This window comes from Spodoptera frugiperda, chromosome 5, assembly GCF_023101765.2.
Source record: "Spodoptera frugiperda isolate SF20-4 chromosome 5, AGI-APGP_CSIRO_Sfru_2.0, whole genome shotgun sequence".
In the NCBI taxonomy this organism is placed as follows: domain Eukaryota; kingdom Metazoa; phylum Arthropoda; class Insecta; order Lepidoptera; family Noctuidae; genus Spodoptera; species Spodoptera frugiperda.
In genome coordinates, this window is record NC_064216.1 from 6,951,473 (window position 1) to 7,198,701 (window position 247,229).

General features: G+C 35.7%; 11 protein-coding genes across 24 annotated transcripts; 4 read left to right on the forward strand and 7 right to left on the reverse strand.

Annotated features, from left to right (window-relative positions):
* Nucleotides 1–2,338: 2,338 nt before the first annotated feature.
* On the reverse strand, nt 2,339–76,774 carry LOC118271764 (protein split ends-like). Of its 8 annotated transcripts, none has more exons than XM_050693919.1 (18): nt 76,415–76,774; nt 58,958–59,272; nt 22,686–22,817; nt 20,874–21,126; nt 19,567–19,893; nt 17,466–17,756; nt 17,000–17,200; nt 16,691–16,809; nt 16,412–16,534; nt 16,186–16,324; nt 6,434–16,019; nt 6,059–6,123; nt 5,906–5,977; nt 5,704–5,810; nt 5,227–5,503; nt 4,952–5,152; nt 4,715–4,873; nt 2,339–4,306 (listed from the first exon to the last, which is right to left on the reverse strand). In XM_050693919.1, the coding sequence occupies exons 1-18, from the start codon at nt 76,495–76,497 to the stop codon at nt 4,178–4,180; spliced, it is 12,579 nt and encodes a 4,192-aa protein (XP_050549876.1). In that variant the 5' UTR covers nt 76,498–76,774; the 3' UTR covers nt 2,339–4,177. The 8 variants fall into 8 exon arrangements, with proteins under 8 accessions (XP_050549876.1, XP_050549875.1, XP_050549874.1 ...); XM_050693918.1 differs by having other exon boundaries at nt 16,418–16,534; nt 22,629–22,817; XM_050693917.1 differs by having other exon boundaries at nt 22,629–22,817.
* A 2,950-nt stretch (nt 76,775–79,724) lies between these two features.
* LOC118272020 (uncharacterized) lies at nt 79,725–81,327 on the forward strand. Its single transcript, XM_035588311.2, has 2 exons — nt 79,725–80,277; nt 80,583–81,327. Exons 1-2 carry the CDS (start codon nt 80,018–80,020, stop codon nt 80,758–80,760), a joined length of 438 nt encoding a protein of 145 aa, XP_035444204.1. The 5' UTR covers nt 79,725–80,017; the 3' UTR covers nt 80,761–81,327.
* A 338-nt stretch (nt 81,328–81,665) lies between these two features.
* Nucleotides 81,666–84,476, reverse strand: LOC118272019 (uncharacterized). Its single transcript, XM_035588310.2, has 4 exons — nt 84,244–84,476; nt 83,052–83,186; nt 82,450–82,579; nt 81,666–81,833 (listed from the first exon to the last, which is right to left on the reverse strand). The coding sequence occupies exons 1-4, from the start codon at nt 84,371–84,373 to the stop codon at nt 81,734–81,736; spliced, it is 495 nt and encodes a 164-aa protein (XP_035444203.1). The 5' UTR covers nt 84,374–84,476; the 3' UTR covers nt 81,666–81,733.
* A 2,315-nt stretch (nt 84,477–86,791) lies between these two features.
* On the reverse strand, nt 86,792–113,169 carry LOC118271964 (succinate dehydrogenase [ubiquinone] flavoprotein subunit, mitochondrial). The gene is made up of 13 exons (XM_035588246.2): nt 113,002–113,169; nt 112,096–112,357; nt 111,559–111,632; nt 108,334–108,509; nt 107,691–107,843; nt 102,550–102,707; nt 100,454–100,618; nt 98,826–99,025; nt 97,342–97,539; nt 90,698–90,842; nt 90,161–90,396; nt 87,885–88,063; nt 86,792–87,565 (listed from the first exon to the last, which is right to left on the reverse strand). The coding sequence occupies exons 1-12, from the start codon at nt 113,047–113,049 to the stop codon at nt 87,908–87,910; spliced, it is 1,971 nt and encodes a 656-aa protein (XP_035444139.2). The 5' UTR covers nt 113,050–113,169; the 3' UTR covers nt 86,792–87,565; nt 87,885–87,907.
* Nucleotides 113,170–113,564: 395 nt separating this feature from the next.
* On the forward strand, nt 113,565–116,773 carry LOC118271965 (transcription initiation factor TFIID subunit 11). Its single transcript, XM_035588247.2, has 5 exons — nt 113,565–113,773; nt 113,865–113,966; nt 114,059–114,500; nt 114,948–115,132; nt 115,459–116,773. The coding sequence occupies exons 1-5, from the start codon at nt 113,722–113,724 to the stop codon at nt 115,590–115,592; spliced, it is 915 nt and encodes a 304-aa protein (XP_035444140.1). The 5' UTR covers nt 113,565–113,721; the 3' UTR covers nt 115,593–116,773.
* On the reverse strand, nt 116,011–146,407 carry LOC118271963 (general transcriptional corepressor trfA). 7 transcript variants are annotated; one of them, XM_035588245.2, is made up of 11 exons: nt 146,262–146,407; nt 126,591–126,926; nt 125,899–125,928; nt 124,719–124,855; nt 123,411–123,610; nt 122,217–122,341; nt 121,921–122,068; nt 119,693–121,732; nt 117,830–118,186; nt 117,492–117,718; nt 116,011–117,402 (listed from the first exon to the last, which is right to left on the reverse strand). In XM_035588245.2, exons 1-11 carry the CDS (start codon nt 146,275–146,277, stop codon nt 117,179–117,181), a joined length of 3,840 nt encoding a protein of 1,279 aa, XP_035444138.2. In that variant the 5' UTR covers nt 146,278–146,407; the 3' UTR covers nt 116,011–117,178. The 7 variants fall into 7 exon arrangements, with proteins under 7 accessions (XP_035444138.2, XP_035444133.2, XP_035444134.2 ...); XM_035588240.2 differs by lacking the exon at nt 146,262–146,407 and adding an exon at nt 135,222–135,980; XM_035588241.2 differs by lacking the exon at nt 146,262–146,407 and adding an exon at nt 135,222–135,978 and having other exon boundaries at nt 117,839–118,186.
* A 412-nt stretch (nt 146,408–146,819) lies between these two features.
* LOC118271968 (ADP-ribosylation factor 2) lies at nt 146,820–148,947 on the forward strand. The gene is made up of 4 exons (XM_035588250.2): nt 146,820–147,029; nt 147,154–147,416; nt 147,698–147,823; nt 147,906–148,947. The coding sequence occupies exons 1-4, from the start codon at nt 146,963–146,965 to the stop codon at nt 147,990–147,992; spliced, it is 543 nt and encodes a 180-aa protein (XP_035444143.1). The 5' UTR covers nt 146,820–146,962; the 3' UTR covers nt 147,993–148,947.
* On the reverse strand, nt 148,948–152,389 carry LOC118271967 (enoyl-CoA hydratase domain-containing protein 3, mitochondrial). The gene is made up of 7 exons (XM_035588249.2): nt 152,232–152,389; nt 151,096–151,208; nt 150,861–150,996; nt 150,421–150,519; nt 149,826–149,917; nt 149,657–149,745; nt 148,948–149,465 (listed from the first exon to the last, which is right to left on the reverse strand). The coding sequence occupies exons 1-7, from the start codon at nt 152,247–152,249 to the stop codon at nt 149,176–149,178; spliced, it is 837 nt and encodes a 278-aa protein (XP_035444142.2). The 5' UTR covers nt 152,250–152,389; the 3' UTR covers nt 148,948–149,175.
* A 46-nt stretch (nt 152,390–152,435) lies between these two features.
* On the reverse strand, nt 152,436–159,872 carry LOC118271966 (ATP-dependent DNA/RNA helicase DHX36). The gene is made up of 13 exons (XM_050693929.1): nt 159,639–159,872; nt 159,295–159,464; nt 158,083–158,763; nt 157,633–157,802; nt 157,137–157,299; nt 156,660–156,933; nt 155,982–156,444; nt 155,593–155,823; nt 155,100–155,278; nt 154,478–154,805; nt 154,037–154,314; nt 153,551–153,728; nt 152,436–152,587 (listed from the first exon to the last, which is right to left on the reverse strand). The coding sequence occupies exons 2-13, from the start codon at nt 159,439–159,441 to the stop codon at nt 152,476–152,478; spliced, it is 3,204 nt and encodes a 1,067-aa protein (XP_050549886.1). The 5' UTR covers nt 159,442–159,464; nt 159,639–159,872; the 3' UTR covers nt 152,436–152,475.
* Nucleotides 159,873–160,177: 305 nt separating this feature from the next.
* LOC126910709 (polypeptide N-acetylgalactosaminyltransferase 3-like) lies at nt 160,178–168,341 on the forward strand. Its single transcript, XM_050693947.1, has 7 exons — nt 160,178–160,509; nt 160,626–160,774; nt 161,025–161,122; nt 164,608–164,788; nt 166,211–166,349; nt 166,731–166,916; nt 167,245–168,341. Exons 1-7 carry the CDS (start codon nt 160,492–160,494, stop codon nt 168,277–168,279), a joined length of 1,806 nt encoding a protein of 601 aa, XP_050549904.1. The 5' UTR covers nt 160,178–160,491; the 3' UTR covers nt 168,280–168,341.
* Nucleotides 168,342–170,825: 2,484 nt separating this feature from the next.
* On the reverse strand, nt 170,826–176,579 carry LOC118272160 (uncharacterized). Its single transcript, XM_050693954.1, has 3 exons — nt 176,321–176,579; nt 171,906–172,115; nt 170,826–171,213 (listed from the first exon to the last, which is right to left on the reverse strand). Exons 1-3 carry the CDS (start codon nt 176,379–176,381, stop codon nt 171,002–171,004), a joined length of 483 nt encoding a protein of 160 aa, XP_050549911.1. The 5' UTR covers nt 176,382–176,579; the 3' UTR covers nt 170,826–171,001.
* Between the last annotated feature and the right edge of the window lie 70,650 nt (nt 176,580–247,229).

Below are 247,229 nucleotides of genomic sequence, written 5' to 3' on the forward strand. Positions count from 1 at the left end.
ATGCACCTCCTCTAAAAGATAAGTTACTGAAATTGGCATAGAATTTTGACTTAAGCTCCATACTAAATAAGTCAATGAAATTGGTTCTTTTCTAAAAAATCTAGGTCGTCCCAAAAATTTAGATAGGTACCTTTCTTTATAATTCTCTTCAAATAATAATAAAATCATGGACACCCGAAACACCAGATGCATTACAAATGCGTTGCCGGCCTTTTGGGCGTTAGAAATTTAAGGTTTGTTCGGGAATCGGGGATTGGGAAGCAGGGTAATTGAGCCTCTGGTAACCTCACTCATACAACGCAAGTGTTGTTTCAAGTGGGTTTTCTTTAAGGCCGTGGTATCACTCCGGTCGAGCCGGCCCGATTTTCATAATAATCGTATTATCTTTAGGTGCATCATCGTAGCTTTTAGGGTATACATGTCAAAGTCATAACGCACTTAGACATAGTAAATAACAACAAAGATTTTTATGTAATATTTTTTTAATAGTATTGGTAGGTAGGAGGTACATAACACACAGGATTCTGGGTTGTTTGGATAAGGGAAGTAAAGATACAATACTATTTTCAATATGTACAAAATATACAGTTATCTCTACAAACTAGCTTTAAAACTATAATATAATTATGATCACAATATTTTTTTCTATACGTACGCTCTGTTAGAATCCAAACCAACATCGAGCACACTGGCATCGGGTTATGTCCGCCCGCGACTGTTGCTCTACAACAATCTAACTCACTTTCACTTTTGCTGCACACTTGAGATCAAATGTTATTTTACAAATATTTAAACTATCATCTCACACACCAGCAACAGTCGCAAGCGAAGAACACCCGAAGTTTCTAAACGTTCCATCCTCATCAGACCACTTCACATCCTTAAGAATAGATTTAAACATTCTCAGGTAAAAGTAAAGAGCCCAACGTCGCGGTGTCCTCAACAATCCAGGTTGAAGACACTACGAAGTGGGGCCACTTTGAGGCTGGCTTCAATAGAAAAAAACAGAACTATATTATACTTCTCACATGCAGTTTAGTTTGCAAATGTAAAATTTGGTGGACTAAAAAAAATATTATAATATTTCCGGAACAGATGAGTATTCCGATACATATTATTAATAATTGACAATTTTAGCATAACGCTCAGGATGTAATTATTCACTAGGCAAAATCATCGATATTTTTACTTAAACAAAAATGGATACTATTAAAACAAAATAGTTAGGCAGTCAATAATAAATTTAACCAACAAATTACAGTATGTTATTAAGTTAATCATTATAGCTTAGAAAATAACTACACCCCAGTTACAAAAAAAAAGTAAATACTTTCACCGCAATAAATTAGTAATTTATAATTCTCATGTTACTTATAGGTACCGTATTTTTTCAATAGCGTGTCTAAATACCGTCATATTATATTACTATAATTCACGAAGACTTATTTACATTAACCTCCTTTATAAGGAGTTCAAATAAGATTTTAAGAGTGTACATCATTGGGCATCTGCTTGCTAGTAAAATTATAGATATTTTAAAATTAATGGACGAAGTGATGAGTTCGTTAGTGTTCCTCCTAGCCAAGTTAAGAACTGTTTGCGACGGAAATATGACAAACAATACAATTATTAATATTTTATACATTCTAGTTATAAACCTTAAAAAGAATATACGTAATAACATTACCTGTGCTATAAATTTATATCGTACTTTATAAAATTACAATACATAAAATATTTTGTACTTTATTTTACGTACGACAGCACAGTCGCACCATTATCTTAACTATAATAATAATGCAAGTTTTCCAAGATGCCTGCTAATCGAATCAGAATGGCGCTACCACTACAACTTAAATTATGAGAAGTACAATATTGTTAGTTTAAATATCGGAAAGTTATCATGTCAAACTTTTTATTACGACGCACTGTCAATACCCTTACAAGAATCGCCGATTGTAATAAAGCGAATAAACAGCGGCAAATGAGGATGGCGAGTACAAGTAGAGAATAACCTGAGCGGCGGCCCGCAATTAAAGCAGCAATGAGATCCCGATACACTGTGTGGCAGGCACGGCGCACCGCACCACCTTACCATCCAAACCGTAAGAATGCGCGACCCTCATTCTATTCTTTATCATAATTTACTTGGATCGAATCAAAAAAACATACAAATAAACAATTTTACTTTACACTCCATAAAGCTCTTAATAAAAAGTTATAAACTGAAAAAAAAAGATGATTTTATGATACAATTTTCTTACCAGAGTGTTATTTGTATACTTTCAATCAACCAAAGTATATACGAGGTGTGTTCTTTATTTCGTTCACTTTTAAACATTTTTAATTATTAGAACTTTATGATTGTAAATAAAATACTATAATATGAAACTGCAGACAAATACTCATGTCACATATCAAAAACATTTGGCTGCGTCTCAGTTTTAAAACTCGCACTTGTCAAATTTTGTTATGGAACAGTTTCATAAACCACTTTAAAGGAAGTGCCAGAAGTAGTTTATGAAACTATTGTAAAAAAAAATTAAAGTCAGCAACATACCTATTAAAAACGCTGATCATGAATGTTTAGAATCTCCTAAATCCCATGGGAATGTCAAGTGAGTAATTTAATGTAAATATGACTATAGTACCACGCATTCGTCTGTTTGAACATCGCCACGTGTCGAGCGTCGTTTCTCACCTTGTAACAATACAGTTCTTTGGATACACGACGCTTTTACCGTTGCAAAGTGAGGAACGAAGCTGATTCACAAACCATAATCGCTGGGATTGCCTTTATGTTTTAAATGGCGATATTCGGATAAATATCACCTACATCGCGTTCAATAATCTATGTTTTATACTTGCATTTGAATGACATTTCTAATAAGTAAATATGCAAAGTCTTTTATTAAATTTATAGAAAAAAAAACAATTAATTGAAAACATATTTGACATTTGGAAATAACATGTAGTCATACTGCTACACGCATTCGGTATTTAAGTAAAACAATACGAAATCCGGTGAACTATTGTGATTGATTAATTTGGTCAATCATAAGATGCGTATCCCTGACCACGACAGTGCGTATCAACAATGCAGTTCTAGTTTAACGCCGAACAATAACCATTCCACATTGTTGTACACAATATTAGAAAAATTACTTTCAACAGTATTGAATATTAATTCTGATATCGCTAAAGGCGAGGCCATTTGCGCCACTGGCGTGCTTTCACTTAATCGCACACTGCACTCTATGCTCCATAAAATAGGGCTACCTACAGTCTACATTAAAAAGTCAGAATCACAGTTTATTTTCCACATGTATTTTCCCTTACTATATAACTTAATTACTTAATTATGTTTTTACATGTAAACAGTTATCATTCGACCCAGTATTCATGAGTTTTCCATTACCTACCGTAATGACCTAAGCGAAATCAACTTTAGTACGGATAGATTCGATATTTACAGAATTTAAATTATTTTAGACCTAATTCGCTTAAAACAAAATAACAATTTACACTAACAATAAAAATGCTCGATAGATTGCCACTCATCTAATCGGAACCCAAAATTAAATATACTTTATCAACTGACTTTGCCATCTATCTTTATTTTTTAAAAATTTAAACTCCGAATATCGTCGAACCCAGTCGACCATAACAAAAGTATTTTACAAATAAGCTATGACTTACAAACTAGCACTTAAATAAATGACGGCTGCTTATCTATGTGAGACTTTATACAGGCGCGTGTGGGGGGCCCGCGCCACTTTACGCGATTACAATAAATAAACTGACATTACCACAACGAGAGTTCACTTTCTCAGAGGTATTACAACTCAATTCCTAAAGACTTTTACCATCACGAAGATGGCGAAAAATCTATTTTTCGTTATAATTATTCTACCAGGTCGATCTATTGCTACGATAAAAATGAAGATAAAAATTTCACAACCTGGCCGTATTTACAATGCTTTCTTAAAATCGAATCGACTACATCGATGATGTCGTCTTTGTCCACATAATATTGAAGCCATAATATAGATTTAAGAATAACGTGTCAAATCCAGAGTGTGTCCATAAGGTCATTAGGACGAGAGGTCCACAAGCATGTCGTATGCATAAAAATTTGCTTGTAAATTAGATAAGATGTATAAATATGTAGCATACCTCAAACGGTAGCTATGACAATAAGTAAATGTGCGATGTCTGCAACACGATGCATCAGGTCCGGGGCAATGCGGTTTAAGTTTTCGTTGGCAAATTCGCAAGACGGGAAGATGTGAACGGTAAACATAGCCTATAAAAGAAAGAAATATAATGAAATACGCCATACTATTATTACACAAATTGTAACAGATTTAAATATAGTCTCGTTTATTTTGATTACCTATTAATTTTAAACTAATTAAATATAACTTCGCCAGACGTCTCTGGGCGGTTACTCTTGAAACCAATCTCAATGTTCATGCATTTTTAATCCAATAGAATCTCAATATTTATTCAAAACCCCGAATCATTTAGAGTCAGAGTACGGAATATAAAGCCAAACTCCACTTAATTCATTCAATATCCACGTAATACGGATGCAATGGGAGCTAATTATGCAACCTTGCAACTCAAGAGTACGAAATTTCACAATATCAATGTCCATTGTGCGCCCCCTGGTTGTATACATGTTAAGTTAAATGTTTTATTGTTTACATACCTGATGATGTCCGGGAGGTGCAATGTTAACAATTCCTGCAGCTTGTTTCTTCTGTAGGTAAGTAATAAAGCCTGCTGTCAGATTTGTCGACTGCTGTAATACGTCCATGTGATCGCGACCACACGGCAAGGCTAAAAGCATGCAGTGCTCGTTTTCCATCTGGAAATTATAATGTAGAAGAGGATTAGTTCACCGTCGGACATTTTATTATACAAAAAGTCAGGATCGTCGTGTTACCTTCATCTTGCGGTGTACTTGCTCCAGTTGCGGTTGTTCTAATCGCATACGCTGCGCGATCCGTAGCAGCGGCGTGGAGCCGTCCGCATGTCGCGATAACGTGTCGCCCGCTACGCCGGGGTTGCCGCCCACAAAGTGCATTTGAACGGCGGCGGAATCGTTTTTTAACGCCAGCAGACCCTGCCACATCACCGGGTAGCGCTGAAACATAAAGCCACCATTAGCCGGGCCGTTCCAGACGCGGGCAGCGGGGCCGGCAGCGGACAGACACTTACCCGGAGCAGCATCTGCAGCGAGTCGGCCTCGCGCGGCACCTGCGAGGCGTGCGGCGGGCCGGGCGCGGGCGGCGCGGCGCCGGGCGGCAGCTGCGGGCGCGCGGACGCGTGCGCGGGCGGCGGCGAGCGGCCGTAGGGCACGGCGGGCGGCAGCGCGGGCGGCATGGCGGGCGGCGCGCGCCGCACCACGTCGCGGTACAGCCCCACCTGCGCCGTGGCGGCGCGCCGCAGCTCCAGCGGGGGAGTGGCCGCCTCGCAGCCCTCCGCCTCCAGCGACCTGCCGGGGACGATCGAGTTTATACCTTGTCCTATCACACCTACTACTATTACCTACTATGGCTCTGTCGACGCTATTTGCATATTGCTTCTAGCACTATGATCAATAATTGTATTTAAATAACGAAGTCCCTCAAATCAAAAGTCAACTACACACACGATTATTATTATTGTCACAAAAGAAATCGATTAAAATATTACCGAGTATATGGTGAAGGTGTCGCCCTATTCTCATGCTGCGTTGCGCGAAAATGTTGTTGGTACATTTGATAGTGTTGATGTGAGAAGTGAGGATACATCGCATCGCCCTGTAAACATAACACATAATTACAACCACGTTTCAAGTCAAAATTAGCAAACTACTAGAAAATATTTTTTCCTCAAAGCTATTTCATTTCATTACATTGTGGTATACCGAAGTAACCGGAGAAGTTTGTTGATGTGCAGGCGGAGGACTTCCCACTAAATCAGCAGCCTTCCAGACGGCATGAACAAAATTAAAACATATACACTTTGAAGACTCACTACTAACTATTTAATAAAAAAAAAGAATTACCATTCCAATCTGCCCTTGAGGACTAAGTGCTGGCACAGTTGCAATTGTAACTCTAGAAGCGGCGCCTAAAACAAAAAATATAATTTTGATTATAAGTGTTGCATACAGGCCCATCCAAACTCTCTAATCTGTAAAGTCTGTTCTTTAAGTTTTGAATTTATTTTGATCGAACAGTTTGACTCGTAAATGTGACTTGGATTTTAACAAGACCAATTTAAAACAAATTCTCTGGAGTAGTAATTTTCCTATATGTCTCAAAATTAAATATTATAATGCCTAATGGAATGGGTGGCAGAGGCGACGAAGTAGGAAGATTTAAGATTTGATGGATCTTTCTGTTTAGTTGAAATGATATTATAGTAATCGTGAACTGACCAGGATGGTGTGCGACGTGGTGCGGCTGCGGGCCGACGACGGCGACCTGCTTGAGCTGCAGGTCGGGCGGGTGGTGCGCGCCGCGCGGCAGGCTGGGCGTGGCGGCGTAGTGCGGCGCGCGCTCGTCCACGCGGCGCGCCAGGCCGCGCGCCAGCGGTCGCAGCGCCGCCGGCGTGGCCGCGGCCGGCGGCCGGTGCGGCAGCGCGGGCGACTGCACGCGCGCCTCCGTGGCCTCCGAGCCGCCCACCGGCACGGCGGCGCCCGGCACGCCGTCGGCCGGCCGCCGCGTGCGCGCCGCCTCGCCCCCGCTCTGCGCCAGGGGCGACGCGGGCGACGGTGGTGCGACGCTCGCGTTCGAACTGTTACCCGCGACCGCTTCGAAAGCTCCCGCTAGCTTGGCGCTGATCTCCGAAATCATCTTTTTTGGTGGTTTGGTTATGGGCGTAGAAGTAGTAGGTGGTACTTGTGGCGGATGTGGCGCATGAGCGAGCGGTACGAGGTTCGCGTTGGGCGCGTGGGACGCAAGGGGCGCGTGTGGCACGTGGGGTACGTGGGGTACGTGGGGCACTTGGGACACTTGGGACACTTGGGGCACGTGGGGCACGTGAGCCACGTGAGGCACGTGGGGCACGTGTGCCACAGCGGGTGCGAGCGGTGCGACAGGCGCAGAGTGAGCGGGCGGCTGCGCCGGCGCAGAGTGAGCGGGCAGCTGCGCCGGCGTAGGTTGAGGTCCGACGACTGTGGGCACAACCTGCGCTGCAGGCGGGGTACTTCTTGGGGCCGAAACTGGTTCAGGCTCAGGCTCGGGAGTTTGTTCGTCAAGACGTGGAGTTTTCGGGTCTCGCATACAATCTCTAAGGCTCCGTTCATCCCCACTGTCTACAGAGGCGTCCGATAGACTCCGATCCCTAGTTCTTTTAGGGCCCCGAGGTGATTTACGAGTGTCAGAAATCTTTTCTTGATTAGCTTTTACAACAGCCTGTCGCGTAGGCCTCTTTTTGTTTGATTCTTTTCCAGCTCTAGGGCCTTTTATGACGTCTTCAATTACGTCGTCTACCGTGCTCCTCTGAACGTCTTTCTCTTGAAGCCTCCGAGATTTGCGAGTATTTGGTGATGGTGATACAAACTCTTCATTTTTCTCATCCTTATTTTTGTCATTCAGCTTGATCTGTTCTTTTTGAGCTATACTGAGAGTAGAAGTTGCTGTCACAGAAGAATGTGTTGAGTTTGGACTTTTGATGGTTAAAATCAACCTAGGACGTTCGGTTTTATTTGGTGATGAAGCGGATTCGTCGCCAGAATCTTCATGGAAATCGTAGACGTCTCCAGGCATTGCATTGCCAGTCGTGGTAACAATGGCTTTAATTTTTTTATCAACTTTAGCTCTACCTCTGCCACGTTTAGTTGTAGTTCCTCTCGAAGGTTTAGAAATTTGACGAGTCTGTACCCTATCTTGGTTCTTATCAATCTTTCGGCCTCTCATGTTACGGCCACCTCTTTTAGCAGTAGTACCAGGTGTAATTTTTTCAACTATGCTCTCTTCTGCAGTTTTAGTCTCATTGATACTTTCTATTTGAGTAGTAGATGTTGTTGATATTATATGAGGTGTTTGATTGATGATCTTTTCTGAATTGTTGGTGTCTACTTCCATCTCATTGTCAACATTATTGACTTCAGTTATTGGAGGTACTTCAACATTGTCATTACACAGAGAATCAACCTTTTTTATAACGGATTCCAAGTTCACGTCTTTACCACTCCAGGAATCATTTTCATCATTTTTTATTGGGCTAGTTACTTTAGAGTCTTCACACAACAAGTTATGGAAGTTAGATTCATCAGTTTTATTAATGCTTTCCAGTTTCAATAATTCGTTCCCACCTTGTGATGGAAGTACATTTTTGATATCATTACTAGGTTGATCAGTGGCTTCTTTTTTTATTTCCGGCTCAGTAGGAATTGTTGCCTGATTTGATTCATTTTCAAGTCGGGATATAATTTTATTAAAGGTTTCCTTAGATTCAGTATTCTTATTATCTTCTTCTTCATTTTTGACGGCTATCGGCGTGAACTGAGTTTGGTTTATAGTAATATTTTCAACTTTCACACTATCCATGCTTTTTGATACAGGTGTCTCGTGGGTATCTTTACTGGCCGTAATTAATGTAACTGTTTTACCAACATTTATTTCAAGTTTCTTATCAGGATCATTGCTTACTTTTATTTCATTTGTAGTATCCTTTAATAATTCTTCAAAGTCTGTTTCACATTTAGCAATATCATCCATGGTTGATGTCATTGGTGTTGAGATATAATCTTTTTTGTCTTTCACATTTTCTTCGCAGCCTGCAATCGTATTGATGATAGGATCTGATTTTTCTTCCACTTTTATTGTACTATCTCGTATGTGATTTTGCAAAACCAACGGTTTTAGTATTTTATTATCTGTATCAAATTTAACGTTTAATCTACCCGTTGAACATGTAGTTTTTAGTAACAATGGTGACACGTTAGTGACGCTAGTAGTCGTATTAGTCGACGACGTGCACAATCCCAATTTGGTTAAAATCGATGGCGGTCTAATAGCTGCCATGGACAATACAGACGCTGCTCCTTTTTTAGTGTCTATTTTCAAAACGTTTCCCAGAGAGACAGGTGAAATAAGCCTCTGTGAACCTAAAGAATGAATAACGTTTGAACCTTGACTTCTATTGATTGTGTTGATTTCTTGAATATTACTCTGAGCAGTCTTGCTGCCTTGTATTATAGAAGTCGTTGCATTATTAACTGCAGCAACATGTATAATAGGGGTTGATCCAAAAGGAATGTGATTAATTTTGTCTGTTTTCTGAGGTTGGCTTTCCCTCTTCTCATTTAGTTGACTGACTGAATTAATTACTACTTTATTGTTGATGTGAACCGTGTTCATGTTGCTAACATGTATAGCATTTTGCATTGATATCAAACGATTTTGAGCCATAACCGTCGGATTCGTGCTATGTTGCAAACTTGTTGGAGATAATATTATTTTAGTATTTTCGTTGGGATTGTCAGTAATATTCCTTTGTTCACTCTTTCTACAATCCCCGGATATTATTTTCTGTTGATGTAATAACGGACTTGTTGTCACACCAATTCCCTTATTTTGCTGAATCAAATTATTTACGTTATTCATTTGTTTAGATATCGGTGTCAAGACTGGGGTGACGGGCAAGCGGTTTAAGTGGATTGGAGTGCCTTGCGTTTGAACCAAAACTGAGTTGGGTCTGTTGGGTGACAGCATTGTTCTTGCGCCGTGTTGTATGTGCATTGTTTGAATAGGACTCAAAGGAGGCTGCTGCATTCGAACCACAGTCACTTGACCGGGTGATCTTTGTGGAATGGCATTAGGTGATGTCAATCCTGCTGAATTCAAACTTTGTGGTGAGGTACTTAAAATAGTCATATTAGTCAAACGAGGCGAGGTCATTGTTTCACCTTGAGAGCTAGCTTTAGGACTTTGCATTCTGGGATCATTGGGCATTCGAGGTGAAATAACAATTCCTTGTGGTTTTTGATACAAAACATGAGGTTCTGGAATCTTGATTGTCGGTGGTTGCATGTTAGGAGCTTGACTACGAATCATTTGATTAATAACCTGAAATGATGGAGCAGTAACTCGAGGCTGGGTCATGATAGGCCTTGTTGAATTGTTATTTATTTGCACATTTTGGGTGGAAACACCAGTTTTGATTTGAACAATATTTGCAGTTATATGAGTAGGCTTCATTTCAATTTTTTCTCTATTTGGCAAAGAGCTACCTTGGATATTTAAGATATGAGGTTCCTGTACTTTATTGTTTGCAGGTGTCCACGAGGTTATGACAGGAGTTGCAGTTGATGTAATCAATTGAATGTTCTCTCTCTTAGCCAATTGTATCTTAATATCAGTTTCTTTTACTTTAACTGTGGTATCAGTCGCAGTCGTTGTAATGATTGGTACCAGATTTGGTTTTGTGTCAGGACCTGTTGTATTTAAGCTATCTAAATTCTTCTTTTGATCAGTTAATGCATTCAAGTTTTGGTTGGTAGCTATGATGTTAACAGGCAACTTTTCTATAGCATCTTGTGCTGTGTCATCATTTTCCTCAGTGTCAGTATCAATTAATAGCAAGTCATTATCTGATACAGGAGTATCTGGTTTCATTTCCATTTCACTAGCATTTAAATTTTGAACAGCTTGTCGCATTTCTTCAGCATCTTCTTCCGGAATATTTTCGTTTTCTATTGTGGCAATTTCAATTTCATTCTGATGAGTGGAATTATTTTCAGATTCTTCGTAACAGCTAGAGAAAGTATTTATTTTACCTCCAAAACTTTCACCCAATAAAGCAGCAACAGCATCTTCAGTCTCCTCTTGAGATATAATAGCTCTAGGTTTTTCGTCTGGTTTTTTATCAGATTTACATGGTGAAATTTCGACAATGTCTGAACTTGTATCAATCTTTTCAGTTTTATCAACTTCTTTTTCCGAAGACGTAATATTTCGCACTGCATCTTCACAAGAGTCGCCGTCACTACTAAGACTGGATAAGAAACAATCTTCGGTGTTATTGTTTAGTTTGCTTGGTAGAGGATCTTTTGGTAATGGTACTTCACTTATATCAGTAACGATCGTTTCAAAAGGTGGAGGCATCGGAATTTCTTCGATTTCTATTTCTTTACTTTCTATGTAATCCATTTTATTGTCATCAATTATAGTGTTGCTTGAATCTATACTTTTAGAATCTGTATTTTCGTCAGACTGTATAACAATTGGAGGGCTGTCTGTTAATCGAGGCAAACTTTGCGGTCCTAGATGCGAATGGCAATTTTCTACTTTGTCAAAATTCACAGTTTGTACGTCATTTGGTAAAGGTATGTCAAGTAATAGCGTATTAGTAGAAATTTCCTCATTTTCGGTTGTATCATGATCTGCTTTGTCAACCTTTTCTTGTTGATAATAATTGTGGTGTTCTTTACGACTTTGTCTGTCTTCTCTATTTTTCTTTTTCTTCTTTTTCTTCTCTTTGCAATCTCTTTTTATTTTGTCATGTTTAACTATTTCACTAATTACATTGCCTTCAGCATATTTAATATCATTCTTTTCAATTTTATTAAGACTTTCAGAAAGCGTTTCTGCTTTGATACGACTATCGTCATCCATCAAGGCATCAGCGAAAAGACGTGCCTCTATTGCTTTACTAACAGCGTCAACATCTAAGCTATTGTCATCATCCTTGAAAAACCTATTTTCTTTACGTTTCTTTTCCTTTTTACGTCGATCATCTTTCTCCTTTGATTTATACTCTGGGTTACTATTAGAAAAGGTAGATTCAGCCTCATGTGAAGAAAACTCCATTTTATGAGGTGGGTGTGTTCGAGTGTCTCCATCTGATTCGTCAGATAAAGGTCCAAATATGTCTTCCATTTTTCCGTCTTTCTTCATTGTATTACAAACGGTATCGATTACACTGTCAAAATTGTTATTAGACGATTTCTTTTCTCGTTTTATCTTGTTTTTCTCATCACGAGTATCGTCCGTATCAATACTCTCTCGCAACTTCTCTTTCCTTTTGTCTTTTCTGTTGCTGTGTCTACGTTGTTTATCAATGGTTTTATGTTTATATCCTTCCAGTAAGCTGGTGTCACTGTTATCGATTTTTTCGTCATCAGAATATGTTGATTTATGTTTTTTCTGCTTTTTCTTATGTTTCCTACGATTTTCCAATGAATTTTTATTACACGTAGATTCGCTTTCAGATGAAAAATCATTGCACATAGATTTAATGTAATTAGATTTGTAACCATTATCATTTTCAAGGTTCAATTTAATTTTACTATCATCACTGTCACTTTTTCCGAATAAATTTAATAAGGAATTCTTCTTGATGTTTTCGCTTGTTTCTTTTGTAACCTCCATTTTAATTTTTTGTGTAGATTCTGAATCGGAGTGTAATTCTTTTTTCATATTATCCAATCCAAAAGTCGGACTTTTACTAACACTTCTTTTAGAAGCTTCGTCATCCGAGGTATCTGACATAATACGAGTTCTTGAATTTTTACGAGACAATTTATTACGAAGATCTTCGTCGTTTGTGTTGCCATCAAAGTAATCATCCGCCTTGTTGGAGTCATAATCGTATCGATGTGATTTTTCACGTCTTTTTGTGTGAATCACAATGTCGTCGTCTGACGAATTATCCATAGAACAGTATTTCTTTCTGTCCTGGTCAGAATCACTATCTTCGTCCCAGCTGGATCTCTTCTTTTCCTCTCGTTTAGCCCTACTTTGCTTTAACTGACTAAATTTAGCCTTAATTTTTTCTTGGCGCTTTTCTTCCTCTTGCTTTTGCATATTCTTGCATGATCGAGCTTTAACTTTATCATACATAGATATATACGTAGGTCCATCATCAATGATATCAAAAATCGAATGCTTTTTAGGTTCATCAGAATCGGAACTATCACTACTATGCACAGGTTTCCGGCTTTTACGTTTATTATTATCATTTTTGTCTTCTCTGCTTTTCCGTTCTGTTGACATTCGTTTTTCACGAGCAATCTCTTTCTTCTTCTCATCGCATTTAGGTTTCTTCTCGTCTTTACTTTTTCCCATAAATTCAGTTGGATGTAATGCATCCCGCTGTAACTGAAGTTCTTGTATCTGCTGTAATTGTTGTATACGTTTTTTCTCTTTCATTTCTTTCCGAAGGGCTCTTTGTCTCTCATCTTCTTCACTAGAGCGTAATTCTAAAGTAGCTAAAAAGTCTAGATCATTCTGTAGTCCTTCATTTATTGTTTCAGTGGAAGGTTTGTCTTCAGTATCATCACCAAGGCTCTTTTTTGATGATTTAATTTTGTCTACTGTTTTGGTATCTTTAGGGTCAGTAATTTTTTCAATGTAATTGTCATCTGGAGGTTTAACCTGATTCTTTTTATCATCTTTCGTTTTGCTTTCAATTATCTTAGCAAAATGGCCTTTGCTGAATTTGGTAGTTTTATGTCTATTTTCTGAGCGAGACTCCTTTGAGTCTCTTCTTTCAGAAATTTTGGAATCATTCCTACCCTTCTTCACGTCTTCATTAAATATGTCAATACTATCTTGGGATGACATTCTTCGTTTATGTCCAATATTTGATGGTAAACTTGAACACGAATTTAGTCGTTCCTTGCGTTTACTGTCCACACTTGGAGAGTCGACAGAATAGTGTCTTTGTTTTTCACCATTATCTCCTTTCAATTTAGTATTATGCTCTGATGTTGCCTCATTTTTATTAATTTTATGATGATTTCCAGACTCCTTTTCTTCTTTATTGTCGGATTTAGATTCTTTATCGTTGTCATGTTTTACGAATAATTCAATGTGTTTTAACTTTGGTTTTCCATCTTCCTTAGCGTCAATTTCTAAATCTTTCAGTTTGGAAGATTCGTGTGAAGCTCTCGAAGTTGAAGAATCCGTAGAATCTTTGCGACTAAGTTCCCTCGAAGTCTCATCTCTAGATGATTTACGATTTTTAACGGATTCCGATTCCTTTTTACTTTCTCTTCTTGAGTCATGATCCTTCTTTGTTCTGTCGTGTTTATGTTTGTCATCTTTCTTTGATTTCACCGAAGGGTTTTCAGTGTCTTGGGATTCCTTTCTTTTTTCCCTATCACTTCTGTCTTTTTTATGATGATCATGTCTGTATGATTTTTCATCATTATGTTTAGATTTTTCAAATTCTTTATCAGTTTTATCTTTCTGGTTTCTTTCTCCATCCTTTTCACTTTTGTTTTTATCACTTTGAGTTTTTTCGTGTTGTTCTTCCTTCGGCCTCTTTTCCTTATCAGCATGTTTTTCAGATTTATTGCTTTTTAATTTTTCAGATTCAGACTTTTCTTTGTCAAATAACTTTTCTTTACTGTGTCGTATTTTGTCGCGATCTACTCTGACACGATCATCGTGATTTCTTTCAGAATCAATCTTTTTATCGGTTAGAGCTAAAGAGTTGGTGTTTCGTTCTTTTTCAAAGGATTTATCAAACTGAATATTTTCTTTTTCAAGTTTAGTGTTGTGATAATTGTGATTATGTCTGTCTTTAATAACCTTTTCGGAACTTTTCACATCTTGATTTAGCTCTACATTTGTTTTCATAAAATTAACTGAGTTCAAATTATTTTGTTGTATCTCGAATTCGATTAATTCTTTGGTGATATGGTTTTCTTGTATTTCTCTGTTGTTATGTTTATCAGTGTGACAAAAAAGATCTATTTTATTTTCGCTATCTAACTTTAGTCTTTCGTCATGTTTGTTAAGCTCTGTTTTTATTACACCTTCTTTGTTGTATTTACATACTTTTTCGAACTGCGGTTCGCACTTTTGAGAGTCATTAAACTCAACTCGTTTTAATAACATTTCCATCACTTCTTGAGCGCTATTATCTTCCAAATTAAAAGAAAGAGAGCTATTAGTTTTATCATCTTGGCGGTGAACATCATTTTTTGGAAGAGTAGTATCATTGCGCGCTGTTTGGCCACTATCGACACTAAAGGGCGCAGAGCTCGTTTGTTTGGTAAGACTCGTTGATGCTATGGAATAATTACTACGGTCACGATTACGATCATTGTCTTCAGCATCAACGCTGTCTTCTGTCCCCCCAGATGTAATCATAGACACGTTGCCACCGTCACTGGCATAATAATCATCTGTGTGCCTGTCAATCGGTTTTGTATCGCTATCAAATTGTGAAGAATTGTCATTATGACCGGGCTGATTGTCACGTTCGAGTTCAGTCTCAGATTCAGGCGGCGGCGGAGGAGCTGGCGGAGTGCGTGGCCGGCCTCGGATTTCGTGGCACAGGCCCGTGGGCAACTTCAGCGCGCCCTGCTCCCCCAGCTCGCCGTCCAGCTCTAGCGAGCCCGGCAGCAGCGCGGCGGGCGGCGCCGGCGGCGGCGGGTGCGCTGGGAACGGGTAGCGGAGCGCCCGTGGCGTGGCGCCCGCCAGTCGACTGCGGGGGCTGCTGCCCGGGCTGGGAGCGCGCCCGGCGCCTTCTAGTCGCTCGGAATCTTCATCGAAAACAGAACGTTTCGCTAGTAACGATCGTACTACCTCCGACGGTTTCACTTCGTTGATATCCACGTCGAGCAGTCGGTGTCGAAGTCTGGTGCGATCCGGCGCTTCGGCGAGCATTCGCGATCCATTAAGCTTCTCGTCCAGGCTGCGAATCCGCTCCTCCAATGAGGGCGAGTGCGGTGCGGAGCCACCGCTGGAGGAAGACGCGGAGGGCGGGCGCGGCGGGGAGTCAGGCGCGGGCGCTGGCTCGGGGCGCGGCGCGGAGGGCGCGCTGCGCATGAGCTGCACGGCGAACTTGGGCAGCGGCAGGCTCATGGGCAGCGGCGGGCGCTCGCGCGGCGGCCGGCGCGGCTCCACGGGCGCGGCGTCGGGCTCGTCCCGCAGCGGGGTGCCGGCGCGCGAGTGCGAGCCCGAGCCCTCGCGCCGCCGCCGGTGCCGGCGCCGGCTGGCGTGCCGCTCTCCGCCGCGGGATCCCGAACGCGAGCGTCGGGTACCGACACTACGATGTCTCTCCTACGTAAAATAAAAAAAAACTTTTATATCAAATGCGTATAGTGAGTTCAATAATTCCAAAAAATTTAAGCAGTACATCTATCAAATCACATCACCGAGCGAGGTAATGTTCAATCGCTAACCAATTACAAAATCACTATAACTACAGCAAAGAAATATGCCTCACCTTAGAATGTTTTCGGTCATCAGGGCTAGAATCGCGGCGGTGGCGTCGCGCGCGATGTGGTGATACAACAACTGACTGCAACCTTTCTTCGTAAGGTGCCTCTTCAGCTTGCGGACTTGATCCTACTTCATCATATACCCTGAAGCAAATACAGTACAAAATTGTTAGCTACCGACACAATAAAATAATGTAATGTGTATCTTCTCAAAAAATTACGTAAATATACCTGTACCGTCGGTCTGCGGCGTAATCAGTCGGATCATAATGTTCTAATGTAGAATAACGCGGGGTTCTAGAAGATGCACGACCGTAACTCGATGCCCTCGATCGTGAACCAGTACCGTCAAACCTAAAAAATAATCTCGGAATTAATATAATCGATCTATTGATCTCCTGATAGTAAAATAATAGAAGGTACCTTTATTATTTTATTTTTAGAAATCACTTTATAATTAACATAACATTATTATGTAACTTTTTATTAAATATAAAAAAATATACGTACCGAACAGGATCATGACGAGTTGGCGGCATATAACGAGTAGCAAGATCCCCACTCAGTCTTTCAGAACCCGTCAACGCCGCCGATCCGCCATGCTTTTCCAATTGTTCATAAAACGCCTCCTACAATATGTCCGGGAAATATATATTCAGGACTCATCCTGTGTCATTCAATGCACACTATTACTACAATATTTATTATTCTACAATTTAATGGGTACTCAATTTCCTAGTTTCATAGTTACGACATAAATTGATGGGACATGTAGTGAGGAACTCTACTGTAGTAGAATTAGAAAGAAGTATGTCTCACCTGGCACTCGCGCGAGGCATAGTCGACACAGAGTCGCGGGTGGTCGGGCTCGGCGGCGGAGACGGCGGCAGCGACGCGGCGGAGCTCGCGGACCGCGGCGCCGGCGGCCGCGGCCTGCTCGAAGTGGACCAGCGCCGCGCCCGCCGCGCGGTCCACGCACACTGACGTCGCACCGCCACATCGCGACACCGCGCTCAACACCTAAACAACACAGGCGTTTTAGTTAGGGCCAGGGAAGATGCTTCATCATAATTGTAAGAAATACTAAATAGGCTAATTGATTTGAAGACTATACCTAAATACAAACCACAGTACACCAGACCCGTGGTTGGTTTGAGCAGAACTCAATCCATGGCATAATCTTTTGATGTTTTTGATTTATTTTTTAAAGAATCTGTTTTTTTAATATTGAACCTAAGCAAGCAAAAAGTTCATGGATGATAATGATAATACATAAAGTAATTACCTGCTTCTCTGTGTGCTCGGTTAGACCATCCACCCACACACACGTAGTGGCAACAGGTTTTCCAAAGCCAAGCTTCACTCGTGAGCCGCCCACGTTTTCGCCATCCATGGCACGAATGGCTTCCACGACGCTTGAAATTGATGCATATTGACAGAACGCATATCCTGCTCCACCACTACTTCCCTTCTTTATATCGATCTCAATTATTCGTCCGAAATGCTTGAATTTATCTCGGAGCTGTTGCTGCGTTACATCTTTTTCTAAATTACCGATAAATAGCGTCCTTGTTGCCTATGACAAAAAAAAACACATGTTAAAATTATTTATTTTTTAAACATATAATGATAAAATTATGAATTGGCATAAAAATAACAGTTAATTATAAACATATATTTAATTTCTACATTATCTTGACACATATCTCCGAAATTTGTTTTTATTTTTAAACATTTCATCGATTTTTATCACATTTTTTACTTTAAAATTCTGAATATTGTATGATATGAATCTTCGATGAACGGTAAAATAAAAGATCACTGGCCAAAGTTAAGTCCGGAATTAAATTACATTACAATTATCAAAACAAGATACAAAAGTAAAAGGCCGCTAAATCTTAAGCACTATAATAATGACTATCATCAGCTGTACACTTAGTTGCAATAAACACTTTGACTTTGACTACAATTGAATTTGTTCATAATATTAAACCATCAATTATAAATCGTATAATAACTTAAGCATTTGCCCTCCATGAAAAGTAATATTCCTCAAATCTCAATAAATATAAATGTTATAAAAAAACCTTAATTAAAAATACGAATTACTTGTAATTCAGGTCGTTACCTGCATCTAAAAATCGAAATCCTTTTAATCTTTTGTAAACCAAACCCAAAAAAATAACAATCCAGATATTTTATGAGTACAAAAAGAAAACAGAATCCCAAAAATAAATTAAAGGTTGTCAACAATAACGTATAGATACAACAAGGTTAAAACAGGATACACTAATATTTATGTGGTTCAAATTTAGTAATCCAAAGCCTAAAATGCAAAACTGGATTTTTAAACTCTTGTACACAGCAAGAAAGCCCTATTGCATGAAAATATTCTTAATTAATACATAGATGTCTTCCTTTATACGAACAAGTTATTAAAGATAGAGGTACACTTGTCGATTTGAATAATAATAATTATTACGTGATGTCAACGGTGAAATGTGCAAAATACAGTGGGTAACTAATATTCGACATAATAGCGAGAACAGGTAAATTTTAAAATGGTGAAATTGTCCTTTATCCCCAGGTAACCGCTACGACGTCCCAAATAATTGACGTACCCAGTTCTTTTTATAACCGACTTCCCAAAAAGGAGGAGGTACTATTTTCGGTTCAGTTTTTATTTTTGGGTTTTAACGTTATACTTGTATTTATGTTTAAAAAAATAATATTTGGTACTGTCACTGCGACGCCTGTGACAGTCACATACATTTTAGTTTTCCTTCCATTTTACATTTTGTGTTTTTTTAAAACATCAGTCATTATTATTTGCAATAAAAAAAATATATATTTTATTTTCCTTGTCAAAAAATCTAATCGAGACTTGAGGAACGTTACTTGTCTCATTTTAGTGTATTAAGCATTCTGCAGCTTTAATTATGCAAGTTAATTAGGCTTAGAATTATTTTCAAACGCACGAATACTTTCTCAAGACGCCACATTAAGAAAATGGCTTTATTATATTGAAATGAAATTGTTGTCAAAATGATATACCTATTTATGCAAAAAAAAAGGGACATGGAAGTTATTTTGATCCCATAAAATTCAATATGTTTATGAGGTAAAATAACCTACACAAGTAACATTCTATTTTTGGCGTAACCTTGTTTACCGCTCACCTACCACAGTCTAAGTCACCAATCTCTTGAACATGAACAACCACTTCACTTTTTTATAATATTATTACTGATTCTCCATTTACTCAATTTATATTTCTATAGGCAAATCGTTTCATGAAAGCATGTTTTAACATTTAACATAAATAGAACTTATTTATCTTTATTTTTAATGTTTTAATGAAAAAACACAAAATGTAAATATCTTACCTTAGGGTGGTACTCATCGATATCAGTCTCGTAAGGTTTAGCCGAATCTGCATCTTCATCACAGCTTTGATGAGGCGCCACAGAGATCTTACAGCCAAAAAAAAGTTTATCTTGTGATACTTCCAAGGCCTTCTCCACATCAGATGGCTTTTTAAATCGCACCACCGCATAACGATCGGCGTTTTGACCAACTACTTTAACCCATACAACTTTTCCATGTTTCTTGTATTCATGGTAAAGGCCGTCCTTCAAAGAACTATCGGTAGATCGTGTCGGTAGGTTTCGCACACAGATAGCCAAAGGTCTACCACTCGCCGTCGACGCCCACTATTAAGACAAAAATATGAAATGTTATTTGAAACTATATGTATTTTCATTCATACATTAATTTATGATAAAATTAAAAATGTTACTTTCGTCAAAAGCTGGTCATATTGACTGTAACATTTACAACAAATAGGAGGTTAGCTTTTCGAAACACGTTTTGTTATAGTAGACGACTAAAATGTCGACAGTTGCGCGACGTTTGATTAAAAAACGATATTTTGTGAGCTACAACAGTAATTGTTAATTAATTCAGGTCAATATGTGATGTTCACCATTTCATTTAGCCCAGTGCCATCCATCACAATATGTACATTTATCAGTTTATCAGTTATTAGATTAAATACATTTAGGTCAAAACTTTAAGAACGACTAAACACAGGTTGGTAATATCTTCTACACCACAGCAGTGGAATCTTCTTTGATAATATGCAAGTGATTCACGTATACGATGACGATTGACAAAATCTCACATAATATAAAACACATAAATGAACTTTTTATCATACGTCAACATATATTATTATTATGGTACAATACAGCTACCATCAATTTTATGTACATTGTTTGGAGAATTAAACAAAGAAAGGTTTAATTCCTTATCAATAAAAATAAACGAAAATGCGAATAAAATACAAACTTAACTACTGAATAAACATGAAATATATTTAACGTATCTACATCCCAATACCTGTTTGAAAAAATATCAAAGGCAATGGAAATATATTACTAAATTTGTATATTTGAGGAATATTATCTTAAATGGAGAGCGTACGTAAATAATAATAGTTACTATACTGTTAGCTGAAATATTATCTAAAAGTAAAACTGAGCTAATGAAGGTTCTGAATTTCAATCAAATCTTAGTTCTACTACAACATTCTTATAAATTACAAACAGTAATTCGTTCGATTTCAAATCCATATAATGTAGACTAGATGGGTAATCAATACAGACGCAAATATATTATTTTAGGGACATACTTGGTGTTGTAAAGATGGCGGTGTCCGATGGTTGGTATGGTGAGACAGTGATGGTTGTGCGGCTGGCGTCGAAGCTCTTGAAGTATCACTCGGTTCGGGAGAACTCGAGTCAGATCGTGACGAACCGGAGCCAGAGTTACGGCGCCGACGACCTCCTTCGGTGCCGCCACCTGGTGTACTAGGTGTGCTTTCGCCGCCTGTCGCACCAGCCACTCTGTCGCTATTTGCGTACCATCGATGATGTGGAGTTGTTCTGAAATTCAATTTATTCATAGAGTAAAATTTAAGAAATTCATTAAACATTAGTATAAGTGGTTAGTATAACACAAATAAAGGGTTTGATATGATGCAGAGCTATTGTAGTTTTTAGATAACTACTATAACATAGAATCAGGAAATAATAAACATATTAAAAACCATAGATTGGCAACAAATTAATCTGTCGTTTTATGGCATAGAACGTTAGCGTTCCATGTTCCATTAGCTCTTGATTTGACACCTATACTAGATATACTACTAGAATTAATATTATTCTATAGTAAAACAAATGCCAGAAAAAACAGAACCATGTTGCTGAAGTTTGCGTACAAGCAACATAGTATAGTACCAACTAATTTTAAAACTTTGTCAGTTTTTAAACTTATGTTTATATTTCGTAATTATGTTTAATACATTATGGTATTATTCCTCCCATCTTTGTCTAGAATCTACATACATTGTATGACTGTGTGTTGGGAGCAACAAAATAGTTCATTATATTTTTACAGTTTATACAAGCAAAGCAATTTTTCAGATACACTGAAATTTATTTAAAACTCAAGGGTAAATAATGCTGTTATTCAAATGTATTACTACATGAGATACACGTGCATGATACATATTAGAGGATGAGTTAAGTAAAGACAAGCATAATACCAAAAAGCTATGCTAAATATTTTTTATCATGCAGGATAGTGCAAACACAGAAGTTAAATATGCAAAACGTGACGTTGTTTAAAAAAAACTAACGAGTATACAATATAGTTTCATTGAAAAAGTTTGTTTAATCATAACTACAATTACATGTTAAAATATCCTTCACAAATTACCAGTACATCAGCAATGAAAAAAGTTGTATAATAACCAACTGTGATGACATTTCACAACGTTTCACATCTATATTGAGAAGCCCTTTTAGAATGGACGTGAATGTCAAAATTATCTAGATAACTAGTAATTAGTTGATTGTCAAATGTAGATTAAGAATGAAACTATTTTTACTTATTAATTGAGAATATCAGAGCAGATTCAAGATTTTTACAATTAGTTAATCTATCTATATCTATTATGTTAAATCCATTCACCGAATGGTCCTCACGTTTTGCATACTTGTAATTCTTGTTGAATTTCAGGTTATTATGAAAATTAAATGTTACTGTTTAATAGGGTTATTAACTTAACTGTCAACAAATCCCACATTGCGAGTAATCGCTATTCACTTACGGCTTTCACTGACTACTAAATTATTTATTTTAATTAACGTACTGCATCCTCTAAGTACATACATACCTATATTTTCCCAATACAAAATACAAATTAAATATTAATAAAATACAAATATTCACCATAAAAATTAATTAAGTATGCTTTTATAGTGAATGACCAAATCCTTTATTATATGGATGCAGCAACTTGATATATTTTCTTTATTGTTATTTGGATGATTGGGAAGATCCTCAGCCCAAGCCTTGGTATTTTTTAAAAATTAATAAATACCTTTCAACATTAGAGGGTGGTGTGGAATAAGGTGCAGTTGAGTTGTTGCGCTGGTACCTGCCGTACGCGGCGGGCGTGTTACCACGGCGACAGTACTCGGTGGCGCTGTCATTTGTACCACGCCACGTAGCTGGCGCCGCAGCGGTGGCAGCAATTGGGCACGTATTGCTTGAACTATCTTCTCCGCCACTGTAAAAAAGGAAAAAAATATTTTTATACGTGTTAATAAAATTAAAAGCACTTCTAAAGGTAACCTCGGCAAAAAACTGAACCAACGTGGTAATTGCAAACTTAATAATAAATACCTACTAGAACAAAGAACGTTTTATCTACATATATTTCTCAATATGTTCATGTTACTGTTTAACTATTATTTATAGGTTGATAAAAACGAAAACCGGTTTAAAAAAATCGCAGTGAATACTAATGTTAGCAGGGGTAGCAGGTAAAGGCGAGCAGACGACCAATGAAGTACAAACGAAATTGTCTCGCCTCCAGTTAGTCACGTCGCGCCGCAGTAAGGTACCTCAGAAGTTGATGTCAATTATGGCCGTTTTCACCAATCTCTTAAATTTCAAGGAATACCTAAGATGAGATAAGTTAGAGATAATGAAATTTTGGTTTTCACTAACTATAAATGACACTAACCGTATTATCTCCGTATTATCTAGAGGATGAGATACTAAATTCACGAGATAACAGTTAAGAGATGGTTTAGGGGTGGTTGGTGAAAACGGTCGTTAAAGGCCCATGTTTACATGGTTACATAGATGGATTTCAGTAGTACACACAGAAGTGAAAATTCTCCAGTAAACCAATATCGCGCACGTTGATAATAAACAAGGGGATCGTGGTGGATGCCATATTCTGCTAGTGCTGGTTCCGTTGGGGAACTATCATAAAGAATGTGAATGCTCCACAGTGACATATTATTACGTTGTATCTGACTGAATTGAGATTTCCCGGTGCCATTTGATTACGCCATTATTTATAAGGGCAAGGGCTCCAAGCTACGAATTCATGTAAAGTTGAAATTACTCCAGATATTTTTATTCTAAACTAGCTGACCCGATAAACTTCGTACCGCCTCAAACATTTATTTTTCTCACATTTTAAACCTTCCCTGGACTTCCGAAAATATTTCAAAACCAAAATTTGACAAATCGGTCCAGCCATTCTCGAGTTTTAGTGAGCCTAACGAACAGTAATTTATTTTTATATATAGAGATCTAAGATTGTATTTCATGTAGATTTATATAGTAATAGTTATTTAATGTTGTTTATTAATCCGTCGTGTGCCGGAACGCAGATCTGCGCGATGTATTTTCTATTATAGTCTTATATACTGGCTACGAAAGATTAAATCGAAAAAGCGAAATTCACCTCGTCGTAACCGATCTCAGCCTATTTTTTTTATTCGTAACTTATCAGTAGCGGTCAAAAGGTTAATAGTAACTTGAAGTCGAGTAAGGTCCGTGTTTGATGGCCTGAATTGAAAATAGAAATATCTAGGTAGTTTAGATTAGTAAATAATTAATAATGTTGTTATAAATTACACCATTATTAAGGTGCTCGACCTATACCTTTAATACTAAAGCGAATGGGGTGGAGTGTTTATGTTTAGTCAGTAAGAGTCTGCTGTCGCCCAAATACTGAAATGGTTCTCATTTTTAAATGGTGCTTCAATATCGCACCATCTCTGTCATTTTACTAAGAATTTGTAGTGACAGAACTATTCTTCAAAGGGTCTTAAAAGTGGCTTCTGAGTGTTTAACCATAACACTCTCACGCTTCTAGGTGAGAACCTAGGAGAAGTCATTTGATAATTCAAAAAAAAAGCGAAATGTATTGCATTATGAGATGTGAGAGATTGTAATCATAATTCATCACCATCATCGTCATCTCAATACAAAATGACCAAATTATGTTTATGTTACCTTGCTCGTTAAGAATATATCCTACGGAAGTTTATAATTTTCCTAGGAAATTAATAAACTTAGGGTTCTTGTCATTTTCCGGTGACGTAAATTATAGAAATATACTTTTCATAAAACGTCCATAGATGTTTTAAGACACTTAAAATATCTTCAAATATGTTTCGGAGAAGAATTTCGATACATACATAGTTGAATATCGCGGTTCCCACGCGTTATATTGGCAGGGGGTTCCAACTCCATGGCATGCATGGTGATCAGAATCTGACGCCGGTTAATTTTTACATTAAGTTTATGCAGACGGAATTGGCCGTGTATCGAAACATATTTGAAGATAGTGACGAAATAAGACGCACACTCAGTGCAAGAGTTAAGTAAGTTAAGAGCCGTCATAGAGATAAGGAAACGTGTTCGGGCATGTATTCCTCGTAGGGGAGGGCACTTTGAACAAAATGCAAATTAAGATGTTTTTGTAATTACCCTTTTCTCTTTACACTCTACTTATCATCAATTCATTTATTTGTTTTTGAGAATTTTGTAAATAATTTTACTTTTCGGGGAAGCTATTAAAGCAAGGAAGTTTTTCTAATAGTATACAAGGTGATAGGGGTGAGACTTCTAACCCGTTAAGGCTGAGTTCTACATCTAATTTTATCGATAAAAGTCGGGGGTCGAAGGGGTCGAATCCCCTCCCCCTAAAAGTTATGGCTATTTTAATATTTTTTTTACTTTTTTTGATATCAAAGGTTGTATGCGTCGTAGAAACAAAAAAAATAACGGTAGCTAATAACTTTGGCTAACTTAACTTTGGCTAATTCATTACTTTTTTCATATGTTTGATAATGTTTTGGTGAAAAAAAAATTCATTTGTGAATTAATTTTTACCGAAAAAATCACTATTTTTCAATATTTTCAATTAGGGGTTCAACCACCCATATTATTTTTTTGTCGATAAAATTAGATGTAGTACTCAGTCTTAACGGGTTAGAAGTCCTACCCCTATCACATTGTATATTTTTTAACCGACTTCAAAAAAATGAGGAGGTTCTCAATTCGACCGTATATATGCCTTTTTTTATGTTTGTTCGCGGATAATTTTAAAATAAATCTAGTTTCCTAGACCAAATTAGTGACACAAAATAAAATTTGATAAGAATTTACTTGTTATTTAAAAAAAAAATGATATTTCTGCCATTATTATTATTAATAAATGATTACTGATGTATAGGCAACCAATAAAAACAGTATTTTTTATTTATTGGAGTTTTTGTAGTCAATTCGAGTTTTTTTTTACAAAAAAACTGGAAATGTTGAATATCTCAGGAACTAGCCACTTTCGGACTAGAGACCTCAGGGCTAATTTTTTAGGAAATTAGTAGTATTATCACCTCCCGAGAGAAATACGTCGAATTCAAAGTCACCCTGTATATTTAAATCTTAGCTACAATACTAAATACTTGGTAATTTTTTTGGTACTATTTTTTCGTAAACTAGTGTTTTTATATATTTATTTATAACACTCTAAAATTATATTTTTAAACATTACTTATAAAAATAAAAAACAAAATAACATTTAAAAATATAAAAATAGGAGCCGACCAGTAGCGAGAGCATGGTCCAAGCTACCGGTGGTTAGGGCTCCAAAGACAGAAACCTCCTCACAATACGTGCCGTTTCGAGGAGTACTGCCTTCTGCATCAGGCCCTTGATCCATCCGCCTAACCCCAGCCTCCTAAGGTGGTTGTCGAGGCTGTTGGGTATTAATCCGTTGGCCGACACGACTATCGGCACAACGATAGCCGAATCCACATTCCACATGTCGACAACCTCGTGAGCCAAGTCAAGATATTTTATTTGTTTATCTTTTTCAGCTTTCACGAGGTTCTCGTCATGAGGGATGGTGATATCGATTATCATCGTGCGGCGCGCTTGTCGGTCTATCACCACTATATCAGGTTTATTGGCTACAATAGTCCTGTCAGTGATGATAGATCGATCCCAGTACAACGTGATATGGCCGTTTTCGAGAACTGGATCGGGCGCATACTTGTAGTATGGAACCTCAAACTCAACAAGTTGGTAGTGCAAAGCAAGTTGCTGGTGGATAATCTTGGCCACCTGATTATGTCTATGCAAATATTCACCATTAGCCAAACGACCACAACCAGAAATTATATGTCTTATGGATTCACCAGGACTATGACATGCCCGACATATGTCAACGGTCCCATCCTTAATAATATATTTCCGGTAGTTATTCGTAAGGATAACTTCGTCCATAATTGCAAAGACAAATCCTTCAGTTTCTCCAAAGAGATTACTGAATCGTAGCCAAGATACGGACGCCAGAAAATCTACACTGGGTCCATGAAGGGCCCGGAAGAAGTGTCCGTGGAGCTCCTTGCTATGCCATACCTCCTTGCGGTCATTGACGCTCAGTACCACAGGTTTACGCCAGTTCTCTTTTGCTAAAGATAGTGGAGTGAATCCATTGTCCATTGCTGCTACTTCTCGATGCATACCCTCGTTTACTTTCAGGAAATATTCCCTGAGGTTGCACACCTCACGGTTATGAAGGGTCTTAGCATTTAATAAGCCTCGACCCCCACACTTCCGCGGGATATACAACCTCATGATCGATGAACGAGGGTGATGCATACGATTTGCAGTCAGCAGTGTTCGGACTCGCCTATCCAGGGTGTCAAGTTCAGTCTGAGTCCACTTGAGTATACCAAAAGAATACATCAGAACCGTCATGACCCAACCGTTACAGGCTCGCACCTTGTTTCCGCCTGATAATGAACTTTTCAGCACTTTATTCAGGCGGCCAAAGAAGCGTTCCCGTAACGATTGTTTCATGTCCGGCCCATTAATGCCTAATCCCTCTGACATACCCAGGTACTTGTAAGTATCATTTGCGGAGAGCGCTCTTAGTTTTGTGAAATCTGAGAGTTCTAGACCCTCAGATTCCACAATCCCTCCTCGCTTCACATGCATGACAGCACATTTATCTACTCCAAATTCCATTCTGATGGAACTACTAAATTTTTCAGTTATTTTCAGTAGTTCCATCAGTTGTTTGTTATTTGGAGCATAATGATGATAATATTTAAAAAAAATATCATAATATTTTATGATAATTTTAAGTTGTGATTATTTTACCCGTGCGTGTGGCGCGTCGCGTTCCGCGCGCGCTTCAAAGAGCAATCAGACCACCACAGACGGGGCCCAGTAGGGCAGATGCCTGATCCGGAGCTGCGTAAGCAGACTAGTGGGTTTACTGGGGTTCCGGCTCGAAAAGCAGGAGTAGGAACGGGGTGGTTTTTAGTCAGTAAGAGTATGACACTCCCTCCCGCCTCATCCAAGGCGGGAGAAGTCATCAGTCAAACAAATACAATTCGCCATTAAGCGTAATAGTTTGGTGAATTTAGATTTAAAGCCACAATACTGTTAACTTTATATAATAAATAAATAAAAAAACGTCAAAGTTGACCTTTTAGATTGTGCCGACTATAAGTACCTATCTACCGATATCGGTAGTACTTAGTAGTCATATGACAACTATGTACTATAAAGGGCCGACTGTTGATATTGAAAGTACGCTGTATATAATTATTGATATCGTCAAATATAAGTTTAAATTAAAGAATTGGTACAAGGTTGTAATTAACCCTTAATGGAATAATTCATCCAACATTGCCAGACGTAGACGGTTGAATGAAGAGAAATCGTGATCGATCATCCTTAAATTGCAACATTTCAATGAACTGTCAGCGTTACCCGCCTTATAAGTTCTTTACAAGAAAATTAAGGCCCTGATAAAGTTTCCTTCGTACTGCGGCTATGTAGCACTATCTACCGAGACGCAGGTGCTTCGCAGTACATACTAGCAAACCAGGTATGCTGCTACGCAAATAATGTTGATCCTTATAATACGGTCTACGGTTTATTCAACTACATAAAATTAACCTATTATAACAGCAGTCAAGATTTTTATTCTTTAGGAAGTTGAATAAATTAAGTGTATCATAATGTATCGGCACTCGTGTCTGACTAATGTAATGTAAGATATGCATTTTTAACAGAAAGGCGTATGCAGAAAGTTGTCAACCACGGGAACAAAATGTAGAAACGGGTGCATTAGTTAAAACCGTTTTGAAATAAAGTTCTGAACAATGTCAACATGAGTAATTATTCGTAAATAATAAAGTCAATACGTATTAAGATTACGATCTATACAAATTAAAGGTAAACTAGCTATTGTATGTGTTCATATGTCTTTTTTTATTATTTTCGTGTCATCATCATCATCAACAACAGTAGGAAGACGTCCACTCCTGAACAAAGGCCTCCCCTTACTCTCCGGCTCTCTCACTCACTCTTCGGCTTCCGTTCTGAGGTCTCCACTCGATCACTTTCTTAGCCCAACGACCTTTATCCTGTGAGTGATGTGGCCTGCCCATTGCCAGTTTAGCCTACAGATTTTGCGAGCTATGGCGGTAACTCAAGTTCTTTGGCGAATTTCGGTATTTCAGATTTTGTCGCGCAAAGCATAGCTCTCTCCTGAGCGACTCGGTAGTTACCATACGTCATCACTGGCAACACACACTGAGGGGTTTACGGTATGAAGACTTTACGAAACTTCCCGAACGCTGCCCATCCGAGTTGGATTTTCGGGCGACCTCTTTATCTGAATAACTTGCCGCAGCGTATGAATGTGGTCTATGGTACTGAATTTTTCGGAACCAGGTTTGTTCGGGACACTGAAAGTCAAAGGCGGGTTTAAACCTGCGTTCGAAACGGTTCGTGATTACCCTCGAAATTAGCTTATATACATGGCTCAGGAGTGAGAGAGGTTTATAGTTCTTCAATAGAGAGAACTCTTTTTGAAGAACATAACCACTACACTCTACTACACTGCCATGCTTCCGGTATATTTCCTTTCCAAAACTGTTTTTTGTGTAACTATCTATAATATAAAAAAAAATCTATATTTATACTAATATTATAAAGAGAAAGGGTTTGATGTTTAGATGTTTAGATTTTTTTTTTGTTTGTTATGATTAGGTAAGACTATGCTTTATTTAAGAAAAATATGGATGCTTACTAAAACTTGAATAATCTAACACAAGGTGTTAAAAAAAGCTAGGAAAACTAACATAAACAATGTAATACTCTTACAAAAAAGGTTCAAGAAAATATATTCACAATAAGAAAATTAATATCTTAGTTTTTTGTTTTCAATGAATGTTATTTGTTTTAGAAACTCACTGTAAAACATTGTGTATTTTCTTTTATTATATTATTATGTGCAAATTCGGCATGGGCTGCTAGTATAAAATAAATGTCAAGAACGGATTTCGTTAATTATTTTTTGTTGGGTTTATTATTGTTAGGTTTTTATGTAAAGAAAGACAAAACAGAAATTAACCGTTATTAAAATATTTTTAGTAACTATCGTGAGACATACAAACTTAAATAAAAATCACGGTATGAGCAGTGTGCGTAGACGCGGCGACGTCGCTTCTACTTACTCATTTAAAATATTTCAATTAGTGTAATTTAAAATTGGGTAGTTCTCTCATTCCCTCATTATTCCTAATTATTTCGAATTTTCAATTCAATTTTCAATATTCCTAATTATTTCAAATTTTCAACAATACGGGAGACACTCCGGGTATCAGGAATCGCGTGACGATCTCCGTCCACCGCGGGTCTGCGGACGGCGAGCAAGAGTAGTTCGTAGTCGTACTCAAAGAGCCACCAGACTAACACAAATGGTGCTAAGTACGACTGATTCCTGACCCGCAGCTACGAACTACCTAGCGGGTTACCGGGGCCCCTTCTCGAAGAGCAGTAGTAAGAACGGGTGGTTTTTTGTTTAGTAAGAGTCTGACACTCCCTTTCGCCTCCCCAAAGCGGGAGAAGTCATAGATAATTTCCTCTCCTCAAAAAAAAAGCCGGCAAACATTGAAGAAACAAAATAGCAACGCGGTAGGGCTCTTTCACACTGTCCTGTCAACGACGATTCGTCAAGGATACACTAGGGGATAAATGTCTCACGACATCAATGACATGTTAAGCGAAGCCGGCCGGGATTTCGCATAACATTTTATGGTGACAAAGCACGACTTATGTCCACAGCAACGTCAGACGAATGTTATTTGCGAAACTTCGCCTGGCACATTTGCAACATCACAAGGCAGACACAGGTCACAGGATAACCGAGTGATATCGCACGATGTTGCCAGACATATCGACCGAAGTCCGGCACGTCGTCCTACCGCACTCAACGTCCCTAACGATACACGTCGCGCGATGTTGCCAGATATGTTGACTAAAATCAGACTACGTCGCAGTGCTTCACCCAAAGTCGCTGCCGACACGTGTCGCAGGACATTTATTGACCCTTAATCTATCCTTCGCTTTTAAGTATGTATGAAAAATAATGGTTAGGGTAGAAGAAGCTAACCTCTCGTCATTCCATACAATGCCTTTTTCAATCCGTATAACAAAATAAGCTCTTTCTGAGGCCTATCTCAATTTACCATGATCTGCTATGAATACCAATTAAACACTTCAATTTTATTTATTAGTCTAGATTTATGGGGCAAACTATGAACTACAGTTACCATAATAGCAGGTTATTAGGGGCAAATGGTAGGGCAAATTCTCGCATGGTCCATGCACTGACTATATTGTATGTTTATGTATATGAAATTAATAATGAGAAAAAATATTATAAATGTCATGATAAAAAATAAATGTCAAATTAAAAACAATGTCACATTAAGTAATAATGTCATCTATTATATAAAAATAAGTCGGGTTTTCCTTCTTGACGCTATAACTCCAGAATGCACGAACCGATTTCCATGGTTTTGCATTTGTTGGAAAGGTCTCGGGCTCCGTGAGGTTTATAGCAAGCAAATTCAGGGAAAACAATTGGTGACGAAACGGAGTTCGCCGGATTTGCTAGTACTGTATACAAACATAACGACATTAATAATGCTGGACAATAATGTTGTAACCCCATACGAGATTGCGTTCTGACTAATAACAACTCACTAGTGGTCGCCTGGTGGTTGAAATTCAACCATATACGATTTAATTTACAATACCACTTAACATACGTTCAAGGATAATTTTTATTTAACTCAAACTCAAACAAACTCTTTTATAAAACTCTATTCATATGAGACGTCAATATCATCGCAATGTCTATCGATTTTGACGTTTTGTCAAATACGATCAGATACTATGCATGTGTGTGTAATGTTTTATTTATTAATTTAATGTACTTTATAAGCATTATTTTTGAAAAATATTAGCGTCCTGCACTTCTCCTACACATAAACTATAAGTGTACCAAATTTTATGCTCCTACGTCCGCGCAATTTTCGTAAAAAGCGGTCCAAAGTTTTTGCATCACGTATTAATATATAGATTCTGTATAAACGAGGGGTGATCCAAAAGTAATGATAATCGGTTACTTCAGGTTCACATAAAAATCTATATATTTATTATATTATCCTGATATTTTATAACCTTATAGCCTTCCTCGATAAATGTACTATCCGACACGAAAAGTATTATTCAAATCGGACCTGTATTTCCGGAGATTAGTGCGTTCAAGCGAACAAACAAACAAACTCTTTGGGTATATTTAGTATTTAAGTATTATGTAATTTAAGTACAGATTAATAGTACTCTCAACAGAAGTAGAGAGACTAGATTTTAATGCAACCAGAGGACAGTTCTACCGATGATACCTCGTCCGCTAATGACTCTAGGAGTCGTTCGGTTCTAAATACCTTATACCGTAAAATGATATTTGATAGTCATGTTAGATAAAATACTTTCTTTTTACATGGCGGCTATTAATGATGCTGACGGTCACAGTCCTAACCTAAACTATCAACTATCATACGCAGTTATATATAACTACAACTTAGCTGGAAAATAAAAAAATAATTTCGAACTTCAGGGAATAACAATAGACAATGGTTAACCCAGTGGACATTTATTTATTGGGGAGCCACGAACTCGCGAGTAAATGAAGCATGACGAATAGAATGCAGCGCAAATATTAAAAATAGTTTTAAATTATTATTTTTTACAAAATATGAAAAAATAAAACGAAAATTACAGATTCAATGATACAGATAGATAATAAACTTTTTTCGAGGATTACACATCCTTTGCATACTTCTTAACCGCTTGTATGCGCCGGTATATAAGACGGGGTTAAAGAAAACGGTATTGTTACGGAACTGACTAACTGGTTGCAAAAAAAAAACAATAAAAAGACTGCGTTTAAAAAAGCCGACTGCTAAAAAGCAAAAAATAACTATTATTATAATCCGCACAAACTAAGAAGTCAACTCTGACAGTTGCCATGTAGTGAGAGATAATAAGATCTATCTAATGCTGTCTATGACTGTTTCTAAGATCTATCTAATGCTGTATATGACGGTCATATCGAGTAATTAGAGTTTGTAAACTAGATAAGAAAATATGTTAATGTCTCAATAACGTCCGAAATAGCGTGAGACTGAGATATACATAGACAAAGACGGAGATATACATAGACAAGTTTTAAAAAAATCCACACCATTATACAAAATATCAAAAATCGATCGTATATTAAATTAAACCAATTAAATGTGATTCGATTTTCATATTAAAATTTCTATTAAAAATCCGATTTTAAAGAATATTAATTACGATAGATCTGAAAACGGACAACTAAGACGTTACATCATTATGATAATCAACGAAGCTGTGACCTATGACCGAGCAGTGGCGGTATAGCAGCTTTTAAAACGTCTGATGCCGAAAGCAATGGGACACCACTGCACTATTATTCCCTAGTAGTCAACTTCAATTGAAAAGTCAATAAAAATCACGTCTCCGAGTTCCCAACGTTCCTTTAATGGGACAGGGGTGCTAAGACACCCTGGGCGGAAACCCTTTGAATAGGTACTTGGAATGTGAGAAGTTTGAAAGAAGACGGGAAGCTCCCCAACGTAACTAAGGAAATTACACGCTTGCAGGTAGACATCCTCGATATCAGTGACAATAAATGGCCCGGTCAAGGCAAGCACATGACATCCGATAACTATGTATTGTACTATTCAGTAATCAAAACGATATGGTGTGTAAATATTCCTTATAAAAGAAATTTCAGACTTCTTTATCAAATCGATTAAATCCTTTATCAAATTTTGTTTTGTGACTGTAATTTGCTCAATAGATAGTTAACTGGATTTATTAAAAAATATATATATATTAGTAAAACTTCCTTGGTTCATTAGCTACCCAGAAATGTTAAATTATTTACAAAATTCTCAAAAACAAATTAATAACTTGATGATAAATAGAGTGTATAGAGGAAAGGACAATTTCAAAAACATCTTTATTTGCAAAATTTTGTTATTGTGAGCTCACCTACAATGAATAAATACCCGCCCACGTTTTCTTATGTCTGTAACGGTCACTCGTTAACTGGATATGCGTTTTATTTCTTCAATCTCTTTAATTATGTTTCCGAGAAGAATTTCGATAGACCGCCAATTTCGACTGCATAAACAAGGGACTTCATGTGTCCCCACATGTAAAAATCAACCGGCGTTAGGTTCTGGTCACCGTGCATGCCTTGGAGTTGGACGCCCTTGCCAATCTAACGCCTGAGAACCGAGGTATCAGACAGGTCCACGGATACGGTTTTAATTTAAATATTTAGATGGGTATGATAAATAACTGCTTAACTGGACTCTCCTTTTTACCTTCCTTTTTCCAACAATTTAAATGTACCGAATTATGAAGATTTTTTAAGGAATGATTTAGGATCATTGGTCAAATGGTCATTTGGATTTTTAGAAACAAGATGACGAATTTATTCAAACACAACGATTGTCCAGCGCACTATGGAACTACTGTGCGGCAATGGTTGGATGCCTCGGTTCTGAAGCGTTGGATTGGCAGGGGGCTATACTGATCCCAGCTATCACCTCTCACTGAGGGGGCTATACTGATCACTACACTATTTACTGAACAACCTGTATATACACAAATTTTAATATAATTTTGTTCAAAAGAACTTGCGAGTTCTAAACTATGCCGGCCTCATCTAGCTATTTGAAATATTGACGTGTAAAAGTGTTATTTTATAACCTATTTATAGAAATAAATATCATTTATCATTTATTTATGAGGGTGTAGGTAGTACAATTCATATTAGTTATATTTATAATACACCTTTTTTTATTTTGCAACGCAGTGTTATTTTAACTCGATATGACTTAGGAATCGGTCATGAACAACAACCGATTTTATTTACCTCTCACTACAAGGCAGCTGTCTGACTGGAACTATTTATTTTGTGACGACTATAGTGGTATAGTCTTCAGCACGTACTTTGGCAATATTTTTTTAAATCATAAGAAAGTTCCGCCAATCGCACAGGGATTGATCCTCACAAGCATCGTGCGCAGACGCGGCAACGTTGCACTGACTATTGAACGTCCGCGTCCGCGTATTTTTAATTAATAAAGTAATTTTCTTGAAAAAAATTATAACAAATTCTTGCCAAGTTATCTGCCTACCTTTATAATGCTGATAGATATTGATGGAAATAAGTGTCGAGTACTCTTAACAGGCAAATGGCTTGTTACTTTGACGAGATGCACGAATGTGATAAAATGTAGTGAATGCTTTGTGGTTTTTGATTACCATTCATAAAACAAACGTGTAATTTTACGTATGTATATATTGTGATCTGTTATTAGAGGGTTAATCATTTCCAAAATGTTTGTCGAACAAAGGTTTAGGAAATTAATAGTTTATAAAAAATATTAAATTTTTAGTTTTAATTTCAAACGCAGCAACTCAAAAACTGAAGAAACAATTTAGAAACGCACTTGACGTATGTTTTTTCTTAATTATCTTTATCGGTTTATTTACTAGTTCTACTCATCAATTAAACAATAATAAGTGTTATTTTAGACGCAAACTAACGGAATATAGGATTATTTTTTAAGTTTAACTCGGAAATATGCTTCTCGAACATCAACATACCTGGACTAAATGGCTAATATGATAGACAAACAAAGATGTTAGTCAATTAATGATTCAAGTTACAAGTTTACTTTTAATGAAATTCCACATCTTCTACCCGAATGGGTAACCCGAAAAACCTCATAACAAATTAGAACAAACTGCGTCAAAGGGTCACTCAAGCTGTGGCTATAATTCGCAGAAGATATCCAAGAAAAATAAATGGTTTTTTTATTAAAATTATGTCGTTTGTGGGTACACATCATTGGTAAATGATTTTGGCAAACAACTCGAACACTTGTTATAATTATTAAATGTATTAATATATTAATTTAACCTTATGTTTAGAGTTTTGAATCTTTGTCTTCTAAAATTAATCATATGCACATGTCATATTCAAATCAGATTTACAACAACAAATCTATTATGAGTGCACACTCGTACACAGGCAACTCGAGCACTACTTCTACTCCTCTCAAAAATAACTAAGTGTGAAATTCGGTTCTTATTTAGGAAAACACTGCGTACTCGTTTTTTTTTTTTCTGGGTAATTTAGAGTATTACACCATCATAGGATCTGGGCTAGATGCACCATTTTTTTTAACTAAAGTGCTATTGGACTTTTTGTATTGTATTGTGGAAAATTGAAGAGACAGTAAAAATCTTTAGAAATATTTGATAAAATTCTATTTTTGATTGCAATTATGGAAAAAAACTATCTTTATTTTTGAATCTTTAAAGATTGTTGCTGTTAGCAGGCCGCTTGCAGGTTAACAAAAAAGAAAAATTGTAGTTACGGTAGTTGAAAATGTCACGAGCGGTGTCTGATAATGAGTGGTTGGTTTTTCCTCAGTAACTTTTGCAAAAATGGATTAAATATAATAGAATATTTGGGCATCGTCCCACGAATTCTAATAAATTTTGATTGCATTATGCAGACATGCAGATTGACCGACTTGCCATTTATAAACATTTTATCAATTTCAACAATCAACATTTTAAATATAGATAAACTGGAAAAAATATAGACAAGAAAAGATAACACCAAAACAATCAAGTGACTGTCGTCATCATAATCCTTGAATGGAATTGACGCGGATGTCTAAAATTAAATAGTATGAGTGGGCCTTGGTTTTTCCTCAGTAACTTTTGCAAAAATGGATTAAATATAATAGAATATTTGGGCATCGTCGCACGAATTCTAATAAATTCATTAATCGCATTTCCGCAGACATGCAGATTGACCGACTTGCCATTTATAAACATTTTATCAATTTCAACAATCAACATTTTAAATATAGATAAACTGGAAAAAATATAGACAAGAATATTAGCGTAACACCTTCTACAATCAAGTGAATGTCGTCATCATAATCCTTGAATGGAATTGACGCATGCATAACCGATGATCATAAAATTAAATAGTATTTATTATAAACTATGTACGACATGTATTTTGTACGTAATTCAAATTAAGAAAGGGCTAACGTAGTATATACTTGTCCACATAATATTACGTATTATGTCGGAAGTCTTTGCAAAAAAATTTTGAGCATTGCAGTGTGATGATGACGTTCACAGTTTTTCGCCACGATAAAATAAACAGCACCTCGCTGCACATGTTTGATTTTGCTGGATTTATGCAAATTATAGAAATTACGTACGCAAGTCAATTAAATATCTTTCTAGTTCCGAAACTGTATACAATATAACATCCTATATATATTATTATTTAGCATTGCCCCACATTAGGATGTTCTCCTGTGTCGTGGACGTGGGTGCGTTTACGAACATACAACAAACAAACAAACCTACGTATATTTAAAGGATACGTATATGTATACATCAATAGATAATATAATTTTAGATGAAACTTGATAGGTTTTTAGTAGAATTTTGGTTTGTAAGTTGACTATGTGACTGATTCTTTCTGTTATCGTACGTAAATACTAGAGATTCGCACATATTTTTTATTCGCATTCGCAAAAATTAGATATTTTTTAATCATTATGTTTTTAACGTAATTATTTAAGTCTTGAGGAAGTCGATTAGTTTCAAGCCATGCTAGATGCTCATATTCATGAGCAGCATTCTTGGACATACGCAGAAATTACACAGAAACTAGTCGAGTTCCTCGTCAAATAATTACGTGAATAAGCCGAAAAACATAATAATTAAAAAATAAATATTTTTGCGCCTTTACTAATCTCATTTATTGCTTATAAGACTTCTTCCTCCTTTTATTATAATAGGGAAAGTTAACTTCTACGGCATTGTGTTTGTAAAAAAATCCGCCCTAAAGATAATCCACTGACCAAAAACTGTGATATCAATGCAAATATTGCGTTATAAACGTAAAATAGTTACTACTGCGTCACGCAAATGCACTGCTTACCTACCGACATCCTCGATCTGACCATTTTTGATTTTTACGCTTATTCGTTCATTTTCGCGCGAAACTCTTGAAACACGATTCATTCAATTCAATTCAATCATTCATCATCATCTTCAGTCAAAACCTGGGTTTCAATAGTTAACGGATATTCCAACAATTCCACATAATCTAAAAAGAGTGCAGTTTACGTAAAGGAGATCATTACTGCTCCGTACATTTTTGGGCTTTCTCTGAAAGTGCCCGACCAACGAAAAAAAGGGTTACGCATTGATAAAACTAACCATTTGGAGCAATAGTTATGGCACTCAAGTTACCGGAACCAAGAAAGCTGTAAAAACTATACAAGTTTGAACATTCGTCATTTTGATACATCTATTGCTTTCTAAATGTGCTAGGATTTAGGAAAACAATGAGTCCAACGCCTGCTCCGAGTGGGGGTTTCGGTACCTATATGACGATCTACACTTCTATCTAATAGGTATAGTACTTGTACCTAATACCTCGACAATTGTTCCTAAACATATACCACACGATAGTCATGGTGTCTGACCAACGCCTTATTGTCCATTTGTCTATCGGACGTGAGGAATATTAATAGAGAATAGCAGTCTTCACTAATAATAGTGTAGATCATTTGATTGGACACAGGCCGGGAGAAGCGTTTTGAAATGTTCCACCAAAAAAAGACCCACCACGAATACAATGCTTTTCGCATTATAATCACAATTACTTCAGATATTTAATTCTAGCAATATCGATTATTATATATGTGGCATTTTTTGTCGGCACTTTCCTAAAATACCCAAAAAAATTATCCCCTTTGAATGTGCAAAAACCAAAAAATCTGTGAAATAAAACATCTCGATTTTTAGCGGTGATCAGTCTGGTGAACTAAGAATGTGTTTCCTTTACGCGACTTAGTTATTAGCTTATTGACGTAGGCATTAGCATCAGTGCAGTGCGAAGCGCGGTATACGGTCGTGTTTACAAAACTCGCGAATCGCGCGGCACTAGCCGCTGCCTGCCTAACTATGAGTACCCAACCACTCATAGCAAAATGAGTGCTGGCATTTATTCAACATGCCATCGACACGATGGATTTAGCATCTTGCAAATCTAATCTAACTTCAAGGAGGAAGACATAAGTAGCGGCAAAAAGTTGCTATTCCAATGTCTTAGCTGGACGAGATGCCAGCTCGCCGAAGAGACGGAACGGAGAAAAGTGTGCAGGATTAATCACCTTACTGAAGGTGACAGATCCCGACACGTTCTGCATTCGTGCAAAAACCTGCACAAGCTGCCCCCTGTCACCTTTGATCACGTCACGTTACCAGGTTGCTCAAGGAATCATATCCTTGAAGACAAGCCTGGCTGAGGTACAGTCGAAGCTGATGTCATCCGAAAATACCATCGGAGAACTCCGTGCGGAATTATTGGCATTACGCAACACTGTCGTTTAAGTGGGTCACCAACACTGTGCACCGACGACGCAAATACATGCCGCGGTGCAGCTAATGCATCCTCAGCAGTTTTGAGTCGGCGAAGGCGCAGGCATCGCCACGTCCGGGCGCTAAAGTGAGTCACTCCGCCGAACGGCTAGCGCCTCCGGCGCAGGCTACGACACGTAGTGAGTACGTCGACCCAAACGTGCTTACGACCGACCTCATCGCTGACCATTTTTATTTTTACGCTTATTCGTTCATTTTCAGCGCGAAAAGCTCTGAAACACGATTAATTCTTCAATCATTCAGGTCATCATCTTCAGTCAAGAACCTGGGTGACAATAGGTTAACGGATATTCCAACAATGCGACATAATCTAAAAAGAGTGCAGTTTACGTAAAGGAGATCATTACTGCTCCGTACATTTTTGGGCCTTCTCTGAAAGTGCCCGACCAACGAAAAAAAGCGACGCGTGAGGGAACGAACTTCACGTTATCGGAACCATGATGTAAAAACTATACAAGTTTGAACATTCGTCATTTTGATACATCTATTGCTTTCTAAATGTGCTAGGATTTAGGAAAACAATGATTCCAACGCCTGCTCCGAGTGGGGGTCTCTGTACCTATATGACGATCTACCCTCATCCTCGGACAATTGTTAGTCTTCTAAACATATACCACACGATAGTCATGGTGTCTGACCAACGCCTTATTGTCCATTTGTCTATCGGACGTGAGGAATATTAATAGAGAATAGCAGTCTTCACAAATAATAGTGCAGATCATTTGATTGAAGACAGTTCTAGCAATATCGATTATTATATATGTGGCATTTTTCGTCGGCACTTTCCTAAAATACCCATAAAAATTAACCCCTTTGAATGTGAAAAAAACAAAAAATCTTTAAAATATAACATCTCGATTTTTAGCGGTGATCAGTCTAGTGAACTAAGAATGTGTTACCTTTACGCGACTTAGTTATTAGCTTATTGACGTAGGCATTATAATTTCAATAATCATGCAGATATTCAATGTTTTCATAGATTTATCGATAAATTAATGTTGGACGGAATGAGGAGCTCTACAAAATAACAATATACTGATTACAGACTAATTAGTAGAATTTACCAATTTTTAGTTTTTGACCTGGTTGTAGTAGATTGGTAGTAGTAAAATAGTAGAGTAGAAACTAACAAAAAATTGGTATAATTTCGGTTAAGACGTTTTATTATACAAGATTTATCTAGACTCTAGATAAATCTTGTAGATTCTCTAGATTCTAGAGAGATTTAGAGTTTATTTGCAAATACAATAAAATTATTTACAAATACAGGTTTGGTACGACTAAACCTGTCTGGATATGAGAACATTTTACACAAACAAATTTACAAACAAGTCGAGGCATATTTGTGTCCAGAACAACACGGTTTTAGAACCAAGAGGTCAGTAGACACGAACCTGCTCACTCTTGTAGACTACATATCTTCCAAACTGGATAATCGATGCCAAGTAGATGTTTTGTACTTCGATTACAGAAAAGCATTCGATAGAGTGAATAACGACATCTTATCTTACTATCTAAACTTAGTCGTTTGGGATTTTCCCCGAAACTCCTGAGGTTTTTTGCTGACTTCCTCCGTGATCGTCAACAATTCGTGAGATTAGGGATCTATGATTCTAGTCCGTACCATACGCGCTCCGGAGTTAGTCAGGGATCAATCCTCGAGCCCCTATTATTCTTGCTAATGATCAATGATCTTCCCTTGGTCCTTAAACATTCCAAATGTCTCTTGTACGCCGATGACTTAAAAATATTCACAGAAATTAGATCTGAATCTGATTGTGTTGCCCTTCAAGATGACGTTAACTCGATATTTGAGTGGGGTAGAGACCATAAAATGGAATTCAATCTGAGTAAGGGTAGGGTAGTGGCTTTTTGGTTGAATGCAACGACCTATTTACACCGATTTTAAACTAGGCGACAGTATTATCGAAAGAGCCTTCAATATTAAAGATCTGGGTGTTACATTCGATCAAAAGTTAACATTCCATGATCATATGGTAGCAGTGGCGCGGGATTCTTTCCGTAGGCTGGGGTTTGTTCTCCGTAACGCCCGTGACTTTCACAGCCAGCATGTTATTAAATTATTATATAACACGTTTGTGCGTAGCAAACTAGAATCCAGCGCTGCTGTATGGAATCCTCACGAATCCACATACGAGCTGCTCCTAGAAAAAGTACAAAAAGCATTTCTCCGGTTTATATACAAACGTATAAATAATTACTATCCTTACTTATACCCATCACTATTTTTACTTGGTTGTTTGGGGTATAATTCTTTAAAAGTTAGACGGGAAATGCAACAAATTTTAATCATTTACAAGATTATTCACGGTCATATGGACGCTTCTGAACTGCATAATGAGTTCCTCAGAATTTTTGCTCCTGACAATTACTGTCGCAACAGAAAGCACCAGTTGTTCGCTATACCATCTTGCAGAACAGTCAGTAGAGCTAAGTCTCCGTTACCACGTACTATGAAACTTTTAAACCGATTCCTGGATTCAAAAGCCAGAGTGTGACGTGTTTTCGAGTGAAAGAAGATTATTTTTGTCGGAATGTTTGAAGTTTTGTGAAAGAGATGGATGAATGAATTTTTAATATTTATTTTAATTTTCTAAATTTTGTATTTTTAAATTTTTGTAAGGTATTGAATAGTGTCATTGGTTTGTACCGTTCTATTCAAATAAATAAATAAATGATTTGTTTCCCTGTTCCTTATTCCGTCTAAGTGAGGTGATATAGGTTTTGGTGTGTGTTTTTGAAATTTCATGGAAAGCACATCTCCGATAAATCATCGTGATGAACGACAAAAACCTGAATAGTTAGGTATTTAGAACGACAAAAACCTAAATAATAGGTACGTAATACCTACGACTCATAATGTTCCAAAAATAACTTCGAAAGTAGCAAAGGAAATAAGTACCTACCGCTTGTACGATACAAAGAGTATTAGGTAGGTATGTTATGTACATACGAGTTTAGTTCAAGAACATTCCTTCCTCCTTCCATGTATCTTAATAGTAGGTAGGTTGTAGGTACTTGATGAATATGATCACATTAAAAAGGCAATACGTAAAATTTTTTTGTTAGTTATAATAAATTAAGATTGTTGTTGATATAGGTAAACCTTATGCTTAGGTATAACATAGGAAATCTAATTTAAACAAATGCGAGTTGGACTCGCCCATGAGGGGTCCGTAGCAGCAAGTAGATGATAAATTTAAAAAAAAACATTTTGTATGAACGACAAAGTTGTATATGCGTTTTTTGAAAATATTATTATTTCTTAAAAACTAATAAAGATATCTCGTTCAAATCAATTTTCGTTGAAAATTTCCATTGAAATCTACCACATATACTTTTATTAGTTTTTATTTTAAAAGATTTTTTTCCACTTTGGAAGCGTGTTTATTTCAAACAATAGATTTTGACGAAAAATGGTTTTAGGAACCTTAGTGTCTTTCTACAGTCTAGCGTCACGTATAGGCTAGCTGAAAAAAAATACGAATTTTCATTCTACTGCTAGAGTTTATTTTACAATGAGCGTTTGGGCCGAAACCGACCGAACTTGACTCCGACCGTCAAGTTCGGTCGGTTGATTTTAGTATTTATATCCAACTAGCAAACCAGGCGAACTCCGTTTCGCCACCAATGATTTTCCCTGTTTTCCTGCTTTTCTCTTGTTTTTTTTTCTGAATTTTCTTTGCTATAAACCTCATGGAGCCCGAGACCTTTCCAACGAATGCAAAACCGTGGAAATCGGTTCGTGCGTTCTGGAGTTATAGAGTCAGGAAGGAAAACCCGACTTATTTTTATATAATAGATATCCCAAGCGTGAATTTAAATCCAAATATAGGTATGAAATCTATACAATGTGATAGGGGTGAGACTTCTAACCCGTTAAGGCTGAGTACTACATCTAATTTTATCGACAAAAGTCGGGGGTCGAAGGGGTCGAATCCCCTCCCCCTAAAAATTATGGCTATTTTAATATTTTTTTTTACTTTTTTTGATATCAAAGGTTGTATGCGTCGTAGAAACAAAAAAAAACGACAAACGGTAGCTAATAACCTTGGCTAACTAATTCATTACTTTTTTCATATGTTTGATAATGTTTTGGTGAGAAAAAAAATCATTTGTGAATTATTTTTACCGAAAAAATCACTATTTTTCAATATTTTCAATTAGGGGTTTAACACCATATAATATTTTTTTATCGATAAAATTAGATGTAGAACTCAGCCTTAACGGGTTAGAAGTCCCACCCCTATCACATTGTATATTAATACGTGATACAAAAACTTTGAACCCCTTTTTTACGAAAATCGCGCGGACGTAGGAGCATAAAATTTGGTACACTTATAGTTTATGTGTAGGAGAAGTGCAGAACGCTAATATTTTTCAAACATAATGCTTATAAAGTACATTGAATCAATAAATAAAACATTACACACACTACCATGCATAGTATCTGATCGTATTTGACAAAACGTCAAAATCGACAGACATTGCGATGATATTCTCACGTCTCATATGAATAGAGCTTTCCTATTCATGATGCGCCGGAATATATTAATTAGAATTTTACAAAACTAATAGCAATTCGTTAAATAAAATTTATCCTTAAACATATGTTAAGTGGTATTGTAAATTAAATCGTATATGGTCGAATTTCGACCACCAGGGGTCGTAGTCGTAAAAGGACAAAATAATGTACTTAGTTTTAAGTCATAGTTAATAATCTTTCTGTAAAGCCTTTTTTATTACACAATCTTTCGCCGATCACATCCCTGTAGACACGGCGGTGCTCAGCCCATGCAGGGCTAAACGCCACCGTATGACATTCGGAAGTTTCCTCTATCAGAAACAGATACATACCGAAACTAACATGTCCGGTAAGCACCTGTGTCATGCGGTAGCCATAATGTACTCAAGCTACTCCTCAAAGAAGAGACTTACCGCTGCAGTGACAGCGAGCTCAGCCCTCTGTTGCGACAGTTGTTTGTGCCATTCATTCCATTCGGCCATGAGATCCTGCCGCAATTCGTCCTGCCACGAACAAATCTGGCGCGGCAGTAGAGTTTCGCTCCAACGACATGGGGGCGCGAACTGAAGACGCGCGCGAGCACTTTTTGCCTCCAGATCACACGGCGGTAATCCGGCAAGGAGGTTCGCTGCCTACCCGGAGATCATGCGATATCCGTGGATTATCCGAATGGCTTTCTAAGACGTGGGTAGCACCCAAGTTGGCTGCCAAAGCCGAGGACCACGAGGCGATCTCGGGCCATCGTAAACACAGCACAGGTCTGCGGACGGTGAGCAACGGTAGCTTGCCGTCCGCCCAGAACCAGTCCTAAACGTATGGCGCGTCGCGTTCCACACACGCAAAGAGCCATCAGACCATCACAAGCTCTCTCTAGCTCGAAGAGTAGGAGTAAGAACGGGGTGGTTTTTGGTCAATGAATCTGACACTCCCTCTCAATGATTTCTCATTGGAAGATTTTCTCAATATAAAAAAAATTACGGGGTGGGTCGTTTGGGTAGGTACATTGAATAACGGTAAACGGCAGCTACCTGGATGTTCCTACCCAATCTATAACCCTTTCTTGTTACAATAATGTTCCCGAAAATGTACGCATAATAGTACGAAACCTTGAACGAAGTTATTGGTTCCACAGTTTTGATGTCATTATAAAAAATACTCAAGAGGTCTAGTACTAACAGATTATTATATTTTTTCGTCTTGGCCGGCACTTTCGAATTTAGAATAAAACGGGTGATGTCCTTCATGAAATTTGAAAAGTGCATAACTATCGATGCTTTCCGCCAGACATCGTAAGCGACATTTTTTTTGCAATTTTGAGTTATATACATATTCGGAATTAGCTAATTATTCTCCATCAAATGATGTGTATAACTCAATTACTATCGCAAATATCGCTTACCCTCTTTTGACCAGAAGACAACGATATAGATGATTTTGTTACTCGATTTTTAGCATAATTACACGACGTATTCCATAAACTTATAATTGCTTGTGTTTTATTACAAACGTGTGCCGACGTGTCAGGTGTTTAGAACGCATAATACATAGTTACATACATTCAAGTTTAAGTCTTTGACTGCCAATTGAAGACAAATACTCCGCTAAAATGTGTTAAGCATGATATTTAGAAATAATTTTATTGTTGTTTGTGACAATTTCGGAGTAGTTATCTCCTTTAAATCTTCCTGAGAATTGATGAAATAGACGTTTTTGAAGTTAAATCTAGGTACATAAAAGTAGTAGCATGTATGGCGCTTGCTCGCTAACTATCTGGTTCGATACGAATTTTTGAGTGTAAAGTTCGAACTAGCTATAGCAAAGTAAACATAAGCTTATATTTATGGTTATTATGGTGTACTAAAAATAAGACTACAGATCAGATTGAATATAAGTGATTATATGAATTACGTTGATTTAATTTTACATGTTATACCTACCTAGGTTTATACAATGTACAATTCATGTGATCGATTTAATCAAGCATAAATTAGATACACATTTATCTATACCTTATAACGATGCGATGTTAAATGTTGAAGAAAAACTAAGGACTCTACAATACATAGTATAAAACAAAGTCTCTTTCTCTGTCCCTATCTCCCTTTGTACATTACAACTAAACTACGCAACGGATTTTGATGCGATTTTTTTTAATAGATAGAGTGATTCAAGAGGTAAATTTTTATGTATAATAGATACATAATACATCACTATTGCACCCATGCAAAGCTGGGGCGGGTCGTTAGTTTATTTATAATAAAAACCCAATCAAATCAAGTGGATTAATCTTTACTTCACTAAATCTGTTAAATTTGTTATCTGCTCATTAATTTGCTTATAAAATTATTCTACAAAACAAGTCGACGTAACCATTAAAAATTATTGAATTCATTTTAATTTTCCTATTTTTATGTTATCTTAAAATAAAATTTATAAGTTCCTATTAGACTTAATTACAGAATATTGTTAATTGCATTGTATTTATATTTTAACTGTGGTAATTATGTGAATGTGGTGCATGACTATAATTGGCATAAACACATGACCTTGTGTTTTCATCTTGTTTTTTATTAATGTTGGTGTTTATTCTGCTGACGTGGCTTAATAGTAATAAATAAAATTGAATTCTGGGGTACGACAAACTGAAATTTCAACAAAACACGGAAATTTTTATCTGGCAATCATCATTTATTTAATCCATAATATAAGGTTTAGTTCTAACGGTATTTACACAATTTTATGTTAGTACTAATACATTTAATACAAGTGCGCACATACAATTCAAAATACACATAGGATAATATTATAAGATTATCTACGACACTACTAAAGAAACATCGAAAAATATCCTTCGCAGTCAGTGTTGGAATGGAGAGCATGCTACCAATTAATAACCTGTGCTGGATAAGAACAGTCATGTGGAGACACATTCAAAGAGTTAGTGTCTAAATAAGAGTGCACTACTTTTTAATATTGTCCATGCACTTCTTGCCAATAGTACCTAATGAATGTCGAGACTATTAAAATATTACATACAAAAGAAGATCACTTAATGTCTGAAGGTAACTTTACACGCCTTCAGATCAGAGTAATTGTTCTAATTTGGATGTTTTTTAAAACAGATTCATTTTTCATTTACTGTTTCGTATTTCGGATTTACGTGTTTAAAGCAAAAACAACAACTTGCCGTGCTCATTACCTTTTCTGTTAATTTTATTGAAATAATAAATATATGTCATTGAAACCTTCCATCCCATTATTACAGTTATAGTAGACAAGACATTCATTAGAATTAGACTAACTTAAAAAGTTCTGTTCTCGGCAATAACACAAGAACCTGAAATTGAGTCCAGCAATAAGAGGTTCGCCTTCGTCATTCAACCTGAATTACAACAACTGGTGAAACAAAGATGTACCTACACATCAGTATAGCTCTATCTAACCCTTTGGGGAATAACATTTCCAATTGGGTCGACTACTTATTATATCTGACTATAAGCCTTCGCTTCAACTACAACATACATTATGTATGTGTCAAGTTGAAGCAATTGATGAATATCAAACGGTGTCTATATCTTTGTTTATTTGCAATGATTGTAACTTCATAAGAAAAAGATTTACTATAATCCAGATATTTTCTATGGGTAGCGCGCCAAAGTGTTAACCACTATCGTTTAGACTACTCTCGCTCGGCCCCTCAGCACCTAAAATAATTTGCTCTTTGGTGTCAACTCGACCCCTAACACAGTTGAAACTGAACCCCAGGGGGTGAGAGCTCCGGAGCTGCGGACATGTCTGACACTCCCTCTCGCCTCGCCCAAGGCGGGAGAAGTCATTGGATAATTTTCAAAAAAAAAGGGTGAGAGTGGAATTTCATATCAAAACAGGCAAACCTCGTCCAGTTTTAACCTATAGCTTGAAAAGTAACGGAGATGCAGACTGCTTAGCGGGTTAGGGGGTCCAGCAAGAGTATGGACGGGGTGGTTTTAGTCAGTAAGAGACTGACACAAATTAAACGGAGGATATTTTGAATAAATAGTATGGCTGGTATATATTATGATGTTAATAAAATAAAGGATACGATGATAATAAAAATCCATTGTCGGTCGTCAGGGGACGAGAATGCACCAAAATTAGATGCCAAATAGACACAAATTATCGGGGACCGAAGGGCCGAGAGTGGACTAAACGACTAATTATTATAGATTTCTATTCAATGGAGGATAACAACATCGTTAAACTTCTCCATTGTTTGAATTGCGAATAATAGAAAGACGAGAACTACCTAATACAGCTAAAGCACAAAGGTATGTGACATCAAATTGTGGCTTATTTGAGATTCATGCACAATTGAAAACAACATCATAGCACATTCACTAAGCGTATAGTACAGAGAAAAAGCACTATACCTAAAGATATGATAAATATTCCGGTAAATCGAAATATGGAATGGAACTCGTCAATAGTGCAGATATGATAGTTATAATGCTAATTATTGCGCTATGGCTGATATGTACGATGCAGGTAAATAAATCGTTTTCAAAAAGTAATTGCCAATAATTTCAGTTGTTACAGATAACAATAGGGTTTTTTAAGGGGGGAAAATCATCCAATGATTTCTCCCGCCTTGGACGAGGCAAGAGGGAGTGTCAGACTCTTACTGACTAAAAACCTCCCCGTTTCCACTCCTGTACTTCGAGCCGGAGCCCCGATAAACCCGCTAGGTGGTCCGCAGCTCCGGGGATAACAATAGGTAGTTTAATAACAATGAAATCAATTGTAGCTTCAGAATTTACAATTAGCGAACAGCAAGTTTTCAAACTTTGATTTTCCCAATTAGATTTTTTATGGGGTAAGCCAGGTAAACAATCGGCACCGCCCATAGACACCTGAAACACCAGAGGCATTACAAATGCGTTGCCGGCCTTTGGGGGTTAGAAATTCGAGGATTTTTGGGGATTTGGGAAATTGGTGACCCAATTGGGGTGAGGTTACTGGCTACCCCCTGGTAATAATTGGGCCTTGGTGAAGCGTTATTTCACGCCGATTTTCTGTGAGGTCGCGGTATCGCTCCGGTCGAAGCATCGCTCTCCCTGACTTAAGATTTGTTGGTTGTTGGTAGTTGAAATTAAATGAATTTATTTTGTAGATAGGCTTCAAAAGAGCACTTTTACACGTCCATATAAATTTTTATTTATTGGGTTAGTTCGTCTCTACCCCAAAAAACAATAAACAAAACAAAAAAAAAGTAAGGAAAATTAATAAAACTATGAAAATTACGGTATCAATACTACGTAATTTAACAATAAGCTGAATTTCTTCAGGCAAGACATCGTATTTTAAAATTAGTTATCGTTGAAAGCTACAACGCAGTCGACTTTCGTAATGACTAATTAATTGACTACACACCGAATTATATACGAAGTAACTATTTACTACTGTAACATAATATTAGCCTGGGTGGCTTGGGTGAAGAAAAGTAAGATAAGATATGATGCGCAAGATGACTAACTGAATTAATTATTATCTTGTAGAAAAGACATTATTTAAAAAAAACCCAAATCAAGTAAGACCATAGTAAGTACATATATGGAAAAAAAATCTGTTTGCATAAAGCATTTAGTTTATATTACAGGCTCCATTAACTTGAAATGAGCATGAAACGACCGGACAACGATTACGAATATGTATGTGTATTTTTAAGAATTAAAGAGTACCTGATTTTAGTTGTATGATCTTTGTTCTAAAAGGTTTTGTTGATTTTCATTTCACATTTTTTTATGAGAATACTAATGCAAAAGCGGTTATTTCCCGATTTTGCAATTAAATATGAAATATCTACGGCGATGATCTAGGTTGAACCTAAAATATTTTTGGTACAGTCGTTTACAGACTAAAGACAAAATGCTAATTATTTTTAAGAAGCGGCTTAATAATGTAGCCTCTGAGGTATCAGTAATAATCTAAACCAAATACGTCGGGATGCACTAAACTTCGACTCTAGTGAACACATTATTTATCGGGACTGAATGGATTAACCTGTTGTTAATTAAATTTAGGTTCCTATTTTCAGAGAATAAAGTAAAAACCTTTTAAATTTGAGTCAAAATTATCATGACAAAAAGATTATTGATTAAAAACAAGCAACTGACACTGACAGTAAAAATTCTCTAAAAATGGATAGCTGCCTTGTGTTGTTAGCGCTTGTAGCTCTTAGGTTTTATTCGATTTTTATTAAAATAACGTCCGTGATGAAGACTTTCGAAAAAGAAAACGCAATTAAATAGGTAGGTTCATTCTTTCAAAACCCACAGTCTATAACAAAATTGTTTATCACATTGCATTACACGATGAACATTACACGATGAAAAACGTTACATGATATTAATCGAAGGGTCATGACATAACTAGCTATCCTATACATATATTCAAATGCCGAGCATGAAGTCTCAAATTACTACGTGAATTCACATAGTAATTCAAAATAGGGAAGAATGGAATCTATTTTGTTACATTTAATGGTTACCGAAACACTTGCAAGGACTATCAACGCCACCTTTCAAAGTTTTTAAACAGAGCGCAAAAAGAAATAGCACAAACATATAGACAGTGCAGGTTTTATAGAACCTATGAAGAGGTCTATAACTTTATGAAAGATGATTTGATGAAATTACAACAAAATATTCTTATTCTTAAGACAATTAAATTTCTTTTCATACGGTATAAATTACCAATTAATAAAAAAATTGAAAACCTCACTAGTGGCTCTGTTTCTTTGCTCTCGAGTGTATTTTATGTAATCTCTCAATTTAATTGTAAATTATGAGAACTGCATATATCATACGTATAAATGAAAATTAAGAGTAATTACCAATGTATTGTTAGTATTTTTGTTTCAGTTTATCATCAAAGATCATAAATACTCAAAAGTACCTGGAAATATTTCATTAACTAATTAATTCAGGAAAATATTTTCAAAGACTAAGGTTATATACCTAAAAAAGATTATTTTTTTACATCTTTTTCTATCTGAAGCCAGGATTAAGACTCCGTTGTAAATGTGTTCTCAATAATGTGCAGATTTCATCATGCATGTGGGATTGCCCCGCATGCAGAGATCACGAAGCGTGAAACACGCTAGCCTGTGCCCTAGTTACTGCGGGTTGCTATGTAAAGTAGGGACGTTTAAAAAAATTGTAATATAGTAATTATTTTGTTCATTGACACGGATTTAGAAGTAGCGATTTAGCAATATAGGCTGCTAGTTGATAGAAAGATTCTTTCTGGAACGTATTTTACCTAATGGCAATGGTCAACGCTCGGGGCTACTGCCCAGACCGCATATTGGTCTATTAAAAAGTAAGAAGTAATTAAATAACCAAAAGTATAGACTAATAGAAATAACTGCACAAAGAGATGGTCAAGATCAGTGGTTCCAACAATCTCTGGACCTCAGTTCCAGTTCAACGCGGTCCCAATCGCCGGAATCCTAGTAGAATGGTGTTTTATTAGCACTTTTATGTGTTGCTTTTTCTTTTCTTTTTAACTCAATATTAATAAACTGATAATTTTGGCATGTAAGAAAATCTCACATAGGTATTTTAGATTTAATGCTTCATCTCGTCTTAATTTTAACTACTAATTTGAATTTTTCATTTACATTTCACAACTTAATATGGCTGATAGTGTTAAATTTGGATTTACTCGAGCGTCGTAGGGACCTACTGGATTTTAAAGATATAATGCTAGAAATAATAAATGGTATAATGACATTTCCTTCGTCGGTGGAGGAGGGGTAATCCACAGATCTTTAAAATTGTTAGGCGTTACTTTCTTATTAGGGGTCGAAAATGTGAGATATGTATTTTCTTTATATATTAAAATTGTTTGCTCTCCACGGACTGGAGTTCCTGCCCTTGTCATACAATAATAGATTTAATTTCAATAACTCTTATTATATACAATGTGATAGGGGCGAGACTTCTAACCCGTTAAGGCTGAGTTCTACATCTAATTTTATCGACAAAAGTCGGGGGTCGAAGGGGTCAAATCCCCTAAAAATTATGGCTATTTTAATATTTTTTTTACTTTTTTTGATATCAAAGGTTGTATGCGTCGTAGAAACAAAAAAAAACGACAAACGGTAGCTAATAACCTTGGCTAACTAATTCATTACTTTTTTCATATGTTTGATAATGTTTTGGTGAGAAAAAAAATCATTTGTGAATTATTTTTACCGAAAGAATCACTATTTTTCAATATTTTCAATTAGGGGTTCAACACCCCATATTATTTTTTTTGTCGATAAAATTAGATGTAGTACTCAGCCTTAACGGGTTAGAAGTCCCAACCCTATCACATTGTATATAGTGTTCATGCTCCATGGCTCTAATATAATGGAAACACACTTTAATCTGCCCGTTTATATGGTGGGGTTTATTATGAACCCTTTCAAAACCCTCCCACACTTAGTAATTACACTCAAATGGGCTATGTTTTTTTTTAGATACACTTCCTTTATCATGGTGTCGAGGTCTCTTCCCTTAATCTGCCGCACCACGAAACTAATTGTGTTTAGTTGGACGTTTTTAAATTTTTTAATCGCCCCGTCTAGTGAGTTCGAGTATAATGGTGGATTTATTCAAAATGACACTAGGTATTCCCCATATGTTAATCTGACGCATTCGTAACTACTGAAATTCCTTCGTGAGCTCCCTAGATTAAATTATACTCGAGCGCTGTACAGCGCTCCTTGGAAATTCCTTGGAAAACAGGAAAATGTTAATCAGAACTATGAAACTTACTGGAAATGAAAGATAGTGTTCTTAAAACAATAAGTAGTGTCGATCATTCATAGATTAAACGACTTGTTCCGATACTGTATGTGGAATGTACAGCATCCCAAGAGCAAAATACGAGCCAATTCTCGATGGAGCTGCTTGTTTATCTCTAAAAAGTAATTAAATCTAGACAAAGTCGTGCCAAGTCAAACGTTCTTTACTTTGTTTTTTTTTATTACAGTTAATGTTATATGACTGGCCGAACATTCTTTATGCGTTAAAAATCAACAGCGAAGTCACAAAACTTTAACTTCTTTTTGTAGAAACGCGGGCTTCAGCTAAGACCAGCTGGGGACCAGCTGATACTTGAGATCTTCGATTTGTAACATCAAATGAAGCGGCCCGCGAAGTTTAATATCTTTTGTAATGTAAAGGCGGTATGTCGGTATGTCTCATAATTTTTAGTTGGGCTCTTGTTTTCTAATCAAGCTAAACAGGTACTCCAGTTCTTCGATTATCCTAGTTTTATTAGTGTTCCCTTTATTTGGTCATCTCGTAACTCTGTACCAAATTTCAGCTCTCTGAGTTTATGGGAAATACTAATTCTATTTTGATGATCATAAGTGAGTGTGTGTCATAAACTTCAGAAATAAATGATCTACAGACTTGAAATTCGGGATTTTAAATAAAATTATGATACGCTGTATGCAGGCTAGGCAGTAGTTACAATTTGGTATGATGATGGAGCCGAGAGGCAGTTGAGTGAACTCCTACGCGGTTAACAGTAGCTACCATGTGTTTGAGTTTGAATACTTTGTATTAATGAGAACTATACACCTAGATAGGGTGTCATTGTCATTTATTGTCAAGAAAACTCCTTAACGCTTCAAAGTAGCTACCTGATGTTTGGGCTTGAATAATTGGTATGGATGATAATTTTACTTTGCACCCATGTAGGCCATAATACGTAGCATACAGGGTATCTATACTTTACTAATACTAAACTAAAAAGTCAAAAATAATAACTGTTATGAAACTGCGTTTACAAAACCGACTTCTAAAAAGCAAAAAAATAACTAGTATTAGTCATACGTACTTATAAGTTAGCCACCCTAGTGGGGTAAGTAACTTTATGGGAGATTACCGGGGTCCTGGCTCAAATCTGTAGGATTAAGTCAGGAAGGGTCTGACACTCTCTTTCCTGCCTCACCCAAGGCAGGAGTACCCATTGAATTTTTATTTTTATGGAATAGGAGGCAAATGGGCAAACGAGTCACCTGATGGTAAGCGATCAGCGCCGCCCATGGACACCCGCAACACTAGAGGAGTCACAGGTGCGTTGCCGGCCATTTTAAAAAGGAGTATGCTCTTTTCTTGAAGGTTTGAAGGTCGTATCGGTTCGGAAGTACCGCCGACGACAGCTCATTCCACAGTTTTTCTGTACGAGGCAGAAAGTTGCGCGAGAAGCGCACAGTTGTGGCCTGCCAACCATCTATATGATGGGGATGGAAGTGCTGTCGTGTGGGTCGATGGCGAAAAGAAGCGGCAGGTATAAGACCAAACAATTCCTCAGAGCACTCCCCGTGGTATAGGCGATAGAAAATGCACAACGAAGCTACATCTCTACGCATTGCCAAAGTGTCAAGTCGGTTTGAAACTTCCTGACACTCAACAATCCGAACCGCACGCCGCTGAACGCGGTCCAGAGGATGAGAATGATTTTACCCCCTCAAAAAAAAGGCTTGATATGCACATACGTTGTGTGTAGAATAGTGATGCAAACCCTGAAGAATGTAACACATCCACCAAAGACATATTAAGTAAAACTTGTCTAATGAGAAAGTATCTGTTTGTATTTTAAACGGAGTTTTTGTGTTTTTAACAAGCGGTGTCAATTTCTCGAAAATGCTCCTAACCTAACAAAGTCCAGTATTTTGTAGACCTGAATTGCCATTCAGTTAATTACTATTCCTAAATAGCAATTACCAGTTTGCAATTAGTCTACAATTCAGATATAGATATTAGTAGGTACTACTTTATTTACTTTAGGTAAAGTTTTAAATAAAGAATTTAGATACTGCAAATAAGAATACCGCAAAATAAGCACTGCATGTAAATTTTAGGTAACATATTATGTCAGGCTTTTGACGTCTTAACAAATGTAGATTGTCATCTACACACGACGATTTTGCAACACGACAGTGTTGCATTGCGATGCGATGTGAACATCAAGTAGGTACCTAAGATAACTTTTTGGTATTTAAGACTATTATTTCAAATTGTATCACGCTATCCAAAACTTTGCAAGCCTATCGTAAAAGAAGAAGACTACTTAGGCCTCACGACAAGAGGCATTTGGTCGGCAGTGGCCACTTATAGGCTACTGATAATGATGATCATAATTGATTATGTAAATATTTCCTAAAAATAGCGTTAATTATCAGTAACACAAATAAAATGGTGCCCTTCGTTAACACATTGAACGCCGTGGTGGTCACCGGTGACCGACGTTAGCGGAGGATTTTCCTTCAACAGTTTTCTATTGGCAGTCAAAAACTTAATGTTAAAAAAAACACGAAAAGAAGTTAAGTAGCAATTATTGAAACTTTTTAATACAATAGAATATGTGTTCAAAAATAAACATACTTTTGTTCATCGATGTCAAAAATGTAACGATATACTTAATTTGCAAAATTTTCTAGCAATTTTTAACCATAAGTTAAGTTCTGATGCAAAAATATTATGACATTGGATATTAAGAGGAAATAAAAGTATTGAATTTGACTTGATGTCAACTAGGGTGAACAATTATTATGTAATATTATGAAAGTTTTTTTAATGTTCCATTATTACAGCAATCAATAAAAAAATATTAACGTACTCTTTGTTTATCATAGATTCACATGGTTAATTCCGATTTTTTTTTATAACTATTACGGTTTCTTTTTATTTAAAAATAATATGGAAAGTTGCAATGTGCTAAAGCTCGACCAGATGGTACCAGCAAAAGACCAGACATTATGCCGATGGTGAACCAGGAAACAAAACGATTTTAATGAGTGGAACTTTGTCAAGTTAAAGCATTTAAGTTTCAAGTTATACCTTAATGCTACCAGCCTCACTATGTTGTCTTTAACAGACTTAATTTGTTTCTTTGAACACGCTAATCTCAAGAACTGAATTGAATTGAAAAACTGAATAATTATTTTTGTGTTAGACAGTATATTTATCGAGGAAAATTATAAGGTCACGCAATAAACATCACGCTACGACTAATAGTAACCGAGTAGTGGGTGAAAAATTATGTAAATACGAAAGTAACTCACGTCTCTGTCTCTACTTTACGCCTAAACCACCATACCGTTGTAGATAAGCGAGTAAAACCGCGCTACCTAGTTCGCGTTCTTGATAATTACATAATTACACTTGTCTAATTTTTTGTGCCTAGGCTAATCTCATTTATTGCTTTTAAGACATCTTTAATTTATAATTGGAAAACGTAATTTTGACAGCGTTGTCTGTAAAAATATATTGTGTTCAATTATTGAAACAAACTCGTTGTATAGAAATTACCAGTAGTAAACAGCCACGTCGTGGATTTTTAAGAGCTTTGTATAATTGATAGAAGTATATACGTTAGGTAAATGTAAAAGAAAAAAACAATAATTTATCAAAATACTACTAAATCGCCAATTCTAGATCAAATGGAAAATCACTGAATTGGTGTTCCATTAGTTTACCAACGGTTTGTTTAACAATTATTGATTTAAATTAGCATTTTTTTATTAAATAACACGTAATACGAATGCTTCACACATAATGTTTCGTAGTTAGTTGGAAAATATATGAAAACCAAAAAAAAAAGTGCTGTCAACGCGTCGTTTACTAATATGGCGGTCCGAAACGACATGAACGATTGTCGTTTAAAATCATAATTATGGTTTTTAACGATGTTGATCGCGTGTTCCTCGCTTATAATTGATCGGCAGAAGCAATACAGTGCTACCAAATGTAAAAAAAAAAGAATAATTCAACAGAAGGATATGTTGATTAAAAATTGGATATGGTGTACTACCGGTTCCTGGTGCACCTACCCTACCAAAATAGCGAAAATACCTTAAAGACAATTGTGGATTTTGGATGTCATATTGCAAAGAAAGAGACGTTAGTGTTTTTAATAAAAAGAATAGTTGGTAGCTTCATAGCTTCCATGGATATAGTAAAGTGACAATTTGGTTATGATGATGTAAGAACGAATAGAAAACAGTCTTTGGACACATCTGTTCTTGTGTCTAAAATTGTTTAAATGTCATTAAATAGTAATAGTGCCTAAAATTAATATGCTATCTTAAAAACAAAATTAGAGTAGTCCGAACCATATTTCTCGAAATAACTGCGGCACATGTACAATACGCACATAGATAACGTATACAAAGTCAGTATAGGTATACCCTGTATGCGTGGGGAGTAAGTAGTCAACTCGGACCACATACCTACGGCCCATTTGGGACGAATTGCAGAAAATAAAATAAAATAATATTTGTAATGGTCAACTCGTCCCACGTCACTACCACAATGAGATAAGGTACAGTCAGTAGCAAAAGGGTTAGTGTGGAAATAATAAAGTTCTATTACTTTGTTGAAAACAAAAGATTTTCTAGAAACTTCATTCTATCTACGTTATCATTTACTTCATAAGTGACCGCCATGACCATTGTTGGACCATGTGCACATGTTTACTATTCTTAGTAATTTTGGTCAACACATGAATTTGTGCGATTGCTAAAAAAATTTAGGTAATAAATTATTTGACACTAAAAAAAGAGGTTCTTACTTCGTCAGGATTTTTTAATATGAAATAATCTATGAACAAAACGAAAGTAAAGAAAAAAACTATAAAAAAATATTTTTAATCTTGTGTTGCTAACTGTACCAAACATTGATAAAGTTTAAAAATCCATACAAAAAAAAAGTGGGACGAGTTGACCACTAAAAACTTAATTTATTTTTAATTTCCCCAACTCGTCCCAAATGGGCCGTAGGCATGTGGTCCGAGTTGACTACTTACTCTGCGTGGGTGGGCAGTGACAAACAAACTTTTGAATTCTGTAAAATATTATACAGTACGTAAGGTTTCCCGGGGATTCAAAACCCGTTTTGTTTCAGTTTAACGATTTCTAATGAAATGTCGACATTTTTGTCCTGTTTATAGCGGAAATTATTAAAATTTCGTGGAATATCTATAGTAAATCGCGATGATGTATACGTATCTGCATAACATTATCAATTCCATTCCTATATACCTAATGCATGTTTCGAATTCGAATCACACACACTAACAAACATTATAGTTTTACAGAAGGTTAGGCACAGTCATTCAGGAGGTTACTAAAACACACAGAGTTAATTACAGGGTGCAAGTATAAATTATGGGGCCGCCGCCAGCCACAGTGAATTTTCATTTCTTAAGGTGCCACTAATGTATTGATTTCACTGCACTCCAACACTAAACACTCACTGACACAATTTTCAACACTGCACATCTCACTTCTCCGAGAAATTCCGCACTGCAATCCAATTGATTCACTGCAATCCTTAATTAACCACGAAGGCTGTCACCATCAATGGCGGCGGCGGCGGCGGCACCGTAATCGTGCATGAACGTAGGTTTAACATGCCACTTATAGATACCATAAAAAGCACATTTAATTATCTACAATTGCTTCATAAGAAAACATAAGCGCCTAACAGTCGGACGATTATATTATTGGTTTAAAAAATGAAAAGTAATATAATATATATGCCAAGCAAATATGTCGGTACAACATTGGCATAGATCCACTTTATCATTATAATTACCTAACTCAACGATATTTAATAATTTTAATAACCGTTTGGGCTAATTGAGTTAAAATAAAGGAAAATACGGTGGATTTAAGCCATTATGTGACCATTTCAAGTATAATATAATTATTCAAAATTACTCTATGGTCATACATTTTTTTCAATCAATGAACACGATTGTGTTTAAATACAACATTGACTAATTAATTTAATATACCAAAAATGATCACTGTTCAAATAAAGCCTATTAAAACTTGTACTCACGACAGGTGGTAGCGTGACACGGAAGCGGGAGCAGGGGTAGAATTCACGGAGGACGAAGAACCTGAGTAGCCAGAACCGGCAGGGGATGAGCCGGCCGAGGGTGCACCCGCTGCAGAGGGTATCGCAGCTGGCTCATAATACTCGGTGGTAAGCGTGCGTTCGTCCAGCACGAGTTCTGCATTATGTGCCTTTGATGCAGACTTAATGTCCATAAAGGCAACTGTGGCACAGACGCCACTGGCACCTCCGGCATTGACACCAGTGGTAATGTTGTCTGCCCGACCCAACAATTTGACATTCTGGACTCGGCCATAGCTGTGAAAAGAAAAACACTTTGACATATCAATAATCTAATTTAAATAACTTCCACCATGTATTTAACACACATTCTATTTCAAGTTCGCGTTGGTTATAACAACACATTTCTTTATTTTATTATTTTACGGTAAGTACGAGCACAACTAAGTGATTTTATTGTAATTTATATCGAAATAAAGACATCAAACGATGCAAACTAAAACACAATACATTTAAAATTAAAAATAAAATATACAATAACACAGCTGCAATACATTATTAAAGTTTTTACACAAATTGGGTAAGTGTTACGATTACAGTTAGCAGTAAGTACATTTTTGACAAAATTTAATCGTATAACGTCAATGAAATGAAATTATAATGTGTAAACCAAATGTTAATAATGATTTTAACACCTATTCATGATTTAACAGCAAAGAAAAGATGATTAAGAGAAGATTTTATCGAGAAATTTTCTAAAAATGTAAATAAACATAATAAACTATAGATCATTATCATTGTGTAAGATGCGCTTGCTAACGATAGCATTGTCAAGGTGTGTATCTAAGTCTAATTAAATGTTTATAATCATAATAATCAATAGCAAGAGGATGTTAGGACAGAACTTGGTTACCTATTTCATAAATAAGGCATTTTGGCGACATCTTGGACATCATAGTTTAGACTTTTACGAGATTCTTGTGGATATTTTCCCACGTAGGTTTTGTTTTTATCAAAGTTCATCATCTGAGCAAACCTTACATAGGGAAGGACATATTGTATACATCTGTAGTGGAGTTATTTAATATTAAATAATTTTAATTACAAAAAATGTCAAGATAACACATACAGTAGTGGATCAGGAATGGATTTTTGATAGTTTACCTAAATGTTTATAAAGGATAATACTGAAAACGTACCCACTTTTGTAGCTCTGTAACACCTACTACAATCGAAGAGCTTATTCACCATATCGTTATGTATGACAGCGAAACTGAAAATGTGTCAGAAAAGAGTTATATGGACTTGAAGAATGCCTAGTGTGGGTTTGTTTAACACGGTCGACACGTTTATGGCGTATTCTGATCCAAGGTCGGTTAACCAACCAATTAGAGAGCTCTAAACGCGGTAAGGTTTCGATCGCGTTAATGTAAAAATAAACTGGCACTTAGCATTCTGAATTGGATATCATTCTACCCATGTCATTTAACATAGTTTATGATGACGCAAATGTGACATGCATCGTGTGGTGTTCCACAGGTCTCGATATTAGGACCTCAATTGTGCAACATCGAGTAGGACTGGGTGCTGAGGAGTTCACGTCGGTTGTTTACCGACACCCTGACACGAGACATCGTTTCCTCTGCATGTTCTTATTAATATTACTTCTTGATATTTTTGGTATCCGGGAAACGGACCCAAAACACCTTACTTGGTAGTCGCAACTCATTTAGGAATAATTATTTAAAAAAGAATGTTAAATGCGTTCAATTCTCAAGTCGATGTAGCTTTTTTTCTGAACAATATTTCAGTTCCTTTGTCATACATAAGGTGGTGAAGACCCTTCTATTCTACTGACATAGGTTTCAAAATGGTACTAGTGTGGGGACGGGGTGCATACATTTTTGAGCATCAATTGTTCTTTTTATCCACAAGAAGCATACAAGTAACACAATGGTTTGCTATTCAGTAGGGTAGTTAATTGTCTCTTTGTACCATTTGCACAATATGGGTGTATCAACTTGAAAGTTGCTTTAATACCAAAAATGTGGCGTGTGTAGGGTCAATTCTCATGCTTTTTTTATTCTCGTATTTCAATCTAATTGTTTCAAAATGAGGTATTCCACATTGGGCACTCGTTTAAATGGCACCCAAGCTAATGGCACCGATGATGTTCCACATTGGGCACCCATAAGTATTTTCCATGGATGCCATTTATGGAATAGTTTTAATTTTATATTTTATTCCACTTATGGCACCTGCGCATAAGTAGATACTAGTGTTGGGAAGTTTACGTTTCTCAGCACGTTAAATAATATCGAATATGATCCGTAGAGTGTTTAATATATCATTCATCAAGTAAAACCTACAGCATAGAGCAGTTGTGTGTTTTGAAGTACTAGGGAATCATAAGCAAGTCGGAGTTCGACATCATGTACAGCTTAGAGCAGTTGTGGAAAATTTTCTTTTATTTAACAGCCCTCCCTTATAATTAGTATGATATCTTCAATTTCTGAACTCTTAGTACTACAAAACACGTAAGATCCCTATACTGTATGGTTATGATGTTCTATTACTTTAAAACTTACAACTAACTGCTTCAGACTGTACATGATGTCAAACTCCAACTTGGTTATAATGCCCTAGTACTTCAAAACACACAACTGCTCTATGCTGTAGGTTTTACTTGATGAATGATATATTAAACACTCTACGGATCATATTCGATATTATGTAACGTGCTGAGAAACGTAAACTTCCCAACACCAGTATCTAGTTATGCGCAGGTGCCATATATGGAATAAAATACCTATAAAATTAAAAAATATTCCACGAATGACACCCACAAAAACTACCTATGGGTGCCCAATGTGGAACATCATCGGTGCCATTAGCTTGGGTGCCATTTTAACGGGTGCCCAATGTGGAATACTTCTTCAAAATATGACCAGTAGTTTGCTATCAAAAAATTTTAAATATTTCTATTACGTGGGTTTAGGTATCTAGAACAACATAACTAGAGAAAACGCGTGGGCAGGGTTCATGAACGTCTACCTTTCAGAAAAAACAGGTTCAACTTTGTTTTATTTTGTTTCAAAGCAGTTATAGTCTAGGTGTACACTTAATAAATCAGAACATTGCAACACCGCATTCAACATTAAGAATTCGTTCTTAACCTCTACGTAAGAACTAGGTATGAGATAAACTATAATTTGTAAATTATTTTACAATTTTTTTTTTCTGTAAAATGGTACGGTAACAAGTGCATATTAAAAACATTATCTACTTTACTAATGTGAAACACCGTAAGCTGTTTTTATTAGGTATTAATTAATTACTTAATATGAAAATATTATGCTAAAACAAAGTAAAATTACCATAACTGTACTGTATATAAAATATATAGCAACACAACACACGTATACGTAATTACGTACATAGAACCTATAAATAATCACAAACATTGAAACAATAATTAATAATAATTATTGAAAAAGGCGGAATTATTAAACTTTTAAACTCTTTTTCATTTTATTAGTCATCATAAACATATTATTATTGAAATAGAAGTTATTTAAGTAAAGTAATAATAAGAATTTAATGTAAATAAAATAATAATAATTACATATTGATTTAGAGGGCAGAGGATGGAATAAGCAAGGACCACGAAGATAGATATGTTTCGTCGCATGAAAATTAGGTACTTACAATAGGTCCTTGGATTTTTTAAATTCTGAGTCTATACCTAGTCTACTAATAATATTATAATAAAGCTAAAGAGTTGTTTGTTTGTTGGTTTGTTTAAACGGAACTACTGGTCCAAATTGAATAATTCTTTATGTGTTGGATATTCCATTTATCGAGGAAGGTTATAAGCTATAAAACATCACGCTGCTATCAACAGCAGCCGAACAGAACTAGTGAAATCACGCGTGAGTAGTTAGTCTTTATACGTAATAAGAAAATTTAATTCAAGATTTGTGGTATTTTTGCAGGTCTCTCCTGCAATTTTATAGTTATTATCTTTGTAGACTGCTATCGGTCGCTCTGATAAATATTATTATTGTTGCAACACAATACCTACTATATACGTAAGTAAATTTAGACAAGACAATAGAAAACCTGATTTTAACATTGAAACCAAAATTTATATTTCAATGCACTGCGTGTGGGACTTCGGAGATTGAATAATTTGGGAAAAAGTAGCCTAAATATTGGGTGGGATACAAAGTAGAAAAGGTATAAAATAGATACGGACGGACATAACAGGCGAGTTTCTCATCATATTATTATTTTAACACAATTAGTAAATAAGCCATGTTACCTGTCTTCGTCAGTCAAACATTTAAATTGGCATTATGAAGAAGCAACTTTATTTAAAAATAAACAACTAACCGGACGAGCAGCGGTGCGCGTCAGCATTACACGAGAGCGAGCAGGCCAGAAGCTATAAAACGCGTTGTTGCCGTTCTGATCACAGTTCACAATAGGTGTATAAAAGATAAGCGTCGTTGCCATACCGCCGTGCCGCGCCGCCGCGCCGTTTGCCTCCCCATTCTCTCTATCATGTAGTTGCGAGCGAATGCTATTCGTTTTATGTATACGTATTGAATAAAGCTGTTTATTATTTCATCATGCTTGTTTTTTTTTTGCGTAGATTACAAAATGTAAATTTGCCAAATTCAAAGTTTTGTTATTTTCCCTATTCCGAAGTAAAGCAATCAATGTAGTATGTTTTTTTGTTTAAATTTAGGTTCTTTCTATTAATGAGACAGTCCTAACTGGTTTAACCAGTCTTAATATTACTAACTATGTACTAATTAGGTAATTAACGTAAGGGAGATGTGAAATATTATTTATTTGTATTCTAGCAAAAGGCATTTGTAGGTATAAACTAGGTTCAGACATATTTTTCTCTTCATACGACAGTAATATTGTAAACGTACGTTTAATCTACATACTTAAACTAGTCGAACAAATAATAATATTCTTTGTATTAGATCAAACCTTTATTTGGAAAAAAGTTACTATTATCTTTTGTGAAATTTATTCAAACACGATTAAATCGGTCGATGTCTGGTGCGACGTTGCCAGTTTTATGTTCTTACAACATGGCCGCACTCGCTGCCGAAGCCGGTTTCCGTGTGAAACTCAACTGAACACACAGCGCGTGTGTTTGTGTGAGCACACGCAGGCAAACGGACGGAGAGCGGAGGTGCGGGGTAAACGACGAAGTAGCACTGTCGGGCGAGTCAGGCAAGGAAAAATAAGCGTTGTGGAGCGGGGAGAGGGGGAGATACCGGGTCGGTGACGTCATCAACTTTCTGAATAGCTGCTACTTCAATCAGTCGTTGTGCTGACTTGTCTTTTGTATTTTTTTTTGTTTACGAGATTAATAGGAATAAACGCTTTACGTTTATGAAAAATCGTTTCTTTAATATTTTTGTTTATTATCTAGCCCATAATACTGTAGTTCGTTTTCTACTTATCTATTAAAATATTAAATAAAAAAACACGTTTATTTTTTAGTTCAATAAGTGGTGTATTAGTAAAATCTATTTACATCATCGTAATAATATTCAAAATCAAACTTTTCGGTACCTAACTCTTAATATTATTTCTAGCTAGTAAATCTTTTCTGCCATTGTCCTGGCTTTTTCATCAACGGTAAATAATATACATATTATAGAAAACACAGGTTTTGTCCACCACGACACTACCTATTAAGTATTTATTTTAGCTTATATTGGACCACTACTTTTTCCTTCTACAAAAATTCTGAGTAGAGCAAAGTTTTATTTTGTTGAATAAAACTTTGCTGTACTATTTCAAATAAATCAAAAATAGAAACGTCAACCAATAAAGAAAGGTCTATCAATGAAGTTAGGTGCTCATTCCAAATTGTAGATACGAAAAAACTACCTATTACTTACTTTAAAAAAATCAATCTCAATATTATACATACCTAATTATAATGGGAGAACAAAGTCATTTTAGGTACTAGGCACCTATTTAATATGACAAGCATGTTTAGTTTCTTTCATACAATAAATCTCGATATTACGGCCGGCTCATTATCTGACTCAGAGCTAATAATGAAAATAGATAAAGAATATCTCAAAGCCCAAAAAACACTTTCTATCCAGGATTAGACCAGTATCACGTGCAGTAGTAAGGTTAGTCTATCTAGGTATGTCACATAATATACCTATGCCAAGTTTATCTTAATATGTAATTTCCAAACAGTAAGATACGTTCTTACGAATGATACCAGAATAGTACCGTTGTTGCACTGACTGCCGGAGTCGACATGAATCAGGCCAATACTCCGTTATAAAGTAAGTAATATTATAAGCCCATCAACTAAACACAAAATATACAATATCATTACACTATGACCATATATCTTATATATCATAATATACCTAATTATACTCAACAAATTCATTTTAAACGACTTTACACTATCATTTACTATAATGGCTACGCTAATTAAAACTAACCACCTATATTTATATAATAATAAATATTAATGAACACTGACGATTTTTTAAAAATTGTCAATGACTGTGTTCTTTTACCTAATAATAATCTGATATTGAATATGATGCCATAATTATTTGAAAACTTGAAATGAATAACGGCTGTGTTTATTACTGAGTTTATTGCGTACTGGACCAGAAAGGAATCGGGGTATATAAAACTTTCGCCAAGTAAATGCAACACAATTTCGCAAATTTACTAATGGCTCATGTAATATTTGTAGCAACAGTACCTACGAGTGGTATGCATAATTGCATACCTATGTAGTTGGTCATTATAATACACTAGTTTGTGTGCTACTTGCGTAAAAATAATTTTCTGTCGCGTATTGGTTAAATAATTTTTAGATTTTTAATATGGGTTTTGACTGCAACTTAGAGGTGGTAACTAGGGGTATTCAATAACTTTATAAAATTATGATAGTTAAATTATGTACAAATTCAAACAATCATAAATCACTAAACATTTGTGTAGTAGTAGGTAGATAACGTATGTTTATTTTTAGACGTTTTATATATTATTCATTTCTACATAATTTTACGTAGCTTCCCATTAACTGTAAGTGTGTGTATTTATTTTATAGAAATCAAGGAACACATACATTTAAAGATTTATTTACACACAAAATATATTTATGTGTATTTATTTTTCGGTTACAAAAATAAACTGAATAAATGGAGTTGATGTGCCATATAAAATAAGTGGATAAAAAAAGTTCAATTCGGTTAGGTCGGTCGACGAGCCCCTAGCAGCGGCGGCCGGATGCTTGCGCAGGTCGATAGAGCGGGGGCGTGGGTGGAGCAGAGCTTATACTGCGGGGTGTTGCCCTCGCCCTCACCCTGCAGACCCGTCACCAGGCAGTAACTTTCGCATTGCATAATAATGTTACAACACCTAGTCCATACCAACACTACTCTCCCTAGACACAAGCAGAAAAGTGGTGAGATTACTAACCGGGACTGACCAGGAGGCTAATAGTAGCTAGTATTTACAAGTAGTAATCGTGAAACTTATTATGTTCCTATTTCTAAAAAAACTAATCGTAATTTCCCTTGCTTGGTTATGTTTTAACTTGAGAACCACGGTAACAGACTGGATAAATATACTTCTAGTTTGTGATCGTCGCATTCAGATCGAAAACGATAATTATGAAAGTGATAATTAAGAAAATCGGAAAACAACATGAGATGAGAGTTAAGTCTGAATATCAATAACGACCGAATGAAGTCAATTAAAAAACAATATATATCAATAACAACATTATTTTAAAAACCATGACGATAGAGGATGACAATTTCCATCGAAATTTCAAAATGGGTAATGTGAAAGTCGAAATCTCTTTTAAACGTGAATAAATACGTGAGTTATATTTAGACCAGCAGTCTCATATTTTCTCAACTCACGCTGCACATATAATTTTAATTATGTACAAATATCTCACGCACCACCCGGCTTCACGTTAGTCGGCGCATTGAAGTTGTGCGCACTACTCCTCACTTCACCTCACCCCCTTTTCATAGCGTTGGACCGGCTGGCTAGCATCGATCGCAGCAGACTGCGTCCTGTGACTAAGATAGCTTCACGAAATCTCAGTGTTCACTTTTTTCTCGTAATATTATCAATTTGTGAAATGTGTATTTTGTTTGTGTACCGTTACTGCAGGATAAACTAAATTGTTTTGGATAATAATAATAACTATGTACTGGTTTGCATTTCTTGTTTAACAAACACTAATCATAATTTTATTAACAGTACACGAACTAAACGCCTGGAAATGCTACATTTCTGCTCAAATACGTAGTAAGCGAAATAAATTTGGTTCTTATTAAGTCGGTTACGTAAATACACAAGCTATAATGAGTTATAAGGAAACCATTATTAATGTTATAGTATAAGGAAAACCGATTGGAAATAAATATTGACTTCCAAAATTTACTGAACGAAAAATACCTCTCTAAATCTTGATAAATTAATTCAAATACTTATTTATAAAGAACCAATGACTTTAAATCAAAGTTTCGCCATATCAGGTTTACAATCATTCAGTTTAATCAGTTCTTAATAATTTGTATAATAATAAATATTCGTTATTTAGTTTAGCTACTTTAAACCAAAATACCTACTTATATGCTTGTAAAATTTGCAATGTTCGATATAAATTAATATGCTAACTCAAAGTCTTTATCAATAGTTGACGTATAGCATTAATTAATTTAGACACACATAAAAACAATAAAATACGGGCAAAGAAGTAAAATTTTTAGATTGCCGAGAAGTTACTAGTTACGTATAAACTACAAACGCTGCCTCTGTCCGACGCGCAAGTACAAAACACGAACGAATGCGACGTTGCCAGATTTCTCGCCGGGCGCCATCGTCACTGCTTACATATCTATCTACCAGTATCAACTCAAGGCGAGGCGAACACACTGTACATTTTAGTATCTGACTGATTATTTCATGTAGGTATGATTCGTGTTTTGTTGTTGTCTAATTAGGTACTTGAAACATTGAAATGTACATGTTTAGGATATCTGATTAATTACATTACATACTTTTTACAATACATATAAGCATTAAATAAAAGATTTTAGCCGTTTTAGGTGGGTCCCACACCCACCAACCAACAACGGGTATTATATTATTACGCAGATATACCATATTCTTGAAAGTAGGTAGATAACTAGGTAGGTACTTACAACACAATTTACGCATTATGTTTCGAGTTTCTGATGTACCTAGATAGGTAGATATTTTGTTTGTCATGTATAGCTGTTACAACACGAAGTAAGAATGCTTTAACGCCTAAAATCATAATCTTCCTATAAAACGTAATAACTAAATTCAAAATCTTGGTACAATATAACTTATGACGCGAGTTGCATTTCGTTTTGTTACTTTTTAAGTTTTATAGTTTAGTTAACTATTAAAATTAAGTAAAATTATAAATTTTACAAGACTGCAGAATGTATAATTATAATTTCTTATATTGGAACTTAATTAACAACAGTAAATAGGATACATTCAGATGTCATTCTCCGGCAACTATTCTTAATTTCAAGGACACTAAATTTTCTCAAACCCAATTTATTTATTTAATGTAATGTTATTGCTATAACGAAGACTTAAATACTGAAGTAGTAAACTAGAGATAAGCAATGAACAACTCTCTAATACTATACCTTAGAAACCAGGGCGAAACGCTAGAGTAAAGAGCAAAGTTGATATTAAATCAAGCTTTCAAATTAAATTACATAAATAGCATTTATGTTAGTTATTCTTGCCTCTAGAGAGTTCATTGACCTAGCAGTCTACGCCCGCGCACCTAAGCAGCTTTTGGAGCGCGACATTGCAAAATTGTTGCGGGAGAGAGGGGGGAATAGACTTGCTATTAATGCAATGACTCGTTTCTAGCTTTAGAGTCGTAGCATCACTTTCCATACCTATTAGTTTTAATTTTAAAATTCCATTTTAAGGATATGTGGTGGTTAGATGAATGGCGGCAAGTATAACTGCTAAGCGAGGAGCTAATAGATATAATACTAATCCCACCCAAAACATAAATGTAGGCTGCCAAGTTCGATAATATTGAATGCTTCGCCTATAAAAGAAGTGAGATCTAAATAAGTACCAAGTTCCATACACAGACCTCAGTTAAAAATGATATAACAAGTTGGCAAGTTTTCACACACTATGTTATAAACCTACTAAACGCAATGAGTCAAGTATATAATTTTCTATTAAAACTTGCCAAGTTATATCATTTTTAACTGAGGTCTGTGTATGGAACTTGGTACTTATTTAGATCTCACTTCTTTTATAGGCGAAGCATTCCAATATTATCGAACTTGGCAGCCTTTCACATTTATGTTTTGGGTGGGATTTCATTTATTTTTGTAAGGTTTAATTTTTTTCTTATTTTACTTTACTTTGACTAAATACAAACCCGTAACGAATTTTAGGTCGGTACGACCATTGGAAGATATAGATAATTTTTTTGTTTTAGTTCCTTAGGGGTATGAATTAACACCTTCATTATTTTTAAAACCGACTCACACTTGGCCATTTTCAGATTTTTTCCTTTACCTTGACCTAAAGACCTAACTCCATGCCAAATTTCAAGTCAATACGACCATTGGAAGTGGTCTAGGTTTTTGATGAGTGAGTGAGTCAGTCAGTCAGTGAGTGTATAGTAAAAATAGCGATTTTCTGACGTCAATATCTCAAGACCTACAATAGGTACATTAATGAAATTTTGTATTTTAGATAAGTAACTAGATCTCGACAGATACTAGTAATTTCATATGCGTAGATAAAATAGATTTTGAGTTATAGGTGGGTCGAACTTGGCCCGAAATGGTTCGTGTAATATAACCCACGGCCGGTGTGTCGGTTTTTTGCTCGAACTTGGCGGACACACTGCCGTGTGTCTAGATAGATCGTAGTTTGGTCATAGTACCCAAACCACATATTATGAAGATTAACATCTTCAATTTTCTAGCTCGCTAGTCGCCATCTATTACTATCAAAGGATATATTTATTGTTTACTTTAATTATGTCGCCATGTAGGTACCTACACTAACTTCATTTAATTACACGATAGACGTAGCAGATGATGTGTAGGAATCATTTTAATCCACCTTTCGTATACCGACCGTGTATAAGACCAAAATAGAAAATACATTGTGTCTCGCGTGGATCTGCGTTTCGGCACATGACGGGTTAATAAATCTCTCTTCAGTTAAAATCCGGGAGGAAATATTTTCTAAAAGTAGGTAGTTTACTGACGTAAACGTAACGAAGGCTTTGTTTATGCAATTACCTGCGTGTATATTATTGTTTTGATACCTAACACAAACCTCGTTATTAATTTCCTAAAATTATTCCCGTTCTTTCCTGTTTACATTGAGTGTTTTAATTACGTGTGACGTAGAAAATCATGTTTTCAGATGCATCTCATCTACTACAGAAATGGAGATCACATCAGAATGGACATAAATTAAGATCGATTTTCAGTAATACTTCAATTTCTGTCAAAGATCTATAATTATTCAGAGATTTTGGATTGGATTAGGCTCGATCGATAATTGAAGTCTTTTCATAGAAACTATTGTTCAATGAATGTCCATTCGAACGTCCCAATGAACATTTAGAACATTATTTATGGATATATTTATGTTCTGTGTAGTGTTCTTCCGAAGACCTTCGTCTTCAACGTGTCGCCTCTTGAGGTTGTTCACGAGTACTTCTACCTCGGACAACCCTACGTATGATAGAAACAATTTCGACAAGGGGTTCGCAGTTTGGGAATCAGAGAGAGAAAGAGAGAGAGCAAGAGAGAACTAAAGCTATCGACAAAAAGAATTAGTAAGCGGAAGTTGCAGTTGCAGTGGGCAGGTCAAATTTGTTTACGAATTGATGACCGTTGGGGTAGACGTGTTAGAGTAAACCGCGTTGTGGCAAACGTAATGTAGGGTGACCTCCAGGAGTGATGATATCTACAAAGATGCTGGCAGAAGCGGTTGGAGCTCTGAAGCGTGCCGAAGACCTATGGCCAGCGGTGGACGAAAACGGCCTGATGATTAATTTTGGACAATAGTGACCACTGATGTAGCGTACCGGTAGAAGATTTAACGCAAGTGCGTCGTGCACGATAACTCGAAAATCCCAGTGCCTGAAGACCAAATTATTAATTAGTGACTGAGACATGGTATAACTTCTGGTACCCTAGAGTGACCCAGAGTAACTTAGTGAGAGCGAACGCTGTAGAGTTGCGATCTAGATGCTTGGAATTTCTTAGGCCATATCGCTAATTTCTAGGCTATATCGCTCGAGGAACTGGTGACGATCGATGGGCCAGGAAAATGCTCGTGTAACCATAAACTCCAAAGACGTAGCGTGGGCAAGCTTTCAGTTAATAGATGATATCGTGAGTCGCGTAGGGCCAATAGATGCAAATGGCGAGTGCATGCATGGAGCATGGAGGATGATTAATCATTTCTACCAATCTACTACTTAATCAATCTTGAAGCGCATATGTGGTATAAGATGCTCTCGTTTTGATTAGATGTATTTAAGCCGTGCACACAAAAATTGATACGCTTTCAAGTTCTTCGAATGCAAAGATCAGGTATCAACCCCAAAGGGTTGCATTACATCACTCGCGCTCGGTTTGAAGGACGACTTTGTATTGTGGTCGTGGCAGAAGCGCTGGAAGAAGTCGCCATAACGCTCCATCGAGCATACATCTCTGACAAGTTTGTCAGCAACTCAGGCTCCGAATAAACATTAATCTATCAGTATATGTGTTACCTATGGGCCTCGCCTCGTAAGAAAACTCAAGGTCACTGGGTAGTCAATGGGTTATGGAAAGGGCTCGGTGTTTCTTTTGCTGGAACACATCATATTTCAAACATTGCTCAGGATTTGTACGTCTGTCTAAAACCTGACCTGACCAGCCTATCACATTTTTTAAAAATATCGTATAGACATTAAAAGAGACCTCTGAATTTGCTTTGGCATTTCTTCTCAGAGTGGTCCATTAGGAAATACGGATCTCATCTAAATTTTTTTGTACAGTAATTATGACGTGTAAAAGTGCTCTTTTGTAGCCTATTTACAAAAATAAATTCATTGCTTATGCTCATTCGACAACGTATAAATTATTACATTATCTTCAACTTCCAAGAAACATAATTATATAAATCCTATTCCACACGAGAAGAATTCATGTAAGTTGCAACAATTTTACGACCTGCTATTGCTAGGCACTTACTTATATTCGAAATAGGTACAATTCTACAATCATGATTTTGGTTACCTATGGGTTTATTACTGAAAGCTTCGAATGTGGCAGTTATTCTACACGTTCTACTTCCTTTGAAGAGAATGGAACTCGTCAATGACAAACAGTTCATTGTAATTGTGTCAATTGTAGAATGCTGCACATTTAGTAAGCATCTACTATTGATTAATTAGTTATACAAAAATTCTTAATCCATTCGATGATAAAATATTTGTCTGAGAGTTTATAGTCCAAGGATGCTAGCATCACGCTTGTAGAGGTCACGATAAATTTCATAAGCATCTACCCTATAATTTATTACACTAACATTTTATCAAATCAAGACCAAGAAACAGCAATTGATTTTTATATTTTTTATATAGAGATAGTTTGATATATATCGAAATAACGATGACTTTGACAAAAATTATACCTAAGTCAAACGTGAAATCTGTATATATGTTGCGTTTACTAACGCTGTAGAACTGCAAATTTATAGTTTGTCTAGCTTCATATTAGTTAGTAACACAGGTCTTCGGTATCATTGAGTTTTTTACGTTTTTATTATTATTTTTATGCTTCAAGTTTCATACCAATATGCAATGGCGGTACTTTACTACTTCAATTGACATTGTTAACAAAGAATAATTTTGTTTGTGATTATAAATACGTATCGTACTTAATGTTGCGAACTAGAACCACTTCAGTTTGAAGTTTCAACTTTCATTGTTAGAATATTGAATATACTTAGTGGTTCGTCCCTGAAATAATTGATAAAACCTTGCCCTGGCATTTACAATAGAATAGGGTCTAACCGGTCTCCAGTTTGCGCTGACATTTAATCATAAATTTTATTTGTGCAATGCATTATTTAAAATGGTAAAGGAAAAAACAACTGTTCAACTTTGCTGTGAAATCTGTGACCATTATTGAGTTTGCAATAACTTTAATTCAGACGAACGATTTAACGAACGATATAAGATTTGTTTGAACACCGAATGACTTTCGTTCTTTCATAAATATGCAGTCGGCACGGAATGATGCTTTGGCGAATTATCATAATGGCGTGACGCCAATTTCCATAAGGTTGTGTATTGGGAAGAATAGTAATATGAATACAGAAAATCCACTTTATCTTCGCGCCAACAAAAAGTTGAATGAAGAAATGAGACAAATATACACTGTCTCATTTTATCTATATTAAGTAAGTATGTGTACGTGACGTGCCATTTGTTGCCAATGTGGTTTTGAAGCACCTTTTAACAGCGTTATACGCATTATAACAACAAGAAATTAAATAAGTAAATACATTTATGTAAAAGTGGTCGACCCAGTAGAGTTCGGCGACGACGATTTTATGCACGAGCATAAAAATCTTCCTAAGAACACAATAAACTTTAATTTGTAAAAAGGTGTTTTTTTACCAGATTAAGTTAGTCGTTTTGTAGTTAAACGCTTATAACACATTTCACGATTTATTTTTATTAAAACTAGCGTGTCCCGTAAACTTCGTTTCGCCTTGGACATTTTTTGGTGCATCTTTGTTAATTTTTACATAAGATCCGTCTAACAATAACAAACCCAACAACAAAATCGGTTTAGCTGCTCTCGAGATTTGAGCTTAGCAACACATTCTACGATTCATTTTTATATTATAGAAGAAAGAAGAAGAAAGATTAGATTATACAGAATGAAACCCATAAAAATACGTAGAAATAAGTAAATACCTATACAAGAATACTTTGCTTTGATTAAATTCTTAATAAATTCTTGGAGAAAGCGTAGAAATGTGTAAGAAGGAATTGGTAATACAGTCGCCTCTCGTTAATTCGAAACTTGAGGGATTCGTCAAATATCTCGAATTACCGAATTTTCGAAATCTTAAATTGTCCAAAAATTTGAATTTGCCTCAAAATGTCGGTACTGACCTCTGCAACTTCTGAAATCTGTCCCTTTCTCTCTGCAATTGAGTAACTTCGAATTGTCGGGAGTTTGATGCCGATATTTAGAATTAACGAGTCATTTAGTTACGTAGAATTGATATTATAGTGTATAAGAATATATCGATCTATTTTGAAATATAAAGACATTTTCTAGGGACTCGTAATAACTTCGAATTCTAGAGAGTTTCGAATTACTGAAAATTTGAATTAACGAGAGTCGACTGTATTAGGTTATGTACGAAGTTGAATAACCAGAGGAGCAGACACTCGTTTTATTCTCATAATAGAGATCACATCATAGTGAGCGTCTATTCTTCTCAATGCCAGACAATACCATATAGCTATAAGATTATTGGCTTAAGTTCCTATGGATTTTAGTGGCAAATACATGAAATTTAGGTGACTGATGATGATAAAATAATGACTGGGTACAAAAAGTTGCTTATCGATCGTTAGGTAAGCTGTTGAATAGGTTAAATAAAACAGTGAGTTTTGTGTAAGAATCAATTTAATGATATCGTATTAGTGTTGCATTCTTAATTTGTGAATAGTAATAGGTAGGTAAGGTAAATAGCTATATCAAAGTGTGGATTCTTATGAAAAAAAAAACATACATACGATGTACTAATCCTTAACAGTCAAAGGTCATACAAGGAATAATGCGTCCATTGTGAAGAATGCGTGTTATATGACGATGAATAATAATTATGTTTTGAGCATTTCTAATGAAAACCTTTCAGGTTATACCATAAAAACCATATAAAAAAGCTTAGTAAACGAATTGAATTATTGAATCGATTAAAATGTAAAAGCAATCCAGGAAACAGACGAGTTCAAAGTGAACAACCGATTCGCATTTCCCTCGACATCTATACGCACATGGAGACGGAGGCAAGGTTGAAAGTTTTTTTGATGATTTTCTGCAGTTTCTACATTGAAAATGCATGAGCTTGAAGGCAAATAATAATAAATATTTCAACTGGTAATTAAAGTCCTCGTTGAAAAAAAAACCGAATAATATTACAGTAAACATGATAAACGAAGGTTGCACATTGCGTTGCCTCTATAAATAACACGCTTTAAAACAGAACACGCAACTGAAACCATGAGACAAGTCTAATGAATCTGCCATCCCACAACGTGGTTGAATTACAATTACAACACGATAAAGAGTCCAAATCAATTTCGTCGATAAAAATCGGTTTTATTGAAGACTGGCCTTGGCGTGTTTGGTTAGTTTTCAACGTTGCTTGTAGAGAACCAGCATGTAGGAAGTTCGGTAACGGCAAAAGTAAGTACCTAAATTTTAAATACTGATTATACTTAAGTGCCTTACTAATTCAATTAGCGATAAGCTACTGCTAATGCTGGTACGAATTCTTACGAGACGAGTAATCGTAGGGTGGGTGTAACTAGGTAACTTTCTATAGTGAATATAAGTACCTATCTCAGGAAACTCATCGACTAATTACTACCTAATTGTCGGTAATCTCAGTTAAACTTAAAACACATGTTACGACATGTGCTACTTTGAAGATTTTTTTTATCCTCATGTTTACATCTAAGTCCTGTTTCCTCGGTGTTCATCCAGAATTTGAGATGGCCTAATATAGGTATGTCGATGCATCATTCTGTACAATCAGTACAATGCTAACAATACCCTATTATTTTAACAGAAAAAGTTTAAACAAAGGTCTCCACGACTGCGATCGTGACAGATACAAGTGCTTTAGCTACCTGCGATCTCAATTCGTTAGTAGGTAATAGTATACTAAAAAGGTATTTAAATATAATATATGATATATTTAGTCGACATGGAGTTAAATACTTAGTTTATTAAACATAGACCAGCTATGTCTGTTAATAATCTCTTGTTACTGTTACTTATTTTGTGAATTACTGTATCAATCGTTGAATAAAGTTAAAAAAGTTAGAACTTTTCAATTTGGAAATAAAAACAATAACAAACATACAAAGATGGCACATACGTCCGGTAGGTATTTTATCGTCATAGGTACGTTTAGCATGTTTATTACAACAGTAATTGTTATTAGATTTACACGTTTTACGTGAGATGAAATCTCAGGTCCATGAACTTTTTTATTACTAGAAATGGACAAGTTTTTATATAAAAATATCTGAAATATAATAGATAAAAGTTATATTACCGTTTGAAGTGCTCCCTTATTCGGTCTTCACGAATGTTATCGGGTAAATTTCCAACCCACAGGTGCCGAGTCTCTCTAACCATCTTGCTTCGAACTCCACATTAGGAATCATTACCCGTTCGCGTCACTACGTGGCATAAATCAATTTTGCACACAATTGTGATTCACACATTTTGATTATGCACTATAAGTGAACCATAAACATTGTACAGCCCACAAGTTTACACTTTTTGATAAAACAACACTATCTTTCACTTCACGACATTCGATAATCTCATCACAAAATCCACTTCACTATAAACACACCACGTAATAGACGCGAGCGTACTCTTCGCGGCTCTCGAATTGACAGTGAATCCAGCTTCGACGCGAGTTTGCCGATAAGCTCCGCCTTCTGACCGCTGCCGCGCAAAGTGGAGTAGGGTGGCCAGTGAATATTATAAAGTATTGTACGATTCTATCGCTATAACTAATATCTTTTTTTCATAATATTACTCATTCTATTTTATATAGTGTTTATTATTTATTTCTGCAACTGAAAATAAAATATAAATTGTGTCTATTTAATTAAAACCGCCTTTCTTCATTCTTACAATCTTTTTTTTACAATATTGAACGTAACTACGTCAAAAACTTTATATTTTAATGTAATATCACCAATTCTTTTCATAGTATAGCAATCAAATGCAAAATAAAAACATATATGTTATGAAGAAACGTGTCGATGCAAAGGACCGCTGGCCAGCACTCCCCGATTTGTTTGCCTGTCTCTTTCCTTTTACCGTATTTCGCTCTCGCTCCAACTAATGGATTATAAACAACAGTGTTGCAAGTTAAGGATTGGTACCGTTTTTAAGGTATTTTATACAAGATTTGATATTTACCGTACTGATTGAGAAATAGTTAAATCAATAAATTATTATAATTAATTAATTTTTATATTTCTCATATATAATTTTAATATTTAAATTATCGTTTTTATTATTATTTAGTCTATACATATATTTATATTATATTTAAGTATATTAATGCTATTCACCCAAGTAAAATATTTCTTAGATGTTAGTAATATCTTATATTATTGTACTTGTTTTAAAATCAGCTTAAAGATTTCAATGAACGACGAAGGTATTATGGGGTGTTTGTTACTAATTGTTATTGGGATTGCATGTGCATTATTCCTTTCTTTGTTATGATCTTGTTTATTATCTATTAGCTTCTGCCAAAGGTTTCACCCAAGTTCCCGTGGGATAAAAAGTATGCCATCACCCAAGTCAACCCGTACTCTGTCTGTATATTATATACTCATCGAAATCCGCTCAAACAATCTTTCACATTTATAATATTAGGTATTTAATGTGATCAAGAATAATAATTATCTTGTCTAGACAACCCATATACAAAATATTGTAAAATTACCTTTTCCTTCGTTTTTCAAGACAATGTGTATTTCGAAACTGTTGTCACATTTAACATTTTAGCTGTCCCTTGCCAGTGCCACCTGGCGTCCATAGCACACGTTTCATTGCTTCTAGCCAAATACTTGTGGGGTGCTGGGTGCTGAGCTGGGTCCCATGCCATGCGTGACAAGTTATTTTGTTATGGCTCGTGTCACGGGGCATATTAATGGATAATTATATTCATTTTATAATAAAAAAAAAGTTTGTTAGAAAAAAATGTAGCCGACTGTAACTTTTTTTTTTTCATTTTATTTACGAAGCTGTGGATTTCGTAATGTGGCCCCTTACAAACTTTGTGCCACAAAAGTTTCTGCATTGTATTCGGTAGTTAAGGAGAGGTAGGAACCTAGGCAGATGTCGCCCAAAAATTGTACTTAGGTAAAAATTAAATTTTATGTCTGGCTGTGCTCATGAATAATACACAAATATAACCGCGAAAAATAAATACCCTTCCTACAGTCAGGTAAAATCAGTTCCTTTCTGTTTAGTCGCGATTCGCGAAATTAAACTCTGTGGACTCATCTACCGCTCCACAAAGTTCCATTTTAAAGTTCCAGATTTTCGGGTTTTGTCTTCGTTTTTGTGTACTTTTGTAAAAAGAAACAGGAATCATTACTATAAAATGTACAAAGAAGTTTAGTTTTACTTTTTACTTACCCACCTAAGCCTACATTGTGGAATGCAATAAAGTATTTTGAGTTTGAGTTTGAGTTTGAACTGTTTTTCGTGAAAGTTAGATAGGGTAGGACTTTTCTGACATGTATATTCGCTGGTTATAAAAAAAATCAATCCTGGTATTGAACTCAAAGCCTCGTACTCCACGATTGCTAGTGCAATTGCACTAGAGTATTACAATAGGTTCCTACCTGTTAGTGTTACTACCTAACCGTAAATATACGAAAGCTTCAGAAGTGGGTTGATTGACAATCTGTTCAATTCAACACAGTTACTCTATTGTGGAACTAGCTTTATCACGCAGCCTGGTACGCATACATACAGTTTTATCCTGTTTCCACAATAAGTAATTTTGAATTTCGTGTTTATTTGATTAGTTTTTAGATACTTATTTAATTTTGTTTCAGCGATTTACGTTGTGTTGGAGTAGGTAAATCAGTAATAAATAATGGAAAATAACTATAATACTAGTATCTATTGTGAGGGAGAGTTATGCTTGTGCCGACTTGACCGGACCGGACCGGAGTGATATCAAGGCGTTACGCTTGCGTTGTTTTTTACCGGGTGAGTGAGGTTATCAAAAGAAGGCCCATCCCTCAATCTCCCAATCTCATCTCAAAATAAAAGCAATCCGGTAATGCACTTGTAACTCGTTTGATGTTGCGGCATGGGCGGTGCCGATTGCGTTCCATCAAAATGGGACAAAAAATCCAAATTATTTTTACTACAGTACAAATCAATAGAAGTCATTCCAAGACACTTATTTTCTATAAAGTATAAATCTGAAAAAAAAACGTTTAATTTTGTTACTACTTTTTTGAGAAGAGGATCCCAAAAGATAGTTTCTGTTTCCGAACGTAAATTAGCCGGCAGGTCAACCGATTCCATTCTCTCAATATTTTTCACTAGATTTTCGTCTTTATGACAATACGATAGAGTTGAAAATCGATACGGCAGACATAAGAGTAAGATGGGAGATAATATGGGGAGTTAGGACATAGGAATATGTCATTGTACTAGAGTTTCTTTTACAGTATTATAATTGTATTATTAAATTCCTTAAACATAAAAGTGTACATGTAAAAATATTATCTCTTAATTTTCAAAATCTGTTTTTTTTTTCGTTCAGAAATTCCGTTTACCAGATGTAATCAGCTGACAGTTTATTCGTCAGTCAGTGTCAGTGTCAATACATCACCGACTGAACCGAATAGAATCAACAATTGCAGAAAATAATACGTAACAAGACGAGACTAAGTTTCAATGTAATAAAACATATTTAATTTTGTCTTTTTTACTAATTTGTTCGATTCTATATTGCTCATACGAAGAATAGTGTGTTAAAAGAATCTTAACGCGAATAATCTGTGGTTATGGCGTAGCAGTGACTATAGGTTTCATTCGCAATTCCATCTGTGTTGAAGACTGGTGATTTAATATTGTGAAACTGTAATATAAAAGAACGAAAATGTTTTTGAAACCAAGACAAGTAATTAAATTAGGCTATCAAAATTACCGTATCGTATCTAGTAGACTGTACGCCGCTCGAAAAAAGGCCGTGGCATCTGTTTCAACAGATGGAATAAATATAAGCGATAGTTGTGTACAGAGGCTAAAACAATTGTGTACCAATGAAGACAATTTCCTGAGAGTGTGTGTGGAGAGTGGTGGCTGCTCGGGATTTCAATACAAATTTGATTTAGACACAAAAATAGCTGATGATGACAAGTATGTATAAGCTTATTAATATTTTTTATTTCTTATGTTACCTTTACCCTTTAATATTCAGTAAAACATTTAAATGAATTTTGTGGCTGTCAACATTGAATATTCAGACATTCATAATGCTTAGTTAGATTTTTTCCAATAAATATGTTGATGCTTGCCGATAACAATTTAAATTTATAACCTAAGCTATATTGTAACATACCTATTTATTTTGTTATTTTCTATAATCGGCAGGTATTATTAGACCAATGTATGGTTTTCTTCTCCTTATTGAAGATAATTACATGTTACATCTTCTTTTTCAGAATATTTGAAAAAGATGGAGTCAAAGTAGTAATTGATGAGACCTCCTTGGATTTCATCAAAGGTTCAACAGTGGACTACCATACTGAGCTCATCAGAGCGGCGTTTAGAATAACACAAAATCCAAATGCTGAGTTAGGATGCTCCTGTGGTGCAAGTTTTTCTGTAAAACTTGATTAGTTAGTGAATTTTACCTAGGCCATTGAATTAAACCTATAAATATAGGTATTTATTAAAGATATGCTCACATTATGGGGAAACTAAAACCCATACAATTTTGTAATACCTAGTACATACTTAGGAAACCTTTCAGAAAGGGCTATGTGACTACCAAAAATGTAGATTTTTTATGTAGATATTAAAATTAACTGACATTGAAGCAATTTGTTTGCAGCTACACCCTAAAAACTTGTGTCATTTTTATTTTGATTTATTCTAAACAATTAGTTTTCTTTGTATAATATATATTTTTTTAATAATAATATAGTTATTTACAGTAACTCTAAATTGATTTTTAGGCTGCGGACTGGCTTTGTCCCTTGACTAGTTTTATCCTAAAACAAAGAAATATGCATACTAACAAACTTGATTGTGTGACCATTAGTAATGTTTGTATATATTTAGTGGTTTTAGTTTGTCTGTGATATAAAAAATATTTATTTAATAATGCTGTAGAGAGAGTAGAGTACCTACTAGCAATAGCTATGCTAATGTGAGAATGTTACTAATAAACATTGTAATGAAATATACATTTGTATTTTTTTATAGTATTTCTAAGCCAAAAGAAACAAGTTTTTGAGTTATCTACATAAATTATAATTTGTTATTACAACACCTCAGTGTTTGGTGTGTCATACTGTCTACCTGATGGAGTCTCCAAATGTCAAATGCAACAATTTAACAGGTGTATTGTATAGCGATAGCTTATGTGTTACATGGGATTCATAACATAACAAGCAAAAGTAGGTTTTTATCTACTCTTTTAACATCCTACGTAACACCTCTTCTTATCCCTTCATAAATACAAGACTGCAGTTTTGCAGAAACTGGGTAAAAATGTCCTTGGGCTGAGATAATTAAACAACTTTAGTGGTATTTATATATTTTCTTATAATCTAAACAAAATATTGTATCCATTGGGATCTGAGTGTTATTAGTGTTTTGAAATGTTAATAGCTGTCCAAATATTGTTCAGTTTTGTAGAAAGCAGAGTTATCGGAGAATCGTTCTTGTTGTTGGAGTTTGCAGCGGATCTGAAATAAGATAGAAGTTACAAGTTAGTTTGTAATTATTTAAAAATGTATAGGTATTTAAAATGACATTACTAAAATATATAAAATAAAAATAATATGTTGATATGTGGATATTCTCCTATTTTGAATACGTTTATAAGCATTAGTATTATTGCACATCGAACCTGGAGCAAAAACTTATGGATCACACAAATAGTTCTTGCATAATCCCAAAATCGAAACCGCGATATGTTTTGCTTTACGTTAAAGTAATTGAAACAAGATCGCGTTTGGCGTTTGAATTCTGATTGGCCGGCTTGAATAAACCAACATCACAACTAACTCGTTGCGTTTACTTTAAACGTATAAGGGTACTGGTAGGAGCGTTGACCGCAAACTTTTCAAAACTGGATTTGTGACTCATTTATTTCAGATTTCGGAACTTTACTACATATTATGACTGATATGTCTCATCCATTACATATTCACACCCAGATCCGGAATTAATAATTTGTAGATCACAAAAAGAATTGTTCCGTGCGAGAATCGAACACGCGCAACTAAGACAACCTAGGTACTAAGTACGTCAAGTGCCAATAAAGTTATGCAGTCGTACTTAGAGTAAATAGGTACTTACTGCTGCAACTCCACATTGGATGTGTTAGCATCATTGATCTTCTTCACGTTGTGTGGCGAGTAGCGGTTGTAGTCGCCCCAGATGCTGGTCATTAGCTTGCTATTGTACTTCAGTGGAGTCAGTTCCATCACTGAAACAAAACAGATTGGATATAACAACTATGGCACATTGGGATTATGACGGACGATGTTTTATGAAGAAGTAGTATATGGGTAAGTAGGTATCGGTATAGTTCTTTTGGTACTTTTCTTTCTGAATTAAAACCTGCAAGAAACCGTTACTTACATAATTTGAATAAATAGTGACCTAATTATGCTTGAGGCATTACGTATCGTACAATACACATTAGTCGCGTACGCGGATCATAATAATTCAATATCTAGCCGAAACAAGATTATCTAGTCTAGAAGATAGAAGTACTAGAGAAACATATTCAAATACCTACCTGCTACTACTAGGTATCATCTATTTCTATTGAGGGGCTCTCGATCTTATAAAATCGCGCTAAGGCGGACGTGACTTTGATTTTAAATACGGGCCCATCTTTGCGCAGGGCCGGTAACAATTAGTAGCGTAGTGAATCGGGGAATGAATGTACTCACGTGTAGTGTTAAAGAACTTGGTGGATTGGTTTCCTGTAAACTCCTTCGATATCTTCATATCACGCTGTGTGTCGCGGATGCGACCGGCAGAGAACGCGGAAGGTGGGATTGAAGCCATGCTCTTGATCTGGCAAGCTGAAATCATTAAATTATTGTAAGTTAGATATATTTTCGTAAGTTAGATAATTAGGTTTTTGCCCAACCAAATTCTTATCAATTCGTACGTATCTAAACTACTTAAGTATGTAGATACCGGTTTGTGACCTATCTTAATCCCTGTGTACTATTTACTAGATTTCGGTTTTAACATATGCATTAAAAGTTACACTTGTGAATCACACAGACACTGGGACAAGCGACTAAATAATAACCCTAATAACAAACGCGACAGCCGAGTAAGCGATCTCGAATCGGGCAAAGTATGAGTATTTATCTATAACTTTTTCGGTGTTATGAAAACTCTCAGTAATTATTAGTAAGTACTAAATTTGGAATTGTACAAGATGTATAGTAACTACCTAAAAGGCTCCTCTTTTATTATATAGATATGTAACTCGTCTGCAAAAACTCAGAATAAGCTCACATTGAATATGTGGACCTCTACTTACGTACCCCATTAAGGATTACAAGGGGTGCATGTTATGTTTTGTATTATGTAACAATGTTTCTATTTGCAAGATTACTATACCTACCTACACTTAGTTTATTGGTTAACAAAGGAATACTTAAGTTAGTTAAGTACTACCTATCTAAGTCCCTACTGGACTAATAATATAAATAAAATGTTGTAAGATAATTGTGTAAAATCGAAGTAGGTAGGGTACCAAAATAACTATGTATATCTTAAAGAAATAGGCAGTGTTACTGGTGCCCTCTTTGATAAACTACAAAAGAAGATAGATAGATATAATACATATATATCAGGACTAATTTTTTTACTTATATAAGTATGAATTTGATGCCTATGAAAAAGATTGGCTACACAAACGTCTACGGTTAAAGAGACTAGTGAAAGGAGGGTAGGGAGGCCTTTGCCCTGCAGTGAGACGACCATGGCTGATAATAATAATAATTCTAGGTATGCATATTGCATATATCCACTCATATGCCTACGTAGTTATAAAAAGGGCGTTGAACAACTTGATATCTAACACAAGGATTAATTTTATGAAGTAACAAAAGTGAAACTTACCTTTACACAAGTTGAAGAAAATGGTCTCGAGTGTCAAGTTACTGAGAGTTTCAATCTTGAGGCCGTTGGTGACAGGGCCTCGGCACACACCGTATGTGTTTGTTATCTTAATCGTGCCAAACAGCACCATGTAATCTTGGTATAATTTGCAAGAGGAGAGGAAGGGTGAAGCACAGCACTTGGGATTCAACTGAACCGCGGGACGTCAAAGATGTGACTGCTCTAACAAAATGGCTGCCGCATGACCCCTGGAGAAGTTATCAGTTGCTAGCGAGCAGCTACGTAATGATCAACATAAGTAGGCACCGAATGTGGTCTTTTCAAGATAATGATTCAATTTTACGTAAATATTTTGAGGAATTGTAATTATTAGGTACAATTTGCAAGAAGTTGCTAATTATAAAGTAACTAGGTAATTAACAATTGAGTAAATAGCAAAACAATCGAATACAAATAAGATTAATCAAAAAAATACAATATGGTATCTAGAGGCATTATAAGAACTCGTCTTAGGTGAAACTATAATATTTTCCACTGCGCTATCAGACTACCTATTTTGAACTTGTTTTAAAATAACAAGCGTCATCTGAAGTTGTTATTCCCCGTAGACCAGGTAGATATATTATGTGCCAGAGATTGTATCTGATTCATTAATTTTAATTTTGAGCAAATAAGCCAAACTTTTTTCTATTTTGTTAATGCGTGTGAGAAATGTTATAGGTAAAACTTGACTCACAATAATACACTTCTCTACTTGTAGAAAGTAAAATTATTACTGTACTAGCTTCTACCAGCGGTTTCACCCGCGGGGGTTAAAAATTAGCCTATGTGTTATTCCAGACAAAAACCCCTGTTCCAAATTTCATCTCGGTTTCTACAGCTGATTTTGACGCGATTGAGTAACAAACATACACACAAACATTCATAACATCGTTTTTACTTAAATAAGATCCCCAGCGTTGCATCCCAAGCCACACGTACCGTGAGCGCAAGCCAATTTCGACCATTGGCCCTACAGTTACAGCGTAACGTCCATTGTGATTAACCTGACGATCGACAAACTTATATTTGCATTTGGTACAGTAATCGTGTCTAGGGATCGAGCCGCACAATTAAGTTTGTTTTTTTAGTGTAGTTACATACTTTTTCATTATTAGGTAGTGTATATCATATTTAGGACTTGTTTCACAATATCTGGATAGCCGCTATGTATCATATAACTTTGAATTAACAATGTAATTTGTATGCACTATCTGTCACCAATTTATCGGGCACTTATATGAAGGTGGTGAAACAGGCGCTTAGTGTTGTCCCTTTCTAATAGTGAGCGTGATAGTACTCAGCGCTATTTACTGTATTATCTATGTATTAATTGTCTGTTCAGTTCCTGGCTTTCCATTGCCAATTAGTATAATAGATTACAAAGATCAGATTTAAGTAAATTTCCATTCACAGTGAACGTAGGTACGTGCCTACTTAGATAAACGGTTCAATGGTCCATTAAATTTGCTAATTTGTAGCTGTAGAATAATTTGTATGTATAAATATGTATGAAGATTTACAATAAGTTCAGTGCTTTTATAATACTACCTCTCTGCGTGCTGCCTCGCCCTCGTCGTATGAGCTGGACCCGATCCTGTAGGAATATCCGGATAACAAGCCAGTGGCTTTCCAAAAAGGACCTGTTTTCATATTTTTTTTTGCATTTTTTTGTTATCAACTGTTTCTTATTTCGGACTAGACTCGGTAACACGGCACTTATGTAAATCTCGTCGCGAATCCCCTACCGTTATATGGTGAACCCCTATGGGATCGCATATACCCCACTTTGAGAAGCCCTGATGTAGAGAATACTGATAGTTAATAGTTACGTAAATACAAGTTTAGACTGTACCGGAGCTGCGGACTACCTAACGGGTTACCAGGGCTCCGGCTCAAAGCAGGAGTAGGAACGGGGTGGTTTTTAGCCAGTAAGAGTCACACAGTTACACACTTCCTCTTGCCTCACCAAAGGCGGGAGAAGAAATTAGATGATATTCCCCCCTCAAAAAAAGACTGAATCTATTAACTTTCGCGTTTATAACTATGTAAAGTACACAAGTTACTGAATACAAATCTACTTGAACAAGCACAAATCGATGTCGACAAGTATGAATAATTCAATCAAAGTGATTATTTTGCTAAATTGGTTGCTTATTCTGCTAAATAGTGCTTATGTAAATAAATAAAAATATTAATATGTTATGTACTGAACTAGACAATGCGTCTATGTGTATGCTGGTAGTATGGATAGATAGACAATGCAAGCTTTCTTCTTTTATGAGTAATCGTGTACTTTCGCAGATACTGAGAGTAGTCATAGGGAAAACTAAGTGCTAAAAGTATATGACTCGAACTCGAAAGTCGAGCTATGAGTGATTCTATCTTTGTTTACTCAGTTGTATGTAACTTTTCACGAGTATTGAACATTGTGATTTGAACTTTATAGCAAAGGGAATAAAAGTGCCTAAGCCGCGACAGGTACCTATAAAAAAATAAAAAACATAAGTATGGTGCTGTTTTTTATTAATAATATTTAATATTTTACATCTTTGTCTTAACATCTACACAAGTGTTGTACATTCATGATTTAATTTTAATTTCACCGTAATACTGAACACGAAATAAATTTTACACAAAAAATTACATTATCAATTTATTTAAAAATGCGTCACAAAGATACTAAACGATACGAACCTTAGAAAATAGTTTGAGACAAAACCCGATAGTTATTTTGTGCTCAAGATTCGTAAATTGTGATTAAAGGTAATAACAAAAATGATTATCATTGTGAAATAACATCCATAAAAAAAGTTATCACGTTAGCATCCAGGCTAAGTGATAATTTCATTAAAGTATCGAAGATCTGCAACCGTTGCATCAGACGGTGACTGAGGAGATGTGGCACTTGTATCTAATAATAAATTTCTTAAGTACCCTGGGGCTGCTGGAGACAGTATAAGTATAATAAAATCATAATAAATGCTGATATTTATTATTTACGAAATATATAACAATATTCGTCCATGATTAACATGTTACAATATCAAAAGGAACGTACAATCTGGCACTGCATTTGTACTGAACGACTTAGGACCTGTGTTAGTTGAAATTTAGAGAGTATTCTTCTGTAATAAGCTGTTAAACTTAATCATGTCTAAACTAAAAATAAATAATTAATGATATAAATAGGTTGAAATGAACACTACGTGGGCAGGGCAGTCGCTGTGACAATACTGAATGGCTCAGTCAGCACCCATGTTGAGAAAATTATAATTATTACCTGGAAATAAAACATAAATATTAATATTTTTGTATCATCACCATTATTACAGCCGACTTATTAACGTATAAAGAGACCGAACAGCAGCGCTCTCTGATAGACCTGAACTATTTAAACTGCGATCTTCAACCAGGCTGCCAAGCGAGATTAAGTATAGCAAATTATGTTTTATGTAGAGGAGGTCTATAGTATATTTCAGCAGCGGAATGGATGATGACGACAAATTCTAATTATTTATTACTTTACTTTATTCCACATCTAAAAAAATAATTAGTAAATTTCCATCTAAATAGGTAATTTATTAAAGAAACATACTTACGTAACTTCAACTAAGAGTTGTGTTTAATAGGTCCTGATGACAGGTGGCACTGTCTTGCACTCCTGCGCATTGAGTGTGTCGTCGATGACAGGTCTGTATGACAGTTTCGTCTCTCCTGTCTCTATGTTGGTCTCTGCTAGAGTGTGCTTTCTCCAATGTTGCTCGAAGGGCAGTTTAGTCTGTGTTAAAAGGTATATTTTCTTAATAATTGTCGACGTGTTCTTCATTTATAACAATAGTAAATATGACATTGACTACATCACTACATTATTGTGGAACAGGTACGTAAGAATTGCTTTAGTAACCTAACCTAATAAACTTACACCTGTTCGTGAACCTAGATATTATCATAATCATTACGTTATTAATTCTATTTGGTATTTAACTATCAACGGTCTAACTAATTCTCAATACAATAAAATATTATTTCTCAAAAATAATAACACTTTCATTCATACATTTGATGATCTACTTAATTTTCGATCCTTTCTAGTTAATTTTCTAGAAATAAGTCTGCTATTTAGCGTAAAAATCTGATGACGTTATAACGCACTATTTCATACATTATAATAGTTTTTTGACGTTTCGAAAAAAGTATTGAATTTGACTAGTAGGAAACTAGCCTATTCTGAAATCGAAAAAGCCCTAAATAGCGTCCGATTTGAGTATTTAAACTACAATACAACAATAAGAACCAGTCAGTTACAAAGAGCCGTTTAAAACATAATATACACGCGGAAATAAGTAACTCTGTCTGCGTACACAAACCAGTTTTTACGAAATACGCAGACCTTGGAACATAATAACCAAACAAGTGGGCGCAATACAGGTTTGTAACGAAATGATGGTGCTCTACTACATAATTTGCTAACTATCTATCGATTATCGATAATAATAGTCGCACTACACTACCGCTGTCACGTTGCGCGAGCGTGCGCTCGGTATTATCTCATCTCTAAATAATTTCACGTCTCGGTCTATTAATCATAAACTTTGGACGGTCAGCAACCTTTTTGGTATAATTAGTTATTACACCTATAATAAAGCATTAAAAACACTATTTATTTGCTATCTATCGCGTTGCTAAATCCTTTTGATTTTTTTTTTTTTTTTTTTTACATTTAATGGGTCGACGTTTGACCGCTATCTCACTTGATGGTAAGTGATGATGCGGCCTACGGTGGAGCACGTCTGCCCATAAGCAACCTATTCACTCGGGCCTTGAAGACACCCAGGTTATACCCATCAGGAAACACAGACTCCGGCAAGGAGTTCCACTCCCTAGCAGTTCGCACAAGGAAGCTTGAAGCGAAGCGCTTCGTGCGAGTTGGTGGGATATCTACCATGAAGCGGTGACGCCTCGCCGATTGTCTTGTGGTTCGATGATGAAAAGGACTAGGGGGAATCAAGTTGTGCAATTCCCCCGCACACTCTCCGAAATGTATCCGGTAAAAAACGGAAAGGCTTGCGACCTTGCGCCTGTGTTCAAGGCTTTGAAGCCGGGCCTCCACAAGCGCATCATCGTTGATGAGCTTCTTGGCACGCCTTTCAATGTGTTCGAGCGCATCTAGCTGGCATTTAGCCGAGCCGTCCCAAAGGTGAGAACAGTACTCCATACATGACCGAACCTGCGCTTGGTACAGGCTCAGCAGTTGTTTCGGTGTGAAGTACCGTCTCACCTTCGAGAGGATACCCAACTTCCTACCAGCCAGATGCGCCTTCGACTCTATATAAGAGCCGAAGTTTAGCGTTGGCGATAGAGTTACGCCAAGAAGCTCTAGATGATCCGATATTGGAACGGATACATTTCGGAAAGTAGGAGCCAGCGGAAATTGACTCCGTTTGGCAGAGAATAGACACATATCTAATAATGATGATTACAAATATCTAATAACAACAGAATATAGTAATAGCTAAAATTAGACAACATTGTTTTGACTGTACGATTGGTGTTATCGCTGGCCTACTACTGTCCGTTGTAATGCGGATTCGATTCTCTCAGTCATTTGCTTGATACCTAATTAATTTGATATATACTTGATACCTAATTAAGTTTATTATACGAAACTATACAAAAAACATTGACAAGTTGTAAAATAAAGCTCACAGACCGCAACCGACCATAACTGTCTGCACTGCAAAAGATACTTTGAGACTAAACGCCCGCGACACATTTGAACTCTTTTGGCGTTGCAAGCGTTGATAGGAGGCGTTAGTTGCTTACCATCACCTGTTCCACCTGTCCTATTACATGAAAAAGAACAAGATCATCTCACCTGTCCATCTAAAGGTTTGGAATAATCAAGTTCATCGCGACGGGTCTTGAAGTCCTCACGGGCGTGGGCACCACGAGACTCCTCACGGGCGAGAGCGCCCTCTACAATCTGTACCGAGTTGATGAGCAAGTTCTGCAGCTCCAAGGTCTCGATCAGGTCGCTGTTCCAGATCAGGGAGCGGTCGGAAACTCTAACGTCCTTGATCTGCTTGTAGATGTCGTGGATGAGGCGTTGACCTGTTAATAGAGTTGATTTTGGAAACTGTGTTTTGGTTGTGGAATTTATTAGGGCTGCTAGATGGATAGAGGGAGGACGCAAAGATAGGAGATTATGGCTCTCCTCAAAGAGAGGTACAAAATGCTGTAAATTGAATGTTTTTCTAAACAACATGGGTCGTTAAATTACACTTACTTAACACATCAAAATTCCAAAAGAATATTTATATTAACCCTTACTTAATCATTTACAAATAATAAAAAATAAACCCTAAGATAATAAATTTAAAAGTAAATAGCACCATATTAATATTTAACGTACCTTCTTCCAGCGTGCTCTTCTGCCTGAACACAGCGGCGTTCTTCTGCATGCACTTTTGCATGCGCAGACGCAGGTCAGCGGTCGAGATCGTACCGTTAGCGTACCTCACCTTGTCCAGGTTCGCAATGCTAGCCTCGCCGGTCGACTGTATAAATTAATAATGTATTATGTAACGTTTAATATTAAATACATGTCTGATAATGTTTATAAATGTATATGATTTTAATAACATTGAGATTTTCCATTTCATAAACGAGTGACAGACAGTGGTTGTTTAAACTTATAAGATAAATTATAAACTACGTTCCTGGTTTCAAAATAAGTGAAAATATAACATATATCATATAGATAGTGACGCATATATCAACAAAATATATAGGACCCACTTTTTTAATCAGAGCTGGACACTTTTAGAATCCTATTGCTATTAAATAAATAACTAAAGTAAAAGATTCCTCAATTTAGGGATCTAACTTAACACCCCATACTGGACATTTCTACTTGCAATCATTCGACATTAATTACTTATCGAAGCAGTATAAACCAACAATATTTAATATTCGTAGCAATTGGCGTTCCATTGTCTCTGTCTGCCCCTATGGGAGACAGGCGTGAGGTCTATATAACCCAACAATGTATACTGACTATATGACACTATGTTAAGAAGAGAAGAGATATCACAGTCTGCGTAATACCGCTAAAGAGTTAAGAAGGTCAAAATATAGTGTAGATAGTGAGACATTTTACAATGTCTGTATTCCCTCTCAGTGGCCTGTGTGTATGTAAAGTGCGCATGCGCATGATAAGCACGCTACTACTTATACAGAGCACTCACGTATCATTCTTATTAGTGATCTGAGTTAGGTATTAAAAAAGTTATGTTGAGTCTGATTTGGTGATTTGTTGATTATATTGGAAGTTTATAGAGTTGTTTGTTATCAATATTACTTTTGTTAGTTTAAGATAAAGTCCATCTTTGTTTTGAAAATCTAATACATAATAACAAAGATGTTGATCCTTAAAAGCCTCAACAACCACCTTAGGAGGCTGGCTTTTTTTCTTTTGGAGATTCTCCTGGAAATGGCACGCATTGTGAGGAGGTTTCTGTCTTTGGAGGCCTAACCACCGGTAGCTTGGACTTAAGTATTAAATATTATTTTATTTTGTATTTCATAAGCAGTGGAAAATAATAATAATCAGAAGTGTATACTTCAGTTGTAAAGTTATACAATATGCTTATATATAGTTACTTAACTGACTTAATCAAAACACAAAGGACGAAGCGAGAGCTCATCTGACTCAGTATAAAGTCTAGACACAGTCTCAGAAGATTCCCATACACGAAAAAAACTTGGCACAAGACAAGAAAACCCAAAACGAACAACAGAAACTCCTAATTAACAAAATCTTTTGGCGTACATCCATAAGAAATCGTTTCATAAAACAATAACAAGATTTACATTAATTATACGTTAAAAAAAAAAAACTAAAGAGAAGTGGTAAACGGCCATTTAAAGCGCCTTTATTGCACGTGGGTTGTATAAAAAACTATAAAAAGTAATAAAAACAAAAACCGGTGCTACATGAGACGGAAAATTTGCGGCGCAAACAAACTTGGCAGGAATATTTTTTATATACCGTACACAATATCCGTTTATACATAACAGCCGTGAAATAGACACGCGATGACGGCAGAGTAGAATGTATTTTTCACAGAGTCACCAAATCGGTAGTAGGGGTACCCAATTGCTAGCACTGCACCAAATTATCAGCACTCTGAATAAATCGACCAATTCTAAGGTTTTCACTACTAACCACACTTATAAATAAATAAATGTATGTTTTTGGAATCCTGCTATTGGGAAAATCATACTTTGAGACCTCAGGAAATTATGTAAACAAACACTGCAGTTTCTTCTGCCAGTTTCTTGTGATCGCCGTTAAGGTCACGTGTTTATTTTATGATATATCGTATCTTTTACAAATTTAATATTGAAACTACTGATTTTCTGATATTTGAGATAATTTTTGATGATAATCTGAAGAGTAGAATTTGAGGTTTTGGTGATTATTGGTAAAAAGTAGTGCTGATAATGGACAATATGTAACTTCTAAATGTATCAGCAGTGATGATAAGATAAAGTACCATTTCATATTTTTTTATGTAAATTATGTTTATTTTATGAATTGATTTTACTTTGTCTAATAATCAAAACAAAGCATGGTGCTGATAATTGGATCAGAAGCATGCTGATAAATTGGTTTCCCTAGAATTTCATCATCTCTTCTTATTTTTTTCTATTTAGGAGTTTTATTACCAGTATTATTAGCAGAGATTTTGTAGATGGTATGCAAGCTACGACAACTTTAGAGATTACAGTAGTGCGCAACTGGTATGTCTTGATAATCAACTTACTAACACCAGTCAGATTACAGAACATTTTGATTACTGAAAAACCATCTGAACGGAAAGGTGTTAAAAAAAGAGATTTACTTGGCCATCGTACGTAGGTAATCGTGCAATAGACCATCGTAATTCATTGTCATGAAATAGACTAAACAATATAATACGAGAAATGTCAACAAAAGAACACTTGTGTTCTCATGCAATGGACAAGTCAATCTATTTAAATTATTTAAAACGGAACATAAATGTAATATTGATATGATAACAATTTACATAATAACTTAAGACAGAAGGTCTCTTAAGTAGGGACTAAATAAAATAACCGACTTGGTATTACTTACATGGATCTCACATTTTTTTACGGTACATAATAAACTGATGAGGCGCGCGACTTGGATTTTTTTACAGAATGTTTTTGATGGTATCTCACTTCTTTTTGTAGATTCAATTATTTCATTCAACAATAAAATGTAACTGCATCAATAACTTTGTAATCTCATACATTTATATGGGTTTACAAAGTTATTGGTGTGATGAAATTGTAACTGTATCAATAACTTTGTAACCCCATACATTTTTATAGGATTACAAAGTTATTGATGCAGTTGATGTATCTAAAAAACTGGACTGAATTTACAAAATATTTAATTTTTCCCCTGATTTAGGTACTAAATACTAATTTTATGCAAAAATTTTAAGCTTCTGTGTCTGTTAAAAGTGCTTTATACTTTTGATGATCTGTCACTCAGTGACAAAATTTCGAAACTTTAACATGTTATAATTCTTAAAGTAATGGTTAAAATTTAATGAAAATTCAAATATACCATGTTTGTATAATGCCTGCTTAGTATTTGAAAATTCAGGCTTCTCGTTTTATCCGCAACGAAGATATAGACGGTCGAGATTGGCCTGAATGGCTTCGAGAAAAGGATGGTACGGCCAAGCCGCTTTTTTTGCTCGACTTATACAGATAAAAGTATTATTAGATTTTAAGTAATTATTTTGTTACCTACTTACTAACTATGTAATAAATAAATTAAAACAGGTTTTAATAATGTAACTAATTTTTTTAATGCAATTCCTAACAGTGATAGTGAGGTGCTGATAATTGGGTTGCTCTATGCTAGTAATTGGTGGAGATGGTGCCAGTAAATGGTGACAGACCCATTTTTTATTCTTACTTGTCTAAATAATCTTGGATAGAGGTCAATCATGTTTTTCTTTTATTATTGTCTTCCTTATTAAATATTATAACTATAAAATTTACCTTAACGGGTGAAAGTGTTTTTTCACAATAATAAATTGTCACCAAATCAATAGTACTACTTGATAAACCTGAACCTTTTAATCAACGATCTGGAGTCGCTTCTAGATGATGGTCGGTTACAACCGACCGATTTGGATATTGGAGGAAGTGTATGTCCGACACAGGACGACTTGTGTTTGATATATGATAATGAAATTATATTTATGTTCTAATTTTAATACAAACAGATTAAATACGCTTTATCGATTTCTTTGTACAATATTTTTAGGCATGTAATCGCCAGTTTCATTACACTGATAATGAAATTTGAATGCGAATTTATTAATAAATGTATGTACATTTGGACTGCAATTTGGACTTCATAAATATTGTAGTTTTATTACTTATCATTCGTATATAAACAACCCGTAAGAGTAGCATATGGGCTTCTATAAGATTGGGGTTGGAGAGCTCAGTTTAAAACGATCCGTTTTATCTTTATTAGAGCGGTGCTACCGGGTCTTTGTCTAATATCCCAAAGGCATTATGAGACCCAAAGGAAGACAGAGAGGGATGTTGACAACTGTAGTTCTTCTACCGTCACATCATCAAGAGAAATATAATTAATATTTTCTTTAACAACTGCATCTTTTATGTCCCTTGCATGTGGTGACATTATTGTTGTTTATGGCTTTAGAGTTATTTTCAGATCGACAATTTTTATAACGTCATTTATCATTAAACAGACAATAAGTAATATTGTTTGGTAATATTTACAGTTGCACTTGTGCACATAACACTGACGTTTTTACAGTTATGTTATGCACAATACCAACTTGTTATTGACGATAAATCAGTGACAGTAGCTGGTAACATATTCCTTTGTGTAAAATTTCTTCATTCGATTTTTAACTTTATTGTTTTGATATAAAGTCGAAAATCTAATGAAAGACATTGTCAGATTTGAGTAGCTTGACATGCTGCTGGCTTGGCTCTGTACTTATACCTACTTACATGCGTGCATTATTTGTAACAACGCTATTTATCATTCCTCTTATCAAATGAAATCATCAGATGGGTGTGTCAAAATATTCCGTGACGTCATCAGTGACGCGGAACTAGACGTCCTGCGCCTGCGCCACAATCGTGAACCGTGTCAATGACAACTCCTACACTGTTCTATCATTTATGTTTATTTATTAATTTATGGAAACAACTGTCACTTTCAACGGTATTGACTTTTAAAAGAGCCTTCTAATGCATAAATACTCTTTGGAACGTTCAAATCTATGGTAAATGTATGAGATGGTAATTTTATAGGTTAACTCGGGTACCTGTTGCGAGGTAACGTTTTTTTATTAACAAAAGATGTTACTTTTGGAACGAAAATACATAATGTGATCGAAGATTAAAATAAATCGTCCGTTGCCGATCTTGGGTCGAGGGTCAAGTTGCGCAACTGAATTAATTCTTGAATTAAGTAAATTTTTAGGTTATTGGTTTATTTTTGGCACGTATACAAGTTTTTTTTTTATGAAGGGATCTGCTTGGCATTGACTTAAATAGAAATGCAAAAAACATGGTAAATTAGGTCATTATTATTTGGTAATATTTGAGAAGGTTTTGTAAAAACGATAGCATAGTAACGAATTGCTACCAACTCTACAAAAACGTCACAATAGGAAGCTAGCCTCAAACCACTAATTTATTACTCATTACAATTTCAACTATACTGTAAAACAATAAGATTGCAATTCAATTACACACAAGTCTAAAGTATCAAGAAAGCAATCAAAACACCTTGACGTCATTTTGTGTTTAGTCTATAGTAACAGCACAGTAGTGACATCTATGTACGTTACGGATGAACTTTGAACTGACGTCTTACGACGGTAGATGGAATCAGTAATAATGACGTATGCGGGGGCTAATGATGAAACCTAACAACGTCTGGCGTTAGACAAATTAGCTTTTAGTGATAGCAATCGAAATAAACCTAATAAATGTTGGTGTAATAGAAGAAAGGTATTGAATGACTTTTTGTCAGTAATATGTCTATCATCGCTATGGTCACAGTCGCGGTCCAAATGAGGTGAGGAAACAGAGACATGACCCATACAAAACCGATACGTCAAATGACAAATTGAAGGTTTTCATTGTGTATTGTTGTGTAATAAGGTGTAAGTTAGTTGACAACAGATAACCGACCACCCTTCCCCAATAATAGTTATTTTAGGAATCAGTTTTTCTTATAATATTTGCAATGTAAAGCGTAAATTCCGTCTGACGATGTCAAGTAGCGTGTCAAAAGTGACTTTCAAGCTTGAAGTGTTGAGTTCGGATTGCTGACTCATATAACTATTGCTAGGTAATGTAGTTCTAGCGCTAAGTCTGGATAATATACTCCGAGATACAAACATGCACACATAACCTATGCATGTCTCCCTTGAGAGCAATGGAACGCCAATTGCTACGAATCTATACTAATATTATAAAGCTGAAGAGTTTGTTTGTTTGTTTGTTTGAACGCGCTAATCTCAGGAACTACGGGTCCGATTTGAATAATTCTTTTTGTGTTGGATAGCGCATTTATCGAGGAAGGTTATAGGCTATAAATCATTACGCTACGATCAATAGGAACCGAGCAGAGCGGGTGAAACCGCGCGGAAGTAGCTAGTCTTACATACTTCTTTGCTTCATCAACAGTCTTCAGTCTTTTCACGCACTACAATACTATTATTTCATAACTAACATAGACAATTATAATAAAACTAGCCAACCCGGCGAACTCCGCCACCAATGATTTTCCCCGATTCCCTGCTTTTCCTTTGATTTCTTTCCTGAATTTTTCTTTGCTATTAACCTCACGGACACCGAGACCTTTCCAACGTATGCAAAACCGTGCAAATCGGTTCATGCGTTCTGGAGTTATAGCGTCACAAAGGAAAATCCGACTTAATTTTATATTAAAGATAATAAAATAACACTTACATCCTTAAGTGGGGCTTGAGCATCACCAGGCTTGCTGGTTTCAGCGACGGTCAGGGCGCAGGCGCGGCCGAAGACGACGATGTCCAGTAAGGAGTTGGCTCCAAGGCGGTTGGCTCCGTGCACTGATGCACAGGATGCTTCACCAGCGGCCAGAAGACCAGGCACCACTTTGTCTGTTCCATTGTAGTGAGTGATCACCTGGGCAAGACGTGAATCTTGTTATTGGCTGTCGTATGTATTTTTTGTTGTGTCGGTTAAAAATAACTTAATGTAAACTTTATATTAAGCTAATATATTGAATTTATGTGTTTTACGGATCAGGTCGCACTTGATTAAAGTGTATTTATGCGTACAATAAGGAATGCATCACTGCCACTGCATTTTAAACCTTTCAGAGATTATTTTAGTTATTCGATATCCGTCATATTATTTCTGCAACTAACTAACTAATCCAGTCTTAGATAATTAGCGTAAGTAACGCGTAATCTAACTTACGATTGTAGTTGTAATTAATTTATCTAAGTTCCTTACACGATCAGAGACTGAATAAAACAATCATATAATATATTGAATCCATAACACTGATAATTGATATCAATAATTATAAATATCTAAACTTTAAAACAAAGAGAAAAGTAACAAAGAAGTATCTTTGCACTTTTTTACTCAACAAAAATGTCACGTTTTGTTACAGCAATAGTTTTTCTGTGGAACATTCTAGCATGATATTACCGCGCACTAAATAGGTACTTGTATAATGTCAATGAGTGTGCTTGCCCTTTATAATAAAGTTAAATGGCGCCGTTATATGTTCTTTGTACTTAATACTCGAGTGGAACGCGCCAAAGGGTTGATAGTTCAATTAATCAATATGTCATATACGACTTTAATGAGTATATTATTTGTTTGCACTCAAAGGGATCACATCAAGTCATACAATACCAGTTTAACATAGTCTTGCGTTGTATGATATTTCCACACGTACAAAGATCAGTTTATACTGGACCTGTATAGCTTGACGTGCAGTCTGTACTCAAAGGAACCACTCATAGCTGACCTCAAGACGATAACGCTTCTCATATAATTCCCTATAATGTGTAAACGTACTACCTACTACTGTTATCTTGAAATTAGAGCGCGGGAAAAAATAATGCGCAGTAAATCAGGAAAATGCATTTGTGTTGGAAATAAACAATGCGAAATTGCGCCTTCGATTTTATAAATGAATTAAATATTATTGTATTGTTACAGGATACAATTATGATGATTAGAGTTATTTAATTATAATGTTGTTATGGAAAAATCAATAAGTGATTTTGTGAGTAAGTACATTCTTTAAGTCGGGTAAATTACTTCAAACTTTCTCCTAAATCTGAAAAATACTATGCTGAAAACCGCATTAAAATCATCACATACATACAGGTCAAACGGAAATACTATACATTTTTCTTGAAATCGGTTATAAAAATAAATATAGCACTAACCTCTCCACGGAAGTTGGTGGGAGTACCACCCATGTTGTAATGCACGGTGGGCAGTACTGGGATGGGTTCCTTAGTGACGTCCACTCCGGCGAAGATCATGGCCGTCTCCGAGATACCGGGCAGACGCTGCTTCAGCTGTTCCGGGGGCAAGTGGTGCAGCTGGAGGTGGACGTGGTCCTTCTCGGGACCGCAGCCGCGACCTGGTGGAAGAATGTAAGAATTATTGTTATGTTTTGGTTGTTGTGGGCAAGAGAGAAGAGACGGTTTTTTGAAAAACAGTTTATTTGCACCGATTACAAAAATAATAAACATACATAATTTAGGTTCTTTTTAAAGGTTTGGAAACTTCGATGCCGGAGCAAGCGGGGTTTTTATGAAAGGTAGAAAGGAAGGTTCATCCTGATCCTGATGAACTTTCTAAATTCTGTCTCGTACGGGTGTACGAGACAGAAATGTAGAATTCTGTCTGCTAATTAGTACGAAAAAGTATAAAACTTCGTTAGCTAAAACGTCTTACTGCCGAATTCAATAACCAATCTCAATCTAAAATCTTTAGATGAAGATCGATTTTCAACATTAATTCTATAGAGTTTATGTTAAAATGTAGATACTTAGATACCTATTAAGATTTTGGATTAACATCGGTTTTTGAAGTCGGTAGCTAGTAACTAAAAGTCCGAAACCAAGACCTCTCACGTTTGATACGAATTCAGTAACGAGGCATTCACAATCAAAAGTATATTTTGAGAGTTATGATCTATAACTTATCACTGAAACATCTTTATAAACATTAAGTGCAAATAAATCATTATTTATTAATTTACTATCTCGTAAACAGCATACAATCTATAATAACGATTACAAGCAGGTGTGAAGAAATAACTACTGCTTGCATGAAACGGTTAAATTATCTATTGTTCTTAGTAACCTTGCTTACATAACTGTGGTTAAACGGTACGTTTATAGGCGCAGTTAGTTAGCCACTTAACCGTTTATATTTGCACTAATTATTATTTATTATTGTGGTAGGGATTTTCCTATGGTTTATACTTTGTACTGTTGTCATTTCGTCATTTACCGCATTCCTCATTGTGACGTTTGTAAAATACTTTGATTGTTTATTTTTATTTTGTAGTAGCAAACATAGTAACAACATAAAATCACGTCTCTAATATTCATTGAAGGAATAAGCAATTTTACATAATACTCAATGTACGTTAGATCACCTATTATATATATTCGTTACCTATTGTTATAGGATGTAGTTCACTCCCGATTACTGATCGTTATTACAGCTTCGTCAGAATTTGGTAATCGAAACCGCACCAATAACACTTTACTTGATGTTGGAATCGGTACTGGCCGGTGCGAATGAACCAACCAATCAGAGCGCGAACGCGCTGTTGTTTCGATCTCGTTAAACATATAACAGAGTCGTACTAAGCCCTCTAATTATTATCAGAGATCTGTCTCAGAAGCCTAAGAACCAAACCTAACCGTAAGATCAACCAATCGAGGTCGACTAATTCTGTCAACGACCTAAATCAACCTCACACTTAAAACCTTCACATCCACACAAAACACTAACAAATGTTATTTATATAGCAAAATATCTTAAAACAGCTTACCTTCCATAATCTCAACGGTCATGGCTCTGGATACGACGTCACGACTGGCCAGATCCTTGGCGACGGGAGCATAACGCTCCATGAAGCGCTCGCCCTTAGCGTTAACCAGGAAACCACCCTCACCACGGCAACCCTCAGTCATCAGACAACCGGCGCCGTAGATACCTGGTAAAGAAAGAAATAGTGATGAAAATAGTTGTTTTTTGTGGCAATGGTTTAAGTTATAGAAACATTTATAATGCATTTAAATGTACCACCATTTTATCAATACCAGTTCATAGGAGTAAACATTTTTTCATTCATGTATTGGCTATATACAGAACTTCAATGCTTTTTTTTTGAGGATAATCATCCAATGACTTCTCTCGCCTTGGGCGAGGCGAGAGGGAGTGTCAGACTCTTATTGACTAAAAACCACCCTGTTCCTTCTCCTGCTTTGAGCCGGAGCCCCGGTAACCTATTACGTTGTCCGCAGCTCCGGTAAAACTTCAATGCTTTGGTTGGATTTTTGCAAAGATTCTTCAGTATATTTAAGAAAAATGTTGGCATTCTACATGTAATAGTGCATGTGTTTAAAAATTGACATTAAATGAGAATCTAAACGAACATCAATGTGAAATTCTTCAGCAACCAGAATCAAACAGTATCTAAATATTACTTCATAGATAGCTTTGAAATAAATACTCCGTTTGGGCGTCTGCCAAATACCCTAAATGTTCATAACAACGCTTGCTCAGTTATGTAGTACAGGAGCTTGCCAAAAATAGGAATATCGATCCAAGGTTAAACGCATACTACTTAAGTTAATTGAAGGTTGAGCTGAAATAATTGATTATCTATTTTATTCATGCTTTATTTGATACTGGATCCAGCTGACTGATCTGCAAGTCATTGCGGGAGGCCTATGCTCATTCAGAGGCGGATATGATGTCGATAAATTAATAAATAACGAATACATTTGCTATGACAGTTGAAAACAAAAGTTATTGGAACAAAGTTCCCATAGCAACGTAACTATAAATTATTGTTTACGTAGTTTATCTTGGAGTGCACGAAAATAGACTCATGCGCGCGATAACATCCCACATGATTAATGTACACATTTTTATAGCACTCTAGAACAATTTAGTTTTCGTAAGACGATAAACGTAACCCATTAACTCATTCTCTTTCTCATTATTTAAAGGTAATTAAAAATAAGGAAAAATCTAAATAACATGTTTTCATACTCCAATGCTTCCAGAGTACGATGATAAAATACAGAAATGTTTATATACTTTGTATAGATAATATAATTGGTACATGGCCAAATTAACATTCGGATAAAACGTGCAAAGAAATGGTCACATGGTTGAAACGTCATCAGACAGATTATCAAACATTATGCCCAAATGAACATTGAACGAAGATATTTTCAAAACAAAATCTCATCTACCAAAAACATTTCCGCGAGCAACATTTCAAGTCTGAACATCAATTTCCTTTCATATCTGAACTGTGAAGAATCTCGTAAACTCTTTATTGGTTTGTTTATAATTGCAGGATGCCTTGAAAATCATAGTGTTAATGACCAGTATGTTGGTATTACTAAAACTGGATTATGACGCTGTAAAATTACTAGATAGAATACGTCATGGCCGGAGCTGCGGATTATCTAGCGCATTGCCGGGGCTCCGGCTCGAAAAGCAATAGTAGGAACGAGGTGGTTTTTATACAATAAGTCTAACACTCCCTCTCACTTCACCAAAGGCGGGAGAAGTCATTGGATGATTTTCTCCCCTCGAAAAGATAAAAGCAGGTCTTGAAAATGTGTCATTTTTTGTTGTCATTTAGTACATACTTTTGCAATATGTGTTACAACATTTATAGTAATATCGTTATACTCTCGTTTCATACTGAGAGTATTACGATACGATATATACGATTTGGTTCCAAAACAAAACGTGTTAGTGTAAAATATTTAAAACAGTTCCTATTGTAACATGATCTGTGACGCTTCCAATCATGACCATCCAAAAGTGTCTAATATACATTCTTAGATATTTTTATGCCTAACTGCTTGCCACCTCAATTACCAATATAAACAACAAACTTACCAGTAGGATGGAACTGAACGAACTCCATATCCTCGTTCTGGAGACCGGCACGGGCAGCCATGGCAGTGCCGTCACCAGTGCACGTGTGCGCTGATGTGCAGCTGAAGTACGAGCGACCGGTACCACCAGTCGCCAGGATGGTGTTCTTGGCTTGGAATCTAGAGGACAAAAGAAGAAAATATTATTTAGAGATGTACAAGTAGGTACCTAAACATGATGAGGGAATCGTTTTATAATGCTGCGCTGTCATGATTTTGAAAAAATAGAGAAGATTCATTAAATATTAAGTGCCGTGTAATACTGTACACGGCACTTCATGTACAGAATAAATTTTGTCACCAAAATTACATCACAGTTATTGTAAGAGTCGACTATAAGGAACTAAACAATAGGAAGCAGTACTCTGAGATAAACTTTTATAAACGGCGATCTCCAACACCCTTACCATGAAAAAAACTTAAATACAGTTTTGGATTTATTAAAATATATTGAGTACTTTTAGTTTTAGTAGGGTCTAGAAGAAAGAAGTTAGTACTTTTAATTTAATGGCAAAAACAAGCTAAATCTGAAGTTTACAAAATTATCAAACATATATGTAGATAAGTAGCCTATTCAGCATATTGTACTCTAACTGGACAGCCATGACCTAACTCATGTCAGTCAGAGAATATCACCTTGTGGAACAAATACAATAGTCCTCTATGTGTTTGTAAGTATAACTCGTAATAATGTAATGAACGGTTACCGCGTGGCCATAAGCATCACTTATCATTGTTTTCAGTTTCATACTAATGGTAATAAGTTGCATTTATGTTTGCTTGGTTCAATGACAAGGCATCATTCATTACATTACTACAGAAATGGAACATTGACCATCATCAGCAGTCCACTACTAAGCTATGGGTCTTGTCTACGTAAGAGGGTTTGCAATAATCTCAATGCAGGCGGGTAGAAGATTACAGTAAAAAGGCGTATGTTCTTTAGAGAGCAGTTACGTCCTGTTTCTGTCAAATTAATGTTCAGCTCTCATGTCCCTCATAGAAAGAATAGAAATGGTGGAGGACAATTGTATTCGACTCTGCCGTCACTACACGGACACAAAAAACAAAGCAAGATAACAAACTATTCTGTTGACATTCAAAATCAAGTTTCCATGTATGTTTGTTTGGAAAAAAACAAATAAATGTGATAAAAGTTGACTCAACAACAACAATACCAACAGCGCAGATTAGCTAGCGATAAAATTTCGTATAATTCCTTCAAACATAAACAAAGAACGGATCAATCCGGTATTTTATTTTCCATAGATAACGAATATTTGACGTAGGTGTGCAATCCGCGTGATTTAAGCCGTATCTACTTTACGGCCCCGCATTATCTTCAATGTATTTTTAGAAAATTGTTTAATATGGATCGTGATTATTCTCGCATTTGCTTTTCAAAATACCGTTGAAAGAACTTTTAATAAAAAGGTTAAGAAATTGCTTGTGGGGCACAACCTCAACCACAGAACTTCGGTAAGGTCATTGCTAATAGCTCTAGCTAAATTAAGGTGGATTAAAAGCATTATCCATAGTGAACTGAATGCGCGTTATTTCAAAAAAAAAAGAAAAAGAAATTATGGTCTTTAAAATTGGTTCAATTTCTCTCCATTCCGTTTCAATAAAACAGTCAAGTCAATAGATTAATGTAGGGCTGATATTCGATCCGGAGCTGCGAATAACCAACAAGGGCCATAGGGGTTTAATAGGGCTCCAGTTTAAAGCAGGAGTAGAAACAGAGTGGTTTAAGGTCAGCAACAGTCTGACACTCTCTCGCCTCAAACGAGCGGGAGAAGCCATTACATGATTTTCCCCCCTCAAAAGAAAGATAGAATTATAGACTATACAGTTGTGGTCTGGGAATAGAACAGAGATAAGTCAATAGCAATTATAACTAAAACTTGCTTCTGTAAATAAAATAGCACTTTTTGCTTCAATTAAAATGAATTTTACATCATTCACTTTACATCATAATTAAAGTGTGTAATGGTTATGTAAAAATAAAAAAGAATATGAAATATAACTGACAAATTTGTTTATTAATACAAATGTGTCTTGTTTAGTAGATACTTTTAAATTTTAGTTTTAATTTTCCTTTTTGCCAACATTATCTGACCTTTTTTTTTGTTTCACTAACATACCAAATTATTTAGGTTTTATTTTGTGAACGTGTTATGATTGCTGCATTGTGTCAGGCGAAGAAGAAACATATATTCTCTCTCTTTCTTTCCATGGATGGTAATGTGAAGTTCATCGGACTAAGAAAATAGAACGATAACAATGTAGGGCAAGCACGTTTGTTATTGAAATCGATAACCAACCCATTACCATTGAGGAAGGAGCTACAACACTTTGTTTGAAAGAAAACAGCTGTGACGTCACAATACAAATTGTGTGACGTACAACACGTACGCGGAAACATAAGATTTTAGTTGTGGAATGTGATATCCATTTGTATTCTACGATTCTTTAATAAGTCAACTGGAAGATGTCCACTATTTTAATACAAAGGTTACATAGGCTTCTCTCCAATTTATTTACTTTCAACTACTGGGTGTTTTAATTTAATTTACTTTACTTTTTTGTGATTATAAAGTCGATATTCCTTTGATTTACTACACTTGGGTTTTTACGTAAGCATTTATGACAAACGGAGAAGTCTTTGTGCTAATTTTAGCATAGATAACTTTTGTTAGAAATTAAGATAAAGTAAGTAGACTCAAATTTTTGGGGTCGTTAATAATAGTTTGTCGATAACTTTAATACATTATTCGAAGAATTTCTCAGATTCAAAAGCAAAAAGTTGTCAAAAGAGTTCTTACTGATTTATTAAATACTCCGAAGAATAAATAAAAATGTTAATCATAATATAGGTAGTTATACTAATCGTTTGTTTTAAGCCCAGTTCAATGACCAGGAACAGTTTTGTACTCATTAGTTATTAAGTGTCTCTAGTAAATTTTTCAGAGTAAATAAATATTTAATATCCTAGAAAACATTATCTAAACTTATCTTTTGATATATCTGTACTATAATACTGTTATCTTGTTTTGTTTATTTTAGGCGATGCTACAAAGAACTACGCAGTTTATTTTTTTACGTACTTTTCTACAAAACCTAGTTTCAATATATTATATCAGATAAGATTTATGGGTAATGTTCTTTCTTCACGATTGCTAATATAGCTTTCTTTTTGAAGATAAGTAGAGTTTTAAATATCAATCTTATTTATAATTTGAACACTTCTACATTATTTCGTCAAAGTCTCTTTAAATAACGCCCAACACACAACTCAGAACCTATCCAAACCTTAAAACGACGCTACAACTTCCCGTAAACAAAAATACATTGTATTTAAAACACAATGAGGTTGATAATTTGATATCCAGGCCGCTTTTGTTCAGTCAGTCGTTAGCAGGGTCACTGGAGCGAGAGGATTGACCTTAAGGTCATTGACCCGCTTGTATACAAAGAGAGTTTTACTGTTAAACCGTACAGTGGTACTGAACTATGAAACTATAGAATGTCTCTAATTGTTACTAGAGGCCGTGAAAGTTCGTTTAAATAAGATTAGTAAGTAGAAGATATTTGTGTAATAGGTATATCCATGTCGATTATCGGGCGAAATTGATAACCAATCTCAATCCGAAATAGAGAAATCGATCTAGGTTTTTGTTAGAAATTCAATAGAACTAACGTTTTATTTAATTTTACTTTAATGCAATGATTTTGGATTTAGATGAGTTATTTATTAATTTTAGCGTAAAATGAGATAATAATGAAACTGGTGAGTGGTGAAATAGAACGAGAAATAGTCAGATCAAAATGGAATTTCGATGAAGACTTGGTCATAAATTCAATAGTAAGTGTGGGAGAGCCATGCTTCGGCCGGCTCGACCGGAGTGATACCATTGCCTCACAGAAAATCGACGTGAAACAACGCTTGCGTTGTGTTTCGTTGTGTGAGTGAGGTTACCGGAGGCCCAATTAACCCCCTTCCCAATCCCCGATTCCCCAACAACCCTTAAATTCCTAACCCCCAAAGGTATTTCGGGTGTCCATGGGCGGCGACGATTGCATACCATCAGGTGAACCATTTGCTCGTTCACCGGCTTTTACCACAAAAAAAAAATGAATTTGCACTGAACACTTGAAATTTTCCACTATTTCTAACAATGGGAAAGTTCAAAAGCTGGTCAGGCTGCAGCCTGCAACTTCATGCATTATTTGACCATGAACAATAACTAAACCGCTAGCTGTACACTGTACAGTACCGTTATTGAAAAACATTAACATTTCATACATACATGAATGGAGAGGTTTCATTAATGGTTTTTGACATTTAAATTTTGATGACTTATGAAAGGTCATGTACGAAGTCGTTGTTTATAATGCGAATAATACATGTCCTGCGAGATTAGTGATGTTTAACAAAGATTTGTGCGTAAATGACAAAAATGGAATCTTGTAAAATTAGGTACTTTGAATCATAGGTGCTATTATCCAAAGTACCTAATTTTAAAAGACAAAGTAATTTAAAAACAAGTAGTTAAGTACTGTATTTCAGATTTTGCACTTAATCGACTTTTATATCGAGTAAGTCCTCCGATATTGATTTTATTTTTAAAGCGTGTTAATGTGTTACGGGGGCATGTATACATTATATGCGAGTTTTAACCATTCCATTTTTTCCATTTGAGACTGAGTCTGAACAAATTTTATGATGTTATATTTATTGTAAACAAACAATATTTACTACAATACTTAGTTCTTTACAAATGGTGAAAAGAGGGTGTATATTGTACAGTGAGAATATGTATCGTAATGTGCCCCATTAGGGATAAAGTGCAAGACGGTACTACTACTAAGTTCTAAATAAATATTTACTAGATCTCTAAAGATCCAGATCACCAAATATGGGGCTTACTAGAGTTTATGTCTGCTGGGGTTGCAGTTAGCCATATACCTCAGCCTCAGTATAGAACAAGCGTTGGATGATTTTTAGTTAATAGTAACAATCCTCCCGCCTCTCTCTGGGTCACAGCTGGAAAAGTCATTTGATAATTTTCCATCCTTTCAAAAAGTTAAATTGAATCTTACCTGTGCAGTGTTCCATCTTCAAGGTTGATGGCAATGCATCCCTTGCAGACTCCGTCTTCCATCAGCAGGTCCAATGCGAAGTACTCGATGAAGTACTCGCAGTCGTATCGCAGAGACTGGCCGTACAATGTGTGCAGGAGGGAGTGGCCCGTTCTAGTGGAAACAGAAATTACAAATTAGATAGTGAATCTCCCCAATCCCAGATTCCCCCACAACCCTTAAATTCCTAACACCCAAAAGGCCGGCAACACAACGTAATACGTGTAACGCTTCTGGTGTTTCGGGTGTCCATGAGCGGCGGTGATTGCTTACCATCAGGTGATCCGTCTGCTCCTTTACCGGTTTATATCATAAAAAATTGATTTGTAAAAGCGAGAGAATATTTTATTATGATGAAAAGGAGTAGTGAGTACCATTGGAATATTTTTGCCCAAATCACATTATGGCCGTCTGTTGTTCCATTAGTGTTGGTCCATAGGTGAAGATTTCTATGGATTCTTACAAACTCTTTTCGTTTCTTGACACTTCTTTCACATTAAGTCACAGTTATGACCAAAATATTGTATTTTGCCAGGGCATTGTCGTAACTAATATTATATCGTTTATTTGTACTTCCTTAAGCTTTTTATAAATATGAATGTACCTGTCAGCGACAGCGCAGCATCTATGGGCCTGGCCTCCCTTGCCGAACTTGAGTGACTGTCCTCCGAAGGCTCTCTGGTAGATCTTGCCCTCAGGAGTGCGGGAGAAGGGCATACCGTAGTTGTCCAACTCGATGACAGCGTGGGGCGCCTCCCTGGTCATGTAGTGGATGGCATCCTGAGAGGAAAGAAATAAGAGTTAAATATTATGCTCACACTTTAACTTGTTAAGAATAATAATGTTAGAGTAAGTTCTATTGTACTTGATCAGAAAAGTATTGTAGGAGTAATTTATCTACAACTAGCTACTCCCGAGCGGTTTCACCCTCTCTACTCAACTCCTATTGATCTTAGTGTGATGTTTTATTGTATCCTTCCTCGATAAATGGACTATCCAACACAAAAATATTTTTTCAAATCGGACCAGTAGTTTCGAAGATTGGCGCGTTCAAACAAACAATCTCTTCAGCTTTATATATAAGTATAGATTAAGCTATCATAAAATCAGTATGACCTCGCAATAAGTGGTCATGATCTCCATCTATTTACAGTTAAATTGCATTTAGGAATTTAAAAATACTTCTACAAATTCATATTAATTTCATGAAAAAATTAGTAAATATATGTATCGGTTTAATACTCAAGCGACAAGTAGTACTATAAAATATATTTAATCAAGTGTTTGGTATACTAAATTTCATAACGAATTGCGCAGTCTTCAACTCATTAAATTACTATAACATCTGCATTGGCTATTGTTGTACCTACTTCCTCGTTTTGCAGACATCATAAATTCTTAACAGCCTTATTGTCTGGCTTTCTCGTCACTACATATTTCATACTATAGGGCAGATATGTCGAACCTTTACGTAACAACGTGGCATTTTTTAAAAAGAAATGTTTTTGTGGTGCTACATGTGGCATTACATATTTTTTTATATATTTTTTTTCTTTCGTTTTTTTTGTTTAGTTCAGCATGAACTGTACATACTGAAACATTTGTGTAACTCTGAATGTTTGATTTTATTCATATCTGAAGAAGCGACAGGCATAGGACAGATTTTGTAATCAATTACGTGCCCAAAATATTGCGCTGCCTGCAGTCAATGGCACGCGTGCCATTAGTTCGCCATCCCAGCTATAGGGGCTATAAGTAGGGTAAAGACACCACAAATTTTATAAGAAACTTCAATTGAAAACTCTTTTACAAAAAAAAGTTGTTTGTAAAAGTCAAACTTTTACAAACAACTTTTATAAAAAAAATACTGTAACTACATACTTATTCACTGACAACTTGACCAACGAATAGAATACGAAGTAGATGGTCAGATTGGATTTCATTCTGTGGAATAGATGAAATTATTAAGTTGCCTGAAATATATTTGAATACCGATCATCGCAGTTTGAAATGACGCAGGTAACAACATAGATAATCTTGTTTGAAATATTCCTAATCATGAAAGAGAAAGTATGTTTGGGTTATCGAACAATCGTAATGACTTACACGCACTAAGTCCATAGTACGTTTCAGAATGGATGGAAATTACCGCATGTAAGAGATAGAGTATTTAAATCGACTCGACGTCATCATTTCAGATAATGTTTGATCTGGACATAACCTGTTAGTTAATATAAAAACCTGTATTAGTTATTATTAATTAAATATCCATTCTTTTAGTCAGTTCAACATTTTCTGTAACCAAACTTTCTTGATTACCGAAATTACATCAAAACTATTGAACTGTTTTGAGCCAAGATAGGTTTTGGGTTTATGAAAAAAAAAGGATTGTGCAATTAAATAATATGTCCGCGAAAATAATGATTACTATTACTAGATAGATAATTAAGAAGTACAATGAAAAGTGCTGTAGAAAATTCAAAGTGATTTTTCTTTGTGTTGAAAAAGTGTTTTAAAATAGAAATGTAGCACAGGTTTTTAGTGCGCACAATGAAAGTTAGGAATCACCTTGATTTATTTTTGTACTGTGAGCTTTTTACATAGTATTTAACAATAACAATGTTATGTAGGTTTGTTGATCTTGCGGTCGCGAGTGCGACTACCGGGCAATGGGTCTGAGGTTCTATAAATTTCTCAGTAGTTGTACGACGACGTCTTGAATTGCGCCTATTATAAGGCAATAGGCTCATCCAAATGGTAAAAAGGGGGTACATTGCACAGTGGCCTTACGTGCCGTAATGTGTACATCTGCCTACCCATTTGGGAATAAAAAGGCCATACTAAAGACATGTATGCATTTCCATTAGACTATGGGCTAAATCACGGACTGATGATTAAGTTTCTAAAGATATAAAAAGCTTTTTTATAATCCTGTCACTATGTATGAAACTTCACCACGTTTAATGCTACCAGATAACGGTTGTAGCGAATTTCGTGAGATTTGAGATAAATCTCCATTTATTATCTTATTGACTAACACTCTTAAGTTTGTTAGGTATCATCAGATAACAATCTGTGTGTGAACCAGAAGTGGATTGAAGTCCATATATTAAGATAACATATAATGGTATTATTTTGAGCTAAAATCAAAATTTCTTTGATCTTATCTACGATGAGACATCAATAATCAAAATAAAAAACGCGCAAATATCACACGGAACAGTTTGAGTATTTGTTTGGCTAATATTGACGATAAACTTGCAAATCTGTGATAATTTATCTGCAAATACTACCTCTGTTGTGCAATATTGACAAAGCTATTCAATCGAGATTATACAAATATTTATAGAAAAGTAAAATCTTAGAGCTACAGTATGAATGTTAATCATTTGTTGCTATATTTTATGTTATGGTTGTTACTGAGATCTGTACCCTTAGTACGAGTTTGATTTACGTTGAACGAAAACGAAACGAGAGCGCGTTTGGCGCTCTGATTGGCCAGTGCGAATGAACTAACCAATCAGAAAGCTGAACGTGCTCTCGTCTCGATTACTTTAAACGTAAAGCAAACTCATATTAAGGGTACTGAGTTTAATATCCTCAGGTTGTGTGTGATGTCTATTTACAAACAAATCCAAAGAATTAAGAATGATACAAACATATTTAACTAGAATTACAAGAGATTCATATATGCAATGTATATTTTTTCACAGTAAAATTGTCTTTTTAATTGGTGAGCCACATTCAATTACCAGAACATAATTATTCAAATTATAATTATTTAACTTTTTTTCTCTATGTAATGGACAGTTATTCTGTGAAATATTACCTGGTCTCCCAGCCAATCAGATCCCTTCACAGTGTCGTACATGTGCCACAGCCAGCTGTCTTCCTCCATGTTACCTGAAATATGTTGTTTGTCAGTCAATAGTTTTATTAGGAAGAGATAGAATCTTGAGTGCTTCTATTGCTAATACACATCTTTACCACAAAGAAGTGGTAGGTGGATTGTTATCCCCAAAAGTAGAAATTTTATTGAAGTTTTTGATACCCAGAGTAGTCAAAGTAGATTTTATATTATAACTTTCGTAAGACAACTTATTCACGTAATTATTTGACTGCACGCACTCAGAGGAGTGGGCGCGTCATGCGTCACAGAATGCTGTTTATGAATATAAGCCTTTAGTATGGCTTGAAACTAGTAGAGTTCCTCATAACAATTTTACGTGAATAAGCCGAAAAACAATGCTACAGTCCTCAATTGTGACTACATATAACATGATTTTGATATAAGAAGTGAAATATTATTACATATAAAAAAATATATGCTATTTACATGGAAAAAATGTGTTTATTAACAGTTTACCTAAGGCAGCATTGATTCCTCCTTGAGCAGCAACGGTGTGTGACCTAGTTGGGAACAGTTTAGTGACGACAGCAGTCTTGAAGCCTTCCTGCACCAAACCGAAGGCGGCCCGAAGACCAGCACCTCCGGCACCGATGACCAGAGCATCATGCTTATGGTCTATTACGGTGTATGCTTTTGATGTGTTGGTGTTGGTTGAGGCATCTCTGATTGCTGTAGCTCCTCCCACTGATAAATGCAGGTTACGGTACAAATATGAAGCCTGAAACAATTTTAGATAGTTATAGCTTCTGAAGTGTACCATTTAGTGTATAGGTGTAAAAATTTCATTAGATAATGGAGAGGATTTTTATTAAGTTGTAGGTATGTACTTATAAAATTTTGTGAATAATTAAATATATGTACATTTTTATTAATACATTTACTGAAATATTGGATGAGTTTAAGTATTATACAGTGTTTAATATGATATTAAAAATGTGAGTTTTACATCTAGATACTTATGTAAATAATGCAATGTGTAAGTGATAAGTTAATAAAAACGATTGACATTTATCTTGTGTACTGTCTAGAGAGATGACTTCGGTGACCTTAATCAAGCCATGATCTGTAGTTTTTCAGGTGACATAATAGGAGCTAAACACGTATTACAAATTATTACTCAATATTTATTTGCATTCTTCGTTCCCAAAATATTCCATAAAAAATTATGATTGGCGTTAAATGATCATTAAGATATTGCCTTTTCATTATTATAACGCAATTTTCTACATTCCAACGTGATCACCATCCCTCAATCGAGAGATTTCTTTTAGTACGTACCTATGTCCAAAACATTTTTTTGCCGTTTACCGATTACATAACGTTATCTCGAATATTTATTAGAAACTCTGTGTTTGGACTTACCAATGAAACAGGGCTTCGAGAAACAGCTACTTTCATTAATGCACTCATGATGGAACTCTCTGTCCGCACCAAGAATACAATTTTATGTTTTTCGGCGATCGAAAATCACATTCACGAACACTACCTTGCTGCGAGCTGTCACAAGTCACGCAAAATTGACATTAGCGACGTATGTATGACGTATTGACTATCAAATCCAAAAACGTTAGTATGTATGTATGTACAATTATTTATTTACTTTTAATAAAATCTATTCTATGCGAACAGGAACAGAGTCAGAATCTAAATATTGTATTTGATTATTTTATTATACTGATAAACCAAGGAAGAAATCGTTCCGATTCCAACAATCGCGAATAGACGATCCAACCAAATTTTGAAATTTTATCTTGCTTATCTGTGCGATTGCTGTCAAATAGCCATTGTCTATTGTTATTGCTGTCAAAAGTAAACAATTAAAATTGAGCATTACATTGATAGAAAAAGACAGAATGATAAACTGTAGTTGGCGAAAGCGAGATATCTATAGTCGTATGCTAAAAGTACACACAGATCAAATAACTTCTGAGGTTATGTGATTATAGAGAACGCGACGTTCGAGTTCGTTCCTCCTTCGCAAAATACGTAAATATTTTGTAATGATATTTTAGCACTATTGTTTGATAATTTTAGTTGGTCAACTGGAGTTAAAAGTTTCCTTGGTGTTGTGATCATAAAGCAATGGCTGATAATCCTAGCAGCGATGGCCTGTCGGAGGCTGAAAGACTTAGAGGTGGGTGGTATTTAAAATTATTCTATTTCTGCCGAAATTGGCTAGTCCTCCACTGACACACATATTATCTAACAACAATTAATCATTTCAGAAGATGAACTGGCCCAGGAATTGGAGCACAGTGACTCAAATGAAGAAGATCAAGAAATATCGTTAGAAATAGAAGAGAAGTTGTTGAAAGATGAACCAGAATGTAAGTATACATTGTCTGTGTTAATTTGGCCGCATATCAGTAGGAAAAGTAATTTATCTAAAACTCTGTAACCATATAATTCATGTTTTCAGATACAACACTAGTGAACTATGGGGAGAGTTCACAAAATGCCAACTTGGAGACTGAAGTAATTGAAACATACTCTGATAGCTCTCAGAATGTGGAGACTATTCACAGAGCTGATGAACTTGGCAACATATACACAGACAACTCTGACACATTTGTTAGTTCACAACCAGACACACTTGCCGACCAGTATGAACCATACATAAACGAATACTCATTTGATAACTCAAACCTGGATCAGCAACAAGTAGACCTCACAGAGGACAAATTTGACAAATTAGAGGAAGAAAATAAGGACACCACTCTTGTACCTAACATGAACGACTTTCAACAGAGCGAATCAGTGGAGTATGAATCTCAAATTACAGAGGAAATGTTGATAAATGAGAGGGAAAGGGAAAAGAAGAGTAAAAAAGAGTTGGAAGAAGAGGAGCGGGAAAAGATGCAGTAAGTACCTATTTTTAATCCCATTTTCTCTTATTTCTAGTAAAATATTGCACTAATATAGTTAACATGCTAGCAGAGGATTTGCCTTCAACAGCTTTCTATTAACAGTCAAAGACTTAATTGGGAATATGTCTATGTCTGCAACTGAATTAAGTGGTATTTTGAACCGATATCAGACAACTTGAATCCACAACTTATAACAACTCTTACAATGGTCTTTTACCACTGAGCAGTATTCTTAGTATGAGTTTGCTTTACATTTAAAGTAATTGAAACGAGAGCACAATACATTTGGCACTTTTGCCTTCTTTGGTTTATTTGAACTGGGCAATCAGAGCACCGAAGGCGCTCTCGTTTCGATACATACTATGGGTACAGGAAACTGCTTCAATCAAGTTTTCTGCTCATAAAAATAAATGATTCACCATAAATCTTATTATTTTACAGGGTTCTAGTCTCAAACTTTACAGAAGAGCAGTTGGATAGGTATGAGATGTACCGTCGTGCTGCATTCCCCAAGGCAGCTATAAAAAGACTGATGCAGACCATTACAGGATGTTCAGTCGGACAGAATGTTGTGATTGCCATGTCTGGTATTGCTAAAGTATTTGTTGGTGAAGTTGTTGAAGAAGGTGAGCAGAACTATCTATATCAAGTCAAAACCCCCTTTTGTAATGTATTGAATATTAATTGTATGGGTAATTATCCATATACAAGCTATCCAAGATGGCTGAATGCTTACATTCATAACATTAAGTAATAATGAGTGCAATATTCCTCAAGGTCATACAGAAATGCCAAAACGGATTTCATTAACTGTTGATCCTAGACAGAAAAGTAGCGAATTTGTTGATACAAACCTTGTCTTGACGATAATGTCTATGATGAAGATGAATCATTTAATTTAATGCAATTTTTATGTATATTGTGCCTACATTTTTTTTTCTATTACTTTCAGCTCTAGAAGTACTGGACAAATCTGGTGAAGCTGGACCACTGCAACCGAAGCATTTACGAGAGGCTCTAAGAAGGTTGCGAGTCAGAGGTGCTATACCTACCCGAAAAGCACACAAGAGTATGTTTAGACTTTAGCTTAGTACTCATTCATATCTTAGTACTTAGGTATTGGTTGTCATTTTCTAATTCTTAAGCAAAACGAATAAGTATCAAAAGTTTTATATTTTTTCTATTAGAATATAATGTTAATTTGTTGATGTTGTAAATAAAATCATTTATAACTATTAAATTACTAGTTTAAAAAATTTCAAATGTCGTAACATTTCCCGAGCACAATCTACTGTTAAAATTTGCAATGTAATCAATAGAATAATGATAAGAAGTAGAATATATTTACTACCTGTAACTGTTTAATAATGAGCAATAATATCAAGTTAAGTACTTCAGCACAGTTTAATAGTAATAGTTAAGTCTTTATCTTGTGTTTATGAACAACATTCTATACTTACAATAAGAATTTTATTGGGAATGACATATAGAGAGAAACAACACATTATCATTATTAAAATGTTAATTTATTACATGATAAAATCGTTATTTTATTAAAAACAATATACAACAGTAACTAAGGATTAATCAAGTTCGAAAACTTTGAAAATAAAATCAGTCTTGTTAAAATGGCCAACTATGTTGTGGACAAGAGACGTTAATGGAAATCCTTGGAAGGGTAATCAATATTATTTAAAAAAAATAAAAATGATATTCGCTCACAATAGCAAATAAAAAAATTAACAATGTACACAAAATTCCATTAAAAACCCAAATTACATAAAGAAATTGGCACTTAAAAGTTATTTTTGAATTCATCCAAACTTCTATGATGAAATTTTTGCTATACCAAAAATGAATCGTATCACAGATCTTACAAATTCCAAGGCTACCTTGGCCAGTTTTCGTTTGACATAAATTGCAACAGAAATTAAAACTTCGCAAACAAAATAACAGAGACCAACAGAATACACGACATTATCATCTAGTTAATTGTGAAGGCACAAATTAGTTAATAAATTATAGCAATTTGGTAACGTTTTGTAAATAATATTACGTCATTAATTTATAGATAGCTACACATTACTATAAGAAAAGTTCTCACTTTACATCTAAGTAGTGGTCCAAGATTGTTTATTTGTGCAAAATACATACCAAAATTTTAGTAAGTATAAAAATATACTTCCAGTTTGAGGTAAATCTAAGATAGTATTAATCATCAGATTAACTAACAGCTTCAGTATTAAACAATGTTATATGTAAATACATGAATGTATTTTTCATTTCCTCACAATGATACAACATTTACCACGATGTTACATCATTTGGTCATCAACAATAAACTCATATATAAAATGTATTAAAACCACGCAAATAATTATAGAACACATTGCTTGTTTGGTATCCTACAAAAGAATCACGCGACAACTGTACATACAAAGAGAACAATTCCATTCGTGATACGTATAGTTTCGTGATATCAATACTTTAACTGGTATGTCGTCAACATCACTTGCTGGCTGTGAAATATGTTACATGCGCCCTTCAGAGTAGCTGTTGTCGCTCCGGGCGCATCAGCTGCACCGTCCTCGGTGCTCAATATCTATCACCAGTACGCCTACATAAACCGGCACTACTTATAAGACTAGAAGTCGCTCACATAGAGTTCCCCGTTATACGACGAGTCTCTTGACGCCACATTCGATGCAGAACTTGGCGGTGTCGACGGGGAACTTGTTGCCACACTCGTGGCAGAACCGCGAGGGGCGGCGGCACTGCGCGGGTGCTGGGTCGCGCCGCCTCGCCAGGGATGCTTCCGAGCCGCTCGAGCTGAGCGAGGCACGCGGGCGCCACGTCGGACTTTGCCGCGACGACGCACGAGAACTTACGCGCTTGTCTGTGGATACAATTATACACACATCACATCTTATGCTGTTTATAGCACTACCCTAATATAACAGAATACATGTAGATATGTAAGCTCACCGATATGATTGTCTTGTTCCTTAAATAAAAGGTCTGGTGGTGGAAGAGGTTCATCTAGCTCTGCTGACCGCTCCATCGCGAGGAACTCGTCGCTAGAAATTGACCTCACATCCTCCTTGTGACTGCCGCTTGAGTCCGAACCCGCTGGGATTTGTTCTAACGACGTTAATCCATTGGGTTCCTTGGGAGTACATAGTGAAAGTTTCGACGGGGATATCCTGTTTAAACTGTAAAGTAAAAAGTATATTAGACTCTACACTGATTAATTCTATTAAATATCTGTAATTTGTACTAGTATCAAAATCAATAGCGTTATTGCATTAAATGAAAACAATTACCTGACTAACCTGCTATAAGCTGAATCATTACTCTGCTTGCCATTCGGCGTGTGGTTCCCATTGGTACTAGTTTCAATTTTCTTGATTTTCCGTTCAGTTTTTATGCGAGTATCCCTTTTTGCAGTTCCATTGTAACTTGGTATCTCTTTACTAGACTGGTTTTCGTTCTTCTCACTTTCGTAGAATTTGTCAAAATCTTTGAGAGACTGCATGAGGTCTTGTTCCAGTTGATCGGATTTATGGCGGCTTTTCCCACTGTCTATCTTGAGCGTGTTCTTCTTTTGGAGGGAATCGAGGAGGGAAGTGGAACGTTTCACAGAGGATGGGAAAAGGCTCTCGCTTCCTATATTGTTACTGCTAAAAGTTAGAGACATTGACTTGTTAACTGGGTTCATACCATTCACTACTTTGGGTGACGAGCTAACACTATTCAATTCTGATGTCCTGTTGCTATCAGCAAGCTCGGACTGTTTAACTACCCTAGTGGTGGAACTACATGTGCGTTTGTTCTCTAATTTCTGCTTAAGTATTTCTTCATCGAATGAAGTCATGAATTCTTCAAGGTCAAAGTCCTCACATAGAGAATCGTCATCTCTTGTAGAGGTCTTAGAAGCTATACTTTGTTCTAATGAATACATAATTTTATCGTACTGAATGCTTAGATCATCAGAAGTGGGGGCAGGGGTTTTACTAACGTTATTATTCGGTTCGTCTTTCATGGTTTTATTACACAGATCTGTAATATTATTATTGAAATTTTTGTTATTGTTTATGGTTACAGTACTAAAAGATTCGAATCTTTTAGGCAAGTTTTCTGTAGTAAGTAGAGATTCCATGCTACTAATTATATCAGGGTTATTTAATATGGTATTGACATTGATGGGTAGATTATCATTTTCATTGATGAGCCTTGGATCAATGTAATTACTGTCGGTCATTGACGAATTATCATCAGCGAGGATGGCATCGAGATTGACAAAATCTTTCTTTTCGTCATCTCTCTTTATTTTATCTAATTTAACGGGTTGTTTTATAGTCGTACGCTGGAAGCTATGATACATGGAAGTAGCAATTTTAGGGATTTTGTCTTTAGGTTTAGGCGTGCTGTAACTTGAAGCGGTGTAACTGGAAAAGGACCTATTCAAACTACTATTTCGATTGAAGTAATTCTTTTCGACTGTACTAATGTTTTCTTTACTGGATTTAGTAAAGGTTGTATTTAATTTTGGACTAGGCTTTTTGTCATTTCTATTAAGTCTAAATGAGCTGCAACGACCACCGAACGTGTTGGTACTGTTTTCATTGTTTGTGCTACCGAATGACTTCATTCTCTGAAGTGTAGGAGTTTTCTGGTATGTTTTGTTGAGTGTGTCTTTTATCATTTTACTGTTATCAGTTCGTAGATAGGAGGACGGGCCTTTGTCTTTAGCGGGTTGGAGGGCAGGAAGGGTTCTGCTATGGTCTTTGGAAGTTTGTATTTTTTTGGGAATGTTTGTGTCTGAGGACATGAGTTCTTTCATTTGCCTAGCAGCTGATACGAATGGATCGTAATTGTCGTCAAGCCTGTAAATGTAATAACAAATGGAGATATTATTTTAGTTATGAAGACACATGATTCACAGTTAATAGTTGTTCTTGCAGTTAGATTTGAGCTTGGCATCTGTTTTAAAACGGTAAAGTAGTAGAAGTCTACTTTAAATGTGGTGACTCACAATCATAACAAGATACAATTGTGACCATATTTTTTATTTCATTAGGATGCTCCAGTTCTAAATGCAAGATTAAACGAAAGAGAGGAATACAATCGGGAATGAGTATTGTTAAAAGATGTGTTAAGGAGGTAGGAGGACAAAGTAGTCTAACCTTTTGGTTTCAATTCGTGGCAGCTTCAACGGGGGCACGTCTGACGTCACCGATCCGTCACTATTATCATTTGCATTTTGTTTCACAATGAACGTTTGGTACTCCTTATTAGTCCTAGTTTGTTCACCCAACATCTTGTATTTTCTACTTGGTTTGTATATCTTGTGCATTTTTCTATTATCGCACTCTACTTTATTACCAGGATTATTGGATTCCGTGATGGATGGTAACTTGAAACAAGAATCTTCCTCATCTCGTTGATTATCTTCTTTCAGTTTTCTTTCGTAGAATTTAAGCTCATAAATAGTAATGTGTTCCATGTCACAAATTTTTCTGTTGATGTCTGGTAAACTTGTAGATTCTTCTTTTGTATCCTCAGATTTCTTAATCGCTTCGTTCAGTTCGTTCACTGAATTCCCAGCGCCTTCAAGCAATTCTCTCAGATTATTCTTCAACTCCTCAAATGTATCAGAGAATTCATGTTTAACCGATTCATTGATTGTAGTATCAGACATTTTTTGGTCGATAGCTTCAATAGAATTTGTTTTCGGTGTATGAAACTGATCTAAGTCATTAGCAACATTCAAACATTCTTGCTCATTCTGATCGTTACTTAACAATTTGTCAGTTATATGCATAAATTCTTCAAGGTCTGCTGGGTCCTCAATGAACTTTGTATATGTTTCACCACTTCCGTGGCGACCTATTTCTTCTTTGATATTTTCCTCATCATATTTGTTTTCTATGGACCCGTTACAGGATACTTCCGCACTCATATCGTGTTCATAATCCACTTCGAAACGCTCTTCAGACAATTCGCGAATTTCTTCGTCGATTTTTTCACTTATCGAATCTCCACTGATATTCGTATTTGATATTTGTATATCTTCTATGATTTGCAATGACAAATTAACGTCCTGGCGAGTAACATCTGATATTGAGTCCATTTCATCGATGCCATTACCAGAAGTGCTAGGAGTAATCAAAGAACTATCAACATTTGAATTGATCGTGTCTAGTTTAATATAGGAATCGCTCATGTAGTTTATTTCCAAACAATTTGATATAGTAGGATTTTTATAGAGTAATTCAACTACGGGTTCAGGTTTGGTATCAATTTCAGGTTCCTTAGAACTATTTTTGTCCTTTCTAGATTTATTTTTCTTGTTAATTTTTTTCTGGTCAGGATTGTCATGTATGATGCATGGAACACACAGAAGTTCTGTGTTAATCCCAATCGACTGACAGTTTCGATCGCTACTCGTTTTTGGGCATTCTTCCAAACTATCTAGACTCATGCTCGTTTCTTTAGCAATCTTATCCTTTTTAGTTCTCATTTTTATTTTTTTATCTCTCTCGTTCCTAGATTTTGTATGTGCTTCTGACGTTTCTGAAGGTGATGATCTAGTGGTAGAAAATGTTTTAATATTGTCATTGACATCTGTTGCCATTTCTCTAATATCAGCACTAATAAATTGATCAATATCGGCGCTACTCTCTATCTTTGACTTTTTAGCTTTTGTTTTTTTAGGTATCGGTATTTGGCTTTTGTCACGTGTCAGTTTTGATTGATCTTTTAAATCTTCAACTTCGGCTTTTTTCTTCTCACTATACTTGTTAACGATCTCTTCGAGTTTCTTTAGCTGCTGTTGTTTTTTTGCAATTAATTTATTTTTCTGCTTGGCTTGAGTCGTCAGTTTTTTAATGTCCGGATCTGTATTACTTTGTTGTATATTCGGCATGTTCAAATCAATGCTACTTGTCTGACTCTTTTTGCTACTTAAGTCAGTATTGCCATGATTTTTCTTGATATTAGGATCAGTAGCACTGTGTTGAACTTTTTTGATGTTGGGTTCAGGTTTATTTTGTCCCTTTTTGGCATTTGTATCAACTTTACTTTGTTGATGTTTCTTGATATTTGATTCAGTGTTATTTTTATTGACGTTCTTGGTTTTTGATTCGGTATTACTTTGATTTTTCTTGACAATAAGTTCAGAACTACTTTGTTTGATAGAGGATAGGCGGGGATCTTGTTTTTTTCTATGGAAGGGGAAAGGAAGGGTAAAGTCTTATTTCATTGTTTAGATAGTAACAAACAAGGAGACAGGAACTAAATCTGTGTAACTAGACAATAAAGAAAACATTGCAAAATGGAGATCCTTCCTTTCCCCTTATTTATTACGAATTTAAATTGACTGTAAAGGTTGTGTATAAGATTTTATACGTACCTAGAGCTGCTAAGGTCCCTAGCGAGCCTGGCTTGTCTTGCTTTGACGTTGGCGTCGCCTGACGAACTGTTTTGTGAATTCCGAGAGTTTCTTATCACTGGCATGTGAGGAGAAGGATCATCGTGGCAGTCATTGCTGGAGACAGATTCTGAAATAGATGAAAATAAATAAATTATAAAAAGCTTGTTCATGGGACATTAAACCTTATGGTTTTGCAGTAAAGTTGAAAATCTACAAAAGTGTTCTGACTTGAGTCAGTTGGAAATAGCTTATTGTGTGTTAAGAGTATGTTTTACCTGAAGCTCTGGTACGTCCTTGTCTGTAGTCGCCATATTCTCGCGGCTGAGGAGGGGACACCCCTCGCGATGAGTCCACGGACGCTGATCGGCTGTTTGAAGACTTATCACGGGTTTGTGAAGACCTGAAATAAGAAAATTGCATTTATTTTTACTTTTTTCACGTTAAACAATTTGATTCTTTCTTTCAAGCTCAATAAAGTTTTATATTACAATTACTTACAACGTAGCCATTATATTTAAAATAGAAAATTCTTTGTCGCAAATACCTACATTAAAATGTCCGCCAACATTAATATTTTTTCTGCATTGATCAATCAAATATTTATGACGCACTAAACATGGTTGAGATAGACACAATATTGTCTGATCTCAGACAACATAATAGCGAGTCTGAACAAAAAACTAAGGCCAGGTTATTATGAGTAATGACAGTGACGGACTTGAGGCTCTAGAATACCAGCTAGACTAAACGGCTACCGCGCACATCAATCAAATTATGTACTTATGTAATATTGCAGAATACTCATGCAGTGATTATTTATTGCTTTGTAGCTGGATGCAGGTCACTTCCAATTGACTGATTTTAAAGTCATTGTTCAGCCCATTTTAAACAATAAACGTCTTTATGCCAATTAATATAAAAGTGAGTATTGCTTTTTACACTATTGCTGAACCGATTTCGAACACGTATTCTGGACTACTGGTTAGAAACATGTAAGTTTTTGTCTCTATTGATCCCTTTCTTAATTTTCCAGACAGCTCTCATTGAGCACATTTATCTATTTTGGTTTGGTATAACCCGTCATTGAGTGAGTGCAGTTATGTACATTCACCGTATAGGTACCTACTGTGGATCTCGAATTTCCAATAAGCAATACTATCCTTCTTTGTAATTCTATACTCCGATTTCTTTAAGACTAATTAATCAACGTAAACATTAAATATCAAAGTTACAAGCTGTATTTAGTTACAAATCTGTTTTTTGCATTAAGTAGGTTGATATACCTAATTTATTTATTTGTTAAGTTACGTTGGCACACAAGCAAGTGGTTCTTTTAAGCACTAAGCGTATACAAACGCAGAGGTTTTGGATTTGTACCTAGATTTTAATGAACAGAAACTGGAAATTGTGACCGGAATAGTCTTTTACAGTAGGTATTTCTGGAGGACAGGAACAATGACGATACTGACCGTCTCCCGCGCACTGGCGGTGCTTTGTATTGCGTGCGCGCATTGAGCCGCTGCTTGGCCTCAGCGACGTGTTGCGGCGGCTGCGCGGGCGCTGCCGGCAATATCTTCGCTTTGTCAGCGCACCACTCCACGTGACGCTCGAATGCGCGTACGCCGAACGCACGGCTGCAGTGTGGACACCTTTGTAGTTCAGCCATTGGCTGGAAATGGAAATAAAAGAATTATTAATTGTGACTATTTATTTTACCTTTGATGGCGGATCTGGTGCTTGCTGAAAGCAATCGATGAGTAAAATAGGTCAAGTTAGTAGTTAGCTTTCAGTAAAAGAGAGAATTTAGTCTAGAATAGTGCAGTGAAATTAGCTCTGAGAGTTTACTTTCTAACATTTAGTACTTTACAGTATTTTGTAGAATAATACATTTTCTAATCTTTTCAACGAGTAGGTAATTAGTTTTTATCTTTGTTAAGTAAAGCTGTTGGTAACTGAATAGAAGTTCATAATGGCTATACTTGGTTAAATATTAACATGACAGAGTGGCGGTGTTACTATGCCGGCCATTAGTACTAACTGGTGAAAAGACTTGCATACATAAGGACTTATCCGCATATGGGTTTATTTTCTATTCCGTTTACGGGATTTTGTATAGGTGTAACTTACAAATAAGTTAACATACCTATTCCTAGTCTAGACAAAGATGACATTTACATTTTGCTAGTTTCACAAAATTTGTTCGTGATACAAAAACTGCTGTAGGTACCTACGCATTTTTATGCAGTTTCTCCTAGTGGAAGACAATTTAAGTGAAGGTTCTGGAAAACTAAGTTTCAATATAAACATTCGACACTATTCTAGATTTATTATTAACCCTTTAACCGCCAGTCACATTGGTCATTGACATATTTCCGTGACTGATTTTTTTGATCTATTCACATCACACGATTGGTCCTCTTTATTTAGTGTAGATATCTATATATTTTTTGATTTGTTATTGAAGCTGGACGCTTAGGTTTGAAAATCAAAAGACCTGATAAATCTTTGTTTAAGGTCACTTCTTGCGCTCGGCAGTGGAGTTGCTTAAGGTCACCTAAGGTAGGCCTTAGGTGCACTTTAATTTCTTACACGTTTATAACGAGAATTCTCAAAACCTCTTCAACAACGTATGTCAAGAGCATTTAAAATATTTGCCTGAGCATGGAATCACTGGCACGCGACCGTGAAATGTAAACTAACAATATAAAGAGATTTACAACAAGTTTTTTATTTTTAACGAGCTACATGTTACATTACTTTAAAGATTATAAGATTACCTTCGTTATAGCGTTCCTGACGGACTGTGGCTTCGGCTTTGGCGTCGGTTTAGCTGTGTTTGGCGGACTTTTCTCTAAGAACGGACTGTTTTCAGGAAGACCAAAGTTCTTTGGCAAGTATTGCTCCAAGTCTGTACCTAGAAACCAAGGAAACACACGTATAGAAGGACCCTGGGTATGATGAACCCACCAAGTTGTATAACATGCCCAAATCAATACCATTAGTAATTAAAAGCATGCCAGATAACGTTTCAATTCGCGTAGACGTGATAAGTTTGTTACTAGTTAAAGTGAATTATAAAACCCATTATGCAATTCAATTACATTGAACAAACCGTGCTCATGTCATTGAGATAAATCGTACTGAGATAAACACACACACACACACATACTCAGTGTAACTACTTCAAACCACACAGACAGATAAACAAACAAGAGTGCAACTAATAGAATTCACTGGACACATTTCTCTAATAAGGAAAACAAACATTTTAATCACCAGATGTTGTGTGTCAAGCCGTGGCAGACATCCCATGCATTTCTAAATACTTAATTAGACAACCATGGTGCTTAGTATAATGACGACGGTTACTTTAGAGGGCGGAGTTGCTAAACGTAGAGGCAACGTGTACAAACAAATATGCAAATAGAGACCTCGTTAGAGTGGGACGTCATATTGTCACACAAACACAATATAAACATTTACATAAATATTTTTAACGGGTTAAGGGACACCGCGGTCAATCGTTTATCTTATTCAATAATTGCATATTATAATTACTGTGTGGGTCTTTGACAATGAGCCAGCCAAACCATCATTCATGAGAATTAATTATGTCATTGTGATAAACGAGACATTTTGGAAGTTAATTCTTGTTTTTAAGATAGAACGTGACTGTATGATCTCACGTATTTGAAATTACAGCATTAATGTAGTTATGTTATGGTTGTTCTCATCTTAGCTGTAAGTAGGTACATTTATATGCCGTTGCACTGGTTGTAGACAGATACAAAAACATAGTGTTTTTGTTTGTACCTGTACGCAAAGTATTACAAGTCACGACCATTTATAATGCAGTAGGACGTGTGTGGCTGTGTTAGTAAAACGTTCACATACAATGGTAAGGAGTCACAGTTAAATATGAATGCCAGGGAATATGTAAACCGTTCACCCACTCACCGGAATTAGCACCGTTCGCCGCGATCAGCCCTTTTTACCCACAACAACAAAGGAAACGTCAATATACATAAATAAATCATGCTAATATCAAAACAATATTATAATATAAACTACTTACTAATACTACTAATATAAAATAAAAAAAACTACCTAGATCAAAGAACAGAACAAAATCAAAAAAACTAACATGAATGTTGGGGTCATGCAGTCTCCCATTTTTAGGTACAAGTTAAAACGCAAGACTGTAGTCAAGAAATCAAAAGAAAAATGAGTTAGTAAACCCACAACCTTCCTTGATTTATTATTAACAAAATGAAGAAGGCTAATAAAGAAACTTCATTCAAAAAACAAACTAACCCAATGAGATTAAAAACCGGCAAAAAATGTTATCATCCTTTGTAATATCATTTAGGTCAGAAGATATAATTAAAGCAAGACTTTTTTATTAATTCCCGATTGCCTATCTGCAATGTTGTTTACCATATTGAACTCCCAAATAGGTATATATCAACTTTGTTTTCAATCACTACATAATATACATTTGAAAATAAATCAACTGCTGATACATTGAAGGTTAGGAAAGGAATCAGTTGAGGAAAATATCGAATTTTCTAAAATCCTATCCTAATCAGTTTTGTGCAACCCGAGCCAGAATTAAATTAAATTATAGATTAAACTTGAGCAATACACACCTTCACGTCTCTGTCTGGAAGAATCAAATGTTTTCCTTTTCTTCACCGTCATCTTTTCACATATTTTAACGTGTTTTGCCAAAGATTGTGGCACGAAGGTTCTTCCGCAAACTGCGCATGGCAGAAGGGGAAGAGGAGCTGTAGGTTCTGGGGCAACTGGAGCTATGGGGTGCGTTGGCACTGGTGGCGAGGGTGGCGGCCCTGCCCGGCTTGGCGGTGGAGTCCTCAAGATGGGCCGGAACGAATCATCATTGCCTGGAACCGGGGAAGCCGCCCCCACCGGCTCAGGCGAAGGTGAACGTGAAGACTTCAAAGGTTGTTCTTGTTGTCGCTTGCCTGGGAAGAGATAAATAAATATAATTAAAACATGGGTTAATCGGAAGTAAGCAGGAAGTATTCGGTATTTAGAAAACTATAGGTTGAGAGAATATTCGTATTAAGTAGAATAGTAGCCAGCTTCATGATCTATTTTAGGTGGACCCGCGTTCTTCGCTCAAAATTTGGAAAGCAGGACGGTTAACGTAAATCAGTGTTCAAATTGGGATTTCGACAATCCCAAAAAGGGGAGAGCGGATCAATAAATTTAAGTTTATTTTGATTACCACTTTTGGAAAAAAGGCTGCAAATCTAATCGAATATAAACCTAACTTTGGACTGAAAGTAATAAAAAGAAACCTATTGGTATACCAACAAATAAATAGTAGGTACACCGCCCACAAGTCGTGAAGGTCATTGATCTCTAATGATGCAGCAAAAAGTCACAAGGGGTCTCAGGTCTTTGTCGTTAGTGCTTTAAACGAGGATGAAGCACGTAGCTAAGTACTAACAAACGAGAGACAAGATTAGTCCCTTCCTTAATAGCTATAAACGGCAGTGTGGAACAGTGTACACTAAAATAACTATTTTAGGTCTATGACATCATCGGGATCAGAAATAAACCGTCGATGTGTCAGCAACACTACAAACAGTAGGCCGTATTTTGCAGCTGCCATCGATGACATCTGCAGTAATAGGTAGTTTTTAACTTAAATCATCAGTGAGATTCCACAACAAAAATAGATATTGCAAAAGGTCATATGAAATCACCAGTGCATAATACACGAGTAACTAATTTATATGTCATTATAGCAATAATTCAAAGCTTTCACATAAATGACAAGTTTGCAGCGCTTAAAGGGCTAATGATGGGCAGTCCATAAGTATCTTATGTGAGGTAAGTATCCGGTATTACTTTGGTGACTTAGATGGTTCTTCATTTTTGTGTTTGGTAATAATGTTTGCGGACATCAACATACCGATTAAATTATTTACATACGAGTAATCACCGCAAAAAATCTTCAACAATTGAGTAAAAATAACTCAAACAAGACATGCTTGGTAAATAAAGGTGGCATTGATTTTAAAAAAGGAGTCGTATGGATCAGACTAGATACCTAGACTACTCTGAATTTGGCGTTAAGATTTCAATCACATCCAACGCGAATCCAATCCTTAGCACGCTTCGCCCATAACAAATCGCAATACAAAAATATTCCTCACAAAACATTCACATTGGTAGGTTCGTGACATAAGCCGTGGGTACAATTTCAAGGTTACACCAAATATTCCTCGACAGAACCCGGCAAACGAAACTCATGTAGTGGTACATATTTGAAAATTTAATACCGAAAAATGCCTTCATTCATCGTCAACTTCATGCAAGGGCGAATAGCAAGTAAACATGACGCAAGCCAGCCACAACCTCTATATTGATTAGTTAAATTACTACCTAGGTCACGCAATCATAAGCTAAATAAAAATGTTCCCAACTTGTGATCCGACGACAATTTAGGAGCAATATTGTGGTTCGATCGTGCAGTAGAGAGTATCAAAAGCGCGCATTACTTCACAAAGGCACAGTTAAAAGCCGTGTAGGCGATAATGAAGAGGGGGACACTTGACCTCAAACAAAGAGATAAAGGATAGGATGACGCGATTTCATTCGAACATTTTATCGTTAATAATAATCCTTTGCTAACACAAATACTAGCATACCTACTAAGTCTTAACCACATAGCTAAGTCTCAAGGAGTTGCCGTGTTCAAGTTCACTCCATCTGTTAATTAATTCTACTACGTGGATGTTAAACGGCCGCTTCCTTTCGTAATCATATTCGTATACGATTAATATTCCGGTTTCATTGATACGTCAACCGGTATAGTAAGCTTTTATACAATGTGATAGGCGTGGGACTTCTAACCCGTTAAGGCTGAGTACTACATCTAATTTTATCGACAAAAAAATAATATGGGGGTTGAACCCCTAATTGAAAATATAGGAAAATAGTGATTTTTTCGGTAAGAATAATTCACAAATTATTTTTTCTCACCAAAACATTATCAAACATATGAAAAAAGTAATGAATTAGTTAGCCAAGGTTATTAGCTACCGTTTGTCGTCTTTTTTTTGTTTCTACGACGCATACAACCTTTGATATCAAAAAAGTAAAAAAAATATTAAAATGGCCATAATTTTTAGGGGGAGGGGATGCGACCCCTTCGACCCAGGACTTTTGTCGTTAAAATTAGATGTAGTATTCAGCCTTAACGGGTTAGAAGTCTCGCCCCTATCACATTGTATAATCCATAGAGGACACATCGGTTACAATACAAACCGGAGGAACCGGGCCATTGATTTAAATACTTGATATACCGACTGTCGGCTGCTAATTACGCGTTTTATCATCAGCTGATCAACTTACAGGCAATTCATATCCACACTTATGTACAGTAAAAGTAATAAGCTAGTCACGTGGGAAGTGGGACCTACAACCTACAATGCCTGTCGGTGTCGGCAAATGATTATAAATTACGTTTCAATTCTCTGGAATTGTAATTGGATTGCTGGAATTGTATACACGAGTACTTACTCTGCATTTAGCTTGCATTAATAATGCATAATGTTTGTCTCGTACATTAGTACTGAAAACAAACCGGTTAAGTAGTATCAAATAAACAAATCTCAATCTAACCGTGTTAATACAAACAAAAGGTGCATTTTATGTGCAATAAATCATAAATACCATCGATAAGGCAGCGGGTTGTGCGCGGCCGGGTGGCTGAACTCGCAGCAGCGCAGGCGCATCCCGTTCGAGGGCATTCAAGTAGCACGCATGACTCGACTACTAATTGACTTTAGTCGGTCTCGGTAAAACAGTTCTCTAGTTTAAAATAGGAACATCTCGATAGTTTAGGAAGAACCGGATGACTGCAGCCCGCGGGCGGTTACTTATCTTTCGTTTTTGAACTATTGGAAGGCAGTAAGAGATCAACATAGATGATAAAACGAGTTCTTATCTTTGAAATATGTTATTTGTGGTTTCAATAGCTTAGCAAAAGTGAATGTAAGCACTGTAGATATAAGGGTAATAAATGAATAGTTGCAGTTAACTGCAGGTGTAATCCAAACTCATCAAAATAAAACACCTAAGTATCTAATTGTAAGTCTACGTAGGCACTAGGCAGTCAATACACAAACAGACAGACTTCACTAAGACACAATACCAAGGTCAAGCTCAATAGCAAATTATAAAAAATGGTTACTTAAAATTCTAAATGTGTCGCAGGTTTTCACCAATTTTAACCTTTCCGAGAAGATGTTGGCTGTTCCCAATATTAAAGAGCGTAAATCCTATATGCGGTACGCGGTACGTCGCTCACGCGTGCCATGAACACAAATTGATACAGGTTTTATTTAACACTGAGGCTGTTAACAAGGAGACCGTTGTCTGGCCGGCACCGCACCGTACACATTCGTACTACATCAAAGGATTCTGTTCAAGTAATGAGCGGAAAGCAACTAACGAACTTCGATTAAGAATGCGGCACTCTATTTGCGGCTGTAAATAAAATACTTTTAGATGGAAGTAACCGCATGGAAAACTAGGCTAAGATAAATCAGTAAACAACGCCAGTTATCTACACAACATTTCCTAAAATAGACTTAATTATACATAAGTATAATGTGTGTAATGTGACGCTAATCTGCCATATCTTGTACGGCAAATATAATTGCAAGTGTGACGCGACGCACGCCGACCTGAATACCTTCCACTATCGCAGTTCTGAAGGAACCAGATCACATAAACTATGTTTGAATTTGAATTAAGTTGCTTACAACCCTAAATACATTTTTATGTAACTTGGTTGGTTAATGAGCCCATAATAGAATTTATTAGTAAGCGGGGTTCTGTGTTGGCTCGTGGAAAGTAACCATCCAAGAATTGTATCAGATTTGAGTTCACTTGATATATTAAACACCAATTAAGGGCCCGACGCGGTCTATAAGTTCCATTTATTGGAGGGTAGGACACAGGTACCGAACGTGTTGAATGAGGGTTAGGGTGACATGTACTCGGCGGTGCCTGGCACAGAATTTGAAGCATGAAACCCGGAGGTGCTTATATGGGAGGGTCATCGTCTTAGTAAAAACTTGAGTTTTCTCAAGTTCACCGTTAAGCCATGTACGTGAGATATAAGCGCCCCAGGAATAGATCCGGATTGTCTGCCCACTAAAAATAGAACGTTGGATAACGATTAATTACTTTACAGTGAATATGGACACTAGGTTCGAAGTAACGTTGTTTGAAGTACGAATAACTCGTCATATTTTTGATTCTTGGTTATACGAAAATTAGCTAAAAAATTGATATTTTCCTTTGATCCCAACTCCAAGCTCATTATACTTAAGCCCTTGAGTTTGCACGTGATCATTTCGGTAGTGGTGTGTGTTATTAATATTCAGTTGGACCAACAAACCGGATAACGTTCAACAGAATAATATAGTTATAACCATCTTACGAATTACCACGACGAATAAGACGTGACCGCATACGTAACTTATTATGAAAAATGAAAAGTGTTTAACAAACATTATGAAATGTCAGTAAGAGACAAAGAAGAATTAGATAATGTTATAATTTTCATTAGAAAAGAAAGCGTGTCTACGCTCTGAACTTTAATTACGGAGCACAAATCGCGTGAAGAATGCAATAAAGCACGAAATTACTTCCTATCTGAGCAAACATTGCGGTCGAAGATTACTTACATGGAGGAATGGACTTCTTACCATTATTGTTCCGATCAAAATTATCATGTCACGGCGCGATCATTTGCACCGAGCCAGTCCACACTTTGGAAACTGTGGTATGCGCAGACAATCGATGATTAATGGCAGTTAAGAGAATGCATTTGTGCGTACACAAAAATCGGTATAGAAAGCGAAATATAGACTTTGCAGATTTTACAGTCATGCAATAAAATACAGGAGAAATCAGAGCTATTATAGTTTTGTAATGCTGAACAGATGTGAATAGTAGTCCAGTTTGATAGGTTCCCATACACCATTGTTCATCAATTTGCGTTGACTCACGAACTTGCTTGACATGGGAACGAAAGTGACCGCTGTTATATGAACCGACGCGGCTTTAGAGCATATCAGACACTTTCATACGGAAGGTTATATTGTAGTCGTGAGAATTAACGTATGCAAACAACTTGATGTACGGAGCGAGATAACGTGTGAGTCTGACGTTTGACTGCACGGTTGGCGCGGTGGCTGGGCAACTGGCTGCCGCGCAACGGGTAGCGGGTTCGATTCCCGCACGGAGCAACTCTTTGTGTGATCCACAAATTGTTGTTTCGGGTCTGGGTGTCATGTGTATGTGAACTTGTATGTTTGTAAACGCACCCACGACACAGGAGAAAATCCTAGTGTGGGGCAACGTTTTTATTTTTAAAAGAAAAAAAAAAAAAAAAAAAGTCTGTGTGTTTACTCTGTTTGTTCACACCTCTTACGTAAATAAAGGTCAAGTAAGTTTGAGACGTGACGCTTTGACGCTGATCTCCTAAAGTGGAACATGGAACATGGAGCACGGGCCCAAAATTTATTTGTAGACCTCATGTCAGACGTGTTGGGTCAGCCTTTGAAAACTTATGTGCGCGCTGTGGGTACCTAATCGAATGAATTTACAATTTGTAAAACCTAACTAAAGGTGAAAATGGCAAAAGAGTTTTTAATCTGCACATCACGTACACTGAAAGATTTATAACATTATGCGTTTGCCATTTACCTACTTCTAAGACTTAAAATACATTCATTTGGATAAAACCACTTTTTTTCTAGTTAATCTCGAATTTTAGAAGGATTCCAAGTATCACTTAGGTACTCTCTAGTATTTTTTTTATGGAATAAGGTGCAAACGAGAAGATGGGTCACCTGATGGTAAGCGATCAGCGCTGCCAATGGACACATTTAGTATGAATTTAGAAATTAAATCGTAATTCAAAACTTAGGAAGATCTTGATAGCAACTTTGAAAAATTTTAAGTTTAGATCAACGACAATTACACGAAAAACGTAACCCAGTTAGTCCAGTAAGTAGTACAAAGTACAATAACAAATTAAGAGCAATCAGTGAAAGTATAATTAATGAATGATACTTGTAAGTCATTGCATCAATAAACAAATAGAAATCTGGTCTATCTTCACGCTGACTGGCGCCGTTGCGTTTGCTACGATTCCGTATCATAAAACGCTGATGAAAACTAATATCGTGATCTCAAATTACTTGACGGAATAATTCCAACCGATATCTTCGCGTCTCGCTGCAAATATTATGTTCCGAATTAAGATTTCACAATTGGATTTTATTGAACTACCAATATGCTGGAGCTGAGTCATTTGGGCACTCAACCGTATAGTCTAATGAAGACACTTGAATTTTATGTATAGTTAAATTGCAAGCTTCAAATGCAGATTATTTTACTTAGTTGCAAGACTCAGTATTTGCTCGTCAGAAAATTACCATAGACAACCTGCAAGGTCAGCCTGAGTCTAAGTATGAAATATTATGTTTCTAGAGTTAAAAGACAATAAGCTGACGTAGTGCTGACTGACATTTAACCTGTTGGCTAGTAGATGATAAAAACAATAATCATTAAAACTGGGACCAGTTATTTGTGAGACAATATCACTTATACTACCAATGGTAATCTTAAAAACAATCAACGAATTTCAGCTCAACATCTTATTGAAAACTTATCAAAGTAATTAAGAAAATTATCTGGTTTCCTGGCATGTGTGAAACATGCATTCAGACAATTCTAGAGATATGGGAGCTAGATTGTATCACACTATTTGTCGAGGAAAATGCTTACTGAAAGTCCCACGACAGATAACCTATGCGAGTTAAAACAATGGACAAACCGAACCGCTTTTACTAAATAACTTATTTTATTCTACGTACAATTAACTTGAGCAGATAGCAGACATTGTGGAATGATTAATGAAGTGACGGAAACTAAAATCAATAAGCAATTCATTACAAAAACAAAAGGAAGGCCTTCAAAATTGTTCCGTAAATAGCGATTTAAAAGTATATAATAAAATCTGTCCACAACAACCTGTTGCTAAAAGACAAAGTAAATAAAACAATTTGGGCGCAAATATAGCAAGGAATTGACAACTTACTTTTTTTGCGACGAATCCTGAAACCGCAAAGCATGTTGAATAAAATTTAAACCGTTTTTATTCACACAAACTGTGTTACACTGCGAACATTATCTTGTACACTGAACTTAAAACACACAGCAAGCAGTAGGTTTCAGCATTCGCAGTCACCACGTGCTTATCACTAAGTATTGTATTGTGCCTAGACCAATAGTACCTATTCTTTTAAGTACATGTGTTCACTCACTGGCTGTGTTCAAGGTTCTGATGTTATTTTGACCGGATAAGTTATTTTAATTTGTTTTTATCAACTCCGTTTTATATTGCGGTTACAGAAATATTTAACTATAAAAACTTGTTTCAATAAATTAATCTGCCAATGTTTTTGTTAATGATCAACTGAAGTGACGTAAATAAGAATTGTATTTTATTCCGTGGGTAGTTTCTGAATAAAATGACAGATAACTAGCTAAAAATATTTGAATCGGCCACTCTCTGGTAGATTTGAACAAGTACTTATGTCATCTAATAAAAGCTTTTAAATTTCTCAAGTGAAGTATCTTGAAAGGGCAAAGTTGAGGCTGTGAACGACCGTTATAATATTATTAAATGCACCGCCCATCTTTCACCCCACGGCGCCTGCGCCGGCGGGAGATATTACGAGGCTTTTCATAATACCATCGGCTCGTTTGTTGTTAAAAATCAAAGAGCAAGCAGCTGTACATCGCAAACAGGGTCACACTGAATGCAATAAAAAACAGTGACAGTTGCCCCAGCTGCGTACTTACTTGCGCAAAGAAATCTGACATTCTGAACGTTATTTTCAACGCCCAGAGAAAACTTCGGAACATCAAACAGAATGTTAAGAGAACACACCTAATTAGAAATTAAAAACAGCCATATAAAATGCAATAATTGATACAATCGAACGAATGAATATTTATGTATGAAATAATTACGGTTGTTGAACGTTATTGTCTTGGTAATGTGCAATTGACTCTGAAGTTAAAAACAACTGTATAAGTACGTACTTTTTCACTGGCATTTGTTTCACTTAACAATTAAGTATTTTTATGACAGTTGAATGCCTGTTATAACAAGGGCAATTGTGGCAAGAATGGTTTAAAAACAAGTAAAAAATTACCTTTCTTCGAGCCGAATATAGATTTGAGTTTAGAGATGGTCCTCTTCTTCATTTTCAGTGAATACTTGTTACAGCATTACACCAATTCCAAGCACAAGTGTTGTAGACATCGGTTTACAACAGACAGAAATACATTCGACACTCGTCCTAAAGTTTTTCAGACGATCTCAACTTTTTGCTCCTTTTGCCGCTCTTATTTCCGTGCTACGAAAATAGTCCCAACGCAACACTTGCACCGCGCCGCAGACGCATCACTCATACGTATATTACGTTTTAACACGAAACTCTTCACTTAATTACTTTTTCTACTCCCCAACACAAAAGCTTTCCGTAGAAAAAAACACTAACACAATCTCATGGTACTTTTACACCGCCAATTTTAGTCAACAAACACACTGATAGCCGTTTTTGCTTATCTATCGTAACTAGTTATCACGTACTATCAATATACAAACCCACGTCGGTGATAACGTGTGAAATAATATAAATAAAACGTTAATTACGAGCACGACTTTATGGCTGAGGTTCCACAGTACTACTGAAGCAATAATATCTTCTCGTACTCAAGTACTCAATAATAATAATCAGCGACACGTTTAAATTCTTAAAGAAACACTACAGGGTGTTGCACAATCCGCTGACCGCTCACGAGTAGTACCGATACCGACACCCGAACTAGATAAACTTTTCAGGCAGGAACCATCACTGTGACGCCTATTCTTGGTCGTGCTACGAACGCAACTAAACACGCAGCGGCGCACGCGCACCACACGAGAATAATAGAGAGCTTGACCGGTATACGCTACACTGGCACAAAAATTGTCAAACTTCTAGTCCCCTTCCGCTTACAGAATCCCATTTCCGTCGGAATTCAATCAACCGGAGAAATGTATGAACTCGTTAGCAATATTTGGATATACCGGCGGCGCAGTGGTGACAACACCGGAGGCAACGCATCCGCCGACTACTTTTTAAAAATGGAATTTAACGAATGGCACTTTCGGGAAGAGCGACGATTCAAATCTGGATAATGGGCTCGGACTACGTATAAATCACCAAGGGGTGCGAACGGAATAAATGTATGTACGGTCGGGCACGGGGAAAAAGGACAAAAGAAGCAAAAAAATAAAGGAATTTAAAGCTCACAGAAAAAATACTACGGTAGTACGATTCGTGTGAATAGTGAGCATTGCACATGCATTATATTTTAATAAAATTATTGCAATAGTTAATTCTATACAATTATAAGCTTTATTTCATTGGAATAATGAACATAATATGGTGTAGAAAGATACTTTTCGTCTAAGAAGCCCGGTCCATAATTACGACCACTTTAGATGCGCGGTCGTTAACGGAAACATAATGCATCCTCTTTGAACCGTCAACTAAATTAGTCCTGTTGAAAATTGCTTCCTTAATTTCGGTGGATAACGAATTTAAATGATTAAAGTAGAGACAACTTTTAACTAGACTAGATATTCGTGCAAACTTTAGTTCGCCTTTTGCTATTGTTCAGAGAGTGCATTGACCCTACACTGAACAGTATATCGTGAGCACATCGAAGCTTTTGTAATTAGCAGCATCGGAGAACATTCACTACATACTATCATCTGACTCCTGACTACCATTTCGCAAAACAAACATGGTTGTTTACGCCTTGAAATACGCTAATTTGTAAACGAATCAATACATAGTTGTGACATTATTGGCACTTGGCATATTCAGTTTGTTTAGGTTTACTTCATCCGACCGCCAGCGATGGGGAGTGGCACTTACGAAATTAATGTTGTTCACACTTTGAAACAATTTGCAAACCACATTCGACATGATACTCAAGTGGATAACAATGAAATGTGTTGAGAACGTGGAGAATCAGTTTACTGCGTGTTTTTTTACATAAGAGCAATATTGTTATTTAGGTACGGTTACGAAAATATTGTGAATTTCCTTTGGATGTAGTAATAGTGTACTAAAAGATATGAGTACACATTACATACATAAAAGGCTATGGGTTATTTTACCTCGACGTAAAAAGGGACTGTTATAGGTAAGGGTCGAGGCAACCCGAGCATTAATTAGGCCGAAGAAGGTGTCTAATCAAAGGGATATATTCTATTCCCTAATGTTATAATCTGTTGGAGAGTTACCTACTATTATGAAAAGTTAAAAACAAGTTGAAATATAACATATCATACGATACGAAGCCAGTTGGCTACAGAAGGAATGATAATAAGTTAGTGTATCATGCTTGGTGGACCACGGAACAGGTCAACCACGCTAGGCTTGACGAGAGAAAAGGAGGGAGAGAGTTTAATAAATTCATTGCCGATTTCTGTGAGCATGATGCTCCAACAATCGCACGCAATGGTGCGCGTCCAACCGCTGTCTCACACTTGGTTGCGCATCCTAACATACCTACATACACATTTTTGGAAGCTTTCAGTAAAAGTAAAAGGTAGCTAATCGTTTACATGCAAAAATTAAAGATTAGAAAGCTAGATACGAGTTCCTAAATACACCAGACGGCAATTAATACCTAGTTTTATAACTGAATGCGCATCAAATGTTTGCGTGATTTACGGATGTAAATTACTATTCTTTTCATGTATAAATCAACCATTAAAAAGTTCACTCCGACCCGAACCGACCGCAGTCTGCAACCATGTGAAGCAAATGAATTTGATATGTAACACAAGCCGAGATCAGATCAAGTTTGGGGACATAGCGGTAACATGTCACGTTGAATATGGACAGTAGACGTCGGAAGTATTATAGACATTATTTGTCAGTCTAAACACGACACTTGGAGACAAAACATATAGAGCCAATAAAAACGATTACAGTGATGATTATATTATCCTTATGAATTGACAAAAATAACGACACAAAACATGGAAAAGCCAGATCAGATACTTAAGACGATAATAAGGAAAAGCGTTGGAATAAACATACACTAACAATTCCGTGCAGTTTTAGCGTTTACGCAATCATACTACAAACTACAACACAAAGGCTAAGCGAAACAAGTGCCCAAATGGTCCTTTCAGTTGATTCACATGCCCGAAACGAGAACTCGAAACACGAGCAGTCCTCACTAAACCAGTTCATAGTCCTTTATTGTCACTTGATACTCAAAACAAGGAAACTGCGGTTACTGGCTCACAAGCTACACGTAGCTTTTAAATCCAAGCAAATAAAACAATAGGTCCGTTTTATAACGATACTAAAACTAATTGACTCTCGTAACAAGCCGTTACACAACCAGTTAAAAATACAACAGACGGATTGACAAGGATCACTGCGAAAGTAGCAACAGGATTAAATATAGCTGACTCCATTAACTTATTTTAGCCGACTCCATTCTTAGAAATCGCTAAGTTTACTCACGATAGCAATAGTGTCGCTTCAATGCTGCATGTCACAAGGAAAATAGGCGTCACGTCTTATCTTTGCATCTCGGTTTAACTATCGTAGGTGTTAAGTGATTGTATAACTTGTCGTGCGCATAAAATATTGGCCCTATTCATGTACCTACCATGGAGAATGAGCGGACAGTTTACACAATGTAAATGATTTGTAAATGTGATATGATATGGCAATATACTAATAAACTTATAGCTATTTTACATACGTCAAGGTTAATGTTAGCATAGATTCAAATACTTTACAAGGAACTTGAGTAAACCGTGCCGTATCGATGAATGAAGGATTAGATATGGAATTGAATGAAATAGTACAATGTAAGTAAACATAATAAGCGCTCAAGATGAAGGACAGACCAAAGTAAACATGAATGATGTCGTAACAGAATTAATTTACTCAAACGTAGTCAATGCAACAGGTGTCCGAAATCAATGGATACGTGTGTGGGCCGAAGCTGGTGTTTTTATATTGAAATCAGGCAATATGTATTGGAATGTTATGTTGACTGTCACTCTCATGTTAAGGTACTGATAGAAACAACGAACTGTCGTCAAGTCGACAAGTTGTCTGACAAATACAAATAGAAACCGTTCAGTTTATGCTTTCGAGCACAGATGACTCGCAGCCATGCCGATAATGGTGTAAACGTGATTCCTATTTGCAAAGTGACAAGCTGCAGTGTGTCTATTGCAATAAATTTTCGATTAGAGATCGAAAAATGGCGAGCAGAGATTATTTATTCGAGTTTGAAATGTCACTTAAATAAAGACGTTAAGATGAATCGTAGGTAGACTGCTAGTCTCTGAGTAATGTTAGCAATATGTTGATTTTGATGTCATTGTGTGTCCTTCCCACACGAGGTTTTTATGGAATTCGAAATCAAAAGTCGCTAAACATAACAGTGTTCGATTAAAACATAGAAACATAGTTTGAATAGTTGAAATACATACATAAACCAGATTGTTTACTATTTTGATTGATGGATGGTAGCATTAACTGTATCAATTTAACTTCAAAGTAACGCATGAAAGTATCGGCAGATGATGCAAAACTCAATTTCATCATCGATGATACTATGCCGTGGTTATAGGTACGTAAATAAAATAATATGAACGACAGAAATATATTATCTAATAAAGTTTTAGGGCTTTCCAAAGTGAAGTGAATCATACATTAGAGGTAATAATGTATTAAGTAGTAAATAAAAGCATGGAAAATACTCAACCTTGAGTTGATATAACATGAAGTGCTTATAAAAATAACAGCACATTAAAGAATGAGAATGGAGGCGGCACATGGAAGAGAATGTCGGTCAAACGAAGGGAATACATGATTGATGATGCTAATTTCCTATTGATCGACATCGGCATGCTTTTATTTGCGTAAGTATACCGCAAATTTCTTTTCAGAGGCTTATATTGAGGCAGGCAAGGGCAAGAAAGTAGAACCCTTGATCGAGTATAAAGGGCTTTAGAAATAAAGAACATACCACAATACAAGCAAATTAGAAGCTATTAGGCTCAATAAAATGTATATGAGCTTTACATTTTATTCAATCAAGGGGTTGTTCGACAGGGAATTCCCATTTTATTGTATCTAATACTTAGAAAGGAAACACTATAATTAAACAACACTTGATAACAACTATTGCGATGTCATTGCACTGTATATTAGCAGAATGATGCGAGAATTTTTCAATTACCAGCAATCATATCGGAGAATGGACTCAATAGCTTCAGTTTAAATGCAAATGATTCCCATCTGCACTGAGATGGCGAAATTGGTCCAATAAATATCAATAGACCCGAGGTTGCAGAGTCAATCTTCAGCACACATGCAAAACACATGTGTTTTGTGTCAACAGACAAATCATAAACACATTACAATCTTCTAAAACGCCTTTTGATATCCATGAATGAAGTAATTTATAGCCACTAAAACGTGTATCACGAATTCATGACCTTCGATGCATTAAAGAACGATGACCAGTACAAAAAACTCGGATCGACTCCACCTTCGAGTGGGCGAGCGCCAACGGAGCCTACGTATTAAAATATTTGTTGATCGCGCGTGTCGTGAGTCTTTTTGGCTTATAACAGATTAGGTTGTTAGTGACAATATGATCTCATACAATAAGCCACACAGTATGAATTCAGACATTAAGCTGAATGTAACACTTTCACCAATGATTAATGAATTTCGTTCTATTGTTGATACACTTTAACAAAACTATGACTAGCAGGAATCTCTTTTGAATACGCATTACAATATTTACGCAACCCACACAATCATGCTTGGCCAGTTAGCTAAACACTTTGATAGAGATCTACACCGTCTTTAATTTGACAGAAGTAGGAAATAGTTGCTGGATGTAGCAGCATAAAAGAGCTTGAAATAAGAAAGCAAATTGAAAGTTGTTTCGATTCTAACAAAGACATACCTAGATGATATTTGTGAGATTATGAAAAATAAATGCGGCAAATGTTTTATTGATCAGCGATAAAAAAAAGTATTGATTGGAACGGTGTTATTCATAGCAGCACCGTTTGCCAATAATGAAGATAACAAATCTTCTCCAAATGATTTTTGAAATTGCTGTTAAATTGTTTTCTCGTTCTCCGGAACAGATTTTTTGTAACATGTTGTAACTAAATGTCCAATAAGGAACGATGGTGTTCCAGTACGAAAGTAATTAATGAAAGAGAATGCAGTGTAAGCCAAAAAAGGCACAAAGTAGGTTACTTGTTGTAGAAATGCGATCCTTGCGAAGTGGGTATGCTGTAACTATGAATATTTTAGAGCTTTGAGTAAGGAAAATGTGTTAAGAAAACGTACAGCTGCATAACGCCAATAAATTATGATGTTAAACGTAGAATGGTAATATACCGTAAAGCTCTTACTAATTAACAGTAATAGAGAAATAAAATGAACATAGACGAACGTGGTTACCTAATTGCAATAAATTAAAGACAAAAAACGTTGATGCACCATTCAGCCCAAATTATTCACATTAAGGCAATACCTGAAATGATTAACGTTGGTCTACGTAACATTATTTCGACAATTTGCACTAAGATTATGAATTTAAATAATCTTAATTTCACAAAGATGACAATACGAAAATTGTGATATTAATAGAAATAATAAATGAGTAGATAATCCGTGAAATTATTAGGAATTGAAATGTCGAAATTATTTGAATTAATATTCGGTTCTCATAAGAATTTCAAGCGTTGCGAAAAGGTAAAAATAATTTGTTTAGGTATGATTAGACCGGTTTTTGTAACAGGACGATGGCATCAAAATGTGTATAGCTCGATAAATAATAATAATAGAGGAATTCCAATGATAATAATAGTGTTTACAGCAACATGGTGCGTCTTTGTAGCCGGTAATATGCGGGCGCGAATTAATTTGTCTAGCAATTCCACTTTTGTAGCGGTAGCGGCTCGATATTCTATGGAATGCGAGTTAACCACGTATAAAGTTTGGTTTTGCTTAGCTGATTTTAATTATATTTTATAGTGAAGATGTTTTTAGGTCTAGGTGTTTGCTTGACCGTGAAGGTATTTAACTCTTTTAATGTGCTTTACTTCTTCTATCCTCATTTTTCTTTTTATATCTTCCATAGTACATCTTATCACTTTGTATCCTCTTCAGGAAACTCGCATATGTTTCAAAAGTTGTAATTATTAGTCCTTTCACTCCTTCGTTCCTCTTTTCGTTCTAGGGTTGCTAACATTTGTAACTTACGTAAAATAACGCAATCATTGTGCCATTATTAAACCATTATTTTTATACAGTTCGCACACGCGATCTACATCCGTGCTTTGCAATTATGACTGGCCACAATTAACCGACGTTTTACCATAGCCATAGGTTCCATATTATACGAGTTAACATCTACTTCATTCGCCTTAAGTCCTTCATTTTATAATGCACATAATTAATTTTCTGACACATCAGTTCCGTTAAAATTCACTGAGGCTAGTCATTAAAAGGCACTGCAGTAGAGGAAAATATAATCATTGATTCTTTATGCTTCCAGACAAAGAAATACTCATTGGTCTCTCATGAGTAACTATGATAAATAAGAATAGAGACAAGCTGGCTATTCCGTTCACAAAGAGCTTTCCACCAATTGAGTTCAAAGGGAAGGGGTTCATGTTCAAATGGAAATGTGTCAAAAACTGTAAAAAGAGAAGAGTTAGGAACGAGCAAATTGTGTACATAATAGGGAATTGCTAACGGCTTGTAAGCAGGGTTGGAAAAAAAACATGTTTTTTTTATAAAGAAAAAAACATCATGTTTTAATTGAAAAACAAAAAAAAACATGTTTTTTATTAATTCTTCACTGCTGTTTTAATTGACTTGTTTTAAACATGTTTTAATCTTGTTTTAAACACGTAAATATGTATAAAATGAATAAAAAAGCTGGAATTTCTATAAAGTTCCGCCAAAGCGGGTCTTTCTTCCGCCCTGTTATCATATTTTTTTCCCAAATACAGCACACATACACGCACTGTAATAGTTAATTAATAACGCCGAACAAAATTACGTAAAAAAAAGCATATATACGGTCGAATTGAGAAACCTCCTCCTTTTTTTGAAGTCGGTTGAAAAAATACGTGTCCACCAAAAGCGAACCGGGAAATCCCCGCGTTTTATGAACATTCATTCACCGCATTACCGCTTGTCAGTCAGGGGAATCCCATCTAGTAATATCCATGTTGCCAACTCTTTAGTAAAAAAATATACCATTAGGTTTTTAATTTCTTGAGTGTAAAAGTATAAAGAGATTTTTTTTATGTGTTTTCAACATGTTTAAAACAAATTAGTTTTAATCATGTTTTAAACATGATACATACTTTTGTAGTGTTTTAATCAGTGTTTTAAACGTGTGTTTAAAACAAATGTTTTAAACATTGCCAACCCTGCTTGTAAGCAGGGCACAAGCCACAACAATGGCGCCTGGCTAATTATTCGAAATTCGATGCAAAACTTGAATGCTACAAACCTCACGTAACATTCCACTTTTAGACCGGTATCAGTAATAAGTGGCTATTTAGAAATTGCTATCGGAAGCTTAATTGTTTCCTTCAACGAGTCAACGCAAAAGCTAGAAGTTGGACCGCTGCGAATAGCCAAAAGCGTGCTTCTTTTTCTGTACCAAAGTATAAAGTAGCCAGATGATTATCCAAACAAAAAAGATAAGTAGTCATTACGACAAAATACATACAAATACTTATTGCGCAGTCACGTAATTTAATATAGTAACCGAGATAGCAACGGAAATTGGAATTGGAACCTATTCCGTGTGACATTTGAGAAGCAAAAAATAACTAATACGTTTAAAATTATATGTTCACATGTCTATTTAGTTATTCGATTACTTGTGTAGTTGTGTACCTACCAGACTGAAATCCTAGACTTTTCAAAGTAGAACATTAGCTGTTAGCTGACCACAAGAATAACATGAGAAGCCGTTCTTATTCACAATTCGAAATTGTTATTAGAGTTCAGATTCATTTTAGAATATTAAGTCCAATCTTTTTTTAAATGAGTGGTTGTGGATTTGTCCAGGGTTAAGAAAGTCTGAAGAGTAGGTCACTCTATAAGGGAAGGTGTTTAAATTTAAACAGCCGTTAATGCTTTACGGCAGTTGCGGTTAATAAAAATGATGAAATAGGTCTAGGTTCTATAAAAGCTTCGGAGAAGACGGTAACATAGTGGTGGTGTACTAACAGACGTCGCACCATGGGGGCTCCGGAACAGGTCTAATAGAGGACCCGGTGTCCTTTACAGGTGCTGAGGGTGGCCACCGTGGTGGTTTTAGTGAGGTAAAAATCCCAAACTTCCTAGTCTTTCAAACCCAGAAAGCTAGGTGCCTTTCGAATGCCTCCCCCGCCATCGAAAAAAAAAAGGTTAGGTATAGAAGCTCTCCTTCGAGCGGTGCTTCGACAGTCTCTGTGAACTAGCCCAAAGATCAAGAGTGGTTAACATAAACAGGTATTTATTTTATAAGTTTATGCAACTATTCAACATTCACGTGTTTTGGTTTTATCTCACGAGAACTTGCGGCGCTCAACATAGTATAAAATTAAAAGCTCACATCTATCAAATTAATTAAGAAACGAAAAAAAACTCGTATCCGAGCGATAAAACAAGTTGATTGTACGAGCTTAATTAGAGATGTCTAAGTGCGATCGGTATTGTACACATGACGTAATGTGGCCTATTGCGCGCTATTGCATATTTGCTGTCCATAGAAACCGTGAGCGATAAAACATAGACTAGCCATATTTGTTTTGTTCACCTTATACTGTGAGAGAACAATGTAGGTTTATTCCACGGTGCTTAGTACAAGTGTGACTCTACGCAATTTGTCGTCATGTTGTGGTATGCTGAGTCTGTCAATTGCTATTCTTAACTATTCTAAAAGTTTACGTAATTGAGACCAATTTAAACGATGGATATACCCAATTGTTACTGAATTTACGAGTACCTATTTAATGGATATTGGGAAAGGTTGGAAAGGAAGATGGGTGGAGTTGCTCTAGAACTTCGAAACAGGATCCCATTCTAATGTCTACAAGAACTAAAGATTAAGAACCTTCTCTTTGTTACAGTGTCTATTGTTTATTTATTGCACCTTCACGAATCCCGACTAGACTTTCGCCGCTTTGTTATAAAATGAAAGTTTCAGATATTTTAATTTTGCACGACATTAAAAATATTAATAAAGCTACGATTCCATAAAGATTTCAGCTGCATGTAGAACTACAGTTCTTAGAATAAGTATAAGCGGAAATTTAACAAAATGTACGTAAAAAATGGCAACATAATTTGTCGAGTCCCTTTTTTTATACCGTTTTGTGGATTTATAGATAATTGCGTCGAAACACATGAATGCCGTGTATCGTCATTAATCTCTGAGGTTCTCGTGGCAGCAAGGTGAACATGATTCGCGAAGTAGGAGCTGCGAAACGCGACCCGAAGTTCGTCTTCTAGATAATACTCGTTACTCAATGAATGGCTATTTTATTATACTTTGTTCACTTTTATTATAAGGAAAACCTCATTTTTGTTCAACACAGAAATCAGAAGTTAACTTATGAGGAGAGCTGTTAGAATGTAGCAACCACGTTATATAAAATACTTTTGCACTAGATATCTATCATATCCATGCTTATTACGATTAGAGTTACATGAAAATATTATATTATCGTATAGATACACAGCCGCACCTATCTAAACCACAAGCTGAAGGTCTGTATAATGGCAAAACATGATTCTTGATGAATATTTATTCCATTGGCGCAGTGGGTGGTGTACTTTTATAAAATATTTTTAAGGAGTACCGGACTAATTTACTTATATGAAAAGTATAAAGTTACATTGGCTATTCATCATTTTACGACATAAAATATTAGAAATAATACTCCGTTTTGGAATGTAGGCAGCGTCAAGTCATCACAAAATCAGAATTTTGTAAAAGGACCTTCGCTGAGAACCTGTTTTTGTTTTTACACATTTTTAAATAATCGCGCTAACATTGCACTACGGAGGGATTTGTGAAAATCGGATATCAATTAAATTATATTTTATAAAACTCACCTTCGTAAATCTCCATGTCGATTCCGGCCAAAAAAAATGAAAAGTTTCTAAAATAAATCGTTTCTATGACGACGCATGACAGCAAAACTCTATTTGGATTCCTATTGGTTTCTGTCAAAACTTCAATGTCAAACACGGGAAGGCAAATGTCAAACACGAACCATAAACAAATAATTCCAATAGTAGTGTTCTTGGCTTTTTGAAGAGAGTAATTACGTGGAACAATAATCCAATAAGAAAACTTTAATTTAATGATAGGTACTTGAAGTATTGAAATGTCTCTCTCTTTTGTATTTTGTTATTTTAATAACCAGTTTCATTAATGTTATTCTTACTATATTTACTACACGTACTGAAAAATCAAAAACAATAACAGAGTATTATAAAAACAGCGTTTTATCTCTATATATTTTAATAGCAAATTGAAAATCAGAGCTTATGTATGTTTTGCTATTAAATGAGAGTCAAAAAGAACATAAATGTAAGATAACATATTTTTTAGTAATCCCCTATGCAGTAAACTAAACGTAAAAAATAAAAAGCGGTACGTCACGTCACTACTTAGCAAAGAAAAAAATTGGAAACGTTGACGTGCGTATGGTCATCACTCTGTATTTCTCTAGAACTTGTGTTTTTCGTTTTAAATCTAGGAATTTGATTTTTTAAATAGTTGATAATAACATCTGCTACCAATATCCACAATGGGTTTGACAATCTCAAGTGTTTTTACTAAGCTTTTCGGCAAAAAACAAATGCGTATCCTTATGGGTAAGTGACATGACAGCTCATCGGTCTTAGATTGCGTAGAATTTCTATACATTTTTATGACATCGTCATTATTTTCTTGTATCGATAATTTCTTGATAGTTTAATGCATGAGTTACTGTTGCAGTTGGACTAGATGCCGCTGGAAAAACAACTATACTATATAAACTTAAGTTGGGAGAGATTGTGACCACAATACCGACGATCGGTTTCAACGTGGAAACAGTGGAATACAAAAACATTAGTTTTACTGTATGGGACGTCGGCGGTCAGGACAAGATCAGGCCACTGTGGCGTCACTATTACCAGAACACACAGGGATTAATCTTCGTCGTGGATTCAAGCGACACAAAGAGAATAGCAGAAGCCGAAAATGAGCTGGCTAATATGGTAAGCATAGACTAGGAGTTGTTGTTATCAATCTCTAGGTATTCATAAAAAATAACTAGTTTATCCTGTTCTATGCCATTGAATTTTTTAATATGCTGTTAGTTGCAGTGTTAGTACTTATAGATCTCTATTGTTAAATTGGTATGCATTAATTATAGAAACATGACAAATTTCTTATTAGAATCAGTGTTAACTTTTTTATAACACCAATATTTGTGTAAAAGAACTTCTGAGTTATTTAAAAAAAAATACATATTTATATTGATAATTTTTCTTCACAGCTAAAAGAAGATGAATTAAGAGATGCCGTGATCCTTGTGTTTGCCAACAAACAGGATATGCCCAACGCTATGACTGCAGCTGAACTTACTAATGCTCTCAACCTAAACAATTTGAGAAATCGCCGTGTAAGTATAACTTCCATACATTCATTCTCAATTGCATTTTGATGATAAGAGTCAGTTGAAAATGGTATTTCTTTTTCCACAGTGGTACATTCAAGCCACATGTGCAACACAAGGACAGGGGCTGTATGAAGGTCTAGACTGGCTCTCCAATGAGCTAGCAAAGAAGTGAGAACCATTTTGGCAAACGGTCACTGGGAACAGACTACAAACATTCCCGTAATGACTGACAACTTTCAAACAATGTGATCGTTGTTCATTCTACAAATACCTAAAAGACTATGAAAATTTTATGTAATTATACAAGTAATGTCTTTTTACTACTACTAGGCTGATGGCTCTTTTCACAATGTTTTGCCGAAGCTGTTAATTTATAATTTAGCTAGATATATATAAATGATATTGTGAAAATGGCCCCATATAGTTATTTAATGGTCCATATAATCATTCAAAGTTTAATTTCATCAGTTTCCTATTACGTCTGTAGTGTAGATTTCACATAAATTTTATGTTTGTTATATCAAAGTATTAATGCGAGTATATTGATTATATTCTCACAATGTTGATATGTAATGAAATGATGCAATAATAGTAGTATTTGTAATGTTTGTAATAATTCCACTCTTGTCTATACTAAAATAAGAGTTGTTCTGTCTATAAGTAGAAACTTACTACTTACTAGTGAAATAAAGTGAAATAGTTTGAATATTTCAACATAGCTTGCACAACTACCAAGTGTCACTGACAATAATGAACCATTTACTTTGGAGGATCCAGCAGAGCATGTAAACATAAATTATTATTCTATATTAACTTTAGATGTATTTATCATAACTTTAAAGAAAATCTTTTAGTGAATAAGTTTATTAATACAAGTTTTGTATTTGTGAAATATGTGTGCACTGAATAATATAACAGATACTAACATCTTAATGTGATCCATCTTGATTTATGAAGGTTAAATATTACAATACATATTATGTAAATAATGTAAGATGAATCGGCCAAAAATATTATAATGTCCTGTGTCATGTCATGTTGTATGCTTTAACATTATAATTTATGCTTTGCAAGTTTTGTTAAAGTATATTACTATAGTGGCAAATAAAGGTTAGGTGTAAATAAAATTGTCTTCTCATTTTCTGTTAACATTTTATACCTCCCAATATAATTTTAAAAGTACTTACAAAGTACTCATGTACTTTGTTATCAACTTGCTTTTTCCACTATCCACAGCAAATTAAAAATGTTTTCTTGTAAAATAAAACCTACAACGGTCTTTATCAGTCCATTATACAGATAAACATATAAATGTGTAAGTAATTAACAGTGTTCTCGAATATTCGTGATAACCGTTATTCGTGACTCCAAACTGCTTTTCTTTTTTCAACAAAACTCTTGATACCTTCTTGCCCGTCGTTTGAGTTAATATTTTGCACCATGATATCCTCTCCTAGCTTATAAGCGTCCATCAAACTTAAGTCAATTTGTTTGTAAAAGAATTCTTTGCCAAGGGCGATAACGCTTCGGCTCTTGTGTTTGATTTTCTCAATAATTTTGTTAACTTCGTCATCTAGTTGGCTTGCTGGAACTACCTTCGTGACGAGTCCACTTTCGTAAGCTTCTTGAGCAGTTATAGGTTCACCTGAAACATTTGACACGTCAATGCTATGTCAGTTTCTACTCGTTATCGTGGAGTCTTAATTCTTGTGCATAAATGTTGTTGTTATGTACAGGCGTGAAATGTCACTGATAAGGATGTGAGATTTCTTTAGTTCATTTCTATAGTCAACTATAAAAGTAATTGGAGAAGGTATAAAAAATAATACTTGGTACCTGTAAAGAGCATGTACGTAGCCCTAGATTTAGGTACACATCGTCCTACAGCTATCCCAGGCGTTGAGCAAAATATGCCAAAGTTAGCTCTGAAATTATTGAATAGTTATAAAAATATTTTAAACCTTAGGTGTTAGTTATAAGGTTTATATTATAATCAGTTGTTTACCCAGGTGTGGAGAATTTACTGGTGTCAGAACATACAATCATGTCGCAGGTGGCGACCAATTGGCAGCCTGCTGCCGTAGCGAAGCCATTTACCTAGCAAAATGTTGAATGAAAATGAATTGTTATTGATACTATGGAAAGATTAAAGATACCAATCACCAGTGATTTTAGGTAGGTATGTATGTTGATGTGTAACAAAGAACATTCAAGCAAAACTATTATATTTTTCTGATGATTTAACATGAGTCAATGGGCACGCAAGACAACAGGTATACAAATACATAGGTTCTATGTAAATAGTAATTATGTATATTAGAGAAAAACAGAATGGCAAATAATTATCTACACAGGCATTTTATTTTACGTGGGTACGACGATGGATCGTGGATAATTTAATAGAAAATAATCTACCTGTATGAATGTTGTTATTGTAAAAATGGTTATGGGTATGGGGTTACCAGGATCACCGAAAATAAGACTTGTATTAGGTTTTAGTGCTAATGAGCTTTATTAGTACTTAGAGCAAAACACATAGTTATTACAGACAGACACATATGTGAATGGATTAGTATATTATTATAATGTAGTAGTAATACCTTAGCAATTACTGGTACAGGGCTTTGAATTATAGACTTCATCAACTCGCTTGCTTTACTAAATATCAGTTTGTGTTGGTCTACACCTGTGTTGGACTGCTACAAATTGAGAACACCGATTAATCCGTTGTATGTCGGAACGCAAATCTACGCGACACACAATGTGTTTTCTATTGTGTCTCATATATATTCCGAGAGACAAGAGGTTAATTTAATCATTTTAAACATGTACTTATTCTATGTTTATGTATTTAAACCTTTCATAGGTAGGTAGTAGAGATACCTACTTTACCAGACAACTTCCATAATAAATATCGGTTAAATTCTTATTGACAACCTATTTTTATTTCATTTAATTATATGAGATATTTTGCAACTACACAAAATTTTCTATTAATACAAGGGAGATTAAAGAGTTAGGTACTTTTTCACGAACTTACCAATTCTTTCAAATTATGACCAGCAGAAAACACATTCCCTTTAGCACTTAAAACTATGGCCCTCAACGATTTGTCATCCTTGTTCAAATTAATAGCTTCAATAAGATTATTCATCATTTCCAGAGACAGCGAGTTTCTACACAAAATGTAACATATATCATAAAATGCTTACATGGCTATTATTATCTTGAAATTACGATTAAAAGTACATTATTTATTATTCATAAATACAAACTTGGTTTTCTCATGGTTAAGAGTAATTTCTCGTGTGCCATTACTTTCATTTGTGACTAGATACTGGTTATGTAGACCACGGCAGTATACATATAGCGGTCTTATATACCTATTCTGAAAGATAAAATATGGTCAATATTTTAGACATTCAATGTATATTATTGGGTAAATATTGTACCTACTTTTTAAATACTACTATTCTAATGCACTACATTTATTTCATTTATGTACTAAGTATATTTGATAACAATGGCGTAACAATTAAGATGATTAAACGAGCAAACGGCCTTTGACTGAAAACGCGCACGATATTATGAGCTCCAGTTGGTGCTCGAAACGAGTAGAGACCTTTCTCGAATTAGTATCAGTATTCAGCTTAGATAAACCAGTAGTCAGCTCATCTAAATAAACATGAGAGAACTGTTAGGAGAAAATTTAGTCAAGCAATCATAACAGGAATGCAAAGTGCATTAAGTTTATTCAAATTTAGTATTGGGCTCTTATCAATATTGTTACGCCATTGTTTAATTAATCAAAATACAAATGCATTCAGTTGTACTCTGAAGTACTTTAAATACTGACTATGACTAGGCAATTAAACAGAGTATTACAATATTGTCGTTGTCCCAGGACGGCCAATAAAGGCAAGCCTAAGATATTAAGAAAATATTAGAGTCTTCTAAAATAAGAATGTCTACAATCCGTAATTAAAAATAAATAATTAAACATCATACACAATAATTTTTCGACTGTTTTTTCAAAGAAAAAATATAAAGGAAAGTTTTAATAAATTATGTTTTGGTATAGATAAGATAGGTACTTAAGTAGGTACCTCTTTAGGAAGGTTAACCTAATGGGTACACAAATCTTAGAGACCAAAAGGAGATAAATAGGTTCTTACAATTAAAGTAGAAATACGATATAAAAACTTAAAACTATCCCTGCTTTTTATCTGAGAAATTCTCATATAAAGGGGTAAGAAATCGAAATAATATATAGCTTACGTTATACATTAAATAGGTAGGTATTTAAATATACCTACGTAAAATACATAGATTTTTGATCAGTGTATAATCAGTCGATAAATTCTGTATAGTAATAAAAAATAGGTATAGTTGTAAAAGTAATTTGACCCACCTGCAGTGGTTTTAACATTTTTCTTCACAATATTACAAAATATCTTAGAATTTAGGTATTTTTTATAAAGATCTAATTTCGGTTCATAACCAAATAAAATTAACTTTTATCAAAATATCAAAACAAGTTGTTATCATTGAGCTGTCAAAATAGGGTTGTTAGACTAAAAAAATCGAAAGAAGTTTTAAAATAAAAAGCGAAGAGTAACAAAAAATCAACTTTGTAATAAATAAAATAAATTAAATCAACGTCGCCAGGGCCTACGTGATTCATATTCGGACCTATCTGATTCCGAATCATTATCCGAAATAAAATCTAAGCATTCGTCCTCCGCTGTGATTAACTCCATGACAGCACTGAAACAAATGACGTTGGTTTAGTTTAGACGCTTCATAATTAACAGAACTGTTTTATTTTTCATAAATGAAACAAGGCATCCACTGTAAAGTTAATTCAAAAATATTATGTTTAAATAATTGGCGTTGCTAATTTAGAAAACCATAACCGATTAAAAACTATAGTTTTTTCAAATATGTTGCCAGGTTAAAACAAAAATATTTGAAAATAATTTTCACAAATCCGTGGGCATATTTTAGATTATACTTATTGATTACTTATCAGATTATTTTAGGAACTTTAATTAATAAATGTGGAGTACTATATGTCAGATAGCCTTCGTTTTAACCTTGACTATGACCTCGTTCGTTCAGGGTCGACCTCGGTGTTGAGGCCACGACTAAATCAAGGTTGCTTACGTTACGTGGCCTCCCTGATATAAATATTCGCAAATATGCATACGTATAGGTGTGTTAGTACGATATAGCGATTAGTACCGAACGAGCAAACGGCGCCAAATTCAATCGTAGTTTTTTAAGTGATGAAAATTGTACTATGTATTGATGTTCTATTTATATTATTTGATTACGATACTTGATATATTTTGTAAAAAACCTTTATTAATATTGTAAAGGGAAAAGTGTGTTTGTTTGTCGCTCTTTCACATGTCGCTTCTATTTGTATCTAGACAAAGTTAAGTGGTTGGAGAATGAAATAAGCAACTTTTTTTTCCTTTAAACATGCGGGTAAACTGAATACACAATTGGCGCGGTGGCTGGGCGACTGGCTGCCGTGCAACGTGTCGCGGGTTCGACAACCGCACGTAACAACTCTTTGTGTGATCCACAGATTGTTGTTCTGGGTCTGGGTATAATGTGAATGTGAAATTGTATGTTTGTAAACGCACCTACAACACAGGCGAAAATTCTAATGGCAGTAAAAAATCTTCAGTAAGAAATAATTCAAATAATAATAATACTCACTCCAGCACTTGATTTTCGAAGACATTTCCACTAGCCGTATTTATGTTTGATTTATTGATCTTAGCTGCCAATACTTGATCCAACAGAGATCGCAGTTCCCATAGGTGATTCAAAGTACTCTTGTTGCAACTTACTTTAATATTGGATATTAAAATGCAGTAGTTTGACGGGTCAGGAGCTAAAATAAACATTTTTATTAGTAAATTGATTTGTGTCATTTAAGTAGATAAAGTTAAAGAAATATTACGGATTTTTATAAGGACATGCTGCGCGCATTTCTCCTCTCACACCTCTGGCTGCGATAATTGCTTGCTTTCCATCAGGCAGATCCTAAACTCGTTTGAGGTAGGTCACAAAAGGTAAAATATAAATTAGATACTGTCAAGCATTACTGCTTGAAGTTTTATTTATTTTTTATGGTTTTATTTATTGGTGGTATTCATATGGGTTAATCGCGTAAGCAAACCCATCACAATATCACCTTACCCTCAGTTATCGCCAACTCTCCAAAGAACAGGAAAGGCAATGTGTAGATTAGGGTTACATCAAACAGAAATAGGTCTGAAGATCGTTGCTTAAGCCAGTAGACCAGCCAATTGGCTCCAGGGGTATCACAAACCGGGGCTAGGGGAAACCCACGGCCTGGTGGGTAGCTCTTGAAGGCCATTACACTGCTTGGGTGCAGACTCACTGACCCATCTTCTGGTGTCCTCACCTTTAGACGAGGGTCGAGGAAACGTTTGCGGGGGTTGATATTCTTCCACCTAAAATGTATTGTTGTTAGGTGCTAATGTTTCTGTAGCCTTAATAGTAAGAATCTCATTTTTAATTGGTATATCATTATAAATGCGATAGAGATTTTTATTAGAGAGGAGCAAGTTCTGATCTAATTAACGAGGCTATTGGATAATTATTGTAATGACTTACTTCACAGTCGCAATATTAGGATACAGAGAGGCCGCCACAATCGCTTTGAAGAGGCTCAGATTATCCAGGTTGCGGTTTTCCCAAGGAGACCTGATATCAGCACTTCGGAGGAAGCCCATCTGCTTCAAATTATCCGCAAACTGCCTCTTCATATCCGACAATAGTTCTAAAGTGTGGCAAGATAAGAAGTACTCGTATGCGAAGTTGCGCTTCTCTTGGTAGGTGCGGCAATGCTCGAATTGCATGACTGCTTCCGATATTGCCACGTGATCACTCGGCTCGCCCAGGGCTAGGGTGCGTTTCGCTTCATCTACTTCCTTTTCTTTGCCTTGAATATTACATAGAATTAAACTGCCAGTTTTAATAATTATGAGAAATGGATTGAAGAATCACAATTAAATCTAACTACTCAATAAACTTGAATAGTAAGTAGTCAGATTCTTTAATTGAAGTTTTGATGGATCAACTAGACTTTTGGTCACCTTTAGTCATATTCTGAAAGAACTACAAGTCAAAAGCAATGCTGAAGACTTTCATTTTATTAAGATTTTTAGAAGCCTCAACTGGATCTTTCTATTCCAACCTACGAAAGTCTTAAGCTACCTTGAAGGTTCTAACTCACCAATAACGAGTTGGAAGGGGTCCTTAAATCCCCACACTGCGGCGACAGAGGCCGCACGGTTGAGACATCCGAACAAAGTGCCCAGTAGCAACAGCTTACCAGCAGCTGGGTGCACGGGCAGGCGAGCTAAGTGCCACCCAAGTGGGGTCAACTTTTCATCGCTGTCTAAAGCACCGATTCTGGTAAAAAATTGGATTGTATTACGATGCAGCCATAAATAAAAAGGGGTGATGAAAAACTGTCTTACTGTCTTTTTTACTTCTTTAAATTTTGATCATTACTTCTTTTTCTGCCCTTATCTTAACAAAAATGACTTGCCTAATCTCTCCTATTAAACATCAGCACGTCATAAGAACATCATTATACTTCTTTGAGGCAAAAATTGAGTTTGATATCATTGTACACTTAATCTACTCAGTTTTGGACATCGTCTTTCTTTCTTTTTATCTATCTGACCATTCGTACTATACCTACAAATATTGAGTGTACTTACTGAGACAAACGTTTAACAGCTCGTTCCACAGTGGTTTCAGCGGGAGGAGACGGCATCTTGCTCAAAGCGAGGGCTGCCTTTCCTAGACGTAGCTTCTTTATAGCTAGAACGGGCTCCAATAAGGAGTTCCGTTGTATTTCTGGCAGAAGACGTTCCGCCAGCTGACTGGCTCGGTGTGACGTCACCAAGTGGTAACATATGCCTGGCTGACAGCGACCAGCTCGGCCACGTCTGTAAGGCAAAATAAACTCTAATATATTTGTATTAAGATATTTTTTAAACTGTTTTATGTCACTGAAAATTTAAAGAAAGCAGCTTATCAGTTAGTGCCTAGGTCACAGTTTTAAGACAAACCCAGTTAAGAATTTAGCTCTTTGTATATTACTTACCGCTGTCGCAGATTAGCTTGCGCCACCCACTCTGTACGCAGAGTGGCTATATTATCCTCAATATTCAGTCCACTATACTTAATCTTACCGCAGTCAATCACATATACAATATCATCTATAGTTATAGACGTCTCAGCAATGTTTGTGGCCAGTATTATCTTCCTTACATGGTCTGGGGGTCTTTGGAATATCTTGTGTTGTTCCAAAGACGGCAATTTTGAATGTAAAGGGTATATGTCATAGCGGGACTTTGGAAAATGATTACTAGTTTCTATCATCCTCAGAAGATTCGTTATGTCACCGATGCCTGGCAGGAAAATCAGTACCGCGCCAGGTTCTCCCTTACATATGTATAATAACAGTTCATAAATTATATTTATGTTCAAGTCTTCAATTCTTGAGTCTTTGAGCACATTGTACACTTCTCGGGGAAGCTGTTTCTTGATTGATTCAAGCCATGGAGCTATAACAAAGGTAGAATGCGTGAATTTGTAGGAAATACTGACTAATGATCATTTATATTCAAACTTTATACAGCCAGAAAACTAATCTACCCTAACCCAGAGAAAATTCATTACTAGATTTTCGACTTTAAGAACAAGCAGTAGAGTGAAAAATCCATTGATAAAAAATAAATAGAATATTCTTAGGCATGCAGCATCATATTTGGAATCTAACCAATTTCGGCTTTATATTGTATGTCCTTCTGCATTTCTTCTTCTTGCCGCTTCCATTTCTGTCTTTGGCCTTTGTGGGCCGGTCGGGTGCCTTGGTCAAACGATGGGATGTACCTCGTCATTTGCAGGATATCCTCTAAATAAACATCCTTTACAGGGTAGGCCAGGCCTTCAATGTGCATCATGGGGCAGTCGTCAAAATAAGACCTCAGTCTATCAGCATCTATTGTCGCACTCATTAAAATTAGTTTGAGATCTTTTCGCTGTTTGAGCACCTGGAAAATTAGTATTTATTTTAAGACCTACTATATTCGGATCTACTATAAAATACGACCGTACCTACATTTTATGGTTTAAAGAAAACTTTGAGCAGGTTTCAAAGTATCAAGACGATTCAATAAAAATCTAAATTAATGAGGTTTTTATACAAGCAAATTAAAAATTAATACACAATTTCAAATATTGTATAGTTAGTTACCTGTTTCAACATTAACATGGATATGTCAATATCGCAGTCTCTCTCGTGTACCTCATCTAGTATCACATGACTATAGTTAGTCAAACCCTGGTTAATTTCCAGTTCAGCGAGTAAAACTCCAGTCGTACAAAATTTTATACTACCGCGTGGTCGTTGATCCACACTAAAAATAGCAGAATACATAAGAATATAATAATTTTCGCACAAAACATAAAAGGTCCCAAGTGCGAACCCTGGGGTACACCAATCTATATGTATGTAAATTTTGGATTAAATCTTACGGGAATTACAATAAATCTGTCTGTGATAAATTTCGATAAAGTAACAGATAATCATCGCAAGCTTAAGAAGAATCATAAATCTTAATAAGAACATTAAAAAATTTGTTCTCTATTCTAGAAGTATCACAGTTCATTCTTTTAAAACAACATCTTGTTTTAGGAACTAAATGTCTGTAGATTACTATAGATGTGTAGATAAAGTAAATTATACGTACACTTCTAATCTGACAGCATATCCTATAGATGTCCCCAATTTCTCTGACCTCTCGTCAGCAACTCTCATCGCCAAGGATGAAGCGGCTATACGCCGCGGTTGAGTGACTAAAATATGAACATTAGCACCTTTTTTATTGACAATTGCGTCATCTAAAATTATTTGTGGAATCTGAAAACAAAAATTACTATTAGATAATAATTCAAAAACAGTCTCATTTCTTATAATACTTATAGTGGGAATAACTGCGCACGATGCTCATGATGAGTCCCTCTGTGTTTCGAAAATAGTAGAGCTTTTCTCTATTATTATATGTGAATTAACCATGATTTTTAGTTTAAAGTCTCATTTGGCCAGTTTCGAAACTCATTAAAGGTTCCCGATTTTGCGCAAATGAGTTGACGCCAATAAGGCTTTAGATCTTTTTCAAAGTCGGTGAATATAAAGTTACCTGTGTAGATTTTCCACATCCAGTCTCACCACTAATAACAACCACTTGATTATTATGAAATATTTCTAGCAGTTCCTTTGCTTTCTTATATGTTGGTAACATCTCTCGGAATTTTTTCATTTTTATATAATTATTTGATTTTATCATTTTATTATAGTCTTCATAGAATGACTCATTTAAGGCTTGAATTGTAGGGTTATTCATGGCTATAATGACTCCATCACTTAATGATTTTTCAAGTTTTTCTTCAAAAGTACCCGTAATTATGTCTTCATAGCCATATTTATAATCACCAGCGCCTCTTAGAGGGCCTGGTGGTCTTTCATCTGATGAAAGACTGGGCTTTGCTTTTTCAGGATCTGTATTCAAATCTTCTTCACCTGATGATCCTACTTTTACTTCTTTTGCTTTCAATTCTTTTACATCTTCAACCTGCATTTTACAGTCCCACGAGGTGCTTGGAGCATCCAATGACTGATCAGAATATCTAACATTTTGGTGCGCAGGATAATTATGTTTTCTTTCATAATGGTGCTCACATTTATCATCTTTTTGTATTGTAACAAATTTTATGCGTTTTGGTGGTGGCACATGTATATTATGTTCTTTGGCAATCTTTTTAATAGATTGTATGTTTTTCTGCAGGCTTGTTAGTACTGCGGGTGGTACTGATAGATTGATCTACAATAATAATTATAATTTAATGTAATTCTTGTTATAGTTTTCTTGCTTTTATTAAATATATGGAGATTAATTTAGAATGGAATTTGAAGAAATTGTCTGAATTTGATTTCTTAATATTGCATGTTCAAATAGCATATAAATTCTTATTATTATAAGGTGAGGTCAGGTATCTTAGACAAAAGCTATCTGGTCAAGTCGCAAATGCAATTTATAGCCGAGCATAAGGTTTTGAAGATTTGATCCACATATTGCTAGGCTTAGTTTGATTAGGTTTATCGATTTCGGAACCCTCAGTGTTAAAGAACAAGTTCAGAATACATTAAATTTTGCCCATACATTCGCTCCGCTCCCTATTACAAGGGACAAATAACACAACTAGTAAAAAGTATGTGACATGTCTTAAAAATACTTGTGTATATCTTTCTAGAACTATAATTTAAGATATGGTTCAAAGACGGGATTCAATTATTTAAAATTTTGGAAGGGTGTCAATCTTGGTGAAGAAATTCTAAAAGAAAGCTTATTTACCATAAAATCTAGATCCATATTTTTATTTTTACTTCTCTGCAGATCTCTATAATAAAGGCCGATGTCTTTGCCGCGCAAACCATGAGGTCTGCCCCCACGATTATTATTTTTATACGACGCTCTATTCCAATTACTACGCCGCGACATCGTGCGCGTTGATACTATTGTTTCTATTCGATCAAATAAACATGTTTCATATAAAAAACAAACAAAAATACAAAATTAATTAAACAAATAATATTTTGGGGAACAAAGCGCAAGCAAGCCTTTTGAAAAAATATTATGTTGTAGTTTTTAAGCTATTGCTCACAATCGATACACAATAAATATGAAAAATTACATACCTTTGATTTACAACTAAATATTGTCGGCAAAATTATTGTATGTATACCGCTAATGGCAAATGGCAGGCTGTGTAAGTGTCAATTTATCTGTCAATCAATGGATGAAAGATATCAAAATCAATAATGTTTGACATTTTTGACATTAACTTCCGTAACTTCCTCTTGAAGTCATTTGATAATCAATTTATATTGATAACAAGTAATAATAACTAATTGTATTGATCATGCAGTTTTATTGGAACTCAATACTTATATTACTTGGGCAACTTAATACTTATAAAAGTATGTTAACGTGAAAATATTTATAAAAATATGATTTTATGCAAGAGTGAATGAATGGATAAAATTTACACACTGCATGTAACAAACTGGGTCTGAAACGAAGTAAATATCATAAGATTTCTAAGATGCAAAAGTAAACACAGCTGATTTAGCTACGTTTACAATGAACGCAGTTACTCAACGGGAAAATAAACTGACAGTTAAATTGTCGTGTTGTTTCTTTCATATCAAAGTCAATGTCATAGAATAACATCAAGAACTAGTCGTGTCGCGTTCTACTTCAATATTTATTTCAAAAAGTGGCAGTATACAAGGATCATTATCTTCCAGAATAAAACTGCTGTTCACATGGAATATGTAGCTGAAAGAAAGAGAGAAGAAATGGACATGAATGAAACAATAACTGAAACTATTCAAGAGTGACAGTTGTTATTCAGTCGAAACAACAATAGGTTGCATTCAGTCCATTCAATAAATCAGCAGGAAAGCAATAAAATAACAGTATGTCCAGTGTTTGAATTCATTATTTATGAATTAAAAAATATACTGTATAACAACGTACTGCGTTAAAATGATGCTGCATAAAAACGTAAGTAGAAAACACCTACATTTTAATCTTGAGAAGTTACAATTCTAATTGGGTGAATGTATAAATACATGTATGTGTATTATTAAAATTTATTTATTTAAATTCGTTGATTTCAGGGTTACTGGTCGCTGCTATGTCGGGGACGTAAGAAAAAAATAGTGGTTCTCACAGTGATTTTGGTACTTTTGTTAAATTGTTTCTTTTACGTTAGTTTAGAGCTCTATAATACTATTAGGAGAAAACAAAAAGAACCATGGTACAACAGGTGAGTCGAAAATTATTATTATTCTACAGAAAATACTATTCTATTTGAAAAGGCACATAACATACCTGTGCCTCTGACTCCTCTGGTGTTGCAGAGCAGTGTTGATTGCTTACCATCAGGTGATCAGTCTGATCATTTGCCTCTTAATCCCTAAAAAGTAAATATATAAAATAATATTCCTTTATAAATATAAAAGTTTCTATTTATGATTGTTGTGTGAATAAAATTAAAGGCTTTCTTTTTATTGCAGTTTGCATTTTGATAAAAACTCCTATGTGGACGAAAGTGGAATGCGAGTTATAGTTGGACATTATGTAGGAGGTACAAATGGTGGCAATTTATCTGAAGGTAACAAAATTTTTAATATCTTATTTGTTATTATTTTGTTTTGTGAATACTAATAAAAAAAAAAGAAGACTTCTGACAGCTGTGTTCCTATCTTAAAAAGTAGCCTATGTGGTATTCCAGACTATAATCTACCCCTGTTCCAGATTTCATCACAATCCCTTTAGCCATTTTGATATGAGTTGAGTAACAAACATACCCACAAACTCACACATTTTCACATTTATAATACTAGTACCTAATTTATTTACTTAACTAAGTCCTAGAATAAATTAGTAAGAAAATAAAAAAGGTAATATAAAAAACTTAAAAAACCCGACTGCATTTCTTTATAATACTAGCAAACTCGGCGAACTCCGTTTCGCCACCAATGATTTTCCCTGTTTTCCTGCTTTTTTCTTGATTTTTTCCTGAATTTTCTTTTCTATAAACCTCACGGAGCCCGAGACCTTTCCAACGAATGCTAAACCGTGCAAATCGGTTCGTGCATTCTGGAGTTATAGCGTCAGGAAGGAAAACCCGACTTATTTTTATATAATAGATGAAAATGAAAAAACCCTAAAACAAGAAAGTCATCATAAATTGAAGCAGTCGGGACCTACGTAGGTACAATTTATTCTTAATTTCCAAATGCAGGGTTTTAAGTGAATGTCAAAAAGTTGGTTTGGCTCCAACTCCAAATTACAATTTAAAATTATGCGGTTGACGGGGCCTGTCAATTATAGATGTTTGGTAAAGATCAGTGAATTACACACTAGGGTTGAAAAGCTTACATAATAAATTAGAAGGTTCTGTTAATCATTAATATCTATTTTGAAAATTAATATCTAATTTAAAATTGGTAAATTCAAACCAGTAAGGTTTGAATTAATTAGAGCAATCAATGGGTATCTATAGAATTATTAACTGGCTTGAAACAGACAATATTATTAAATAGAATAGTATTTAAAAATAAAACTTATAACGTACGACTGCACAGTTGGCGTGGTGACTGGGCAACTAGCGGTTTCGATTCCCGCACGGAGCAACTCGCACGGAGCAATTCCCGCACGGAGCAATTCCCGCACGGAGCAATTCCCGCACGGAGCAATTCCCGCACGGAGCAATTCCCGCACGACGCAATTCCCGCACGGCGCAATTCCCGCACAGTGCAATTCCCGCACGGCGCAATTCCCGCACGGAGAAATTCCCGCACGGAACAATTCCCGCACGGCGCTGTTCCCGCACGGAGTTATTCCCGCACGGCGCTGTTCCCGCACGGAGTTATTCCCGCACGGAACAATTCCCGCACGGAGTTATTCCCGCACGGAGAAATTCCCGCACGGAGTAATTCCCGCACGGAGAAATTCCCGCACGGAGTTATTCCCGCACGGAGTTATTCCCGCACGGAGTTATTCCCGCACGGCGCTGTTCCCGCACGGAGTTATTCCCGCACGGAGAAATTCCCGCACGGTGTAATTCCCGCACAATTACCGCACGGAACAATTCCCGCACGGAACAAATCTCGCACGGAGTAATTCCCGCACGGAGAAATCCCGCACGAAGATATTCCCGCACGGAGTTATTCCATTCCCGCACGGAGTTATTCCCGCACGGAGAAATTCTCGCACAGTGCAATTCCCGCACGGTGCAATTCCCGCACGGATCCGAAACCCGACTGCTTCAATTTTACGATGACTTTCTTGTTTTAGGCTTATTTCATTTTCATATTATAAATAAAGAAACGCAGTCGGGTTTTAATTTTTTTATAATTGAATGGAATGATTCTTCTTTACTAAGTCAGGTTCTTTAAGGCAGATTGGCGATTGCAGACTAATGGTTTGTTCTTAAATCTTGTTTACCCAACAACACATATTTTTTAAATTAAGCCTGTTTTTAATAAATTATTTAATTTAGCATATTAAACTTTGCAAAATCTGAAAAGCATAGCAAGCCTAACTGCCAGACCACTACACCAGTATAAAACCAAATCAATAAAAAAAGTTACCAAGTTTTTAAATGAATAAAAAAATGCAATAATAGAATAACCTTGCACCCTTGCAAAATCTGATGTGTGATCTATTTATAATTCTAACACGGTGCTAATTCACAATGAAACTGTGAAACCTTGAATGTCCATGAGATACAAATCTTCACACTCATGTTGTTAATTCAACAGGAAATTGTAACAACCTAGTTTAGTAATAGTTACTGAGAATCGTGATTTTATAGTATTGGTATTGAATTTTTTTAAATGACTAACAGACCTTTTTTATCTATCACACTAATATTATAAATGTGAAAGTTTTTTTGTTTGGATGTTTGTGCGTCAATTACGCTGTAACTACTGAATGGATTTTGATGAAATTTAGTATACAGACAAGGTATAAGCTGACTTGCATGGTAGGATACTTTTATCCCATGGGAACGCTGGTGAAGCCATTCGCAGAAGCTATTTCTTACATAAATATAAAATGAAGTTCCTTAAAAGTTACTGAATGGATTTTGATGTGGCTTATTGAGGCAGACAATTTTTCTGTGTAATATTTTCTTTAAGGAAAGTGTCAATTCGTTAGGATGAATTTACAGTATAATGTCTTTAAATAAATTTCATGATAACACTTAAAGAATTTAAATGAACAACATGTACCGAAATGGAGATTTGTTTTTATTTCTTTTACTACGACGCTGTAGTACAAAATATACAATCATGTTTGATTAATTTTGAATCAATTTTATTAGATATGCACAATTAATTTTTATGATTTAATTAAAATTAACTTCTCTTGCATTTCGTCACGGCAATTGCTCTTTAATCTGATAACTAAGAAGTATAAGCGGAATGTCTAAAAAATCACTTTCCTTTAACAATTTTTGCCATGCATTAAACAAATATGGTATTGCAATTTTAAATGTCTAGGTATTCAGTATTTTAATTGCCACGTCTGTAAAACTGGAAAATATTATATGCATGTTATGTTTTTACGCAAAGACTACTGAACTGCAATTTGTTGAAACTTGGCATAGCGGACGATTATATGTAGTCTAGAATAATGCGTAGACCGTTTTTATCCGGGTAATGCGGGAAAAGCTGCTAGTAGAAGGTCATGCTTAACACCAACACTGATTGGACTCTCATAAAACGACTGCACGGTTGGCGCAGTGGCTAGGCAACCAGCTGCCACGTAATGTGTAGCGGGTTCGATTCCTGCACGGGACAACTTTTTATGTGATCCACAATTAGTTGTTTCGGGTCTGGGTGTCATGTATATGTGAACTTGTATGTTTGTAAACACACTCACGACACAGGAGAAAATCCTAGTGTAGGGCAAAGTTTAAAAAAAAATGGTTGCTACAGAATGCGCATAAAGCAGAGGGCTGTTATCTGTAGTACTTTGACTCCCTTAAACCAACCCGAGAATGATTTCTTAGGCATAAGGCAGAGAGTTCCTATCTACAGAGCTTAAACTACTTAAGTAAAATAATCCGTAAAACATGTTACTTTTCAGAAGTAATACATAAAAATAATTATGCGCCCGTACCGGGGGCTGGCGAATGGGGTCGACCAGTACAGTTGTCACAGCGCGAGCTCATCACTGCCCGGGAAATGTACTCCCTACACTCGTACAACATACTCGTCAGTGACAAAATATCTATCAATAGAAGTCTACCAGATATGCGGAGTGATAAGTGAGTACTATTTCTTATCTATTTTTTTATGAGTGATTGGGCAAACGAGGAAACGGATCACATAATGAAAGCAATCAGCACCATCCATGGACACCAGCAACACTAGAGGAGATAAGAGCGCGTTGCCTGGCTAAGGGTTTAGGGGGAAAGGGGATTGGCTGTTCTGTAATCTCACTCACACGACGAAATATCGCGAAAGCAGAAGCATGATCCTCCCACATGAGAATTCTTGTCGGATTCCAATTCTATTTCTTTGATTCCTGGATTAAGTCACGTATTATCATGACTGGTTTTTCGATATTCTCAGTTATAGTACTGCGTTTCTAATTACTTAACGAACGACCGTCATTGATGTTCGTATGACAACCGGGACCGAACGCTTTAACGTGGCGTGTCGATATGAATGAGTAGTGTATAAGGCATTTGTGATTTTGTGTGACCAGTTTATTGTTTTGTAAAAGTACTTCAGTCTCTTTTGTGCCTTAAATTCGCAAAGGGAAGTGGAAAATACTGATTTATTTGGTTGTGGGATCCAAGACAGTTATTCATGTCCCTGGGACGCACCGGACTTCAGTGTTCCGGTGTTTTCATGGTTGTATCTATTGTAGATCCTGGCATACAGAAGTTGCAGCGGTTTTGGGAGCCTGTGGCGGACTTCAGCGTCTTACTCACACGGCGGAATACAACGTAGTCGTTGTTTCACGCTGTTTTTTATGACCGTGCTAAAATTTCTGTCAATCATAAAACATGTTACGTTTAAAACAAGTAAAATTTTTTTACTAATTCTGTGTATTGGTTGCACTTAAAAATTTTCTAGTTCTTATTGCAGTAACCTTACACAAAACTTCATTATTGAGTGATTTATGCAAGGTTGTCTATAACGCACCGAAACTATCGTTGTAATTAACGAGGATGCAAAGATAAGGAGATTGTTTGCTGTTCGTAGATCCAAGTGAGATAGAAATAAATGCTATTTGGTAAGTATTCTGTTAATAGCAGATACAGAAGTTGAATGTTAGTGACAAAAAATGGTCCTAAAAGAAGTCCTATAGGTACACCTATGTCTTAGAAGAATATCTCTTTGTTTTCTTCCTTATGTCTTTGCCGCAATTTGATGTTATAATTTAATAAAGTTACTGCAGTATAAGACGTCCGCCACAAGGTGGACAAAACTACTTGATGAAGGTCACAGGGTCCCGTTGGTTACAGTATGCTTCTTTGGGCTGATCTGAAAGCCATTAGATGTGGCCATGTTTATAGACCTCTTGTTAATGGCATTATGACTATGATAAAAGTCAGTACTCTGTATTATTATTATTTATTTTTAACCGTGGTCGTCGTGGTCACTGCAGGGGAACGACCTCCCTACCTACCACTCCTTCAGAATAATTGAAATAAATGCTTTACCTTTAACTCTTTCAGATGTAAAGAAGTGCAGTTTGACCTGGACAACCTGCCTACAGCGACGGTGATCATCGTGTTCCACAATGAAGCGTGGTCTACTCTCATGCGGACCGTCATGTCGGTGCTGATACGGTCACCTGCTCAACTATTGCAACAAGTAGGTATTATAATGAATCTCTTTTTCTCCCTAAATCTAGGGATAATAATATAAACTATTATTTCGCTTAAATTATCCCTATTAATAGTGAAATAAAATTTAAAGTGAAACAAGCCGTGTGGTGTCAGCAGTTTTCACAGTTTCCTCAACTTAAGGTGCCAACTACAAATTTACAAATGCCGTACTTAGCGCTATAAAAAGCATTGGACCTGACTGACTGCCTGCTTGATTCGGACAACACCTTAAATGTACAGCTAAAGCCGGGCTTTGTCTTCCTTTGGGTGTCGTATAAGTCGACGAAACTAAGAAGTAGTTAGTGCCATTACAGATTTCACGATATCCTCAACAAGCACAATAACCATTTAAAAACGTTTATTACAGATAATTCTAGTGGACGATGCGAGCGATAGGAAATATCTTTTCGAGGAGTTGGACGAAGCTGTGGCGAAGTTGGACAAAGTGAAGATATTACGGAACCCAGAGAGGAAAGGGTTGGTAGGGGCGCGGCTGATGGGAGCGAGGCAGGCTACTGGAGACGTACTTGTCTTCCTTGATGCGCACTGTGAGGTGAGACAAGACTACTATACTATATTAATTATAGTTGGCTAAATATTTTTATGTATATTCTAAAACTCCGATCAGCCACCGAGAGACGCTCTTAAACAGCTGGTTGGATCCAGACCCTATGAATTCTCTGTGATTTAACTGCGATCCTCAAACCGCTTGCTAAGATTGGGGATAGATTTAATATGATTCCCAATTTTAGCCATAAGGACCATGAATAAGCCGTGGCCGTGTTTTCGTGTTTGAGAAAAAATATTGGTATCTGAATCTGACATTTTAAATTCTTAATCCTATTAGCATAACATAACAAAATCCAAATTTGTTATTCCAGGTCACAATAGGATGGCTGGAACCATTGCTAGACCGCGCAGGGAGCGACGACGTCTTCATATGTCCTCATATAGACCTGTTGTCTGAAGACACCTTATCATACGTGAAGAGTATAGACGCTCATTGGGGAGCATTCAGCTGGAGACTGCACTTCCGATGGCTAGTACCTAGCGGCGAAGTGCTTAAAAAGAAGTCAGAAAACCCTTCAAAGCCGTATCCCACCCCAGCTATGGCTGGCGGTCTTTTTGCAGTAAGGAAAAGTCTTTTCTGGCGTCTCGGAGGTTATGACGAAGGTATGGTCATTTGGGGAGCAGAAAACTTAGAACTATCTTGGCGAGCCTGGCAGTGTGGAGCCAGGGTAGAAATAACATCGTGCTCTCGTGTTGGACACATATTCAGAAGACATAGTCCCTACAAATACCCTGGAGGAGTAACAAAAGTCCTCTATGCAAACTTAGCTCGAGCTGCCGTAGTCTGGATGGACGAGTGGGCAGATTTCTACTTCAAATTCAACCCAGAAGTAGCTTCATACCGCGACCAACAATCAGTCGCAAATAGAATAGAACTGAGAAAGAATTTAAGTTGCAAATCCTTTGGGTGGTACCTAAACAATGTTTGGCCTCAACACTTTTTCCCGACCGATGAAAGATGGTTCGGGAGGATAAAGAATGATAAAGGAGCTTGTATAGGGGTTACTATTGGGACAGTTGGGTTGGGAATACCAGCGGTTGGGATAGATTGTAGCAAACAAGCTGAGTTTGAAAGCTTAGTCGTTTTCACTCCTGAAGGTAAGTTAATGGTGGACGAAGGGTTGTGCCTACAGCAAGGGAACGGGCGAGCTCTTTGGAAGAGTTGCTCTGACAGCAGTAAACAGATTTGGGAGCAGAAAGGTCCGAGATTAAAAACTCAGGATGGCCAGTGTCTCACATTAGTGGTGACCAAAAACATGCACGGTATCGGTGACCCCTTAACATCAAAGCGATGTCTCACAGACGATAAACAAATATGGCATTTTGAACGCGTGCCTTGGCGTTAATGTTGTGATAAAACTAGGTAGTACAAATTAGTTAAACGTTAAGCAATAATTTACAAAATTTAGCAACAGATTAAGGTTTTAAGGTCGCAAATCCTAGTACGTATTCCAAAATAAGATTTTAGTAAGTACTTAATATGATTTGAGTCTGATTTGGGATCTTATGAGTTAGATCGTTGTACAATACTGTGTTTAGTGCAGGCATTTAGTAACATAGCACATGTGATTTGTTTAATTAATTTTTATAAAATTAATTTACTAGTTTGTAGGCGACATGGTGACCATAAGTTGTGATTTTTGACATTATTAGGGTCGGTTCACATCTGACGTAAAATACGTCGAGCGTATCATCGATGGTACTGACGTATCATCGGTTGAGTGTGAACGGTCAATTGTGTTTCTATACATTTGTCTGTTCTGGCGTTACGCGACGTATGTTCCGTCAGATATGAACTGACTCTTAACATTATTTTTTACATTTACAGTTTTAAGTTACTATAAAATAGTTTTGAAAGAAAATGACGCACGGAGTTGCTTTATTATAACATTCCACCATATTTTTTTACTATACATACAACATTTTAACCTACTTAATTTTTATATTATTATTTTTTATTTATTTGACTGCTATACACTGTCTTCCTTTTGTGAATACCTATGCTTTATATAATTGTAAAATCGATCTTAATTACTAGATTTTAAGGATGTTATTTATATCGAAATTTTACAGATCTGATTTTATTTGTAATTTCTAGTTGTATTTTTGATCTCTCAAAATCTGAAAATAGACATCAGTAAGTTTCCGTACTTATTCCTTGCATTTAAGTTTTTTAGTACTTCATGCACATGAGTATGTACATTAGGTGGGCTTAATGCCGTAGGCATTCTCTACCAGCAAACTATTATTTTAGTTTTTCTAATATAATTTTAGTTATCATGGAAAAAAGATCTTTATTGTTATTGACAGTTAGGGCTATATTTCACCGGTACACCGTTAAATTCAATTCTGGGCGATTCTTTTTCACAGTCCTGAATGTTTTTATAGTCCTTTACGCCAAAATAGTCGCATCTGCGCAGGCGTATGTAATTTTATTTTTATTAGGTTTTGAATTTATCGCTTTTGACGTCCTATTTTAACTTTTATTTTTCGACTCATATAAATATTTCTTCTAGTCTTATGCTTTTATTATTAAATTAGAAATTTCCTATATATTTTGTTAAAATTTATAACTAATTATGTTAGTTAGTATTTATATTTTGCCAATTTCTTTTATTTAGATTTCGGTTTAATGAAAAAAAAAAATCATTCCATTCAAATAAGATTATTGCGTGTTACGAAGGTTTCAATCAATAAAAAATTAACATCGTGGCACTGTTATAAGCTGCGGATGAATCATGATTGTTCTTTTGTATAAAAACAGATTAAAATATAAACTTAGACAGCGTTGTCTGAAACCGGGGACGATCCTTCTATTTTTACGAGTTTGTTTAACGTTTAATGAGATAGAAATGAGACCACGTTTGGCATTTGGCACCCTTACTTTGGCATTCAGTACCGCATTCGACGCTCTGATTGGTTAGATCATTCGCACCGACCAATCAGAACGCTCTCGATTCGATTTCTTTAAACGTACATAGCAAACTGGTACTAAGGGCACTTGTACTGACTGGCCGGTTCCTTTGAACCAATCAAAGTGCCGAACGCGCTCCCGTTTCGATTTCGTTCAACGTAAAACGAACTTGTACTAAGCCCACAGAAAGGGTTTTTAAAGGACCCTTTAAAAAGTATTACTAAAAAAAATATAGAATAAGTAAACCCACTGCCTCCCTCCTTTAAGGAATTACACTTACGTATACAATGTAATTGTCCATATTATTATGTATTAAGCTAGCACCGTCGGATGTAAGTCATCAGTGAAATAGGCTTTGGGTCCTCCATATCAAGTCTCAAATATACCTTGTGATGTTTATCATACATAGTTAAATAAGAGCTTTTTAAGTCTGTAAAGTACTTGGCTATTTTTCAACAATATGGTGCTTTTGTAAAATATACTGAAAGGTTAAAAATATTTACTATCTACACTTGGGAGCAAAGAAACGGAGCCACTACCCTTTTTTATTTCATTTAAAAGCACACTTTATAACTTTAAAAAAATATTCGTTTAAAATATTCAAAAATAATCTCATTTTAAAGATAATTAAATTGCATTTCATACGACATACATCTTTTTAATTTCTTGAAGAAGAAATACTAGTGGCTTCGTTTCTTTGCTTCCAAGTGTATAACCGTATTATTCATAAAAAGTAAACCTGTACTAAGTATCTGTTTAAATTCTTAATGCGTCTAAAAATCGTAGTATTTCGGCAATACCCGACTATTTTCAAACTAGATAAGGGCCCATAAATAATTTGAAACTAGTCGATCTATTCCCAAATATATAGATGGTGGAAATATTTGATTTCAGACTACAAATTTATTACTTTTTATGAATGAAATGGTGACCATACAAAAACGAGACACATCATCACAAATAAAAATTAAAACAACGTTATTTCAAATGTTTTAATTTGTACAAAAATGTTTTCGATTTACAAAAAAATACTAAGTATTACAATTATTATTACTAATATAAAATGTACAATAAAATTAAATGTATAAAAATAAAATTATTTGAGAATTCTATGTCATTAAATTAACTGTTTACTAAGATTTGTTTTATTGTGTTCACCTAAGGACAAAGTAGAGTAGTGTTGTTGCTATTGTTGCTTGCAAAGATATAGTGGTGTGTGTTGCTGAGTTGCAGTCGTTGCCGTTGCAGATGAAGCAGCGAGCATCACTATGGCCTCGTGCTCTCTCCACAGCGAGCAGACCGAGACAGACTGAGTCAACTTGTGCACGGGGTACACACCCTCGAAGAGTATCCACTGTATTGCCAACTGTAAAAAATAATATTATGTCCATATAGTAACCTTGGCACAAAAAATATTGTGGAGGACACATTCATGTTTTTTGGGTTGAAAACAATCGAAATCGGGTCACAAAATACTGTCGTGATTTTGTTTTATAGATTTTTAACCTAATGCTGTTGCAAATCGGAGCTGCGCAGTACCGGGCTACGGCTACGGGTTTACCGGGGCTCCGGTTCGAAAAGCAAGAGTAGGAACGAGGTGGTTTTTAGTCAGTAAGAGTCTAACTATTCTGTGGTCTAAAGGTGCTCCCACACAGCAGTTATATAACGTTATACAACAATGTGTAACAATATAACATTTGCAATAGCGTGTAACATACTCTACAATTAGTGTTATAATTTGTTTAAACACAAATGCTAAATCAGCCTCTAACGTTATATAACTGCTGTGTTGGGAGCACCTTACCACTCCTCTCACCTCGCCCATGGCGAGAGTAGATATAGGGTGATTATCCCCCTTAAAAAATGCTCTTCCAATAAAGTTGAAAACATGTAAAAGGCATTTCTGATCTCTAATAATCTTTATCGAGACCTTTAGGGTAGGCTTCGCTATTTTATTTTACTTTTTGGAATTAACATTTTAGTAATAATTTTCCCAACAGAATTCTTAACCTAACCAAATTAATTGTTTATTTTAATAGATATAACTGAAGAACTTACATGTCTTATCATCAGGCGTAGCGACCATCTTCAAACACCGGTACTCGATAGGGATTCTAGAGTCTGTACTGGGCGGTGGATGCCCATAGTTATGCACCCATGTAGCTGACACCCAGTTGGCAGGCTGGCACTCCACTCGGTTACCTGGTGCTACTGTCTGCCCTGGGTAGCAACCCAGACACCGCTGGTAGAAACAGGTTTCTGGTAGCACTGTAATGTTTAAAGTAAGTGGTTAGGACTCAGATGTTTGTATGTTGAGAAAAGTTGTCATGGATTGCTAATCCACGGATCGTGGTCGCAGATTGACAGAAATTGGGTATATTTAATTATGTGTTATTGTTTTTTAATCTATAAGGATTTAGATTCTTAATAGGCAATGTTCTGGATTAAAAAAAAACTAATTTTAAATTTGGAGGGTCGAAATAATTATTGTCTTTAATTTTTTGTAAGATATTTAATTTAATTAATTTAATTTCTGTAAGATTTTTTAACAGTTTGCTAGTTTGACGTAGTTGCGAGTGTACCTACGCTCTGAATTTTTTGACAATTAAAACGTTCATAATATCTAATTTTATGTCTCAGTGAAATCACTGGTAATTTCCTTCTTCGTGATTGCAAGTTTAGTGACGTGTGTCTTCCTAAAATCGTTCAGATCCGGCGAAAAGAAAAATAGTGTATCGACAAGACGGTAAATGATAATCTAAATACATAAATTAGTAAGTCAACGCGAGATTATTAGCTGTATAAACTGTTATCCTACTTAATGCGGCCTGCAAATAAGGTTCTGATTGTGACGGACAGTCGAACACGTGAATTTGTCTCAGGGTGACTTGCGGATAAAAGACTCAAGTTACCATATCTATTGATCAAAGATCGGAAGATTTTTATATTCTCATACGTAGGTACATATTTACCGCAGTGCTGAGGTGAATATCTTATCTATCTATCTTAGTGGGTGTTGCACCCAGTTTGTTAACAAAATAAACATAATGTAAAATAACATGTGCATAAGAATACATATATTCTTTGCAACAAATAAAATCATCAATTATTTTTTTATGGCGGTGGAAATCTTCACAGACTTCATTTGGAAGTTGCCTCCCTGGTTTTAGCCGGTAAAAGTGTTCCACCGCACTCGGCAGGCCCCGACGCCTCGACCCACCGCTTTGTCTACTTAACCATCGAGGTTGAGATTCATTCCTTTTTAATAAATTTCAGGCACCATTTTGGTCTATACGTAATATATAGGTTTTTTTACCTTCGGAACTTCGGAAACTTAATTTCATTAACGTATTTTATTTTCTGGCGACATTTTTGTTTAAATCGAAACCGTTATGGATTGTCAACGGTCTTATTGACCACATCGATAAACCTTAACTGTTTGCGATGACGGGCCGTTGTTATCCAAGTAGAATGATATTTAACTAGGTGCCATTTTATTTGATTGGGTGGACATTTTATTAAAATTATACGTATAAATTCTTTTCAACAGTTAAATGGTCAATATCTTTTGTCCAGGAAAGGAACCCTGCTAGGAGTTTGATTGAGACCTTTAGTATAAAATTTGACCTTTTTCACACTTTATTTGTGAGTGGATTTAATCAATATTCCTTTGTTTATTTTCTCTGTTTTCATTGCTCAGTGGGCTATTTTTAACTTTTGCCTACCTATATAGGTATATTTTGGAGTCAGGTGAGCGTGATATTTTTTATGCAAATTAGGTGCAATACAATCAAAATTCATGCTTGTTTACTTTTTTCATAAAAATAATGTAGTCTTTATGCAAAACAGTTTTCTTCACGAGTCATCAAGATTTTTTGTTCAATTACCTACAAATAATAACAATCTGATTTCTCTTGCTTGGGTGACATTTACTAACAAAGATCTGAAGAGACTTTTTATTATTTTAAGGTTTGTAGGTAGGTAACTTAATTTATGTTTGGGAGTAGGTTGATAGCTTTGGTTGATAGTACTTTTTTTGGGTATAAATAAGCAAAAGAATAGCAAATAATGTTAAAGGGATATAACAAAAAATATTTTTTTTTTGCAGTCACATTTTCTGACCGACCGAAACAGCTGAGAAGAGATCGATAATCAAATACGGTGAATAGCACGGGAAATGCATTATTCACCCTTGACATATGAAGTAGCTACAACGCTACTAGCGATCTAAAGACGAGAAATTAATGATTGAAGGCTTCCCTGCATTATCTGCACAGTGCACGTCCGTGTCAAATCCGATTGTTGTGTAGCGGAACGGTGCATCGTACAGAGGGCCTAGTGCGAGTTTGTTTTATGAATAACAAGATCGAAACGTTACCGCGTTTAGTCCTCTGATTGGTTGGTTCATTGGAGCAGGCCAATCAGAGCGTCGAACGCGGTAACGTTTCAGTCACGTTATACGTAAAACAAACTCGTACTAAGCCCTCAGAATCTAGCTGACCGGCCCCGCCATTACGACTCCCTGGTCTAAGAGTAATGCCACTCCTCATGGCAGTTTACGTTTGTTTTAACCGCCGCAATCATATGTCATTTTCTCGCGTTTCGCGCTATTTTGCCGGCCGTCCATCGCTCGCGATCCGTTCGGCGCGTACGCTCCGTAATTATTGAAAGCAGAGAATCCACTCTCGACGGACTCCACGTCAAGGCATGCCGCACGAATGATTATTTCGCCGCCATTTAGTTTCGCTCTTTAAATTATAATAGCTGATATTAAAGATAATGTTATCACACTTAATGAGTTCAGTGATTGTGTAACGCTGGTAGGTATCGTATTGTTATTTTTTGTACTCGATATAAATAGACTGATATCTTTCGATTTATCTAGAAGTTTGCTTATGGATTTAGCGAACAATGATACTCTAATTTCAGATGGTAATGGAAATGTAAGTCATCGGAAATAAATAGCTACGCTCAGTGGTGTAGCGTGTCTTGCTGAGGCCCCAAATAAAAAAAAAAAATGTTGGGGCCCTTTTTTAGTTTTTGATGGGGAAAATCATCCTACGAATTTTCTCACCCTGTCTCTCAGGCCTCAAAGAGAGGACATAACGATACTACAATAGCGAGCCCATGTTTGTGGGCCCTTATGATGACGATAATTTCATGTTGTCAACTTTTAAATGAATGTTTTACGCGGAAAATAATGGGCATTTGACATTATTTGGACTTTACAAATTTCTGAAATGAAGTAAAAAATTGGGCAGTCTTAACTATCCTACGGTTACGGGGCCCCCGTATAATTGATACGGCAGATACAGCGCTAGCTACGCCCCTAGCTACTCTATAAAACACAAAACTATATTCACAAGCCTTTTATTCATTTGAAAGAAATTCTAAGAAACGGTACCTAGTCTGCCTACTATAAAGCGATGGTGCGTAAGATCGCACTGTGATCGCCGTATCTTGTCGTTAGCCTGGCGCCCGAGAAAGTGCTTGATAGGCGTCTGACATAATTGTGCACAGCTAGTGGCGTTCCGTGTCTTTATTGTAATTCTATATGGTGCTAGGCCCATTACGTAGGTGCCTACCTAGGTAGATACTCTTTCTGTGGACCAGTTTTTGCTATTAAAACTGCAGATGTCTTTAGTTTGGTAGGTCTTTACAAATTTCAATTGTGAGGCCTCTATATAGGTAGGTACGAGTACCTACACAGTACCTATCTATCTATGTCAACAATTTGTCATTTTGTAAAGAGGTATAGGATAACAATTTCGTTGAAGTTGTTGGAAGTTGAGAGGCTATTTCCTTTGAGGAAATACAACACAGATATCGAAGAACACAAATAGTATTACGTTCTTTACTTAAGTACTTACCTAGAAACTATAATGAATAAGGTTTTCCAGTTAACAACGTATTATATCCACATGCTTCTTAAAGAGAACTAAGTATTTATAAAGAAAATTCAGTAGCTAAGGAAGTTTTATAAAATATCACGTACCGAAATCACACAAAGTTAGTCAAACTTGCAAGTCACTGATCAATACACAAACATATTTTCCTCTTTAAGGACATCACTTGAAGGAATCCACTAGACATTGCTAGACGACACGCCATTCCTATATTCGCTATCTTCACTTATCTAAGTCACAACACAGCACTGACCCAAATTCATAACTAGCGATCATCAACATAAAATCCTCTACCCACGCGCTCCATGGCGACATTACTAGACGCATTGACAATGTAAATACTATTGTCAACAGAATAAATAAATATTTATCCGGAGGCAAGATGAGTCGGTACTCGGCAAGCCATTGTGTACGCGCGGGCGCGAGCGAGAATTTAAAACCTCATGATGTAACGAGCAACGAGGCACATTGTTTTATTTATACACGATTGGATGTCAACTTGTACACACAATAGGTTAACAAATCATTACAATTTGTTTGTCTAAACACATTTTGTAGGTAGCTTACCATTAGGAATGAGTCCAGCAACGCTAAGAATAAACACAAACATCGCAGTGCACTGGAACATAATTTCTAATTATAAATGTAGTCCGTTACAACGTCCACTACTGCCGCAGTTTTTATCACACTAATCTCGCGAGGAATCGGCTTTATCTTTAAACGTGTGCCGTTATCATTGCGTTGTAAATTATAGTGTCGTTCCCAGTGGAAAACAAGGATTTATCATAGTTAATATAACGTTGAATTTTTCTGCAAACTGTATGAGACTCGCACGTAGGTATCAGTGACGAAAATAAATTTATATCTGTGAGCGAGCTCCGAATATTCTCGTCATGTCGTGCCTGAAGATGAGACGGAATAAACGTGCCGTGAACCGTTATTTGTAACCTGTACTTCATGTAGGTACGCACGTTATAATACTATGGGATTACTCGCTCATCTCAATCACTGTTATTCAACAAAAAATAGAATAACAATTCTATTTTCGGCGGCATAAAGTAAGAAAAAAACAACAGCTTAAAATCGGAATTAATCTCTAGTCTGACAACTTTCGGCCATCAATCGCTTTGTGCATAAAACGTTACTGTATTCATACTGTACTAAAATAGGAACAAAAATTAATAGATCTGTCAAAGAAATAGAAATTAAAATAAGTTAACATTTCATTTTAATAAAGATTTTTCGAAAAGGCAAATTAGATTAATGAGAGCACGTCTGCAAAGATGAGTAGGCGATGATATACCGATCAATTAGACGGCACTCCTGCGCAAATATATACTAATCCGGATTAAAATGGCGGTTTCGCTATTAAAATTACATATTCATGCAATATTTCAATTAGAACATTTTCATTATTAATGTGCAGGTTAATTGATACTGATTTTATTATTAAACTAGATTAGGAGCGACCTGTCGAGACGATTAATACCTTTACACTAATTTCGTATTTATATTTGTCAGCATCGTCTGGTATTTTCGATAACAGCGTGCAAAATGCCAAATAAAAATTATACTACTGTTCAAGGCTCAAAATCAAATCTTTTTTCGTCAATATTATCTGTCTTCAGAGGAGCAATGTCAGATACATGAACTGCCATTTCAGCTTTGTTATAGATCTCCTGTCACTTCACAACCAAATAGGGCTGACCATAAACCAAATACAACGAAATAATATCGGCAATAAAAACAAAATCGACCTTAATTTGAATACGGATAAGGTTGATGATAGTGCTGTGTGAGATTTTGGTAGTGTGCACAATGGCCCAGATCATGGTTGCGCCGGCGACAGTTTGGAGGTGACAGACGCGCCATGCGCCATCTCGCGGCGTGTTGGTATGTGCGAGTCTCGGATGAGTCTGATAGATATCAATATCCCGAGGGCTTAGGCTTGGTGTGACAGAAATGGTGCTCCCGTTAAAATGGTTGCATTCAATTAGATCGATGAATTGGATTGGTATTCTAAAAATGTGTGAAGTATGTTTACAGACACGCATGACAATGGAGAAATTCTCAATGTGCCTAAAATTCTCTGTCCATAATGGAGTAATAACCATTAGTCCAACGATTCATCTCTCTCTTTCACTTACATAAATATATGTTGCAGCATCTGTTACATATTTACAAGATGTGAACATATTAGGCTCTGAATTTAGTATTCATCATTGTACTGAAGACTAGTTTCGACATACGTGAAGGTATTATTCGAGACGTGTGGGTAGGCTTCAAAATGATGATAAGCATTTTCTGTCGCCTAGTTATCCAAAAATATATCTTCTTGATTCATATCATGTGCAATAAAAGTATCTCATACTGGGATATCTTTTTCAATTCTAAGTTTAAAGAGGGTTTGTGTAACTGCTGGTTTCTCGTGACAGGTGATTTAAATATATATTTTTTATTTCTGAAGACGTAGGCATGCTGTTTAAGACTTCACTAGTTTGTCTTTATTCCAGTGCCTTTGCCAGTTGAGTCCAAAGTGAGGTCCATAAGTTTAACCAAAAGCACCAAGACAACTATTACAAGTTGTGTGTTTTCATTGATGGATTAAACATAGGGATACAAAAAACAGTCAACGAAATAGTAAATTCCTCTAAGTTTAACGGCCTCCCAAATTCAATTCTACTTATCTCTGTTCACCCCGTTAATTATTTCGCCGACGCCGATGTTCTTCGTGTTAGTTTTTCTCAAGATTTATTATTTAATTTACTATACCTATTAATTTAATTTATTAAACGTGAAACATTGTAAAACCACTCTTCGTGAGACTTTCGAGCTACCAGAAATTCATCAAACGACTGCAATAGACAACACAATCAATATTGAAATCTAAAATATTCTCCTCATCAATAGAGCAAGCATGGATGTTAACCGATTTATTTTGGTGACCATATAAGTAGACACCTGTTCATCTAATCGGAGCTTCTGATGCTATCAACCCGTACAGTCCCATATAACAAGGCGTCTTATCAATTTATGATCTTCAATTCCCAAAGTGTTTCTGATCGTTATAATTTAAAAGCGGCGTACCTTTCACTCAAGGGGACCAATTAATTCTTGCTCGATACATTAAGCGTTCAATAAATTCTCAAAAAACTCCGCGTTTACCGATAAGAGGAACGAGTTCGGGACCTCTTCTTTAGATTAAAAAGGTTTTATTTATCTTGGACAATTTGTTAATGCCACTCTTCATGCCTTCCGGTAGCCGTGTAATTGAATCTTCTGGTTTTTGAAGATTTATTGCAGCCATTTGATTGAGCTACCGTCCTTTGATTAGCGGCACTATTTGAATCTTCGCCGCCATCATTTCTGTTTCCTTTTTTATTTATGTTATTACGTACATTTTTCAAATGTGTTTTCTCTCTTGCGTGCCATTTGTAAAATGAGGTGTTACTTTTTTTTTGAAATAATTTATGTAAGCTCATTAAAATTTTGCGAACGGTTTCTCTTAACGTTTTCTTACTTTATTTTAGTTTTTCTTACGTACAATTATATGCTTCATTGGATGCAGATAATGATAGTGTTATACGCACAAAAGTGATATAAGACCGTGTTATTGAATTTTTATTTTTGTTCATGCACGCTTAATAGCTTCTAAAGAAGTTTTTAAGTGACCCGCTGCGGAGGCTTATGTAAACAATTTTCTATAGAACCTTTTACGGTTGTCACTTTGGCGGTGTTGCAATATGAAAGGTATATCTCGAGAATAATGCAGCGGCATCTCTTTGTCCGGAGAGAAATGACGGGGGTTGATAGAAAGTAAGTGCTATCTACATATTGGACGAAATTATTAAGATTAGAGGAGGTGATGATGGAATGCGAAATGTCCGTCGGCGACACAGTGACCCGTAGTGTGCTGCGCCCGATACGATCGGCAGAAGGACGAGGCGGCAGCGACGATCGCGTGAGATACTCCCGCGCACGTCCGCGCTGCCCTCACGATCCTGCGCCGTTATTTTAATTTATCTTTTCTTTACCCTTGTTCTCTTTCGAAATGTTTTCTTTCTTCTATATTTTTCGCAGATAAACATTATAGTTTCTGCCATCTGTACCTCCATGTTATCACGACATCGTCAGGTCGTTATAATATGGTATATCGTTTGCCGCGCCATGCTAAATGATTTTAGCAGTTATGTAAATCAGAGCTTGTTAGTTGTAAGAAATTCTGTAAACGAATGGTCGTTAGAAAATATTTCTTAACTGATATCTAGTTCCTGTATTATATCTATTGGATTTGTCGGTTGAAAAGTACCTAGTATGCTAAGTAGTGCCGGCATCAGAGAGGCATAAATAATGAAATTGATGGCTATCTCATTGTTCACACCAGAAGGCGTTTTGTTCGCGCCTCGCCCTGCCAAAATCTCGCCATGAATTCTCGGTACACTATAATGAACTAAATCAACCAGTGGAATAATGGCGGCCGCTTTCCGCAGCTCATAAACTATACTGATCGGCTGTGCGCTTGCGATTACAATATTTTCTCTCGGACAAGCCTTAACGATACTTTAAACGGTGCTTCGTCCAATTTTCGCGCCTCCATTTCTTATTTGCGCGCTCCCCGAATTCAATTTAAGACACATCGATTTTTGTGTGGTATATTTTAAAAATTTTAAATTATGATAATGACGAGCACACCATAGGCGGTCCGGTGATAATTTCTTAAAAATTACACAAACATCGAGAATGATCGGTTCTGTATGATCGTATAATTGGCGTTGTAAATTTTTTTTTGACTGGTGATGACGATCCGATAGCCGCTACTAAAAATTCTCATTTAAAAAGAAATCAACTCGTTTTTGTACTCGAGTAATTTAATTAAATTAAACTTTTATTAAAATCGATTTGAAACCTGTACGGTCTACCTACAGTTAGGTGTGTACATTCCAAATTCAATTTAAAACTGTTTTTATTGACTTCGATTACCTATTAAATTATTATTTTGATAAGTGTTAAAATAAGTGTTAAGTCTTTAATGTAAGTAAATCAGCGTAACGGACACTGTATCGGCAGTGGTGTAACAGACCCTGAAAATTGTTTCATGTTAATAAGTTTTATTTACATTCTAATATTAAATACTGTGTTTTTAAACACAATGGAAGATTATGTCAAATTGTTCGTCAAATAGATTAACCGAAACTTTTGTAATAACTACATTGCAGACGGGGCGACGTCGCGCCTACTCAAGGCTGTAAGGCGTCTGCGCATGCTGCTCATGATGAAGAGTCCTTCTATTTCTCGAAACTAGTAGAGCTTATCTCCATTAATGTACGTGCGTAAACTGGATTTTTAATTAACCGAAACTTAACCAGAGTATGTAAAGAAGGGCTTTAAAAAGCTCCATAAATCACTATCTGAAAAAAGTCAGCACTAGTTCTAATTTTTTTCTTCTACAACTAAAACTGTTAAAAACATTTGAAGTATCGAGACCTATTTCATCTGGTCACGTCTGTCGGTCATCGGGTTGCGTAACTGCGTGTCCGTAATTTCATTGACGAAAAACCTTTCAGTGTTGCCAGTCACGCAAAGCCAGCGATTGCCAGTGTCGACTCAATAAAACATTCGGTAATGTTTTTATTTCACGCCAATTGTATTCAATTAGTCGCAGAGACGAAAACTGAGGCACGGAGAGTCCTGTTGCAATACTAAAATGTTATTTTTTTTATTGAGCTTAGTTGCATAAGTGGGTCATTGATTGTCTTCTGTGTGAATCAAAACAATGTTTGGAACAATTGATGTAGTTTAAGAAGAAGAAGATATGCATTCAAAATAATGCTCCTTAGATGTTTTTTTAGAAAAATCGTATTGTAAGTAATTGTGCTTAATTAGTTGTGAAAAGTTTGTATGTCCAATTTATTTCAGATCACATACCTACTTAATTGCTAATAGAAAACATAGAAAGGCATTACAATACCCACAAAAATATTGAATTTAAAGTTAGTGGTCAAAGTCAAAGCATTTATTTCAATATAAATCCTAATTTAGGCACTTTTGATTAACGTCAAATTGAATTATCAGTCAGTCTATCTGTCAGTGAAGTTAGCTCGATTGTTCCAAAGTGTAGCTTTGAATGGAGAAGAACGAGCAAGAAACTCCATCGTTACTCTTTTTAACAATGTTGTTAAACAATGGTAGGGGATTGTACACAGTTTAGGAGAAATTTCATTCGCCGATACTTCCGATAATTGGTCGCGAGTATGTTGGTATTAAAATTTTACGCTTTTTTTATATGAACGGGTTCTGTCCATGTGTGGTTAGTCTTTAGGGCATTTTTTGGGGTACTTACATGATATTTTAACTGGTTCATTATTTATTGGAAATTGAGAAAACTATATTTTTCTAGGAAGTAAGTAGTATAATTACATCTATATTACAGCTATAAGTATAATTACAGCTTTTAAAATTGATATTTCCACCTTTATTAGACCCAATGTGACAAAATAATACAATTAGGCACAACAGACATTTTCTTTCCCGTGGAAGATAAACAAAGGAATATTTAATACACCGTTATCTACTATTAGTAAAAACACCGACTAAAACATGTTCCATAGTAATCGATTTACGAAGACAGAACCTTAATTGAACCATTTGATCAACTTGGTAGTAGGTACCTATGAATAAAGGCAAAGTTTAAATCAGTTTCCCATACCTTTATAGCCTCGTGTCCAAACACCATAGATAGACTCACGCAGCACTATATTACTACTTATTTATAGTTTAATTATGGGACAATCATTCGGAAGGTGTTTTACGGTGCACGGTAGCCACCCTTTAAATATCTTTGCTACTAATCTGATTGCAATTTATTGTTAATGTCCTAAGAAACTCGATTCATGGTTTATGAACAATTGCTGGTAGATGTTATGGGTTTTAATTATGGTATTGTTAGGTGTTTAAGGTCTGTCGTGATGGTAGACTAGAACAAAATTGTCGCCATCGTTACCTTTCCCGTGGGTGTCGAGATTTGAGAGAGACTGGGCAGCAAAACTGATATTATATAAAACTGAATCATTACTGCCAGATTATGCCAAACTCTCTTATACAATGTGATAGGGTGAGACTTCACCCGTTAAGGCTGAGTACTACATCTAATTTTATCGACAAAAGTCGGGGGTCGAAGGGTTCGAATGGTCCCCTAAAAGTTATGGCTATTTTAATATGGGTTTTAATTTTTTTATATCAAAGGTTGTATGCGTCGTAGATGGGAAAAAAAAACAACAAACGGTAGCTAATAACCTTGGCTAACTAATTCATTACTTTTTTCATATGTTTGATAATGTTTTGGTGACAAAACGCTCATTTGTGAATAATTTTTACCTGATGTGGCGATTATGTGCAAACTCTTTTATGTAGGCGAATCCCATATTCGAATAGTGGTGTTTGATTAAGTAGACATGTTGTTTATGAAGCTTAAATTAAATACATTTTCTTCTGATAGCTGGTTTCACGCTCCAATGATGGACATATACGTAGACAAGCTTAATGCTTCTGTTAAATAGTTTCAAGCTCCGAAGATTAACTCATCACATCACATCGTATTATACGAAAGCATTATTAAGAACGATAGCGTTTTCTTAAAAATAGATGTATTGGATCTAACAATCGGAGTCGTAATGTAGGTTGCCAAATACTGTTTTAGCTGTTAATCGGTTTTAGATGGCAGGGATGCCATTAATATCCCAGACAAATGTCTATCGTTTTAGACATCAATTCACATCAAGAAACCATAGAAAGATAAAATTGTAATTTATGAGATAAATAAATACCGTGTGGTGTAAACAAGCAAAGCGATTGGTTGGTCCATTTATGTATAAGTATAAAGTCAAATGTCAATATATGTATATTCATTTGTAGGTATAGTGTCCATGTGACTATCACGTCGTAAACTATAAAATACCTATGTATCAATTAATTACGTTCCGCCACATAAAACTTCAATAACTATTTTATGATCACATTCACTAAGAATTATAATAAATATAAATAAATAATATTATATCCATAGAGGTCTTGATCTAGGTACTACTCACGGTAATAGTCGTTCGGGACCACTATAATAATCGAATTGTGCTTAAAACACGATAGAGGGTGATTCTAATTTTAATCACCTAATTATTTTGGATTATATTTACATATAGCCAAAAATAATAACTTTGAACCAAAATCGTTGGCCTAAAGTCGATTTTTGATAGAACCTCCATGTAATTAATGTCAAAAATCTTTGCTAATCCACAGATTTCGGAGAGATAGGTTATTATTGTCGGCCGTTAATAAATAAATTGCTGAATGAATGAAAGAGAAGTCAGAAAGACGAAGAAACGACTTCTACAAACACACATTTACATACAAAAATGACCTACGTGACACAAAACTTCACCGCAATTTCATATCGAGGGTTGAAATATGTGTCAATAATGGAAACAACCAAAAACCTTGCATCAACGAAATTGTATGAAAAGGTCATGGTAAGTGGGTCGGTGTGGGACGGCAGTCGGATCACGTACATGTTCATTGTAAAACACTAATACAAATAATAGAGGAATGATTGCACTTGTCCAAAATGGGGCCCAATCATCGGCGCGGACGTGTCCACCGCGATTGAAGTGTCAAGGATGCTAGAAATTGGGTGGTTGCTGCACTGGCTATGTCTAATGTTTCAAACAAATAACTCGGTTGATTAAGGACTGTATTGATGCTGTTATTGGATTGTTAATGACTTTTCTATTTGCGGTTTTGGATATAACCTTCAAACCTTTAAGAACGTTGGTACTGCTTTTTAAAAGGCTGGCTACACAATTTTTTTTTTAACTTTAATGGGTCGACGTTTGGCCTCTATCTCGCTTGATGATAAGTGATGATGCGGCCTACGATGGAGAACGTTTGCTCATAAGCAACCTATTCACTCGGGCTTTGAAGACACCTAGACTATACCCATCAGGAAACACAGACTCCGGCAAGGAGTTCCACTCCCTAGTAGTTCGCACATTGTATAACTCTTTTGGTGTTATAGATATCTATAGGCTGTCTACATTCGCTGCTGATCGCTTACAATTAGTCAGTTCATCAATCTGCATAATTGCCCTTATCTCATATACATAAAAATGCTTATTGTGCAAAAAAAGTTGCTTAACATACCTATTGCTTAATCGTTCAGCTTGAAGTGGGTGAATTATTATTCAAATTAACACCAAAATAAAAGGATTAGTTTTTATAAGAACAAAGTGTTTGTCAAATATGGTTTTTGCCATGACCATAAAAGGTAGGTATCGTGAGTTAATCTGCTATTAAATTTTGGAGCGACAGTTATCCTCCGCCCGAGATTGTAAACGGAACTACCTTCAAGGATGGTTTCATTAACAAAAAAAGAATGCAACTAATTTAAAATTTAATTTAGCATGTGCATTTAATCAGTTACGATGCAGAAATGGGTTAGGGCGGGCGTCTATCACACAGTTACCGACATTTTATATTATTTTATGATTTGGTTAGTATGTAGTTTAGTATAGTATCAAATTGTACTCTATTTTTAATGATTTCATTTATAAAAATACAAAAGTCAATCACAAAATTGAAGGTGAACCAATTTCATAAACAAATATTTGCGATCATTCATCGCATGCTGAATAAAGAAACAGCTGATAGAGTATCAAATGGATCGCTTGTATGCAATGTCGATTGTTCGTCAAACAAAGCTTTATTTACTGTTTATTGTTACATAACGGTGTGAAGGCAGCCGGTTCTGAATGCACCTTGAAAAGTAAAATGTTCCAATAAGAAATTGCAAGTTGTAATGAGATAGCGAAACAATTGAAAGAAGTTATTCGACATTTTATTTATTGTATTGCAATTAAAATATTTTCATAAGTCATAAGATGCACGATTTTAATTTGTTGTGCATATTATTATGTTTTTTTTGTTGAATGCATTTGTTTGTTGAAAGGTCGCCTGTTATAGATTTTCGTGTTGGACATATTCTAATTTGAATGCGAATAATAATTGTGTTGCTTATGATTTGGACATGCCTACATATCTTATTACTAACTTTTAATCTTGCATCTTATTTTAGACTAGCTGATGCTAGCAATTTCGCTTGATTTTGGATGTTTTTACTAATAGAATTAGTGGTTACTCCTTAGTACATCAGTTACCTCCATGGGCAGATAGCTGAAGTACTAAAGATTAACTACTAGAAGGAGGACCGATTTTGACGAGACTTTTCAAAAAAAGTCCCGTCAATATCGGTTCAGCCATTTCAGAGATTAGCCAGAACAGACAGATAGATAGACAAAAAATCTAATTACTATTATTTTGGTGTACAAACAAACAATACAGTGTCTTATTTATTAGTCTAGATTCGAAGAACATATTTTTTTCAAATTCTTTTCTTTTTAATGGATATGAAAAGGTCATGAAAATAATATGGTTTATACAGTTACCATTACTTACTGGACTAAATTATTGTTTGTAATTCTAAAACAAGAGATTCAACCTTATGTAATGACATCAAGATTGGGATCGGCTTGTCTCGGCAAATATTGATGTTTTAAATTACAATATGATGATGTTGCATTTTATATTTAATTTATTTTTGCAAAGCCTCCTTGGTCAGTGGTTAAAGGTAGCACTGGCGAACAAGAAGTCAGGCTTTGAATCTTAAGTCAAGCAAAGTATTACCTAATTTGATTTCCGTTTTCGGAAAATTGTCATTCACTCCAAGGAAATTGCAATCGTATCGTACTTTGTAAGTAATAAGTTCATCCTTTACATATTCATTTTTTTATAGTATAAACCGGTAAACAAGCATACGGATCACCTTATGGTAAGCAATGCTGCCGGCCATAGTGTATGGACACCCGAACACAACGAAACACCAGAAGCGTTGTTTCACGTCGGTTTTCACTGAGGTCGTGCTGGCCCAGCAGTGTCGAAGCATGGTTCACCCACACTTATTATACTCACCTTTTTATTTCTACATTATTGATATATCGTTATAACAACAACATATAACATGTAATATACAACAACAATGTAGGAATAAAAAGGTGTGGTATTACATTGGCATTTGAAACCTAAATTTTTATCATTCAACAAAACAATTTAACCTACACAGGTATTTCGGTCATTGTTATCGAAAATATTGATAAATTAAAAGATAAAATCGATTAGCTAAGACAGATGGTGAACAATAAATAACATTGTAACGTATTAAATAATATCGATTAATTTTGACCGTGTAAAAGTGCCGCATTTTGCCTGAAGATATTCGGGAATTTAACTGGGTGATTTACAACTTTATAACCATTCATGTCTTTATTCTGCCGAAGGGTAGACAGAGGTAACGGAACGGCAACACAACACATTAAGTACCTCATCATTGTTAATAGATGGCCAGTCTATTGTCACACATGGGTTGAGAATTTTAAATAAAGATGTCATTTATTGAATGATTCGAAAATTGAAAATCGAATATTTCGAGAATCGAGTTCGACAGCAATCGCTTCTTTGCAATGAAATAATATTCTTAAAATGTCGTGGATGCCCAGAGGTTTAACCCGCTTCTCATGCATGAGGATGCGGCTTCGAAACCTACCAACGGCAGAGTACCAAAGTGTATTTTTCCGAGGTAATTGTACTTAATATTTTTTAGATACCACTGACTAACTGTGAAGGAAAATATCGTAAGGAAACCTGGGCTTATAATTTCTGATTATAAGTTTGAAATCGTCAATCCGCATTGAGCAAGCGTGGTGATTAATGCTCAAACCTTCTCTGTGCGAGAAGAGACCTTTGGTCAGCAGTAGGCACTTATAGGCTGTTGATATGTAATGTGTGTGTTACAGATTTCTGCAATAGGTTTTTTAAAATAAAATAATACTGACGCAAAATTTCATTAAGATTGTATGCCGTATTTCACCTGAGCGAAACGCGACCATGCAAATATGTACAACTGTTATTTTATACTTATTTCAAGCAGAAAGTAAGTGCTATCACGGTACATACAGCACATAAAGTTACCTGAAAAATTTAATAGATTTTCAACTCTACCGCAAAATAATAAGGTTGAAAGTATGTAAAAGATATTGGACATTTTGGTGTATCTTGATGTGCTGCCGGTACATAAATGTTATACAGTTTAATTAGTATTTCTGTTGACATATGTCGCTTCCCGTATTTGCTTCGCCGCGGGAAGCCAGAAAATGATGATGGAATTCGATATTGCTGTACTTTTTTTTGTACCGCAAAATGACCTCCAATGAAATGGTATGAAGAGGCTCATTTGAATTAATAAGGATGTTTTTGATGCTAACTGCCTCATTGATTGTAAATAAGTACGGTCGTCGAGTATGAGGTTTCAGTTTTCAGCAACTCGATCCTTCAGTCGGCGAAGTGATTTCGATTTTTTCTTGTTGCAGCTCAGAGGGTTTGAAATAGTATCCATCGTTTAAAGCAGTTTAAGTAATATACTAAGATTGTTGTCCATCATAGACTGCATTATCACTTATGAGTCGAGATACTTAGTGGCCAAAGCTGCGCGTCAACCCTGCAAATAAAATAAAAATTACTAAACATAGCAAAATTTTATACATTATATTCTATTGATATGTAATTAGGTTTTGTTTGAAAGATTTTAAGTTGCATTATGGTGTGACTGACAGCCAGTCTGTTATTTTTATTTTCATACGACGATGTCAAATTGCCCTTTATCGCGTTAATCGTCACATGCTTTTAGGTCCATTTATCATTGTGTGGTCATCCGAGCGCCACGCATCGATCAATTTGGGGATTTCGATTGGTTTCACCGTATTTAATAATAATCAATAACGAAGTAAAATTGTTTTAAATCTTTTATATCGCAATCATGTAGGTACTATATTTGTTGAAAATTGATTATATTAATTATTATTACCCTTAGAGAGTAACACATGAAAATTGGTAATCCATTTATCCATAATTTTGTCGACCGTGCCAATTACGTATTAATATTAGTTCCAATAACAGCTTATATCATTATAATTAGTATAGAAAATATCCAAATTGTTATATAACTGATCGAAGTAAGAACCCTATTCACAAGTTAAAACAACGTAATCCAACAAAATAGGTACGAGCTAAGTGAAAGTGAATTGGTCTAGAGTCTAGGTCAAAATCCAGAGCGAGTTCCTGAACTTTGACTTTAAAGTTATTTACTCGACTTAACGACATGTTTGTCGGACCCTTGAGACTCGCTGATACCGTCTTTCATTGGTCGAAAAATAAAAGTTGTTTCTTTAATTAACGGTAACTCGAAGACAGGTCCTCCCACCAAGTTGCTTCATTTCTTCGTACCTACAACTGCTTGACTTATTATGTTAATTGCGAAATAACCCTTGAATATGTTGTATTCCGACGCCTGGTCACTTAACGCTAATAACCGTTGTTAACATAGCTTAATTTTAGGCAATAATGATCCTACACCAGTCATTAAAGCTAGAACAAAATAGTAATCTATTTTTAACAGTACCCAGCCACGAACTGTTACGGCCAAACGTTATTATTATGACCATTAGCCAATATTTGAATTATTCAAAACTTAACAACAGGCGGGCGTACGAAAGGGCACGAATATGGCGGTGCTCGATATACCAAAGAGAATAAAGGAGTTGTCGGTTATCTACGGAATTCGCGACGCAGGCGCAGTGAGTCACGGCGGCTGAGCCGGCCACACCTGACGATGCCAGACCCTGTCGAATTCCAAGTTTCATTTACCAAATACCCTTTAATTGACAGTTTACTGCCTATGCCTTTGTTCGCTGCGCTTCCATGCATCTCCGAAGTTGTGTTGTGTCATAATCTGAAATGGATTTCACCGTAAGCGTATTTCTCCGCGATTTAAAGTCAAAAGTCAAGACGTTCTGATATTAATGCCTTTCAAAGAAGCGTAATGGAGTCTTTTGCCGAGTGACTATTAAAATTATTTCAGTTGACTATTACGCCTTAACGTATAAGGCGTAATAGTTTCTACACAAGTGTGGCTCCTGGAAATATACGTGACTTCGATTTTAAAAGTATTACTTATACTTAGTGCAGGTACATGAAAATATCTACTTACGTCAGAAAATTCATTTCTCTGTTTATTATATTACAAGTACCTACGTACTATTATATTATATCCAAACGCCTACCATTTCTGTTATTAGTACTTGTGTTAGCTACCCTAATAGTAGGTGCAGCTCAGCACAAGGTTCTAATAACATTTATTTATTACATTTAACGTACCTACAACAATTACAGGTAACAGTCGTAAAGTAAATACTTAGCAATAAGGAACTAAGTGTACCTATTATAAATCTATTTGCATAAAAACATAACAGCCCAGGTGGAACACATTAGAAGAATTCTGATAAAAAGTTGTAGGTGAGCATTTTTGCGTTTAGTAGATGGCGCTTGGGTAGAAAAAGAGCCTGTTCATTGATATTAACATTACTAGTAAGTAATAGTTTATTTTGTTGTTTTCTTTCAATTGAATATGGAATTTCTATTCAGTAAAATCGAGGAACTTTTTCCTTTGTGAACACTATTTCCGAGTATTCAATTCAACATAGAATGTCTTCCAACATCACTCACAAACAACAAAGCAAAAACAGTTACCAATTCTGCGGATGCGAGATTTCATATCAAATTCTGTCTCGGATGAAAACCATAACTTTCAACCATTAGACTCCTAACAAATGTTATTGTATACGTGATAGAAAGAAAGGTAACATCCAACTATATCAATCAAAATTTCACTCTCCTCTTGTTCACCACGAAATGAGTTTTGTGGTCAAACAATTGATTCCATCGAACATCGTACGGTGGTCGACGATTCTTAATTTCACACTGATTTTATTCAACCGACAGTTTTGTCGTATTTTTATTAGGACGTGGGTATTGCTACTACGTATACACGCGTTATTCAAGTTACGCTAAATTGATAGTAATTCTTAATGTTTCTCGTTTTTGCTTCGTTCCAGATGAATTTGCAAAGATCGCTTCATTTGCTTTGTGGACATAACGTGCGCGCGTGCGCTTGTCAACGTCGCAGTCTCTAAGTCGGTGATTCAGTAAGAGCATGCAGTATAAAATCGAGTTGGGTATAGGAACTTTGTACGTCTTTAGGAAATTCGTCAAGAAGAGGGAAGATGAATAATTTTTATTTTAATATTATCCGTCTTGTAGATTATTTTATAACATTAGTCACCCATATTTTTTTTTCTTATGGAAACAAATATTTTCAAAGATATATATTTGAAAGATCACGTGACGTCACTTCTAGGTACATTTCATACGTAGAAATTACGTATTTGATCTCACCCCTAAACTTTGACTAGTTATGTCTCAGTATTGTTATGATATGACAAAAAAAATACGTGTCTAAATTTTTTCATTACCTGACTGACGGCCTAAATAATTTTTAATTTTCATACCCCATCATCATCACGTTATCACAAAAGTGTCGTAGGTTGTTTGATTAATAGTTTAGTATTTACTTTTTATTCGTTTGACGATGGTAATTCAGATATAACAAAAAATTAAAATTGCCCGACTCTTATTGAAGAATAGAAGCAATCCCAATCTAGTTATTTTCGTGTAGGACCAATGCAATTCTATTTGTAATCAATTAAGTCAAATGTTTTCGATTAGCGTGTCCACACGCTTGCATTACGTTAACTTACTTTAGAAAACGTATTCAATGAGCAATCGAGTCAATTCGAAATGTAATCGATAGGTCCGAATCAAAATAGATTGTATAATCTGTGGCTTGCGTGTAAATATGTCGTTACAATTGAAATTGAGAAATGGTTAATGGCGGATACTTCAAGACAGAACGTTTAATAACCAAGTCATAACATGGTAGCACGCTCTTTATACCTACGACAGATGAATTACTGTTGTATACGTATAATTTAAAGCAATCCCAATTTCAATCAAAATTATTGAAAATTGGGGAAGCCAATAACATTTTCAAGACCACTGAATCCAACCCAAAACATGTAGCTAATCAGATGCGTGTGTCACTAAAAGATCAAAAATACGAAGGTACTATCAAGGATATTTTTTCGTTTTGTCAAGCGAATTGAGTCCGTAAGTACAGTCATAAATTCAACGAAATAATAAACAATATGATTTCTCCGTAAAGGGTAAATTGGCATAATGATGACGTTGATGTTTTAAATGAAGACCTTCTGTGAATTTATTTTGGGTTTCGCAGTTTGAATGAAGAAACCTGAGCCCTGTGGATGCTGTAGATAGATAATACAAATAAATAAAACGGCAATGTGAGTAAAGATTGTATCACGTAGGGGCTCGCAGCTTGCAAACCGTCTGGACTGACCACAGACTTGAGAAATAGAGAAATTGTTTGTGATTTTTTTACGCAATGTATAGTTTAGAAGCCTTATTGTTATTTATTCAGTAAATGCAGTTAATATTTATGGAAAATCGGAACTAAAACTTCCAACAAGTATTAATTAACGCTCAATTAATATGCGATTTATGCAACTAGCTAGATATCACAGTCATAACTCTAAAGGAATGATGAAGTTGTATAATTTCTTACGTTTCCTATTCACCGGAAAAAGGGAATAAATTATTTTATTGCCTGCCACACATTCTTGTCATATCTACCCGTTTCTTCAGACTCGCTCGTGTAAAATCAGATAAACAAGATATCGATCAATCCATCAGGCGATTTTATTAACGCCATAAATTTTCGAAATTATTTCTCTCAGGTGAAAATCGAGGGCCATCGCAATTGGCCTGTAATGTTGCAACTAAAGTAAATTATAGTTGGTTGGAACGCTAAGTATAGAGGATCAAATTGCCGCATCTCTGCTTATGCCCGAAATTGCGAGCTGTATAATTTGGGTCACATTTTAGGCCGGTCCGAGGATGGTGTGCTCTGAAACCGCAATGAGTTAACAAAAATTAAGTAACTGTACATTATTTTGAGGTTATTTCTCTCTGTGTGTTTTATCCTGCATACGATTTACAACGTAATTGATAAATTATATCCAATTGTGAGAATTTTATAATTGTGCAAACATACAATCTTTTGTTGGTAGTCCTATAATTTCGTTTTTATTGCGAAAGTTGAAAGCGAAGTTTATTTGCATATCAAAACTCCAGTCAATTTGTGAGCTCATCGATCATCAAAAAAGACAGTTTGTCAAAAATCTAGACATTGCGACATTGGAGGCGATTGTTCGGTAAATTCATACTACATTGTAGGTTTTTGGCTTACGTAAGGATGTTGGTTGTCGTTGATTATGGGTCGTTCGTGAGCGAGCTTGCAGCGATCCCGCTGCGTGCGACATGCCCCTCACTGAATCTCATTGGAATCTAGGGAGCCTTCATAAAGTATCGTAGTCGAAGATACCAGTTCCAATACTCAATACATCGCAGGGACCCCAGTCTTCAATAAATACCAATCAAAGGGAACCACAAATGTACAGCGAACTTTTGAAATTCCGTTTTTTGCTAGTGGGTGACCGATTCTGGTGGTCTTGTATTCTAATTTTAGATGCAATCGACTCTCGATTTCTGCGGTTGCTTCAGTTTATGTCGTCCCAGTTCTAAGTACGTTCGTTTTTGTGTTTATGGTGATTGTTTGACTATAGCAGTAGGCAAATCTTTTTTTTATTAGCCAAGCTGACGTTTTTCACTGTCTTCTGTCTGTTGATTTAGAGAACATACGTAATACATAACCCCTTTAGGTACCACCAAAACCCAAAACCAACAAACGCCTATGATGAAACCCAACTCAAAAGCTAAGCACTAAATTACAACACTGCCAATTTCCATAGATAACCAACTAGGCAAATATAGGACACCTGAACTACTTTAGCACTATCACTAAGTCACATAGCGGTATATCTATACATCTGGACTAGTTGTAAAGTTGAGCTTTTAGTAGCCGAGCCGACAAACCTGGCCAGATGACCTATGATATATTTAACGCGGGTAGGGGCAGGGCGTGGCGACGCGTGCGCAACTAGGCTCTGTTAGCGGGGAGAGGGGCGCGGGGCGGGGTACTGAAGGGACAGTACGATTAGGCTGCGGTGTGAGGCATGAGCTTCGGCTTTTGAATTAGAATTTAAGTTAAATTAGTTTTAAAAAACTAGTGTTGATAAAAATTCGTTGTTAATAAGACAGTTAAAGAACAATTCACCTTAAGCCGGGTCCAGACGAGTGTAACGTGTAATGTAATCCACCGTGTAATGTAACACGAATTCTACGTGTGGACGGCAGTACGAGCATTACATGTAACGCTCGCGCGGCGCTCGGGGTTGATCCATCGGCTGTCGGTTTTTCGCGCGAACACAAAGACGCAACTGAGTGGAAACAGCTTTTGAAATATTTTCGCGTTCACAATTCGCTTTGAGTTCGTGTGCCGTCCACACTGTTGATGTTAAATTACACGTAATCTTACATTACACGTTACACTCGTCTGGACCCGGCTTTAAGGGACAACGAAGAAGAATATAAAAACTCATTTAGTAATTTAAAAAAATTACGTGTTACTTTGTAACCTGTACATAATATTACTGTACCTGTACAAAATAGAAGATTCAATAATTTAGATTACTTAATGTACTGTGCTTAACAAAAACTCTGTGAAAGTGCGATAAAGAAAAAAAGCTTTGATGTTTTCCTCTGTTCTTTTCTGCCACAAACATGACTAAATGTTTCTAAAGCAAAAACTCCCTACCTCACGTGTTTGCAATAACCACTAGCAAACTCATCCTAAAACTAAAAACCCCAACAATACCTTGCAAAACTAATAACCGCTTTATCCCATACCTTGTCCTACATGACAGGAAGAGTGGTGTCGGGCCGGTCCGTCGTGCAGGCATCGCGGCGGCTATTGATAAATCATCGGCAGCCACGCGCGCCCCCGGCGAGCTGCGCAACCGTAATACACGCCGCACTCCTCAACGACACGATGCCAGCCTGCTTAGGAACTACTTCTGCTTATGTACTTTGGCCATCTCCTAAAGTACGTTAGTTTAAGGACTCTAGGGGATGTCCTAAGTAATTATTGTAAATTGAAATACTCTTTAGGACATACGGGGCAAATATTAGGAAAGATTTGGCTTGGTTTTCAAACTGAATATGACTGTTTTTATGATCGAGTTATAAGGATAAAAAACATTCTATGATACGCAACGTCACGCCTTTATCCCCGAAGGAGTAAGCAGAGGTGCACATTACGGTACGTAATACCGCTATACAATGTACACCCACTTTTCACCATTTGTGTTTTAAGTCCCATGTAATAGGGGGTGAGCTTATTGCCATATACTGGGCATAATTCCAGACACCGTGCTTATTATTTTATGACATAAGTGAAATACAAGTTTTGGGTAAGATGTTCATTGAATGCTGCTCATCTAAAGATTCTAGATAGAATTTTGAGACTTGATTTTTTGTGTAGTGCAACTTAGTCCTTCTACCTTTTTGAGCAGTTCGATCGAACGAAACTGAGGACTAGTGTTTCCCGGTCTCATTAAGGACTAAACCAATGAACTAAATCATATCTTATTAATTTAGTTCTTCTTACGTAATAGAAAGCAACCCAGAATTAATTAAGAACTAAAACGAATTAACTTGTAGAATAATTAAAACAAATCACAGTGTTAATGTTTCTAATTAATTACTCCCATTACTTACCCACGTAAGTATCGGATAATTTAGAAATGCCAGCGGGAGCATCTCTCCTTGGTATCTCCGGGGAGTGCTGCGTAGGCGCATGACAGTTGGCATGTCTTAATTAACCCATTGTACGGGTTATTAGCCATGTTCTGCGTAATTACTGCTTTAATCGAAGTCAAGTAAAGTTCAAAAGGTAAATTCTAAGATAATGTATTTAACGTTAGTAAACGTTTTAAATGTATTTAGGTATTAAGGTTGGAATGGACCGCCTTTTGGCTTTAGGGTATTTAATAGTGATGGATATTTTGAGCTTATGGGTTTTATTAATTGAAACCAGGATGTAAATTAGGCAGTACGCCTCATTGGATGAGTGGTCGCGATTGCGAATCTTCTCGGGTTCGATTCCCGGGTCCGGCAAAGTATTGCTAAGCTTTATTTCTAAGTAGTAGCAAGGAGTCTGGAATTCTGCCCAGAATATGGCAAGAGGCTCACCTCCTATTACATGAAACTTATAACACAAATGGTGGAAAGTGGGTGTACATTGTACAGTGGCATTACGTGCCGTAATGTGCACTTCTGCCTATACCTTTGGGGATAAAAGGCGTGACGTTACGATGTTACGACTTCTAAGTACCTCACCTTTCTGGAAATAAAGTTAGGTATGTTACATTTACGAAGATAGTACGAAGACAAATAAGTTATTTTTTTTGTTTCACATAAGTTATAGATACAGATTTTGATGTTGTCTTCACATAGATCGTAATCCTGGTGTTATGATAATAGTGTGGTAAGCAGATCCGCAATAAGAACAATATAATTTTATACATATAATATTTTATTTTAACTAACAGTCAAGTCGTGACGAGTTAGCTCTGATTAAATATGTAATTATTTAACCCAGTGTTCCATACAATTGTCTAATATTGTTAGGTTTATTTAAATTAACTTTATTGTTTTATGATTTGTGATTATTATCTCAACTAGTACATAATATATAAAAGACAAGTATGAATCGTGTGTTTAAGAACCTCGTTCGCAAGGAGGTAGCCTGAGGTGCAATTGTTTGAAGTCTTTAGTAATGAGTCATTACATTTTTTTACAAGTCGTAGTTTAAGGCTTTCTTTTGTGATACTTTGGTTTCTAATTTTAGATTTGATATTACATTATGGAGGTTTTTTTGGGGGGTGGGGATCATCCAAAGACTTCTCCCGCCTAGGCGAGGGAGTGTCACACTTTTGCTGACTAAAAGCCACCCCGTTCTACTCCTGTTCTTCGAACCGACTCGGTCTCGCTTCACCCTAGGCGGATGCAGCTGATTTCCACCCCCAAAAAAGGTTCTATCTTTACACCTCAATATACGATGAATTTACTCTTTAGAATACATTCATCAACATTTCCAGTCCATTACAAAACACCTTCATTATTAATCTACAACACCAAATCAAACTAACACATTACAAAGCACAACAGGTTCCTAATAACTAATAATAGGCCTTAAACCGGCCTATGGGACCACCAGGGCAAGCCAATAAAGCCTTCGGCCTTCAGGACACCTAGATTGTCCAACTCTTTCTACGACTGTGGAATGGTCATAAAAAGAAGCATATCGACGGGCGATACCATCGCTTAGTGAGTTACCGGTTGGCACTACCATTATTTGCAAGGGATCGTATTGTGGACTTACTAATACTGGATATGCCTGATCATTAGGCTCTAAGACTTTCAAGAAGTTATTTCTTAACGTTGTTGTAATTTCCAATCCAGTGTTATTTTAGTCTTGTTACATGGTGCTCTTTTTTGTAACTGAAAAGGAATTAAAATGAACTTTGTAGGTACTGCTTAATTACCTGTGCAATGTCAGTCAGATTGATTCGTTTAAAACTGCACAGTCAGCTTACAAAGCAGAACTGACCCAGCAGGAAGTCAAGGGCTAACAAAGTCTGCATTGAAATCTGCACAGTTCACATCAAGCTATGATAACCAGCATAAGTTGACCGTTGAATGTGGGGAAAGTTGATACAAGGCGAGATCATTAAGAACTGGTTTTGTGTAGCTCGATGTGTTAAGTTATACAATGCCATTCAGGGTAACGATGACTCATATTGTGTTACAGAGTCCCGTTTTAAAAGGAGGCCCAATTCGGAACACCTTTAAGGCACAATGCCATATCTAGGTACGTAGATAGTACATCTTTCTGAGCCATTATTCTGTGGCTTCGGAGACTAATGGGCCATCTTGGCAATAACTCAGGGTTGGCTCATTGTCCACGCTCGCACTCTCGCACTATCTATAACGTAGGACAAATTTATTAATGTTCGACATTGTAACGGTTCTTATTAATCTAATACTATATCTAATTTGATGTAGGATTTGTAGGAAGGTTTCGGTATCATTTGTGCATCTTTGTTTATGTGGTTGTGGGTTTGTAAATACATCCGAGCAATCCTCTTTCAACCGGCCCATCTGGAAGTCATTGAAGGAGGCGAATGTTCAGCAGTGGACGTCTTGTGGCTGTTATGATGATGATGAAATCTCGCACACAACAACAAAGCAAATCCTTTTGTGAAAACATGATTTCCACAATGTTTTTGAAGTATTAATGTGTGGATTGTCTCGTTGGTCGGGTGGTCGCAAGTGTAACTGCCGGGCAAGAGGTATCAGGTTCGATTCCTGGGTCATGCAAAGTATTGCTGGGCTTTTCGAAAATTGCTCAGTAGTAGCATGGAATCTGGAATTGTGTATGTCATGTATATGGCAATAGGCTCATTCCCTATTACATGGGTCTTATAACATAAATGGTGAAATGTGCACGTCTACCTACCACTTCGAACGTGACGATAGAAGAATTTTAAGTGTGAAGAAATCTAGAAAACATATTCATTGATTCTAAGGCGGTACAAAGTTCGCAAGTCAACCTAGCCTTTACAATACCAATTAAATTAAACGCTGTTTACACAATACCTGTTACAGATCTATTTTTATATGCAATTTATCATTTTAAGGCCATTGGTCCGCCAGCTTGGACCACTGCTAACAAATTGATTCGTTCATCAGACTTCAATTAATTGATTAATTACTATTTAATATGTCAACTGCACAATATAATCAATCATTGTGTGTGTTCGTTTCATTATTTTAAATTGTTATGTCTCGTTTTAAACACTTCCGTATACCTACGTTTGATTGGTGTTTAGATTTGATGGGTTTTTCTTATCCTGTTAGCTAATTTTAATCTGCAGGAAGAATTTTTATGACATATAATGGAGCTATTTTTTTATGTCAATCAACTATTTTAGTGTCGCTTTAATGTATGTCGTTGAAACAGTTTGTGAAAATCGCAATTAAATGCTCGACTTATATTAAAATACTAGCTTTTGCCCGCGACTTCGTTCGCGTGGAATAGTGACTTCCGGCAAATTTTTGGTTTTAACCACATAGTTCCCGATCTCGCGGGATCTCTTCAAAAATGAGATGTGGAAGATATTCCAGGGAACTCTTCAAAAATCAACATAATGAGCTCTGCGTTTGAATTTAATAGATGTATACTCACTTAGGGCATTGAAAAAATAGTTTAATAACGGACTTAAACTAACTTAAAACTAAAGAAAGCTACGAATTACGAATTTATAACAATTAAAAAAGAAACTATATTACAACCTATCCTCTATGCTATAATAACCAAGCTTAAACTAAATAATTTAAAAGAAACGACTTAAATCTAATCTAATTAATTTATAAATTAGACTTACAATTTTATTAAAAAAACTAACTATAGTAACTACTAATAATCGATATCAAACTAAACCTACGTTAAATAGTTTAACCAAAAAACCAGGAAAACCCAACAAATAAACTTATTAATTGACAAATACAACGAAACCAATTTAGAATATACGAAACAGCAGGACCACTACAGACAAATAATCATACGACTGATAATACACTTTTTCTACGATAGTATCGAAGCGCTCGGCCGATACCCAACCAAATGAATGTAACGAAACCATAGCGCGATCTATTTCGATCCCAACGCCATCTATCGAGGATAAAGACAACTTGGATTATTTATTTATACACCGTTCGGGCATTTTCTTTGTACTAAAAGTTTAATTATATTGATATTATTTTTTTCATACCTTTTTACTATTTATTTACTTTTTTCGATGAATTAAAACAATAACATGAACCGAAGTTGTGTAACGATCGACATAGAATTATCTATACTCCGTTAGAGCATTTTCTTTGTACTAAATGTTTTATTATATTGATATTATTTTTTTCATACCTTTTTACTATTTATTTACTTTTTTCGATGAATTAAAACAATAACATGAACCGAAGTCGTGTAACGATCGACATAGAATTATTTATAAATAATTTATTTCTTATTTTTATTTTTTGATTTTTGAAATAAAAATATATCTATGTCCTTTCTAAGGTTCTAAACTATATCTGTACCAAATTTCAACCAAATCCGTCAAATAGTTGCGGAGATTAATGGTATAAGCATAGAATGTTCGACGTGATTCTTTAATTTGACATAACTTTTTTATTTATGAACCGATTGACATGAAACAAACACTAAATGTAAATTTAAGCATCCCACAATATATTCGTGAAAACCGCATCCAACTCGGATCAGCCGTTTCTGAGATTAGCGCGCACAGACGAACAGACAAACAGACAAACAGACAAACAGACAAAAAAAAAGTTAATTACATTTTTGGGTTCGACATCGACATAACAATAACCCCTGCTATTTTTTTTATTTTTATTTTCAATGTACAGACAGCACTTTTCTACGATTTTATTATATGTATAGATGTGTGTCTAACGTTAGGTGGTCGTAAAAATAACCACAATTGAATTGAAGGCTAAGGAAAACTCAAAATTTGAAAACTCAATTGGCGTTCCATTATCTCTGCTTACCCCCATGGGAAACAGGCGTGAGGTTATGTATGTTTGTGTTTATGAAAACTCAAAAAGCTTCTAATTTAAATAGAACAAAGTGACACTCAAACTCACTTTAATACAAGCTGTAAGAAATTTCTACATTACCAGCCAGTTACATCAAAATTTCATTTGAAAATGGAACACACGAGCGAGCAAAAAACGTCAAAGTTGTCAATTAAAAACAAAATGGCGTCCGTTAGATTATATTGTATGTCAGTTAGTCGTTTTAATATCAATCGATGTAACTGTATTTGCATGCTTTAACGAGACTGAAACGAAAAGTTGTTTCTTATTGTCACTTTCTATTTTAATATACGTTGTAGGCATCTGTTATACAACTGTGTGCACCTGGTAATGTATTCGCTAGTTTAATTGTCTCTGATTCGGCGTACAGGTGGTCTTGCCTAAGGCCAATTGGAACAATTTAATGGTAATAAGAGTTAGTCTTTTGTGAAATATTACCAGCCCTTTTGGTTGAATTTAGTAATATGGAATATGCTTTAAGATGTTAAGGATTTGGTGGAACATTCAGAGATGTCTTTGATAGTTGTCTTTAAAGCTCCTACATACTAGTTTTCTCGGAGCTGCGGACTGCTTAGCGGGTTATCAAGACTCCGGCTCAAAAAGTAGGAGTTGGAACATGGTGGTTTTTAGTCAGTAACAGCTTGACACTCCTCTCGCCTCGCCTAAGGCGGGAGAAGTCATTGAAAGATCCTCTTCCTCAAAAAACTACTTTTAACAAAACTTCAAAACAATAACAAGTCTGAACTTAAAAAGTTGTGGTCAAAACTTCGAACCTCTTTTTGTAAAACCGCAGCAATTTGCGTGTTCTGAGGAGCCACCGTCCTTGACGCGGGAAGCCCTAAAATCGTCTACAAGGTGGTCCGAGTCTCTGCTTACACTTAATTACTTTCGATGGCCTTGTGTTACTCGCAGCGAGTTGTCTCCTGATAACTAATGTTAATGTCGCAAGCTTGAATGTTTGTCCGTTAGTGCGATATAATTTGTGGTCCCCACCTCAGCTCGGTAACGTTCCAGTATTGTTTAGATAACTTACAACGACGTTAGTTAAACTAAATAATATTTATCACAAAACATAACTTGAATTGTACGTTTACTTTATTGCACGAACTGTTGAAAGTACAATTATTAAGTGGCGAACAAAACCGTGCGTTTCCATAGTCGTATACATTTCAAGTTATTGGAGTAAGGTTCTCGAGACTTTGTTACATATTTTCCTTCATTTCGAGTAAAGTAATAAATTTTACACCAAATTAGGGAAATACAAAGGACATCGAGTTTTTGTGATACAGTTTCGTGGTCAGATGGAACTGCTTCGTGGAAACGAAACCGGAATTCTTCAGGTCGGCCGTACAAAGAGTGCCGCGGGCTTCAATCAGATCGATGCGTAACTTGAGCAAAATCGAAAGTGCAAGTTGAGGGCCAGTGTTGTACAAAAACGTCGATGAGTAAGCTGCTCACAATGAACCTGGACAATTAACTCAACTAGGAAATAGCCTCAATTTGTCATCATAATATGACAAAAAGTGTTCACGGAGTTTACGTTGCGTGAAATTAGGTACGTTCTTTTTTCACGATGCGAGTTGTGAATGTCGCCTGGTACGCGGCGGCACTGCGCCTGCGACGGTCAAATGTATTGTGTTGATGGTCTTGTTTGAATATTTGTCAATCTGTCCTAGTTATATTCTGTGTTAGATTGGTTTAAAAACGATATCACTTTCAATTCCAATGTACCGATATGTTAATATACTTTTTCAGTAAACGTTTTTTTAACAGCAACAGAGAGCTTTGACTTTTCTGGGGCTTTGTACTCGTAGGCGTAGGTAGTAGAACGCTTCTATTTTTTACCTAGTCTTTTCCCAAATGAGTTTTTTCCCCGGAAATCGGAAACTAACAGTGGAAGGAGGGTAGGGAGGCCTTTGCCCTGCAGTGGGATAATCATGGCTGAAATCTAAATCTAAATCATTTCCCGGAATACTGTTGTATTATAAGTAAAGGAGATTAATTTACAAATAAGAAGTTTTAAAATATTGGCTATCATGTGTGGTCCAGAAAAATATATTTGTGACTTAATCCACATAAATAACGTACCTAAACGTTATGACTAATTAAACTAATTTATTAAACACATGTTTTGAAACATTAACTGTTCAATCTTATGTGTAAAACATTATGTAGGAAAATGCCCAGTAGCTAAATGTTGTTTATTATTTAATTTAAGTCCCAGCCTTCCGTGTAGTACGGCCTTGGGGAGACGGACTGTTAGACAAAAAATGTCGTCATTTGATTACGAAATATAGATTATGCAGATACTACGATGTGAATGAAATCGTTCGATAAATAAGTATTTGTTTTGTATATACCTAATAAGTTGTGTTAACTTTTTTTTTCTATTAAGGATAGTCATCTATGTAGTCACACGTGAGTCGACTACAGACTCAATCTTTTTTGTGCACACCAGGTGCATGGTGAACGCTTATGAGTCCCGATGTGACCTGAAACTCATCGAGCTTTTATCGGATATTTAACATGATTAGACTGTTTATTATCATATAAAACGAATTAATCGACATCTAGTTTCTACGAGACATTTTTTTACTCTTATTTTTATATAACATTGAAAATGATCGTGTTAAATGACAAAGCTCTCACTGTTTAGAGTGACGGGTGGCGCAAAGACGCGGCAAGGTCGAACGTTCGTCCAAAAATATTCTGTAATGACACTTTTTTTTTTAATCGATTCGTTACAAAACTTGAGAAACAAGCAAAAAGTGTCCGATGTACCTTTTTTATTTATCCTGAAAGTCATACTCATTTGTCATGGATTTAATTCAAAGCTGAAAGGAATTCTGAGAGGGCACGACTGGGGAAGTACATACCTCATTAACTCTTTTTACTGACTGTATACCTTAAGACATTTTTCCTAATGTATATTTTCCTTCCTTTTGCAATTTTGTTTTATTTACTCTCCATTAATGATGAACTCCTACTCGATCTACTTCAATTAACGTACTTACTATTTTAACCAGAAAGAATGAACAAACTGACTTGTATCAGTCAATTTGATATTGAAAGTTATTAAAGATTTCGCATTGAAAATGAAAGGGATATACCGATACCATACAAACTTGCACTCGATTGTTTTATTACATTATATTCACACTGTAATCCGATAAAACCCAACACCCACACGATGGCCTTGCCTGCAATGCATGTATGAAAAAAGTAAGTATTTCATACAACTTGTTACATTTAATTCATGGTTTTATGTATGTGACCGTCAGGATTATTTCATTTGAATATTCAATTCAATGGACTGATCAACCATTTTAGGACATCTGTCAGTTGTATTTAGTCGGATTATTCTGCTGAGACTAATCACCTTGATTTAGATGAAATTTATATTAATAAAATTGATCGCCTCATTGGTCAATTGGTTGCCAATACGACTGCGAAGACCTCCGTTCGTCTGGTTGGATCAACATCAATAGTCTGTCACCGTCCACTGCTGAACTATGACCTTGTTTACATAAAAGGGTTAAGGTTTATAAAAAGACATTGATGACTGGTGTCTATCTAGTACATGTAGTATCAGCTATCTTCAATAAAAGTCCCTTTAAAATCAGTCTAGCTGTTAGCAGTAGCAGGTAGCCAAAACAAATACAGAAACAGACAAACAAAATTTTAAGAATTATACTTGCGCGTGTGCGCAAAATGCTCATGATGAAGAGTCCTTTTGTGATTCGAAACTAGAACAGGTTTTCTCCATTAATGTACGTAAAAACCACAGTTTACACACGAGTAAACCGTGATTTTCAGTTAATTTGGATAAGTATAACTTGTTCCGTGATAACTTATTATCGTAGCTTCTAAATCACTGTATCACGTCATGAATCTTCATTTCATTTGTGAAAATAAATAATAAATAAATCAAGATCACAAAACATCGACATTGAAGAAGTATTGTAATATTTCAGTTTGTGAATTTAATAGGAAGGTACTTGGGCAAGTGAACCTGATATTCTGAAAGTTGATATCGAACTTAACGATAGCACTAATAAAGTATAATGTAATGGCTTGTAAATTATGTTTATTGGTACTTTATACTACATTATAGTTTGTATCAAGACGTGGTTGGGTTTTTGAAGGAGATGCGATATATGTATTGCAACTGATACGAGTATGTAGACCTATTGGTAAAAGAAAGAAAGAACGTCAGTCAGTAAAAAACACCATTTGTGAACATTAATATCTATATTATTTATTTATTGATGTGAGGTTGTTGGCACTACATAATTAACATTAACTTAAAATTAGAAATCGGCAATCTTATTACTAAAGCACAACATTTGAAAGACATCACAGCATGTATTGAATAAAGAACTCCGGAATTAATTTAAGTTTTTATTATTAGTTTATTAATTTAAAAAAGTTCATTTTTACTAGATAACTCGCAAGCCCAATAAGAATTAATAAGAAACACGTGTAAGAGTATACTCAACCGGAATAGTGATGACCCCAAATAAAAAAATACCGACAATCAAAAACACGATTAACGTCAATAAATTCAAATACTCTTTATATTTTGCGAGCAAATTACCTTCTAATTATAATGTGGGAATGTATTCTACAACTTCTACATACATATTATAGTTATTTATTATTAGATTAATATGTCTTCGATCTTATCACATTTAAACTAAGGTGGTTTGGTACCACATCGGCGCGTGCTCAAAGATTTACCACCGCGATATTCATTGAGAGTCTACATTTATCTTCCTTACTTAATTCCCGATTAAATAACATTTAATTGCTTTATTAAGCAAACTATGTAGGTTAAGAGTGCTAGTAAATATTTATTCGGCGTATTCAATTGCAGTTGGGTACTTAGTATTAATGAATTCTTAGTTAATTATTTCCAAGTTGGATGCGTATTTTCTGTTCGTGTTAGAAGTATCGTCTACTGATGTTTAGACTTGTTTCTGATTTGATTTTACCACATAGTTTAATAAGTATAAGTCAGAAATGTGACATGAAACAACATGTGTTTAATTTTATAATATGACTAACTGTTGTCCGCGACTTCGTTCGCGTAGAATAATGACTTCTAACAGAACATGGGATTTTGTTTTTTTTTCTAAAATAAAATGTAGCCTATGTTACTTCTTCGTACATCAGCTATCTACCAATACAATTCCCGTCAAAATCGGTCTAGCCATTTCAGAGAATACCCGGAACAATAAGACAGACAAAAATTTTAAAATTTGTTATTTTAGTATTATCTATCGTATGTATGTATAGGTATGTAGTAAAAGCTATTATTTCAATATAAAGAGACACTCCAATTTTATTATTTATTAATAAAATCCTATAAGGAAAATTTTGAAGACCGACTAACCTATTAAGAGACTAACGTTATTATGTATACCAATACCTATTACGGTACTAAAGAATCAAGTATTCCAACCGATTTGCGAACAAAGCTTTGATTCGATTTTAATTCAACGACTGCACGTACTTCCACGCACGATTGCACAGGACCTTGAAAACTGATCCTGGCCACAAGATGTGACTTGCACAACTCTACTCCGCTATTTCTGACACCAGTTACCAGAAGGCCTAACTCAAGTTTCTTTATTACCTTAACGCATGCGAAACGTTACCGCGCTTAACCCTTTGATTGGTTAGTCAACTTCGCAGCAGCCAATCAGAGCGCCCAACGTCATACACGTGTCGATTGCGTTAATGTAAAACAAAGTCACACTAGGCCTTCTGTCCCCAAAGCCTTTATGATGACTTTACAGCTTTTTTATTATATTTATGGACGTCATAATACAAAACCTTCAATTCTTTGTCCGTTTGCACTTAAATTCGATCGTTCATTTAATTTATTTGGTCAGTTATTGGTATTATTATATGTAGATGTGTGATCTTCTTTCAGTGTTTTGGAGGTGTTAAGATTTCTTTGTGATTATAAAGGTTACAAGGTTTATTGGGTTGATCCATGTTGCAATGTGCAATTTCTTTGAGTTCTAGTACAATCTGATGTACTTAGTTACTCTCTCTGTCTACCTATTAATTGTTTTAGAATGAACCTTTAGTGTAAAGCCCTTATAAAAACTCTTTTTACTATTTCATCGTATCGTAATTTTTTTATGATACTGCTATTATGGACATTCATATACCTAAACTAAGCTGCACAAAGCAAATGCATTTATTCTTTTGTTTCTACTACTTTGTAGCACCGAGGTCGTGTCCACGGTGTACAATGCAACTCCAACATAAAATGGTAACGGCAGGGATCAATGAAATCATTCCACGTCAAAATATTGTTATCTCCAGCTATCGCCATTGATAAATCATAGAGTTTTATTACGACAGTAGCCAATAAACCTATTTGTTCGCAAACAGATTCACATAATCGGTCCCCACTTGACAGATATGGAGCTCTAAATCATAAGATTATTTTCTTTGTAACCCTTCCACATTAGATTACGAACCTTAAGGGTTGAGGAAAAGGGTTGAAGTTAGTTAATTTGTTAGTTGAATATGTGTCTCTTGGCGGTTATTTGGTCGTACCAGCAAGTTTACGAGAGGGTCGATCAGCTTCGCGAATAGATAGTAAATAACAGACGTACAAATAAAATTTTAGATGTTTGTAATACGATACGTAAATTATGGTCCTTGTAAATTGATCTCTGGCCGTGTTACCATTAACTGTAAAACGTCTATCGGAAGTGTGAATTGAAATGGAACATTAAAATGAGTTGTGCACACATAATCTTGTCTTTTTTATTGATATTTTGTTATTTATTGGTATATAATGTCTATAAATAATAATTCTTTTGAAACGTCAAATTGCAGCAAATGAGTTCATGTCAACATGTGTTTGATGGTAAGTCATTGATGTAAGAGGATTTCAGTGATAAAAAATACCAAAAGTAAACCTGTGACTGTTATAATCAATTACTTAATGAATACTCTTCTGTAATTTATGTTAAAACTAACTGATGCGCGCGTCTTCGCTCTCGTGGACTATAATTTTTCTTATATAAAATAAAAGTAGTAGTTACTCCTTAGTTCATCAGCTACCCGCCAATAAAAGTCACGTGAAAATCGGTCCAACCATTTCAGAGATAAGGTGGAACAAACAGACAGACAGATAGACAAAAAAAATTGTGTATGTATCGTATTTATATTCATATGCATGTAGCAAAAAGCGGTTATTTCAATTTTATTCTCTAGTCTAGATTTCTAGCTATTGTCTTTATCTAAATCCCACAAATCTCGTACCGAAATAAACTATCAAAAATATCTTCGAAATCTGCAATTGTGGGTTGTCTGTACAAATGCGCGGGCGCATATGTGTCGTGGAGTCACGACAGTCCTCCGTGACCCGCCAGACAAATCGAGATGAATTGCCTGACTATTCCACTTATGCTACTTATTCAACCTATTTACTTGTACTAGAAGACTTGTTAATGTCCCTTGTGAACGATGGGCTTTCATAATGTTTGGAAATCCGTTTTAACTATTTGGTATCGGATGTTGGAAATGTAAACGTTACATGTGTAGGTATCTACGTAGGGTAGGTATTTATTTGTGTAAGTATCAATGTGATTCAGAAGTGTATTGAATAAACGGTATGAAGATAGTTTGTCCAAATAACTATTGGACAAACAGAACTCATCATTTTTTTTGGTGGGTCTAATTATCCAATAATTCTCCCCTTGGGCGAGGCGTGAGGTAGTGCCTTACAATTTTTGATTAAAAACCACGCCATTCCTACTCCTGCTTTTCGAGCCAGAACCCCGGTTACCCGCTTGGTAGTCAGCAGCTCTAGACCCCACCTTTAGTGTGTGTCGAACCATTGAATACAGTAGAAGCTCCTTATTCGCGCTTCCTTCATTCGCGTTTTCACTATTCGCGGATTGAAAAATTGCGACCCAATTCCCATATTCGCGGTCTAAGATTTCTTTATTCGCGGATCGAATCGAAATATCGGTGCGTAACCTCAAAAAATACATTCGCTATCCTTTGTCAACGCGTCAGTAGAAGGATAAAAAAATAAAATAGAGCTTATTACAGCTACGTCTAGATTAGAGCTTATTATAATATTATTATCATCAGGCAATCTGTATGATCAGAAAGTTCAATTAAACATTTTTTTATCTACTATTTGCTTCTTGATTTCGTCATCTAGGAACGTATCCAATATAACCTCATACAAATTATATTCACGGCTTCTGTATCGTAGCATATTTACGGAACGCATGTCCCGCGAATAAAGAGTTTCTACTGTATTATATTTTTGATAGCTACGAAGTTTAGACAAAAAGATCTTATGCAAAATTATTATTAAAAATACGATATTATCATGTAGATAACCTTTTATTCTCCGAAGAAGAAGCTAATAAAGTGTAGCTAAACATATTGGAATTAATTTATTTTTCGTTACAGTTATGTTAGTTACATGGCACATGTACCAGGAAATGAGCTTATTACCATACTTGCTTAAGTGTAATATAGTATCAACTAATAATTCTGTACCCATTTTTCAACTGTAAAGTTATCGAGCTTTTTTTATGGTACACGAGCAGGCGGATCACTTGATGGTGAGCAAACGCCACCACCCATGGACACTCGAAATACCAGAGGAATGGTGTTTCGGGTGTCCGGCGTTACAAGTGTGTTGCCGGCCTTTTGGGGGTTATGAATTTAAGGCTTGTTAGGGAATCGGGCATTAGGAAGGTAATTGGGCCTTCGGTAACTCCACTCACTCAAGGAAACACAGCGCAAGCGCTGTTTCACTTCGGTTTTGTGTTAGGCCGTGTTAGTGGTGAAGACTGGAATAGACTAGACTAAGAACACTTATGAGTATATCCTCAGTTAATATTTAAAATACACTTATGAACTTTTCTCGTTGCACTACGTACGTAATCGTCCAATAACCAATAAAAAACCATAATTAGTTCACTTCAATTAATTGCACCAAAATCTAATTTACTATTCAATTAATGATATTAAAGACAAATTAGGTTATTAAATTGTTTTTGTTATCATTCTGAATTAATTAATGTGTGTAGGTAATGATTAAATTTAAATTAAGATGCATTAAATGTCAGTCAATGATTTTCTTATTTAAGTACTAGATGTAATTATAATAATGATTATACTAGAGCACTTAAAATATTTGCATTCTTGTGTCTATATTCAAATGCAATTTGCATTAGTACTTACTAGTGCTCGTCAATATTTTATTTTTTTAAAGGTTGTCTTGAAGATTGTATGCAACATCGCCTTATTTGGTCAAGGAAATGCAATTCAGGTTCGTTTTCCGGGTACAAGAAATATTACATTTTATAACTATGTAAAAATTAGTAAGAATTTGGAATACTTCTCAATGTAGGAAAATAGTATTACCTCCTTTACAAAAGAGGCGAAAAATAAAAATTGCAACTATCACACTAATAAAGTTTTGTTTGTTTGCATGTTCAATCATGCTGAAACTACTGAATGAAATTTGATATACAGGCAGAGTATGAGCTGACTTGGGTGATAGGATATAGGATAGATCTTTTATCCTACGCGAACGCTGTCGAAGTTGGTACAGATATAAAGTCACGCATTTTGATCTAAGGTAGGTAGAATTGAGTAGGTTATATATATACAAGGGAGCTCCTATTTTACGATTAAACTTAGATCTATCTTCTATAATTATAAAAATAAATCACTGAATGTGTTGCTAAGCGCAAATCTCGAGAACAGCTGAACCGAATTCGCTAGTTCATTGTTGTTGGGCTTGTTATTGTTATGCGAAGGTTCTTGTCTAAGAAAAAAAAATAACAAAGATGTGCTGAAAAATTCTAAGACGAAACATAGCTTGCAGGTTTGGCTAGTTTTTGATAAAAAAATATCGTTAAGAGGAAATACAAGCTAAATTTTCTACTAATGTTTGTTTATAAGCTTCCTTATACACATGATTGCACTCCGGTACATTCTAATTGCAGCATGTAGCATGTACTACATTTAATTTGTGCACCACACATTTCCTCTTGATGCAGGACGTTATGAATATTATATGTATAATGATTATTATTATATGATATCGTTATATATGTCTTATAATGTAGTTATTACACTTCCCGGCAGTTGTCCTTAGACAATATATATGTATAACAAGACCATTGACGATTCTGACTTATTACACTATAGTACAGTAAAGCTTACTAAATAAACTTGCGGGAAACCCGTAAGGAAAATAGCAATTATTATATTTAACACATCTTTTTTTTGAGGTGTTAAAATCCTTCTCCCGCATTGGGCGAGGCGAGAGGGAGTGTCAGACTCTTACTGACTAAAAACGACCCCATTCTTACTCCTGCTTTTCAAGCCGCAGCCGCGGTAACCCGCTAGGCAGTCCGCAGCTCCGATATTTAATACATCTTATACAGATGGTACATGGACAGTATGATTGTGGATTAACCAAACCAAACATGATTTTTAAGTCCCTCACATATGACACACAGATTCCCATGCCCACTATATCCAAGCCCTTAATTCGACGAGAAAATCCGAGAGTAACCTCAACAGTTTCACCGCAATATCAATCAAAATCAAATCCGATCTTTTAATCCAGTTGACGGGTCGACGTTTTACCTTAATTAAGGATGTCGACGCTCCATACCTGTCCGTTTGAAGGCGAAGTTAATATGACCACTTACTGGCTATATGTTGACCTCCGTCTTGTGAGTGTGTGAATTTCACTCGAGTTCTTGTTTGAGGGGCTTTATATTAAAAGAAGTTACATGTATGTGTTGCTAAGGTAGGATTAACTACGCTTATTCGGTGAATATGTTGAAAAAGTAGTTATTCTGGCATCTCTTGTTGAATGGTACTTATGATAAGACAAGGAAACTGGGAGACGGTGGATGATGTTTCATTGTATGTATGACTGGTCGTTGCTTGCGACTTCGTCTGTTTAGAATAATGACTTCCATAAGATATTGGGGTTTAAGTTACTCCTTAGTACCTTAGCTACCTGGCAATAAAAGACCCGTCAAAATCGGTCCAGTCATTTTACAAAGATTAGCCAGAACAAACAGATAGACAAATAAAAATTAATATTTTTTATTAAATGTAGATGTACATGAAGACAAATGTAGAATTCTAGGCATACATTATGTGCACTTCTGTCTACACTTTCGACGATTCGTAACCGGTGACGTTTAATATCAGGTACATATATTTATCCATAAAAGTAATTTATTCTTATAGTATCAGGCCAACGCTTTATTGTCACATTCTGTGTGATGTATATGACATAAGACGGGCATTTGGACGCAAAATTAATCTGTCTGAAGAATATCTTTGTAAGTTTTGCGTAAGTCAGTATATTTAAAACTATATGTCTTCCTTTAAAATAAGAATATGACTGCAGTTTATTTCTTTTATTGAAGTAATAAGCCTTTTGTTTCTTTTGTAACATACAATGCAAGAGATGCAAAATTATAGCGAGTTGTTGTTAAATTATTTCACAGATGGTGTCCTGTCAAACTGTATGAGATCTTAAATGAGTTCAGTGTATGCGGCATCATGTAAAGAGCAACCTGTCGATGTCGGAGTGACAGCCCCGTGCACGTCAGACTCCATGATTTATGTGAGCCGAGCCACATGGGTCCTGACACCAACATGCAACGAAACATTGAAACACTCCAACCTTTTCATTCTCACACGAAATTAATACGTTAACTCATCGTGTTATCATTAATGATATTTCGCAAAACTTTAAGTGCTCCAAGCGAGAAAAATTCTCGTAATTCGTACAACCTAACGCTTTTAAGAAAAAACTTGAATTCTCCATTACATCGGAGCTAACATCTTTCCCAGGATTCGTGGCATTTTAATAGCAGCGCGTAACGGCGAGAATGGACCAATACCACCCAAACTTCGCATAGTTTCACATGCCGCGCATCACTCGCATCACTGCGCCTGAGCACCCGCGCCGCGTGGGAATGTCCAGTTGTCCACTTCCAACACATTTTGTTTGCCCGAATTATTACTTGGGAGGCCTCAATTAATTATACAACCCGGTGACATTAAGTGCCGCAGATTTTTTCACTTTTACGTAAAATAACGAAACTGTTGAGAATAAAAGCGAGGTAATTTGCTCGGTCGCCTGATAAATTGGAGTAGGGCAATATTTCGGACCTTCGGGGGACGACATCGGTTTTCGACAGAGCGAGAATTATTTCACTTATATAACGAAAGTAGCTCCAGTTTCATACCGACGCAATTACTAGCTGCAACCTGCACTTGTTATCGTGACGAGAGCGGAATAAATCGAAGATTAATTTTCATAAAATTTCGTGAGTTTACGTAAGTTTATGCGGTCAGCTTAACTCGTTATTGTACTTTGGTACCGTGAAGTTAAGTCAACCGTTACGGATTATAATTTATTCAATGACATGATTATTAATAAGTGATGTTTAGATGCGATAAGACGATATTTGTAGGTGTAAGTTATGTCGCAACGTGTCACTTTATTAAGTTTAAGATTTCAAGGGCGATGTGCCGTCAAACTAGTTTGCTCATGTAGTGCACGCCTTACGATTGTAAGACTTCAACTAAGTACATCAACTGATGGAAATTTATACTGACAGATTTACGACATCGATTGCTTTTGAGAAATAAAAATATTTGTGATATTTTTGAGTTGGTGTTCATCAAAATGTATTGCCATTTAGTACAATGGAGTAGTGTTCTTTTTAAGAGCTTTTATTCAGTAATACAAACGAATAGGAACTATGTAACATCGTAGCTTCTTATCCTGCCATGGTCTCATCAGTCAAATTCGATAAACAATTATGGCAAATCACCTGCCCATCAACTCTATACCCGGAAAAATAATCACTCAAACATGAACTCATTAAACTCGAAAAAGGCAAAAAAGAAGGTCTTAATTAAGAGCTCAAAAGTGATTAAAAAATATTATACTCATAAGATAATTGCGGGTATAATACTCGTCCTCTTTGTCTCATCAAAAATGTATTTATAATGAAATAAATCATTTCGCCGGTGAAAAAGTCATGCAATTAAGGACTCTTAGTGGAGGTAGCATGCTTTATATTCATTATGTCAGGTTTCCGAGATGCAAGCCTTTGTCACCGATGTCGGGGAGGCCACGTCATTTGATAAAGTGCATTGTATCGTTTTTTTGCTTGTCGCTTTATATTTTTTTTTGTGCATTGTGCCTTTATTTTGGTTTCAATTAGGTGTTTTATTTAGGTTTTAAATAGTCGTAAATAAGTTACGAGGTCTATGAAATAATATGATTTGTTATAAAAAATAAAAGAACTATTTCGTTATTATAAATTTAGATTCAGAGATACGTACATACGTTATTCGGCTTAGTAATTTTAAAATACTAATTATCTTTAAGATTTGAATTGAAGCATTATTTTATCCGCAAACATCTCCTCAGACAAGATCAACGCGAGTCGGAAAAGAAATAAAATAAATAAGAAAATGTGTACGGCTGACATCGGGCGGCGAGTAGCGCGACACCTTCGCTTACACCTCAAATTACTGCCTCATTTAGTATTCAACTTTTGCCATGATTTACTGTTAATGTTTTAAACAACATTGTCCTGTAATTATATTTAAAGAGTAACCTCAAAATCGACCGTAGCTACAGGCAATTTCCCTTAAACATCCAACTTTAATTTAGTCTCATTACCGCTCGGCAAGAATCGCAGCGATGTATGTCGATTGTCGATACGCTACCGATTCCTACCGACCAGATATCCGACGAACCATCCAATAAATAACCAAAAATACCGCCGCAGATTAAGTGATTATTAAGCACAAAAAGCGTGTAAAAATTACCACAAAAATTGATAAGAATTTCTTTTGTTACTTCAGTGGCCAATAAATTGGTGTTGCATTGCTGGTTAAAAACCCGCATCGAAAGAAGGGCAGAACCTTGGAAGGGTCTGTTAATAAAGGCGCTCGGCGAACGGACTTATTTAAAGTCGCAATAAAAGGAATGCTTTAATGATGCTGACGCCGATATTAATATTGGACGAAGTCGTCCGGCTGGCTCTTCGGTTAAATGTAGTTATAAATTACGTTTTTGGAGCTGCGCATGCGCTGCCCGTCTGCCCTTTCCACTTGTACCGCTGTAGCTGTCAGTTGAACGCGTTCGACTGTTACACTTACTTGTTCATGTGTGTTATATGTCTGCGTAATTATATCAATTACATGTCAAGGCGATTTTAATATGCTTTACATAATGTTGCTGTTGTTTTCCTCTTGTGTATTGACAAGAATCATTTTATACTAACGCTCTTTAGATCCAAAACAAGTGCATTAAGGGCTTTCGAAATGAAAATACCCGACATTTAATTAAAAAGAAATATCCATAATTTGTATGTAAAGTAATCAAAGTCTAAGTCAAATCGTTTATTACAATTAAACCCTAAATAGGTTTATATTTTTGAAACGTCAAGAAATAAATAATAGTCAGTCAGTCTGTCCGTTACTGAATCTAGGTGCTCGTTCAAAAGTGTAGCCTGTAATCTTAATAGTTAATTTTTGGTTCTATTTTTGTGAATATTTTTTAATATAGATCTTCCATTATCCCTACATACACTTACAGTAGATCAATTACACAGGAACTAAAATAAATAAAGCCGTGGTCATAAATAAAGCATTGTGTACAATAAAACATAAAAATGCAGATGCAATTGTAATGGCTTCTATAAATAAGTACTTACATTTCACCGTAAATAATTTACAGAACCCTGAATGCTATAGATATAGTGTAAAAATGTATAAATCAACAATATATTCAGAAGCTTTTATTTCAATCTTAGTAGCTGTGATTTGTGACTTCATTCGTGCGCTTTTTGACGTAGATAGTTATGTTTTTATCCCGGCATTGCCAGGCATCGTAGTCGGGAGAAAAATAGTGGTCTTATATTCCTGAATTTTCCAGACATAAACATCATATTGTAAAAACACAGCTTTCGCATTTGACAAGTATAATTTTCACTAGCCCGGTGGGTTAAGCCCGCCCGCTTCTCATGCATGAGAGTGAGGGTTCGAAACCGACTAACGGCAAGTACCAATGTGACTTTTTCCGAGTTGTATGTACTTTATTTAGACACCATAGACAAATGGGAGAAAACATCGTGAGGAAACCTGGGCTTATCATGTCTAATTATACGTTTGCAATCGCCAACCCGCATTGAGCAATCAAATGTTGATTAATGCTCAAACCTTCTCCGTATGAGAACAGGCATTTAATCAGCAATGGCTACTAATAGGCTGCTGATGTCTATGTGAAGTAAAATTCAAAAGTAAAATCATAGTCCGACTTCTAGTGCGAGATACAAACGAACAAACAAACACTCTTTATTTTGTAGTATAACATAGATAAATAACTTAATATAGCCAGCAACCTCACGTATTGGAAATGTCAAATTAATCACTATAGCATCTCTGCAATAAAGCATATTTTCGAATGATCCTTGAGATTTACGAGTATCTGAGAAATTACTGCCGTAAAATTAAAGGTAACCGTTATTTATGATTATACATTAAATGATAATAATATGTTCCATTACTATAAACTATGGAATCAGAAGATAACAGATGAGTTCATCAAAATTCTTATTGTTCATTTGACTAGTATTGTACTCCCGGTCTTGCGTAGAAAAAATGTGATTTAATTAAAATTGCTTTACTACAACAACGGTTAGATCAAAACGTCTTCTTTAGAATTTAAAACAATATCTAACCTCAAGAACAGTTAGGCTATTCAGTACCCTTAGTACGAGTTTGCTTTACTGATTGGTTGGTTTATTCGAGCCTGCCAATCAGAGAGCCGAACGCGCTCTCGCTTTGATTACTTTAAACGTAAAGCGAATTCGTACTAAGAGTATTGTACCTTTTAATTTGAAAGATGGAAGTGAAGAATATTCCGCCATGTCATTGGTTGTGAGAATAATCTCGACCAATGACGGGTAAGAATGCGATTGAGCTTACTTCGAATGTTTCAATTTAGAATTACAGAATAGTCTAGTAGTTCTATCAATTGAGTTATATTCTTTGTAGATCGATAGTGAGAAAAGAAACAAATATTGTCATCTCATTTAAATTTTCTAGTAAAAATCATAGTTAAAATAACCCAAGCTCTATTCAAGCCCAATCATTTGCACATCTGCCTACAAATAAATAAGTAAACACATGACAAATTAACAGATCAACATACCATTTAAAGTAGATATACATATATTTTTGCTATATAATACTTCTTAGTAGCGCATATCATGCATATGATTAACGTAAATAAAGTACTCGCCAATTTACGATACAGCCATCTTGTTCGGCCGATAAATTGTGCATATTAACATGTACTTAAAATTTTCCGGTGTATTAATGGTTTATTGCTTCATAAGTATCTGTAAACGAGAAAAAGTAAGTTCGAGTCTTGCAATGAGGGTTCCGTAAGCCTTTTTTTAAAGGGGAGAAAATCGTCCAATTAGGTACTTGGGCCCTGGGCGAGGCGAGAGGGAGTGTCACTCGTATTGACTAAAAACCGTCCCGTTCCCTACTCCTGCTTTTTGAACCAGAGACCCAGTAACCCGTAACACAGTCCGTAGCTCTTGCTGGTTGCATAAGGCTACATATACAGTAAAAATATTTAATAAGGATAATATTAAAAACAGTAAAATATAAAATATTGTAAGCTGCCACCTCTAACTCACCTGCCAAGATATTATGATAAACCCTTTTATATACAGGAGTAACCTTAGTTCAGCAGTGGACTGCTATGGGCTATTGTTGATGCTGCCAAGGAGGTGCCACTCCTGTTTCAAGTGTCTTATATCTCTCTCATCTTTCTTTCACTCTTTATTGACTTATTGGCAAGGCATAATTATATTACAACAATTCATTCACCAGAAGTTCATTTCGACGTACTACAATGCCAAAAACTGCATGGAATCCTAAATCTGACGTAGTGATCATCGATTTCTGAAAGTACTTGGGCACTGGAGCAAGTGCCGGTCCGTACTTACTACTTATTATAGGCATAAGAGTCATCCTACATCGCACATAATATGAAAACTTTCCGAGAAAATCATATCGAACATCAATTTTATTGGCCGATGATTATGCTCGAGATTGCAAGTGCTCGAGAAATAATTTAATGTAATTTTTACGAAAATGTCGAATTTAAACTTATCGAGATTAAAACGTGAATAGGCCGGTTGTTATAATGTTGGCAGAGAAAATACGATGTGAGGTTTGAAGATAGTTGATATGCTTTACATTTTCCATTTGTTTTGAAATAAATTTTATCAATTTTACATAAAAGTAAACCTAGTCAGTTCAATACCCTATTGAACTGACTAGGTTATACTATAATATGACTATTTTTTATATTAATCTCCGCCTTGTAGATTGTTTTAAAACATTTTTTTACGGAAACTTATACTTTCAAAGCTATATCGATTTGAAATATCAAAGATATTAATGTATAGCGTGATATCACTTCTAGGTACGTTTTATACGTAGAACTGACGTATTTGCTCTCACTCCTAAACTTTGATTCGTTTTACCTAAGTATCGTTGTGTTATATGACAAAATAAAGATGTCTAATATTTTTTCATTACGAACGGACCATTAATACATTTTTAATTTTTCTACCCCATCATCATCCTTATTGATAAAATAATTATAATTCGAATATAAAGAATGGACAATTTTGTAAAGATTGCTCCTGAGCAATAACCATCAGAACTAACTACTATACAATGATCAAATTCTACGCACAAATAGAATAACTTTAATCTATTTCGGAAATCCGATCAAAATTGTAGTGTACCGCACATAATTACATTAGAACAAATAAATAACAGTGGTTGAGAGGAAGTATAGTTGACCTCATGGTCACATTACTACACCATATCAAATATTACATGAACTTATAGTGTTTCCTGTCATTATGACGTCACTGATGGGCCTCAACGATTGATGTCTTCAATTGGATGGCAATCATAGGGTTGGATTATTGCAATTATTATTGCTAGAGTGATATTGAGGTTATTTTTGTTTGGTTAGCTTAGATTTATTTTTGTTATACAGTTGGGAGCAAAGAAACGGAGCTACTATAGTTTTTTTTTCATTTTAAACAACTATCTATAATTTTAGAACTTAATATTTGTTTTACAAAAACATACTCGCATTTTAAAGGTAATTAAATTGCCTTTCATATATCATACGTTACCAAAAGAATATACTTGTATTAAAAAATATTTAATAAGAAATAAAAAAAGGAAATGTAAGTGGCGCCATTTTTTTGCTACCCCAAGTGTAGATTCTTGTTTGTTTTACTTAAGCTTTGCCGAAAAGTGTGACGTAAAGGTCAGGTAAAATATATTAACTATTTTTATTTATTTATATTTAGTTTCGCAGTGTTTAAATGATTAAGCACAATCTCAAAATTTTTTTTTCTGGGGGGATATCATGGGACTGCCAACTGGTCTGTTAAGTTTAGTAATAAGGGTGCACGGTCCCTTAATTCTTGGACGTTATATAAGAAGCGTTGAAGGCAAATCATCGCTAACTATGTACATACATATGTCATGCGTAAGACACTTAGACAAGAAAGCTTAAAAATCAACGAAAACTGGGTCAACTTACATCTCTGCCTACCTCTTTTGGGGAATAAAAATATATTTTTATAATTTTATCAACTCACGATTGCTAAATAGTTATGATTATTACACTAGGATGACTAACAAGAGCAGTTTGCACTACATTATGCGTACCATGCGTATGCGCAGCTATAGATGTAATGTTGCTACAAGCAGTTTGCATAGTAGTTGCTTCCTTATGTTTATTGTTCATGACAATTACATCATTGGCGGGCTAAAGTCAGGCTTTAAAATTATAACCATAGTGCGTTTGTTAATGTACTTTATCTAGATTATTTTATCTATCTACATCGCGTGTTGCCTTGTTAGTCGAGTGGTTGCAAGGTCTCAGGTTCAATTCTTTGGTCGGGTAAACTGTTAGGGCCTTTGTTGTAATCGGGTATTTGTCAGACCTATGAATCGCATCCGAGATTCTTTGCTTGGTAGTAACTCTTGTGGTTATTCGACCAAAGATGGATTTCGTTATATTATTATGAAGAATGTTATACTTGCAAATTGATTTTAAATGTTATAATTGATAGATGTTCAGTCACCCCTTTCTCAAGCCCAGATTCCCGAAATTCTGAACATCACTTAAATTTCTAACTCCCAAAAGGCCGGTAACGCACTTGTAACGCCTCTGGTATTTCAAGAGTCCATGGGTGGCGGCGATTGCTTATCATCAGGTGATTTCGGCTCGTTTACCAGCTAATTCCATAAAAAAGATATGTAACAATTTTGCCCAACTTGGGTATTTAACCTAGAAACTAGGTGTAACAGTATTACTTACAACCGCTGAACCCATTCGATATCATCTCTTTTCAACTTATCAAAATGCAAATTAGTTTTTCTTATACGTTTTTAAGTGCTTCGAAACACTATTATAATGACGTAACGCTGTCGTTGATAGAAATTTATCATTACTGTTACAAAACGAGCGTAATGTTTTGTAATTAAACTTTCATAACAACGAATTAATTGGAGTTGTGTGAGATTAATTAGAAATTGTCCAACAGATCGTGGGGTGAGGAGATAACATCGGTGTAGTTTATTGTTTTATTGTAATTAATATGGCTATTAATAGTTAGTGGTATGGTCATTGTGGAGTGTCGAAGGTATTGAGTGGACCTTGAGTAGTTTAGTTTGAAGGTAGAGTGGGGAAAATAGAAAAACAGTCGTCATGAGTTTTCGTGCTAGCTCTGTTAATATATTTCTTGATGTCATGTTCATGCAAAATTTATAGAAATCGTATTTTTTGACGTTTCGAAAAAGTATTGAATTTGACTAGTAGGAAACTAGGCTATTCAGATGAATTTTTACTAAGAAGAAAAATAGTATGCCTCAAAATTTTCATGGCACATAAAATTGGGTTCACAACTAACATGACATTTAATTTTCGTATCTCTACTTATTCTTTATCAGGTCATAGTAACATAAGCTGATGAAAATACTGATGACTGTTGATGAAGAGAAAGAAGCACGTAAGATTCATAGCAATTGGCGATCTCTGCCTACACCCATGGGAGATAAGCGTGAGGTTATGTATGTTTGTATGTAGTAAAACAAATGTTATGGGTTATAGACACCGCACCTACATCGTTACACTACAATTCAGTGCATTAAGCATGTTCTAACAATAGACTATAGTACACCTAAAGGGTAGCTAATCTAATCTAGGTACACTAGAAATAGGCTTCATTTTGCAATATTGAGTGGCGGCGGTAATTAGACCCGCGTCCGGATTGTTACAGCATCCTGATTCTAACGCGTAGCCCTCTATAACTGTAAATGACGCATATCTTAATCTTTTGAATACGATTTACATCTTTATTACAACTAATGTAAAGCGCAAATTGCTCTGAATTTGTAACCGCACATTCCGGAGTGACTTCATCTATAGTCCAGCTGTTGCTTGTTAAATGAAAGGGTTGAAGTTAAACTAGAGCATGTGGGGTTTTGTACTCTATGTTGTTAGCAATAGAGGAGATTTTGCATTGTAATTGGGTGTGGTTTTAAGACCTTTTAGTATGAGATTTTGTATGTGGTCCCTAAGAAGTCTGGCTAGTTTCGCAAGGGTCCGCGCTATCGCATCGAATTCATATCATCTAATTATATGGTGCGAGCCGTACGTACACAGAGCACATCAATCTACCCCTAACTACCAAACGATTACAAAAGATTTTCAGCTTTATTCCTAAGACGATAGAGTTGATTATGTTTAGGGTAGCTTGATGAGCTGGTGTCCACAATCAATTTCCCCGTTACGTTCATTGAAGAGTTTTTAATACGCGTAGGTTGGATGAAAGCAAAAGTATTTTGAACTTATTATGTAGGTAGGTACGTGATAACGTGTGAAGTGAGGCATTTTTGGATTTGTAGCTACTTATTACTTGTCATCATATTCATTAAAAACAACCTAATTCTGTGTTAATAAGATTAATTTTAGTTTCAGCCAGTAGTGACACCAGAATAGAATATTTGTCATTATAGAATCCCCACTATTATGTAAAACCTAGGATGTATGGCCACCATTAGAGACTTCACATTTGACTGAGATCGGACAGTAGTGCTCTATTATTAAATCTGAACCTATTAAACTGCGATCTTCAAAGAAACCCTTAGATGTCTTAAGGTATACCATAATCCAGTTGGTAGTGGACTACATATTTTTCCTTTTTAAAAGGTCGGCAACGCACTTGTCACTACTCTGGTGTTGCGGGTGTCCATGGACGGCGCTGATCGCTAACCATCAGGTGATGCATTTACTCAGCGTCGAATTCCATCAAAAAAGAGGTCATTCATCTCAGTCTTCAATTGACTGTACTCTACAATATTTGATTAACTCTATGTAGGGATTGCAATCCGGTATGATTTTCAATCCGGCCGGAATTCACCGGATTGATGCTAATCCGGCCGGATCCGTCCGGATCCGGCCGGATTTTAAAGTTACTTAGGGCCTAGTATTTAGTGGTTTATAGTTTTGATAATAATGTATAAAAATAAAATAAAATACGTATTTATGGAAAATAAAATCACTTTTAATTATATTTTTTGGTATTAATTGTAATTTTTGGTACTATTTGTACTAAATCAAATTATGAAACTATTTTTAATAATAAAGTAATCAGTCTGACTCTCACTTATTGCTGTACCTATTTATGTAAGTATCTGAAAGTACTTAAGTAATAATAATACTATTAAACTCTTATTAATAATCTACACAGTTATATAACAAAACAGTCTTTTAAATTTGTACTTATAAAATCAACAACTTCAGTTCATAATCCTAAGAAACAAAACAAGAAGCATTTATTTTCTACAATGCAAAATTCAAATTCAAATTATTTCTGTGCCTGAAAAAACGATCTAAGAAAACAAATAGTGTTTATTGTACTGTCTCCTAGTCTGCTTGTGATGGCACTACAAATATAACCTGCGGCAGAAAAGGCCCTTTCTGCCTCAACACTGGTTGGCCTAATCGCCATCAAGTAACTGTAGATCAGCGAAATGTGTTTTCCATTTTACTCCTTCTACTTCATACACAGTCATTTCTTTTTTAAGTATTTTCTCATAATCTGTTTCTGTTTTAGCATTAACTTTCCCTCTATATCCTAGATACATAAACATTTCCGTTCTGAATTTAACAAAAAAAAGCAGGTAAATATTCTGACTGAACAAGTAATAAGTTAATAATACACGACTACACAATCGCATTGTGAACTTATATTGAGCTCAGAATTTTATTTCTCTTTCGGTTAGGTATTGAAATCGTGTATTTTTTGCTTTACCGGATCCGCCACCGGATCCGGCGCCGACTCACCGGATCCGGTAGGTCCAAAAACACGCCGGATCCGCCGGATTACCGGATCCGCCGGACCGGATTGCAATCCCTAACTCTACGATTCTCTCAATAAATATTTGAGTTAACAAATTCAATCCTAATCCAACACAACAATGTTAACATGCAATCCGATTAAACTTTGATGTCTAACCGAACTAATAAATAAATAATAATATAAGATAAACGCAACGAAATAAATCAACATTCTAAAATAGGTACTAATACTTTGATTAGCATTACAGGATGTCAAGTCACAATCCTAAGCATTAAGTGCTTGTTCACGTTGATAAGCGGCAGCGGGCGCGGTCGCGGGATATCAAACATAAGACACAACATCCCGCTACTTTCATCGCACCTGCGAATTGTACGTGAGCTCTGGTTGTTGTGTTATATGTCTGATATTTACCTAGTGTGCCCGCGCTCGCTCCCGCGCCCGCCAGTCAGCGTACACAAACACTTAATGTTCTCAACATAATAAAGACAAAGTTATTCATAAAAGATTTTCGTATTACATAGATAAGATCTATCGAGGTCACCTGATCTGTAATCTAGGAGCTGGCCTTATATTGATAGATACATTAATTCCTGTTATATCGAACTCAGGTGTTATTACTGACCACGTCTTCTTGTATTTGTAACTATATTAATTTGGTGTACTGAAGTTGCCTTGGTCGGCCATATTGTGACCATTAAAAGAACATATAATCTTTCTTTTTATGTTGGTTTGATAGCCTGAATACTATAGCTTAGCTGTCGCCGAGAGTATGGTTGTGAAGGTTAAGAAAAACTTATTGACGGTGGAAGTTTGACTTTAACCGAAGAAGCTTGATTGGATCAGATCGTTTTGAATGTGAAGAAGTTCAGTAAAATGAAGATTTTTTAGGTGGGAGAATATATCTATCTATCTAATTACTTCTTCCGCCTTGGGCCAGGTGAGAGGGAATGTCACACTCTTACTAACTAAAAACGACCCTGTTCCTACTCTTGTTTATCGAGCTGGAGCCCCGGTAACCCGCTAGGTAGTCCGCAGTTCCGAGTAGAATTAAGATGGGATGTTTAAACGGTAGGAAATCTCTATCTTTCTATCTTGGAATATATTTGTCGCACAGTGCTAAGTATTGTCAAAAAAACGAACAAATCTTTTTATTTTATACGCACAAATGTTGTCAAAGAAGCAACAATTCTTTTTAATTTATACCTCTGTAGAATGAGGACTTCGTGAACAATATCCACAGCTAACTTTATTGTTTTTTTCTGAAGCATAACGAACCATTTTTAAAACACCAAACCTCAACACATGTGACCCATACAAACCTTACTAAGACGGGTTTAAACAAACAATTTCGTTGTAAAACGACCAAACATATCTGTGTCGTATATTTATTTTTTAACGAGCGAATATATTTTATTCTGTGCTCGTTTTACATAATGCTTGTGCCCTTAGGTGATCTTAATGCGTCCGTCTGGTAGGCAGTGAGACGTCACCGCGGAAGAGGGCGACAGTAACGAACTGCGACGCCCGTTTAAGGCGAACACATTATGTTGCCTTTTGACATCATTAAGGCGATTCTCAAGCCGGTCGCAGGACATGTAACGAGTCTCCTTATTGTTTTGGTAAAATAAAACTTCCTTGTAAGCAAAGTCGGCATAATGTGACGTGTGCCTAAGAGTGCCTATTTACCTGTACATGTGAAGAGGAATGTATTGCAGATCGAAGATTATATGGACAATTTGCTGGGCTTTTATGGTGCTACAAAACATGTGTATAAAGTTTTAAAATATAGGAAGCTCAAGTGCAGACTAGAATGATATAAATATCCAGATTTGTGATATCGGGAGTCCTCAATCTAAAAAATAAAAGCATAAGATAGTCTAGATATTATGAAATTACACAATTTGTGGATCACGCAAAGAGTTGCTCCGTGTGGCAGCCAATTGCTCAGTCACCGCGCCAACCATGCTGTCCCTTATATAATCAATATCTTTACAAAAACCTAGAACAAATCTGCCAATATAAACTAGTTTCAAAACCAATACAAATTATAAGTGACTCAGTCCATTTGCCTACTAAGGTGCCGCCATACTTTGAATACTTGTACCATCTTCGCCAATTACAAAATAATTAACTGGCCACGCTACGTTTTTCCACTGAAGAATGTCGTCCAAGGAATCTAAAGTGTCGATGAAAACGGAGTGAAGATAATCTAGAAGTTATTTAGGTTTTAAATACTGGGAAACTACACGTCAATTCCCTATTAGTCATATGACAGGTAAATTAGAGGCAAGTGCTTTAGAAAATTGTTTTTATATAATTTTGTTATTAGATTTGCGAGGTTGGCAAATCGGTGATGCTTGAGAACTATTTTGCGTGAAGTAACTTGTATTTATTTAATAACTCAGTCCTTGTTGGTTTACGCCTACCTCTTTAATTTGGGAGAAATTTCTCCATGGCTGTTATAATTTATTTCTTTCTTTTAACCTAGTAACATTGTATTAACCTAGTACCTAGTTAATGAAAGATTTCGGGGGATGCGGAAAAATGTGTCACCCGCACCCTCGTACCCACGTGTGAGACGGGACTCCGGGGTGGGTCTAAGTCAGTAAGAGTCAGACAGTGACTGTCTGACAGTTTGTCATCCCTAGACAAGGGGGATCCGTGAGAATTTTTCCAAAAAATGAGGACCTTTTTAGGGAAAAACAAAGTTAATCTGAAGAATTATATTGACCCGCTTTTCTCAAAAAGTATGATTAGTCTCTCCTATTCTAGATGTAGGTGAAGCATCTAATATACCATTAATAACCTAATCCTAATATTGACTTTATAGCCCATTATAATGTAGCCATAGACCGTCAGAGACCATTTACTGGTACCATTTAAACAAGATTGATGACATGATAGCCGATTGACAGGGGTAAGGTAATGATGTCTCTGATAGTCAACTAGATGACCCATCCATTATAAATTTACATAGAGCAGGGATTGTGAACCTTTGTCTGAATGAGTTATGTTATGTTTTACGACATACAATATTTTTGACATATTTTTATACTAGTCGCACTCATAAGGGAATTTTTATTTTGTGTAGCCTAAGGCATACTGTCAACGACGCATCAGTTGACGAATGCATGCAACCTATAAATGATGATAAGTGGATTTGAATTAGTTGTGAGTGACGCAACGTTGCCGTTCCATGGACACAGTTTTGATCTTTCTACGCAAGTTGCAAGCCTTCGTCTTTCAATCGTCAATTGACGAAAAGGTGCGCGTGAAGCGCGGTTTACATAGACAATATACCTAAGTATACATCTATTACACAAGAGACATCATAACTGTGTCACTTTACCAAATTTTTGTGATCAGTAAACCTGCCCAAAAATAGTGTTGCGTATTTAATGGGTAGCGTGCCAATGGTTTGCCATCCATGTATAGAGAGTACGTCAATAAGTTGTTTTTATAAAAACTATGCCTCGTTTGCATCCGTCGGTCGAGTGAGAAAGTCTAGTGGTGGTAAGATTTATTATTGTAATTTTCTATGATAATAAGATTGGGTTCATTTCATAATCAAGCGTTGCGAGTTGCGAATTAGTTTGAGTTCGAATCTCTAATTTTCTTTTTCAATGTTTTTTTTATTGGGAACTTTTTAGATGGAACTCAAAAATAGAAGGGATACTGAAGTATATAGCTGGGAATTTTTCGGTTTTTCGAAAATTTCTCAGTAGTAGCAAGGAGTATGGAATTTTGCCCAGTCCAAGTGAGTCTATTGCCATATAGCAATAGACAAAATATGACAATAGACTCACCCAATTACGTGAGATTTATAACACAAATGGTGAAAAGTGGGTGTACGTTGTATAGTGGCATTATGTGCCGTAATGTGCACCTCTGCCTACCCCTTCGGATAAAAGGCGTGACGTTGTGGAAACCGAAGCTTTAAGCTTGGCAATCACTCTTGTGATTAACTAAAAAGATAGTCAATATACTTAACTGTAACATTAATCTACGTAATATTTACGACAGTAAACTCCATAAAGTTTATTAAATAAATACGTCAATGTAAGTAATGGCTCAATTGGAATAGTTCAGCGGTGCTAATTTGAACTATCGACCTCGCGGTTAAAACTTATGACTTCCAAGAAAATGCGCTTGTTGACAGATATATAAATCTGTACGTAGTGACAAGACTAAGTTAATTACGCCCTTTTACTTTTTTTACGTATATGTGTACAGAAAATCTATACAAGAAGATTGTGTGACGATAGCAAAGGTTGAAACCCTCCCCCAAAGATTGGAGACTGAATGTTATTTCTCTCCTTCTCTCCCAAAGGCCGATAAAGCACTTTTAACTTTCTGGTGTTGCGGGAGTCCATAGCCACGTAATCATAGGTGGCGCTGGTTGCTTACCATCACGTGATCCTTCTGTTTAATCCCCTATTTCATGAAAAATACGAACACACTATAATGAAATGAAATTGGATAACTTATTTTATCCGAATATTATAAATTTACACTATCTGGTTTAAGCCGAATTACAAAGAATGCGCGATTGTTGCAGTGGCTGGATAACTAGCTGCCGCGCTACGTGTAGCGAGTACGATTCCCGCACGGAGCAACTCTCTGTGGTCCACAAATTGTTGTTTGGGTTTGCGTGTCATGTGTACTTATACGTGAACTTTTATGTTTGTAAACGACACAGGAGAAAATCCTAGTGTAGGGCAAGGTTTAAAAAACCTAGTAAATGTACTACTCGAAACAACTTGGAACCTGTGCTAAGTAATCATATTAACTCTTAGATTTATGAAGACCTAGTAGTAAGTCGTTAACCAGTTAAAATTTATAAAGGCATCCTAAGCTCTAATGACAATTACCTCAAATTACCCACACATTCCTCGAACGCAGAGGAAATCATAAAATTTGTTCAATATTAGAACTTCAATTACGTTAACTCGGTTTACAATAATCGAATACAAAATCGAATGATAATAAATCGATTGGAACCGATAATTTGTTGGCTTGTTAGTGTTAGTTCCAGTAATTAGAGAAAAGTTTCTGAAAATAAACATGGCCGCCGCCCTACCCATTTAAATGCGCGTGAGTCGTTCTAGTTGTTGACATTTGAAGTTGCGTGGCTACATTAAAGCAAATTAGTGAAGTATTAGTAAATAGAATAGGAAATAATATTTTTTTCGTAAGAATGGTGCATTTTTTTAAATTATCGTGAGAGATACTAAATTAACTAAAAATCATGCTCACAAAGTTCTACTAAACGTCACGACGTACTGACTCAGTAGGCTGCGTATCGTCGCCGCGTCTGCGCATGCTGCTCATGATGAAGAGTCCTTCTGTGACTCGAAACTAGTAGAGCTTTTCTCCACTAATTTACATGAGTAAACCGTGATTTTTAAAAACTTTGGTGCGTTATACCTATTTTCTTAATATTTAAATTTAAATTGTCTTTACTAAACTTAACTTATTTAATACTACCTCAGATTCAGTAAGTCTAAATCGTCTATAAGTTTTACCACATACATTTTTAAATTTGGAACATTCTACCAAACAAAAAAGCAAATGGAAATACTCTTTTAAAAGTAAAACATACTTGTAATAATACTATAATCATAGACGTCCGTCTATTTAAATTTTTTACTTTTAATTTTATGTTCAGTCACACATATGTCATGTCACTTGACATCATGTGGCAACATTTAAAAGTCACCCATATATTATTATGCAAGCAGAAACAGAACAAAAATTACAAAAGTTACTAATTCACTACTTAATTATTAAAGAAAAATAAGAACAACTCACTGTTTGGACTAGCTAATGTTTTGCTCCGGGCTTCGTCTGCATCGATGAGATGATTACGAAAATTGATTGTCCGCTAATGTGAAAGTTAATTACCAGTACATTGGTACATACGGACCAACTTTTTAATTCTTTTGTTTTTTATTGTTACGATTTATAATATTGATTGTTATGTACTTAATGTTATGGTCATTTGAAAGTGGAGGTTTTGACAGTCTGTTTAGAGTTTTATGTCGCTTGCCCTCAATAGTATGGGAGAGCCATGGGTCAGCTCGATCGGAGTGATACCACGTTCTCACAGAAGACCGATGTGAGACAATGCTTGCGTTGTGTTAGTAAGGTTACTGCAGGCCCAATTCCCCCCTACCCAATCTTCCCAATCCCTGATTCCTCAACAACCCTTTAATTCCTAACCCCCAAAAGGCCGGCAACGCGCTTGTAACGCCTCTGGTGTTTCAAGTGTCCAAGGGCGGCAGCGATTCCTTACCATCAGGTGATCCGGCTGCTCGTTTGCCGTCTTATTTCATAAAAAAATTAGAATCTGAAAGAGTGCAAAGCTCTTGTTTTAAAACAATAAGTGTGCAAGAGTAAATTGTAACTCCTCTCGTGTAATTTATTATTAGATCTTGCTACTCATTTCTTCCTATACTCATAAAAAGGTCATTCTCCCATGTACAAATCTGTCCGACGATTCGTCAGATTATTTTAAAGTCACTGCTCTAATTCCACAAAGGTCTAATTATTCCATATAATCCAATTATCACACTTGTTTTATCACTAACATTATTCCAATTTGATTACAAGTACTCTATTGGGAGCCCTTAAAAAACAATTTAGAGCATCGCTATTATCGTTGTTCATAACAAGGCACGTGCCTTCTTGCGTGATACCATTTAAAAACGAAATAAATTCTCAACAAGCTACCAAACGCACTATTAATACAAGTTAATAATTTTCAACTCGACTCGACTCCCACTTACATATTTACTTAACGCAATAATTAGCATACCACGCAAGGCATTAATCATAGTGAAAATAAACAAAACACAATCGAAAGAATTCCATCCTTTTTGCTCTCACAAATGGTTCTACGGTATCATTGCGCTGCGCCATTCAATCTTTGTAACTCATCTGCCTTTGGAAAACTACTTAAGTCTTTATTGTAATCTAAGCGAAAATAAACTTTATCTTGTATAATAAAGGTTGGTTTTTCAACGGTGTGATAATGGAGATGGTACGTTTTATTGCGCAGGGGCAACGCGTGCCTAGCTCGTGCCAATTTGTGAATAGCGCCGGACGCTCCGGGCAGCTTTCTTTCCTTCATTGCTAAACTTGTTAGTTGAATATCACTGCTATGTTAAATAGGGCTCATTTGATCACTTCAACTATCGATATCGATAAACTGTACACGAATATGTTAATAAACAGGTATGGTGTTAGCGAAATATATTCATAACAATGTTTATGAAGTATTATTCGTTGTAAAATTATAATTTACGTCTATCAACGATCATAAGATCGTAACACGGTGAATTGAATGCGTTGCTTATTTGACATACGCATAACTTAATAATTCATACTATTTATTACTTTTATAACTCGGTGCTATTGGTTTTATCTTCGCATGTTTTATTAATATTCAATATAATGTAGATAACTAGTTTCTTTACGCTACTATTGATACATTATAATAATGTAGTCATAAGAATATTAATTATGACCTATTCACCTTTGCGACAGCTTCCCTTATACTTTTTGCACATCGGTAGCTTGAGCGTTAACACTTTTTTAAGCACTAACACACTCTTTAGCTCCATCACCACTCAAACACGACAGCTACTTAACTACTGAAATATCTAATTCACCTCACTTGATGACTTCGTTAATTCACCCCCGAGCGATCACGTCATCGACAGTTCAATCGATAAATCATGGCGCATCACTAGTGTGGTCACGTGACGGCCTGTGCCCGCGGCTTACACCCGTCCCTGCCTACTGCTTGGCTCATTAGAATGATTGATGCCGTGTTTGAAGGCATAAATATGTGCCTATGGAGCGAACAGCATTTCTTCGGTCACGAGCCACGCGTGTACTCACAACTGCAAGTCAAGTTATGCAGAACTAGTATTAATTGACCGTCGAATGTACGGAAAGGTCTTATGAAGTGAGACCATGATAAATTGGTTTTGTATAGCTTGATGATGTGTAGCCGTATGTACAATGCTCTTACGGGTGGTACTAACATTAAGCGCTCATAGATTTTCTTAGAAAATTGTTGTATTTTCTGTATGATTGAAGTTGGAGCTGTTTGGGTGATTGAATTGTTCTACAGTCGTGCATGTTAGGTGTCATGTTAGCAAAAATTGTTGAAGTAAGACCTAAGTGATTGATGAAAATTTTTAAGCTCTTTGCTTCAGATGATAAATCCTGCGAAATACATTAACATTTTAACGTAACACACTGGCTCTATCTATTTCAGCAAAAGCCACAGAACATATTTTATTTGATCCACATATATAGGTATTTTTTTTGACGGGAGAAAATCATCCAATGACTTCTCCCGCCTTGGGTGATGCGAGAGAGAGTGTCAGACTCTTACTGACTAAAAACCACCCCGTCCCTACTCCCGCTTTTCGAGCCGGAGCCCCTGTAAACCCGCTAGTTAGTCCGCAGCTCTGGATGAGATCCACATACCTAGGTACGAGCACTTTTAAAACTAGGCGCAGCGGCTTCTAAAGACTATTTGTCATGGTAAAAACAAAATACCAATATAATCATGCAACTATCAATTCGTTGACGCACCACGCAAACAACGTCAGATATTCATAGAGACACGGAATCAGATTCCTAAGTGTCACGGCTCTAATTAAATTATAGCTCAATTCTAATTACTAACAATTAAATTATCTATAAAAGGCCATTATAGGAAGATAGACTTCTATAGTTTATTACCATTTTTCTCATAAAGATATATCAACCTCCCAATGACTAGAGCTAAACATATTTCATTCATCCTTGTATGGTATATGGAAAAATAGCGGTTGGCAATTAAAAATGATCCGTATTACTGAGTCATTAATGACTTTATTATAATCTTAGGTCGGAAGGAGATTGTTAATTAATGTAATCAATTAGTAGCTTGCAATGGTCGAGGTGATTTCAACATAGAGGTAGATTTTTATTTGAGGAGCGAAAATGATCCAATGACTTCTCCCGCCTTGGGGGAGGCGAGAGGGAGTGTCAGACTCTTACTGACTAAAAACCACCCCGTTTCTACTTCTGCCTTTCGAGCTGGAGCTCCGGTAAACCCGCTAGGTAGTCCGCAGCTCCGGATCAGGCATTAGCGGTAACGGAAAGGTTTTATTTCGTTACATTTTGATTAAAATTGCCTATTTATATGAGAATTGAATTTATGTGCTCTAAATGCTAAAGCTTTAAATAAGTACGTTGAACTGTTAAAAAATTTGCTTTCTGGTTTCACTGGCTGCTTTGAGTACGTCTGTCATAAGAGAAAATTCGGATCAAAATTTTTACATCTCTTTTTGTAATCTACAAAATTGTTGTATCGGGTTTGGGTGTCATGTGTATGTAAACTTGTATGCTTGTAAATGAACCCACGACACAGAAGAAAATCCTATTGTGGGAAAATAAATGATTTCTGAGAGGAAAAAGAAAGTTTGATTAATATAAAAAATCTACATTTCACAAGCAAAACTTCTGGCAGCCACCCAGTCTGTTCTAGAGTGACATCTGTACAAATAATTATAAAAGATAGTCGTGTATGATAACATAATTGAATAAGAGATGTGTGCCGGTCGTGACTCGTCGCCTTTCTTTGAAACAACTCCTGCGCATTCATTTGTTTGTGGGCGCGGTACAAACGTTTATGGAGATATTACCTAATAGCAGTAGCGTGTATGGCTTGTAATGGTTCCATACTGTCTGGGTTCGATGTTGGAATGTGGAGTTATTAGTTCATACGTGTAATATGTTAGAAAGGGTAGGTAGAGGTACTAATAATAGTAGACAATTTTTAAACGAATGTTGTTAGTTGCGTTGCAAATTCTGTGCTGTTTTAAAATTGAAAATGTTAATAATGGTTTGTGAAAACTTGGGACACAATTTAAAACCATGTGGTTGCTACATAGATCAACTGTCATTAATTGTTATGTATGATGAACAACAGAAAAAATATAGGAAAAGATGAATTACAGAGCCTTGGAATTTTTATCTCGCTAAAATCAATCTAGTGGCCGCCGTTAATACAGCATCTATTATATAGGGCGCATTATAGGTACACCTGAACAGTTAACACTATCTTCATAATAAAACAAAGTTTAATTGTCAAATAATATTTAATCATTCTCAAAACTACACCCCATCAATCAAATAAGCAACTCTCACACCGTCAAATCAGCCCATATTATATCAATAAAACCATTTTTTCGACTATAAGCGTTGAGGACAGTCCATATAAAATTGATTCCATATAATATTTATGATACATTTATTACTTCGATATAAATCGCGGAGCAAAAACAGTTATACTCGGCTTACGACATCAAAATCGCAAGTCGTCATATGAATAATACATACATATGATGTATTATCGTGTTGGTTTGTCTAGCCTATGTATTGGTAATGCATTGGGTTCGGTTACAGGTCGCCTGGAGGCTTTAAATTGTTGATGTATTTAGTTTAGATACTAACTTTTGCCTGTGGAATGGCTTAGGTACTAATATAACTGAAAGAAAGGTTTAAATTAATGATAAGCATGATAAAATAAGGATTAGAATGGGCGCTTTAAATCGACTTGAGCGCCATCTGCACAGGTAAAACAAACATACAAAATGGCTTTAATAGTTTTTCTTATATAGGTATTTGTCCGTGGTAAAGAGACATTCTTACGCTTTTAAAAGTAATCTTTGTCATTTCTAGACTTAATTATTCCTACATGAAAACTAACGCCCAGGAGAAGAACAAACACCCTGAATATTACCATAAAGATATTAAGTATGGATTGTTAATAGTTTCTCGCACCAGACAATGTATGAACGAATAAATCTAGTCTATGAAAATGAGGTACAGGATTATTTATTGGTAAATTGTTCCATGACATATAGATTTCTATTTGTAAGACCTAATATCACATTCACAACAATATTAACAAGCATTTGACTGTTGTTGACATGGTTGGCGCGGTGACTGGGCAACTGTCTGCCGTGCAACGTGTAGCGGATTGTTTCGGGTCTAGGAGTCATGAGCATGTGAAATTCTATGTTTATAAAAGCACCAACGACACAGGAGAAAATCCTAATGTGGGGCAACGTTTCTTAAAACAATCTACAACATTGTAGTCTCTATACAAACTATGGAGGGCTTTTATTTACCATCGGAATTTCATTCTCAACCAAAAAAACAATCAGTACAGCAATCGATTTGACAACAAACACATTAATTGTTTCTTACAAAACGTAATACCGATACATTCCTTTGAGTTTTGTAACTAGTTTATTTGTGGCAAATTACTTTCCCATCAGTGGTGCGGGCTACAATGGAGAATAGAAACCAATCGGTGTGGTTGCACAGATCGCTTCTTTTGTAACCGCAAGTCCGTATGAAATCACACTTAGATACTCTGTACTGCTGGTACTGCGTCTATTGAATACACAGGTAGGTCACTCCGGTATTGGAATTTACTTTGATTCAGTATTAGATTGATAAATTGTTTGATAACTGCGTATTTTATTTCAAACATCTAGCTTTTGATATGCTTTCAATGCTGTTTTTGTTTTGTGTAAAGAAGGAAAAGGAAACTTTTATTATTTTAAACCCCCGCTAATGGAAAAATATCGGAGAAGTGCAAATATCAGCCTCATGGTTGACTACATCGCTTTTCTCCGATTTTGTTTAATTGAAGGTCTTATACGGAGTCTTTTGTGAAATTTCCACTTAGGTTGCGATGTACCTAAAGTAACCAAAATAAGAGAGTGGTACATTTAAGTATCATTTGATAGAAGTTAGAAAAGATCTTTTAAAATCATTTGATTAATCAGCGAGTTAGTGACGATTTCAAATCACGAATTTATTCAATGAGTTTCTAGATATTGACTCTTAGCATGAAGTATATGTGAGAACATGACTACACTTCATAACGTCATTACAGATTTATAGATCCGTCTCAATAATATTTTCAGAATTACGTACGCCATTCCGCTTGGTATCGCACGACAAATTATACATACGACTGACATCGAACACGGCCAGTTTAAAATATTGTCTTCTAATAATTCTACTCTGTGACACTTTGAGGGTGCTCCAGTTAAAGGGTCAATGATTTTAATCTGCATACGACTGGTGCTTGATCGTTATTTACTCATAATTGTACTACTATTACTCATTGTATGTACATAGATTTAAATTTCTTCGTTCAGTCTTGAACAGGTGCATATTTAAAATCCATTGGTACCCTTTCAGGGGTTAAAAAGGTTCGAAAAGTTTTGATGATGAAATCGCATTTACAAAAAAACTAACTTGGAAATGTGATTATAGTATACATGTTGGAAAATAGAAAGGGGCGTAGTTTGTACCGTGCGCGTCACGCGATCCCCGTAAACTGAAATATTTAAGGAAAATCCAGTTATGACATCTCCTATTTGTATTCCCTTCTTTGTTACTATATAACGGTGATAATTTAAGCCTGATGCGTCCCTAACGATAGTTTCGTAGAACTAAAAGCCATAAAATTAATAAAATTCCACGCATTCTCTGTCTCCAATCAAACCACAAGTCCTTGATATTCTGACAAGAAATTAACATTGGAATTCAATATTGATCGTCATTTATTTCCCACAAATTCTCACGCAGCGGGGAGTTTCGGTATTGGAATATCAAGACACGCTTTATAATCGTTTATTTATAAGTTCCATGCAAGAATTTATATACTAGATCTAGATTCAGCACATACCTAGTACAGGCAGCGTCTAATAGTTAGGGGACACTTAAAGATTTAAAATAAATAGACGCAAACCAAAACGCCAAAATAAATATAGCATCTTGTTGTCATCAATATAACTAAAGTTGTTCAATACTACGGACAGTCAAAATGAAAAGGGATTGGGAAGAGGGATAATTAAGCCTCCGGGAACCACACTCACACAACGAAATACAACGCAAGCATCGAATTTCTGTGTGGCCGTATTACTCCGGTCGAGCCGGCTCATCCGTGTTGAAGCATGACTCTCCTACACTAACCCTAGGCACCCTAGGTACCCTAACTGTTCCTATTTGACGCTAACTGTACCAATCTATGAGAAGATTTTTTCAAACGTTATTTTACGAGGCACAAGGAATGAATGTAATGTGTAATATTTTAATTGTATTCCCCCAGTCTTGGCAAATATGCAGCCGATATATAGGTATCGAGAATCGAGAGTTTTTATCGCCTCGTATGTATAATCGATAAGTACCTTGAATTAAAATATAGATCTGATCTGTAAATGGTTGCTGGAGTAATTATAAAATATTTCTTTTTTTATAGTATAGTTGTCCTGTTTTATCGGAAGTAACGCCATTGTTTGTAGATGATGCAGTTGGGAACTTTGTAGTTCTTTTTTTTACTGAATACTTCGATAAGTGATGTTTACTTATCGATATTTTACGAGATTACTCTTTTAACTAATTACTCTGGCTATCTCCTTCATGGCAAGATTCGATTGCACTACATCGACATTTATTTATTTTTATTTTTAGCCATGATCGTCCCCTGCTTCCCTTCCACTCGTCTCTTTGTAGAGTTTTCCGTGGCCAATCCTTTTTATAGACATTGACATTGACATAGTAAAAACTACGACCTATGAAGTGGACTGGGACTAATGGATATAGTTGGCTACGATGTATGGATAGTCACAGCCCTGGGATTAACTCTAACGATATTTATATGAGCCTCATAAAATCAAACGGTCAGTGATACACTTACACATTTTGCTATAAAATTTTAACTAACAACATTAACTTAACTTCTAAATCTTCTTTTTAAGTCACGATAAGTCGTGCTTAGATAATTCCATTAAACCCTTTCATTACTGTCACGTCTCAAAATAATTCGATACTTGTAAAAAAACCTCTCGGACCGCATTGGGTGCGTATGCGCACGCCGTTCTCATTTTATTTGCTCCGTTAACAAGTTTTTTGTGCAAAGAAAAACCGTGCTGGTACCTATGTGAGTTTGTTAAGGAGAAAGGGTTTAGTTGTAACAGGGAAATTGCAATTAAATAAAAAAATAACTATTAATACGAATTCATAAAAACATCAACTGGGAAAAGTTATGTTAAGGGACCTAATTTGAAACTGTTTCCTCTTTCTTACATTTAAATTTTAATACTTTTTGGTTGATGGCAACATTAAAAACCAGTGTAGGCTTCACTCATGTGATCAAAGTAAACCAATTAGCCTATTTTACCCTCCAGTCTCTACACTATTTAAAGATACAAACATAGTACCATGAAGGCAATCCGTTAAAGTTGATGGAAGCTAAAAAAGAATTCACTAGATTTTGGTAGTGACCACCAATAAAAAAATTGCAGCTTTTACAATCTACCCGTGTCCCAACCAGCCCCTGTCTCCTCTACTCATCTGTAGCCGAGAAAGTTAACCCACTCGTGCACGACGCAAATGTACATTGATTTCAGTATTCAGTCAGCTGTAATAGTTTTTGGGGAACCGCAATTTGCTAATACGCGTTTTATTTTTTAAGTGCTCAGAGTGGTTTTTGTCTGGTTTCTGGTAAGCTGCGAGCAAAAATAATAATTGAGATTTGAAGTATAGAAATAGAGAAGTCAAGTGATGTCTTTACTGTTGTCTCTTTGGTTAAGTGATCAATAACTAGTTAGTCTGATGGACGCAAAGTCATGTAGCTCTGTAAAACAAAGGTTTTTTTTAGATACGACTATTGGCTAATGATGCATTATAGCATGAATGGGAAATGTGTAGTTACGTAGAAATAATGACTGTCTACGGTCTATAAACTTTTGCAGGACAGCTGTCGTAGTACTCCTATCTATAGATTAAACGTAATTTGACAAAAATACAAACATATTTAGGCTGTACGATCTTAGAAACCATTTAAAGCTGTAACCAAAACTTAAATCAACGTCTCAACAATATTTACCGTACATCTTACACGTCCCAGTAGCCGACAACAATCAGTGAAACCAGTCGCGTAGTAAGAGCCAATGAAAAACTGTATCACCGTAGAAAATCAACTAGCGGGATAGTATAGAGAGTGAAAACAGATCGACCGACGACTGATGACCAGTTTAACTAGACACGTAGACACCAATCAAGTGATTACCTCCCTTTAAATTTTGTATGAGCTTATTTTATTCTGGGGACACGACAGCTCATGTTAACTGGTCACTATTTGTGTTATCATCAGGCCTTTCAATATGTCTATTATTGAGTGTTGGCCTGCCTCGGGCTATGCAAGGGTGTTATTCCATTGGTAGTTGGTGTTGTCATAATTTTGTTTACATTGGAATGTTGTATGAATTATTCATTATTTGCTGTAGACGTTTGTGTAATCATCGTATGTATTTATGTTGTAAAATATGTTCGTTACATGAGTGATGAATTGCATAACGTTAGTTTTTGTCTTTTGCGAAGTGTGAATTAGAATATGAATTTTATTTTAAGTTATTTAGTGCTGTGATCTTTTAAATTAAAACAAATCAGGTAATGGACATTTCTATTTACAGTTTTCTATGAATATCCTTGGATAGAAAGGTAAATGGGAGTTTATAGAAATATCCCCTACTGATCCATTACATTTAAAGGCTGGTAACATACGCATTGATTTCATATCGGTGTATGAGTGCACTGATGAAGAAATGAACGTTGAAACATTAATTAAAATAGACATACACTGAGTGACCTCCCAATTTGGTATAAATCACACGTGCAATTAACCGTACCTCGTGTCTGCGCCCGCACATACGCCACGTCACTTTAGGGTTGCCACTACGTACAAATACGTATACACGCACACGTTTAATAAGTGTAAATACTTTTTTATCGTACAATTCATTCCCTGTCCTATTTAGGTTCGCTGAACACAAATCGCTTCTAACATACTCTGTCTTTTTTCTGTTCACTGGTCGAAGAACTGACTTACTGATCTGGAAACCGTTCGGATATTTGAACAATGTGTAATGAAAAGATGTAACTCTAGTTATAGTAACGACAGATGACCAAGTAACCCAAACCTGGATTATTTTTCATTCCTTCATTTAAATTTGGCATAGTCACTTAAATTAAACGATATAAAAAAAAAGGTACAAAAGAGGTGCGTCTGATTTCTGAGATGTTTCTTTAAATTAGCAACCCTACACGAGTACCCACATCTTCCGTGCACCTCATTATTTCGGCATCTGCTCTTGTTTTGCAAGTCGCAACGGTTTTTTTTTTGCTTCGCCTGTTTGGCCTGAACGCATACTTTAAGTTACTGTGAACGCTCTTAAATTTGCTTTTTTATGTAACCGAGTAATGCTGAATTTGGGGACAGGTTCAAGAAATTGTCACGTTTCGCTTTTGTCAGTCTAGTTAAACGTTAAACTTCCAATTATTATAACGATTGGCTTTACAATTCTTCATCTTAACAATAGACCTATTTTTATTATTCTTTTGTCAGACGAAGCATGACTGCGTCTATTACTTTAATACCAATAATCGGATGAAGAGACCTCATTTTGATCTTTATGTTGTCTAAAGTAATGTTATTGAGGGAGGCCAATGTTAAGCAATGGATTATTTTATAGTTTCAAACTTAGGATTGAAAGCAAATGTATCAGAGCTCTTGTAAATAATGCGAAATTCTTTCCAATTCATTTGTTTGTAGTGCATGGCTATTCATTTATTAGTAGTAAGTACATGTCAAGTCATGTATTGTAAGTACTATAGATGTAGTTTTACATTTATCCCTAATAGTATCGTTGAGTGCAAAAATGGTTCTGAACACCTAAATGAACATATTTGCTTTTTTGCTAAACAGTCCTATGTACTTGTATTTCGAGTTCTAATTCAAATTAAACAGCTTTTTGTGAATGTGTTAACGTTACAGTTTGTTATCTAGCGTGAGTCAACCCGGTGCGGTGTCAACGTCGAGATTTCCGAGCCAAGGCATATCTATTCATTGGAGGCGGCAATCATTTGCGTATAAATCGAGTTGGTTGCGAAAAACTCGTTCACAATTTATGTACACACTTACTTGCGAGATGCAGACTAGTCCATTCCATTAGGCACTTCTTGTAGTCTAAAGACCTATATTTGATTTATTTATAACATAAAATTTGATCTAATATTAATGTTTTATGATGATCGATTTGAAATAATTCCGTAATTCAATTGTAGCGTCTAAAACTATAATTAATTTTAAATCAAACGATTAATTTTATACGTTAATACTGATTTAGATTATTATATTTATTTGTAGTTAACCCATTTTCGTATGAAATTATAATATTTAAACCCGTTTGACATCCAGGTGATGTATTTTAATTTCCTTCAATCAGCTCTGTGAGGAAATTGCGCTTTACGGCGGAATTTAATATTAAACGGAAAATCTTGCTCCTGCGCAGCATTTATAATACGATGGTGACGACTCGGACAGTCGTAGGGACATCTAGATCATGATACTTTGGTTCCGTATGTAAATAACCTTATTATGTAGAATACATAGAATTTTTATGGGGATAAGTCGGTAAATTAGCAGACGTATCATCTGGTGGTAAGCAATCGGCACCGCTGAAACACCAGAGACATAACAAATGCGTTGCCGGCCTTTTTGGGGTTTAGGAATTTGAGGATTGTTAGGGATTTGGGATTAGAGAGATTGAGGAGGAACCAAACACAATGCAAGACGAATAACCTTGTAATATTTATAAATCTAAAGTTAAAGATTTGTTCTTTTACTAGAGTAGATGCATCTATTTTTCAGTTGAATACAAAAGACTTCACCCAACGAGACACTCTATTAAAACAATGATTAACAAAAAATAAACGTTGCTAAAACATAAATGCGCTCTGATTTCTTAAAGTTGGAAGGTACCCTACAACACAACCGGTTAACAGCATAACTACTACGTGTATGTAGTGTATAATTTAAGTAATACAGGACGACATTATGCACAATAGTGTCGACGCTTATCGTCCCAGCTACCGTGCAATTATATTATCGATCCTCACTTCACTTAATATCAATACATTAAGCGAACTATAAGTTTCTTGATTTGTGATTAAAATGATGCATACCACCGACCATCGCCGAAAAGATCTCATAATGGAAATTGTTTAAATTTATTTTTGTAATTACAGGGCTCGCCGCTTGGGGGCAAGCGTACTTAATTTGTTTATTACGATTTATGAATATAAAATCATTTAAACTGCCGTTGTTATCACGTAATTTGAAAGTGTTGGCTACTATCGTTTAAGTGTATAATTATTGTTGGTACTTATTTTGAGTAATGGTTCATACTCATCAAACTTACGCCTACTCGAGTACAGAATTAATAGATACCAATTAGAAAATAATCCGTTAAAAGTTATCAATCAACTGAAATATTATTTAGCTGCGAATATTTCCATTTGAAATAACTATACAATTCCATATAGTGGACATTTATGTTATTTATTATTGGAAAGCTTTTTAACAAAGTTATTTTCGTTTATTTATAGTCTCAATGCTACATTTATCTGTCTCGCCCGATGTGATTAATAAAAAATCAATTAAGTAAAACTCCAAAACAAAAAGTGTTGCAAATATATTTCGGTTACCATGACAAATTACCGTTTATCAACTAGCCACCTTTAGGCTTTGTTGCCACAGGTTGTAATAAAATATAAAACGACTTATTGTAATTTAAGACTGCCTCGTTGGTCGAGTGGTCGTGGGTTCGATTCCCGGGTCAGGCAAAATATTACCGGGCTTTTTTCGGTTTTTCGAAAATTTCTCAGTAGTAGCATGGAGTCTGGAATTGTGCTCAGTATATGGCAATAGGCTCACCCCCTATTACATGGGAATGGGTATTATAACACAAATGGTGAAAAGTGGGTGTACATTGTATAGCGGCATTACGTCCTGTAATGTGCACCTCTGCCTATCCCTTCGGGGATAAAAGGCGTGACGTTGTAATTTAATAAAATGGGAAATTATCTACAATTGTCCATATCATCCACATCTAAAAATACCATCACTTTACTTTACCTAGCTTTGTACCTTCGAAAATCTCTAACTTTCCTTTTAAACTTAATCCGTATTAAGTTAGTCTAAATCGGGTACATCATTAAGTCGCAGCGACGTAACCCGACCGGTCATTACCGTGTCTGCCCTGACTATGATATCGATAAGCAAGTTTGTCTGTTTATTAGTGTACGGCCATTCGATTCTGTACCCCTAGTATGAGATTGCTTTACGTTTAAAGCAATCGAAATTAGAACGTGTTCAGCGCTCTGATTGGTTATTTTATTCGAGCCGGCCAATCAAAGTGCCGAACGCGCTCTCGTTTCGATTACTTTAAACGTAACGCAAACTCATACTAAGGGTACTGTAATTAATTTATCTCGTCCTCATCAAAATATCTCCCGAGGCATGAGGTCCCGAGTTCCAAGCCAAAGTAGAGCTTGATTCCTTAACTGGTGTTGAGTTATATGGAGATCTGACCAGGAAATGTGTGAGGTTGCATGCGTCATTAAACATTTGAAGATGGTGTTGATGAATTTGATGGTGTTAAAGATGGTGTTGGTGTTGATGAATTAGAAAAAATCAAGCATACTTTTATAGCTTAAGCCTGTATACTAATAAACTGTAACTACTTCACATTATGCAATTACCTTTTGAAAAAACGTACAATAATGTTAACTACTTAAAACTAATTCATTAGCCATCCATCTTCTCACAATTTGAAAATCATATTTGGTTTTTCTGTGTACATTATTAGGTTATATTCAAAGATTCATTTGACTCCTTATGAAGACTGTGATTCTCTATTATTTTAGTGGAACGTTAGTTACTTGATTTTCTATACTTCATTTAAATGTATTGTTCTCGTACAAAAATATTTGAACTTTTTTTTATCTTAACACAGTTAATTGGGTCTGTAGTTTAAATGTTCATATCAGTCAGAGGGCCGGCTTGCACAACATATTACGATCGCATGTCTCGAAGGTGTAAATGCTAAGTACAGGGTATTTTCTTACCAACAGACGTTTAAATGGATGGCTGTATAGTTTTTGGAGCAAAATTTAAGTCGAGCAATCTGATTTCGCTTTGGGTTACATAAAATAATTGGAGTTCCTGTTTCTTGTGGAGGATTTAACTGTAACAGGTTGTGTGGTTACTGTAGCAAGTTGGTGTTGGTACTTGTGAGTGTATATATAAGTATACTGAAGGCGTGGTCATTTATAGAGTTTTATAGAAATAGGAAAAACAGATTTCCTTTAACTTTACCTTTTAACACCTTTACTTATTAATTGTAATTCATGTATCATATTTTGATGGAGAAACAAATTATGGTATCGCAACAGTACATCGTATTTTAATCCATATAGAATAAGCATTTTATTTAAATTGAGCTCTTCAATTACACTTGGGACCATAGTGTCCAAAGCCTCTAAGTTGCGGGTGTCCATAGGCGGTGCTGATCGCTTACCATCAGATGACTCGTCTGCTCGTTAGCTCCTTATTCCATCAAAAAACTCACGCATTCCAATATAATTATGAATATGCTAACAAGTCAATCTAATTATAATTATGTGTTATAAAATTAATATATTCAAGAATAAGCCTTGCAGATTCGAGCCACAAGATTCTAATAAGATGACAAACTGTCCCGGCGTAAGAGAAACGTCTCTTGTGCAATGTAATTTTTTGTGACAATTTTAGAGTGGGTGGTTTAGGCCTGTTTCGTCAGATGACCTTGCTTTCCGTTAATTAGCTATCCACGTCGGTGGCTCGGTGATGGATCGGTCACCTGCATTTACAAAGACGCACAATAACTAGATACGACGATTATGCAAACGACATTGAACGTCGAACGATCGACATTGCCATTTTTGGTGGTTGATTTTTTTCTTATTAAATGGGCACCTGTGTGATTATGTATGTATTTTTGGAACGGAAATTATTCTTATGTTGATAGTTATACTTTAGTTTGTATTAATAGAAGTGATGACTGTGAAGATGAATCAAGACCTACTTATATTTTTTTTTAAATATGATCAAAGAAATGATAATAAAGAAACTAATCTAAAGTAATACATAAGCTTGCATGTTTTTTTACCGATGCCTATGATAGTCATCAGAAGTTTGTCGTTGACACCAATAACGGAAGAGATTTTATACAACAAATCGTACTGATACAACATTCTAGGTGATACAAAAAAGGTTGTAACAAAAGTAATTAAACGCAGACGCAGACTACAGACAAGAACGAAACTAAAATTGATTGTCACAAATGGTCAACAAACTTAATTTAGTTCAAGTTCACAATTGAAAGTACTTTCAAGTAGTCTACATTTACATGCATTACGATAAAGCCTTTTTGGGAGAATTACAGGTTAATATAATTGGGGTTCTTTACCCTAATAGCAGATTTACGAAAGAAATTTACAAGGCAGATATGAATGCGGCCGTCGATAGAGGGCGCTCTAAACGGCTCTCGCATGATAGCTAGACACGACAGTTGTTTTTTTAAAGACAACGTTTAAGTCTACATAACAACAGATAGTAAAAACTGAATAAAATTAATGAAATAAAACGTTTTTTCTGGTTTTATTGATACTTAATAGTGCGGGACTATTAACTGTGAATCCAATTCACACTTGGCTGGGTGTTTTATTTTATCAATTTGACTGTTATAAATGACATTTTGTTAAGTAATTTGCATTTAGTTACTGATCGTTTTAACCATGTTGCCAATCTCGGTATGCTCTTAAAAATCACGTAATGAAAAACTGGTTAATTTTAATTTTGTCTTCTTATCATAATGGTTTTATTTATCATTGGTTTATAATTATTAGGTGAAATTTTTACTGTTGACTAGCTGGCCCGGCAAACTTTGTACTGTCGGCAAACTTTGTACTGTCTAATAACAAATAATTCAAGATAAAATTTGGCAAATCGGTCCAGCTGTTCTTGAGTTTTAGCGAGACTAACGAACAGCAATTGATTTATATAAAACATACTAATAGAGTATGTCATGGATGTACACAAAACTGGTTTATCTAAAAAGACGTATGAAACATATTTTTTCACTTTTTTGAGTCTCAATTTTATTGAACATATATAGTGTGTCAACAAATCTATTCACAATTCTTATTAAGTCATTATTTCAATATCAGGTCATAATAGTAAAAACAACAATAATCCAAGTTGTTGACTTGCTATAGGCCAATAAGAATTCATAAACGTTTTATGACTAAAGTGAAAATTGTCTCGCATTGAGCTAAAGTATATCAAATGGGGCTCCTAGATATTGAGAGTGGACATCGTAAACACTAGTTTATTATGATATCAAGAATAAAACCAAAGAGGGGCTTGGTCCTTTATTTCTAAGGTGCTTGTCATTTGATATTTTAGTAGTGAGTGACCCAATTACCTCAGACATACTCTTTATATTACTGATCATTATTTATTATGATTATGAGATGCAAATTGCATCGCAGTTACCATAACGTCGGTCGTATTCTCTACACCTCTCCAACAACAGTTTTATGAGCTAACGTTTGCCTGTTAAACATGCAAGTGCCTGAAGGCTTCATATTAAATTAAATGTGATTGATCAAAACTTAATAGACAGTACTTAAAGAAAATATGAGGCAGTCAACACATTTCCTAACGCGAACAATAATTGCTTTCTCAATTTGCATCGAGTAGTAAACGAAAATAATTAACAAAAACGGTAACGAAACCAACCGCAAAAGTGGGTAGGTAAAGCTATCGGTAGTTTTTCAATAAGCAATAAATAATGCAACGCAACGGTGGCAGGCGCACGCGCCGCTAACAAGGCGCCCGCGCCGTGCGCCGTGCCATCGTTGTGCAACCTGCCCCACCCTGCGCAGGCGCGCGGACACTGAGCGCAACTCATAAGCGAATAGCGATATGCTAATTGTCTGTTACTAACAAAACCTTCGCCTTGTATTTGATACCAATTTTTGTGAATGGAAAGATCAGTCCATATTTTAATGTTAATCAGATCTATTAAAATAATTATTCATGTATTATGTAGTACTTTTATGTCGTCTAGGGTAGGTTACACATTAATATATTCAAATGAATGAACCTGTCTCGAGGAACATATTTGAATGCTGAAGAAGTAGTGTATGAATGGAAATCTCATTTAGAAGATTAATTTTAAAATATTAACCAGTAATAATTTTCTGATTACGTTCCATTGCTGTTAATATAGTACGCTTCATCATTTTCTAATAGTTTATGAAGAATAGAGATTCCTTACTTAAAATAATTTTTAAACCTTTTGCATGATGACCGAAAATAAAATCCATTCATCATCATCATCATTATCATCAGCCGAGAGACGCCCACTGCTGAACAAAGGCCTAACCCAAAATCCATTCAATTTCGGATAATTACCGACTTCCGTTGTCTCTTGCAACTTGGACCAGCTCCTTAGTGATACCGTTCTTGTCCGACTCCCGTGCCCACAATATGCTATAGCGGCTACTTCGTCCACTTTCTGTATCTATTAGATCACTACGTCACATACCATATATAAAACTTAGCTAAACTTTTGCTATCAGTAGACTGATTAAAAAAACGATGGATTAGACTTATGTCCTCCAAACACGAGGTACCTTTCTAATGCTGCCGTATTTCGATATCGACAGACGAAAACAAGATTCCACATATAGATAACGTCTTATTCATTAAGCTGGTAATTATTTTGGTTCAGGTGATTGTAGGCAACGGTCTTTGTTGGAGGCAATGAAGTAATTCGATCGGAATTTTGGCAACGAACTACACTTTATCTTCTGTGTAAATATACTGAAGTTATTACATAATAAAAACGTTTATGCACATTAACTGGTACGTGTGTACTTGTACGTGGCGTTTAGTAGTTCTGATTAGATCAATTTTAATAGTTGGCCAACATGGCGGTCTAGATGGTGTTGGGCGGTTTCGTTTGTCGCAAATTAATGGCAATAAAGCATAATCATATCGTAAACGGCGTTCGTGAGGCTGCGCCGGCGCAGCTAGCCTCCGGGCGCCCTTCGATTCCAAGATGGCGCTCGAGTTTAATCGTATTTGCTGCTTTTTGCATAGTTTTTATGACAAATGGCTTTTTGTGTACAGTTTTTTGTTTTGTTGGACCCAGAAGCGTTTAGTCTATTGTGATAGGCCGTTTAATTCA

Bases quoted from the DNA above. Each gene is read 5' to 3' on its own strand.
- LOC118271764 (XM_050693917.1), bottom strand. From the start codon at position 76,497: ATGGTTAGAGAGACTCGGCACCTGTGGGTTGGAAATTTACCCGATAAC. The intron at 5,978-6,058 runs GTAATTCTTTTT...GCCGTCTGGAAG, and splicing joins CTCAAGGGCAGATTGGAATG to GCTGCTGATTTAGTGGGAAG. The intron at 4,874-4,951 runs GTAACACGACGA...TATAATTTCCAG, and splicing joins AAGTACACCGCAAGATGAAG to ATGGAAAACGAGCACTGCAT.
- LOC118272020 (XM_035588311.2), top strand. From the start codon at position 80,018: ATGTTTTTGAAACCAAGACAAGTAATTAAATTAGGCTATCAAAATTAC. The intron at 80,278-80,582 runs GTATGTATAAGC...CTTCTTTTTCAG, and splicing joins AAAATAGCTGATGATGACAA to AATATTTGAAAAAGATGGAG.
- LOC118272019 (XM_035588310.2), bottom strand. From the start codon at position 84,373: ATGGTGCTGTTTGGCACGATTAAGATAACAAACACATACGGTGTGTGC. The intron at 83,187-84,243 runs GTAAGTTTCACT...TAATGATTTCAG, and splicing joins TTTCTTCAACTTGTGTAAAG to CTTGCCAGATCAAGAGCATG. The intron at 81,834-82,449 runs GTAAGTACCTAT...ATCTTATTTCAG, and splicing joins TCCAATGTGGAGTTGCAGCA to ATCCGCTGCAAACTCCAACA.
- LOC118271964 (XM_035588246.2), bottom strand. From the start codon at position 113,049: ATGAGTGCATTAATGAAAGTAGCTGTTTCTCGAAGCCCTGTTTCATTG. The intron at 102,708-107,690 runs GTAAGATTCAAT...TTTGTCCTCTAG, and splicing joins GAAGATGGAACACTGCACAG to ATTCCAAGCCAAGAACACCA. The intron at 88,064-90,160 runs GTGAGATGATCT...CTTTTAACACAG, and splicing joins CCAAACCTTTAGATGGACAG to ACTAAACTGCCCTTCGAGCA.
- LOC118271965 (XM_035588247.2), top strand. From the start codon at position 113,722: ATGGCTGATAATCCTAGCAGCGATGGCCTGTCGGAGGCTGAAAGACTT. The intron at 113,774-113,864 runs GTGGGTGGTATT...TAATCATTTCAG, and splicing joins GGAGGCTGAAAGACTTAGAG to AAGATGAACTGGCCCAGGAA. The intron at 115,133-115,458 runs GTGAGCAGAACT...TATTACTTTCAG, and splicing joins TGGTGAAGTTGTTGAAGAAG to CTCTAGAAGTACTGGACAAA.
- LOC118271963 (XM_035588240.2), bottom strand. From the start codon at position 135,273: ATGAAGAAGAGGACCATCTCTAAACTCAAATCTATATTCGGCTCGAAG. The intron at 125,929-126,590 runs GTGTGTATTGCT...GTGGGTAAAAAG, and splicing joins TTCCAGACAGAGACGTGAAG to GGCTGATCGCGGCGAACGGT. The intron at 122,342-123,410 runs GTCAGTATCGTC...TTCTTATTTCAG, and splicing joins CCGCCAGTGCGCGGGAGACG to GTCTTCACAAACCCGTGATA.
- LOC118271968 (XM_035588250.2), top strand. From the start codon at position 146,963: ATGGGTTTGACAATCTCAAGTGTTTTTACTAAGCTTTTCGGCAAAAAA. The intron at 147,030-147,153 runs GTAAGTGACATG...TTACTGTTGCAG, and splicing joins ACAAATGCGTATCCTTATGG to TTGGACTAGATGCCGCTGGA. The intron at 147,417-147,697 runs GTAAGCATAGAC...TTTTCTTCACAG, and splicing joins AAAATGAGCTGGCTAATATG to CTAAAAGAAGATGAATTAAG.
- LOC118271967 (XM_035588249.2), bottom strand. The intron at 149,918-150,420 runs GTATTACTACTA...ACATTTTGCTAG, and splicing joins CTGTACCAGTAATTGCTAAG to GTAAATGGCTTCGCTACGGC. The intron at 149,466-149,656 runs GTACCAAGTATT...CAAATGTTTCAG, and splicing joins TACGTACATGCTCTTTACAG to GTGAACCTATAACTGCTCAA.
- LOC118271966 (XM_050693929.1), bottom strand. From the start codon at position 159,441: ATGTCGCGGCGTAGTAATTGGAATAGAGCGTCGTATAAAAATAATAAT. The intron at 156,445-156,659 runs GTTAGATTCCAA...CCTTTGTTATAG, and splicing joins ACAATATAAAGCCGAAATTG to CTCCATGGCTTGAATCAATC. The intron at 155,824-155,981 runs GTAAGTAATATA...TTTGCCTTACAG, and splicing joins CAAGCTAATCTGCGACAGCG to ACGTGGCCGAGCTGGTCGCT.
- LOC126910709 (XM_050693947.1), top strand. The intron at 164,789-166,210 runs GTGAGTACTATT...TAACTCTTTCAG, and splicing joins CCAGATATGCGGAGTGATAA to ATGTAAAGAAGTGCAGTTTG. The intron at 166,917-167,244 runs GTGAGACAAGAC...TTGTTATTCCAG, and splicing joins TCCTTGATGCGCACTGTGAG to GTCACAATAGGATGGCTGGA.
- LOC118272160 (XM_050693954.1), bottom strand. From the start codon at position 176,381: ATGTTCCAGTGCACTGCGATGTTTGTGTTTATTCTTAGCGTTGCTGGA. The intron at 172,116-176,320 runs GTAAGCTACCTA...TAAACATTACAG, and splicing joins TGCTGGACTCATTCCTAATG to TGCTACCAGAAACCTGTTTC. The intron at 171,214-171,905 runs GTAAGTTCTTCA...TATTTTTTACAG, and splicing joins TACGCCTGATGATAAGACAT to TTGGCAATACAGTGGATACT.